Genomic DNA, 288358 nt, shown 5'->3' with positions numbered 1-288358 from the left:
TCTCTTTCTTGGTCGGCATCTGGATCTCTTCCGTTGGGGTAGCCACTTCTTCATGATCCTTGGCGCTCTAACTTTAGGCATTCTCTCCACATGTCCTGCCCATCGTAGTCTTTGGGACTTACAGTATCTTATGATTTTTTGCTGTTCAATCAGCTCTTCCAACTCGTGGTTCATTTTTATTCTGTAGTTCCCATTTTCCAACGTGGGTCCAAAGATAATATATATCAACTGTGAGTTTAGATCCATACAATGCTATATATTTTTATTTTTTTTGTAAATCATCCTGTTGACAATAAATTATTTCTGGCTATAACCCATCTTTAAAACAATATATCATTAATAATAAAACAACGATGTTAACTATAGATTATTTTGAAGATATTTTTAAACCCCAAAAACATTGTTGTGATGATGTGAGTGTGGACATGATAATTGCTGATGATGTGTGGTGGTCGATGAGCGAGCCATGAAGAGAGGATTGTGAAGACACGTAGTTGCTAGAGGAGATGGCGAGTTTAATTTTGGATTGACAAATGCAGCAATAACATTTGACCCGAAGCTTGGCGATACTGAGTGACTGTTACAGGTTCAAGATAATAGTGGAGTGATATATTCATTCAATCGTGATAATTTTTGAACTCCTCACGATTGAATAATGCTGACAGTGAGTATCCCATGCCTTCTATGAGAAATCCATTTTATTATTATTAAACTGGCGCTAGGGGCCGTTCAGGTCCATGGCCGACTGCACAACGTTTTTCCAGGCATCTCTGTCCAGCGCTCTCTCTTCCCAGTTGACTATCCCCAGCCTTTCCGCATCCCTTTGAATGTTGTCCGCCCATCTCCGTCGAGGGCGGCCAAGAGGTCGAGTGCCAGCTGGTGTGCCTTTGTAAATCCTATAGAGAGTTCTAGATCGTTCAGATCGTACAACGTGGCCCGCCCATCTGAGCCTTCTTGACCTCAGAATATTAGTGATTCTAGGTTGGTATCGGTCGAAGAGCTCAGCGTTTGTGCGGATGCGCCACCGGTGGTTCTCATTGACGGGTCCAAGTATTCTCCGGAGGATTCTGTTTTCAAACACTTGGAGCGCCTTTTCTTGTTTTTCTGTTAAACCCCACGTTTCACATCCATACATGACGATTGGCTTGATGACCACGTTATACACCCGGAATTTCGTTTTGATGGACAGCATTTTGGACCTGAACAGACGACTCAGCGTGAAGTACGCTGCATTTCCACTTCTCAGTCGGTCAGAGAGCTCTAGGGACATTTCATTTTTAGAGGTAATGTTGGAGCCCAAGTACTTGAAGAGAGAGGTTCTCTCGAACGAGGAGTTTCTTATTCCAAGAAATCCATTTTAACATAATAAATATTACTGAGGTAAAAGTTCTTATTTGCAATAATTGTTAATTAGATTCATGTAATTTTTTTATGCTAAAAATGTATGTACTAAACAGTCTTATTTTTACCGTCAAAGTTTCTCACTGAGTAAGCACTAACCAATACGCTGACGGCCTGTGAAAAAATGTATATAAAAAGAATTAAATAATATTTTCGCGATAGATTCGAATGTCACGGTTTTTGCTGACAATGCTTGTTCTCACGGGACTTGTCGATCGCCACAAAACTATCAGTATAAATGAAATTTTAAAATAAATAGTGGAATTAACTAACAATTATTTTGTTCACAAAATCTTTTAATCTATTTTTTACCATTAGGTATGTTCTATTAATTTATATAATTTACTTTAAAATGTTATAACTTCATCGTTTCTGTTGTATATTAATAAGATGCATATACATTTAAGTATATTATATTATTATGATTGTCTGGTTATATTATTTATTTGTCACGGAAATTTATGATATGGTAGCTCTTAATTATATCGGCTTATGATCAGGTTGACCATTCTCTGCTATTTACCATTGAATTGTATGCACAGCGTTCCTAAATACAGATTACCTACAACTACCCTTGCTACTACGCAATATGGTCGTTTCAAATAAAGATATTTCAGGTTATATTTAGAATAATTTGTTAACCGTCAAACCAGTCTATGTAATTTTAAGTACATTTGACGTAATATTTGAGTGAGTTTTCGTTTTTTTGTGGGGTGCTGTTTTATATAGAAATATATCCGTTTAGCAGTTATATTTATTGAAAGAAAAATAAATAAAAGTACTTATTTATATTATATAACATAATAATACTAGTAATAGCTCATGACTTTCAGATACATTCATAAAAAGTAAAAGAATTAAATAATTAATTAATATTAAATGGGGAGTTTTATATGCATTCAAACTTGCTACTTATTATTTTAAATTAGTTATTACATACGCAGTTCTAATTTCAAAATACTCATTATTGTATTATGTAAAATCGTAGTTAATTTAAATAAACTTTACAAAAGTAATTAAAAGTTTGTTTTTTCTTCTTTTTAACACAACAACAAGCGATTAAGCCTAATGGAAATAGTGTAATGAAGCAGTAGTAAAATCAGTAACATAACTGAAAAACAACAAAAAAAACACCCAGGCTTTCAGAAAATCACATAAATCTATTGTGACCTTACCGTGAATCGAACCCGGAGCCTCTGGATGAAAGACCAGTGTCTTACGCACTAGAGACTAGACTACGACGTTACTACATTATTACATTCGTTCATCCGATCGGTTTTATTCTCTGTATCTACACATTTAAAAAAAAAAGTATGAATTTGATGAAATCGCGGGATTCGAACAGCGACCCAGTGATTTGGGGGGGGGGGGGGGCAGTCTTCAACTACTTCATAGCAGATACAAAGTAGGCATATGCTTACATAGACTTTTTTATATTATTTTGTATAGATAAATCGACCATATTTAAATGCTGTAACTAGAATTTAGCCCTTATAATCGCGTACACTGATTGCGGACCGAATTATTCTAATTTATGCATCATCATTAAGTATCTACTATTGGGGCTTAAATGCAATCTAACCAGGATTAGATTGGCTTATGCCGTATAAAATAACTAATATTTTATAAAACATTTAAAAAAAATATCCATATAACTTTTATATATAAAAATTAAACAGGTTTTCGTTATAAAACAGATTTTAATGTAAATACGTCAGTCTAACTAAGTCCCATATAAATGGCAGAATGTGTGAAGTAAATTGAGTGCCTTTGGGGAGAAATACTTAATTACGAGTATTATATAGTTACTATAATAATAAATAATGTATCCTGGATACATAAATCATACTATATTATAATATAATGGATACATTCTGGATGACAATTGGGACTACACCATAAACGTGAAATCTTGAGTTGAGAAGTCCACGGCAGCTATTAATTAATAGACTGAGAAAAAAACATGACCTACACCTGGGAATTACAACGAAAATTATGACATGGTATGTGTTTTCGATCCTCCTCCATGAAGTCTCCAATATAACATCTTTGGATACATACATATACATAAATTATACGTTTTACATATACAGTTCACCGTGAGATAAAGAAAGATATGGCCGTAATGCGTTGTTCGTGGAGAATTCCACACGGTAATTTTATTAGATTCAATACGAACGTAGATTTGTTTTGACTGTAGAAAGGAAAAAGAGCGTAACCCTCAGTTTTTTTTTATTAATAATAAGTTATATTGGATATTAACGTTGTACACCACTAAATCCACGTTATGTCCAAAAGATATAAACTGCAAATGCCGATTTATTATCTAAATTTAGCTTGCATTTTTTATTTTAAAAAGATGGAAGTGAAGTGGAAAAAACGACTTAACCATCATATTTGTTGATTTTTCTTTAATTAAATCAATAATTAATATCGAATTAGGAATATAAAAACCAATTATCATGCACTTCAAGGTAATGTCTAATTTTTACTTTAACTTTCACTGAAAACCATAACAAAAACGTTTTTGTGCCTCCTGCAAAATTCGATTTGTGTGGATTACGCCATTTTTCCTTTCTTTAGTCGAATTTAAAATTTTTTTTTTATTGGTAACAACTATCATATAATAAGGCTGCCATTATTATCAGATATTGTATAGGTAAAACTTGATACTTACGAGTACCCACCTACTTGATAACCTACTTTTGAATCAATTAGAATTTTATATAAATATTATATACGATATGATTATATTCCTAATTTTAAAACGTACCTATTTTCTTGTATTCTAGTGGTTTTTATTATGTGTTTAAGTGTTTTATTTAGCTCAACGTGGCATGAAAAGGTACATGTTGTGCATAACGTGTAAAGATCACAAAGAAACCAATGGATAAAAAAAACAGACAAGAGTACATGTGACAGAAATCGTTAATCAGAAGAAGAATTCCATGGGTCTTAACTGCCTTAAATTTATCACCCCATGCTTGTTCATAGCAGCAGTATATTATAAGGAAAAAGCGATAATTTCTTTCCCAATATCTGGTTACGAATATGGCAGAGAAAGAAGAATAAAAAAAAGATTTATATATTTAGTAAAAACATAAATAATTCATTTGTATTTATCATGGATGATTATTTATATTTTTTGAATCAGATAAAAAATAAAGAAAATAATTTAAGTGTAATATATTATAATATCATACGCCTAAGTGTAAACCTATAAATTTGATTATTTTAATATTTTTACATAAACAATTTGGGGATACCTATAAATGTTGAAAAAAATATTGAACAAATACAGGTGTAGGATTCGAACCCGCATCCATAGAATTTCGACAAAAAATAATGTGCTTTATCAACTTAACCACATACATACACCATACTTAATTTCGACAGAAAATATCGTTTATATTGGCGACTAAATTTTGTGGTTTGAATAAAGGTCGGTATGTACCAATAATAAGTAACTACTTAGGGTACTTTTCTAATATGTGTTTTTCCAAATTATGTTCAATTAAGAATGTTACATTCTTAAATCTTGAGAATTATTCGTTGAATAAAAAAATAGCTTAATAATATCTTGTGTATTGCAATTCGAAAGTAGGCACTACCACTGTGTGACAATTATGATACGCTGGTAGTACCTACATAGATAGTATATATTGTGGTAATTTTAAAATATGGTCCATTATTTCACCTGGTGACAATTCGTCCCTGGGCACCGCTTGTACATCAGGCTGCCGGATTAACTGCCCTGTTGTTAATTTGATCGGGGGCCCTAGATTGGGCACCTAAATCAACCTATATCAACCAGATGAGTAGATACAACTAACCGGATGTGACGTCCAATACGACCAAAGTGGCAGATTATGCTTTTTATGGCATGGATGCCTAATCATTTAGTATTTAATGACATGCTACCGTTAAATATGTACACGGGCTTCAATGCGGTGATTGCATCTTGAACGAATAATAATTAATAGCACCTTATGTCTGGCATATCTACATGGATGCTTCATGATAATAAAAATAGTTTAGTAATTATTTTAGACATTAGATTCGGGCATGTTTTTTTCAACCATAGCATGCAACTATTATAATTAATTTATCTATATTATTATATAATATGTAAAATGCTACGTTCATTGCTGGAATACGCAAATACCTAAGAGGATATTTATTGCAAACAGATAATCAGATAATTACATAAAACAGATGCTTATGGCGGATACTGAGTATGAGTTTTTCAGAACCTAACTAGAAATTAAATAATTACAAAATAAAAATAACTTTTTATATACTTACAACGTTTTTAAATTTTATGTTGAATTAATATGCTCAAACTTGTTCTTGATATGAAGTAAATAAAAAAACAAACAAACAAATTAATATGGAATACTGAAATGTCATTTTGATTTCCATAGTAGCGCGCGTATATATTAATAATTTAGTTGCTAGGACCACCGCCTTAGCAACCAATAATAGTCTTTTAGTTAGTACGGATTTTTCTGAAATAACTTTCCATACAAAACAGAATTAACTGAAAATTAATTGAATTCTGCTTAAAGACGGCTAAAAGCATTTAAAGAATGCATTGGCATCGTGTTCTGATATATTCTAAAAGTTTCAAATGTCTAGCTAGTCGGGAAGTTAGTTAAAAATCGATTGAAAGATTTGTACTAGACAAACAAGAAACGAGCTAATAAAAACGTTGTAAAATGTGAACCATTCAGCCTCTCGTCACATTTAAGATGAATGTGTGATATTGGAACTAGTTCAAAAAAGTCTCCATCTAGTCAAGAGCTTGTGATTTCTCGACTTGTTTCATTTACCAAAAAAATGGTTTTATCGAGAATTCGAGATTGGTTTTATTTCTCGAGAATTTTCGATTACTTTTAAATTCCGGTTGCGGTAGGCAGCTCTTTAGCCTAATGACAATTCCTTGATTTCTTGAGATTCTCACTTCGACTTTTTATTTTTCGAGGTTCGAGATTACCTTTTCTGAATATTTTTTAGAGTATTCTCGTTTTGAGAATTCCCACAACCTATCCTGCATCCACCGTCCTGCAAGGCCACTAAATATTAATCTGCAGCATGTACGCGGTAGACCTACTGGAAGCTGGGATGACTAAGGAAGATGCAAGAAACTTGGCAACTGACAAAAATTTTTATAAGCTCTGCATGGTATCCATATCATTACAACAAGGATTGATATGATGTCAATCATGGATGGAGATGGAACTACTAATAACGGTGTTGATCTTAATTTTGTTTTAGATGGTAGTAAAGGTGACTTTGTGGCGTTTGAGGCATCCACAATATGTATTTCTGTCGGTTATAATTATTATATTTCCGCTATTCCACCGCTGGCCAAACGATTGACAATGTTGAAAACGATCGCGATCAACGATTGATGACTCAAACTGTTGCAAACCGACAACGGCAACCCCAGCATGTACAATTATGAATGAATGGCTAATGTGTCATGGTGGATCATGGCTCCTACAAGGGGGGGGGGGCTGACAGGGCCCTAGCCTGGGGGCACGGGCTCAGGAGGGGTGAGGCGAGTCGACCAGATAAGTGAGATAAATACACATCACAAATTTGCTTCACCAGTGAAAAAAGTCGCCTGTGGCACTACTTTCTTTTAATAATATCAAGTATTATTTTAAATTATGTGGTTGTACGATACGATTTTTAATTGTGTATAATATTCGACAGCTCCATAATTCAAATGGATGTATTAAAATATACAAAAAAAACACTAAACATACACATTAATTTTACCGCATACACCATTTGGAAAACGCTACTGTAGAGCGTCACACAGCCCTTATCCTCAGCGATAGGTAGGGGGGCCCGCCAAAGATACTAGCCTGGGGGTCCGCTTTAGGATGTGGGGGCCATGTGGTGGATAGAGAAGAAAAGAAGATGGTAGCGTTGAGTAATCGTCTTGTAGAGTAGAAAAATTAATACATAAAATGAAAAACCAAAGTTAAAAGTTTTGTACAATTTAATAATAATGATAAATATTATTTTACTTTAACGTTAGTGATGACTATCATAATTCAAACGTAGGGTTGAACAGCCTTACTCATAAAAATAAGCCACTTACTAAAAAAGGTAGCATTTTAATCCTATAAAACATATTTATAATGGTGGCTACTTCAATAAGTATTTTTTATTGAATTATTAAATGCAAACTATTCAAAATTAATAATAATAATAATAATAATATTACAAGTCATAAATGATTTAATAAAAAAGTGTTCGGCTACCTGTAATTATATTAATGATCGGATTTGATCAGAACCGGTTTTCTTTGTACGGATCATAATTTGACCCTAATGATGTTTACCACACATCATGAGTGAGAGAAATCATTCGTTTTCACTAATATACGACATACATTTTACCAATTAAAGTAACACCCACATAGTATCGATTTCACTTTGCATATTAAATTTAGTCATTAAAAAAAATATTTAAAATATCATCCTTTTACATTTCTAAAACAAACATGCATTAGATTGAGTGAATAAAATGACATACCCAATATTAAAAGGAGTAACTAACTACTTATTTATTATCTTTACTCTATCATGGTTCAGCACAATAAAATAGGGTAACCACAAGGTTGCGCTTTCTTTATAGATACATCGCGACGTTTTGCACCTCTGCCATGTGATCTGGCAGTGCATATATACTCGTAGCTTTTGTAGAATCACAGTGGGTAAGGGAGTACGTATCACCCACGTCAATGGAACCCATGTGGTTAATCTAAAAACATACTCCAGCATTTAGAGCATTAACAACTCCTATCAATATAGTAGCTGTTGCCGTATTGCTCAATGAGGTTTATCGCGGACGGTAAAGACGGACTTCAAACAAATCAGCGCCACCACTGGCAATAAGTATAATTTGTAAGCTTTATTAATATTTTATTTGCAGTGGTTTAATCAGATATGAAATGGAATTTAATTGTTCAAATCCAATCCCGTGCAGCATCGCTTTGGGACAAGGAAGTGTGGCACTAAAATCTTTTCATTCTGACACGTTTATAGCGTCATGGAAGGCAGCCGTGCACAAACCGCAGCTGCATATACATGGCGAGTGGAGATGGGGAATCTCAAACCATTGTTCAAATCGTTTTTTGAAAATAAAAATGATATTCAATATTTACTATCGAGTTTTCGATTTTATCACCCACTCTAAGCCGTGAGCGCCAAGAAAAGTTTCCTTACGTAGAGGCCCAAGGCTGTTATAATTTTGAACTCCCTTAGAAGCACTGACAAGGATTGGAGGCCTTAAAAATGCCTATACTATAAGTATAAACCACAATAATGGAATGTTAATATCCAACATAATAATATGTTTTATGCTTTGATTGTTTATTACAATATATTTTCAATATTTTGGTACTTTCTGACAAAGCGACCATTTCATCTGTGTTGTTTTTAAAGCCATTAAATAGGTAGATAATTATTTTTATTAAAATATATACTATAAGGTGCCAATTTATATTCTTGATAGTATTGACTTGTGTGTCTTAAAATCTTAAAAATCGGGAGCAACAGTTGTTTTTTCTCCCAAAGTGCAGAGCTAACCTGCCATCAGTGATGCCAATTGGGAGGGAAATAGCTACTTATATTTAATCAGATATTGGTTCGGATATTGATATATTGTTTTATGAGTTTTTAAGATAGGGTGCATCAACCTTGTTCACTCTGTGTGCTTCCATGTACTTTTATTTTTATTATTGTATTATTTACTCATATTTCCTTGTATTTTAATTTATGTTTATGTCATATCGTGAACGCTTTGAATTTATAATTATTTGATTATGTAAAATAAATAAATTTGAATTACCTAGCACGTTTTTGGAAAATATTCTTATTTTTTCTGACCCTCCGTCAAATGCATCCTTGTAAAATATTTGTCACAATAAAAATTGACCACTCCATTGTTAGTAAAGAGACATTATGAAAAACAAATATAAAAAGACTTTCATGGGTGAGTCAAATAAAATATGTAGAATTTATAATATGTAGGAGTAACTAAATTACAGTATTTATTTTAAGTCTCTATTTGCATTATCAAAGAAAAGTAACGATAAATTAAACTGATACGTATTGTTTCGTACTTATCATATGAAAAGTAATATTTATTCCTTCTGATGCGGACCGTAAATAATGACCAAAATCATATTTCATGGTTTTTATATAGCATTTTATCGCTTCAAATTCCAGGTATTTTCAATGCGATTTTTTTATCAAAACAAATATTATTGCTGTATCATCTTTAAAGATATTAATTATAGATCACTGAGTTCAGTTATAAATAATATATTATACGTACTAACTACTATTAGAAAAAAAATATTGCCAGTGGCAAAATTCAATTAAATGCAAAATAGTATATAATATTATTTCAATATTTTATAATAATACACAAAATTTAAGAATGTAACATTCTGATTATCAGACGTCGTGCACACAGAAAGATTATATTATGGAGGGGTCCATTTTGAAAATTTCCATATATTTTTAATTGATTCCTAATGCAGCGGCAGAGAGCGGTGTTACAAAATATGGCAGATGCCACTTACTCCCACATTTACCCACCTACTAATATTATAGCTTCTCGGCGCTTTAGCTTCGGAATATAGCATTTTACAGTGACATTCCCCATACCCAGAGTATCCAAACTTTGTTAGTCTATAGATAAGCAGCCTAAAGATGCATTCAAGGCAAAACCCGGATCTCAAAAATGACTCAAAACTTAAATCAATCGGAACATATATACGAATTCCATCAAGTACCCTCAGTCAATAGTATTAATTATATGAATTAATGTTTATTTATTAATATTACGTCAAATAATTAATACGGGTTCCTTTGGTTGCTTGGTTCTTTTTCACGAATTTGTAAAGTACAAAACCTTAGTAGGTACCTATGAGTTCTTCTTCTTCTTATTGGTCATGCACTAATGGTTGAGGATCGTGACCACATTTGAATTTCGCCATCCTTTGAGCGACCGACTTTCCATCCTTCTTGATCATTCAAACATTATTTTTTTCTTTTCAAACAATTTGTTATAGTTTTCCTTATTTTTTCGAATAAGTACTGACGTTTGTCAATGATTATTAGTAAACATATTGTTTGTATAAATACTTAAACGTTTACGTATACAGATGAAACAATATAAAATAGTTTGGGTTTAAATAACTATTATATTATGCCACAAATTTTTAGTTTCTAATAAGTAATAGAGAGCATAGTACCTAATATTAATTTATTATCAACACCACTTAGGTACTATTAGGTAGTATTTTCTATATAATGTATATCTGTTTTAACTTTTCTAGATAGTTAAAATTTGATTTAGGTAAAAAAAAATCAGACAGGTTTTCTCACCTCTGGTATAAGCTGAAAAAATAAAATACAAAACTTCTACCGAGGCAGTTATTAAGAAGTATTATTAAACAAGGTGCTACCGCACGATTTTTCTGCCAGTTAGCGGGAGTTAAGTCGGTAACACTTTAAATTACTATCAAATGATATTATTTTTCGAGTAATAAAAGCACACCTACGTCCCACCTTCAAAACACGACTCCCCACAAAAAAAGACGCGCTGCACAACACACAATAATAAAATGAATAAAAAATAAAATCGAATGAATTAAGTCCGGAGTTTTATTAATATCGCATAAAGGATGATGCTCAGTGTGAAATATCGGGAGATGAAAAAGTCAGTAATGATGAGTAATGTATTTATTATGATCACATATGGTAGCAGATTCAGTGTTGGGCTTATGAATTCGTTGTTTCGTTTGACATTGGCGTCGTGATATTGTTTAAGCGGAATTTAAAATGTTATATTATTTTCATAGCCCCCGCATCCCGAAGCGGGCCCCCAGGCTAGGATATTTGGCGCCCCCCTACCTATCGCTAAGGATAAAGGTTGTGTGTCTACAGTAGCGTTTTACACGGTAAATTAATGTGTATATTTAGTGTTTTCTTTTTGTATATTTTAATACATCCATTAGAATTATGGAGTTGTCGAGTATCGATACACAATCAAAAATTGTATCGTACAACCACATAATTTTAAATAATAACATTATTGAAAGACAATAGCATATCAGAGCGAATTTGTAATGTGTGTTTAGCTCGCTTATCTGGTCGACTCACCACACCAGGCCCCTCCTGAGCCGGGCACCCTGGCTAGAACCCTGACAGCTTGTGGGGGCCATAATTATTTTACTTAGTTTTTGTTGAATGATGTATTCACTAATCACGAAAAGACGCTTCACATGACTCAGAGAGTGCAACACTCCACACAATTGTAACATAGCTATTTGGATTCTGTCACCATAGTCAACCTACCTAAAAAGCTGGGTTGGAAGCCTAAACTGGTGATTAAGCTAAGTCGTTGGAGAAAAGTTGTCACAGAGTGGAACAAGATCAATATTGGGGTGTAATGCCAATGCTGATGATAACCTTCACATCATCGATGTATGCATTTATATTTATAAGCTATATTTTTTAATTGCTCAGTTCTTTCACAATATTATTATTTAAATTTAAGTGAAGATTAACACGTTATATAAATAAATTGCTGTGACAACATAAATAGCTATCAACTAATCTGTAATATTAAAATTTAATGTAGTTAATAAACTAGATTCTGATAAATATAATTTACAAAATAAATATATTTATCAGAATCTGAGTATATAATTTTAATCAACTAGTTTTTGAACCATTCAAATGATGTATAATTTTTAAATTACCAGCTTCTTTATCTTTGTTATTGATTTTATATCATGTTTAATTAATACTAAGAAGATCATTATGGGTCTTCATAGAGTGGAGAGTGTACGAGAATTAAAATATTGTTGTTTTAACGATGAATTTAGTCACTTATTAGTTAGATTAGTAAAAACAACACCACGACATTATAAGCCTGGCGAATGACCTCTCGGCCACCGTGGGCGTATTTGATACGAGTATGTCAAAGGTAAAAAACTAATCAAATTGTAACATATTAGTTTAGTTAGATATTAATGAACATACGTTTTAACTGTATGCTATGTTTTCAAAATTTGTACGCACTTCACTGCATCCAATACAATATGCAGTGCTTCGTTCATCGGCCGTCAGAGGGTAACACAGTAGCGATAGCAGGTTTGCTACCCAGGTAGCCAAGATCACAACCGCTCGCTGTCTATTTGAACGCGCATCTCAGATTACTTACTACACAGAGTCTATCGAAAGTTTGGAAATGATTACATATCAATATATTTTTTAATTAAAATCCTACTGGCTACAAGGACATGGTAGATATGCCTTACTACTTTCAAGGAAACAGACACACAGTGATAAATATTAGCAATTTTGATACGTAAACCGTGGTTATCTCCGTCTATCAGAAAAATGTTTTTTGATTTCTAACATATTTGATTTATACTAATCATATTATAAAAAGTAAAAAGAAAGAGTGAAAAGAAATATAAAGCGCAGGTTAAGAGCCGTTTCACATGAGATAGTGGTGTCTAGACACCGGTGTCTCTGGACACTGCATATGCATATAAATTAATGCGACACACGTGACTCATGTGAAATGGCTCTAATAGATATTTTACGCACAATAGTTGTTAGCCTTTCGCCCAACCCATTGGGACCTTGCACTGGGTCAAATAATACAAATTAAAAAACAGCATGCATTTTATGTCCAGCCGCGGGTTATTATTTAATTATTTAATTTTATACAAAGATAACCGCTTTGACTATGCAAATATATGCATTAATTGAATTGGCATTTATGTGATAGACATTGACGTTTTTTTCTTTCATTCTTATTGCTATATATATATATATATATTATATAGTAAGTAAAGATCAACTTCCACGTTCACAGTGGCCCAGTAGTTACGCGTCTTGCTTATAATGTCGTTCAGATCATGTTTTTAAATATGTGTTAAGACCATTGATATACTACTAGATGAGGAGTTCTCATACAAGTGTCATTTTAAAAATGTACCACAAAAGATATTACGAATATCGTCTTATAATATTTCCTTGTAGGTATAATTTGTTAAGACCGTTAACATGGATTTTCACCCGTATTGCCCTGGCTGTAAAACTAAATTTGCGTTCTTGGAATAGTGAACCTAAGGGTGCTACAACCCAAAGCAGACAGAGCAAGTCGTCATGCGCTGACTATTAGTTAGAGTAAGATGCAAGCTAGATCGGGCTTACTCATAATAAACAGTAAGTTTTAACATTGGCCGAGTCGCTGAAAATCTGGCGTCATTTTAAGAAGCATATGATTCATCCAGTAGTATATCAATGGTTAAGACCCAGAGTATGGACGTAGTAGATTGTGCTTGTGGCTAACATCTAATCACGATGAGAGGCTTCACGTGGCTGGGACACGTAATCAGTATTATTTGTATTTGTTGCCGTAGCCGCAAGAGTTGGCGAAAGACCGAGAAAAGTGGCGCAAATTTGTGCTTGCCCTATGCAATGCTGGGGCGTAACAGGGTGAAAGAAGAAAAAAAATCGTAAAAACATATAATTCTCGTAAATACAAAATAAAACTGTTAACACAACCACCACTCTGTGAATGTATAAATAATATTATGATCTTCTTAGAATCGAACATGATAAAAAGATCAATTACATAGTAATATGTTACATATTTCAAAGGTTATACATTAAAAATTTAATAATATTGTATAAATATAAAAAGAAATGCTAAAGTAGTGTCTTTACATTACACGTTTTAGATGGAGTCTGCAGTGAATACTTGCCGTTTTATTATTATGTTTCCCCATTAACTTTTTTAATTTTTATGGCCAGTATGCTGTGCAGTGGATCCAGCAGTGCATCGTTCCCAGCTTATTATGATATAAAACATCGCTTGGTTTCATCAAAACTCCACTTGGTCTTATTAATAATTCAAAGCAATAAACGTAGGTAGTAGTTACTAGCCAACAATGACTTCTTGACAACATGTATGCTATCGATTACCAAATTTATATGTCGTATGTAATTAAAATTACTTTTAGAAATTCAATACAACTTTCTTTCAATAATTCTAAATAGTAGTTACATGCTTATGTGTGATCATCATCAACCCAAAATAAATAGATCCTTAAGTTAATTATATTCTCCTCGATCATGTGTATAGTATAGCTACGTACTTTTGAAGAAAATAATTTGACTATATCATTGACCCAGCAGCTACGTTTCAGACGTTTTCTACTTATCAAGTACCATCTGGATGATTAGATTATTGTCCAGCGATTGTCTCTTCTTTGAGTCGTGTTCTACAAAAGATATCGACTACTAAAGAAAAAGGGCGTAACCCTCAGTTTATTCAAAATAGGTTTTATTGCTTAATAACGTTGTACACGACTAAAAATACATGTTGTGTCCAAAAGATGTAAGCTGCTAATGCCAATTTATACAATGCCAACTAGCTAAAAATTTATAGCAACTGACGTGAAAAAACGACCTAACCATCATTTTTGTTGTTTTTTTTTTTAATTAACTCAATCACAAAAGGGATATAAAACTCAAATTATTAATTATCATGCACTTCAAGGTTATGACTATTTTGTATTTTAACTTTGACCAAAAACGTTTTTGTGCCTCCCGTAAAATTTGATTTGTGTGGATTAAGCCCTTTTTCCTTTCCAAGGTCGATATCAAATAATAATTCTAAAAATTTAAAACCTTAATCATATCATAATGAATGACTTGTAACAATAGATATTGTTTGCTCGACATGTAGAGACACCCGGCTTATGCCGAAATACATTGGTCGGTCTATAGCTATAGGAGCTATGACATTGTTAAAAATATATAAACACTTAATTATGTATGTTAATTATTATATTTTAATTTTATTACTATTCCCATAATTTTATTTACAAGCTTCATTAATCTTTACAACATTTCAATTAGAACGAAACAAGTCTTGGAATAATTAATATTGTTAAAATAGTATAATAATACAATAACTAACATAATTGTAAGTAAAACCATTTAACGATGAATTTGCGTAGATACGATTTCTTCCAGTGCGCAGGGCGTAAACAGGGTTAATCTTGTATATGTATATTAAGCCCGGTCGCACATTTAAAATAGTCTCGACTGGGATACACTCATAAATCAAAATCTCACGAAATGTTGCAACAGCTGTCTTCTGTGTGCATAAACTAGAATATGCAGGGACAATACCGTCACACGGATAGCCAAAACGAATGAAAAAGCCGCATCTACATATGTGCCGATGCAATATTTTTATATTATACCTGCGCCCCATGTTGAGTAAAATTTGTTGCTTGCAACACAGGCTATTTTTTTTTCAAACTAAAATTCGAGATATTTGCAGATATTGCATGTGTTTTGTAAATACCAATAAAATCGCATCGACATATTTGACGTATTGCAGTCGAGACATATTGTCACTGTAATGTGATACTAGGTTTATAAAGTGTTCACTATGTCTTAAAGTTATAATACTATTAAAATTATACATAACTATATTTAACAATTTAATATTGAATAATTGTACTAAGAAAATTTTGTGTGTTGTACAGTATACTTAATAATTTTGCAATATCTGAGCCACCCCAGTAGGACTTATTAACATTAATTATTTATTTATACTGGCCCGTACTATACGAGGCACAATGAAACAGGATGTCTCAGCGTTTTATCAGGTTGTTCACAATGGAGTCTGGTTGGCTGAGCTGATCGGCGTCAGGCGAACCTCGTGCTGGACGACTCCTAAGAAGATGCACCAAAAAAGCTGTAGTTATTTCTATATAACAGTATGAACATACTATTATGTTATATTGCTACCTGTGAGCACCTGTATCGTGTTTATTAATTGTGCAAAGCATCTCAAATATTTATGGCTGACGACGTAAAAATATATTTTAGCAGTGGCGAAGACTTAATACAAAATTTTTATTTTCCGTTTAGAAACTCCGTTACTTGGAAAACATAATTCAAATTTGAAAAATCTGCTATATACGATAATATAATAGGTATTTGAAAATTGATGTTTTATTCCATCTGTTAGTAATGAAAAAACAACGTAAACAACTGGCGACATCTATAAATAGGTACCTACTCTTAAATTACTGAGATTGTAATCGTAACAAATATTTGCATGAACATATTATTATGTAGTAAAATTGTTTTTTATTAATATTTTATGAAGTTTACAACATGACATTTAGAATAAAGAACAATAGCACAAACATAATCCCCTCCAAACCAACCCGTTTCGTATCACACTCGGTCTTAATCAAGTGTATCATGAAACCCTACGTTTGGTATGAAGCATCAGCAGTTTATCACCCAAGACTGAGATCATCACACACTCAAGTGTGCTTTGACTGAGTTTACAGAGACTTTCTTATGAAAAGTGCCCATATGAGAAATAAGTACCTAGCTACATTGAGCTTACAAAACAATAAATTTAATATTTAATATTTAGTTAAAAAAAATATAGCCAAAACAATACAACAAAACTATGTGAAGAGATCTTCACATCCCTAATAAGAAGCATGTGGTGTAAACGAGCGACATCTATAAATATTATGAAATTATTGGTCAGCAATTCCTAAATAAAAATAAAATGTCAACAACTAACGTTATATTTTGGTGAAATAAGAATTAATGGAAGATTTCAATAACAACATTTTTTTTAATTTCCTGAACATAATAATATATTCAGTTTATCGACAATAATTTTCCAGCGTTACCTTTTCTGTAAATAACTGTATTTTTTTTTATTGATCACTTTCTATGTGTGTATTGTTAATTTAGTGATTTATTGTAGTCGTTTACCACCTTGTAATAAGTAATCTTTACCACTATATAAAAGTAAATTAGCATGTTTACTCCAACTTGTATATTAAAAAATTATCACGCTTGGTAGGCTATAATGTTTTTTTACTCAAATGGTATCAAGCCGAAAATTGCAAACCTCTCGTAGAGCACATCAAAAATACGGCAGTCAATTCAACTGTCAGTGATATATGACTTAGCATATTTTTTTCAAAACTGTACCGTTAGTTCAAAGACATTAGATTTATTAATTTCGTTATCAAATTTACTGTGGGAGATTATATTATTAGCTATGAAACAGTTTGAGAAATTTGATTAAGTGGTCGAAGGCTTCGCTGCTCGGAATATAGCCTTAGTTGGTACTCTGCGGGAAATACATTAACACATTAACTGGGATTAGCCCCCTTCGCCCGGCCAGCCTCCTCACATCTTCCCAGTCCAGCCAATAACGACGGCTTCACAAGAAACTACTGCCACAACTATTAAATGTATTGTTTTAGTAAATTTTAGATATTTATATATGAGAAACAATAAATAGTGTTTAATCGCGACATTTTCATTTAATACTCGTGTACGATAGCGTTAGTCCTTGCTGAGGATGCAATAATGAAGAGGCGGGCGTGATACGAGTACAAGATCCTGTGGCAGTAAACACGGATTCTGGTATTTATGGTATGGACGAACATCCTTATTACTGCAGAATTACTATATAAGCTATTTACGTGCAATAGGTTTGACACTACTAAAAAAACAGGTGAGATCTTGTGTCTAACCCCTGCTTGGAAACTGGAATGTGACAAGGTGAAGTAAATAAAATGTAAGCTTACTGTAATTTTTTAATGATTGCATGTTTATTTAGTCATAAATTCTTTTGTTATGTTAATTATTAATTCATGGTGGAAATGCATTGTATTATTAATTTAATTCATTAAAACGCAATTTTTTTAGTACATTTTCATCTCAAAACTGTCCCTTTAAGGCGGACGAAACCGGTCCAGATTTATTTATTAAAAAATGGAATAAGTACTAAAAAAATTGCATTTAATTAAATTAAATTAATAATTAGTCGTAATTCTTCAAATAATATAATACATATAAGTATTTTAAATTCTGTCTATAAAAAATATTTTTTGGTGTTCAAAAAAATATTTCATGTAAGTGACTTTTAATAATTTTCAGAAATAAAGATTCATGAAATTAATTTTCATTCACCAAAAACATGATTTTATAATCGCACTAAAAAGCACGTCATATCGAATTGACTACATATTGGTTAAAAAATTCATGGATTAATCAAAATAATACCAAAAAGGAAAAGGTACCATAGGTACTAAAGCTCGCAGTGTTGATTGAACCAAAAAAATCATTTGTTTCATTTCATCTCATTTAACCACAAGTAGATAAATCACATAATTAAAATTATATTTTATTTCAAATGAAAATACATAAGATTATTTATCATGACAACAAATATTGTTAATTCTGAGTTGTGTCAGTTGTACAGAGCAGTCGCGATTTCATTACATCAAATAGTGATTAATGAATATGAAAAGCTACAAACGCGTTTTGATTTTATTTTCTGGTAGCATGAGAACTGAAAACATATAATATATAATATGCCTATAACTTTAAATGTAACAAATCATTATGGATTTAATGAGATGGGAATTTATAAAAATTCTTTTGTGGATTATTGAAGTTAACTACACAACTTTAAATTTCGATAAAACACATTTATTTTATATAAGAAGTAAACGTCCCATTAAACATGAAATCATTGCAGTTTTTTCTTCATTAAATTGAATGTTGTTACTACAGCGTGTAAATAAATTTTCATGCATTTTTTTAGATGATTTTTATTAGAGGTAGCAGGAATGTATCAAATTATAGACACTTGCATACAAATGTTTCACAGTATAATTACATCATTTGAGTATGGATTTGATTGTCTTTTTAAAATTATGGGTATAATATTATATTAAATAAAAATATTTCTATAATCCAATAAACATTTTTAACGTAATATGTTATCTGCAATTTATAATAAGAACTACTTACTTTATTATTATTTTTTCTTATTATTATTACGTATATCCTAAAAACCCATGAATAGAGTTGAATTTTTGCAGGTGTTTTGATACTCGAACAAGCGTGCTCACATACTATTTGATGTTTATTAAAATTTTCATCAATAATGAAAACCATCTTTACAATTTAAGATATTAAGTTAGGTACGTTATTACATACTTCAATAATAGATGGTGTAAGGACCACTCCAAATTTAGTTGCGCATTTGCCCCGGTTTGACGACGGGTACCAAATTCCCTGCAGGCCGAAAAACACTATAAAGATTATTTATAAATGTAACCAAAAGAGACAATATGATATGATCATAATATCACATGAATAGTTTGCATATTTGTTATTGTTATGACAATTAAAACTACAGCGCAAAAATGAGGTTGTTGAACATTTTTGCTTTTTCCATTGACATGTTATTTCAAATTCAATTGTTTTACATAAGTACGATGAACATTACAAATTATTAATTTAAGACGCTCACAATATTACCTACATTTAAAAACTTAGAAATAGTATTAAAACAGTGTAAAGAATAAAGAAATATTTTATGCAGTACCTATCACAAAAAACGGTATGAAAGGTAAATAGGTACCTACAAAAATTATAAAAAATATAATGCGTGGAAGCACCGAATGAGCTAAGAGTACCTTATTTTAAGAATTTATAAAACAATGCCTACCTATACTAATCCTCACGCAGATGGGAAATATCAACATTCGAAGCGATTAGATTGAACAGAGTTATCTTGTTTTGAGATATATAATTTTTAATGATAAGACAATAATTAATGCATACAAATAAATTGCATATTTACTGATGCTAAACAACAAATATAATTGTGTGATATTTACCATTTCTAAGTGTTTAAAATTAAAAATTTATGTTTTTTATCATTACAATTGTCATTTTTTTTTCAAGTTTTTATTATATTATTTTCCTAGATATTATACTATAAGTTATCGTTATAGCATAGGTACGTCGTATATATAATTTTGATAGTTATTATCTACGCTTTTGTAAATTGGAAATATTGAAATGAAAGCCAAAGATTATCATAATAATATAAAACGTCATGAATGAGCAAAGTGGGGAATGTGTCACACGTCTCTTTGGCCGCTATTTGTTGTCTTTTCAAAATGCAGCACTTTCAAAATAAACTCCTTGACATGGGATCTGTTAATCTCTGCTAGTGAGATATTTTGAAACAGGTGTTTCGTATATTGGACTCGCAAACACTTTCAATTTAATAAATAAAATAAAATATAATAAATAAATAATCAAAATACATTAAATGAATTATAAACGTATACTAAATTAACACTCAGTGACCGAAAGAATATAATATTTATTTACTTAATAATCATGTGGCTAAGTACAGGAAGCAATTATTGCAATTTTTAAGAATATACTTGCACAATTACTATCACAGAGAAAATATAAATATTCAAGCATAAACATTAATAAAATAGATCATGGTCATGAACCATAACTTTAAATAATAACCCTCATAGTATAAATAAATAGTTATATTATGTAAATATAATATATATATATATATTATGCGTACATTTGCATACACGTTAGTAAAACAATACTGATGTAAAAAAATGAACGCTGCAATGCACTCATGACATGCATCTGTCTTTATATACAGTAGCGGATTTAGAGACTTAGAGGCCTGAAGCACTAACTAATTTTGAGAACCCCTCACTACCAATGTATACGCAAAATTTTTATCTCTATCCTAGAACCAGAAAAATATATATTATTGAAAACGACAGTGATGACACATAATTATAGTAGTGGTTTATTTTTGATATTTGAGTAGTTATGTTATATGCCCCTCTGATATTAGTTTCAAATTTCACGTTTTTTACAAAGGCTTCTTTATTATTCAGTTGTTGCATCCATCAATAAGACAATAATTTGCTATGAACTGTCCGTTAGGCAAATCAAGATTTGACTATTGATATTGAAGATTTCAAGTACCTAATGTGGTATTCGAACGAAAAAAAATACGATTTTCACTCCCAGATGAAGCATAAATGAACCTTTACAGTGTGCATGTGCCTACTTACGAAGAGCTGTTTCTTACAATGGTTGATTATTAGCAACTTTCCTAACCAATTATTGGTATCATGCAGTGATAGCATGTGATTTGATTCGAGAGTCGAGCCATCTACCCTCTAATCTCCTTATTAAATTAATTACCTAATTACCACTGTTGACAAATTGTTTTATTTTTATATAAGTACATAAGTTCGTGGTGAAGAATATATTGAAATATACAACAGGAGATTTGGCTATAATAATACTTCATTTAGTTAAAAATAAGACATAACTTTAATTTTTAACTGAAGTATGATCTAGACTTATGGCGCCAGAAAAACCGTAAAGATTTTTTTTATATAAAGTAGTTTATTTTTTTTTAGAAAAAAATAAAGATAAGCAACAGTAAATTGTTTTTATTTGCGTATTTCAGAAGCATCAATGCATACTCCTAATGAGATCATTAAACCGGAGGCAAGAAAATATTTCTAACAGTCAGTCATTATTAATTTTATTCAGAACCAAAGAGGTGATTTACTTGAAACTTTGTAATGATTGATGGCAGTAATGAATTATGTTTTTATATTATATATTAAAATAGTGACACATATGGCTTTGGAATTCAGTATAATGAAGCTAATTAATAATATAGTAGATACCTAGTTATTTATTGTAAGTATAATATATAATATTAATAAGATAAAGCTCACTGTATAAAATAAAAGATTGTCTCTAAATGATTCAATTTTAATTATGAGTATTGTATAATTGGTGTTTTTCTAACCAAATGAAGCTAAACAATAAATTAATAAAAGCTTTCGAAAATTTAGTGAGCTTTCAGGAATTGCCCCTTCCTTTATTTGACTACAAACTGCAACATGAATCCATTGAAATCTTGAATCCAGGAAAAGTGTTAAGGCTACGGTTGTATCGTACCTCATCCAAAAAGGACCAACTATATATATGAGAAATGAGTCTAGTCTCTTAGGGTCTTGACAAATCGGTAAAGTCAGCAGAGCATTTTCCAGCCTCTAATATCGAATATGGAAAGCCCTCAATATAATTAGAATCATAACATGGCTTTTCTTATTACAAAGCCTGGACATGCAGTGAAGTGCTTAGAATATTACACATCTTTTCATGCAAAACATGCCAAATGAAGTGCAGTTTCAACGAGACACTACAAGCTGAGAGAAATTGTATTGACTCTGCTGATTTCTGAAGCGATATATACCTACTGTAGTAATTGAATGAAATGGCGAAGAAAAAGTTACAAGAATGCATACTATGTAAAAATATGACTTTGTAAATTATGTAGGTGTGTATTATAATATGTTTGATTACCAAACTTACTCACAAATATTCGAGGGTTTTGAACAAATTTGAATCTACAAAATTTAAAAAAAAATATGCCAAGTAAACAAAAGTAAAAAAATAAGTAAAACAAACAGTTACATAATATTGATTACAAAAATAGTAAAATATAATATTGACCGCCCCAGTGTATACCTTTTGACTTGTCTGCTCTTAGTAGGTACCTACTTCATGCTGATAAGACCAAAAATAAGTACCTATCCGTATTATTTGGTAGGTATTAATTTATTTATTTTTATATCATACAGTTTTTATATCAGTGATAAATATGTCAGTTACCTACCTACATGATTATTAACCTAACCAAACCTAACCTAATCTAACCTAACCTAAGCTAACCGAAACTAATAAATAATCCAGTTTATCGGCTATTTTTTAAATGCGTTTTCCGCTGTATTCCGTATAACCGAACAGTACCTTTATTTTATATTGCTGTGAGTTAAATGCCATTTACTATAAATATACTGACGGTCAACAATGTTCAAAATTACAAACATTACCAAGCAAATTAACATCAATAATATTAACTTACTAATTATCAAGTAACAAATAAATGCGCTCTCGTAAAAGATCTTGCTCTCGATAATGAACAAATGGATTCAAACGAATATGGCGAAAAATAACTATATTTATATTATAATACAGTGTATTATTGCACACACCTATCGAACCTACCGAACATGTTATGGCACATAATAATATGCAAAGAATAAAAGCTAATTGAAAATCTTACGCTATCTACATTGTAATTATAGTAAGAATTGCTTCATGTCTTACATATTTTGATAACGTGATAGCCTAACTATTGAGATTTAGTATGCATATATTGTAGGAGTATCTTGTTATACATAATGCAATAAATTAATTTATAAGCAGCCATATAAGGTAATTTTATATAAAGCTTAAATAAAACTACCTGATCGGCAAATATTAATTCGGTAAACATCTTGTCAATAGTACCTACTTAATATGTAGCTAAAATATTTTTTTAATTTGAATATCCGCCTACAACATTCAATAAAACCTCAAGGTTTTCAAGAACCCTGCTTCGGATCACTAACTAAAGATCCTTTGGTTTTGACTTCACGCTAAATACAAAGAAACGGATGTATACCTTCATTCCTTGAAGCTTTCCTTGCATATCACCTTTTGGAATTATTATTATCCTTGTGCAGGTACAAAAATTATAACCTATTCATTTTTAAAAGCGGCCTAACACTCTCAATATTTAGTTCTTTGACTCAAATTAGTTAGTTTCACCCGCAATTCGTCACCAAAACAATTATTATTTTTGTTATAAATATTCTTCTTCTTTTTGTGCCATCCCCTAGCGGAGATCGGCCACCATCGAGGCAATCTTAGATCTGTCGTCTGCTATCCAGAACAGTTTAGTGGAGCTGCACTCATACCAATCACGGAGGTTCTTAAGCCACAAAATGCGGCGCCGTCCTCTGCTACGCTTGCCATCGATCTTTCCTTGATAGACAAGTTGGGGAATGCTGTACTTCTAAAGATATAGTTACTACTTATCATTATAAATGAAGACCTGTTGTTTATTTCAATTTCAATTCAAGTTTTCAGTATAGAGGACTAAAGAAATGAAAGCTTTACTGTTGGATGTCTGTTCCTTTTAAAATAATAACAATTGGAATTTGAAAATATGCCTGGATACCTACCAAAATTAGATCCAGATCAAATGACGAAACACTTGATGCTTTGATATTACTTCGGGCATATTCAAAATAATGGGTTAATGACTTAAATCTTTAATTATTTATATTGTATTTATTGTCAACACAATAGGCTATTTTTTATTTTAATTGAACTTGTATTAATTGTTATATTTTCATAAATAAATGAAACTGTTTTACTTTCACATTGTTATTTACTCCATTAAACCTATGTATTTCCAAGATTGAACGTACATGATATTAACATAAATGTATTAAATAGTTAAAATAATTATACTAGATTTATTTTTGACCGATTTCATTAACGTTATTTATTTGTATATGTAAAAATTAAATATCAACTATTAAAAAAAATGCCAATCCCCGGACCACGTTAAATTGTAATCCCGAAATCCCGAGATCCAGATTTTGGCTCGGGATTGGATTCCCTAGTTATAATATATTTTCTCAGAAGTGTTTTCGAAATTATTTACGTTCAATAATTAGAATTTTACATTCTTAAATACTTGTGAATTATTCGTTCAAAAAAATAGTTTATAAACATTTTAAAATAGTTGTTTTAATATATTTTCTAATAACATGCCATTTCAGCAATAATTAACATAAAAAATAATTAATATTGACGTAATATTTCAGGTAAAATAATTTCTTTTATTTTAAAAAAAAAGATACAGTAATATTTTTTTGCAATATAATATTGGTGACGAGTTGTCTCCATCGTGTTTATCTCCCATTGTAAGCTAGTTTTGAGTCAGATAAAAGCAGGTAGATATAATAGGTAAGTGTATGCAGGTACCTACACACGTATTACAGTTAGTGGCATGCTTTAATTGCCCTGAGAGTCAAATTGAATAATGAGCCGACAAGGTGTTTAAAAAACAAGTGTAATAAAATTAATTAGTCACCTGTCAAACTAAAAAAAAATGTAGGAAAAATAAATGATACTTTGAATATTTTGAAGGTCAGTGTAGTAGTGCATAATGACTAATTTATTATCCGTAGCATTAAAATACTATGTACTTGTATACCTACACTAGATGTTGAAGAAAACTTTCTTTTATATAGATACAGTCTAAATAAAATAAGGACCAATATCTTTTAATTACCATACCAACCGCTAAGACCTAAAGAAAAAGAAAACTAAAATTACATTACTATGTTTACTTATAAGCAAAGCAAATGGGTATATCTACAGTAGAGTGGCGGTTGCATTAGCAGACTTTTTACGAGAGATAGTAATTATTGTTAGTCATTCGCCCGAATCATTGTGTCCTTTAAATTGGTTCAAATACACACTGAAAAAACAACAAGTAATTTTTGCAACCTTGCTACCCACGGTTACATATCTGTACGAAGACGGCCGCTCCACGAACTACACCAACGTGGGTATATTATATAGCACTTATGGAAGAACAATTATTCAACCCCATATATCTGCAAACCTGATTATTGTAACTTTGCTATTGTCGACTAGGTACTATCAACAATTAATATAGCATCACTTTCTTCACTCAACGCCCCTCCAACTAGGTATGTCTTGTTTTGTGATAAAACTATTGAACCGCTAACCATTATGGTATATTTATTATCATATTACTAACTGTATATACCTATACACTTGGGCTCGATATGCACATACCTATAATATCTTTATTATAAACTTCCAGCATAAAGGCTTTTCACTTGCATCTGGTATGTTCACAGATTTGAAATTCAGTACAAAGATTTAGATTTTAGTTTAAAGTATAATAAAATATATCTAATAAAACTGACTTGATTTTTCGTAATCATTTTCGATAAAGTTCTCATGAAAGCAGAAAATAGTATAAATTCCGATTCAATATAAATGTTACATAATGTTTTAGTATTGAGCTTTTGCAAGAAATTATTATTTATTTGGGTATTATTTATTTAAATAATTTAATAATAAAAGTATTTCTAGTAGCCTTGTATTAAAGAAGCACAAACGGCTAATGTTCTTCTTCCTTTTTCACGCCATTGAAGTGTTTCTTGAAAATATTTTTATGATTTCCTCTACCTGTTGGAGTCTATAGAAAAACTCTATGATGATAAAAATGTGAGTTCATCTCATGTCGATTGAGTGAGTAAAGATTTAAATATTGTTCATATTACTTTCCTCAAACACAATATCATCTTGGAATTAATATCGTGAAGCATTTCATCGATTTCTAACATAAGATATTGTCAAAAAAAAATTTGGTTAATTTCAATTAGTGGATTGAATGTAACATAAAATTTTGATGTTTGTCCATTTTGTCCTTTGGTCACAATTTTTAAATACTTTACAAAAAAATCAAACTTTTTATAGTAATTGAAAAACTGAAGTTAGCCTTGTAAATCTAAAAAAAATAATTTCAATGAGTGGTCACAAGATTTAGAAAGGTTGTGTCATAATTGTTTTTAATAATGTACATTACATTAATATTATTAATATTTTAAAGTAGGTAAGTACTTTAACTTACAATGAAAATCTTATTTGCCAAGACAAGACTGTTGGTTACGTGTAAAGTGTACGTATTACATTTTTCCATACCACAGTTTACCGTGAGCTGTCGTACAGAAAAGAAATAGCGCTATAGAAATGAAAACAAAAAAAATCCGCGTTTTTCATTGTATATTGCAAACAATAATGTTCCAATTTTATTAGATTAATTTGATATTGATCGGTATGAAATAGGAATTTGATATGAACACCGTAATTATTATAAGATTTCTTATACTTACGAGTAACTACATGCTTACCTATTTTTGAATCATTTAAAATGTTGTATACATATATATGATATGATTATATTTATAATTTTCTTACACACCTTTCGTATTTACGTATTTTCTATGAATTAGACATGAATTTGATATATGGCCATCAGTTTCCAATAAAATATTTCACGGTGAACTGTGATCCGGCCAACTGCATTCGTACAATTATTTTCCGGACACGAAGATTGTTATCTGACTAAATAATATTATGTAAATAAATATCACAATATTTTGGAAGAAACAATGTGTTAGATGCGAATTAAAATAATCTCTCATGGGCACTCTGTAAAGTCCCTGTAAACTCAGTCAAAGCACACAAGACTTGGGCATCTGCTCCTGAGACATACCCAGGCGTAAACAACTGGTGATGCTTCTACGCAGTAGCGATGTGTATTGAAAGGTATTTTGTGAGTAACATTTTAAATTCAGGTGTTAAACAGGATCACCTGTTCTAAATTGCACTATACCTAGACACAAAAAGAGAAGAGCAGTGTCACATTTCTATATGAATGAAAAGGATAGAAGGCATTGATGGCAGACAGCCTGGCACCAAATAATTGTTGTTCATATGCACAGGAATGTTGAATGTCTGTGTGCATTTTTTCTTCATATTTTAGTCGACAATTCTTCCCAAAGTTTACCTACCAAATTATTATTTGATATTTTTTTTTACTTTAAGTTTTTTTGAAATGGATTAAAAATGAAACACTGATAATTATTAGTAAAAGTAGCAGTATTACGAAAGCCGAACTTAATTATTATTTATGAAAATTAACGAATTTCTAAAATAACCTGTATTTAAAATCGAATTTCGAAGAGTACATGCTTATTCTAATAATTATTAGTCATTGGTGACGTTAAATGAGATAAAGTAAAACACATACCCCCCAATGAAAGCTGACTATATTTTTACTATATTCAGCCCATGGAACAACTGAATTGCGAATTACAATCAATGGTAGTGTTAGTTGTTAATTATCTTCAAAATGTAATGCAGTAACCTGTTTTCAATGAATGCATATACGTTAAAATTATTACCATTTATGTTAATATGCAACAATAATCATTTTCTATAGACAGTTTACTATAATTATTGCATTCAAAGTATGAGCAATAACTAGCACTGCCATCGAAGTTTACAGTTTCGTGTCACGGCCTGACTCATGCTCCCCGCATCCTGAAGCGGGCCCCTAGGCCTGAATCTTTGGTGGGCCCTCATACCTATTGCTAAGGTTAAAGGCAGTGTGATGCTCAACAGTAGCATTTTTCAAATGATGTTCGAACAATACTATAAATTTAACTAGCTTATGCTTGGTTTGGTTTATGTTTTTATCTATATTTCGGAAACCTGGACATTAATTCTACAAAATTTATGAGCTCTAAGTATTACCCCCGTTTCAGACGGGGTACCGGTGTCGCGCTCGTATATAATAAGGAGGCCTTTGCATTGAAATAAAGGGGCCTTTGTATTATGTTTATGAACGCCCAGAGCTAATGAGTCAACGCATAATTTCGTAATATAAATTAAAACATAAAACTGACTGCGGTCATAAAAACATGTGTATCGGTGGCTTGAGAATGTAGCGGCCGACGGAAAAGTGTACCGGACACGCTTTGACTCATTAACTCGGGGCGTTCATAAACATAATACAATGGCCCTTTTATTCGAATGCAAAGGCCTCCTTATTATATACGAGCGCGACACCGGTGTCCCGTCTGAAACGGGCCTTATTGAAAGAATAATTCTCCGTCGTATCTATGAGACAATATAGGACGAAAATAGTTGGTCGAAAAATTACTATGTCATGCTCTCTGGTCTGTACGAGCATAGTTCACTCAATTAAGATTTTTAGGCTGCATTGACTAAATCACATCATACACAGAAGAAGACATACTTAGGTCACAAATTTGATAGTTAAACGGAACGACCAATAACTGCCAAAATACTTGGGGCATACAATTAAAATAATATGGCCACTTTGGTAAGAGCTAGGTGAAAAGAATTGATGGAGAAAACCAGGACCCACCTAATGTTGACACCCTAATGATAATAGTATTTACGTGGTACAACACCATTACAATTCACATATATTACAAGACATATCTGCATCACATCAATAACTCAAATCAGAAAATTTTTACTATTTTCATTTCAAAATTAAGCTTATGAACCTCCACAGCTGAAAAATATAATTTCTTCATTTTCTTGTGATTAAATAGTTATTTTAACTATTAGGTCAAAAGTAAGGAACTCAAAAATAATGGATATCCTGGCCATGGTTGTAAGAAAGTACAATACTTATCGAGTGTAAGATAAATGTGGGATAAACTTAAACATGTTATGTTAACAAATATATTATTTTCAACATTTACGTCGTGCATCTTACATAACATAATAATTATGTAAGTATTCAATTGTGTCACGAAACGAATCGCGGATACAATATTGTTCGTATTTAACGACATAGCTTTGAATTTCAGGCGTATAATTCTAATGGTATGATTGTAATTTCGTCATAAACTAAAACTACCGCCAAAGCTTGGTCGCGATTCATATTGTCCTTTTGTTGTAGCTATATTTGTATCCACACTTTGAAAAACAACTTTCATTTATATAGGTATAATGCATTTTTTTTCTTTATAAAACGTGTTTGGGGGACGCGATAAAGATCTTATTAATTTTCGTTATAAGATCAAAGGACATAGGATTTGGTGCGTAAGATGACATGTCTAAGAAATAATACGAAGATTTCTCAATACATTCATATCTTAGCAAACCTTTTCCTGTGATTTTGATCGTAGTATAAAAATACCAATGCTAGATTACTTAAAATTCTTATTTAAGTATATCAAATCGATAAATCTATGTTAACTTAGTGCCTTATTTATTATTTGTTACTAGTGTCAAAAATAGCGACACCAAACACCAACATAGCTATTAACAACGAATCAATTAAACGTGTTGTTTTTACGGACTCCCATGTTCAGAGTATGTTATACCTACCTACCAAACTTTGCAAGTTAATAAGGGTTAATAAACAATAGCCATGTAATGTGATTCAATACCTACAGAATATTCTAACATGGTAAACACAATCAGTGTGGGGCATCAAACGATCATAACACTATGGATCCACACCGGATATCACACATAAGACGTCAATAAACTAATTAAAATGATAACCAAAAATTTATAAAAAGAGACACGCACCTCGCGCCCTTCGTCTATTATTTTTAATTCTTTATAACGCGTATATCTTGTCCACTGTATTTGTACTTTCATTTGCGTTGAATAAACTTTAATGTTTTAAGTTTCGCAAAAGCTTATTGTTTACCGATCACCTTCACGCCATCTACTCTAAATAAAGCTTTGAAAGTAAATTACCTGATAATTACCTTCAAAACGACGGTCTTTAAACGTAACAGCTGTGAGTACTATTCAGGAGTTGCACAGAAATCCAGTCTTTGGTAAGGAGACGAAGGAAGGATAACATCATCTCACCACATCAGGTTCCTGTCAACCCAAGCCACCTGTTTCGTTTGCCTTCTTTGCTGAGGGGAATAACAGTGTGACCCATTTTAAATATTTAGATCCATGGGTCAGCGAGAAATGGGACCAGTTGCAGGAAATAAAAACCAGAATTGAGATCGCAAGGAGTGCCTTTCTCAAAATGAGATGCCTCCTTAGCAATCGAGACCTCAACCAAGGTCTGAGACTGCGTATGGTACGTTGTTATGTTTTATCAATTATTCTCTATGATATAAAGGTATGGAGGCCAAAACAGGAGACGTCACGGAGAGTTAAAGCTTTCGAGATATGGCTGTATAGACGCAAAATTCCTTGGACTAACCGGATGACAAATGTTGAAGCTCTGAATCGAATGGGAAAGGAAAATCAATTTTCTATTATAGAAGGTAGCTTTTCCGACCTTTCAATCTGTCTGTACATGAATACAGCCCTTTCAAACTCTTATTAAATACATTTATCATTTAAAACCATCGTTATCAATCAGATGTTAAAATATACATATAAAGCAAATCTACGTTATGAGGATCTGAACGGTTTAAGACACCAGAACGTCTTCCCAAACAGGGTAAACGTAAAGTCCTAAATATACTGACAACAATGGTAGGATGCACTCAAGACAGTATGGTGAATTTGAGGTTATCTGATGACTAAGCATGCCATATTTTCATGCACAACAGGTTTACTAAAATGCAATTTCAACAAAAGCTTTAAAGCTGGGGAATATGTATAGTATAGTATCAATAGATAACCGGAGACAACAAGGAAATAAATTTGAATTTTTAATGGAATTTAATATATTATTTAGTGATATTGGAATATTAATGGACACTGCTTTAGGTGTGAAAGCTCAATATTACATGTTAGACGAATAAGTCAAGCAAATGAACGCAAATTTGCAATATGAAACTATATTCGTATTGTGCCCAATTTGTATGGAATTCACCATACACAATAATATCAAATATAGCCATATTGTTTGAATGAATGAAGACATGAGCGCGACTTCAAGTAGGTTAGTAGGTATGTATCTTTATCGCAATATATAGGTATATGAAGTTTAAACCACATTAGTTTATATTCATATGTTTAAGTTTATGAAATAACAAAATGTGGTTCTTGTCGGTTTACAGGAAGCCAGCGGTAAACAAATTTTGAAAATAGCTGATATACTGGATTATTTTTTAGGTTAGGTTAGGTTTCCAATCTTGAATTTTGCCAAAATCGGCTATGAAAATTAGCGCGGTTCCCGCCTGGCTTCCTGTTAACTGACTTGTATGTATACCTACATCTAGATGTCTATGAGTTGTTTTTTGAGGCCCCTTTATACATCAGATACTGCATCCATCGAATACGACAAGGTTTTTGGAAGACCAAATTTATTCATTTCTTATAGATACACTAAACACCAATATGGTTAATAATTAAAGACACTAAGAACTTTTTTGGCAATAAGAGATATCGCATAAGTATCAAAAAAAAAATACCAATAAAAATAACAAATTATAACTTCCGTTGACAATGAGAATGCTTAGATAATATTTTGTTAATAAATATTACGTAAATAACAGACTGTAATGATATATTCCACATTTTGCGGTTTGAAACGTGAAATGCATTTTGTTTATTTATTTTCATGTATCAATGACTGACATGATTTCATTTATTTCCGTTACGACAAAATAGATACAGACCACACGTGTGTCTGAAAAGTATCACTACTAAGAATAGACAGTGGCTTGCAATATATTAGAATTGGTGGAAAATGTAATATGGGAATTTGTGAAATAATTACATATAATTCAGGAGCAAGGCATGCCTTTATCTTACATTGGATTGACGATGATTGTTGGCGATTATTTTTTAATTATTACAAAATATGATATATTATTAAAAATGAAATTTTAAAATGAATATGAAGAAATAAATACAAATATTAATATATTTTTACACTGACGAACTCGGTACCATAGAGACAAAAACTGTTTATGCTACCGTATTATCTAATATATAAAAATTAATATTTGTGTGTTTGTTTGTTCGTATTTAATGCGCATCAGTTGTTGTGGTAACACCCGCAATGGTTTTTGAATTAGTACAACCATCTTCTTCTTTTTCTTCTTCTTCTTCTTCTTCTTCTTCTTCTTTTATTCTATATTCTTCTATTCGTATGCGTTCCTATTCCATTCATCCGATTGCAATAAAATTTTCGTCAGTAATTGTGCCAACACCCGCAAAGGTTTCTGAATTAGTACAACTATCTTCTTCTTCTTCTTCTTCTTCTTCTTCATTCTATCTTCTTTTATTTGTATGGTCCCTATACCATTCATCCGATTGCAATGAAACCTTCATCAGTTGTTGTGGTAACACCCGCAATGGTTTTTTAATTAGTACAACCATCTTCTTCTTCTTCTTCTTCTTCTATTCTATATTCTTCTATTCGTATGCGTTCCTATTCCATTCATCCGATTGCAATAAAATTTTCGTTAGTAATTGTGCCTACACCCGCGAAGGTTTCTGAATTAGTACAACCATCTTCTTCTTCTTCTTCTTCATTCTATCTTCTTTTATTCGTATGGTCCCTATACCATTTATCCGATTGCGATGAAACCTTCGTCAGTTGTTGTGTTAACACCCGCAATGGTTTTTGAATTAGTACAACTATCTTCTTCTTCTTCTTCTTCTATTCTATATTCTTCTATTCGTATGCGTTTCTATTCCATTCATCCGATTGCAACAAATTTTTCGTCAGTAATTGTGCCAACACCCGCGAAGGTTTCTGAATTGGTACAACCATCTTCTTCTTCTATTCTATCTTCTATTCGTATGCGTTCCTATACCATTCATCCGATTACAATGAAATTTTGATCAACTGTTGTGCTCACGCCGCAAAGGTCTCTGAATTGTTACAACTATTTTCTTTTTTCTTCTATTCTATCTTCTTCTATTTGTATGCGTTCTTATACCATTCATCCGATTGCGATGAAATTTTGACCAGTTGTTGTGAGCACGCCCGCAAAGAGTTCTGAATTAGTACAACCATCTTCTTCTTCTTCTATTCGTATGCGTTCCTATACCATTCATCCGATTGCAATAAAACTTTGGTGAGTTGTTGTGCCCTTGCCCGCAAAGGTTTCTGAATTACTACAATCATCTTTTTCTTCTTCTATTTGTATGCGTTCTTATACCATTCATCCGATTGTGATGAAATTTTGACCAGTTGTTGTGCGCAAGCCCGCAAAGGTTTTTGAATTAGTACAACCATCTTCTTCTTCTTCTATTCGTATGCGTTCCTATACCATTAATCCGATTGCAATGAAACTTTGGTGAGTTGTCATGCGCATGCCCACGAAGGTTTCTGAATTAGAAAATCATCTTCTTCTACTATTCGTATGCGTTCCTATACCATTCATCCGATTGCGATGAAATTTTGATCAACTGTTGTGCTCACGCCGCAAAGGTCTCTGAATTGTTACAACTATTTTCTTTTTTCTTCTATTCTATCTTCTTCTATTTGTATGCGTTCTTATACCATTCATCCGATTGCGATGAAATTTTGACCAGTTGTTGTGAGCACGCCCGCAAAGAGTTCTGAATTAGTACAACCATCTTCTTCTTCTTCTATTCGTATGCGTTCCTATACCATTCATCCGATTGCAATAAAACTTTGGTGAGTTGTTGTGCCCTTGCCCGCAAAGGTTTCTGAATTACTACAATCATCTTTTTCTTCTTCTATTTGTATGCGTTCTTATACCATTCATCCGATTGTGATGAAATTTTGACCAGTTGTTGTGCGCAAGCCCGCAAAGGTTTTTGAATTAGTACAACCATCTTCTTCTTCTTCTATTCGTATGCGTTCCTATACCATTAATCCGATTGCAATGAAACTTTGGTGAGTTGTCATGCGCATGCCCACGAAGGTTTCTGAATTAGAAAATCATCTTCTTCTACTATTCGTATGCGTTCCTATACCATTCATCCGATTGCGATGAAATTTTGATCAACTGTTGTGCTCACGCCGCAAAGGTCTCTGAATTGTTACAACTATTTTCTTTTTTCTTCTATTCTATCTTCTTCTATTTGTATGCGTTCTTATACCATTCATCCGATTGCGATGAAATTTTGACCAGTTGTTGTGAGCACGCCCGCAAAGAGTTCTGAATTAGTACAACCATCTTCTTCTTCTTCTATTCGTATGCGTTCCTATACCATTCATCCGATTGCAATAAAACTTTGGTGAGTTGTTGTGCCCTTGCCCGCAAAGGTTTCTGAATTACTACAATCATCTTTTTCTTCTTCTATTTGTATGCGTTCTTATACCATTCATCCGATTGTGATGAAATTTTGACCAGTTGTTGTGCGCAAGCCCGCAAAGGTTTTTGAATTAGTACAACCATCTTCTTCTTCTTCTATTCGTATGCGTTCCTATACCATTAATCCGATTGCAATGAAACTTTGGTGAGTTGTCATGCGCATGCCCACGAAGGTTTCTGAATTAGAAAATCATCTTCTTCTACTATTCGTATGCGTTCCTATACCATTCATCCGATTGCGATGAAGCTTTTGTCAGTTGTGTGCGTTTTCTAAATTATTATTATATAACATACAAAGTTTGTTGTTTGTTTGTTCCATCCAATTTTGATTTTTTTTTTTACTACATATTTATAACATTAATAACGTTTTCATATTTTGGATTCGATTTTAATTTAGTGTTCTTATGTTTGACCTTTACTCCTATTATAATTATTTTCATATTGCCATATTGTATTACACAGATATTTTAATATTAAAGAAATAATTACCTCTTATTATTTTTCAAATATCTAAGATAAATATAACCACGAAGCGACCCCGTGCGAAGCCGGGTACTTCAGCTAGTTAGTTTATAAAAATATTGATTTTATTTCAGTTCTCGATATTTTTATTGTGGCTTTTAGAAATAATTATCATGATATGAAAAAAGATTATTATACACGAAAAATTATTTTTGTACATTGCTATCTATAGTTTATCTTGTATTTTATAGTATATAGTGTAATATAATTATATATCATGAATATCTAAACATGCGAGGTTAAGGCTAGTGTCCAAAACAAGCCACTATAGTTAATATATAATTCTAGTGTCAGTGGATGAATGTAGACTTGAAGAAAATGTTTGCATATCAATATTAGGTTGGAATGCTTTTGTTATCTGAATAATGTCACCTGTACATAAAAGACAAAGTATTCAACCAGGGTGTCGGTACTTAAACCCCATAAAGACATGTGTATGGACAACAAAACGTTATGGTATCAATTAATACGTGTTGTGGAAAGGTATGTACTGACTGTTAAGTATAAAGCATTTGAAAAAAAACGAAATACCTAATTGAATAAGATTTTAAACAAAAAATTTTAAATAAAAATTGGGACAATACTTGGTCTACAACTAAATAAATCGTTTCTAAGTAAAAACGCCACTGGCGTGATGCATTACTTGAGTGGTTTGGTGTGTGATTGTTTTCTTTCCCGCCAAAGTTTGTTGATTCATAGATTCACATCCGGAGATGATGCACCGGATCTTCAAGACGACATATAAATGCACTAGAACTTAAACACACGGACATGACAATGGATTATTAATAAAAATGAAAAGCTATAATAATTCATTCACTTGAATTATTTTGCACTACTGTTTTAAGAGATACAATTAAATAAATTTGTATTTTATAATAAAAATATAAAAAAATAACTATCATTTTTGATATTTTGATCCTACTCCGATAATCGCATATCCTATTATGAGACTTAATTATTTCACTGTTATCTAAAACCAACTTGCATTTATAATGTATTTTAAAAGCTTTTACCATTTTTTTTTATGTTAATCCCAAAATGAATTGAATATTGTAGGAACGGCTTAAAGTAAACGAAATACTATATTTGGTACTGAACATATATGATATACGTAGGTAAATACTAATTAGTATGGTCCAGGTTCAAAAATATTTTTCATAGGGACCTAAATATCTCGGAAACATTTTTTTGAAACAATCTATTTTGTCAGAATGATACACGGATAACTCAATATATTGTAGCCTTGCAGGATCTAAGCTTGCAGGTAAGAGAACATCTTGATAGATCATAATAATTATATCTTATTAACTAAACGATGCATTTATTAATATAATACAGTTAAATAAATGCACGAGAAACTTTCTTTAAATATATCTAGGAACAGATTTAAAATGATTAGATATTTTTTCTCTTGAAGATCGGATCCTTTCAAATATTTTAAATGTATGTGGAAAGGTGTTATTGGTCCCATGGGATGGTGCATTCATTGCATCACAGCCCATATCAAGTGTTCAAATAAGGAGAGCCAGACAGCTTGACGCCTGTCGGAATCCTAGATTTTTTTGTAAACCAAAATATTATCGTTAAATAAAAATCTTCATTTGAACAAGCCTGTCATATTTTAATGTTGCAGTAAGCATGAATATCATAAAAAATTAAAAATTAAAAAAACAGTATATTACATTTACATATTAATTAAATTGTAAACCGATTCTAAACACGTTATCGTAATAAATGGCTGCTATTTTTTGTGTATTGAGCCAGTGTCAACTTGATATTGCAACATTTTTATCTCAATAGGTACCTATAGTTCCATGTTCATATTATAATATTAGAAAAAACAACGAAGTAGGTATTTAATATGAAAAGCAATCAAATCTCTACTGTTCATTTTATAACTTTGTCAATTTTTTAAAATTGTATTTAAATAAAAAAAATATTTAAATTATATACTTAGATACTTACCCTTTACAGGTTTAATAGTAAATTAAATTATTTTTTAATACAACAATAAAGATTACCTTCATTTGCGTGATGATATCTGGGAAAGTAATTTTCCTAACGAAAGAAACGTACCAAAATATATAGTGTTCATTTGCTACTTATATATGGAAATTTGATATATTTATATCAAAATAATAAAGTGATAATGTATTGTGATAAAATAACTACCTATAGGTATCAAGTTAATGTATTTACTTAATTCATATAATATTATTCTGATATGAATCAGAATTATAAATATTACTTAAAAGATACTTAGATAAAGCACTAAGATGAAGTAGCTAATTAGAATATTTTTTATATCTAATTTACTTAATTACAAATGTTAAAATGTTATTATAAATATTAATTTTGATTGAAATCTTTTCGGAGTTAAATTTAGTGTTTTAATTTAATTAGTGAGTGCCTACCTTAGAAATTAACAAAAACCATTCGGTAAAAAAGAGCTCCAGTATTTGATACAGCGTAGTGTAGAAGGTGCATGATGGGTAGAATGCGTATAAAAAATACGAAATAATTGGATGTGGAAACAAACGGGTTTATGTAATAATATCATAGAATTTGTTAAAATTTAAATGAACAGGAAACATAGCTCGTTTATTGTGTAATTATAAAAATTACACTGTTAATCATAAAAATAAATGACTTTCAATAAAATACCACATAATCAAGCGTCGGCTTACAATGTCGTGGGTATCAAGCTCGAATCCTGGGTATGGCAAATACACATGATGGCATGGCCCCCACAAAGAGGGGGCTGGCAGGGCTCTTGCCTGGGGGCCCGGGCTCTGAAAGGGCCCGGCGTGGCGAGTCGACTAGATAAGTGATATAAACACATTTCACAAATTCTCTTTAATGGTAAAAAAAGTCGGGCGCTATTGTTCTTCAGTATTGTAATTATTTAAAATTATGTGGTTGTACGATTTAATTTTTAATTGTGTATCGACACTCGACAACTCCATGATTCAAATGGATGTTTTAAAATAAACAAAAAAAACACTAAACATAGACAATATTAATTTTACCGCGTACACCGTTTGGTACACCTACTGTAAAGCGCAGTGGCGAAGGGTGACTTTTGGAAAGAGGTAAGCTATGGAGATCAGAGAAAAAGAGCACACTTGTCAGGTAACTTACGGGAAATAAGAAGATAATACTTACGATATTACTACTGATGAATAGGTGCACACTAATGACAACGACACACTGGTCATAGGTTTCACCGCTGAATTTGTCAAATTATTTAAATCACTTATGGCAGTAGAATTCCACGCATACTTTTTTTACCAAACAATACGCATCGCCAACAAAAAAGTTTGTTTAATGTATAACTGCCAGTTAAAAACAAATATTTATCATATAAATTGTTGTGAAACTGTCTAATATAAGTTTTTTTGCTGTATTCAAATCTAAATGAACCCCTGGAAGGTCAAGCTTTGATAATTTTTAAATGCAATCGTTCGCACATTTTCTACCGGGACACTACACAATTTAATAAATACTTATATATTTAAAGCACTGGCGAATGATTTCGGTACAATATCAGATAATTTATCCACATTCAAAACACAGTAACACAATGAATTTTGTATTATAAAATAAACCTTTATCACCGCTTTGAAATGTCAAAATGACATAAACTGTGAATAGCATGTTATGTTTGTCTATGACTGAAGTAACCTAAATAATAATCGCGAATTAATACAATATTTATTTTTAATAACAATTTATAAATTATATGTGATCGAACACAATAGTTATTATTTGCTTTTAAAGATAAGCATAGACAATAAACAAATCAACATTTCGAATAAGCTTGTCTGTTTACGCTTCCGAGTCTCGAACAAAAACGCAGACATGCATGAAGTTGGCAACTGAATTTCGGTAGAAAATTCGGCTTGGATTATCGTTGAAATAATTCTAAAAATAGCACTCACGTTGTGACATTCCGTCATTTATTTTTGATTCGAAACTTGACTAAATTAAAAGCTCTACTTATAAATAACGACGATAGATGGCAATCAATATTTTTATTAGAACCTACAATGTCCTACAATATAGATATTTATTTATATAAATTAAATACTTGAAAATAGAAGGTAAGCTTTAAATAATCGCTTAGTATGGAGCCTTCGCCACTGGTAAAGCGTCACACTGCCTTTATCTTTAGCGATATGTAGGGAGGCCCACCAAAGATCCTAGCCTGGGGGCCCGCTTCAAGGTGCACGATGGTATTCAATGTGTGTTTAAAGTCAAAGTATGAATGGACCTAATAGGTTAAGCAAGTGGCTAACATCCATCTCTCGTAAAAACAAAAATCTGTTAGTATTTACAAGGTGGGAGTTTATAAAAACCTTCATCATGTGTATCTTCTTAGGATCGGACATGGTAAAAAAATATGCCTCTTTAGTATTTTGGAAGAAAAGTGTGTGTGTATATCATTATTGACGATTGGTTTATCCGTTATTTATTATGACATATTGGTTGAAAACTGCATGAAAAACGACAGGATTTGGTGTAAGTTTACTGAACAGATTACATGGAAATGGGAAGGATGCATAGCACGAAGAAAAAAATAAATCTAGTAATTCAGTAGTAGGTACCAGTAATAAAGTTCGGTGGATGAAATAAAGTAGCAATGTAGCATTAATATGCGAATGGCTAATAACCGATCCTGCAACTAAACACACTATTCTATAATATAGTATTAGCTTAACTACCAAATAGTAAAATTGTATAGCCAATTCACTCAATAATGATTGGAGTACCTACCTACGTAATCATTAAAAAAACCAATAGTGATGTATACAATAGCACAAGTTTATGGTCATCTTATTTCATTGACTGTGCTATAGCTCATTCATAAAATTTACTACAAGAGATCTCTCCGATTTATCAATGAACGTTTAAATAGTTTAAATGAACCATTGAGAAAGCTCACCTATTTCCGCTAATCCGCTTGTCTCGTCGGGCATTTGTATAAGAATACTTTTCATGCTTTCAAGTTAAGGTAACGTACACCTCTCCATAGGTGGCATGTTGCCATATTTTTCATCGTAAAAGCGATTCTTCACAATGAATGCAGTCTATTCATACTGCATACAAATCGGATTTTAGAAATCGATACTTCCGTACCAAACACATCGTTTTTTTTTTTGTTGTATTATTGGCAACATATAATATTCTATCATCTGCTTAACTTAAATATAGTTATATTTGCAATAGAAAGATAATTTTACTATAAATTGTATGGTTAGGTACTTTGTAATAAACTTATAAGTATGTCCTGATTGGGAGAATATAGGCAGTTTCCAGGGAACTCAGAATTTATTTTCTTTTCTGTGGCAGTTTCACATCGTGACTGGAAACTTATACGTATGTAGTTCACCATAACAAACTTCACCGTGAAATGTAGTAAGTATCGGAAATATTATATAGCTGTATACTATAGTCCGTCCAACCTCTTAGGGTCGATATACTGGATTATTTGTTAGGTTAGGTCAGGTTAGGTTTTCATTCTTGAATAATTCATGAATTTTGCCGAAATCATCTATCTACGGAATGTTTACGGAAAAAGTAAGTATTATGTAGAAACGTGTAGGTATCTTCTTACTTCTTCGTCCATGTCTGCTCTATAATTGAGACAGAATACCATGTAGTGCCTCTAAGAGTCCTGTCACTCTATTATAGTAATCTATACAATAATATTTTCTATTGTCTTCTTCATACAACACAAGTCAATACTACATAGCCTACCTAGAGCTTTTACGCCCACTTAAATGTATACATAAAGGGGGCTGTTCCGATCCAGACCCCCTCGAAATATAGCTTGTTTAGGTAAAGGAAAAATTAATTCTTCTTATTCTTCGTGAGGACCTCATGACTGAGGATGATTTGGCTGTTGAATAGTCTTCTTAAATAGTTGCGATGTTACGATACGCAAGGCCTGTTTCATTGGAACTCATGAATTGGTGCACCCATCTGAAGCATCCAATATTCTGTCTAAAAGACAATACAATGCGAATGATACGAACGGACACTAACGATACTAATAATAATTATGACCGTTAGATAACCACCCGTAAATGCTACAGATTGCAATAATTCGTAAGTGAGCACCCGTAGTAATAGCTTCAGGCCAGGTGTTAATCGCTCAACTCAAAGTGGGCAGTGTCTGGGTATAGGGAATGCACCTGTAAAGTGAGGGGAGGGACGAAACGCAACGACAAGTTATGAGTAAAGTAGTAACCGAGGTAAATTTGGAATCTACTAATTTTTTTTGACTCCACAACCACCCGCTAGCAAATTAGTATGCATATTTTTTAGAAATGGCCACCCCTTTTACTCTAAGTAAACCATTTTTCTGTATCCTGTATAACTTGGAAAACATTGATTAATCTGCTTTTACAAAAAGATATGAATAAGGACATTTAGGTACTTTACCATACTAAAGCTTTTATTAAAACCGGTTCGACCTTACGGTGTTGCTATGTTATGTTTTCTTACAAAATAAGTTGCAACTCCTTATAAAACGAATTGTGTTCTAAATTCAAACGTTTTTTATAGACGATTTTATTTTTGTTAAAATGATTATAATCCACATACCTACTTAGGTGATTCATTTAAAAAAATATATTTTTTGCAAAAACTTAATATAAATATTTCAGTGGGTACGTATAAGGAGATCATGATTCAAAAATAAATCAATACAATAAGCTGACAACCGTATAGTCGAACCGGAAGACGTTTTAAGTTGTAAAATGATTTTAAACCGACTAATATTGGTAAATCGATTGGGAATGCGTCTATCAATGACCCATCTCAATGCATTTTTTGCTTTCAAATGAAATCTCAGGTAAAAATATCCTTAAGACGCCAAGCAGTCTAGAAGCTTCAATAGTAAACGTCTGCCAATTCATTCAATACTCTGACAAGTCAAAAAAATATCCTGCATTCATCTAATTCAGTAATATTATTCAGATTTGAAATACTCTTAACATTCTATTCATTTTTACATTCATTCGGACATCACTAAACGTATAATTAATTCAGCGGTCGAAATGAAAAATTTTACGAACCGGAGCGCTCGATAATTTTACGAAAATATCAATTATATTATACTATACAACATTAATTGTAAATGTGATTTATAAAAATAAGTGTGTTATTTTTTTATTTATATTAAATATCTAGATCAGACAGTCAAATTAATATTTCCACGAGACGGAGCGATAATTTTGTGGATTTTATGAACCGGAACGGCGCTCCGGTGCGTTCCTGTCCATTTCGAGCCCAGAATTAATTATCTTGTAAGTATTTAATAAATATCGAAGATGGGTAGATACTGTAATTTTATTATGCATTTATAAGAGAACGCACCAAGCAGCCTCTCATCACGCTGAAAGTGAAGAGGCGACGTTGGACCTGGCTCGGCCACGTGCTGCGGATGCCAGAAGAGAACTTTAACCTGGCTTGCCTGTTCTTCAAGCTGACCGGATTCCGGCGACCTGGAAGGCCGCTAAATACAATCTACAGAGTGTATACGGCGGAGCTATGGGATGCTGGTTTGACCTGGAACGAAGTAAGCAGACTGGCGAGCGATAGGGATTCTTGGAGGCGCCACGTGGTGTCCATATGCTCCAGTTAAGGGGCGGATATGGCCAAAGAAAGTTTTTTATTAAATTATAAATTTGTATAGGTAGGTACTAATTTATTAGGGTAGATAAATAGTACGGATAATATGATTGCACATAATATATTAAACAAATATATTAGTAGGTATGTAGGTACCATAAATATATAATAATATTGTATAAATACACAATTATATTAATGAAACAGCAAAATAAAATAACAATGAGTAAATGTATTAAATTAATATAAATATAGAAGACAATATGTTAATATAGAAATAGTTGAGTTGGTTTTTAAACATTTTAATCTACATAATAAAATGTGATATAGTAATTATTCACTATTAAATTTAATTATTATGTTTACTCCGAAGTTAAGCACAAGCAAGTAAATAGGTACATGGAGTATTCAGATCAAATTAGCATTTTTTTACAGGGATCGAATGTCAGTCATTCGCTCACCCTGTCGGGCATTGCTCTGTGTAAGCACATGTTGAATGAAATATTACGTATTTTTTTCCAGATACGGAATCAAACTCGCACCCACGGTTTCAGAGACAGGTGCTCTATCAACTTCCTCACAGTAAGGAAATTGGACGCGTAGAAAGCCCATTATTTTCATATACAATTTACAAATTCTATTATATATTGAAATTACATCCACTTCAATTCATGCCTGTAACTAGAATTACTTACTAGAACTACCTAAAACTACAATTTATACAATGTGTAATACTTGCCAGGTACTGTTAGTTAATATATGTAGTTTATTATTATTTCTTTTTAAAACCAATTAAAAACTACCCCTTTTAGTAAATGTATTACGTCTTATTGTTATATAATGTCTAAAAATTGAATGATGCAACACACAATAATATTTAAAACTTCTAAAAAATGCATTATTATTCGCTACAAAAATTTGCCTATCGATATCATCACGATTTAAGAATACACGCAATAGTTATGTAGACGTCTACTGGATATATCATATTATAATATACTTACTTATTCTTTTTATCTCTAAAGCAGACCAGTAGTAGAACTGTAACAATCACATATTAAACACCCGGTTTTTGAGAAAACCGCATCACCAGAAATCATCGGAAGATGCCGAAAGTCAGAACGAATATTGATGTGCATAACTTATATACAAATAAACATTTAATACCTACTATAATACCTATTATTGAATGTTTTGTATTTTATAAAACACGATGGCACTGAATACTGTACTTAGTAAAAACATCACTAATTCCTAGGATTAAGAAAATCGAACTCGGAACCACTGGTAGGTATATATTATGAAGTCAGTGCCAAGCATTGGACTAGGTATGTATCTTAGTATGTATTGTATTGTCAAGCTTGTTATAACAGGATACGTGAAGTGCGCGACCTTTTGTTTGCAAATGATGATGGCACCAGTCTCGATATAGTTTAAGATAATATATAACAGATCAGTCATATTGTTAAGAAATGTAGATATTCTTTTAAAAAAATGTTAAGTTCCTACTTAAGTATAAGTAGGTTTACTTTAAAATAATAGGAAAAAATCACAATCAGCATACTTACTACTTATTTACGTATTTATATTATAGTTGTATCTCTTGCATTCTCAAATTATCTGTATAAAGAAGGCGTCTGATTTTTTAAAATGTAATGTGAAACTGAAAAATCGTTTATTACATTAATTACCATAATTACTTTATTTTAAGAAAGTTTATTGACTCGAGAATAATTATGTGAATTTACAATATACATAAGTGTGAAAATGAAACGTCAAACCTACTTATCGCGAAGAAAATAATATTAATAAGAAGATTATTATAATATTCTAGGTTTACTTTTATAAACGATTATTGCACAGGCATGTTAAATTTTGCTAATCTTTCTATGATTTATGGCACAAAATTTACAATGTCAATAAAACGTATGCCAAATTAATAGGGGTTTATCCAAACTTCTGTACAAGCGAAAGCTCATCTGAATTTTTAATCATTAAAATCAATTTATGGATTTACAAGGCATTTAAATAAGCCGACCTGAGTTCGCACATGTCTCAGGCAATTATTTATTAAGTATCCAGATGGAATTCTGGCAATATAAAGTTATCGGTTATGAGCCGAATAAAATAAATTAAGTTGTAAAAATTTCTTTAATTGAATGTTTCATATGCACTGCCATAAATTTAACCATCAAATCAATACAAATTAAAAATGTATTTTATTGATATTTTACTGCCAGAGACGTCAGACCAATAACGTGAATAATTGTCGTTGCCATAACATAACAACGACAGGGCGTAGTTAGTAGCTTTTAAAGTCATTTCCGATAAAGTGGAAGTCTAACATAAGGATACCATTATTTTTCAGCGAGTAGAGCCAAGATACTGGACCAGCTTGAAAAAATACTAAAATTCAGAAATATATTAAATTAATTACATTTATTTCCATTAAAAAAATTTATTAATTTTAAATGAGCCCCAAGGCCAACTGTATTCATGCCGTGGCATGGAATTGCGAATTAAGATGATAGTGCTGGTTATTGATTACCTACTAGTAAATATAAATTTTCGGTTGCATATTTCTTTAAAATTCTTTAAATTTCTTACTATTTATTTCAATAAATGCAACAATCATCATTTTCTACAAACAATTTGGTTACATATAAATTGTACGTAAAACATTTCACTGTGGTACAGTTCGGAAAGAGATGACCGTACACTATACGGTCTCCAATTTTATTAGATTTAATAATAATATGAACATTAATTCAATTTTCATAGCTAATTTTGACAAAATTCATGAATTTAAGAATGAAAACCTAACCTAACCTAACCTAACAAACAATCCAGTAGGTATATCGGCTATTTTCAAAATTTGTTTGCTGCTGGGCTCCTGTAAAGTGTAAACTGACAAGAACCGTGATTTATTTAGACATGAATTTTATGTCAGTACTATACGACCCAAAGAAGTTTAACGGTCTTTAATATACGGCCATATATTTCCGATACAACATTTCACGATGGAGTGTGATACGGCATAGGTACGTACAAGTAGAGTTGGATTTTGGGAATTTCTCGAAGTGAATTCTCGAGAAATTTTCGATATTTTTCATCCCGAAACTCGAGAATTGAAATTTTTAACATTTCGGGAAATCCCGGATCTCGAGAATCTTTTCTCGGGATTTGGGATTTTTTCATTATCAAATATTAATTGAAAAAACGATTTTCTATATGGAAAAAGTGCACAGAAAACACAAAACATATAAAGACTGATTGGGGCATTTAACACAATGAAGTCAACGTCGACTCAAAATGAGCGCAATTTTTGCAACATCAGGGAATTTTGTGTCTCAAAAGCGTACGCGATTGTCAGACGCAGCGATTGATAGTCTGTGTTTTTTGAAAGTCTGTTTTAATAAATAATGTTTTGAATTATTTTTATTTCCCTACATCTATTTTGTTTGTGCTCTTACATAAATAATAAAAAAATCATATGTTTTTCGAATTTGTCCGTTTATAAGTACATTGATTTTAGGATTTTCACATGTTTTTTTTTTCAATTTCCCGATATCTCGAGAATTCTCGAGAATTCTTTTCTGGAAATCCCGAATCTCGAGAATTCAAAATTTCATTATTTCGGGAAATCCCGAATTTCGAGATTGAGATTTTACTCTACGTACAAGTTTCCGGACTCGAATCAGCAAACGTTATTCCATGGCGAAGATACATTATTTTTTCATAATAATTACCTAATGAATGATTTCTGAAACAATGTTTTTGGCCAGCTATGGTTTATCTTTAGTTACGTGCTATTTCATCAAAAATATTAATTAACAAAATTCATCACTCAGTTTTCATTAATTTATTTATATACTCTATTAAATACATCAAAATTTTAAATGCTTAAAAATCGTGTGTAGTTATTTTTGATACTAAAGATTTTAATGTATTTTTTTTAATATTACCCATTATATCAGCTACCAATCCGTGTCTATGACTCAGTGGTACAGGATTAGCTTTTGGGAACCTAAGCAATCTAGTGGCAAATCCGGGAGACGTAAATCATGTAAAGTAATAATTAAATTTAAATATTTTTTATGATATATAATAATACTTTCTTCAATAATTGAAATAACCGTTTTCGAACTTAACGAATATATTACCAAACATAATTATTTCCAGGATTTCAAGATATACCTACAGTTTTATTTTCAGAAAAATCTGTTTTTAAATTTTATAAAAATTAAGTTAATTTTTCCATTAAATTAATATACTTATACAACTTAAAATCCTTTAAAGCATGAATTATTTAATTTGGAAAACACATTCAAGAGAAGGAGTCATAAATAAGAGGATTTTTTCTACGAAAGCACATTACCTTACACGATAAGGCCTGTGTATAGGTATATTTGTATTGATTTATCTGAAATGCTTCGGCCACATAGCAGGTGCTTCGCTAGTCCTGAGCTAGATGCTAGGCTTGTCTACTAAAAACACTACTGCTACATTGCACGCTACGTGCTTAGGTAAAAATTCATTTGACATTTGGGAGCGCTCAAGTCAACAACGATATGTCACTCTCAAAACTAGCCAGAAAGCTACATCTCACAGAGAATTTAAGTTTAATATTTCGAAAGTCTCAGATTCGAACTTGTTGGATGCATTCATCCCATGCGTCATTATTCATAACCTCAAAATATACGGTGTTTGACGTTTGTCATACTGAAGAAATATCCGCCATCTATCGACAATGGCAAAATCACTAGATGACACAATCAACACGTTTGTTCGCCGGGAGACTCACGAGGTGACTCATAATCACGTAACGAGGCGCGAAGCGTGCAGGGTGGCCATTGCGATAGAATAGTGCGCGTTCGTTCACTAGGGTATGTCGCCTACCACGTAGCCACCAAACAAGTCACCTGCCTATGTGGCCGAAGCTTAACGAATGATAGAAAACACAAATATTAATTTTTAGACGAGAGAGAGACACTAGAGAGAAGACGTATTAAATAGAGTAAGTAAAGTGAAAGAAAAACGTAAACGTAAAATTGAAATTTGAAAAATAAACTGATACGACAATAAAAATGAGTCATTTATTTTAATCAGGTCGTGAAAGAAAACGAATGATAGGGAACTGTTTGATAGTTCGACAGATACTTACAAGGCAGTACTAACATAAGTACTTTTATAGAAAGGAGTGAGAAAACACAATATTACATTGCAATTAAATTATAATAGATTAACGAAAAGTTAAGGCAGTGATGTCTAAATGTGATTTTTGTTGCAGAGACTCGTAATTATTTATTTAAAATACTTAACATATTATGCACTTCTATGGATGTATCAGATACCGAGAGAGTCATAACTGCATTCAACTTTTTCTCGTTTATATCTGAATAAAAATTCATATTTAAAAAAAATGCTATTGTATCCACATTAGAATGTCAGCTGCTTCTAAACAATAAAGCTTCGGATAATATAAAAATGACAAATTTACGTCGCGTTGTAAATAATGGCATTAAAGAGGCAGCTATTCAAATGATGTTTTATTTGTGGCTTGTAAAATGTTGCGTTATGTTTTTTCAAAAGGTATACCATATTTATATACTTACTAACTATATAAAAATTTTTTTTTAAAAAAGGCGTCGCATGGTAGGACACAATAAAAATATTCTTAAATAAAGAAATGACATAATAATATTAATAATCTGATACGTGTATATACAATATTATAATACCCTGTTTTATAACAACTGAGAATAAAAAATATCATTTAATAACCACACAAAACCTGACCCAATATTGTTTAATTTAATTGTATAGTCATTTTTATTAATTAAATAACTTTTTCATCTCCCCCTACCCTGGACCAAAGTCGTCCAAGTATCATTGTTGACACCATCCAACCACCGGAATCTGGGCCAGCCAGACAACCTACAACCGTTCGGTCTGGTATGAAGGGATCCCCTCAGCTGTTATCCATTCTTACTACATGATCCGCCAATCGGAGTCTACCAAGTTTTGAATACGGAAATAGGTAGATACACACTTCTTGAAGAAGGTTGTAGTTATCCAGCTTATATCGAATACCTACGGCATTCGTCTCCTTCCAGGCGAGCACACAAGGGGGGGGGGGGTTGTATTCGGGTCAGGACCACGGCCACGACAATATCACTTTGGAATGGTGTACATTTGAAAGTAACGATACCGACAACTAAATGAGTCGCCTACACTTCCAGAAAAATCTGACACTATGCTACTAGAGGCAGGTTTAGGAATGTAGACGCCCGATGCATTCATTGACTGATTTTGGGCCCCCACAATAAACAATAAAATAAAAACTATATGATGCAACTACCAACGTGCCTAGTAAAACTAGCAAAGTATCTCTTCCTCATCGAATTATTATTAAACATGTCAGTGATGACATATAGCAATATTCATATTTTTTTGTGTATAAATATTTGAGTGGTTATGTTTTAGGTGTTTTTATATTAGTTGCAGGGATTTAATTATCCTTTTAATAAACCACTCATATAAATAAATAATGATATGACAGGTTTGAGCTGTGTCGAGGCCCCTTTTAAAACTTCTGACGAATCGAATACATCCTCTGCGTTAAAGAAAATTACCGCTGGCAAGTACACTTCATTGGGCGTAATTTCATCGTCGGATGATACTCTCGTAACATTTTTTAATTACACTTATACCTACCTATTATTGAACCAGTAGATATCTTATTGTTCGTTGCAATTTGACAATATTAAAATACCCACGTACGATAAATATTCCGTTTATGCTATTATTCAATCGATCAATTTACTTGAGCAAGTAATAACTTGCGAATAGATCACGTTTAATTGATTCGTATGTTTTGTTTTCTTCGGTTAGTACGCCTGAGCAAAGTAAGTACTAATATTTTTTGCCACACAACAATGTATTTTGTTACGGGTTTTCCAGAAAGTTTGATTTTAATGCATAGTAATATTTACTTACATTCGGATCTATGGCAAATTATACCATTCTCAGTATCTCTTGACGTTTTCCACCCCTTTGATGGCGGCCCAGATGCCTTATTATGGATAGTAATAATATTAATGCCCCCACACCCTGAAGCGGGCCCCAAGGCTAGAATCTTTCTCGGGACCCCCTACCTATCGCTGAGGATACCGGCAATGTGACGCTCAACAGTAGCATTTTCCATAGTAAAGTTTTTTTTCAGAACAACAAAATTTTCAGTAGTTAAATTAAGGATACCTTTTAGTGGATTTTTAATACTTACATCCACTTGAATTATGAAGTTATCACGTAACGACGCAATTAAAAATTATATCGCACAACCACATATTTTAAAATATAACCCTCAATAAAGGAAAATAGCACCGCAGGCGACTTTTTAACTGTATTAGAGCAAATTTGTGATGTGTGTTTATCTCACTTATTTGATCGACTCGCCACGCCGGGCCCCCCATGAGCACGGGCCCCAGGCTAGAGCCCTGTCAGCCCCCCCTTTGTGGGGGCCATGAATATAATATTATATTATGTAATAAAGGTTTTGTATACATTGATCACTACTAATTTTTCATAATTTTTGCCAAAATTTTCATTAAATTTAACAAGATTTAATTAATTAAGGGCTTTATGTAGATACTTACAACCATGTTTAATAAAAAAATTATATATACGATATTGGTACACATAATATAATCCTGGCCCCAGATGGCTCTGTATGGATTTGACTCACGCGTATAAATTCACACGCTTGCGAAGTATAGGTGACCTATTGAGCCGTCCACATGCACTCGTGGCGTATCACTTCTTGTGCGCCATCTGGGCAAGCTCTAAAACCGAGTGTGAAACGGGGCAGATTTTTTTGGTGGGTCTATGTTTATATCGTATATGCGACTATGACTAAAGCCTAAGTATGTGAACAATAAATAAGCACCTTTCTATAATCTGCACTTTTTGAACTTCTTTCAAAAAAAAAGGTTCGCCTTCAAAAATATTTCTGATCGTTGATTAGATACTCAAATGTATTTTGTAACAATTCTGATTAACCTCTAGATCTTTTTTTTTTAAATAACATAAATAGATATTAGTTTTTATCTAATAAAACATATTCTGATATATTTATATAATTTTTGAGGCAGTTTCGATAGTGTATGGTTTGAAAATGTGTGGCAAAGATTTTAAACGGGATTCCAGGGCTCGCACCTAAGTAAATAAATAAGGTTTGACTGATGGTCGCATTAACAATCTCCGCTCTCCTATTGACAGTTATGACTTCTGATGTGACCTGTGCCAAACAGGGCCGCACCAAGTATTATTTACAATAATATTGTTTTTGAAAACAGTTTCAAATTTTCATTTAACAGAAACGTAATCACAGCATTACACATTAATGAATTTGTCATATTGAATTATTTACCATCTTTAAAATGTCCTATACTTAATTAATATTATAACGTATTATTATTAATGCAAATAAAATCATTATTTTAAAATTAGGTTAAAGCAATTAATAGTCTTCATAATACTTAAAAACTAAAATCTTATACTTACAGCTATAAGCAATTGATATTATAATTATATTAAGATAGCCGTCATTATAAAGCATTTAGTGAAATAAAATAAAATACAATACGTAATAATATATTATAGTATAAACATATACGTACCTAACTAATTGGAATAAGGACTAACTAATAAATATTTGTTTGGTGATGAAATGTGTTATTGTAAGTGCTTGTTGCTTCATATTATGTTGTTTTATGTTAATAATTTAGAATATTTGGTTTAATGTTCTTAATGATGTATTATGACATATTAATATCAAATTTCTTTATTTTTAATTTAATTGTTATTGAAAAAATATTATTGGATGGATAATTCAATGTATTGGTAGTTAATTTATGTCACCTTTTCAGTTTGTTTTGATAAATGCCTGTTTTATAAAGATTATTTAGTTGAAAATATTCCTATACTATAATTATAATTAATACAATGTCTTTCCATTAAGAATTGCCAGTTAATTCCATTAAAATGCTATATTATAGTTGGTATTGGTTTCAAAGTCTGTTACCACAGTAAAGGGCGATTTTGAAATACTCACAAGTGCGTTGCTGCAAATTGAATATTTTATTTTTGGAATATTAATAAATACTTAGAAAAGCGAACGGTGCAATAAAATTATTTAATTAACATTAAAATTCTTAGAAAACTATGTTTGTTAAGTACAAGATAAAAAGAACTTTTAATATACCTACCACGTTTTTAAGTTTTCTGTTGAACCATATAAACTTGACAATTCTATGTATTAATAATTTAGGACAATTAAGGCAATTATTGTCAACAAAACATTTGTTTGCTATTTTGCAACAAAACACAAATATATAATATTGAAATGTCATTTTGATTTCCATAGTAACGTACGAATAAATATTAATCATTTAGTTGCTAGGACCACCCTCTTAGCAACCAATAATAGTGGATTGGATTACGGATTTCTTCCGAAATAACTTTTCATACAAAACAGAATTAACTGAAAATGAATTCAATTCTACTTAAAGAGGGCTGAAAGTATTAAAAGAATGCATTGGCATCGTGTTCTGATATATTCTAAAAGTTTCAAATGTCAAGCTAGTCGGGAAGTTAGTTAAAATCGATTGCAAGATTTGTACTGGATAAACAACCACCGGACAAACAAGAATATGAGCTAAGAAAAACGTGGTAAAAATGGCTTCAGTTGAATATAACAGACTTTGGAACAAACCTTTATTTTAGTACTACTCAACTATACTGTTAATACAACTACTATACTATAGGGCCTATATGCTCCAAGCAGGAGCAAAATTCCTAATTTAACTACCTAGTGCCAATATGACGTGTATTATGTATCTAATTTTCATATAAACAATGCAACGTTATACATAATTTAATAAACGCATGATTATTGGTTGTCAGCCATGGGTGATTTTATTCCTTAATCCATCTCTCACCATCGCCGTTTTAAATGCTGATAAGATTTGTGTCGGCTGTCATAATGGTTATTGTCGTGGATGCATTTATACAGCTATCACAAAACTTCCACATAAACCGATCGGCAATAAAGCGTGCCATTAAACTGATTTTAACTTTTAACTCTATGCTCGGGATTCGAACCAGCGACCCTACGGTCCTGCCGAGAAATCGTGCGGGGGTTGGCCACAAAAATTGATCACCGCAGAAGACTATTAATAATACATTTTTATTAACAGTTTAATAATCTTCAGTTTGATATGTAATTAATTAATTTAAAAAAATAAAGCACACTTATTTAAAACAAAAAATTAATTTAATTGAAAATTTTTACCTTCCTACATTATTGAATCAATATTAGCTGGTGCTGATCAACTATTTTATGAAGGCCTCCAGTAGCTTTTTTCACTATTATCGCTCCCTAGCTCTTTGTTGCTACATACATTTTTGTCGAACTTCGATCCAGCGGGTTTGAGAGCGCTCTTACGGTCCTTTAGTACCCCTTGGGTACCACTGTATTTTTCTAACGGTTGTCCACTTGCCGAGTGACATGCCAGTTTATTTCATCATATTTGTGACCTCTATCACGTCTGCCTATTCTACTCATGTCTGCCTCAATATATATTTATGGTACTGTTCGGTTATCAGGAATACAGCGGAAAACACATTTTGAAAATACCCGATATACTGGATTATTTGTTATTTTGGGTTAGTTTAGGTTAGGTTAGGTTGGGTTAGGTTAGGTTAGGTTTGGTTTGGTTTGGTTAGGTTAACCTAACAAATAATCCAGTTTATCGGCTATTTTCAAAATGTGTTTTCCGCTGTATTCCTGACTGTATTCCAGTAGGTATATCGGGTATTTTCAAAATGTGTTTTCCGCTGTATTCCTGATAACCGAACAGTACCCTATTTATTTATTTAATGGTATTTCGGTGGTACGCCCAACATGCACCGTTTCATGATATGTTGTCGTATTCGTAGTTTATTTATGTTGTTTGGAGAGTCCATGATTCACATGAATACGCGAGCACTGGTAGCTCTCATGGATTGAACCATGGAAGGTTGTGATTGAGAATGTATCAAAAAAATTATGAGTAATTTAGATTCTCGTTTCTCGAGAATAGTTTTTTCAGAAATTTAGAGAACCACATTTCTTTAGAAATATCTAAAATTCTAAGTTTCAGAGAAATAGAAGCTCTAGTTGAACGCTTTACCGTTTAGGCACAATAAGAGGTCATTTTACTATTCAGGAGCCTAAGTGCTCTCAATGACAGTTTGGTCCTAATACCAATCTCACCATGAGAAGTTTGTTGTCGGATATAATATATATTATACGTAATATATATATGTGACATAAAAAGAATAATACAAAACATATTATAAATATCTATATTGCAGTGGACATACTAACAGATTTATCTGTGAGCATAGGCGCCGTCATTGTGGTGGAAGCATTCAAAATTTAAATTTCGAAGTAAATAGAACGACAGCGTTCCAAATATAAATCACTTTTCAGCGCGTGACCGTATCAAAAAATTGAGAAAAAATACAAAACCCCCATTGGGTGGATAACGATCGAACTCGAAGGGTGGGTGGAGGGCAATACCTATTGCGCATATTTGGAAAATGTCATTTCGCTGAATGAGTGACTTTTTTCGCTTTTGTTGTATCCGAAAGCAATTATTATTATGACCGGAATTTGCATTTCAAATTTCAAACGAAATGGTGTTTTTTTTAATCATGATGAAGGGTTGTTAGCTTATTATCTGTATGGCCGGGCAAACGTTCAATTTGCATTCATTAAATTCATGCTTGATCGTTTGCAATTAAATTGATAGAATTGCTAGATAACGGCATTTTTTGTTATTTTGTTAACAATACACCGTTTATATCGTCAGTTGTTTCGTGGTTATATGTGGCTTCTCATAATGGGTAGGATAACTGGTTCAATTCCTGATGTTTCAATACTCACATAATATTTGTTATTTTCACAAACCCATGCGACCTCGACATGGACGGGAGTGCACCGGAGCGCAGTTCTGGTTCATGAAATCGAATTGACCATTTAGTTATGTAGGCTTTATAATAATAAAAAACAAACTAATTTTTATAAAATATACAAAAAATGTTTGTAATAAAATAAATTTTTTTTTTTAATATTTTCTGAAAATTATCAAGCGATTCGTTTCGTAAAATATTCCATTTCGAGCGCTGGACTTTTTATGATGCGTTTCACTTCTGTAATCGGTGTTTCTTAGCCTGTTGACAGTAATTGTATAATACATATTATTAGAAATAATATGAAATTTTGCGTAATAGTTGTATCTTATACATTATATTGTCATCACTTCAGTTCTAACTAGTTGTAAATACGATTTTTAAAGTTTTGAGTAAATTGTGGCTGAAGGTTTAATACAAATTTGTAAATGTGATATTGTGTACTAGTTATATAACAAAACAAAAAACTACGCTTACCGACTCCTCTTCGTATTCTTATTTGTCACTAAAAACTATTAGGATCAGAGTTGGTCGGTTTAACAAGAGTGCAAGTGCAACTGGAGTTATGGTGAGGGTAGGTTCTAATTATTGGTTAATAGGATAGGTGTATATTTACTCGCGATCGAATTTTTACTAATACATATTAGCATTCAGTCTGTTAACACGTATCAGTATTGGTTCGATTGGCGAGTACTAATTACTTGTAACACTAAGCCCCTGTAAACACGCCTTTAAGAAGTGATGGTTTCACAAACAAATCGATGGCTCAGTTTTATAGTAGATACAACTAAGAATAATTAGTAGTTTTGAGTAATGGCTGATCAAAGTATTGACTCACCTATTAATACTGACTTGTAGAAAAGTGATAAAAACATCGGCTAATAATTTTTCGGAGTTGTAATTTTTTAGAACTGAGGATGAGCGATATACCTATGAATATAATGGCTAACATAACTCGAAAGTTGAAATCTTTGACTTATGGTATTAAAGAGCTGGGCTATCGAAATATTGTGTGTAATTATTAATTATCATAAAACTGTATCAGTATTAGTTCGACTGGAGATTTGTACTAAACCCATGTAAACAAGCCGTTACAATAAGGGTGATGGTTTAATCGTAAAATATGTATATTGTGTAATTATAAATTATTATAAATAAAACGGTGTTCTGTCTTGATGAATAACCGAAACTACACAGATTGTAATTTTCTCCATATAATAAATTAGAAATGAAATGACGATTTGTCATGCAATTAATATTATGTCATATCTAAATAGTTCATTAATATGTATAAGTTTAAAGTAATAGTGATATATCTATTTGTACGGTAGGTACAAAACTTTAAGGTTGCTAATTGTGTTTCAAAGACTATAAAAACAATGATGTAAAATAATTATTACGTCCGTATAATAACATATTATTCAGGTTGCCACAAAAGCCAACATATTAGTACCTACTGGTAGAAAAAATTCGAAGAACTAAATAATTAAATGCAGATCATTAAACAAGCTATTTGAGGAACGGTAAGAATTTCCAATCACAATACGATTGGTCATTAAATATTGTCGTGCAATAAAAATTGGAAACATTTTATTTACAAGGCGATGGAATGTTTGTTAAATTTTTAGCTGCTTAGCAATTAGGTGTTTCTTTGAGATTTATTGCCTTGTAAAAGGATGAGTCCGGTCAAATCCGTGCATGCAGGGTGTAAAACAGAAGTCGAAAACATTCTCATTATTGCATTATAATTATATTATCAAACAAAATAATTTCACTGTCATCATCATCATAAATAACTTTACCTACTGTAATATTTTGACAATCAATTGAGCGTAGTTATACACAAAGCAGCCAGGCCACAATTTTGAAAAAATGAGTTATTGTTATTTCCATAATCTCACACGTTTGTTTTACGTTCTGCACAAATCAGCCAAGCTGATATCATACAAAAATCTCATATAAATGCATTTTAAAGATTTTGCAAAACGCAGAATATGAGATTTTCGATCTGCGTAAAGCGACCAAGCTGCTGTCATACAAACATGTCATATAAATGCGTTTTAACAAATATGTCATTTTCGATCTGCATAAAGCAACCACATGTTAATATTATGTACTTAATTATTAAAATCCTGACTGTAAGGTGTATTTTTCTACATTCAATTAAAAAACATTATTTTCTCAATTGCATTATATGTTTTTAATTATTTATATATAATATATATTTTCATGTAAAAAATTAGTGCCAGGAAGCTAAATATTAATTTATAATTATTTATAAGTTTTTAGAATTATTTTCATAACTTTGAAATTCCCATAATACTTGAGTAATTTAGAAGGTTTTTTTTAAGGAAACAAATAATAAATAGAAAATAATAAAGATTTTCTTACAAAAATAAGAGTTAGGCGTATTCCAGAATGAATATTCTAAGAAACGGTTTTGCACAATACAGCCTGGACCGCTAAAATAGCAAAATTTTATAGATTTTGTGATTGTATCTCTTTAAAAGTTACACAAAATTATATATATAATATCTATCATTCAAAAAGTATAAACATTATACAGAGGCTTTGTGGATTTAAAGAAACACAATTTACATAAAAGTGCTTCTGTCTCTGTTTGAGGTATGTGTGGACTGGCTGCTTTGCGTATAACTACACTCAATTAACGTCTACATTTCAGACGAGTATCACGAGTTCACTGATTGTCTCTTCTTTGAACAGTGTGCTCTGCGGATTATATTTACAGTTTTTAGCACATGCGTATTTGGTTCCATATATATTGTACCAAGTATATATTCCATTATTGTTTTTACGCGTTATGCCCAGCATGTACCTACATATTCTTATCACTTACAAAGGTACCTATCTATATCGCTGTTGTTTTGAAGTGTTTTGAAAGTTGTCAGGTGTATTTTTAAATGTATCTGAAACCGTGGACTCGCAATATTGTTTATTGAAGTAGAGATGGCATTTAAATTGGATTTATTGGTATATATATTTTGTTAGTAATGTATCCATACAACACATTTCTTAAATATTGTGGTCATGTAGGATGATAAAAAATACTGTATAAAAATGGGGCGGCATTTTGTCTAGGGACTTCACTGGACGAATGCGTTGTTTATAAAGTCATATTATAATTTAAATAAATTAAATACATACAATAATATAAAAAAAATATACACACCTCAATCCAAATATAATAATATAAGTATTAAATATAATAATATGCTTCTTATAAAAGTTTGCCGTCCCATGATGCGTTCAAACGGTTCTCCCGGATTGCTCTGACATAAAACTAACCACGATACGTCAATCTGTCTGTGTATATATTATAACACAGGTATATTCAAATCACCTTAGTGTGCGGTACACAAAAATAAATTTCGGTTCACGAAGCAGGCTTTAAAATTTAAGTGTAACTTAATTTATGTTCCCCACCTTGTTACCAGTGCTTAATATTTTGAGTTTTTTTAGGTGAGCGGCAATAAACGTGTTTTCATTACATTTTTATGAGAATCTTGTTTTTAGTTTTGCATTAACACGGAGAAGGCATGTTATTTTCAACACTTGGTTTTTATTGAAATGTCTATCGAATTGTATTTAATTAAATTAGTAATAGCTCTATAGTTCAGAGGTACTACTTGTAGTCATGTTTTTTATTTTTTTATTTTGAATAAAAAAACTTCGACAGACGTGTATATACACGGTGACGACTCATGGACCACATTAGACTAATATCGTCACCTCAATACTTCTTCGACCATGTCCGATCCTAATACGATCATATGGGCCTCCACAGAGTGGAGGTTTGTATTAACAGATTTTGTTTTTTACGAGAAATGGATGTCGCCACTTGCTCAACCTATTAGGTCCATACTCTGACTCATACACAAATTGAAAAACAATATGTGTACTTGTCAGACCCAGGATTCGAACCTGGGACTCATGACGTTATAGGCCGATGCTTAAGCCGCGCGGCCATCGTGGGTGAAGTAAACTTTTGGTCTTCTCCATCACTTTTATTAGACAGGCAAAATCAGTAAAATTTTCATTTTTTTAGTCATCTATACTGAAAACTTGTAGGGTATGTTTACTATACCAATCTTTTGATTCCCAAGTTTTTTATGGCTTAAGCCGCGCGGCTATAACTAGATAACTAGATTTGGTCATTGTTGGGAAAATAAAATTTAAAATTAACATGATCAACGTAAATCTAGTCTATAATTATTATTTTAAATAAAAATGGAAAATTAGTTGTGATTTGTCTAATTGGGAACAATTAAATGAAAAAAAATTGTAGATAATATTTTATTGTATTTATTTAATGCATTTATGGTTTTAAGTTATCCAATATTTTCTAACAAAAAAATAATACAGTTCCCATTAACTTTTGACTAACCTAGTTTCATCATTTTGTAGAGAATGAAATTTAATGTAGAACCATATTCAATAGCGATCTCAAAAACAGTGAGAATCAAGTTATCTAGTTGTATTATTGAGATGACGGTATAATACTATAATATAATCAATTTTATGTTTATTTTTATAATAGGAAAAACTTGTAAATGTGGTGTTTACTGTTTTTTTTTTAGACGCCAATGTTGAATATGGAAGGAGGTAGCATCGAGGATGTCCAAGGCTGCAAATAATGAGGGACCGAGAAGAGTGGACGAAATTAGGATGGGGATCGACTCCATAACACGGTAAAAAAAGTAAAAATCAGTGCACCGAATCAGTTAAGTAGACCCTACAAATGTTTAAAATTGAAAAAAACGATGTCCACCTGATCCTAAACGACCTAAACTCATCCCCCCCGCATTACATGGACATAATATTATTATCTTTACGAATGAAACCAGTCATCGTTGATCATGCAAAAAAATAAATACTTATTGGAAATTATTATCATTACATACATATTATTATGTAATGATAATTATTGTATTCTTATGTACCTACTCAACTTTTCACTATGAATTTTATTGTCAACTAACAGTATAGGTATAGAGAACATTAATAAATAATGCCAAATAATAAGCTCCAATTCTAAATTAGATTTGTCGATTTTTCATTTGAGTATATCTGACCACAGAGTATAATAATATGTTGCCTTACCATACCGATTAGAGCATTAATTATAATTCGGGTGTCCCAATAAAGTCACTGCCGCTATGCATGATGACAATTTGATGCCGGGGTCGAAATAATTACCAGAGGCTAATTTAAATTTGAATTTGTTAATGCATTATCATTGCATTTGATTTCATGCGTTGTTAATGTTATGATGAGTCTGCATTTGTATTCTAATTCAATCATCATAAAAAAGACGAACTAACGTTTAATACTAATAAAGTTTTAAATATAAATACTATGTTGTTTTACTTAGATGGTTAAGTACAATGAATTATTATTATTAATTAAGTTATTATTTTTTTATTCAACACTTAATATTATACAAGATTTACGAATGTTCGATTCATATTAATGAAAATTTATCAATTTTAAAATCATAGAAATAAACGGAAGATAGACTGGTTTAAACTTACACCTTTCACTGTCAAGGTGAGTGGTCTTGTTCGTTGATACGAGTAGTAATCCATAATATTATAACCATAACCCCCTTAAGGGGCGGGGGGCTGACAGGGCTCTAGTCAGGGAGCCTGGGCTCAGGTTAGTCCCGGCACGGTGGGTCGACGAGATAAGTGAGATAAACAAACATCATAAATTTGCACTAATAGAAATCGATTTTACTTCAAGGAAAATATATTATGTGTTTGGATAATTAATTGTCTGTCTATACCGGACAACTCCATAATTTAAGAGGATATATTGATTGAGGTCCCGTACAATTTTTTTCTTGTTTGTCCAAGAATTTCAACTAACTTTCCGACTAGCTAGATATTTGAAACTTTTAGAATATATCAGAACACGATGGGAATGCATTTTTTAATACTTTTGGCCATCTTTAAGTAGAATTGAATTAACCCTACACTGCATAGTGATGCCATTTGGCATCATGATATTTTAATGCAAATATTACTAACCCCATCTACGAATTCGTTTTTGAAATGTTTTACTATGTTTCATTAGTAAATATACTAAGTAATTAGTAGTACAGTTAATTAGCAGATGTCTCCAAATTTTTACAAAACTTCAAATAAGCTCTGACGGAAGTGAAAATGGTTAAACCTGAAATTAACCTGTTTCAAATATGCTTTTTAGCCAAAAAAAGTCCATTTAAGAACATAAAAAAAAATATTTCGTGATACTTTTCTACTACATTTCGTGGTACTTTATGATTCTATTATCATTTTAATGCTGAATATCAAATATATAGAAATAATTCGAAAAATGTTTGTGATGCCATTTGGCATCATCATGCATTAACGTACTGCTTTTTGCGTGTACTGCAGTAATGATTTGGTTCTCAATTTCTAATTTCTTAACCAGAATGAATTTCAGAAAACGAGCATTGAATGACAAGGAGAAGACAAAACAAAAACTGTTTGAAAAATTGTCATATCTTTAAAAAATCAAAAAAATGTACTTCACCTTATTGCATGCAGATGCCATTTGGCATCATATTGTTTATTTGAATAAAAAAATACAAAAAGTTAATATTTTTTTTTTAATATTTTTCCTATGGTTTTTATCATAATTCACAACACATATATTTTTTTCGTTAAAAAAGAAAATGTCATGCAGTGTAGTTACTTAATTCTGTTTTGTATGTTTCGGAAAAAAATCATTAAAGGTAATATTTACTACTCACTATTATTGGTTGCTAAGTGGGTCCTAGCAACTAAATTATTAATATATACGTGCGTTACTATGTAAATCAATATGAAATGTCAAAATGATATTTCAGTATTCTATATTTATTAATACATAGAATTGTCAAGTTTATATGAAAAACAGACAAGAAAATTTAAAAACGTGGTATATAAAAAGTTATTTTTATCTTGTAATTATGTATGTACAATTAACAGTTCTGAAGAATTATGTTTGAAAAAAATATGTAATTATTAATATATAGTACATAGCATTAAAAAAAGAAAATTACCTATTACACCAACTCCTGAGCAGACCTTGAGAACTCTAGAGAGTGAAGATTATAATAAAAAACTTTTTTTAGAAGAATCATTATTAATTATTAGTTGCCTAATACATTGAGCACTTGCTCAGGATCAAATACTCATTGATAAATTTTACGTTAATTTTCCTACAACCCTGGTTTCAAAGACGTGCACTCTTAAACTACTACTGAACATATATTTTCCTTCATTACTTTAAAAGATTTTTTACTGTAATGTATATCACAATATAACTGCAATAATCAGAATTAATAAAATAGGAAGATAATAATATTATTATCATCTATTGATCAATAGTAAAAATAATTCAATACATAGTAAGTGATTGAGTTATATAGCCAGAATTATTTCCCAATAATTGAAAAATACATAGTTTTTTGTCTTCAAGGATCCTCTCTCAAAAAAATATTTATTACAAAACATATTTATTCTCGTATCTATCATTTGTTGAATTAGAATAATATGTACATATTTTAATATTAACATGGAAATATTTAATACATCCTTCTAGATGTATTAAATATTTTATTAATTAGCTATTAATTAGGCACTTACATTGCTGTATCATTAAAAGCTCAAAATACCTTCTTTACTATACAAATAATATAATACTTAATAATTATTAAATTTATAACTTTCAGTAACAACATTAGATCCTTGTGTTTAATTTTGATTTAAGCTATTTAAAGCTCATCATAATGTTAATGCTGGAATTACAATTAGCTCCAATTGAAGTCTCATAAATCAATTTTGTATGTTTGGTTAAGTGAAGGCGCCATCATATTTTTTATTACCTAATAGAGATTTAATGGCATGCTGATTATATCAACATTTTGGTGCTTACTGTATTTTCTTTGTTAATAATAATTTCATATCGTCAGCGGTCATTCCCATACCATCCATTACAACCTCATAATTACATTAACACCATCATCATATTTCATGGCGTAACAGCAACTGGTGGGGTCTGAACTCTTCTAATTATCATCCTCATTCTGTTCTTTCCTCCGCTATCCCTCTGCATTACGAGATGTTGATTGTTCATGTCTCCTGGATTATACTAACCAACCACCGCAACGCCAACCTCTCAACAATCATCCAACCAGACGGTATTGCATCAATAACTTTTCAGGCTGGTCGAACCAATTTCATTCATTCCACAAGAGTACCACATCTTAGTCGGAAGTCTGTTATTTTGGCAGCAGGCGCGCACACATAAAATGGTTTGGGGGGAGTCCATTTCGAAAAAATATTCATAATCTATTATGTATTGGCGACTCTCGTGGTGCAGTTCGTAAGGCGTTGGCCATTCCACCCGAGAGTTCTGGATTCGATTCCCGGAGAGGATATAATATTTATGTAATTTTCTTAAACCCTAGGTGTTTGTGATTGTTCAAAAATTACTAACAACCACCTTATACAAAAAATCAAGGACAAGGTTATTAATAGTTATTCTAAAAGAAAATCTATTATGTATTGATTTTAGTGCGGCAAAATGAAGCGGGATTAATAAAATCTAGCAGGTGCCACTGATTTCCACATTTACTCCAGCTAAAATTTCTTACTAGCTTCTCATCGCTTTAACCGCGGACCGTCACATTTTCCCGGGTACATTTCTAATACCCAGATACTTATTTTTAGTCTAAAAATAAACACCAGAATTGCAGCTTTAACTAAGAGTGCTCACCATGGCGGGCATTTTTAAATAGAATTATGTAAACTCTACGTAGGTAACTATACTATATCCTATTCTTATAGCTTCCCATCGCTTCACCCACGGGCCTTTTTTCCACCCTCATTTTTTTCATCTCCATTCCCCATACCCAGAGACTCTGTACTTTGAGTCTAAAAATAAATACCTGGACTGCAGCTATATCTAAGAGTGCTCACCAACAAGTTATTGCATACTATTTATCGAATGCGCATGGCCTTAACGATCGTAATTACTAAAATCATTAGTGTCCGTTTGTATCATATGTGATGTTTTCACTTTTAGATATGCCGCTTCATAATATTTAAGCAACAATTAGACTCCCCGGATTGTTGTAATAATTCATGTGTATCACGGGTCTTCCAGTGGCCATAGTTGTAGAATGACAAGAGGATTAGGGCCAACTCGGCCAACCCGTTGAAAAGGCTGTTCGAGAGCCAAATCATTTTGGTCCTGACGAAGAAAAAGTACCTAATATTCTATTTTTTACCTTAATATAACAATCACGCGATGCTCTTAAAATCCCAAGTTAGGATACAAGGATTCACGATCATTTTTGAGGATGACAAATTACGAAAGAAACACACTACATCTATCATTTTATTCAAATAAAACTGCGGTGAGTGCACTTGGTTCCCATCAACTACCAAGTTACGGATGTGACGAGTAGGTTTCAGGAAAACTTCCGGACTAGAACTATAACTATGACTTTTCGTGTATACTATCGTCGCAGGTAGACCAATCACAAAATAATCTGCGTTTTTAATATCAAATATACGGTAAGTACTTGAATATCTATAAATTTACTCCACTGATAAAAATAGTTATGTACCGCTGATTAAAAGCATGTCCGGAAACTTGTACGTATGCAGTTTACCGTATCACACTTCACCGTGAAATATTGTATCGGAAATAATATATGGCCGTATATTAAAGACCTCTTTGGGTCGTATAGTACCTACTGACATAAAATTTATGTCTAAATAAAACACGGTTCTTGTCGGTTTACACTTTACAGAAAGCCAACAGTAAACAATTTTTGAAAATAACTGATATACTGGATTATTTGTTAGGTTAGGTTAGATTTTTATTCTTGAATTTTGCCAAAATTACCTATGAAAATTGAATTACTATTCATATTGAATCTAATAAAATTGGAGACCGTAAGTGTAGTATACAGTCATCTGTTTCCGATACGAAAGCATACGGCGAACTGTTCCACGGTGAAATGTTTTACATACAATTTACATATAACCGATTAAAAGCACACATTAAATTTAAAAAAATGAATTTGACCTAGCATGAAAAAAATGTGACCCCACAACAGTACGTAATGTTAAATCTTTTATTACTCTATTAAAAAAAGTTTATTCGAATTCTCGCGGAGCCAGGATTCCGCAAAATTCCAACTGGGAATCACTGATTTAAATAAATTATTTAAAAAAATATTTTTTATTTTCACATACTAAATGATTTCTGTCTACTGAAGGTAGTAGGTATATATGGAAAATTACATCTCATTCAATCCAGTTTGTAAGCCCTGAGCAATTGTAACCTTTATCAATTATAATATATGTATACTTACATATAGGTAATCTAAATAATATGCCAAGACTCTAAACATGCATCAAGTAGAATTTTATTTAAAACTTTAAATCCATATGTATAAAAAATTAACTCCACTTCGAGATTCTATGATAAAAAAATATAGATCATGTAGGAGTATAAACATGTTTACATATATGTGTCGGTATATGTTTAATATATGTATGAAGCGGCAGACGACGGAAGCGGTGCAAATCTTACGCGCGTTTTCCGCCACTCAGATTTCCGACATTTCACCCACTAGACTTTTCCACCCTTATCTCGATCCCTTCCACTCCCCTCACCCTGTCTCCCTCCCTGCGACGCTGTTCCCACACCGACGATCCGTGTTTAACATTTATAACTACATCCTAGAAAGTGGAACCTACATCCTTTCACTTCATCAACCGGAAATGGGCCTTGGGTGCCTCATTATTAAGGGTTAATATCCCGCGGCGAGGGCTGAGAGCGCCACAGGGGGTGCGGATTGAAAGGTCCCCACCGGAAGCGGTTGCCATGGTTACCGGGAAAACTCAGGGGTAGACCTCCTTCCCTCTGCTTCTGTGGGATCACGTGATAACGACTGTCATGGCTTCTTTCGACGGAAAGTATCGCTACATTTATAAATGGGAATGTATCCATAATACACAGACACTGATTTTAAAATATATTATATTTTGATACATTTAGCATAAGTATATTATGCAAACTGTCCAAAAATATGATTTGGTAGATTGACTAGAACTGTTTATCTTTTAATTAAAAGCGTTATTTTTATAGATTTTATTTAATTATTACATTTTTTCAATTCATATTTGGGTAAAATATTTTCAAGGAAAATAAAATAAAAATCTTCTTTCGGAACATGGTTTTCATAGTTTTATTAATTTACAAATATTCTTAAATATATAGTTTATACACACAGCTACTTATATATTATGTATATATATAATATTATAGCGATATTAATATAATAGTTGTATAAGAAGTGTTTTGTGGAGTAGAGCAAAATAGTACATGCAGCGTTTTATTATGCTTAAATGGGCGAAATTGTAAGATTTATTTTATTAATGAAGATTTGCAATAAAACCAAAAGAAAGTTTTGATTATTATTAAGATTAAACTGGGAAGTCATATTATTTTGATCAATGACAACATCTTTATTGAAAGGATAGTTGTTTTAATGGCATTTCAATTTAAGAGTTTAAAATTAAAAAAATATAAGGTCTTTAAAGACAATACTTATATTTTTTTCGGATTTTAAATTATAATCAAATGTGTTAAAATAAATTTTGTTTTTTGAATAGTGTGTAAGTAATTTATTAGTATTTGTATTTTTTCATAATGGTTTTTAATTAATGTATTTTTTTACCATATTAATTATCAATGAAAGAAGACCAATACTAAAAGCGTAATTACTAATGGGACCAGGTGTTTTAATTCGTCTAGAAAAAATATTATTCAATGAAAAAATTTATTAATTTTTCTGATCCAAGTTTGTTTTACTAATAATCCAAGTCATCTTTTGTGGGTGAAATGAATTTTAATTAAAAATTATTAGAAGGCGTTTTAGGATTTTTTTAAAATAATTCTCAAGTATCTACATAAAAAAAATCTCTTATAAATGCTAGATTATTAAAGATCATAAATACATAATTATTTCTATGATTGCACTGGACAAACTTAAATAAGTAGATAGGTAGGTATACACAATATATTGTATCAATGTTAACGAAATCAGAAACATTTTCGTTTAATAATTATACTTTGAAATCACTTAAATTACTGAGAAAGAATATTTAAAAAATAAAATATTATAAATTGTATTGTTAATTTGTAATATCGTGGCATTACCGCCAAAAGTTGGTAAGTCTCGAAATAATATTATGGAGTATGCCCTCTTAAATTTGGCATAAAGCTAATTTCTCTGTGCTTAATGTGCATGTTCTATATATCAGATGAACTTGATTTTTTTCTATCATAAGTAATATTTATATAATATAGATACATAATCCATTATACAATACCATCATAAATCGTCAGTTCAAATTTAGAACTAAACTGTCAGTATAAAAAGTATTGAATGACATGTCAAATATTAGCATGTGGCGCCGTCACTCAGCTGACAATTTTTATATACTGGTAGATTTATAGCTTTAAATACCTAAACTATCGACTTATCAACATTTGGCAGCAACCTCACGATGTACTTTATGGAAGGTAAATGATATTTTAGTTTTGTATTCGTAAGAGGTGGAGTATTAAATTTGTATGAAAATAATTAAATAATCAAAAGTAACAAAAATCTTTAAATAATCGTGGCTGTACAACATCGAAATTGAAGCTTTTATAATAGTTAAGTTTATAATATACTTTATTGTAAATTTAATATAAGAGACAGTTAAAAGATTTTTTTATCTTACAAAATGCCTAATGAAGAAATTCTCTAAGCACAAATAACATTATATTGTGTCTTATTTCTTAATTATTTCTAATACACAAATTAATTATGCTTAATTTTTACATAAATTACTTATCGTTATATGGTTTGATTATTTTATTATATATAAATACATAACCTGAATAATTATTTGACAAAACCATATTATAATAAGGTATTCAGTAAAATGTCGATATTAATAAAGACGAGCAAATTACAATATTTAATTATTATTTATAGTAGATCACAATATTTTATAACTAATTAAATAATCTCAGCATCACTTTTATTATTCCTATACATAAATAATTTAAACTCACAATATAAACTAAAAGTGTCTTTATCACTAAATTCATTAAATATTGTTTTTTTTAAATCACTGAGGTTTTTTAACCAATGTTTTTCTTATCAGCCATTATAAATACATAAATTTCATTATTATATAAATCTGTATGCGGAAGTCAAAAGGTGATAAGTCTAAAATCACTACATTTCTTGAGACCCAAAATAAATTTGATTTCAGCAGCGTTGACTCATTTACTCGAATATGAATTATGGTTAATATACGTGTTTATAAGCACAGTAACTATTTATAACAAAATCAGATATATCTACCTTTTACTTTCACACACAGATATATGACTATAATTTTTTTAATGCACAGAATTTCATTTGACTTTAAATTATCTTTTTCAAATATACATGAATGCAGGCATATATAAATTATTTGCTCGATGAGATATTACTTAAATCCGCTGTTTTATTATAAATATAACGTTTTATTTTAACTAAGCGAATTATACAGCATGTGGCAGCCTTTTGTATCATATTTCAAAGAGTGTATTAAACTACGATGTCAATGGTATTTATTACATTAAAAACCATTTTGTATGTAGATAGTATTGATTTTACCAGTAAAAATATTTGAAATATTTTTTAAGATTTAAAAAAACTTTTAATTAAAATATTTTTAAATTGCGCTGTATTTACAATAAATTCAAAGTGCATTTTTATTAAATGTATTATGTGGCTATTTATTAATAACTCGCAATACTGTTAATTCGTACACCAATAATGTATTGGCGTGATTGTTTCACATTCACTTCAAACACCATTTTGTCGTATAAAGCGTCCCAAACGGTGTCTGTAGGACAAGTTTTAGTCTTTATTTGACACTTTTTAATGCCAATACAATTCGCGTTCCATTTTCAAATCGACTTCAGATTGCGCGACTCAAGAGCGCTACGGCCTGTGATGGTGCAGTTCCCTCCTCAGTCGCTTAGCGGCGCTGTCGTCGTCGGGCTCGCTGCTGTCTCTGCCGCAGTCATCGTCGTCGATTGGTTGCTCATCACACTCTTCGCCAAGTTCCTCTTGCTTGCGTTTCGCGGTCGCCATTTCAGCTGCATGTTTCTTACGCCATTTTGTCCGTCTGTTTTGGAACCATACCTGTAAGAAAGAAAAAAGAACATGATTAATATTCTATATTTTAGCCATTTTTCTTGACCTCCCAACAACAAACTGAAATACGTATATTGATGATTTACCGCGGTATAGACATTATAATTATGATGAAAATCCTAAGTGGGAAAATCGTGAGAGCCTTGTCGGATACAGGATTTAAAAAAAAAAGTTCTCTAATGCGCTAGTTAGATAGCAGAGTAGCTTGCGCGGTATAGTTTGTGCAAACTACTTTTACAGTGCTTTTCGGATTGCGCGAGCTACAGTTTTCCCGTTCGTACAAACGGGCTTCCCGATACAAACTGGTTTGCGCAGGTAAGCTTGTGGTAAAGCATGATCTTGTGGTAAAACAAGCCGGTGCTTTAGACCACGGAACGCCTGAAATTATGGCAATCTTTAATTGCGTAATGCCTATTCCAATTAGTACAAGCTGTATCTTTAAAAAAAATAACAATGAATGTTCCGAGTCTATAAGGTAAAGACGAAAATATGGGAATGGGATGACTGGCCTCCGGACAATTGGACGCCGCAGTGTCGTAGACACGTATACAGAACGTTGACGAGGTATTTTAATCAGTTTCTATCTACTACGTAGTAGTTTGAATTCATTTTACTCTAAAACTAATGTATTCTTTATCACGGATTGAGAATTACCATGCCTAAGGCTTTATATAAAATTAAAAGCTCTTTTTTCGTTAGAACTTAAACATATGCACGATTAAATCATTGTTTACGTCTGCATATTTACATTCTCAACAACTCTATTAAATCATAATATAATCATTTAAATATAAATAATAATATTGAATATTTTCTTAAGTACCTATAAGTACCTAACGTATATTTATTTTCGAATTCCGTGGCGTCCAGTTATCCGGTGCCAAATCGTCCTAGACCCGAAAATATCTATTCCGGGACAGAAAAGTTTTTCTTTATCACAGGGGTTGATGAGTCATAAATATCGACGATGATATTTTTTCATATTTTCATGGATTAGAATCATACCTAATATGAAAGGATGTTTAGATTTGAGTGAACAGGTTATCTACCCCACTGCTTCTCTTAGGGAAATGTGGGGACTGCGCCAATTCGGCTGCTTTTGATGAATTCGGTTTTGTGATAATCTTTTTTTTGCTGACTTTATCAGTGGACCGTCACCTAGTTCAAGAACATCAGCCAACTCTCCTTATAGTGGCTTTCAGATGTCTGCTCTAATATCCTTGTTGATACCGTCCAACCAGCCAAGTGCAAGACTGCCATTCGACATGAAACTGAGTCTACCAAATCCAACAGAATATAGAAAAAGATACATTTTTCTTATAAAAGATTATACAGCTCTAGCTTTTATCGTATGCTGTAGGGGTACCAAAATATATTCACTTTGCAGCAAGCTTTATATATTAGGATTTTGCCACTGCATCAAAAGCCTGAATATATATGACAGTTACAACATAAAAACACACAAAAAAAACACCCTTATTTACTATTCCACGTTGATTTTTGCAGGTCTCTTGCTTTTAATCACAATATATTTACGGGAAAACGTCTGATTTTGTTTTGGGTAAGTAACTGGATGATGATAATTCGGTGGCATTTGGGCATAATCTGTTAACTGCAAAATGTTGAATTTACAGGAGAGCCATTTTAAGCTTTGAATTGCCCACATAAATTTCAGTTCATTTTTTTGTTTAAAATTGAAAAAAACATTTTAAAATAAATAACTGAAGAAGAATATGACAATACTTAGATTGTCAATTATTTCACTAATTAGGAAAATAAGGTCACTTATCAGTGATCAAACTATGATAAGGTCTTTGGTCATGTTTTGACCATACTAACCACTGTGTTTGTTTACATATCATCATATTATTACAATAGCGTTTTGAACATTTTAAGTGAAATATAGATATCGGGTTATGACCAAATGGAAGATAATACTATAGTGACCCAATTTTTACTCTTAACATAAAATGGCCAAAAAAGCAGTTATCAGGTTATGCCCAAACGCCACCGAATATATTATAATGTGTACAAAACTATGGATATTTAAACGGTTAATTGAAAATATTGGAATACTACACGGCGCCCCTGAAGTCAGTCGCGACTCGCGAGGCACACTGAGGATTCATTAGTATACGCCACTTACCATCTTCTAGCAGTGACGAAGGGTGGAAGCAGGCTATTAGGATCCGATATAACTAGTGCATGCTATTTAAGTCGGATTTTAATAGCCTACCTCGACTCCTCGCCACTGTGGTCTAGTAAACACATATTTTTTGTAAGTAGCATACTATTATAAAAAATGATTATGAATGCATTATTTTAATGTTTCGTGGTATGTACAGTGGTTTTATATTATTTTTGTCTTATACTTTAAACAGTAATATTTTTTCAATATTATTTCAAACCTTTTGTCAAAATGAATTACTTTTCAATTTAAAATAAGGTACAATGACTTGGCGACTTTGATTAATTGAAGCTATTTTATTGGTTAGTAAATTTCAATGCGGCAAATAAAACCATGATGATTATTTCAAAACGAAATAATTTAAAATAAAACTCAATTAAACAAATTCATCTGCGTGCGGATTACAGCCCGCCCATCGTGGTGGTGCCGCTCTCGTCTTTCGGACTGTTTGCCGCTGACTAAAATGATATTCCCCTTGAGTTGTTGGAAATTAATTTTGCGAGGATTTAGTTTGTTGAACCGACACGGGGTGCAAAAGGATTCCTGTGAATTAATTGCGTATTAAATATTAAATGCTACTAGATAATTAATTTTGAAATACGAATCGTTCAATTTGGCGTCGCGCCCGGTTTTAACGGATTTTTGTTTTGGTGGTGGTGTACTAAAATTAGTTATACAAGGCAATTAAATAAAATAAATCTTTTGAAACGATAGGGAAACATTTTTAATAAATATATAACTGAATCTTCGTGCTTAGTATAACTAATGCTGAGTTTCACGTCACACAATCAAAATCGTAAATAAATGTAAATCAACAAAATATATTGATAAGATTATTTAATTTACTACATAAAACTTAGAATAATAATGTATTTGTTTATAAAAATACTACTTATTCTATAACGTAGTGATTTGTAACTTCATTCAATTGGAGGATGTATTGATATATTTAATTGATTGAGAAGGAGAAGTCACACTTTAACATACAAAACGTAAGCAATATAATGAGATTTATTTAAGAAGATTTCGGGTGATACAACCGAGCGTCGGTGGAAGATTATATACACACTGTGCAGATGAAACATGCATTCTGTTGTATTATTTTGTATTGTGCTGTGTCATTATGTATGTACACTGTGTACTACGACTATGTTATAACTAACACAAAAAAAAAAACAAAAAAAACAGCCAAAGCTTACCAAGAGGACCAGCCCCGGAGCTCCATTTATACGTAAAAAACTATACACTAAGAAAAAGAAGATTTGCTGATAGAGCAGGATATCTATGAATATAGTCGCTAATGAGGGCCCGTTTATTTTTCACATGTATGTCTATAGTATAAAATTTTTCAATAAACCCCTGCCCGGCTAGCCCATATTAGGGTAGATTGAGGTAAAATTTAATAATGATAAATATTTTCATTTTATGTTTGCTTTAATAAATATTCTGATATTATATTTAATCGTTATGACTAAGTATTAAATAATATTTTTTAGAAAAGTTGTTCAATGTACGGTTTCAAAGTACTTCATTGTTTTATAAAATATTTATCTTATGACAAATGTATTAAACGTATTATATTACGTACTCAATTCAAAGCCCCCGTAAGTGGAGGCTGACAGGGGTCTAGCCTAGGGGCCCGGGCTTAAGGGGGTCTGGCATGACGAGTCGATCAGTTAAATGAGATAAACACACAATAATTTGTCTTTAATAGTAAAAAAAAGTTGCCTGCGGCACTATTTTACTTGAAGACTGTTAACATTTAAAAAAAAATGTGGCTGTGTGACACAATTTAATGATTGCTATAATTCAACGATAATTCGTTTGTATAAATTGGTTTTATAATAATTTTAATGCGCTTCCTGATTAATAAAATGGTTATTTATCGAATATGGCGAAGACTTATATGTTACTTAACTACCACAAAAAGAGGGTCGCGATCAGTACTTCATAATATAGTGCCGACAACTCAATAATACAGAATGGCCTTAATTTTACTATTTGAGGAACACTACTGTAAAACATCACACTGTCTGTAGATAATCTTAGCGATAGGAAGGGGGCCGCCAAACATCCTGACCAGAGGGCCCGCTTCATGGTGTGTGTGCCATGACTCAATTAAGTACAACACTAGTGGCAAGTTTTAATTTTTTTTGCAAAGCTATTCTATGGTAATAACTATAATTTGGTAATACCTACCCATTAGTTTAGTAGATATCTATTATTATGGTACAATAATTTATTAAAATGCCATATATTTTAATAATGATTCACACAATTTTCTTTTACGACAATAGCAAGCGAAGCTACAATGGTGTCTGTTTATATTTTGAATCCATGCTTTTGTGTCGTGTTTATTTTCCCCTTCATATTATGAGATGATGAAGTAAAAGTAATATCTCATGAAATCTTCCCATTTACGTTTTGATGGAGCATTATGGTTTATTGGGGATTTATCATGTTATTATAAAGACGTGTATTTGTAAGTGATTCTATAATTTAATGTTAAGATTAAGTATAATAATATAATGTAGTTCATTATTTTTTTAACGATATAATTTAGTAGGCTATACAAATTATTGATTAATAAAAAGCTAAAATATTTTAATAGAAGAGTGATATAATAGTATGATATTATAATAATTATTCGTTCAATGATTCAAAAACACATTAAAGATTAAAAATATTTCAATGTTCTCCTAGTACCTATGTATCAATTACTGTATTATACATAGTATTTAATAAAAATAGTGCGCTTATTGCACCAATAATTGCAAAATAAGTAATTTATTATGACATGTACATTAGTAAGTGTTATAAATTCAACTAATTTATACTTATGATAGTCTTTGACAAGGTAAATAATATTACCTTAAATTATTATGAATTATTAACTCACAATATCAAATTTTTTACTTGTCTTTGTCTAAAAAAACTGGAGGTGCGATTTTCATAAGCAAATATTTAAATTTTGTAAATCATTAGCTACCTATACAAAACAAATAATCAAATCATAGACAATAATTGAGAATAAACCGGAAAATTGTCATTCAAATGTTAAAAATATATCCCTATTTATAATATTAATACTTTCGACCGAAGGTACTTGATTATATATATATATATATATATTATATTAGGTGAGTTATATATTATATTATATTAAGCGAGTTTATATGTATAATTTTGTTTTTGTTAAAAAATAATGTTATAAAAGTAGGTACCTTGTAAGTAGTATTATTATAGACATCTCATTAGTTAACTCGATTAATTATTTTTCTTAGAATTGACGATTTACACCTCTTGAGTGTAGTATTTTTTATTGTTATAAAGAATTTTGACCTCTTATTAGGTTTGACGATTTATTATAATAATATGCTGTCCAGTGTATTGTTATTAATAAGATAGGGTTTTTACTAATTGGGTTTTTTTTACTGACACTTCAGCTATTTATAATTTGTTTATTGTATTTTTTGTTGTAATTTCTGACTAAATAGGTAGGTAATGGAGTTTTTACCTACTTTATTGTATTGTTTTACTATATAAGGTAGAGTTAAGGGTGTTCGTTGTCAGTGTGTGTTTGCCTTTGGTGAGTGTACACGACGCCTGAAGATGCCGAAAGGCGAAACCCGGGTCGCAAAAAACGACTTAAATGGAATAGTACAGAGCTTGAATCCATTAGAATTTATATCCCTATTTATTTGTCCTTAGTTTACAGGAATTATAATATGAATTTTTGGCTCTCGGGTTTGAATCTTAGGTCTGAAAAATTATCATGATGTTTTTAGACCCAGAGCATACACCTAATATTGAGAAGGGGACCTACATCATTATTTTCTTTTAAAAAAATGTTAATAAACCTTTACGTTAGGCCAACAAGATCCATAACGGATTTTAGACCCAATGAAAAGAAACTTTATCATAATTAAATAGTGCTAACGTGCTAATATGCCATATAATAATATGTCTGGGAGAGTTTTAGAGGAATGGGGCATAGCCTTTTACCTGTTATAGATTCATGGAGTAAGAAAAAAGAGATACATATACAACTAGAAAAACATTATGTCATTCACTCGTACAGGTGCGTTAACACTTTTAACGGCATCTGCCGCGGACACCTGCACTTTTCCGTATACATTCTCCAAACTCAGACAATCCGCTCTTTGACGTAAGCGATAAAGACATAGCCTGTAGATGTAACTACGGATGCACCAATTCATGAGTGCTACTGGTCTTCCGCTGATACAGGCCTCGTAGAATGACTCGTTTAAAAGAGTATTCTATAGCCAGCTAATCTGGGTTACGATCCTCAGTAATGAGCACCTGACAAAAATAAAAAAGTTAAGTGTATTCCATTCAATCGCATAATTTTCACTTAGTTTAGTTCCAGGGAGGGATCCGGACCCAAAAACCCCACCTTGATACATCGGATATTTGTTGAAAATATTCAATGAATCCGCTGGCCTACAACGCATTATTTCAAGGAGTATCTACCCAAACCTTTGATATTCGGTGGGTAAAAATCTGTATCAAGTAATTTAAAAGTCAGTATAAAATTATTTAATAAAGTTGTGATTAGATATTATAATATCAGCATTAAATATATTATTGGGTATTATAAGCGTCCATTATTAATAATTAATCGAGTAAATGTAATGTAGTATTATAAATTGAATAATCTTCATGTACCTAAGCAAAATGTGTTCAATAAAGCCAAGCGTATTTATTTACTGTAAACAAACTACCTTTGAATATAAAGTATGAACAGAGCAGAGCCTTAAAATACCGCTTCCGTTATAGTGGGTGGTGTATAAAGTCTACGGATATAGGAACGAGTCGTAACAGGGGGGCTAATGATTAATGAACATTATATGGCCGGCTAAGTACCGTGTAATTTGCAAATACAATGCATAATTACCCTTGATTACTTTCTCTCTCCTCTTACCAAGGAGGTACACTAACAAAAGCGAGATGCCTACACACACCCATACTCTCTTAAAATATAAAATTTTCGCTTTACAAGCTCGCCTTGGGCTAATACAACCGTCTCGTTCTATTATAATGTTTATGCGGTTGGTTGGTGTTTGTGCATCTCTTTTGTTCCTCAGTTATTTGATCATATTAAAACAATGAGGTTCGTTTAACGTGGAAGCAGTCCGTTGAATCTTTCAGTTAACAAAGTTGAGTCGGGGCTTAGAGAAAATTTATGAAAGTGATGTGAAGATGGAAATAATGTTAATTAATGGTGGATTAAAAAAGAGACTTTAATGCATGATTAATAATGTCGTTTTAATATAAACATGACATTGCAATAATTTAATTATTATTGCCTTTATGAAATAACTTCCAACATTTATGAAATATCTGTGGAAAGTTGTCGCTTTATTTCAGTTATTAGACAGTATTAAAATATTTTTGTTTCATTTAATAAAAAAGCTCTTTTTGGTAGAAGTCTGTTTACTGGAAGCCAAGCGGTAATTTTCATAGCCGATTTCGGCAAAATTCATGAATTCAAGAATGATAACCTAACTTATCCTAACAAATAATCCAGTAGGTATATCGGCTATTTTCAAAAAAAATTTGCCACCGGCTTCTACTAAATAGACAAAAACCCTTTTTTTATCACAAAACAGCTATGAAAGATAGTTTAATTTGATATTATGCATATAGTCAGCGGCGGTTTTCTTTGCCGCAAATGACGAAATCGATTATTTGGAAGATTTAAAGGGGGGCCTCGAAACAGTTCAAATAAGTCATACAACTATCAAAATAATGTTACAAGATGCGTATTTCTCACAAACTGAGTATAAAAAATATTACTCAAAACATACAAATATGAATGCAAAGGGTCGCATAGGTATTGTATACCAAAGAAAATCCACTAATATTTTGTTACGTGTAATTTTTTGTTTGTATTTTATTTTTTATCATGAGCGACCTCAAAAGCAGTCACTGTTACGGGCCTTCACGTACCTAATCCCGTTACTGCGTTAAGTAGGTATATACAATTATACAAATCATGGTAAGATATTTTTTATCTTTATTGTAAACAAAACATGTGTGTATTAAATGGAAAATTGGTAGATAGCTGTCAGTATTTTTTTCTATTATAATAATAAATATCTCCTGCCTACTAATATAATAATATGAATTCAACCAAGCCGTTAGGAAGAAATACTAACTAAATTAGGTACTACTGTCCCACACCACTCCCCAGTGAATTATAAAATAATATGCAATGAACTGCACAGAAAATTAAATTTCGAGACCCTTTTATTATTAAAGTAGGTATCTAATTAATTTTTAGTAAAATGTATAAATGTATTATATTATATAGATTTAGTAGTTTATTATTTAATTTGCCTAAATAGATCGGCGTGCCTACTTACATACGATATTATTTTATTAGTGTTTTATTTTTCCCCCTATGAAATTTATTCGGTAGGCACAATAAATCACCGTTTTAAAATACAGCGATAGAGTTGTACTGAAAATATTTTTATACAATCAAGTATTTCTACATACCCTTTTTAAAACATTCTTTAAAAATCGAGTGCCTTTTGCGCTTGAATGATAACTAGAAACTAATTAAAAGTATTTATATTTATCAAATAATAAATTAATTTAGGTAACCTTTCATTCTAACAAAAACCTCACACAACTCATAACTAAAATTAAATGTTATTTTATATAACTAACTTACTGTTTATACAAACTTGTATCTACTAATTTAAACTTACAATTCGTGAATTTTGATATAAAGAATACACCCATCAAAATATCCTCGATAAACCTAAAATATGACAGCTATCAAACATTATCTTTATTTTATGTACCAGGGCTTTGAACTGGAACTGAACCGAAAACCGGAAAACCGTTATTTTTTTCGGAACGGAAACCGGAACCGAACCGATATATATTTTTTTACTTGAACCGGAACGAAAATCGAAAGGAAAAAAAATAACGGTTCGAAGCCCTGGAAGGTACTTACTTGAATAGTTAAGTTGTTACGAATTTTAATTCAGGTAAACCTAACACACCTGTCATTGATGTGTACAAATATTAGATATTTCAAACATAACAGTAATAAGCTGTGTAGGTATACAAATGAAATTTAATTATTTAGGAAAATTGCTAATTAATATAGGTGCCCAATATTTTAAGTTGAAATTTCAAACACTTATTAATGATCGTGGCGCTCTGCGTCCGTGCTTGTAAACTGTGGAATAATGGAGATATATGTACGGAGAGCGCCATCTTATGTCTATTAGTAGTATTAGTGCGGGGTGTGAGTCGTGGGGGAAGACCTTAAGGGGTGGCGCGGTGCAAAACAGGCGAGGGACGGTCATTAAATGTTCTTAGGACGAATTATTATCGCCATCAAAACATGCTTACGATCTCGAGGGTATTCAAATGTTCGATTTCGCAATTAAATGACATTCAAACCGTTATTGTTTGTATTAAAATGATTGTTGGGGATCATTATATTGTTATATTAATAGTTTATGAATGTATGAACTTTACGCATTATTGAGTATTTAATTGATTTCAAACATTAACAAGTTTTTAGTACTAAAACTTAAGGCGTCAATCAATTTGTATACAGGAAATGTGGTTTTGAATTATCCACCCTACCTACAATCATAATTATTGTCATCAATCCACTACCGAAGAAGAAAGATCTTTTCTAACCTTTTCACTCTTCTTAGTCCATATTTGTTGTTCAATAAGTTGATTCAGCGGATTTTAGGTCAACCGTGAGGTCTATTAGTGTCCGTTTGGTTCCAATGTATGACTATGTACCTATATCCGGTAATTTTCTTATTTCCAATCGATATACCCGGTCCAATTACATGACATTAGCTCTATTGTATTTTCTTCTTTTTTTTGACCATGTCCGATCCGAATAATATTATATGGACCTCCACAGAGTGGACGTTTGTACTAACAGATTTTATTTTTACGAAAAATGGATGTCAGCCACTTGCTCAACCTATTAGGTCCATACTCTGACTTAAATCCCAAATTTAAAAAATTATATCTGTAGTAGTGGCCACATCTAGGATTCGAACCTAGGACCCACTACATTATAAGTCAATGCGTAAGCTGCTTGGCCATCATGAGCTACTAGCGTACACTAATAATATAAATACAACGTATTAAGAAATTGTAAATTTGACATGTGAATCTCCATTTATGTTTTGTTAGTGCTGTGGTTAGTCGATGGGAAATATAAAACAAAGTAAACCTTGCAATCTCAGAAACTATAAATCTATTATTATCTATGCCATTGACCCTCAATTTCATCATTTACCCTATATAAAGTGCTATGAAGTCATAGCCATGACATATCGGTTGTTGAATAATTCTTGAGTTGGAGGTGATATCGAATCAAATTTTTAAATTTACGGAAAATATTCTATGAACTAAGTGCTTAGTTGGAAATTTTGAACTACTAAATGCTTATCAATCTAAACCATTTAAATAATTACTAAAGATCACGTATATAAGTTTTTATAAACGTTATAAAATAAAACTAAAATAAAGTGTAATTAATACCAATGTTAAAATAGTCGATTTATAAACAAAACCAACTTGGATAGTATCTGCACAATGCCTGAGGTACCCAATTCTAAAGTCATAACTTTGGATTGAGACAGGCGGAGAGCATATTTGGAAAATGCCAGATTATACTCCTTGTTATTGTGCTTTTGATAATAATGATGGTGTCATTCACCAAGATAATAATTCAATAATATGCATGTACCGTTTCATCGTTTAGATACAATTATATTTCTAAACCATCTTGAGATACATATTGCTTAAAACTTTCACGTTTTGCTTGTATTTTTAAGTTTTGTGCTCCCATTATATGCTATCCACATTTCAGGCTAATTTTAAAGGTAATTCAGAGGTGGATAATGCTTTTTATCAATGCCGGGATTACCACTATAGGGGTGCCCTCTACACTTTTAGAGATGAAAGTCTGATTAGAATTTCTCGAATGAATCAATTTTTATTGTAGCGTAAACAGGAAACAAGTGGTACAAGAATAAATTATGCATGATAAATGTTACCTGTCCGATGGTCGGAGGCACGGTAAGAGAATGGTTTCGGGCGAAATGTGGCGAGAAAGTGCGCTGGTCCGAGGCTGGGTGCAGGTGAATAATATGCGATGGTACTGGTCATGATACTAACACTGAGGGATTGCCATCAACTATGATTCGCTATTTATATAAATGACTATTCGGTAAATTGCGACAGTCGTTGTTGATGTAGTTCACAATTGGCAAATCTGCTGACCGCTGCATCGTTACAACTTCGAAGCATTTCGATGAAAAAGCCCAAGGTAGTCGACCTTCATCGAAGTACCTATGCCACGCCTGTAAAATGTACTGATCGTAGATGTGGTGATTGTGCGATAGTTGAATGAATCGCTGATTCTTGCGTTGTCGTAATTACGTTGACATGACCTCATGTTGTTGCCCATTTCACTTATGTGAGTAGACAACACTATTATTGAAGTATATCGATTGATTACGTACCTACTAGCTATTTATTTATTTTATATTCTAACATGATAAAAAAACTTACATTTAAAATCACCAGTAACTAAGTATGCATGATAAATTTAAATTTGTTGGTTTGATAAAAAAATATTTCTTGTGGGCTGTACCTACATATTTTTGATTCTTATAAAAATATTAACCTAACAGTTTCCCAAAATACGCGTCCAACTAAATGAGAAAATTAAACTTAAATTTAGAGAACATCACTTTATCTCTGGAAAATCTTATTTTAAAACAAATTTGCATCGAGGATTAATTTTAATTATTTTAAGGGCGGTTTTGGTTGGCGCCAATCACCCCATATAATTTGCAAAGTAATTAAGGGAACAGCACTTAAGGGTGGCGATAGTGCAGGGGTGTGCCAAACAGAAAATTTTCTGTTTGTATTAAAATGAAATCTTTTTACATATATCATATACATTTTATATTTAAAAAATATGTTTTAAACAATGCATAAGTATAAGCATTATTCTGAGAGATTATTTTCGTTCAATTTAATGATTCCATAATATATAATATTTTTTTTTAATTCTTACTTATTATTTTATACTTAATACAATTTGAATTTATAGCCAAACATCCTAATCTTCTGTGAAGTTTTTCATTTACAAGTGCAAACTGAGATACTGTATAATATTATCCCAAACATTAAATGAGTAGGCATAGCACAGTCCACAGTGTATTGACGAACTGCTTCTTTTAAACTACCACCTACCCAAATTCTTGTAAATAATAAAAATACCAACAACCCCAAACTAGAAGAAAAAACATATTTATAAAATAATGATGTTCTTGATACTAATTTATAGCACCATCAGCCAAAATAATTTGAAAAATTCTTGATCAACTACGTTATTCACACGTTTGAATCTCTTTAGATAGTATTAAATTGTTTTTTGAAGTTTTAAAAAATAATAAGGATTTACTAATTTTTATGGCTATATTAATGACAAGCAAATCTACAAATAGATAAGTACTATCAAGAATTATTATTGTATGGTGTTTAATATATCCTTGCATATGTATTGTTAATAATGTATTATATCTGCGTATCTGCGCTGTATAATAAATATGTATCTTAACAGAATATTAACGAGACTAAGAGCCGAATGCATAGTCGTACTTACGTGTTTATTTAGCTTTATACAACGCTTAACATTTCGCAGCTTGTGTAACAGTGAACATTTTAAGCGTCGTGTTTAGAAAAAAGCGTTGTAGTTAGGTTAACTTTACAATGAGATCTCTGCATTGGGCCACTAGTAGATATTCGTCGATCAACCCGTAATAATTAAACAGTTCAAACAAGTAAAAATAGAAAATCTGAATAAAAAAAACTATATTGTATGTTCAGATAAGTAAGTAGGTATATCTATAATATTATTGTACCTACCGTTAAATATATCAATATTTAAATTAGTCGAACTGGACAACAAATAAGTACATAGTAGGTAAATATATTTTCTACGAAAATACTACCAAATATCTTCATTTTGTGGAAATAAAATAAATGGAAAATGGCATTGTTGCAGAATAATGTCTGGCGCGGGAAATAAAAAAAATCCCATCACAGCCATACATAATGAAAGTCTAGAACCGCTTGCTTTTATGGTAAACAGATTCTGTACAAAGGCTTAAAGTGTAGGCACACCGTATGAGGACATTGTATAAAAAGAGGAGGGGGTCGCGACCCCCTCCGCCCTCACACCCCCAGGGGTTCTAATGACTGGGTTTTATGTTGCAAGGGTTGTGGTGGTCATTTATCTGCGGCGCTGGAATGAAGTGGCAGAAAGTTTTAGATAGCGAAAAAAGGGGCACGGAAATATCTGAAAACATACTCGACGGAAAAAGAATAAGAAATGGGGCATATATTATTACTCTGAAAATTTTAATATACCACTATGTTGCCGGAAAAGTGTCACAAATCAAAATATGTTTTTTACATTAATTTATATTAATACAGTTTTGATATGATTATTTTCATCATAATGTCTTTAATAATGAAGCTTTCAAAAATTAGGTACATAAATTTTTCACAAACGAAACAATATAGCCTGCATATTTTATAATCTCAGGTTTCACTAATTATTATATAGCTGCCTACCTATCTAAATAGCACATGTTTCAATGGGAAATCAATGTTGATATATTATACCGATGAATCAGACGATTGCTTAATAAATTGTAGTGATCCTGTGATACCCAATAGGTAGAAAACATCCAGAAAAGATACCAATAACTGGATATAGGTACCTACATAATGCCTCAACGCCTTGGATTGAGAGGAATTAAATTAGTGAGTTGATTCAGGCTGACGACGATATCATTAGAACCGTAGAGCTTGATAATCTACCAAAAATATGAAAATATTTATATAATTTTACTTATTAATTTTAAATAAAAATAAGTGTGTTAATTTTTTTGTTCTATACCTACCTACCGACAGTCTTTAAACTCGTGGCGTACAAGATTATGTTATGTAAACATTATCGACCACCATGCTTATGACACGACATAAATATTCATATTTAACTTAAAAAATATATATAAAGTAAGTGAATTTAATTTCTTACTTTTTTAATAATTCAGCAGGCGGAAAGCAATAGCGATAATCACAAAGATTTCACGAATCGAAGCTGCGCTTCGGTCCATTTTGATCACTGATATCAACTGATAAAAACTACATACCTTACAAAAATTGTCTAATCAAATTATATAATGTAAATTAAACCTATTTTATATCTAACTACTTTTGTTATCCATCTATCTATATGAACCTAAAAACCATATAAACCTTTGTATTTTAATATTTTAGCTTATCTAGGTATTCAAGAAAGTATCTAGGTAATTATAAAATCTGTAGATATCGATTTAATGGTGTTTATTAAACATACATATTTTTGAAAAACACTTTCTGAGAAAATATAATTATAACCAATAGAAAAAATCTTTTTGAAAAAAGTAAGCCACCCCGGCAGGGAATCGAACCATGCATCTCCTGAGTTTACGCCCCGTCCGTTGCATTTACCTCGATGCTACAAGGCGACGTACTAATTGCGACAAATTTTAGCTGTTGGCATTTTTAATACCCACTCATCAGCGTTCTTCTAAATCACGCTGTTTCAATCATCAAGTATCAAGCAAGGTGTTTATTACCTTTTATTTCATAATAAATAAGAGATACATATACATCATCAAAAACTTATTAATAAAGCGGTATTTTATTAAAAGTCATATTCTTCTTATAATAATCAGAATTTAATTTATAATTTCACTCAGAAGAACCATCGACACGTTTTCTATACTTATTATATTTTCGTAATTGATGTCAAAATATTGTTCAGAAAAAATCCCATGATTACTTTTTAAACTAATATTGAATTAAAATTCAGAGAAATCGTGATGTTATTAGATTATTTTTCATTTGGCTCCACGTCACACGGGGGCGGTCATTAAGAACGCCCCTTATCAAATGAAGCGCTGTAAACTCTCGTTTAATAGTATTAACATTCACTGGACGGCGAGGCAGCTCATGCTTGTAGCGTTTTACACCAACATCGAGCGATACACTAATATTTCGTAATTGTTTGACTATAATTGATTTATATCTAAATTAAATTTTCTGCGGTTGTGTGAGGTGAATTTGTGATTTTGTACAACCACCGATACAGCTTATTCAGTAAAGAAATGCATATTATTCTTTATAGACTTATTTTGTCTTGTATCTTATCCTAAAACAATGGTGGTTAAAAGTACAAAAAAGCTCAAGAAGGCCCTCTATTATATAAATTAGGATAAAGTTACTTTCACTGTACTCATAACGTATATACACAAAATGTACATGCTTCGTGTATGATTCACAGATTTACAATCACTGAATATTATATAAAAATCAGATTGTATTTAAAAGCTTATAATTTACATGTAACAATACTAATTTGCAAAATGATAATATAAATTATATTAAATTCTACAAGTATTGGATGGCAATGGTGTGACAACCGAAACAGAAACATAAACCAACTTGTAGAATTTAATATTATACCTATATAATATCATTTTTTTATTATTAAATATATTGCTACAATGTATTTACTTTTCGTTTGATTGTTTCTATAATATTCATAAGACTTTCCGATAAGTTCGCTTCTTCAAGCAATATCTAATAGTATTACTACTGTAGACAGATGACGGTAAAACTTGATGAAAATTAATTTACAAACCATTTAAAAATTGTACATTTTCATATATAAATAACGATATACACCTTAGACTATAGATACATCTAGACGCCACCCATTGCATTGCTAAATAAAGCTGCGTGCCGTACGTTTGGTTTGTGGGCGAGCAAACGTATTCATCTACAAATGTTTGAGACCATAGACCATTTCGCTAGTGCTCGCCCAAAGTGCTCGCACTAGACGCTCAGAGTTAAAATATGATTTTCTATTTTTTTACGTTATATAGTATTTTTAAGCGGTCAAAATGCAACCATTATGTAAGAATATCCATAATTTAAGTTATTTTAAAGAAGCACTAAGTCACTTGATATCAAAATATATAATAATATACAAATAAATTATCACGAACATGTATCAACTTACCTATGAAACGTAATACTATCTTCTTGCTTATCAGTAGATACGGCTACCACATTTTAATACAACACACATAACCATATTTTCTACTTAATTAGCTAAAAATATTCACCACTGACTTTTTGTTTAACACAAAAAATATCAATTTTAGCAACACGCGCTCGCAGGTTATCGACGCTTAGTTAAGCAACAAACTAAGATTTGGCGGCGACACGATAGCAAACCATCTCACACATATGTAAACCTTTTATCTTACTCTAACACGTATCGCAGAGATTATAAGGGTGCCGAATACTTTCTCACTCGTACTTATGCATCCTTTTTGTTCAGGCCTTGAATCTTGATATACACGGACTAGGTTGCATAATCGTTATGATGCAGTTTACAGTAACAAGATGGCTGTACTTATACAATTAATGATTGTCATAGTTATACAGTGATGTATCTAGATATTTAAAATACAACTCCCTTCCATGTTTATCATAAACAATATATTATGATTAGGTATATAAATTCATTCCATCGCGAATTAAAACGGTTATGTGTAAATAAAAATGTTTATAGTCCTCCTATACATGTTTACCTATTTACGTTTGTCGTTTATAGTTAGTGAGCATAACTACGCTGTCCACTAAACTTACTCTTAAGTATAATTTTGATACTTGTCCTCCCCTTATTAGTCGTTTTATAGAAACTATATGCTGCTCCTAAGCAGTGCGTTACCATATGCTGATATATACTTCCCGAACTGAAAACCACGACATACATAACATAGTATGCAAGTGTTTTAATGAAAGTGTAACTAAAAAACTCGATATGCGATAATAATTACAAAAGAAGAACTACAATAAAAAAATCTAAGTACAATATTATATAAAAATAGTTCATTTAAATTAAATTTATCGCAAAAAAATAATAATGAGTTTTAAAAGATCAGGTTTCGTGATTCGGGTTATATCCCTATCCTCCGAGTAAGAGCTACATATGCGACTAATGGCAATGGGGCGCAAGCCTAATTACCGCCCCACTTGGGGGATCCTTAACACATTTAGATCCACTATTTCATCCCGTACAGAATACACTAAGTATGTAGTAGATTGCAGCTAAATTTAATGATTCCATATTTGAATTCATTTATGGCGGTCAAACTTAAACCGTTCGATATTTAAATACTGAGAGATATTTTAGTCAAACATATTTTTATTATTATTCTATTTAGTCTTCTGGTTAGATTTACCTTCATTATTCCATAATTGCAATCAAATACTTATATCAGGACTAAGAAATCAAAAAATAAAACGTCAGTCGATAAAAATAATTACAATTTCAAAATAGGTAACAATTCGCTGCGGACCTTTTATTTAATATTTAATTACCACATTTAAATGACATGCTAACTATGGCCACCTGATGGGCAATGCATCAGTTGCGTTGGACGCAATGAATGGGTGATATAGAAGGTCCTTATAAAATGTCTTTAATTAATCACCTGTTTTCTCTTGTTTTAACACTACAACATGCAATGAGGTCCTTTGGCAGTAGGTATTATAATAGTGTAATATTAATGAATTAGTAGAAGTAAAACAATCAGATACAAATACATTAAGAAAATCCCACAATATCTTGTGACGTCACCGTAATCAAACCCCGAGCTTCTGAATGCCAATCGCGTAAGAGGCGAGATGAGGGCTTTTTATAATACCTATCATAAATGTCGAATTAAAAGAAAGTTGTGAGTATATGAATAATATAGTATTGTGAAAGTATTACCAGCATTTAAATACATTATTCCTCACTTGCATGATAAAAACATAAATATCAAGTAGGTACAATGACATACTTAGATACTGTATTTTTTCATAATAAGTAGGGATACTTTTAGATATATTGCAACATTAAAATTTCAAAATAATGATGTATATCCGTCATCGTCGCTATTCTTTCGTCAGACTTGTTTATGGGCAGATTGAGCTGATATTATCTTTTTTCTTCGCAGTAGGATACCTATGACTTATAATCCTTTTTAAAACGTCCTGGATAATTAACATACCTAAATACCAGCTCGCACCAAACGTAAAATTAATGCTTTAGATGTGAGTGGATTGAATAGAGAAACGCGAGGGTGGATTTTAGTTCAGCAAGCTCGTATCCGGAAAAATCACAGTTCACCGCGAGTTGTTCTACCGCAAATAATAATATAGCAATGAGGTCACGTAGTTTATGGAGCATTTCACGGTGAAGTAAGCGTACGTATCTTATAAAACCCTAAACAATCAATTAAAACTATTATGTGGTGCACTTTAATTGTATTTACTGTCATATATTGCTGGAAAAACACTAATAATGATTAAAATAAACAACAATAATACGTAGTATTCATTCCACACCATAAACTGGTATAATTTAGTGTTTTTTGTCTTTTAAATTTTAATTTGTGCTTAAAATAAATAATTATCTTAGTATAAAAACCAACGCGATCTCAATACTATACGGTTTCCTGTTTCCTGTACAAAAACTTACGACAAACTGCATACGAATAATTTTCATATATTCCGCTAAGCTGCATATAGTATGGGTAGGTATATACGTATTTTTTTTAAACATCATGTTTCTATGATATGATAATTTAATAATTACAAGATAAAAAGAACTTTTTATATACAACAATTTTAAATTTTCTGTTGAATTATTATGCTCAATATGCTCAATCTTGTACTTGACATGAAGTAAATAAAAAACAAACAAATATAGAATACTGAAATGTCATTTTGACATTTTATTTTGATTTCCATAGTAAGGCACGTATAATATATTAATAATTTGGTTGCTAGGACCCACTTAGCAACCAATAATAGTCTTTTACTTTTTACGATTTTTTTCCGAAATAACTTTCCATACAAAACAGAATTAACTGAAAATAAATTCAATTCTGCTTAAAGATGGCTAAAAGTATTAAAAGAATGCATTGTCGTCGTGTTATGATATATTCTAGAAGTTTCAAATGTCTAGATAGTCAGAAAAATAGTTAAAAATCGATTGCAAGATTTGTACTGAACAAACAACCACCGGACAAACAAGAATACGAACTAATAAAAACGTTGTAAAAATAATTTGTCAACCTTAATAACAGACAATAGTGACTTTATTACCTATCGGAAAACATGATTGTATTTTAATTGCATTTAATATATTATATTTTATTATAATTTTTGAAAATATATTAAAACCAATAGAAAAAATCTTCAAACGGAATCAAACCTGCATCTCTCGGGTTTCGCGCCCATGCACATAATATACCACTATGCTAAACGTACCATACTTAATTACGATAAATTTTGACTAGTGTCTCTGAGCTACTACTGGCTATCGGCTTTTGTATTTTAAATAAAAATAGGCATTACTTTAATTACTAACCGACGTCGCGGATCACTCCAAGATATTTAAGTGTTGTATCTTCGTTGAACTTGATAATAATATTTAATTAATAACTTTTTTTATTTAATGAATAATTCACAAGATTTAATAATGTAACATTCTAATTATACATAATTTTTGTCATACATCTATTAGTTTTACTATTATATTTTCACAGAAGAGCTTTCAAAAATTATGTTCAATAATTATGTTACATTCTTAAATCTTGTGAATTAATCGTTGAATAAAAAAAGTAATTAAGTAAATATTATATTATGTTAGACAAATACTAGATAAAAATGTGCCTACACAAGTATGTAATTATAATTATAGGTACCTATGAATAGTAAAATTAATTTGATCAATATAGAAAATTCTAATATAATAAACGAAGCAAACAAAACCGAAATATTAGTAAAAGAAATAATCCGATTAATAACCAGCTATATCAACACGAATCAGAGAAAAACAACAATGACAAGAACAGCGTGTAACATGTAACCGAGTTAATGCTTTCAACTGAAACGCCACAAGAGACGTTTCGGATTGCGCCACCATTTTAGCAGACAAAGATGCCATAACATTCACATCTCATGTGAATCCGAAACGCAATCTGACAACCAACACCGTATGATGAGATATGAAACGATATCATTTTTGTACTCGCTCTAGCAAAACGCCGGAAAATCGGGAAACGTCAGTTGCGGATTGGGAAAATCACATGTATTAAGACTATACTTCAGCTGGAGCACGGTCTAAAACGATCATGACTACGCGACGCGAAGATTGTGCAATCGACGCGTGCAGAAGAAAGCATAATTTGTCATAAAAATTCAACATGCGTCCATTTAATGTTATGTTTATTGTTATATTAGTAATAATAATAATATTATTCATTGACATTCAAGTTGTATTATTTTTATTCATCATTTAGATTAATTGACGTACTTTAAACAAATCATGGTGAGTAGGTAAAGTGATCATATAGCAGCGGTGGAGTAATGAGATGAGGTACTCATAGAAGGCGTACGCTTAGTTATAATGATTGTCCCGGTGGAAAAAATCATATCAAAATAGACTATATCTTTATTCTGTATATTTGTTTTTCACGCGGACAAAAATATAAAAATAAATATATCCGCCGTAACGAACTATAGAACAATGAATCATTTATAGATGGAAATAATATTTATTGCCGAAGTTTTTCAAGTATTTATTTCAAATTCGCCTCTGCTAGCCGCGAAAGAACCCAAAAGTCGTCGGTTGTCATGTATATTTATGAGATCCTGCACAGCATACCCCTCCTACGGCACGCCAAAGCCTTTTCTTCAACCCCTATGGCGGAAGTATACGACCAATGAAATCAAATAGCGGGCAAATAAAAGAATAGCGGAACAATGCCTTTGATGTGCAGACTGCGCCCAAGCGCTCACTTATATCGTATCATGAATAGAATACCGGATATGGTCGGCAATCAAATGAATACATAGTAAATGGCCGCTAAGCTTTTGATTGGTTTTATTGTTAAAAGCACATAATGGCACTTTGATGTCATTTATTTTTTTATTATTTTAATATTACTGTAGCAGTTTTAATGTGATAAAATTTGTTTTTAATATTATGTATAATTCTAATACGGCCATTCTTAGCAGAATTGTAGAAACAGAAAATCGTAGTATTTCCGTTATTTTCTACAGCACAATATATATTTATGTGTAGACGATACCTTATTATTCTGTTATCCATATCCTGTTAGGAATATACAATGCATGTTTTACAGGACACAGCGGAAACGTAAATTCTAATTGACTTAAGTTCTATAGTACCCTGTTTGAATCATTTTTTTGAGACACGCGTTTCATCTTTCAGCATCTTCAGGCACTATGGTAAATGCACACCGACAACAAATTATATAATTAAGTAAGCTGATGCTTTTTGATCTTTTCAACATCGGTCTTGCTTATATAACATATTAATTTACACCAATAATTAGCATTAGCAGGTATGCTAGGTAGTAGGTTGTATACTTAAATTTCAATTCATTATAGTCAAAACCTAGTACCTAGTACCAGTATAGAAATGCTAATGAGAAATGGGCCCTAAGTGACCACAGGGTCACCTTAAAGTCCACTGAATCGACGAAATCATCAAGTTTATTGACAGCAAAGAACTCTGAACCGAGAAGGGTGAAGTGATCTATGAAAGGCATTCATCCAGCAATGAATTGACCTCGGCTGATAATGACATAATATATTATCAAAACTCAAGACAAGGCGATTTAACACAAATGTATACAAATATACATTTTTATGTATGCTTTTAATATGAAATTTTCGTAGTTTTTCTTAAAGATGTAGCTACAATATGGTTTGGTAGAAAAGTGTTTATTTAACTTAACCCTTTCCCAGTTAGATGTCAGTGCTACTTTGCAACTACCCCACCCTCCCACCCATACATTTTGTCCTACTACGGTTATGTTCGGTACATCATGCTTTATGGCGAAAGCTACAACTCGGTCGCGATGTTTCATTTCCGATGATTCAATTAGTTAAGTGCAGCAATAACTTCGTATAAACTTGTCAACGTTCTGTTTGCCGGGGAATCCCCCGTACTAAAATCCGGGGAAGTTTTCATTTCTTTGTTGTGCGTACGTGTAATATAAAAGGCAACGATGATGGATATTTTATCAAATTGATATCGTAAACCGTCGATAAAAGCAAATAGGCGCGCAGTAAAAAATAATATGTGTCCAATCAAAAGTATGGCAAATGTATCAAATGCGATTGACGTCGGAATAGATTTCTTCCGACGGTTATCTGAGCCGAAATTATGAGCCATAAAAGACAAATTAAAAAACAAACCAGTAGAATATTGCTGGCCATAAATAAAAACATAACAGAAATATAATTTAACGGCGGCAATGTATTTACGTCCTTTTTTGTTATATATTATTATAGAAATATGCTGGTTTCTCGATAAAAATAGTTTTACATTATGTTATATTAAATGAAATCATATTTTTATAACGCACCATATATTTAACAAAAAATACGTTAAATTATTTTCTGTATGAAGATATAATGAGAAATACAAAATAATATTAAAACTAGTTTCATAATACAGTAGAACCTCGATATAACGGACTAATGCCAGTGAAGGGGTGTCCGTTAAAACCGAACGTCCGTTGTATAAAAACACAATCAAAATCTTTTTAATTCGTCTTTGGATGATAATATATCCAGACACACCTGAGTGACGTTAATTCTCAATGTCGATGGACTTGATTTCGGTTCTTGAGTTTCGTTTGAATTTTTGAAGTCTGCTGTTTTTTATAATCAACTCCCTAAAATTACGAAAATGCATGTAATATAGTTGAATTTCACCGAGATGCAATTTTATAACTGGAAACTTAGTTTTCGTGCGTGTTGTTTCTTTTTTATCACTATATTCATGTATATCATCATGTAACTATCAATGATAGTAACTGCATCTACTATTTCACTTTTCGTCATATATATGTCATACATTTCAGATACCCGGTCACCCTCATTTACTTCTAACCACTTATTACATAGATTATAACTTATATAATATGGTGTAATACATGTGTATATTTACTTTGAGTAAAAAAATGAAACTGCTGTGCAGCTGTGTGAATTAGCGTCCAGCGTTGCAAACGTTAATGCTATGCTTAGTCAACGAGCACGAGAGGTATGCCGTGATTATCATGCATAGAAAATTGCCTGCAGTGGTGACATTTAGATTTAAACATGTATACCTAACATTAACAAAATGTTTTTAAGAATTTCGACATTTGACTGGATATTTTTTTCGTTATATTGAGGTTCTACTGTAGCAAGAAACTGTAGACGATTTTATTTATTATATTTTATCGAAAGGAATGCTCTCAGGACAATTTTTGTGTCTAGTAAAAAGTGAAAGACAGAGACAATTAATTAATTCTCACCAAAGACAATATACCGAGACATAATATATTATAGTGTTATTAGAGGCGTGCGATGATTTTTAGTTATACGGATAGTATTGAAAAAATACATATGAAATACCTACTATTATACTCCAATAAAACCATTGTTAGAATTAAAGATAGGTTAATTTATGCCATATAATATATAGTAGGTACTTTATCATTTTTGGGCATGCTCCGCATTTACAGTGTCTATGGACCACACGCCACTGGATTTGATGCATAATGTCGAGTTCCTACGTGACAATTTGTATTGTTCAACTGTCTGTTGAAACTATATTGATGATCGTTTCAGTTAGGCAAGACCAGTACCCACTATCGTATGTCAAATTTAATATAATATGATTTCCAAAAATAACTTCTAACTATCAAACATGCAGGTAGAAACACTACACCTCTGTTGGATCGATGAAGTTTGATGGAAGACGCATGGCATGCAATACTAGCCGGAGACTACTAGATACTGAGAAGAATAATTATTGAAGTGTTCAACGCCCAGTTTGAGTTGTGGATTAGTAGGTGAAGAATATGTTTATCCTTATTTTATTTTAAATGTTAGATTTCATAATAAATAACTATATCGTTGTTTATATCTAAAAATGAATATGGAATAAAATGTATTATTTAACGACAAAAGTAAATGTTTTTATTTTTAATGCACCTAAGGTATTGGTAATTTTATGTTATATAAATGACTGATACTTTTTAAGTAAAAAATGTTATCAACCGTTTTGTTAATATAGCGAAATAAATAAATTTAGTTATATTATTGTATCTGTTTGTCAGAGAAACGGATAATGTGACTTTGTTATTAAAAACCCCGTGTTTATGTGATATTTATGAGTGTATTTAGATAATATGATTATATATATTTACATTTGTTATAAACACTTGTTTGTTTGAAAATTCGGTAGATTATTTCTAAAAGAATTCCAGATTGTTCAGAGATTATTTAGTTGATTATATATAAATGTATAAATATAATATAAAAAAATGTTCTGAAGAATTTACAAAGGTAATAAATTTCTTTTTTTACTCATCATTGGACACAAAAAAACAAAATAAAAACAAAACCAACTAGCGTAAAAAAGCATTGAAAAAATACACTACGTCCGATTGGTTCGTATTGTCTGTAACGGTTTCTATATGAAATGGAAAAAAAATATATGTAGATATATATATGTTACATGTATGTTGGGAATTTATTTTGAAATGGATTACTGGTCTCGGTTCATACGCGGAGCACCCCGACCGATAAATATGTCAAAAATTCCAGGGCAGGGATCAACGATAAAGAGATATAAATCCATCCATTTTTTTCCAGTTGGATATATGTATTTTTGTGCTATTTTATAGCGGAACTGTCAGAGTGACGTAATTGTGATGGGATTCTTTTGAACGTTTGGTAAAATGCATGGTTATTAATTTTGATGTTGTATATTATAGCCATAAAATAACTGTCAAGTTTAAAGGAAGGTAACAGAATAAACAATGCATATTTTTAAGCACCCAAATTAAAAATAATATTAAATTACCGAGTTTTAAAAGTGGAACTGTATAAATTCGTTACTTTGAACAATGTTTCAACAAATATTTTTTTCATTGTAATCTACTTTTATTTAAAAATTATTTTATGCAATAATCCATACTTTTTTCATACTACGAAATTAATTTATAATTTAGCGTGTTAATTTTACATTATTGATTAAACTATCACCATGTTCGGTACAAAGAAGATACTATCAACATTTTAAACGTGAGAAAGATACTCAACATAATACAAGGTCCAAACTTTGACTCTAAATTCACGTTGAAAAATAATGTGAATTAGCTAGACGCAGCCTTCGTAGGCGCAAATATTATTTATAAATAATAATTTAATTATTTTAATGATATAATTATTGAGTTGTTTTTTAATGGATTTTTAATCTCGTGTAAATTTTAAATAACCTTTATGGGGACTCCTTTATGTGCATCTTTTATTTTTTATCTTTGTAGATAATATACTTTGATTTTTTTGGTCTCAACGTTAATTATTAATAAAGTCTCAGTGTAAAATCATGTTATCATGTAAAATATATATACGATACTTTTAATGTAACAAAGCGATATTGTCATTACATAAAAAATTCTATGACAATAACCCTCGATGACTCTTAATTACAAAATTATGTTCTGAGCATTTTTCAATTTTAGTAATATGCACTTTCATTATTTACTGCAAATTGATATTAAATTTAATATAAAACCAATTATTGTCTGAAAGTATATAGAAATTTAATTTATATTTCAATATCAGTGCTTGAAAGATGGTTCATTTTCTATCATTTATTTATCAAAAAAGATAGAAATGATTAAATACTTAAATAATCATGGCATCGGGAAGTCTACATCACAAAAAAATTATCATATCTGGATAAATGTCATCATTCAGTGGTCCCATGAAGTATTATATATTATATTAAGAGTGGAATATATGGAAATCTTATTAGTCCAGTACTTAAGACATTGACTTCCGGTTACTATACAATATAAATGTATGTAGTTTTCTCAAAGTCTTGGTGTTTATGATTATTTCACTTATAATATTAAACTACTGTCATTGGATCTCATGGCTTACTGCAGTGTTAAAAAGAAGAAAAAAACGCAAATCAGTATTGCCATATTTTTAAAATAACATAATATTAGTGTGATAGTGATATAATCAAGAAGTACGTAGCAATAAAAGACTAACGTCTAAAAGAAGTGGGAATTTCAAAGAGAGACGTTCATCCGGAAGTAGATCGAGTGTGGTTGAGATAATGGTGATACTATTAATCACTCAGTGTTACAAAATAATATATGAAACACTTCTCTTTCTAGATAGTTAGCTTTTCTATATCAAGCGACTTTATTTAATTAAGTGAAGATGTGGTGAATACTAAATGATATTTATAGGATCAATTTATTTTGAGTAACTACAAAATCTCTTAATATGTATGTGCTAATATTTTGTTTAAAAAGCTGACTAATATAAAAGATACATAATATTAAAGCTCCAACGATAATCATGAACATATGAAAAATTATAAAAATTAACGAGACATAGTAAGTGTTAATGAATAGCATTATGGCTGAAAACTGGTGGTTAAACATGTATGAATTTCCACCCTACCACGCAGTAATATTTCCAATAAATTGATGCCCGAGCGATGGACGCGTCCGTCAAATGAAAAATGGCTCGCCGCCGTGTCAATGGCTTTTTTGTTTGTTTTTTTTTTATCGGCAACACAAATATAAAGCTCCCAGGTACAACTCGCAGTTCTGCCACTTTCGCATAAACTGAATCTATTTAATTCGCGGTCGACAAAAAAGTTGATTAAATTGAATGGCGTCACGGGACCGGCCGCAGTTTGAGTCGGCCTGATGCGAAATACATCATTGGCCCTTTAGAAAAAAACGCGTGGCAGATTTTTGAGTTGTAGAACAAGCAGAAAATAATAAAAAAATCTAGAATTTATTACTTACTATTAAATTTACTGAATCAAATGCTATAGACATGAAGACTTGATCTATGAAAAATCGTAATAAAGTTCGTAATTAGTACTTGTCAATAAGGCATTTCACATTCTATCTACATTGGAGGGTTACATTTAAATTGTATGTATTAAATTTCACCGTAGCACAGTTTGCCGTGATCTTTCTTATCGGAAAGAGATGACCGTATACTATATGGTCATCTCGATAGCACCGAGATGAAAAATTACGTGTTGTTCGTGGAACATTCCAGACAATAATGTTCCAATTTTATTAGATCCTAACCTAACCTAACAAATAATCCAGTATATCGGCTATTTTCAAAATCTGTTTGCCACTGGCTTCCTGTAAACCGACAAGAACCGTGTTTTATTTAGACATGAATCTTATCTCAGTACTGGACGGTCTTTAGTATACGACCATATATTTCCGATACAACATTCCACGGTCCACATCAAACTGTATACGTATAAATTTCCGGAAACGACATTGGAGATGTAATAAAATAATGACGTTATGCAATAATACTATTCTGCTTATTTTTATACTTAGTGAGAATTATTATTGAAATGAAAATCTAGTAAAATTAATTACCTACGTAAGTTAATTACCCAAGAAGGAACAACTTTTCATATTCATTTTATAAACTGACAATATATTTAGCGCTACAAGTGCAGCAATATTCATATAATTCTACAGGTTGTTTTTGAGTTGATAGCTATTTTGGATGTACCACAAAACAAAAATGTACCTACAAAATGTAGAATTGAATATAATTTATATTATCTTTTTTTTGACAGCTATTTTGAAATATATCTTAAAATGCAAAGTATTTAACTTATTGCTCACGTGTGCACGTGGCTTTTAATTATGGATAAGGCGAATTGATAGAGGTTTCCAAGCAGATTTAATGTAATGAGCTAGATGTGTTGCCCGGACCCAAAGGGGCACTAAATGACCACAGGGATACCTGAAATTTGGCTATATTGATGAACTTCGACAATTAAACGAATATATATGACAACAAAAAACCTCCAGCCTCCAAACTTTCATCCAGTAGTGGATCAACTCCGGCAGTTGATGATAATATCTTACTACAAATGATAAAAAGTATAGAAATCTGATTACTCGCGTACAAATAAAGCTTCACACAATAGAAGCTGTAGCATTTTCCTTCCACATTAAATAATGCGAAAAGTATTCTCCTCTACGGCTCTACGTTGCTACGCCTCTACGGTAGCGTAGCAGTGGTTCTACGCCTGCCGGAGAGAAAGAGAGCAACTCGCGGAATTTAATTATTCCCAAGGTGTGCATTTTATAAAAATGTTAAAAGAGAAAAATATAACAAGGAGCGAAGAGGGATTTGCGAGCAAGGTGAGCTAGAAATGATTAAAGCTTGCATTTTTGTTGTTGTTTATTTTTTATCGTCTCCATTGTAAAACGGCGCTTCAAATGAACGGAATAAAAAGAACTTTATTAAATCAAACGAAATAAAAATATATAGGGTTTATTATTTAATTTATTTTAATTTAAAATATTATGATAAACACTAACGTATACCATGACGTCCCCTCACATTATTAAGGTTCAGTACTACGAAAGTAGCAATATTACTAGGTATCTAATAACACATTACGAAGCATGCAACTTAATATTATATTTATCTGATAGTTTACATTTTAAATAATTAATACACTCCTACCTAATATATTAAAAATCTTTTTCTTAAATTCAAAGATAAACTTACAATTTTCAAAAATCGTTATAAATGTACGTTCATCAAATATCTCATTTTATTGGTACAAAATTTATCATTAATATTTATTAATAATTAAATATTTTTTTTTGAATAACTTAAATGTATCTATATAATTTATAATTAATTTCAATAAATCGATTTTAATAATCAATCGAAATCTTTTAGTAATGTCAAATTAATCTATTATCAGTATTGTATCAGATTCAAGATTGTTTTATTTCAATGTATGTAGAGTTATTTTTTTAACAGTTGCAAAAGCATTGACAGAACTGTAAAAAAATGATCGCAGATTAGCAATTTTATTTGGAAGAGTTAATTTTTTAACTACAGTTTCAGCTGTGTGTATATCTGTTTACCAATAAATAAAATTTTACTGAATGACAAGGGTAATTTATTTTGGTTTTTTTCATTGTGCGTTCATTATAAGTAAATTATCATAACTTGTCATATATATACACATTTAACACATTTTTAACATTTTCACACAATATATTTTTTGTATTATTTGGCAATTTTCTTCAAAGTGGAAAAACTAGTTGTAGTCTTTATTTAATTATATAGAGTAACTATCATAATCAATTCGATATTATTTTACCATTTTCTTTCAAACAATGTAATATTAACTAAGATGCAATAATCAGAATACTCATTAGTATATTTTTACATTTAAATATAGTACATAATAATTAATAAACAACGTCATCATGTGTGAAATAGAAAAAATGTACTTAAACTTAAATTTATGCTAACTAAAGTGGCTTCAAATATTTTTTTTAGTTATGGAGATAAAATAGTATATATAATTTAGTTATATTAAATTTAATGTAGGTTATGGTTTTCATATTTATTATTAAAATCACTACAATAGGGTTTCCTTCTAAGCTTTATTTAATTGTATAGATCATGGTTCAACTAAAATATTTGCACCTAATATTTTTAGGTAGATACGTGTTTATTATATCTGTTTCAAAATCATATAAGTATAATGGAAATAAATAATAAATATATTATTTTATTATAAAGCTCTGAGTTGGATAGCAGAATTTATAGACTATTGTTGTAATGTGAAGTTTATACAATAAGGATAATGTCATTATATTACCAATATCGAATATATATTTTTATATTATCATATATTACAAAAATATCACGCATTTTTCTTCCCAAACTGAGTGTATTAATAAAAGCTCGATAAAAAGCTTGGAAAACGCTATGATGAACTGAAATAAAAAAATGATGCGCGCACTAGCAGCAAAGTGCTTTAAAAATGGCGGTTACCAACGAGAGGGCATTAGTCAGAGGAAAAAGGATAAAAATCCAAGATGGACCGAGACAAAATACCCTACCAGCAGCCTCATATTCTCTTCCATTAAATCTGTGGATATCTTTCATTGTCCACTACTGAATGGAAAAGAAAATATGAAACTATATCCGAAAAATATTGCGCTCTCTTTTTAATTCAAGTTTATGGGGCCGAGAGAATGTTCGTCCAAAAATATGGAAAATAATCCTAGACGAAAAAACTTGTTTAAAATATAATGTATAGTGAAAATATATTATTTAAAAAAAATGTATAATATAATATAGGCACCCACAACATATAATAATTTCAAACTAGCCCGACTATTAATATTAAAAAAAAATTAAATACTATTTAAGAAATAAAAAGTCTCCTTCTTCTAAAAGAAACATACGAAATCGTAGAAAAACTCTCGGAGCAAATAAGATTCAGGACACTGGTTTATTAGGCAACGAGCAACGACATAATTCATTATATCTATTAATAAAATTATACTATGATAATGGTAGCATTGCTATATATGAAATAGAGTGAAAAGTAAACTTAAAAAACGTTGAATTTTCTTCCAAATGGAGCCTTCAGCAGTTTCATTATATTATAATCACTGAAGCAGGTTTCAGTTTGACGGAAGTGCCGTTTTTAATGGATGAAATATATAGTATGGTGGAGAGCATTGAGAGTTTGTATGAGAATGTCATAGTGGTCGCTTTGTAAGTCACTTTCATATTTTTAGACTCCATCTTTTTGTTTTTGGTAAACATCGTTTTTTATTTTTTAAGTATATCTTTTTTAAATATATCACCGATATCGTGTAACTATGAAAGCCTCTTCTTGAAGATACCACTCTTCTTGGTCCTTAGTCTCTCATTGATACATAATTTCACTAATCGATCACTTTCATTAATCAATACATCTCTATATTATATAATATATAATAAACAGAAACCAGGTAATGGTGTACCGGTGGATGACACTATATCTATTTTTTTCATATTTTAGATGTATGTACGTTATGCTAAGCATGCATGTTTACATGCCATATTGTGATATTCTTTAATAATAATTCTATAACTTAACAAACATACAAAAAATGTTGAATGAAGAATACTATTGAGTTTTCGATTGTTATTGAATTAATCAAACACGTTTTGAATTGAAAATTAATGTCTTCCTTTTACTCTTTCTGTACCTTCTATACCGATTTTCTTTTAAAAAATCATTTAATAATTAGTAGTATGATGTATTGAAGTCTTTACAAAATACATGACGTAGTTTATGGTCTTTCATAAAAGTTGAATGATTTATTTATGCACATGTCTATGGAAACTAAAAATACAGCACCATTTTTCGAAAAGAGTATCCGTCGCCATAAAATAACGGATGAGCCAAAACTCCCTTAAAACCATCCCCTGTCTTCCTTTCCGCCCCCAATTAACTAATATCTTAGATCATTTTTAAAGCGGCACATTTGCATTTTTATTAAGGGTAACTTTTTCTATCCCGCTCAAAAGAAAAACACAAAAAAATGCTTCAGCGTATACAATAGCGCGATTCAAGTGTCCTAAAGAGAGAGATGAATTCAATGAGAAGGTAAGGGATGAAAAATGAAGAATACTCTTCTGGTACTTTGAGATATCAAGGATAATTAAGTTTAAACTAATTACAGCGTAATTTCTTAATATTAAACATTTTTAGGGCTTTTTTTAATCCCCGCGGGTGGCGCGGAGGATTTTTTTAATATTAATATTATGCAAAGACAAAGGAGTAATTAAATTTTAATTTTTCGTGTTGCTGTTTCATTTATATTTTCTTCATTCTTTATAAGATGACACAAAAGCTCCGCGTGGATAAGTTTTAATTTTAATTAAGCTCAGGGAAAAGATGCAATTAGTACGGCGTCTTCAGTCTCCTAGTAGGGGAAATAGCTTGCAGATATAAAGACTGAAGTTATGGACTATGTCATAATTATTTGTACGTTATTAGTTTAGTTTACAATGACATAATTCGTAAACTTATATATAATTAAATATCTACTGTTGATTGTTTTCAAATACATAATATTATTTTTTTCCCTTGTGTCATATTATTGAAACTTTAGAGTCAATAAAAGCGCAATTTGATAAGCATTTCATGTATGACTTACTAGTTTAATGGTCGTAATTAGATAGGAGGCTCGTAGCATAATTGGTTAATGAACAGTTGGCGAGATACCAGTGGTTATACGGGTTCAAATCCCATAGAGCATCGTATTTTTTTCAAATATCATTATTTCTAGTGGGTATATTATATCTGATGTGTTTTCAAGTTATCTATGTGTACTCTATTACTTATAAATGTAAATATAGTCATTCAGATTTAAAATCATGCATTTATTTTGATATATATATTCATAATATTAATTTATTGATTAATTTTATTAAAAATATAATAATCTCTAAAACATACGTAATATAGAACCTATAGAAAATCCTATAAACAAATCTGTTTGAGTGATGTTTTAATACGCGCCTTTATGCCAACCTATGACTGGTTTAAACAATTATGCTATCGATTCAAGTATTGTCCTATTAGATAACCTCACATTTTGTCTATAAATGGCTATCAATTTATTGTTATTTAAAATCAATGTGACAACATTACTAACTTTGATTCATAGATATCGTCATTATAAAATCATTAATAACAAGTCAGTCTAGGTACATGATGAATTTATTTTACTGAATGTACAGTAGTTAATTAAAATAGTATTATCTTCTTACTGCTATGTTACTTACTATTAATATACACAAATGACATTTATTCTTAATATAATTATATATTTATAATTCAGATATTTTAGTAGATAGGTACCACCATTAATTATATTTGCATAAAAATTACTATATAATTTAGTATTTTTTTCTTAACAATACGGAAATTGCAGTGAGCCATCATAATAAATGAATAAATTGGGAAAAATAATGTTTCCATAATATGTTTCCTTATTATTTTTATGTTACAACAATTCAAAATATTTTAATAAATGCGATAATATATTATTAATAATTAATATTGTACAAGGTCGGCTGCTAAACTGGTTTATTGGGACACCGGGAAAAATCCCGGTAGGCAAAAGAGTCCCAAATGCAAAAAAATGAGCATCTATATACAAAATAGAACTTATTGTATTTTGCTTATGTAATTTTTATTGCTCTCCAAGCCGTTTACATTACATTACAATATTCAAAAATATAATTCATTCATTAATTGTATGTAAACACTTTGTTTTGAGAACAGTTATTTAATAATGTTTATAAACACCCATAATTTATGAAGCGTATACCAAGGTAAGATAAATCGCGAAAAACGTATCACATTTCAGAATTTTTATTTTGTAATTTAATCTGTGCAAAAAATAATCTCAGTGAATAAACATTAAATAATTCAAGTAAGTACCGTACAAATTTATGCAGAAAAATACAATATTTCTTATATGTATATAAATAGTCACCCAAATACATTAAATTTGAATATGAATAGATATCCATGTATTCGAGTAAGTAGATATATAGTTGAAAGTGGATGTAAATTCTCTGTCGCCTAGAACCTGTTCTCAAATAACGTAAAATGCTATATCTCAAGAAATACGATTGTGTTTTAAAGGATCTTTTTGAATACAGGGATATTTATTTAAATAAATTATATTAGGTATATTAATTTTATAAATATCGTTGCCCCAGTTTTTACTTGTTGTAGGTAAATTATAATAGTTTGAGTTAATCGAATTTAAAGATCTAACTACATACCTGGATACGATATTGGCATATGAAAAAGTAGAATTCGGGTTAAAAGTAGAACTTTAGAGCCGATCGATAAACTATTGCAATGTCTACCAAACAGAGACCAAAATTGCACAACATTTTAGTTGTTATGTAATAATTGGTAGTATTTTGAATTGGGTGTAGATATATGTATGTATATTAATTTTTCTTTAATTAAAACAAAATCACTTAAATAATAAAAAGTTATATAAAAAAAACAAATTTTTGAAATTACTCAGAAACAAACATATACAAACTGAGGTACATAGAGTGGGACTCGAATTTGTGTCTTTCACTTTACAAGTGAGTGCTTTCATTTCTAAGCTATCAATCCATCTATGATTCATGCTAATTATTTATTATATTTATGTTTAATCTTAGGTACCCATTTCAAATATTAGCAGGTACTGAAGCAAATTGCCTCGTGATTGGTGGAATTTAAGAGATGCCCAACGATTGTCTCTGCTTCGAGTTATGTGTCCTACACATTTCCATTTCAGATTTATATCAAATTTTATTACATCGGGTAGTCCTGTTTATTCCTTTATCTAATTATTCATTTTTGTCTACATGCATAATGGCCAGCATGTATTTTTTCAAACTACGTTATGCCACTCAAGTTTTTGGATATCTGTTTTACTGTACTTATAATACTTTATTATTACTGGGATATTATTTTTATACACATATATGTTTTCAAAGATATTCAAAATAGGTATAACTACCTGCCATATAATTGATGGGTTCTCTATAATATCTATCGAATATTTTTCAAAAAAAGATTTATAATACATCCTGTTGGTAATCAATATAGTAATACACATCGTATAACGTTATCCGTTTTATCATTAATTTTTGCTCGTGTTATGCCCAGCATGCACCTTTTTATACTTAGCTATATAATATTATAATTATTATTATTATTACATACCTACAATAATAAAAAATCAGTCAAATAATAACCAATAATTATTCTGACAAAAAATATAAAATTGATCGAATATGTAATAAATAATGATATATTAATAATATTAAGCGTTTGTTATGTTTTAATGTAGTCTCTCTATAGTCTCTGTACAAACTGGAAATAGCAAAAAACCAAATATTCAAAATCAGTATTGAACTTATGCAGCCCCACGTTGGGCGCCAATGCCGCAGATAGCAAAGGCTTTAGGGCGGCCAACCAATCAGGGTGGTGGCACCCTCCTACCCGCGTCGAGATTTAGAAACACCGCTTTAAAATGGGAAAAGCAATCCCACTCCATACAAATAAGTCTATACGTGGGAGATAGCTGAAGCTAAAGCTAAGAACGTAATTTGTACCACATGTAGGTACGCTGATAGCAGTCTATATCTTTGTATCTAAAAAGGATCGCTATTCCATTTTTCTACATCTAATAATCACCTATAATATTATTATTTTATTGACATATAATGATTTATTTTATATTCATAACGGTATTGTAATATATTATATAGTATACCTAATAATAAGTATCGAGTTGAAGGCCTGAACAAAAACGAACGATAAGTGTGAGTGAGAAAGCATTAGGTAAGCGTATATTCTCTACAATATGCGATAGAGTACAATGGAATTTCTACGCCAGAATTAAACATTTTTTGTACACGTCGCCGTTAAAAATACTGGTTTGAATGACTCCTTTCATTCAAAAACTGTGAGCACGTATTGCCAAAATTTATTGTTTTTGTGTTAAATATTCTAAAGTTAATGGTTATTATTAATTAAGTAGAAAATATGGTTAACCACCTATATTGTGTTTAAATTTGGTAGCCGTACTGAGAAGCAACATGATAGTACATATAACGTTTCATAGTTAAGTTAATAATAATAATAATTACAGGATAAAAAGAACTTTTTATCTACAACGTTTTTAAATTTTCTGTTGAATTACTATGCTCAATATGCTCAAACTTGTACTTGATATGAAGTAAATAAAAAACAAACAAACAAATATAGAATACTGAAATGTCATTTTGACATTTCATTTTGATTTCCATAGTAACGCCCGTATATATTAATAATTTAGTTGCTAGAACCACCCCCTTAGCAACCAATAATAGTCTTTCCATACAAAATAGAATTAATTGAAAATGAATTCAATTCTGTTTAAAGATTACTAAAAGTATTAAAAGAATGTATTGGAATCATGTTCTGATATATTCTAAAAATTTCAAATGCCTAGCTAGTCGGGAAGTTAGTTAAGAATCTATTGCAAGATTTCTACTGGACAAACAACCACCGGACAAACGGGAATACAAGCTAATAAAAACGTTGTAATAAAAAATGAAGCTCTACTGTTGGGTTATACGCAAGAAATATGGCTTCATATATTTCGCGAGTTCTTACTAGGTACTATTGGCACAGTTCATGTGTAGATATATCAATAATATCAGTTGCGGTTAAAATACGTAGATTCTCATGTTCTGGCATGTATGATGGCACCTTTGCGAAAATATTGCTTATGTGATAAGCTTACATTGCGCGTAACAAAAAAATGCAGCAATAGTTATGTTGGCCCCTTTTTACACTATGAATATTTTGATTACTTACACTATCTTTGTTAAAATACGTTTCAAGATTTACATACGTCTGTCAAATCGACCGTTCATAATGGAAAACCGCACCTGAAAAGTATTCGGAAGTAAGCAAATAATACTATCTAAACCTGAGAATCAGATCATCCTATTTCTAAATAATATAGTGCTTTCACGAAAAGGCAATTCAATATTTTTCATGTCCTTAAAGACATTAATGTTAGAATGACAATCTAGTTACAAAAGCTGTACCTCATCTACTCATTCTCATCTAAATTTGACTTAAGATAATCTGGGTCTGAGGCACAGAATGTCAAACAATTATATTATATTATATAAATTATATTGTCGAAAATGGCTTAAAATTACGCGTAACGCAAATGTTGTATTAATATGTGATAACGTATGCATGTGTTACAATTACTTCCATTTATTGTAAAAAAATATCAAAAAATTAAATGAAACCTAATGTGGAATAAATAGGTGCATGTTAGGCATATTGCGAGAAGATTATACAATAAACCAATCTACAATCAAGAGTCTACAATGTGATAGAGGTTGCTAAGCGGATGGAATGACAATTAATAGGTCGGATATATCACTCCGGGCAAATACAGTCATACAAAGATATGGTACCCAAGGAGTACTAAATTATCACAGGGCAGTCTTGAAAGCCAAAGCGTCCACCCCCAACTCGAGGGTCGTAAATTCAAATCTCACGTTTGGCTGTTTTCCATGTTATTTTTTCAATGTGTTGATTGTTGATGGGGAGCGAGTATCAAATGAGTTGATCGAATGGCTAATAACCATTTCTCGTAAAAATACATTTGATATTAAGCGGAGAACCATATTATGTTTTGGTTAGGAACAAAAGTGAAAAGACAGCAACAGTATATGAGACAAATTAAGTTGATTACAAATAATAATTACATGTACTTAAATTGTAAAATTATTGGATAAAAACATCATTAATAGTCAAACTCAATTCGAAAGAATGTCAATAATATCAACGTTTTAAAACGGCGGGCAATTTAAAAATGGAACGTTTTTATCGGTAGGCGGAAGGACTAAGGCGCGTGTTCCAAATTCGAAACGGGCGAATAAATCGGGCGCTGATAAAAATTCCGACCGGAAAATTGGTCTGTTGATACATTTCTAAGACGCTTGTTTACACGACGGAACTAGCGCTTACGGGGTAGGTACATATGATTCGTCCAGTGACAATTCGTCCAAATAATTTGTTAGTCGGCTATATTTTATTGTAATGTAAAACATTCTGACACTAGTTTTGACATGACATGGAAATACAATAAATCTACCGATTTCAGTAATTTCACTGAATTATAATGCATTAGATGATAATAGTATTTTTTGTTATTCTACAACGTTTTTATTAGCTCGTATTCTTGTTTTTCCGGTGGTTGTTTGTCCAGTAAAAATCTTGCAATCAATTTTTAACTAACTTCCCGACTAGCTAGACATTTTAAACTTTTAGGATATAACAGAACACGATACCAATGCATTCTTTTAATACTTTTATCCATCGTTAAGCAGAATTGAATTCATTTTCAGTTAATTCTGTTTTGTATGGAAAGTTATTTCAGAAAAATCCGTAAAAAGTAAAAGACTATTATTGGTTGCTAAGGCGGTGGTCCTAGCAACTATATTATTAATATATACGCGCATTACTATGGAAATCAAAATGAAATGTCAAAATGACATTTGAGTATTCTATATTTTGTTTGTTTTTTATTTACTTCGTATCAAATACAAGTTTGAGCATATTGAGCATAATAATTCAACAGAAAATTTAAAAACATTGTATATAAAAAGTTCTTTTTATCTTGTAACTATTTCACATATTTTTGTAGATATAAATTTTGAATTAAATTCTTACATAAGTAAATTACTTTATAAATAATTAATAGCATGCCATTATATTCCTCAATCCATTGAAATGGATGGTAGTATTTTTGTCTTATTATGTATATATATATATATATATATAAGTATGTCTAAGGGCAGTTAGTGAATCAAACCGTCCACAAATTACCGGAGTTACCTGATCATTTCGACTTATTGGCTCATTTGTCACTTACTTGATCATTGTCAGGTATAGATTTATATGCAGTTGTGACCAGCTCGACGAGCTGGTACCGTAGGTACCTATAACTCAATTTGATAAGGTAAGTGATAATTTCGAAGGCAGTAAATAGGCTCCTATATACTTTTTTATCCCTGAATATATAACGTGACTTCGTTGATTATTTCCGTTCATTATTAATCGCCTTTAGCTGATCGGAGAGTGCGACGTTGCCACTGCAAGGAAGAGGTGATAGGAAGGTGAGACGGATTGGAAACGGTGCGTGAAATTTTATAATTTCAATGATATGCGAAAATATCCTTTGCGTAAACTGCATAAGAAATATTTTTTACTGTAGGTACAGGTGCTGGAGACGGGTCCATTGTTTACACCTGAATAAAGTGACACCATTATCAAGACTATTCAGATAGGCCGTTTGCCTTTGCTTAAATACTATACGTATAGATGAAGATAGAATACATTTTCTTATTCGGTGAAACAATATTATGACTTTGTATACTTATTATTAATTGTAATATTAAAAATACTTTGAAAACCCTAAGTGGGTTTTTAATGGATATCAAAATACTTTTAGTATTTTGATACTTTTTTGTTTAGTATTTGGACTAGAAGTCATTTCAAGCAACGTTTCGATTCTGAATTGTTGTCTTTCACGATATTGAGAGTATCCACCGCTCCGGAACTTGCCGCAAGTATACTATACTATAATATTTTATAGTAATTGAACGTAAAATAACACATATGAATCAAATAAAATTGACTTAGCACGCCGCGTTCGAACACGCGATCTCCGGATTCGTAGACGAGAATCTTAACCGTTCGTCCACGGAGGTCGTCAAATGATTTGAATAGCAAAAAAAGTGCGTAATAATTGTATAGACTACATTTTAGTAGATATGTGCTTAACTATAAGCATACTATTAAAGTTGAAATAAATGGCACGACCTACCAGATGTTTTATTTTTTGCTTGCTTGTATTGATCCAATATGAATACATAAACACACTTAATAAATAAACATCTTTGAATTAACCATTTCTTTTATTCAATGAATAATTCACAAGATTTTGAGAATGTAACATTCCATATATTGAACATACATAACTTGAAAACACCTCAGATATATACCCACCAGAAAAAATCATATTTGAAAACAAATACGAAACTCGACGAGATTTGAACCCGTATAACCATTGGTTAATGGATTTAATGCAACTTGGCGCGACATGGAAATTTCGAAAATTATTTCCGACGAAAATAATTACATTTATGTAATCAAAATAATACCAATCACTTTACTTACACACACGCATCACCAAAAAGGTATTTTGTTTTTCACTTGAAAAAACAAAAATTTTACAGTTCGTCCACTATTGAAAAATTATGTGAAAAATGTTTTGTTTTGGTACCTGTAAATTTGACTGTATTTAGGGTTTTTAAGAAATTTTGGCTCTCATGTTTTTTCAAATATTGCATATTGGTTAAAATAAAAAAAAATATAACTATTGATAAATAATATTATAGTCTCTTGTTTTTTAATGATTTGGGTTCTGTAGGTAGATACATAAGCTAGATAACATTAAGATCTTCGTTGTTTTTTAGGTTTGCATTTATCAACAAAATAATAGTACAAAACAGGCATAATCTTCACTGTCTGGAAAGCCCACGAAAATACTCTTGGTATTCTTCTGGTATGTATTTAGCGTTGTCACTAAATCACGATATTTTAATTTAGAAATATGATTTCTTTGGATTCTTAATTATTATAGGTATATCTGGAACAATAACAGGAATTCTTTCTATATTTCGTCGTTAACCAACTACCATAAAATCATTTTCTTCAAATGATGTTTATATAAAAAGAGTCTCTCAAAATCATCTCTTCAAACGTGAAACCACGCCATATTGTATATGGGAACTATTTTACCACACAATGTTTTTTTGTAATATAAATTAAATGGTGCGTTGGGTTATCATATTTAGATGCGAATGATTTAAAAACCTGAAACGTCATTGATACAATGAATTTCCGCATTCTTTGACAAAATTACACCAGTCATTGAATGTGAAAATTCTCATCGTAGACAGTTTTTTTTTTTTGCTTTATTATGCTTTGGCCATGGTCCCCACATCCCGAACCGGGGCCCCATGCCAGGATGTTTGGCGTGCCCCTTTACCTATCACTGAGGTTAAGGGCAGTATGATGTTCTACAGTAGTATTCCCCATATTATCCCCAAATGATATTCTGTAGAATCCCTGGGTTTGGCGAGGTAAAATGAATGGTATTCTGTGTATTTTTTGTAATTTTCAAATAAATCCACTTGAATTATTGAGTTGTTGGCTTATTATGAACCATTGATCGCGACCCCCTTTCATGGTAACATAGTACTCGTAACATGCGACCCTTCTACGTATTGGATAAATAGCCATTTATATTAGTCAGCAAACACACTACAGATAACTATAAAATAAAATTCCAAATGTGAATTATCATCAAATTTAGATAATTTATTATATCACATTAAATTGCATCACATACATACAAATATTATAAAATCTTGGGTCAAGTTGACGCTAAGGTACAGATTTGGATTTCGCGTTATACACATTTTTATTTATCTAAAAAATCAAAAAAATGAATTATTCAAAATCATTTGAATTTGTGCTGCACAAGAGAAAAACCAATAATCATAGGGTGAAAAACATAACCATAAAATAAAAATTAATAATAAGATGGTATCATTTCACAAATTCAAATTGTATGGTTATTTTATTAATATGTACCTTTTAGGTGGAGAATTTATATTAATAAGTTATAAAATAGTTGGGGTGCATCGAAAAGATTAACAGTAGGCATAATAACAGAATGATTTAAAAAACGCCAAATATAAAATTTAATACAGTTCTAAAATCTAAAAAGTTTTTATGAATAAACACGGCATAAAATGAGAATCTCGTAAAATGAGTAATTTTTCAATTATTAGTAAACAAAAAAAGGTAGCCATTGTTTAGTGGAAAAAAAATAAGCCCAAGCAGTACAGTGGTCATAATGCTATGTATTGTTTTTACATGCACTTCACAAGATAATTTTATTCATACAAAATATTATTTAGTAGTATGGGTGCCACTGGCACTGGAGACATATTTATAATTGCCGAAAAACTAATTAGATTTATCACAGTTCACACCTTCATCTGTCTTCTCCAATAGTATGTACATATCCCTGGTGTGGACGAATTATTTGTTTGCATGTACCTACTTACCTTAATAATTAAGGTACACCACACCGTACACCACACATGTAAATCATTCATTTAGGTACAACACCTATCGTCTTAATCATTTCTAAATACTTTTATTCATGATTTTATCAAGATACCGACTAAACAGATATTTTTCTTATCGATAGTCAAATTTCATTTTTCAAAGCAACAAACTCATTCCAAAATAATATATCAACTTGATTTTTTTTGTAATTGTCAAAATACAATATAATGTTAGTACACAAAATTTAATTTTATTTATTTTTCTAATATTATTATCTTGTAATTTACATTCAAATATAAAATGGTCTTAAAAACTCTCATCATAACAATACAACAGCTGTAAACATTAGTTGAACTAAGCTAGCTCTCAGTTCTGTGTGTTCTGAATTCAAGATAATTTGGCAACGTTGCATGAACGAACAAGTGTGTTGATCAAAATGATCAATGTAGAGACATTAAAAATAGATGATATTTTTTTGGGTATAAACATAATATTTATAGTTAAGTGATAGCTGACCATGTTTTAAATATAACGAAAAAGACAGCAAGTTGCTACCTCATCCATGTCATTATATATGACATGTGAAATAGTGATCGACGAAGGTCGTCTATTCACACATGAGCCGCTAAATGTGGTCGGATATAAATATATATATATATATGTATATATGTGATCAATAATATACATAAAATGCAAGATACATGGTTTAAGCTAAGTTATGTTTGACACATTGTATTGATACACACAATATACATTCAAAACTACTGAACAATTAAACACCAATTTTCAAATGACGACTAGGTAATTAGGTTATATCAATATATTTAGCTTCGTGGCCTGACGAGAAAGTCCCGATATAATAAAATTAGATACCCGGGTACATTATAAGAGCTGCCATAGGCGGGAAACGCATGCCGTGGCAAAGTGCAACGACATTATCAGGCGGCTCTAGGAATACGTTTCTATAACATAAGACATAGGTGAGAACAGATATAGACTAATTATCTCCAAAATCCATTCACAAAACTTAGATACCGGAAGAAAAATCATAGAATATAATATATACTAATACGATCCGTTTATTTCTTACTCTGTTTCGTTTTGAGTTAGTAGGACAATGTAGCTCATTTTTGGTGTGTAGGTAAAAAATACATCATTATAAGTCAAAACATTATATTATCATGACTATTAGGTACGATTTGTGGAGCAACAAATCCCCTTGCATTCGTCTTTTATACTACGTCTAGCAGTGGCGTCCCAGAGGGGTAGGCAGATTGAGCGTCGCTTGGGGCGGCAGTTACTCGAAGGGCGACAAATCGAGGATAATCATTTGGTATAATGAGTACCTAGCTAAAATTATTTTGTTTACATATTGTACAATAAAAGCATAGTAAAATGGTGTGAAAATAAAAAAATCTGTGTATTGCAAAATGGTACAAACCAAATGTGTCAGAAATATCCACCAAATAGAACCACAGACTCAGACGATTTGGGTAATTGTCTAAAATAATTAGTACCTACTTATTATTATATTTATTCGCTTTTTATGTCTAAATTTAATTTTGTATGTTTTAGTGGTATATATTTTGTTAGTAATCTATCCAAACAATACATTTATTAGATATCGGAGTCATGAAAGGATGATTTAAAATACTGTATAAAAAATGGGGCGGTATTTTGGTGCTGCCTAGGGGCGACATTTTGTCTAAGGACGTCACTGACGTCTAGCACTATGAAATCGCTGCCATCACGTGTTAGTTATAGTATATAATATATATAATTATAATATATACCTACAGTGGAATACAGATTATACCTGCTCAGAAATTACGTTTTCCCGCCATTGTAGTGTAGTTTTTGTAGTTCCATTTCATTTAAATACATTTAATTCCCAGTTTTACGTTTATATTTCCGGTAAATTACATCTTAAATTCAACACAACCAATTCGATCCATGACATCATTGAAATGTATTTCGGACGCATGTTTGCATTTAATTTATAAACTTCATATGCGTAGATTCCAAGCTTGAGTTATACAACGCGTCGCGCAACTTTTTTTTGTTTACGCCCGGTCAAATATTGTCTCAGCAAAGAAAAATACTGTCAGTTGAATAGCAAGGGAACATTCTCGAAAAGATAAAGGCACATTTTAATATACTAAGCTTTTTTATATATATTTAATTAAAAATAAATGTATTTTCAATAACCCTAAATTACGTTTTTTGTCAGTCCCTTTAAAAACGTAAAATCAGGATTTTACTGCATACATAATTTAAGTATATATTTTTATTTAAAATATAGTATATAAAATAAATTTACATAAAATCGTTTGGTGACGATTTGTCATAAAATGATAAACTCCAATCCCACCCGCTTTTATCAGCAAACGCTACATTTACTTCGGTCTGCGTGTAAGTGGAGGGGGGAGGGACATTCTCTCTCTAACCGTTCGCATAATTTGAAATGATCTTATCGCCAGCCCTGACTTTTTCTCGCGTTTTTTTTATTCGACAACGGACGATCATCAACCCTTAAATATCTGAAGGGATATTTAAACATTTTTTGTTATCTTGTTATGTTTATAATATATAACATTTTAGTCACACTATTTCGACATAATAATTAAATATCATATTACTTTTCAAATTTCAAAAAAAACACTTCACGAATGTATTCTTTTATAGTTGACATATCCCTAAAATTAAATTGGATCTTCGAATTACCTACGATAAAATCAATCGAGAAAAAAATCTTTTCATAAGTTTGGTGATTAATAATATTATAAGTATAGGTAATTTTATATTTAAAAAAAATATTTAAAAAAATAAACTTAGATGCAAATCAAAAAAAAACTGTTATAAAATGTATCTACGTTCGTTTAATATGTTTATTATCTATTTTATTTGGTACCTACCTGCCTATAATATTTTATTGTTATTTTTATCATTAAAAATCCCAAAACCGATGTAGAATGACGTAAATTATCAGTAAAATTTATTAAATTGCATTTTTCACATTAACTTGCTAGGCAATACTGTGTCACTTTTAATAATACCTAATATCACTATTTTAGTATATTGAGAATAATATTACTTTTTTTGTGGTGCTGAATGTCAATTCATTGTATTAATAGTTAAACAAAACACAATATTTAGTACTAATTCTTATTCAATTATCAACATATTGGCTGGAATCCAATGTGTGCGGTTTCGAGGCCCGCTTTGTATAGTTGTATATATATTTGTTCAAAATACTTTTCTAATTGTTATGTTTTAGAGGTGTTCAAAATTCTTATAATTCTTTTGGTACTATCTTCTATTAAATGTTGGCCAGTCGTATCAAAATCTCAACGGCCTGGACATTGGGCTACATACGAAGATTCAAAATAACCTAACAATTTGATATGTATTTCTTATACTTAATATTCATTGACAAAATATTTCCAAAACAAATTGATGTAGCATTTACTGTCATTGCTTGCATGTCAGTAGATTGGGCAAGATACATTTTATAAATTAGTTTAAACATAATAATATTCCAATTGTATGTAATATTAAATTCACACTCAAATTGCAAGTGCAAGTGTCAAACTCCTGTCACCTTTTCTCCTATAGTGAGTAGTACCGCGTAGTTTGTTATTGATAATTTTAAATTCACTGATACGGCAAAGCTACGGGATGCTGGTTTGACCTGGAACAAAGCAAGAAGACTGGCGAGCGACAGGGATTCTTGGAGGCGCCGCGTGGTGTCCATATGCTCCAGTTAAGGGGCGGATATGGGCAAAGAAAGAAGAAGATTAAGTCTTAGTGCAATATTATGAATGAATCTGAAAAGTAAAAACAATCTCCCATAACTAGTACATATTTTCACAAGGTACTTAGTATTAAATTTAATATACTGTCTAAAATTTATTGTTAATCCGCAAAAAACTAAAATGATAGCATCAGTTACTGATACAGTATTTCATAAATCTGCGATGAGCCAAATATTACAAAAAAATATTTCAAAAATACCACATCATTCCCTTATCCTTCCCATTGCATTAATAATGTGTTTGAAATATAACCCTCGGTTACATGAGATCGCAATAATGTGATAAACAAATGCATTCTAAATTCAAACCATTAATTTCCCGCGGCTTAGGCTATCGGACGCAAGTGTCGAGCTCTGAGAATCGTCTTCTTTTGGACACTTTTAGGTACATCTCAAACGTGTTAAGTTACATCTACTAGAATACATAAAGTGCTGAATCATTGTTATATATTATATAACAAAGTAACTACATAATACCACATTATTATATTGTTTTGTGATATAATATAAGCAACATTTAATTTAGACATTATCATTATTAATACGGAATATAATCAGCTGTATTCTAAATCGTTGTAATAGCGAAATTTATATCTAATATAATATTATAGCTAATCAAACTTTGTTTCTAAAGAAAATTATCAGAGGATAATTAAGATTATCTTTTATAAGCAAATTAACTACTACATCTACCGTAAAATTACAAAGCAGTGCATGATTATAAATAAATATAACTTGACAATAATCATGCTCATAAATTATAGGAATACCATAAATTATTCACTTTTTTAACCAAATCGTATCATATTATTTTTCTTTCTTATGCAATAGCGTATTAACCCGTTGCAGACAATCGGCGCCAACTTGACACCACCATTGACCAAATGATTCTGGACACTCGGTATCAATCTCGCACCGCTTGTTCTTTTTAAAAAATATATTTTTATTTTTTAGATATTTTGTAAAACCTGATATTATATTATGTTCCTACGATATTTTTTTTAGTTTTTAAATTAAATATACCTAGGTATAATAAACAATTATTTATTTATTTTATTCAACGAATAATTCCCAGGAAAAATGTACCATTCTAATTATTGAACATACATAATTCTGAAAATACTCATGAGAAAATATAGCCAATAGAAAAAATCTTTTTTCAAAAAGTAAGACATCCGGCAGGTATCGAATCTGTGTCTCTTGTGTATCGCGCCCTGTGCTAACTGCATATTGGCATTTTTAATACCCAAGGGCGCGATACCCAAGAGACGCAGGTTCGATCCTGCCGGGTGTCTTAATTTTTTCAAAGAAGATTTTTTTCTATTGGTTATATTTTTTCATGAGTGTTTTCAGAATTATGTAAATATATAATAAACAAGTAGTAATAGTTTTAGTAAACTTTGTCAAATTTACTAGAAAATGAAATCTGGCAATTGGTTATTTTTTTTCTCTCCTTATCTGTTCTAATGGGTTAAGTAATAATTATGTTTCGTAAAACATGATGTATAAATAGGTACACCCCATCGAGTGGTGGTCAAAATTGACACCGGATTATAGATTCAACAATGAATATATTCCTATAATGTACCTACATCCTAATTTTGAACGACATTAAAAAACTATCGATCAATTTTTAATTAACATTTACATTTTCCTCCAAAAAAATATTCATATTAAACAATTAGATATGCAGTTATCGACAAAACACTATCCTAATGACAATGAGTGACAGCGGATTGCGGCGGCTAGGGCAATCAATTATTATTTCAACTGGCGTGATTGATTGTCTGACTAGTGCAACTGGCTAATGTAATCGAGCTGGTTTCATGTTTGTCTACGAGTTTGTGAAATTACTGAATTGAGAAGTAGGTATACATACCAACTATCACCTCGTTTGAATTTCGAATAGTCTATCTTTGTTACAGATAAACTATAGTGTATGTTCGGGTAAATTATATTTTTTTTACTAGTATTAAAAATATATAGGTGAACTATGGTTAGCAATGATGACGAAAATCAATGTAGACTCAATAAATTAAATTCAAAACACAAAAAAATACACATCGGTTGAAGAACAAATACTAAACTAAAACGTACTTTTCCTGAGAACGGTGGTGCAACTGAAATAATATAATTTTGCTACAGTTTTATAAAGCATACTTTTTGAGTTTGAGGTGTGAAGTTACCTTGGAATTATTATTTAAGTATTTAACTGTACTTATTAACGCCAAAATATATAAAAGGCCGAGAAGAACTATACCTCTTTGCCAAGAAAGTAAGCATATTATGCTTATATTATGTTAGAGATACTTGGGAGATGATGAGTTACTGTTGTGAAAACGTGTATTTGGCAGCGCTGTTTTGGTGTATTCAGAGATATTAAGTACATATTATAAGTTATAAAAACAAATATATGTCTAGACTGCAGAAGAAGTACATAATATGAATAGTGAAAAGGAGAACGTCCTTAAAAAAACTACGATAATATTTCTTTATAGCGTCTCTGAGAGATAATGATAGGTGATTATGATAAAGAGCGAAAACACGTCGAATTCTTTACCTCAAGTAGGCATCCCTCGTAAAAAAACACGTTATCACATTATACTTTAAGTAAACTATTTTAAAACTGAATAAAACACAAATTGATCAGCGACGGCATAATGATCTCTTTAATTGATGGCATTATTATAATCATACATATTATAATCAATATCATAAGAGGCCTAAGAGTTTAGAACCGTGTGCCATACAAAACTTATGATTTCTGTCTAAGAAAATATATTTTCACTAAGTGTGTAAGTGTATTGTATAAACATAAACGGATAGATCAGATGCTTACAATATTTTGTGAAAATATGTTTCCATGAACAGAAATTATAAGTTTATACGGTTCACGGCATACGGTTCTGAATCGCATACGGTTTCAGTCTATGGATGGCCTCTAAGTATTTATTAACAATGGAATTCAATAATAATTACTCTCAATTAATATCGCCTTCAAATGATACACTATTCTTAAAGCAAGAAAAATATTGACATTTCTTTGTTTATTAGTATTTGAAATATTTGAAATGGTACAAGTCTGAGTACAAGTCGGATACGGAAGTCCTTTCCGTATCCGGAAACTTGTACGTATGCAGTTCGCCGTATCACACTTCACCGTAAAATGTTGTATCGGAAATATATGGCCGTATATTAAAGACCAGCCAACCTCTTTGAGTCGTATAGTACCGACATAAACTTCATGTCTTAATAAAACACGGCTCTTGTCGGTTTACACTTTACAGAAAACCAGCAGCAAATATAATTTGAAAATAGCCGATACACTAGATTATTTGTTAGGTTAGGTTTTCATTTTTGAATTCATGAATTTTGCCAAAATCTAAATACGAAAATTGAATTATTGTTCATATTGAATCTAATAAAATTGGAGACCGTATAGTATACGGTCATCTCTTTCCGATAAGAAAGCTCACGGCGAACTGTGCCACGGTGAAATGTTTTACGTACAATTTACATGTAACCTATCCTTTCATAGAAAGCAGTGATATGAAAACTGCTCCCAAATTTGATTTACTTCTATGTTACTTAAATATTAGGAACTGAGGATTGAATTAAAATAAGTGCACAGATTGTCAATTTTACGTCACAGTTTACAACATTCGTATCATTCTTAAATAAAATAAAATATTGCTATTCCATCGGCCTATAGTATCGTAGGTCCCAGGTTCTAATCTTGGGTCTGACAAGTACACATATTGTTTTTCAATTTGTTTATCAGTCAAAGTATGGACCTGAGAGGTTGAGCAAGTGGCTAACATCCATTTTTCATAAAAAACAAAATCTGTTAATGCAAACCTCCACTCTGTGGAGGCCCATATGATCTTATTAGGATCGAACAATCATGATCGAAACAAACTAAAAATATAGAATTTTCTTAATGTTTATCAATGTTTTCAGTGTTTGTAGGTGGACAAGGCAATTATTCTAAACATTCAAATTATGTAGGGTTTCTTTCAAAATAATAACAAAATCCCTTACACCATGCAATTTGTGTGATTTACTCCAATGTAAAAATGAAAAAATATTATCTTTTTATACAAATCAGTCAGATACTTTTAATTTCGATTTTCATGTTTAATGAGTTGATGTGAAAACTGTCCCTGACTCATTTTTTTAATTATATGTTACTTATATCTCTTTCATTCATTCCGACCATGTCCGATACTAATAGGATCATATGGGCCTCCACAGAGAATAGGTTTGTATTAACAGATTTTGTTTTTTAAGAGAAATGGATGTCAGCCACTTGCTCAACCTATTAGGTCCATTCCCTGACTCACACAAAAATTAAGCTCACACTCACACACTTATATCTACTCTTTTAATATCCAGCACCTCGATTATTATTGATTAATGATTGCTTTATATAGTTACTTAAAAAGTTAAATGTAAAATTTGGATGAAAAAATAATGTTATGGCATTAGGTATATACAAAATTAATATCATGAAGATAGCAAACCAACGTTTCGTAATAAGAAACTATTGCTAAAAATATCTACATTTTTTATTTGCAAGGTCTTGTTTATATGTGCGTAAAGATATTATATGCCAGAGGAGTTATTGCTTAACATAACCCCTACATCCCACATAGAATGTATATCGATTTATAAAAGTAAATAATATTATGACTTCAATCTCCCAGGAATAAGCCATAAATACGTCGGGCGGCGGTTTTCAATGTCCATATTTCAAAGATATTGGTTCGCCGTGCCTTTCTTTACGTCCCATTTTTATATTTTATACGTATACAAACGTGACTGTCTCATGGTTTTGCGAGTTTCATCAGTTACAGAGCGCGTTGCTTTTGTTTGTTGCTCTCGGATAGCCGAGAAATCTTTTCCTAGAGACAATTTCGTATTTTTTTATCGTATTCAATTTGACGCAAAAAATGTGATGATTTGTTTACTCTGACCTTTTTGTTGTTTGCTATCGGTTTTTGAGTTTTATTCGCCGTCATATACTACTAGCAGTTTTTGGGAAATTACTTTTAATAAATTATATAAATACTTATTTGTGTTTTAGAAAAAACATAATTTTGATAACCCCAGAAACATACAAATTATAAAAAATCTAAAAAAAATGGTAGGACCGAGTGAGACTCGATATCAAGTCTTTCACTTTTCAGGTGTTTCAGGAGTTGAATAAATGGACAATAGGTAATTAAAATCTCGCTGCGGCAATAAAAATATGTTCCAGCGGCTTGACATTGTGGCGGGCAAAGGAAAAGTGTGCGATACTCGTAAACACTAGAGTCTTCCGTCTGAACGCTCCCATTTAGTTATGTGTAAATGTGGAATCGAGCCACGCCGGTGGCTGGACACTGGTATCCCGTCTAAAAGCCCGCTAAGGCTATACCTCAGCTGAGGCATGGTCTAAAAAGATCGTGACAAGCGATGCGCGGATTGTGCAAATGACGCGAGCCGAACGAAATATAATTTGTCATAAAAATTCAACATGCGTCCTTTTTATGTTATATTTATTATTGTATTCGTAATAATAATAGTATATTCATTGACATGTTTTCTTTTTGAAGTACATGCGGAACGTTTTTTAGTCATCTTTACACGATTTAAGAATATATTCCCCCGACGCCATCACAAAACAAATTGACGTGCACACAAGTCGACTATCGCTCTCCGAATGGCAACGCGGCTGAAATTTCGTTCCACATACAGTTGAAAATTATTTGCCATTTCGCTTATTTACGCTCTTAAGCTATTGATTCGTCTACGATTCGACGTTTTAACTCTGTTTCTGAAGTTTTTAAAATCATGTTTTTTTTCTACAATTAAAGATCAAACACTCTTAAACCTTGTGTAACTACATTTGGTATTGAATAAAAAATATTATTCATAAGTACATGAATGTTAACAATAAAATTTGGTTAGCTATAGACGTACTTGATCACAAAGAAAATATATATTATGAAATTTGAATTACTTACCTCGGTTAAAATATATTTTTCTTCTTTCTAATAAATATATTTCGCGGGGTTTTTCAAAATAATATTTTTTAATAATAATAATAAGGAATCTAGTATTAGAATTCGTAAATGTTAATAAGAAGAAGTAAAGGTTATTTAACTAATTTTATAAATAAAAATTCATGAGAGTACGTTTTTGTTGCACAGTCACTACCATTAATGCCGTATCCTGTAGTATTGCAATTAAAACGGCCTAAATACTACAAGTCTGATATAGCAAAAAGTTCTGGATGAGGCTTTAGTGGCTATACAGAAAATTTCGAGAACTTGCAGTTAACATATTATTATGTACTCTGGAACCTGCCGACTTAGCCTGGGTTGAGTCATAGATTTGAGCGAGAAAAAATATACAGTGCATGTTCATTCATCCTGTTTATCATTACATAAATATAGATACATACTGATTACTTCTATAAGTTGATAACAAATTAAATTTTATCTAGTTTGGCAGGTATGTATAGTTTTTCTTTGTGATTTTAGTACAATATTTTTATACTATTATTTTTTTGAGTATAGTTTTCAACGAATATTGTAAATCAATTACTGATCTTAATATTATAAAACTGATGATGGAAATATGTCCCATAAACAAAATATAAAATTAAACGATTGCATTTTAACATTAACTCTTTAATATAATGTCAATAATAATATGTAGATTTATAATGAAAAGAATACAAGTTTTTCAGTGTATACAAGAAAAAATTCGACCATTTGAAGGTTGGTAATTTTGCGTAAATATATGTTTATGTTATAATAGATACCTTTACATTAAAAATAATAGCATAAACATTAAAAATCACATAGCTTCTTACCAATATACCTTCATACTCAATACACTAAAATATATTAGATATGTTTATGGTAATTCTAATAATACATCCTAAATAATAATAATTAGTATCCCATTGTGTCTAAAGCTTAAAGTGATTAACCAATATTTATTATATATGAATTGAAAACATGAAGCAATTTCGGCAGATGATAAATTAATATACCTACTTGATAAATCTTAGCTTCAACGACAGTAGTTGTTGGTCCAAAAAATATTTTTGTCTATATCTTTTCAATCTGATTGGAAAACTATTAAATGTCCAAAAAATTTTAAATTTTTTTTAAAATTTAAAACTAGTTTTCTTATGGATATGCTATCAATGCAATCCTTGTCCACCCTAAGAGTGATTGTTCTTTTAAAGTATTTTTTTTTACTTTTTCCTGGGTTCATTTTTAATCCGTATATACTGGCATATATTAATTTTCATGCTCGCACCAATATCACTCGTAACTCTACGGTCTTCATGATACCTCCTCGCAGGACGGATGTGATGTTTCATGATGCTGTGTATCGTGCGATTAACTTATTTGATAGCACCATAAAGGTTGATTTATTTTTTATTAACTATATCATGTTTATGGACGTGTTGAAAGGTTAAATTTGTAATTATTGTATTTATCATTTTACTTTAATATCTACATAAGCACATACTTTCTTGTTATATTGGTTGTTATTTGTAATTAAGTCATTTTTATAATTTGTAGTTATTATGTATTATAGTGCATTGGCCAATCGCTGTAATGCCATAATACTCTTTTGTAAATAAATAAATAAATGAATAAATAAATACACTCGAATTTATTAACCAATATTTATGAATAGTGCTAAGATATGAATTGAAAACATGAAACAATTCTGTGTGATTATTATTATGAATTAAAAAAATATTATTAATTAATATATGTACCTACTCGATAAATCTTAGCTTCAACGACAACTGATGGTCCAAAAAATATTTTTATCTATATCCTTTCAATCTGATTGGATTTACACTAAAGACTATTAAAGATCCAATGAATACACTCGAATTTTCAGCCCGACTTGGCATTTGTGTTGATAAAATCTGCTGTGATTACCAAAGAAAGCAATAAAATTTGTTTTTTGGGCCTATTTCATCCGGCCGATGAGATTGGGTCTATTCAGATTTCGGGAGGCATTTGCGAAATACAAATTTTTCCTTAGTCATCAATAAGTATGTAGAAAAAAGCATCTGCGAAACTTAATAGACCGCCATGCGTCGATATGCGTTTTGCATGACGGCACACTTTCGGCAATATAAACCTATAAAACTATTCAAACAAAAAACTGAAATTCGGCAAAAAATCAATGATTCTATTTGCTAGCCACTTTCCGCTTATCCGTACAAAACCCGAAGCGATGTTTCGTATTCGCCGAATAAAATGGTTCCAATATCGAAATAATAAAATAATTTAAAACTTTTTTAAATAATAAAGAATTGTCAAAAATAGAAAAATTCAAAGCGATTGAATGACATACTTATACTAGAGGGCATTTTTTTTGTACAAAAAATATATTTTAATTATAATAAAAATTAGTTATTTTTTCTGGTGCACTAAAATGTATGTAGGTAAATTCTTTTCTTGATGAAATGCTGTGAACTATAAAAATATAGAGAATATTAAGATTTTTTTAATAATACAACACTTGAAGATATTTTCAAAACAATTTTAGTGTGAATAAATTGGTAATGATAGACTTTATTATTATTATTTAAAACTAAATGCAGGTAGGTACACATGATTTAAGAATAATAATTCGTATTTTTGAAAATTTCTATTTTTGAATGATAATTTTCAGCTATATAAAACTTAATTCATTTTCTAAGCGTTGGCAGAATAGATAAGGATTTCCTTACATACTATTATTAAATTTGAGGTATTTCTTGATCAAGAAATGAATTCTTGTAAAATGGATTTCTACCAAGTAAATGCTAACTTAATTAATATTTCTTGATCATTTAAAATATTGATTTACGCTTGAAACCCTGGTAATATTATCATTAAAAAATGTGAATCAGATAAAAATTAATCTGCAATAAAAAATAATTTAGTCTTATCTAGTTACTGAAGTAACTATTTTACATCTTCCATATATCTACCTATTTAAAATATTTATCTTATCCCTAGAAGAATGTTTTTTGAACATCTCAAATTCAATACTACGAGAATTTTAACAGGATATCATTACTTGGTATAAGCATATACTTTTTAAGACACTTCTCTAGTATATTTTTAATTGCATTAGTAGATGGTACTTAACTATCGCTAGATGCTGGAATATGGGGCAAATTTTGAAAGAATTCAAAACTTTTACACGGCGAATGTTAATATTATTTATTTAAGATAATGGAGATTGTAGACAGGTACATTAACATTATTAAAAAAATTACAAGATAAAAATAACTTTTTATATACAATGTTTGTACTTGATAGAAATAATACTGAAATGTCATTTTGATTTCCATAGTAACGCACGTATATATTAATAATTTAGTTGCTAGACCCCAGACCCCTAACAACCAATAATGGTGTCAAAATAACTTTTCATACAAAACAAAATTAACTGAAAATGAATTCAATTCTACTTAAAGATGGCTAAAAGTATTAAAAAATGCATTGGCATCGTGTTCTGATATATTCTTAAAGTTTTAAATGTCTAGCTAGTCGGGAAGTTAGTTAAAAATCGTTTGCAAGATTTTTACCGGACAAAGAACCACCGGACAAATAAGAATACGAGCTAAGAAAAACGTTTTAATAAAACGTGTTTAATGCTTATTCTTATGTCAGCTAAAATTTAAAATATCTTTGAATTTATGTTATTCGGTACAATATAAGAGACCGTTTTAGTGCCCGGGTATTTCATATAAGGATCGTAATGTTGACAATAGTCATATGTAAAGAAAAATCCTTGGCCCGGAAATCCTCAAGTGTTGTGGTATTTTGTATAGTAGGTAGCGATTAGTACTTCTGTTTCTATTCTTAGTAATTACGTTATGTACTATTTTATTACCAATGAAACAGTAAGTAGATACCTTAATTTTTGTTAATTGTATATTTTCCATAATATACTAATATACACAGAGCTTTAAGTCTTCGATGGTAAAATCTTTGCCGTTTAAATCAACTCCTAAAGTTCTATGTAATAATATGCAAATCTAAGATCATTAACACTACCTCAGTTGATAGCGATATATTTTTATTACAATTATTAATGTTTTGTATACATTTAAAAAATACTATTATTAATAGAACAATGACGTTTGGAGAAATTACTTTTAGCTGCTATAGTAACTGCAGTTGCCTCGACATAGAACGTTTCTTACGTAAGGCTTGCATCTTGCGACGCCGCACACACTTTAATTCGACGCTCATATCCCGCACACGACGCCTCTACGGGGTTCATTGATACCGTGGCTAAAATAATACGTCCATATATATTCAGAGAAACGCGTCCATCCAGTACACTTTTATTATTATTTTTGCACATACTACGCGATCATAACTTTTTCGTCGGCTGTATATATCATCTTGTGATACAGGGGGACAGTAAGTCCGGCTTACGGGGTCCTATTCTGCTGAGGGCGGGCGAGCCGTGATGTCTCTTAGGATTTCCGTTGAAATAAAGAAATCTTTTATGCCGTTTTGTTTTATAAACACGGATGAAATAAAATAATAAAAAACACTCTGCTGCTTAAGTAAGGAGGGGTCTTTATATCATATAAATTCTTTATGTGTTTTATAAATATAGTATTTTTTGCGTCAACCAGGTGCGCATTACACTATTAATATTTTTGATAATACAGATATCTACCAAAAAACTGATCTTTATTATGTACCTTTGGAAAGAGTAACATAATATACCATACGAATATTATGTATTTCTATTAAAACAATGATAAAAATACTATCTGATTAATACACAAAATATACTACGAATACTACGTACGGTTTTCTGTTATATTATCTTTATTTCTATGGTATATAATATGACATAATACTACTATATATACCTACATATTATGTAAGTACCTATAGATACACAAGAAAATATTGAAGTAAATTGAGATGTGGTTGTATTTACCAGGCATGTCCAACTTCAAGTACCATCCAGTATCAAAATTAGTACTACCTACCACCCCAATATCACCCTCCGGTTAAAACAAATGTTTTATATATAGCTAAAAAACTGAGGCGTTAAAAATTAAATAACAACGCTGGTTATTCACTAATATAAAGAAATGCTCAACTATCAATTCGTCGGGAAAATGATAAGTTTTCGTTTTCTTTCAGACATTATAATAATTACATTCTTCGACTATGCAAAATGCTTAGGTACTGTGTAACTGTAAATAATTAAATTATGCCTCCGTTTAAAGCACGGGAATTCACATCTTTTCTTTCTTTCAATGACTGAAACTTAATAAACCATAGACGAAACGTAAACTTAGATGCGAAAGTACGCATCCGGAAAGTGAAAGACGTGAGTTCGAGTTCCACTAGGTTCAATTTTCTTTACATTTTTTTCAAATATATTGAAATATTTTCTAACGCTTTTAAAATTGTGTTTTTTAATATACCTAAGTACTTATTTATGGGCAGTAATTTATCTAATTTGAATTAAATTAAAAAAACAATGCTCAAATTATACAAATGAAGGACCGATGCGCACGATAATTTTCATTTTTTTTCGATATTAACAGCTGACAAAAACAATAACAGTCTACATCTAAAAGGCAGAAATTAAATAGAAACAGAAATAACCTAAAAACTCTCTGCGACACAAAAAAACAAAATTCAAAATTGGTTGTAAGAAATAGATGTTTACATGTATTTTTTAACAATGCATCCGACAATTTTCAAATTAAACTCTAAAAAAATACATGTAAAGTAAGTAAATGAAAAATTTATATAAAGTAAGTGAATAAATATGATAATTTATGAACCGGAACGCTATTTAAAAAATTTCCACGAGACGGTTGCGGTAGCCTCTAAGATTTCACTAATAAGAACTGTGCTCCGGTTTGGTCCGGCCATTTCGAGCGCTGAATAAAAAAAATAATTCAATACTCAGGTATGTATGTATGTACGTACGTAATGAATTCAGATTTTAACATAAAAAAATATAAGTGGCTTTTGCAAAGTTTCAACTAACGGTTCTACAGTTTCTTTTTTCAATAACAATCAATAAAATAATTATTGAATTGACGTCAACTCTTATTATGGTATGATATGAATTAGGATGAAGGATTATGATAAAAGTAATGATTCAAAATTATGTTTATTGGCGTATAAAGTCGAAACGGTATAAGTTAGTGGTACACGGTTTTAATGGGTGTCGTAGTTTGTAAAGTGTACCGCCAGATGTCGCAGCGATCGCTGTCAATCAAGTGACAAAAGCACTGCGTGGATTGTGACCAAATAAATAGATATTTCATGCGGCAATTCGGGAGCCGAATACAACCAGTGTCAGTACGTGATCTGTATATTTATTTTATTAAATAAAAAAAAACGAATACTTTCTCATATTTTACATACCTACATATTAAATCATATTAATCGATTAGAAAAACTAGTGTTGTTTATAATAAAATCGTAACTAATTGTGTAATATATCAAAGTTAATATCAATCAATCACACAGACTAACAGTATTGCCAAAGTATTGGTCAGGAAAAGGAGAAAATATATTAGTATTTATGTAATATATAAATATATTCTTTTTAATACAACAACAGGCCATGGGCCAGTAGTGTAGTCGAACAGTGTTGCAGTAGTAATTGAATATTCACATAAACATCCAGGTCTTCATTGGGAATCAAACCTTGAGTCCCAAATGACAAGCCAGTGCCGTGTGCATTAGACTACGAAGGTCGCTGATCTAGCAATGGGATCAAATAATATAATGAGTTATTAATAAATTATCTAGACGATTTTAGGAATATTCGTATTTTAAATGCTTCAATGCGTAATCATGCGTATTTAACACCAAAGATAAATATCTTCTTCTAGATGGAGCCATTTTTGTGGTTATACTAAAAAGTTACTGAAGCAAGTTGCAGTTTGATGTACGTGCTAATTTTGTATGGAATAAAGAAACACAACTGGAGAACTTTATATTATTATGAAGATTTATGGTCTTAAGAGTCCTTTTTTTGCTTCACTTTCATACTTTTAAACTCAATCTCTAAACATGAAGGATTTTTCAACATCATTATTTGGAAACACTCCAGAAATACAGATAATGAATTTAATACATTTTTTCAACCTATGTAAACAATAGTTTTACTGTGACAATATTTATATAATAAATAAGTGAAAATCAATAATAAAAAAAGGAGAAATGTTGCACATTTTATAACACATCTATTTCTTATTCTGCTGGACTAAAATTAATTAAGCTATTTAATACTTTGGACGCTGAAGACGCACATGCGCGTAATGACCAGGCGGCCGATCGATGTAATTAACGTGCATTTTAAAGGTGCTAATTAAAATCTCATTATATGGTCAACAGCGAATGAGTTAAAATGAAGGAAAAAATCGTTTGGTACCTACTTATAGTTACCCGATTTATAACGATAATTAGTTATATTAACAATTATATAACAAACTTCAGTACAATTTTACTGAGTATATTTTAGGACGTCACTGGACATACCGATAGGAATTAATCACAGTCACATTTTTTCTTATTAATAAAAATACACACACACAAAATAATAATATGGATGTAATAAATAGTAGCGTGGGTGATATTTTAGTACACACAGTCACCGGATAATCGCGTTTGATTGACAACTGGACAATTTTGATAATTACCAAAGATTAAAAGTAGACCAGTTTATTGTATTTCTACGATTGACTGTAACTCCCGCTAGGCAAGATTTTTTTAAATTCCTATTAATAATATCGAAAGCCGTAGTGGACTGGTGAATAAATTTATTGGAGATTTAAATATATGATTTTTATCTCCATCTTTGACTATTGTCCGATTTGATCGATTCGAATAAATATTCTATTATAATATTAATAAGAATTTTGGGTGAATGAGTTAAAGTTATTTTTAAATATATACAAGCGCGTTTAAATAACATTTGATTGATTTTAATTTTTAATATGAATGGTAGGTAACTACACAAGTATTATAAAACTTAATATAAATAGAATGTCACACAAGCCCATCTGAATATATTTGGCTGACCCTGTACAAAATTTAAAAAATCAGCCCCATTTTATCCACTTATTATATATTAAATATAAAAATTTATATATTAAAAACCATGTATAAATTTTCAAGAATGAGTAATCTAATTTTTAAATTGATTTCCGTAATAATAATAGTAATATAACCAAAACTCCGCTGAATTGATAATCAAGTTTAACGAAAATATTGTCATGGTAACGCGAGAAATGATATCAATAAGAGTGGAGAAACGTTGTGGATATTTTCATCTAGCAATAAATTGAAACAGATGATGATTATTTCAAAAAAAATCTGTTTATGTAGATAAAAAGTAGAGGAAAAAGAAGATTATTGATAATACAATAAAAAAAATTGCAAACAGAACTTTTTTAATATACATTCTCTCAAAAAGTATGTAGATTGTTCGTAAAAATGAATCAATCACAATATATTATTATATATTATATAGACAGTAATCCAAAATACATTCTATCCTGTGATAATTCCAATGAGAAGTTTAATATACTTGTAGACCTCCACAGAGGTCCTCCTCATTTTTGACTATTCTATCAAACTGTTAGATTTGTTTCCCGGATTTAGAAACATATTTTTAAACAAGCTAAGTTTTTTAATATACTTACATAAATATACATTTAATATACGTCAATTATATGCGTGGTCGTAGCCATGACCTATTTTGGGCGATAGCTGTTTCCTCATGTCAGGCTCACCAGGCACCAATAGCGGGGGCTGTGCGGCTGGTCAATGCACTCCCTAGAGATGTAGATATTTTTGTCGATCCATTATATATTCTTTTTTTTTAAATTCTATTTTATTTTTTGATTTGTATTTTTTTTTATTTTTTTTCTTTTGTATAAAACTATTTTTTGCTTTGTTTTTTTCTCTATCTTGTTTTTTCTCTAACTGATTACTTGTAATTTTTATTCTAAATGTCATGTTGTGAACGTCCTGAATTAATAATTTGTTATGTACTCAACTTGTCTTTTTTAAATAAATAAATAACCATTACACAAAAATAGTTATTAATAATTAATTCTTTGTCGATAATGAAGAATAAAGACAGTGATTCATATTTCTACTGAAGTCATACTAAAACTTTTATTTTAGAACATATAATTAGGATATATTATACTAAACTAAAACTTTTCAAATCTAAGAAAATAATACATAGTAATAGGGGAAAGACTTGAGATTCTGACATACAATCAGAATAAATGTTCGGCTTAAATTTTCATCGGATTTATCGTAGATGACTTTAAAATACCGTTCCCTTTATGTCGTCGCTATCTACACCCGCGCCCCACCCCCGAGAGCTTGCGGCTAAGCCTCTACCAACATCCCTTATCGCGATATTCAATAAAAATGTAAATGGCGCCGCCGACAAGGGGTCTTATTACTTTATCCATCATATTTTGTGATGCGCGCAATAGACTAAGCCGATAGGCGATACTACACGCTGTTACTCTTATTCCGCGTATTATGTTTATGTTTAAATCAGTACGCTACGTTATCCAGTGACGTACTCATAATATCTTCACCGTATTTCTATCTTGTCGTAAGAGAAATTAGTATTGTTATTAGTCATCACAATAGTGTGTAATTTCGGTTTGTCTTCAGTACGCTTCACGTACGTTCAGTGTTATATTTTTTAAATGAAAATAAAATAGACAATATTTAAAAGCTGGATTAATAATAAATTACATGCTGAGATCTTGTTTTGTTATTTATAATTCGTTAAAATAAAAAAAGTATTTTTCTTTGATTTGGAGTCAAGAATGAGTTTTTTCATCAAAATGCTCAGTTAATATCTACATTAAAAAACTTGGTTAATAATTTAACTCTAACTACTGTTATATGTCAAGATATAAATTTGAATATTTAATATTTGAATAAAAATAATTCTCACCTTACAATATGACAAAACTAGGTACATATACAATAAATGTATAAAAAGTGTCTGACATTCTGAAACTGACTAAAAAAACTTACTCAAGACCATTTTATTGTTTTAATATCCTCAAGTCATTTCCAATTGCAGATTTATTTATGGTATTTTTGACAATGATACCTAGTTATTTTTGAAGACTCTTTCAACTAATGTTACAAGTGTAAAAAAAGTTTTTACATAATCAAACAAATCAAATCAAGGCAAGACGTAAACAAATCCCATTTTATTTTTTATTTACGAACAATGCTGCCAATGCAGATAACGTTATTTTTCTATAGTTGTTAGTTCTGCTATACTACTAAAAATATAAAAGCTAGGCAGCTAGGTTCCTACATATAATTTGTATGCACAAAAAATTGTCAAATTCATGACGATCTATTTTCATATCATTGTTGAGCTGTTAAAACTGCCGATGTGACAATCTTGTCTTTTTTTTTTAAATATTTTCTCATAAAAATTTGAATATAATCAGGTAATTTCCGAAACCTTCTATTAAATTTGTCATATTGTCTCATTTTAATAAAACCACTTTCAAAATACGTAATTACTTATCACATTTGATCTTCTATAAACACTCAACAATTCGATTTGTTAGATCAATTACATATTCAGAGATTTAGAAAAAAATTCAAGTCTAAGTTGATTTTTGTACTTATATTACAGTTTTGGTCTCACCTGCAAAATTTAAATATTGTAACATTTGAGGACTTAACAGCTCAACACATTTCGTATATTGTATACTCATATTTTAACCTATATACCTATTATGACATGCATGTATTATTTTCCTCTTTTCTTTCCTCTAACTCTATAGTCTACTATATACACACTATATGAATTGATAAAGTTACTAATAACCAATTTTCTTTAAACTGTGTCTATAATTAAAATGCCGCCTATTCGACGCTTGCATTCTGACGGTGCTGCTTTATGGTAGCGAATCATGGCACCTTACGAAGGCTCAGAGCAACCGTATACTGAGCTTCGAAAACAAATGTTTGCGACGGATACTGGGTGTGCGGTGGTAAGACTTTAGGAGCAACGAGGAGATAAGAGAACGCTCCAAGCAGCCTCTCATCACGCTGAAAGTGAAGAGGCGACGTTGGACCTGGCTCGGCCACGTTCTGGGGATGCCAGAAGAGAACTTCAACCTGGCTTGCCTGTTCTTCAAGCCGACCGGTTTCCGACGTCCTGGAAGGCCGATAAATACAATCTACAGAATATATACGGCAGAGCTACGAGATGCTGGTTTGACTTGATACGAGCAAGAAGACTGGCGAGCGACAGGGATTCTTGGAGGCGCCGCGTGGTGTCCCATATGCTCCAGTTAAGGGGCGGATATGGCAAAAGAAGATGACTTTTAAGATTATTCTACGAGTTTATAATATAATAATATACTTAATAAGTATTTTTTATGATTTTGTCGTACCTATATATGGTAGAAATAACAAAACAATCACCATCTGAAGAAATACGAATAATATCGTAAAAAACACGTCAACAAAAATAAAGGATGCAAATAGATTTTATTTCCAGATACATACGTAGAACGATGATAGAAACGTTTATAAAGTACGTTTAACTTGATACAACTCGGTACATCTCCCCTCGCATTTGAAATTGACACACATCGCCCGTCCCGTTCTCGCATACAGCGAAACAAATAGCGCCTTTTCGCTCATCCCCGCGGCGACGAATGCTGGATCCATTCAATTACCTTAGTAATCCTTCAATTATAACGACAGATGTCTCTGTAGAGAGCGACGGTGGCGCGGTGTCGGAGGTAGGTACTACAGATTGCGCTACGCCATTTCCTTACAGCGGTTGACGCGCTGGCTTTAAGCCGATAATACAGATGTGATCAGGGGTGGATTCGAACTCGTTTTTCAGCTACCAAACATATTTTATCATATTATTTTAATTTACACGAAAAAAAAATATTATATTAATTTTTAAATAAATTTATTGAAATGATGACTGCTCTAATTATAACAATAATATGCTTCCTATTGCTTCACGGATATATTACCGAAAATTTCGATTTTATAAAATTGCGAATGTATTTCGTTTTAATCTATAAATAAATTGCACGACGTATTAATTTTTAACTGCAGCTAATGTTATAAAATATAAAGAAGCACCGCAGGCGAATTTTTTTCAATATTACAGTAATTTGCTATTATAGTTTACTTATATTGACTGATATAAATTACAAAGATTCCCTCTGTTTTTGGGCATAAACATGCGATTCATCGACCAAATGCCATTAAAACATGTACCTACTATTTTTAGAAACAATTTGAACTATTACTGTATTTTTATTTTAAAATATTAAAGATTGAACAACTTTAGTAATAAATAGTTATTTATCTTTGAATGTTAAATTAATTTTATTATCAATTGTTATATACATACCCACTGTAAACTATAGTGATTTTGTTTTTCGCTAACATCGTAAATAATTCATTCATGATGTAATTCAATTATTTAATACAATAGTGACTACGTTGGTTCTACATCGTAGAGCATCTACGTCATCTTCATAAAATCCATAATATAATGTTTATAATGAATTTTATGAAGATGATGTAGATGCTCTACGCCGTAGCACCAACGTAGTCATTATCATATTAATAAAGTATGTTAATATACTCGTAACTTTATGTATATCTATAATTAGCTAGTATCTGCAACTACAAAACTACAAAAGTTTAAGAGCTCGATACAGAACCATATAGGTTAACATGGCAATAAACACCATCCAGAGTTACTAATTTAGCTCAACTTAGATATTATGTCTAAACCGTATTTTAAATGGTTACGTTCTGTACCTAATAATTCATAACCATGGCCTGTAGTCGTAACTTGATTTTATATGTTTTAATCGCTTGAATTTAGATCGAAATAATCAACAGATCTCATTATAATTACATATTAATTGTCATAACGGCTTATTTAAATAATTATATACTTAAAATCTTAAGAGCGTACTTCAGTGAAACGGCAAATAATTTTCAACAGTAGGTGCGACGAAATTTCTCACTAGTCGCCAATCGGAGACCGACCGTCGAGGTGTCCGCACGTCGATTTGTTTTGTCATGGCGTCGGATGAAAATATTCTTTAATCGTGTAAAGATGACTAAAAAACTTTACGTATGTACTTAAAAAAGAAAACATAAACATATCATTAAATGGACGCATGTTGGATTTTTATGACAAAATGTATTTCGTTCGGCACGCGTCATTTTCACAATCCGCGCATCGCCTACCCACGATCTTTTTAGACCATGCCTCAACTGAAGTATAGCCTTAAATCAATTTTAAATTAACTATACTAATTGCATATTGTTTGATTTGTAGATGTTTATTAATAGTTTATCGTAATTAAATGACGTCTACATGCCAAGGTGACCACTAGATAATCGATTAATATGCAGTATTTGTTATTGGAAAATTGATTACAGGTAATTTCTTATAATAAAAATAACTACATTATAATATTGCATGTAGGTACTCATTATCTCAAGATAAACCATGTTACGAAATCACGAAAGTCATTGTCCCATAGTTGCGCTGGGAGTAAGTTAATCGCAGTGGGATGGGCGTTCGCGATTGGTGAAAAACGACATTTTGATTCGCATCGAACAAGTTTGACCGCACTATCGAGAGATGTCGCCATTGTGCGGCCAAAAAAAAGGCGGGACCGGCGGTTAGCCCCTAATTCGACCCGGAAACCGGGAAATGTCAAACTGTGAATTTTAAAATTTTACTTTGCTTGACCTTTTTTGCTATTAAACTGTTATGTTGACATAAAAATTGGTTATAAATTAAATATTATTTTCATAGTTAATCAATGTATTTTATAATTTTCGTACTAGCAATCGGTAGGTACCTAGTAGGTACTTATTCAGATGTATTTTATCTGAATATTTTCTTAGCAAAATAAATCAAAACTTTGTAAATCGATATCAATTAATATAATAAGTTATTGTTCTTTTATGAGTACATACTTACTACATACCTAATATGTGTATATTTTTGATAACTTTCAATTTAATCTTCACAATCAGCTACTGATAATATTGGGATTTTCGTTAATTTAAAACTTTATGAGTAAGTACTTCAAGAATACATTCATAAATATTATCATTCATTGAAATAATTTGCCACTATTAAAAGCTCCAGCACATCGCTACTATCGATTATTTTCGATTAATAAGTAAATGTTCTCTCTTAAAACCTATATGATAGATATATATATATATATAATTTATTCTGACTATTTGCTAATGATCTAATGGATTTTGATCAATAATTGGACATATTTAAAATGCAAAACAAAAAAATGTCACACTCGGATATTATTCTACGATAGATAGGTAAAGGGCAACAGAGGAGTGGTCAGAAGAAGACTATTTTGCCTAAAAATCCTTGGTAAATAAAACAAAGACCAAGATAATTATCTGATACGACTGGCCCAAGATAGGAGGATACATTCAAATTTGATCACTAATATCGTCTATAGAAGACGAAAAAATAGGATAAGTATGTTATTTATAACTAACTGATATAACAAATAATACGTATTTATTCATCTCAGTCTAGAGTTGGGTTTCGGGAATTTCCCGACGGGAATTCTCGATAAATTTTCGAGATTTTCCATCTCGAATATCGAGAATTGAAATTTCTAACATTTCGGGAAATCCCGGATCTCGAGAATCTTCTCTCGGGATTCGGGATTTCTTTATTACCAAATAATAATTCATAATAGTCGACTCAAAATGAGTGCAATTTTTGCATCATCAGGGAATTTTGTGTCTCAAAAGCGTACGCGATCGTCAGTCTGTGTTTTTTGAAATTCTATTTTAATAAGTATTGTTTTGAATTATTTACGTTTTCCTACTTCTATTTTGTTTAGTTTCTTACACAAATAAAGAAAATTATATTTTTTCTGTTTTTACACTGATTTTAGGATTTTTACATGTTTTTTTAAATTACCCGATATCTCAAAAATTCTCGAGAATTCTTTTCTGGAAATCCCGAATCTCGAGATTGAGATTTTTTCGGGAAATACCCAACTCTATCTGAGTCTAAGTCAACGAAAATTTGACCAAAAATAATTAAATTAGCCATAGCATTTGCCTTACTTGACTCTTATACAACGGTTACAACTGGGTACGTAAGTATTAATACTCATTGAAACATAAATAGTTCAAAAATCTTGCAATAATTCTCCATTAACGCAATACACACCCAGTGTCCATACATTTATAAATTATTGTAAGTAAAATAAAAGCGAAAATTGTTTTTTTTTTCTAAGAAAGAAAATCGAATTATAATATTATTAAATAACTAGCTGTGAATGTCTTTGATATAATATACATAAATAATACTTTTAAAAAGTGTTTCAATTTATTATCATTTATTGGTTTAATAATATTGATATAATTTTGACAATCACTGTGTAAAAAATTACCCTCGAAAAAAGTGCGCAGGGGGGTAGCATATGTGAAACTGAACTGCTCTGACGTTAGTCGAAGTTATTTGTTAAACTATGATTAATTCGTTTTATTATTATTTTTTCATTTTCAAAGCGGAACATTTCATATAAAGTCTACTTCATCATGTTATTAATATCCGAGGTGGCTTTATGAAAACGAAATTAATTCAAGCATTGTTATGTTGATGACGGTATGGTACCTAGTATTGGATTGCGCATATGTGGGGGCTAAAAGTTTTGTATATTATGTAGCTAGTTTTTTTATATTATTTTTGTCTCATATTTAATCACTTAACCGCATTGTGGGTTGTAAGTTATTATGACATTTACATATAATTATAATAGTATACTGAAACAAATGCACACCAATCCAATATTTTAAATATTTCTAACACCAAAAGATGATAATTATTATGCATACATAATAATGTAACAATCTTGAAAGCATACCTATTTTTTAGACCAACTGAGGATCCATAACAATACTGGGACTCTAAAAAGTCAATTTTGAAAACCCCTATAAAACCCGTGCTCACATACACCTTATAAACCTAGACATTAAATCAGTTATATATGTGGGTAGCATAGTGTTGTGGATGAAGAGCGCGAGATTTATTTGCAGTCGGTACAAGAGTATGTTACAGTAGTTATATTCCAATACTAAACTTATGATACTGTTCCGAGGTCGAGTCTCAGTAGAATGTGATGTTGTACGGAGCGACACAGAGACTAAGATACCAACAGACCAGAAACTTATATTCGAGTGACATGTCTAATGAATGATGATCCGCTATTTATTGAAGTACTCACAATCAAAATAATATCTTGAAAAGAATATTTAGGAAATAATTATTATAATTGAGTCAGCTACTCTATATGGAGTTTACATCATTGGATCTGACTATGTGAAAAAGGGGATATAACGGAAATTATAATTGCAGTAAGCTATTTATTAAGTTTGTCATAATTGGACACTACGTGAAATGGATCAATATGCTGGCATGGATTGAGTTGTTTATCCCCATATATATGGGTATTTCAGGGACGATAAAAATAATTAACGGAGATAAAGATTCAGCGTAGTTTAATCGAATAAACTGGCAAATAAAACAATGGCGAGCAGTGAAATGAGGCGCAAAACAAGAATCAGGTAAAAAAAATGTAGACTGGATGGATTCACTTATGACTACTAAATGGTTAGGTTAGATTAGGTACCATATTGGAAAGCGGCCACAAGGTAGAAGTTATTGTATGAATCTTTAACCCTTCAAGATTATTGCGTTTTACAAGATAATAATCGTAATATATCAAATTAACTGCTATAGATAGTTTATTATACTATATAATTGATGAATGTTTATTTTAAAGAAGTCGATATTATATTATTATAAATAGTTCCACAAAAATGAGGTGACATACAAAAACTCATCATTTATATATTGCTATCAACAGAATGATAATGCAATAAACGGAACATGAAACACTACATCAGTCCGGTGATGAAATATTTTAAAACCACAGTGACGTAAGTGATGTTAGTGTAAGCATATTATAAAATAAACCATTTCTTTTATTCATCGAATAATTCACAAGATTTGAGAATGTAACACTCCATATATTGTACATCGGAATCTCGTCGTGCATCGTATTTTTTCCAAATGTGATTTTTTCTAGTTGGTATATATCTGAGGTATTTTCAAGTTATGTATTTAAATATTATAACATATTAATACTTGAGTATATATGAATAAATTGTAAATTAATCCAGAAGAAGTAGAAAGAAATTAGAATTAGAATTTTAAGGGGTGATTTTCAATTTTAATTGCCTTTAAGGGAACAATCCGTACGTAACTCTTACTTTAAAATATATAAAGTTAAGAAAATTATTCCGAAACCGATCTGGCTTCTTTACATAGACGTACCTAGACGGGATTACAAAGACTCATTTAATATTAATAAAATGTCGTAAGACAACTTAGGTAAATTACATTTATTTAAATAATATATTGTATTAAATAACAATATACTATTGTTATTGAATACTGTCCATAATATACAATATATTATTATAATATTAATTATGTACTTAGAGCTATTTAAAAATATATGTTATAGTTATGTAGTTAATCAGATTAATAACAAATAAAGTGCTCACACATATCCGTGACCGATGCATTAAATCGTCTCATTTCCCCAAAGCCCCCCTATTGTGTATAACGCGAACAGACACACTTTTCCAGACAGCCCTTAAACGCTACAAATGAACCGTCAATCCGTAGCGGTGAGGGGAGGGTGGGGTTGATTTTATCCTAAAAGGTAGCTACACCGTTACACACATACTAAAAGCTGTTGTATCAACTCGAAGCTCGTAACGGGAAACGTTTGCACACTTTAATTACTGCGACAGCTTCAATTAAATATTACACAGTAGCAGTGACGTGCAATTTGATATTGAATAAATATCAAAGTCAAATCATTATTTTCAAAATAATATTTACGTTGCTAAGCTAATGACTATTTATAATTTAATCTTTACGCCTCAAAATGCAATATCAAAGATATTCTGTGACTAAATTACCACTACTTTTTAAAATTATTTTAGTTAGGTACGTACTGAAAAATATATAAGAAATGCAATAAAAATCTTATTACAATTTTCTCTCCTGTCAAATTTTAAATTGTTATTAAGTATTTTTTCAATTGCGACTCATAATCTCAAAAGAAGAATGTAGGAACAAATGGTGTACTTTTCAAATAACAATACTACTTGATACAATTTATATACCTACCTACCCATTTATTGTAATTTTAAATTATAGTGATTTTAGTTTAATATAGGTAATTTATTAATTTAATGAATTGAATATACGTTTATATGGAGTAATTAGGTTTCTTATTTTTTTTGTAAAAAAATATTCTCTCAAATATATAATATAACCCTGAATATAAATTAAATTAATTTGGAAGTTATTTTAAGAGGCATAAAAAACGGGCAGAATACTCTTCGTGTGTCTACTTTTTGTGAAACTTGTACAACTCAACTCACCAAGGCGGCAATGAATTTAAACAATTAAATCTCTTATTGATAAAATGCTTCTTAGGATAAATATTGTGATAGTGATAGATAGACCAGCTTTGATTAAAATAATATGTACTACGTCACTGGGTAATAAAAATTACACATACGCACATCCTTGTTTCAATGCAATGAAATTAATACGAGTTTTATACTGGCGGAGCTTTTTGTTGGTGCGCTTTTTGCTTGAAAGCTCCAAGCTTTTGTGAGAGGTGCTATTCGAGTGCGAAAGCTTTTGTATAAGGGTGCCGCAGGAACGCCCCTCTCAAGCTTGGAGTGGGAAAGGAAGATGTGCATGCCAGGAATAGGGGATGAAATGTATTCACCCCTATTATTTAATTCAGACAGATTGTCCTTAACTTGGTGTTACAGTTAGCTTTATACAAGTATCTTTTGTACATGTCGTTAAATTATCGCAATAGTCATTTGAAATGTATTTAAAGATAAACTCTTTCCTTCTAAGTTTTGTTATATATATTTTGGCTTAATCATTGAATTTATATGATGTTAACGTGATTTCAACTTAGATTTTATTCCAATACATACGTAGGACTCGATTCAAGAAACACTTCATTAACAAAAAAGAAACAAGCTATTTGATATAGTACGATACCGAAAAGTTATGTACCTAACACCAGATATTAAATAGGGGATAAAATATTATTATTATATTACAGAAGTCACTATCACGGTTCTATATTATTTATATTAAATAAATACCTTCTTAAAAACCCTGTAAACTTTCACACCTACAATGTAAGTACCTAAACCTTGCCGTATATAGTATGATGGCCAACGAATGAGTTTGACCAATTCGATGCTCATTTTTATCCCATCACAACACTATATGTTGATTGCGTTACGTGGTTGAATTTATAGCAGTGTGGGTATGCATCTTTGAATAAAGAAAATAATAGTCTATTTTGGCACTGTATTTAAATTACTTAGTTACATACATACATTGATTTTGACTTTTCATATTTTATTCACATAATTCTTCCAAATAACTATAAAAAATAATTTATTGTATAAAAACGTATTTAATGCTTGTAAAGGTAAACGTGAGGTTGAAGCATAGAAGCGTTTTCTATAAATGAATCTGAAATAATCATTAATCATAATACCTAATCTTTTTCAACTTCACTCTCATATTTTAGGGTCCATACCTTTTAATGTTTATTCGACCTCTTTGAGAAATAACTATTGCATCTATTTTCAATATAAATTTCTTCGTCCTACATATTGAATAGAGAAGCTAGACGAATTTATATGACGTGTGTGCATTATAAATTACCCGATGTTAGACACGCCTAAGTAATTATGTAATGTTTAATTACCCATTCATATTGTAATGACTAGACCATCTACAGTCTGCCTATATAGCACATAGTGGCCTATAAATGGACAGTAGGTAGTGTACAGCAAGAAACGAAAGAGGAAATCTTTTAGCGCGAGTTCTCAAAAATCTCTAACCCATTCCGGGAAAATAAATCCCAGAAGGACAATCAGCGAACGGCGGAATGAAGAGTCCGCAGTATATTAAGCCGGGCCCGAAGATGTATTTCATTTGTTGCGAGAACCGCCTGCCTCCCTTGAGAGTGATTCAATTCAATTTATCCCAGTTAACCCCTAAGCACCCCTCCACGAGCCTCCGACAGGGGTTGTTGCTTGTAGCTCTTGTTAGACGCGGATGAATTCTGATATTTTGCAAATACCGTGTCCTAACTTTACTATCAGCTTCACTTTAGGGCTTTAGACTGTTTTATAGTTGGAATGTTAGCAAAATATTTATATGTTTGCGAGAGTCTATATTAACTTAAGTTCTATATTATTATGTACATAAAATATAGTATCTTCTTAATCTTAGTATATCTACGCTTCTTAGTTACACATTTTCTTATACCGGCGCTCCATTGGCGAGCCAAACGTCCGAGGACAATAAATCGTCCGATTTGTCTCTGCTCTGCTACTGATCAACGAACGAATAAAAAAGTCGAACTGTTAAAAGTGAAAAGTTGCGATTCTCGTAATGTCTTCCGATAATCCTATAATTTTGTGTTATTTATATTTAGACTTGCGTTAAATAATATAGCAGTGAAAACAACACAAATTTTACGTTTTCTTTTATGTATTTCATAAACACAAAAAAAAAAAATAATTGGTAAATTTCTCATTTTCTAATGTGTAAATTAACAAATTAATCAATGAAAATGTTTAAAACATAAAATGATTGCGTATTACTGTCAAATCGAATCTGCATAGTGATCGACGGACGAAGTCTGGCAACTCGGAGAGTAAAGTATCAAACATGTTTGAAATCCAACGAGCCTGGTCTGCGGATTAAAAGTCCGCAGATCTGGGGTGCTCCACGCGAAAAAAAAAGTCCGAAGACTGTAAATCGTCTGACTTGCGTGCCAATGGAGCGCCGGCATTACGTCTTTCCATTATGTTAAAATCCAGTAGATTTGGATGAACAGGCAGTCTATGTTGAAAATTTCTTGAGGCATCCTTAGTACACAACTAAACCAGATCCAACATTATGTACATGTCTGTGTTTAAATAGTCAACGGGTTTTTGTCTGTTTTCATTACTTCTAGAGACTTGAAAGTCGGTACACAGATTTTAAACCAGTAAATGTTACATCATAATGTAGTTGACACTGGTGCAATGAACAAAGAAAAGCACGGCGATAACGTATTAATGATATTATTTTGAGCATAGTTTTATATTACTTATGTTACATGTAAATTGTTCGTATGTAGTTCAACGTATCACAGTTCATCGTAAGCTGTAGTAGTGTAGCTCATAAACATATGGCCGTTTAGCATTGACATCAAAAATTACCCGTATTCGTGGAGCATTTCACGAGCACCTACTTTCTAACTCACTTTGGGAGCATTCAAGATTATTTAAAAATATAAACGATAAGATTAAATTTTTAATTTTTATTTTATTATTTATTTATTTGATTTCAATGCTATATGGCCATATGTTTCTAATACAACAGCTTACAGTAAACTGTGATACCGCGAATTGCATACGCACATTTTTTTGGATACGGTAAATAATATATTATATAATATAATAAATAATAAGTATATATATATATATATATGTTCCTATTGTAATATTTATATGATTTATAAAACTATTAATGAATGATTGTGCATTAAATGATATAAAATTCTCTTTTTTATTCAATATTTCATTGGCAAACAAAAAAATATTTATTGTTTGACAAAATCGAAAAACAAAAAACTGTCATTCAATAATATGCAAATGGCGCTACACTCTGGCCGCGAATAAATAAAAATGACACATATCTGCGTTCTTTAGCCCCTCGTTTGATAAATGGCTCTCTGATAACACCATATCAATTTATTTTAATAAAACAACATTTTATACAAACGCTTTCTCTACGCCAGTGGTGCTCAACTTAAGTATAATAATTATATTGCGAAATATCATTTTTAATCGTTGTGGTATCGTCGTGCATTTTCACAAATTTGTATAGTTTTTTTGATATTTCATATTATTATCTATTTCTAAAATCATTGACAAAACAAGTAACAAAGTAAAAAATAGTGACAATGAAGTATTAATAAACCAATATTTGTTACCAAAATTGATATTTCCGTTTAAAAATACTATTCATATTCGTATGGTAACCCAATATGACGGCACGATATATAACAATTTAGAAAGAAAGCTAAAATTATTATTTCGTTTTATTGGGTTTTTATCGCATATTCTTTATGCGATGTGAGATAAGTCCTCTTGAGAATGGTCTCTGCAACGAGCCCAAAACGTCGAGAGAAAAAGAGAAAACATGCTGTGTAAACCCAAAAAAACTATTACGATAATAAACAACCGTGAAAGTATCAAACATATCATTATTTGGTTGTTAAAAATTTCAGTAATCCTAATTATTATATTTGTAATTTATATTATATACTTCTTATATAATAAGGTACCTATCGGGAATGTTGTTATCTGGTTTACTAAGCCTATAATTTTTAATGAATATGTTTATTTAATCCTAGTATTTTATTGGGATGACGATAATATATGAAAACAAATAATTAAAAAAAAAAACTAATGTCACAGGGAAAAATAAATTTGTTAAAAATATTTTTTTTGTAAATTCATGAATACATGTTGAGAATCGCCACCTCACACATTTCCCAGTTCAATAAATGCGTATCATTTTTGATAGGGGAACTCTATCTATAAGATATTCCGTCCCTCTCTTAAAAACACAACCCCCGTTATATACGTCCCTGTCCCCCCGAACGACCGTATAACTACAGTAATGGAATTTAGCTATTATACTAACTCAGTTTCATTTGATACGAAATCAAATGGAGCTTTATTTGATTTAAAAGTCATAAACACAGTTTTGTTAGGGCCATAATTGAGTTATGGAATGGTGTTATTTCGAACTAATGTCGTTTTCATAATGAAAAGTTTAATCCCGATTTATAATTCAAATATAATAGTCCTCGCTAAGTGATTGCATGTCAGCCAAATGAGTTAAAAGCTTATCTCATTAAATTAACTCATTGCTGATTATTTTCAAAAGGCCATATATTTCAACTAAAATTTAATTTTGTTCACAGATATGGATGAAATTATCTGTTATTTATTATAGTTACTAAAGAGTTTAGTATTAACTCAATGTTGATTAATCTTGATTAAGGAAAGTGAGAGTTGAAACTGTTGACGATACGTGCATAATTATGTTAAAACTAACCTATTTTGAACATAACATAACAATCAATCCTTAAATAGATTTAACATTTACTTATTTATAATAGTTTTTGAAACATTGGTCAGTTTATTTACTTTTTATTCGATTTACTAATGCAACATCCATCATTAAAATTCAATATCCAATTTCCAAAATTCCCTGCTTGAATTAATTTTTTACCAACTGGAACGCAAGATGTAAAAACTAAATTTATTATAATTTTGAAGCTAACTATAAATCAAATTAGTATTGTTATATCTTTTAATAAGCTAGAGCGAGGTCTGATGTTAATTTTGGCTACATCACGACGAGGTTTTGTATCAGGTGTTAACAACTTATTTAATCTATAAGGTCCATGCTCTGGGTCTAAACACACATTGAAAAAATATTATGTGATTTAGCCAAATATTTGATCCGAACTCGAGACCAACGTCAAAAACTTGAGTTAAGTCACAAAAATAGTTGCCATTAGGTACCTATTAGCAGTATTCGTAAAAGCATTAGTTGTCTGAAAAGTGAAAGACGTATGTTTAAAAGCCACTTAACCCGAGATTTTTCCTAAGATTTTCGAATAATTATGTTTCTGAATCTTTTCCAATTTTTTTGTATTCTAACATTCATCTAATTTAATAAAAGACAATAATATGTTTCATTTACATAACTTTATTAAGTATTTTGCACTCTTTTAATCGGTATTATACTAACATTTTTAAATTAAAAATCCATAACAACTAATTAAGTTACGCTCAGGAATATCAAAATTTATTCATAAGCTATTAGTTTAGTTTTAAATTTTCAATAATGTGTTTACGTTTTAATTTGACTAAAGATCTGTTTTCGTGGCCGTCAGATTTAACTGAAAAAATTAATTTGGCAAAAATATGCAATGGCATATATTAACAGACGAGAACCATCAAATGATTAAAGGTAGATATGAATTTATTAATTCTCCAAATAGGCTGTTCTGATATAAAAATATATTATATTTATATTTATTGTGTTTATGACTGTGAAAATCTTTATGCTACGAGTATCATCTCTAAACTCTGTCGACATATGAATGAGTTAACGAAACCATGCAGATAATATAAAAGGCAATTTGTTAGACTAAAACGGTTTAAGAGGGATATATTTTATACATAACTAATTCATCAATGGACTCAATACCTAATAAAGATGTAAGTAGTAGAATTAATGTGACTTGAGAATTATTAAATCGAATTAATTATATCGTCATGGCAACCTCTACTTTGGCTGCCATGACGACTAAAATATAAATAAACACTTTCATTAATTTTAGTTATTTTAAAATTTAATCAAGAGTAGAGAGTAAAATAATAAACTATTGAAAAATTAATTCGTTTTTAATTAATGATTTTTTTATTCAACGTTTAATTCACAAGATTTAAGAATGTCACATTCTAATTATTGAACACACATAATTTTTGAAAACACTTCTGAGGAAATATATTAAAACCAATAGAAAAAATCGTTTTGAAAAAAGTAAGACACCCCGCAGGAATCGAACCTGCATCTCTCGGGTTTTGCGCCCACGCACATATACCACTATGCCATTTAATTACGGAAGTTTTTAACTAATGGCCCTTATAATACTCTCTGAAGTGTTTTCTAAATTGAGCTACTACTGGCTATCTAATTTTGTATTTGAAATCAAAGTAAGTACCTATTACTTAATTACTAACCGACGTCACATATCACTCCAAGATATTTTAGTGTTGTAGCTTCCTTGAACTTGCTTATAATTTTTAATTAATTATTTTTTTTATTCAACAAATAATTCACAAGATTTGAGAATGTAACATTCTAATTATTGAGCATATAATTTTTGAAAACACTTCTTAGAAAATATATAAAAAACAATAGAAAAAATCTTTTTGAAAAAAGTAAGAAGATTTTTTCTATTGGTTTTAATATATTTTGTCAGGTTTTCAGAAATTATGTGTGTTCAATTATTTCGTTGATTTTCACTATATCATTTAAAATAATTATTTAATTAATTAGGTTTGTATTGTATATATCAGCAAACCCCATCGAGTGTCATATGGAATCATTACCACGTCATCAGTTTCTGTTGCATCATCTCAATTCGTCGTCCGCCGTCATTAGTCAGAGTCAGAAATGATTCTCGCGCCACATTGCGCGCGTGTTTTTTTCATTATCGCAATGTGGGGCCCGTTGGATGTTTGCGTAGAGCGGCGCGCTGGAATCTGATCCAGTATGGGGTGCGACGTCACCCCTGTGAATATTGGGCCTAATTGGGTTAGGGGCTCATTACATTGAAAGCTTTATTGTTGTAAATAACGTCGGCTGAATACGTTATATGGATTTCACTAGTAATGATGGGTCATACGATATTCGATATCTTATTGAAGGGTTATGCCATACTTCAGTTGACTTTATAATTATTATAATATTAAATTATAATTTTATTGACAAAATAAACTTGATTATTTAATTGATTGAGTAAGGATTTACTTGGTAGAATTCCATTTTAAAAGAACATGTAGTCTATGCTACATTGGTCAATCTGGCAGGCCCATAAAAACTCGTTTTGAAGAACTCCTCCGGTCTTTCAGGAATGGTAAAACAGATTCTCAGTTCGCTAAACATTTGATATCGAATTTGCATTCCATCAGTGACAAAATAACGCCAGAATGTTTGCATATATGTAACAAAGGTCTAAAATTAAATTTACTCGAACAGTTGGAAATTAATCGCGAATTATCCAAAAGTAATCACATAATTAATGAAAATTTGATAATGCATTCGTCGCCACTATTAAATATAATTTAAGCACATGATTAACAAAATTTATACTAATAATATTTTAATTGATTAATAATGTCAAGAAATAACCAAAACACTCGAACACTGCTTTCGATAAATTTTGTAAATTTTGATATCCATTAAAAAACCCACTTAGGGTTTTCAAAGTATTAATAATATCACAATTATTAATAAGTATACAAAGTCATAATATTGTTCGAACGAATTAGTATTTAAGCAAAGGCAAACGGCCTATCTGAATAGTCTTGATAATGGTGTTACAACCGAAATAGCTATCGACAAACCTTCTAAAAAACCTGTAGAATTTAATAATAATTATATTTTCATTTTTTTTGATTATTTAACATAGTAAAAAACACCAATATATACGCATAACTCTGGTATCATTGAGAATATTGTAAATTTTAATGTTTCTTTTATAATAATGGTTAAATTATGTTATTAAAGCTTCCACTGATTCTGCCGCTGCCATAAGAACTAAATACAATGGCAGCTGGTGATAATAAAATTAGAGAGCGCAAATTATGCCGTGTATTTTCTTTTTCGTGGTTTTAAAAAAAATCGGCAAGAGCCTTCGTGATGTAGGGACGCTTATACTTTAACATAAAATACATCTTGTGAGTTGAGAAATGAAACGACGCTTACATTCACGGATATCATTTATTTGTTGCCATAGTTACAAAGTTCAAGCCTCTGGTAATATGATAATTATGATGTAAAAGGCATACAAGCCTTTTTCGATTGTCTAAATATCTTTAGTTCCATTATTGTCGGCATTATTTGAATAAAATTGGATCGGTGGCAGATTTCAGAACATGGCGGCTTGACGCACTGACTAAGTTTTAGACCCTACAAGATAAACAAATGAATAAACGCCATAAATCCCAACTACCAACGTACCTAGTAAATAATATATCGATGTATCTCTTTCCTATAATCACATCTTTTTAATCTCACATCACTATTATTATTATTATTATTATTATTATTGAAAGTGACAGTGATGTGACTCATAATAAATTAGTGTCTTTTGTATGTACAATTTTTACTGTAATTAAATCTGTTTGAGTGTTTATGTTATGGGTCCATTTGACGTTACTTCGATTTCGTTATGCTTTAAGGGCGGGTATGCTCAGCGTAGGTCAAAATGGAGCTTTTATTGTATTTTCAAAGCATGATTCTGGACATTCCTTAAACGTTGTAGATACTGTATTTATATAATTTTGAAGCCTTATTATCATTTATATTTATTTTAAACATTTGATGACTGCGTAAAGTATTTTTATTACATAAAATAGTATTCTTTTAAACCTCTCGCTCTAATGTTTTAGAATATTGTCATATTTCAGTACATAAATGTGAATCAAAGACATAGTTTATAATAAGTATCTTTAGAATTATCTTCAAATGTGTTAATTTTGCCCATTTTTTGAATAATAACATGCCTAATTCTTGTAAAATTTGGGATCACAGAGATTATCAATATAATTTTTTATCGTAAATATTTCACTATAATAATGTCGACATAAATTGTACTGATGGTTTTATAAATGCGTTTAAAAGTTAATAAATGTAAATTTTTTTAACACCACTGCACATTTACGTACTGAAATATGACTATATTCTAAAATTATAGTCAATTTATGAGAAATACGCATTTTTTGAAAATTTCGGTATAATTTATTAATTGTGTGACTGATTTGAACCGTTTCAAGGCCCCCTTTTAAATCTTCTGACAAATCGATTGCGTTATATGCGTCAAAGAAATTCGCCGCTAAATTGGATGCATATTCGACACACTAGTGATGTGAAAATACATCACATACTCTGATGGTGTCAATTGATTCATTTTAACGAGTTTGACATTTGAAATTTATAAAGATCCCACAATATTTGGATTTTTAAATACAAAACAAGTGCCAATGGTTGCTGTAACTATGTATGAATATATGAACCGCAAATATCATCAGATATAATACTATTATGCCAATCAGATATTATTCAAAAAGGTGCCAGTTACCGCAGCTAAACATAATATATTTAACTAAAACGAAAACACCGTAAACATTAATCTCATTTTATTTCATAACTTGACCTGATCTGACATACTCATCGCCATTTTTTTCTTTCGAAGTAATATCTCTTTGGGGCAACCCTAACAAAATGTCTTCACTCAGCTTTAGATATTAGTACTATTGATAGTTGAGCTTTCGCGATGAAATGTTCGACTTGTATTTATTCGATGTTTAACCAAACGTGACAATCGAAGTGCGGAGCTTTTAATCTCTATGAGATCGCCCACCCCATTCTATTAGTTTAATTGAGTTGTTCTCGGCAATCAAAATGAATCACGCTTATTAAGAAACTAACTCCCATCATTTATTTGACTCCTAATTTGATAATATCTTCTATTTCGAAGGTCGAATGAGCACTTATTACTTTTAATTTAATTTATTTTCAATTATAATAATACAATCAATTCGATTCATTACAATAATTAGGATCAAACTTTTGCTAAGTTTTATCACTGAAGGTTAAAACGGCATTTAACATTGTGAATTCATATTCTAATTTTATTCTATTATACTACTATAGATCAGAAATAAACTTTAGCCAACTCAAGTAAACTCTTCCACTCTGCTTGGTTCTTTACTGTTCTTTTCCATTCGACAAATTTTACTACTCGCAGTCGCAAGTACATTTAAAAGCCATCATGCAAGTCGTAGGCTATCTTCTGAACAAATAAACATAATACATTTTATCGATGCTTATTTATTGACTAGGCCGTGATACTAAACTATAAACTACGATGGTAGTGATAGTTATTGCATATATTTCGAATGCAATATGGTAATATGTTTTTTTGAAAATGATTGTTCTATATTGAAATAAATGTTAATTATTTGAATTAAATATGCAATCAAAAATCTTCATTTAGTGCGATAAAACTACCATCATAATATTCAATTCAGTATCACGGCCTGAATATAATCGACCTTGTTATTGACCAATTGCACACTTAGAGGCAATTTAACAAAACAGTTTTGACTAAATCTAGATAAACTCTACTGTTTACTTTGCGTTACAACGTTTCATAACATTACCGCAAAAGGTGGCCTGTTTCGATAATATGTCATACGAGTAATTTTCGACGTATGCAAATGCTGAATAGCGTTTTATCTCAGTATAGACCGGGGGAAAAAATCGTGATATATTGTATAAAATAACCAATTTAAAATCAACGTCTTAGCTTCAAGATATTTTTTTTTGAATTTATAAAACTAAAATTATCTATACTATACTGTTTTCACTTTTTCATTTAAATGCAAAATAATGACTCACGTATAAAGTATAAACCTTCTAATTTTTTTATGTTTGAGTAAATAGCTTGCAAAATATATTTTTTTATTATTAGTATTACACACTATCAATATATTCACAGTATGTTAACGTGGAAGAGTGTGTTAACAATTAAATAAACAAAAAAATATTTATCTGTTCAGTGATTTTTCAAAATTAAAATTTACATATTTAACAATAAAAATCTTCGTGTGTAGGTACTTATTTATTTTCCTACTTAATTCATAAATGGCATTGCTATAATATGTACAATACCTTTTCTATAGAATACCACTAGAAATATATTTACATTATCAACATCATTCTTATTAAAAACGCTGTTAAAATCATTTTCTACAATCAACAAACAACTTGTTAATCCCATGAATGTTGGTAATTTTTATCACATACTTTTATCGTAGGTTAAATGTAATTAATGGTAGGTATTATATTGGTGACAGGTTTATTGAATGAAAATAATTTATTCAAACAAATGTTTATTTAAATAAGTAGTAAACACAGTACCTAGGCGTAATAAAATAAAGTAGCACAACGAATATTTTAATAAAATTTAGTAATTTGTCACATTGCTTCAGTATTAGGCAACGCATTAGTAAGACATTATATAACATAATAATATTATATTTTATTTTTAATAAGATAAAATATACTGCTTTTATGTATGCCATAAATCGTGTGGTGATCTCACCTAAACTGCAGTGATCAAACAATAAAAATATCATTTTACTTAGTGTTTCCCTACCAGGGTCTCGCAAATATTTTTTGAATGTGTAGCGAAATCCCAATTAATTTTAAATTAATTAAGCACTGATTTACTGTTAAACAAATCGAACCAAAAAATTGTCAAGTATTTAACTAACTATAACCTTAATATTGTACTCTTTAATTTTATTAATTTTGTAGTTTGAATACCACAAATAGGTAAAAATCATCATGCTGTTTGTCGATTAGTGTATTTGAATCCAGTACATGGAGCTAATGGGTTTAAAAAATGACAAGTAACTAAGACAAATATGTTTATTAACGCCATACTATGAAAGGTTCATACTTTCTCTCTTAGGATGACAATTAGATATGGGAAAACTGGTCGATTTTGAAGACTAAGTATACTTACTACCAGTATAAAAAAATACTTAGTATATAAACTTGTTCCAAAATACTTACTAGTATTCGGAATACTATATTATAGATCGTTTGGCGTGCGTATGCGACAAAAGTTTCATACTCAACTGAAACTAAAACCAACTCCATATTATTAGTATTTTAAAATACGTATCGGCTCAGGGAACTCAGACTGTGTATCGGCTTCAATATAATCACTAAAATACGCTGAGCTCCGTTTGTCGGAATTCTCTGTTAGGTTACAATATTATTGTTAACAGAAATGAATAACAGTGATTTTTTTTTATTTAAAGCATGTTTTGAGCGGTATATATATAACAAGCCTAAGCCTGTGCGTCATCTCACCACTGTGCTGCGACACAAAATTTATGACCTATTATTATTCGTACATTCAAACGCAATAGACTAATAAATTAAAATATACCTATATTCAAGTGCTATTACGTTCGTGCGCATTTAATGCCAATAGTGTTGAAAGTCTACCAACTGACGAGTGCACAGAACAGCGACTCGCGATGATATCATCACAAGTTTCTTGGAATAAATTTATTGGGCTACAAATACTAAGTATGGGTAGTTTCATCCGAAACTTGAGTATACAAACTGGTGACAGTATTTCAAACTCACCTCTAATGAGAATGCTATTTACCTCCATAAATATTCATATATTAATGAAAAAATTCAGACATTATTAATTTGCTATTCGACTGCTTAATCTACAAACCGGCTAACTCCATTTGGGAAAATTGTTCTGGGAAGAGAAAAAACGTAATAATTTAACAATTCCAAAAATACACTTGGATTTATTTTTTTACAAATAAGCTGCACTATGAATCAAAATACTATTTTAGCTTCCCTTTTATATTATATAAAGGAAATTTATATAATGAGCGGAGTTGTTTCATTTACGATATTGGAAATTTTGAACCTTCAGTTGGCTGTTTTGTTTGAAGAATGAATGAATGACGTTTAGAAGTTTGAAATTTTGTGTGAGCATAAAAAACGTACTTTATTACAAAAATGGCATTAAAATCTTATTTTTGGTCAAAAGTGCAGTTGGCTAATTTGCAGAGTATCGGATTGGTGTATTATAGATAAATTTTGAAATATAAAATCGATTATAAGTAGTTGTAAAAAAAACAATATTCATACGAATTTAATATGAATTGAACACTGGAAACTCTCAGGAATTATAAAGATCTATACGGTGCTGTAAATTTGTGAAAATGGCAGTGCCACATTGTAGATCTTGCACGATTTTGACTTATTTGATTTCAATACATTTAATCGTACCACATTAATATTTTTTTGTTAAGGAAGTGTTCACAATATATTATTAGGTAATTCATAAACTTTAAAACTTTTAAACGTAATCAAGTTTTCCTTTTCATATTTTACCTGATGAATAAAACGAATGAACATACCTTCACTTGTGATTCTGTCATACCAAGGGCGTACGCAAGCTTCGCTCTTTCGGGTCCCGCAAGGTATTTGGTCTGCTCGAAGGTTTTCTCCAGGGCGAATATTTGCTGCCCACTAAACGTTGGTCTCGTGTGCTTCTTTTTGCCATCTTTATCTTGTTGTGGTGAGACACCGAGGGCATTCGCTGACACTGCAAATAATGAAACAATCATAATTATTTACAACTATGTTACTTAAGTCATATATCTAGACAACTTTGTAAAAATATCATCGATGGACTTATAAAGTTGTAAGTCAATTTCTTTAATATAATTTGGTAAACTGTGAAATGGTCGTTTATATTGGCCAGTGTATAGTTTTTAATAATTATCCGCTTGTCTACTGTCTGTGGCTTAAAATTTAGAATTATCTACTGGTAATCTCATATACATGTTTGTTAAAACCATGTTTATAATATTTTAGTAATAAATAAAGTTCAAATTTGTTTTAAAATTTAAATACCTCATAAATATTAACATCATGATATTTTGAATTTTATGGTAGTGCATATTATATCTACCTACTTAGGTATGTAACTACCATCAAAATATTAAAAAAAAACTGTAAACTTTTCACAAATAATATAAATGAAAGAAAATTTCTCACTAATCTATGACCTATTTATTTTTTTGTTACTGTGGAAAACGTGTGGATTTCTTTAAAATTCTATCAGAATACTGAAATATCGTTGCGCATAGAAAAAAATTCACATTTTCTGTCAATTAAACGTTAAATTTAGACTCAGGGCTCGAAATGAACCGGAGCGCATCGGAGCGCTGTTACGGTTCATGAAATCTCCAAAAATATCGCTATGTCTCAAAATTAATTCAACCATCTGAGTTAGATTAGTCATACAACAGAAAAATCTAACACAATAATTTTTATAAAATAATTATACATAAAATTGATAATTATGTATTGTCAAAAAAATATTGAGAACCGGTTCATGACATTTTCAATTTCGAGTGCTGAATTTAGTCTATCTTTATATTTATTCTAAACATTTATAGTTTAATTTATAATTTAGCACAATATAGCAAATACATGGAATCAAAATGGTTCACCTATTATTTATGAGATTGACAATGTTTATTGTTATTACGTCACTTATGTTTTTTAGAGCAATGGACAAACGATAAAAGGCGTCTCGTAAAAAGAGGGGCCACAAAATTGCGAACATATAAATAATGTAAACGGTTGAATAAAAAAGATTATAACAATCCGCAATCTATCAAGCGGTCGGAAAACGACGCTGTCACTCATTCGCAGATCTACCGCAGGATAAATGCCGGAGCGGGTGTAACCAAATTTCGACACGTCATTATTTCGAATGTCGCAAATGGTGTCCAAGTAGGGTTGGATCTCTAGGACAATGCCCTGGTGCAGAACTCAATATAATATTATATAATATATAACAAAATATAGAATGTAAGGAAAATATCATTTCGTTTATTGATTCATTGCAATATAGAGCTTTGCTATTTACTTATATTTTTTTACAGATCTACTATTATTGATTGTGCTTTTTTTTAAATAATATCTTAGAGCAATCGTAGAGTAAGTTGTCTACTGAGTTTATAAAGAGAAAACCATAAATTTGATGCTCATTAGCTGGACAAATGAACTCGTCATTATTAAATATATGAATATGTAGGTATGTATTTATATTATAATATAACGTCACTGTTCTGGCAGAAGACACTAATTCGAAAAAATGACATATTGAGTTAGTTATACCAAAATGTTCCTTATTTCAAACATTACCTTCTGGAAACCTTCTTAATAAATAAACAGTTTTTATTTTAAAGTCATCCTTTTTACGATTACTTAATAAACTCACATGTTAGACCATTTCAAAAATTTTAACAACTTCAAAGTCAAATTACTCAAAACTAGTATTCTCCAGTTAGTCTGTTCTGCCAGAACAGAGACGATAAATGTTATTAAAAGACCTTCACACTATTTATTTTATGCTTTATCATGGAAAGCCGATAAATAGTCTATCTTTTTATTTCTTTGAATTTTGCTTTTGAAATGAAAGGGTGTTAAAGAAAACATAGAAATTACTACTGATGTTTAGTCCAGATAAAAAGTCATTGGTTCGATGATCATTGAACATTGTATAGATCCTACAAACTGATGGAAACTTGTATGAAAATTATTTCCGAATATTTCTAACAGAGCATTTACGTGCTAGGTATAAGTTACGATACAAAAAAATAACTTATTTTCCCGTACAGATAGAAAAGCAGTAGCAAAGACTCCATCTAGATTCTAGGCGAATAACTAAATTATACCTTCTTAAGAACAATAAATTTTAATCACCTATATTTAAAAACTAAAACATACCCACATAACCGTCTGTCTCTAAGTATTATAACTTAATTGAATTTACAATTCATTTAAACATAGATAAACTGTACCTGAGTCTATTGAATCTACAATACATGCAAACAAAGGCTTGGGATAATACCAAGTTTTTTTGTTTGTAGTTTCACAGATTTTTCTGTTTGACGAATTATATGAAACGAGTTATGATTCTGGAGTCTGCGCATTTGTATATTTTATATGAGTAATACGCGGTGGTTAGTCTCCTAAAGTTCTATTGGATAAGAGGCTTTTCTAGTAAGGCCGTAAATTTTTAGCGCAAGTTTAATTCGCGGTTGGGCAACCCTTTTTCTAGTAAAATGTCTATTATTAAAACGTAAAATACGATATATTATTATGTTCAGTAAATTGCATTTGTTGCCCACAATGGCAGAGCGGTATCGTGTCAGCTTATAATTTCGTGAATCTCAAGACCAAAATTCAAATGTTATTTTTCAATGCGTATTTGAAGTCAGGTTGAGCAAATTGCAAAATCTTTTGATAGAGTAAGAAGTATAAGTTATAATATGTTTTTTTTACTTACAGTATGCATGATGATGGTTTCAAATATTATGTAACTTCTTTGTATAAAAAATATAAGGATTGTAATATCACCCACAGTGGGCGCGCGGCTTAAGCGTTGGACTATAATGCCGTGAGTTCGAATCTTGGGTCTGGCAAGTACACATATTGTTTTTCAATTTATGTGTGAGTCAGGGTATGGACCTGATAGGTTGAGCAAGTGGCTGACATCCATTTCTCGTAAAAAAAAACAAAATCTGTCAATACAAACCTCTACTCTGTGGAGGCCCATATGATCTTATTAGGATCGAACATGGTCAAAGAAAAAAAATATGTAACATTTGATAATGTTAAAATATATTACTCTCCTGTGTAGGTAGAAACTGTTATATATATTTCTATAGTTGTAGGGTAAAAGTTATTAAGTCGCGTTTTTACGAAATTAAGATTTTAATGCTAATGTGTGTAGGTACTTAATAAAATTGTGCTGTTTTTTTTGGATCATAGATTTTGTCACTTTAAGCAAAATGAATAGTTTAATTAATAATTGTAGAAATAGCTAATAATTCAAAATAAAGAATATAACACAATATCAAAATATTTATTATAAATAATTAATGTAAAAAGAAAAATAAAAATAAAAAATATACATCAATTTTCTAAACAAGAGTATTTTGAAAACTGATTTATTTGAAAAACGATTATTTGACATTGATTGTTACAGCTAAATTGACTTAAAGAATTATTATTGTCATAATAGTGTATCTAATTTAAATTTTATTGACCTGATGTGTATCCTTTCAAATACTAATATAGATTAAGAAATACTAGTGTTTACCTAAATGTGCAACCAAATCACCGGCGCACTCAAACACCCAAACAAAGGATCCCTCTCTATCATCCGTCCCTCTCTTACGGAGGCTCCGTCTCCCTCGCGCCCCCACCGCACCCCCACATGATGAAGGCAATATATCAGCGAGTTTTTATCCGACGTTCTGGCCGGATTACCGCTAACGCCGCCGATGAAGTATACATCGTGTATACTGTACATAGGTACACATAGGGATCAAGCGGATAAATATTCAGCGATCGGTTTTGATGGGTTTTTATCTCTGCGGGTGTTTGTGTTCGTGTTGTTTCCCGCCCGAAAATAATGGCTTTTCATACAGATAAGCGGCGGCCAGTTTTTTATTTTAAAGGGTGTATTTTTCATCAATACTTACCCTCCCTGTAGGTATTGACAATATTAATGATCGCGCCTGTTTGTTTTGATGGATTTTTTAAACATCTTACGCGGACTGAAAACGATGCTTGTATATACATGCGTAGCAGTCAATGACTTCGGGCCTTGTCAGCATTATTTAGACAGTGTAAGAATTAGCAAGTCATTTAAACTATCGCAAAATCGACGCATCTACTTGCTTTTCCCTCCACCACCCGCCGCGTCTCCACACCCGTTATGCCAGCGTATACCGTGGCGTAACGAACATTAGGCGCTCTTGAAAGTATCCCAGGAGCAACTTCCAAGACCTTGGTTGGCGTGCACTAGAGTGTGCGTGATCCCTACTTCGATATAAATGTATTACGGTCAATTCTCGATGAGAAAAAACCTTCTCGCTCGCCGAAAAATGCAGCAAACTTTTTAAAAGCAGAGAAATTTTCCCTCGTAGATACCAAGTTGCATTGGCCGACCGGTCCAACTGAGGGTCGGATTGACTTGAGAAGCTACAGTCAGTATATTCTACATGCGTAGTATCGAAGTGCAATAATGTAGAGGCCAGCAGATTTCTCAAATGCAAACTTCATCAGCAAAGGCTCGCAATTTAACGAATATTCATGCATATTGTTAGTCAGTCTAAATATTTATTAGTATCAATCGTAATCTCGGTCCGATTAGTAAGCTTCGTTTAAGTCGCTCCACATAGCATTCTATTCCACCAAGCTTGGACCTCGGAACAGTATTATAATTATTGTAGCATAACGCTCTTGTAACATACTCTTGTACCTACCGACTGTTTACGCTGCAAATAAAACTCGCTCCTCCATCCATTGGAGCAACCACAAAAGCTCGACTTCTCATCTCTCCTACTGACGGCTCTCCTTCTACACTTCCTGGTCATCCCCAATCTCAGCGGTTCCGTCACTCAATCACGAGACCCGCAAAATATGTCCAAAATATAGGAGCGCTTGTAAACGTGTATGTATTTACTTGCGTATTTGTATGTATTTTAAACTATCGCAATATTAGCTGTTTACACGTAAAAGTACTAAGTGTCTCTCCAATATCATTCTTGAAGAGGAAGCGAGACGCGATTTTGTAATTTTATGGTACTAATTGAGATGTCGTGAAAATCGGTTAATCTCAAAATGAGTCTCTGCGCGTTGTAGTTCATTTTTTTACCAGCAAGTTTGCTACAGTCGTTCTACTGCGCAGGTGCAGATATTGCGTGGTCCAATTGTTGTGTGAAAATTCTGAAGCTTCTGAACTTTTTTGATGCATGCATTCAATCTTGCAATTTGTACGATAATACCTGTTTACACGTGTATTTTACAACGTTTTTATTAGCTCGTATTCTTATTTGTCCGTTGGTTGTTTATCCAGTACAAATCTTGCAATCGATTTTTAACTAACTTCCCAACTAACTAGACATTTGAAACTTTTATAATATATAAGAACACAATACCAATGCATTCTTTTAATACGTTTAGCTATCTTTAAGTAGAATTGAATTCATTTTCAGTTAATTCTGTTCTGTATGAAAAGTTATTTCGGAAGAAATTCGTAATCCAATCCACTATTATTGGTTGCTAAATGGGTGGTCCTAGCAACTAAATTATTAATATATACGTGCGTTACTATGGAAATCAAAATGACATTTCAGTATTTTATATTTGTTTGTTTTTTATTTACTTCATATCAAGTATAATTTTGAGCATATTGAGCATAATAATTGAACAGAAAATTTAAAAACGTTGTATATAAGTTCTTTTTATCTTGTACCTAATTATTTTTGTTATGACCGTGATAATACGTATTGCCATCAGCAGTAAATTCATGCATGTGTAAACGGGGTATTAGGTATATATTTTATATTTTTGTGTCCATCAGGCAGTGGTGGTTTTATGAACTTGAAGGCCTAAGAAAGCGACTGACTTTGAAACTTCCCATGTTAAAAAATAAAATTAAAACCATTAATTCCAACTACCAACGTATCTAGTTAAAAAAAGCAATGTAAGTATCTCTTTTTTATCTTCTCTATATTATTGTATTTATTCTGGCCACTATAAAAAATAAAATCATCTATAGATGTTATTGAGTACGCGCTTGAATTTGTAGAATATTAAATTAAATTTAAGTAGTTATTTTATGAAGCAGTTTCCCACACTTTATAGAGGCTGAGTAGTACATAATATATCGAGGTAATATTATATTCAAAGCCATTGTGAGGGTGATGCACCTAATCCATCGCAGTTTGACCTTATCACGTATGGACCATTGTCCGATCTGTAATCCTTGCTAGACTACCTAAGTCACACCTTTGCCTTTCAACGTGAATTAATATACTGTCGAAAAGTGTATAGACTTTTGACAAATGCATATTTTAATGAGGCGTTTTAACACATATAGCTATTAAACATACAATAACGTTCAGAAATTGCCATTAAAATATTCGAAAGATATAAATAAACTCTTGTTATATAACACAGGTACTAATATTATTATATTATTTTTTTTGTTTGTAGTTTACTGAATGTTCGTATACTTACTTATTAAATCATTAAATAATATATATTATGTGTATATATATATGTGTGTGTGTGTTTGCAAGGTTGAGCAACTGACTTACATCCGTTTCTCGTAAAACAAAAATTTGTTAAGAAACCTCTTCATGGGGCGGCCCAGATCCACATAGGATTGTAGAGTCAATTAAATATATTTATAATAATATGTACTTAATCAAATGTTCACTATACATATCTATATTTTTCTACGTTTATTAAAGATTCAGATAAATCCACATCTTCAGTTTCACTATTTTCACTATTCAATATTTTAGGGAGACTCATTACAATTTTTATTTATTTATATATTATATAGTTATTATTAGATTAGTTATTATTTGATTTGGAAATAAGTATAGGTATCATTATATTTAAATGAACTTCAAAAAAGTTTTAAATGATACGTAATAAATAAATAATTAATAAATATTATCCCCTATAGTCCAATGCATAAAGTACTGGCTTCTTAGAGTAGAGGTTTAGATCTCAATTCCCTGTGAAGTCACAATACATTATAGTTATACAAATTTTAATGAAACAATATAGTGATTTTGAAACTAAGTTATTTTTTAGTAGAAAAATATAAGTAAAATAGTTTTACTCCGTAAACTGCAGTTAAATAATTATTACTAATTAATATAACAATGCATGCAGCATAAAATTAAGCTGTTAGGACAATGTTAACTAAACTGATAATGATTTAATTAGATTATGTATGTTAGATTGAAAACTATTTTGTTTAAAAGTGCACGAATTAACATTGAAAACTATTATTAATATGTTTTATGTAAACTTTTAGTTTTATTCAGTATTTAATTTAAATATAAGTCTTATTAAATATATATAGTATTTAATATTAGTAAGCTCTTTTGTTAACAATATAAACGAAGCACTTAGGTGCTACAGCTACTTTGAACGACGAGCATCAATGTCTACAGATTGCAAAGTTTCGCAGCAGTTTTGCGAAGCTGGACATCCAATTTCATAAACTGATAAGGGTGTAGAAGCTCCTTGATAGCGTACGTGGTCTGAAACTATTTAGAGGGACACCTTCCCCCTCAGAAGATCTCTTCTGCTTCATCATCAACATTTTAGCTTCACATAAGCGAGCGCTTTACAGAGAACGTGTAATAACACTCGAGCTGAAAATTGCGCTAAAGCTCCCATCATTGAAAGCTTTTGCGAGCTTCATATTACACTATTATGATCTAGGAAAAAAACTCGTTTAAAGTTTTAAATACTGAAGCTAGTATTATTGATTTAACATACACCGATAATGCCAATTACCGATGAATTCATTCATTAATATTTTGCTATAAATTCAAATAATAATAAATAAGTCTTGACCTATTTAGAGTATTTTCCAGTAAGTTTAACACCTAGGTATAAGTTTTTGTGCTAGTTTTATTAATTACGATTAAAAATAAAATCCAGATAATTCATTGATTAATTTCAGTTTATAATGCCGACAATTTGATTTTGTGTTACTGTCACCGTGCTTTTGTTAATGTATGTGTCGATACTGTTACCGACACCCTGCCGCCATACAAATTAATAACGTTTATAATATAAAACATTAATAATTATTATTATGTAAAATAAATATTATTTACCAGTTAAAAAGTTCCGCATGGATGAATCCGATATTAGGTAAAATTAAAAATACGAAAAATATAATGGAATATAGTTACATAATATCTTAGGGGTGCATTGGTACGACCGCGTTACAAACACCCGAGTTCGTGAGCAGACACAACAGCCTTCAGTGATTGAAGTTATCACGAAGAGACGATTTACGTGGCTGGGACACGTATTCCGGATGCCGCCAAAGAGTGCGGCACTTCGTACCCTTGTGGCACAGCCTCAAGAGTTCCGCCCTCCCTCACCCTGCAGCGGTGCTACAAAAGCGACCTACGTGCTGCAGGTCTGACATGGCGGGAGGCGCAAGAGTTGGCGATGGACCGAGGGAAGTGGCACCAACTTGTGCTTGCCCTATGCCCCAATGTTGGGACGTGACAGGGTGGAAGAAGAAGAAGAAGAAGTTATATAATAAATATTTTTTTTATTATAATACCATGTCTTCCCATAAACATAATTATTTTATTATATACCATTACAATAGTACGTTAAGCCTTATTTAATACCTACTAAGTTATTCGTAGTGGTGAAGGATTTGACGTTGGAATGTCAAAATTTGTGCGATTTGTGCGTATTATATAGTTCAAATCTAGAGTTGATTAGACATTATGACTTATGAGTCATATCATAATTGTCTTAAACGATGAATAAAAACGACAAGTAATCCAATTATTCAATTTAATAATGATACTTGATAGTAATATATTAATGTATAGCCATCTTTCACGCAAGAAACTTTTTAGTGATAGAATCGATAAAGTCCACAATATCGACGAAGTTTCTTATAAGCTGACCAATCATGGTTCATTTTCGCTTTGTTTCAATCTACTTCCTTCTTTATTCCTTCGCCATTCCACGTCCTATATCCTCTGTTATAGCCCCGAGACAAAACTTATATGACGTGTAGAGAAACCTGAGGATACTTTGTCTATAAAATGGAATTTATGGATGTTTCCGGGATACGGCACACGTGTCTACTATGATTTTATATCATGTAATCAATGAATCTTGAAAGTTTTACGTCCGAATTGATGAAAAGGTTGCAAAAAATATTTGCGGGCATCATAAAAGATTGTCTATTGAACTTATTTATAGCGTTTTTTTATCGCATTTTATATTATTCGTGGAAAAAATAAAGATCTGTTTGTTTTACGACGAAAAGGATATTTGATTGTTTTCCATTAGGGCCACCATTCCAAGTTTATGATTAAAATAGCTTCTTTTTACGCCTGTGGCAGCGTTTTAATTTCGATCCGAAATTTTATGAATTTATCATTGTGTCCAGAGAAATAAAAATGCTAAAAAGTATCATTAATAAATGTTTATAAAAATATCTATGTATTATTACCACAGCACAGATAATGAATAGAATTCCGATAGGCTATATTCAATATACTACATTTTGATGCAGGGTTTTGAACATGGCCCCCACAAGAGGGGGGCTGACAAGGCTCTGGGGAGTCTGGAGTGGCGGGTCGACCTGATAAGTGAGATAAACACACATAACAAATTTACCCCAATGGGGAAAAAGTCGCCTGCGGCGCTATTTTACTTTTAGTCTTGACATTTTAAAATGTTTAGTTATTTGATGCAATTTTTGATAACTGTGTTTCTATATTCGTCAACTCTATAATTCAAGTGGATTTATTCAACAATACAAAAAATCACTAAACATATACCAAATATTTTTAATTTGACCTGAAACAACATTTAGAAAACGATTCTGTAAAAAGCCTCACTGCCTTTAACCCTAGCGATTGGTAGGAGGGCCGCCAAAGATCCTGGCCTGGGGGCCCGATTCAAGATGTGGGGGCCATGGTTTTGAATGTATGAGTGTCCTACGAAAATGAAACATTCATTAATCACGTGCAATAGTGTGTGTGTGTGTATGTGTAATACACCAATATTAAATGAGCGTCAATGTATAAACCGAGACCAGTTGTCAGTATTCGACGTATGACGTTTCCTTGACACAAGTTTATCCCGGATTATTCCTTAGTCGAGATCGGTCACCTGCTACTTCTTACCCGTTAGGTATTTCAGTTCCCATTATTTCTGATTTCCCTGATTATTACTACTGACTGATACTGAAACTTCAAGGACATTTTGCATTGATTGCTATTTGCGACATTCTAGCTTTATCTTTCTGTATCTACAGGATTTACAAATACAAGCAATATAATATATATTTATAACTATTAACAAAAATGCATACAAATAGCGTTTATATTTACAAAGCCTATGTTTCATTATCAAAAGAAGTACCTAAATTGAGCTACACATAACGATCTACGTGGACGTGTAAAATTTTTAAGATACTCATAGTTTACCTTAATGATGTTTAACTCGTATATTGATTGGTTTTTCTACATATAATTTATGTATATAGACATGCTGAAGAAATATATTGAACTGATCCATATAAATACCTATAGTATTAAATTTCAACAACCTGGAACTTGTGTTAAGCATGTACCTACTCGCAACGTAATATAAGTCAAAAAACTACGAGTAGCCCAATGTTGCATAGAGAGGTACACGTTGGGCATTAGTCGGAAATATGACTACATAAATAATTCGATAAGGAGAAGACATTGCCACGCCATACGCGAATTGATATTTTCTGGACTAATACAGTCATACATTAATACCCAAAATAAAACGAGCTTAGCTCAAAACTCTGAAGATACCAAAGCCCTACCAAAACCTGCTGGATCGACAGCCTTATTGTGTTCAGAAAAGTATGTTGCTGCAAAGATCTCGGGACTGAAATGAGTGGAAAAAACTGAGGTAGGCCTCTATCTACTAGTCTAGTGGGTCGATATCGGCTAATATTGGTGATATTTTTAAAATAAAAAAATACGTTTATACGATAATACCATTAATAAAAATAATAATTACTCAGTTTGAATTTTAAAAAAAAATGATATTTTAATATCCTAGTATCTGTTATAAATATGTGTGTAGTGTTGTTATAATGTTTATATACATTATGTAACTAAACAATAAGTAGGTACCTATCAACTGAACTCAATAATAGTAAAAAACGTTGACTAGGTATATGAAAAAAATTGCACGGCATATATAATATGACATGATATATTATAATATAATGTATAAGGCAATTCATTACATTAGATCCAAGCGGTTATTTTGGACGGAGACAATAATCTGGTTATATGGGGTCGCATAACACGTGAAACTCGCGTATAAATATACGTTATTGTAATATTATTTCCAGAATAAGGCAGACGGAAGAATAAAAGTATTCATAAGTCAGGTAAGTGACCCAGTGGCAGTTCAATGAAAGGTTACGGTGCCTTACTTTTTGAATTATATATATTATTATTATATATTTTTAATTTATTTGGACCTTTTTTGTAAATTATCTCAATTGAAATATTTTTTTTAAATATATTCGTTTTCAGTGTAATATGGAGAAGACGTAACCCTTATTTCACACTACACGGTTTTCACCGTACGAAAATTTCACGCTCTTTTCACACTATATGGTTTATGTTTTTTTTCCCGTCACAAGTTCAGTTCGTGGTTGAGTGTTATGCTGTTTGGTTATAATGAATGACGATTTAAAATTGTCTAATGTGAAAGCGTACAATAGGTCACGTACACCACTGAGTCATCGGTGGCCATCCGGGCGCCGTGCTTACAGTGCTAATGGACGGGTGCTATACGGCGCTGTTTCGGTTTTTAGCCGTCGCCGTGTAATGTGAAAAGGGCCACGCCGCTAAAAGAATGTCGCCGTTAGTTTTTTTGCCATACGGTCAAAACCGTATAAAGTGAAAGGAGCGTAACAGGATAGTACTTTTTGAGTTATTTTAATAATTATATTAGATACCTATTAACTAATTAATATTAATAATTGTGTGCTGAACATAAAATCATTTTTAAAAATATTTAAATTGGAGTTAAATTTAATATTGTACACATTGTAGTTACATTGTAAAGAATCTCAAGTCTTAGTCAAAATGAATATTGTGCGTGAAAGAAAAAAAAAATCATGGGTTACTTTGCAGATGTTAGCTTTTTATTTTATTATAGGGTAGATTTTCCGGCCGCCTCTGATAAAAGTAACCGAGAAATATCGGAGGAAACGGAAATAAGTCGAGGTATAGAGAGAAGACAGCTCCGGTTGCAGACATGAGGCGGACCGGTCTAACATTATTGGCTGATATCTTTCGGAACAGTATAATCATACTGCACATAAAATGTTCCGAACACTTTTTATTATATCATATTACAGTCGATGTTTTCGCTTCTCTCCGCTGTTACTGAGAGGCAAACAGGGGTGCAGTCTGTAATCTGGAGATTTATAAATTTTCATCGGTTGAGCGTGCACACCTGGATATTTTTATTAAACATTCTCGAAAGATATCGATATCAATCTATTATTTAAAATATTTTATTATTAGTTAAATTATTCTTCTTCACAACAAAGGTATCTAAATAAGTAATAAGATTTGAGAAGGTCTTCGTAAATTAATTGAAATAAATTAAGACAATTATATTATGCGTCAGGCTTATATTGTTGTGGTTCCGGGATAAATCTCGGGTCTGGAAAATTCACATGCTATTTTTCAATGTCTGTTTGGACCCAGTGGTAAACATCCATTTCTCGTAAAAATAATAAATCTAAAATATTTATTTTACTTGAATAATAAACGTAGTACTTTAAAAAATGTGCGTTGGTTGAAAAAAATCACCAGATTATTACGTATTTATGGGTATTTTTATCAATACAATGTTTTAGAAAGAATTAAAAATAATGTATAGTTTGAATGTACCTATCTATTTATTAAGCAATAAAAATGCGTATCGCTTGAATTTCTTTTTATTTATATCAAGCTGTCACAATATAAAGATCTACACAATTATTTTCTACAAAATTTTGATGGTTTATAAATAAAAATAAAAAAATATTAATACTATAAATTACTAAAAATTTATACATTATTTAAAAGAATTTATTAAACTACATTTTTATAATTACGTTTTTCAATGAAACGATATATTATAAAATAAATACAGGTTTAAATAACTTAATTTTAAATGAATAATACGACATATTATTAAAACATATGTTTTTGAGTATAAGGCTTATTTTTTTTTTTTAGAATTATTAATAACCATGTCCTTGCTTTTTTGTACAAGGTGGTTGTTAGTAATTTTGAACAATCACAAACACCCAGGCTTTGAGAAAAACACATAAATGTTTTTTGTCATGACCGGGAATCGAACCCAGAACTCTCGAGTGGAAGGCCAGCGCCTTACCCACTGCACCACGAGAGCCGCCTAATATAAGGCTTATTGCTTATAAGACTTATTGAGGTTGTTATATTATAATTATATATAACAATTACAAATACAGATCCGAGTACATATCAACTGGTTTAGTGCATATACACCTCATAGAAACCTAAAAACTAATTCACAATGTAATATTCATTACAGTTTGAAGTAAAATATCAAAGAGCTGTTTAAATAACTTTTAAACATTGTATACGTTAATGAAAAAGCTGGATTCGGTAACGATACTCTGTATAAAACAATGAATTTGGAAGCTTCATAAAGTTTCCGAACACATTTTTCATATCTCTATAAAAGTTGAAGAAAATTCTCCACCGTTCACACGTTTTCCTACAAGCGTAGTCTGTCTTTATAGAGAGGCCATTGACGTAGATACAGATTAATGCAACTGTAATAAAAAAAAATATGTTGTTTAGCTTTTTCTTATAAATTAAACATAAATCGCGAACAGTAGTGATAAATAATATAATAATGAGGCGGCTCTCGTGGTGCAGTGCGTTAGGCACTGCACCACGAGAGTTCCCGGGAGTTCTGGGTTCAATTCCCGGTCAGGACACAATATTTATGTGTATTTCTCAAAGCCTGGGTGTTTGTGATTGTTCAAAATTAATAACAACTACCATATACGAAAAAGCAAGGACATGGTTATTAATAATTCTAAAAAAATATATATATAAAAATATAATAATGTTACTTTAGTACTGGAAGACCGCTAAATAGATACCATCTATATGATGTATACGGCGAAACTATGGGGCAGAGATAGACAGGATAAAAGAAGACTAATGAGTGACAGAGATTTTCCACTCTACCTAACGTATGGATATGAATAAAGAAGAAAAGAAAATATATGTATAGATTTATATTTAAATTTCATTCCTAAAATAACATTATGCAACTTTTATATTACATTGTATTATTAAATGTTAATTTTATGAATGGGAAAATATTATAATGCTACATTAAATTTATCCAAAAGTCCTTATTTTTGCATGATTGTGCAAGATTTTTGAGTTATTCATTTCCTTTAAATAACGTTAATACCTAAATATCCCATCGGTGAAATAATACTCCCTATCTAAAGACACACCTAAAGAAATACGCATTTTGAGCTATAGGTATTTGAATGTTGCATTATTTAATATAAATAAGAGTTAAGTAGTTACACTACGTGTTGTCATTAATATGTTTTTGTATATTTTGCATTTGATATAAATATTATATCAAACGATGGAAATATGTGCTAAGAAGTGATAAAAATAATAATGTAATATCATTAAATTGTATGCTTTTTAATCAATAGACCACCATTCATATGACATAATAAGTACATTATTTATGCATTTACGTTAAAGTGCCCACCACCACCCGTCATATATGCACAGCCGTGGATAAGCACGGCCGGTTTCTATGACGCTTTGCATTATGTACACTTTCAATTCACAATATTTTATTACTATAATATAGAATTTAAAAAAAGGATTATTTACAACTATTGTCATAACGAGCCGCCTATGAATGAAACTATCTTCCATCCCCCTCCCCTTGGGGAAGATATTCACTATCCCGCCACAGTTAGCTATCAAAACATTGGAAACTGGCCCGCGCCAGAAGGTCCGAAGCACCGAACGGGACGAGATTCAAAACGTCTTATCTCCGTTGCAACAGTGGTCACTTACAACATTTTGGGTCATCGTGGCGGCTTTGCCTAAGTCCTGCCGTCTTCTGATAGACTAAATCAATATCCAGTGGGGATGCACGCTCACAGAGAATTCAATAACGCTAAAGTTTGGGAGGAGGGGGGAGAGTGTTAGAGAGAGGCGGCATTTCGTACAGAAAATCGACTCTGACATTGTTTTTCAATCTTTATAATATTCTAATAATATGTATGTGACCGTCACCTATATTACCTCATGATATGCTCGATAAGGACCGGGTGTGGCACGGGGTAAGTTAAATAGTGGCTCACATTATATTATTTTACTTTTTCCATGAGGGAGAAACCTTGTAAATAATTTCATCTAATAATAAATGAACGGTAGGGGCTAATTATAAAGGTACGTGTTAAATTGGTGTTGAAAATATTATTTTATAAAAGATTGGTGGACACCGATTAAAACCAATTTAAGCCATTAAAAACTTTTACACATCTACATATTTTTCTCGCGTATAATAGAAGTACAAATTTATTGTTATCGATCGTTATAATATGCGAAATAGTAAAACATTGGTTACGAAAAATGACCTATATGGAAGTGTTTATGTCATAAATATATTGTGTTATAATTTTGTTTTGTATCACGCAATCTAGCACAGTAGGCATTAAAATGTATCGAGGAAATCGTTTTTCCTTAGGCAATATATAATTAAAACCATTTCCATATCCATGCTAAGATCGTGTTCAATAAATATACTTAAATTGATTAAAAAGACGAAACTCTCTGATTAAATGAGTCATTGGAGGCTAAAGTTGCAATACTTGGATGCTGTAATCCAGGATGCGTAACAATAAAAAAAATTGGAATTGGACAAGAATGGGAATTATATCTAGAGGATGGCATGGATCACACTGGTTTGTTGCACCATTAATAGTAATGATGATAAAAATGAAAGTATTTCTAATGAAATAATTATTAGGTATTAAAATTGCCTGTCTAAAACTGCCTAAAAACACCCACGGTGGCCGCGCGGCTTAAGCGTTAGACTATAACGCCGTGGGTCACAGGTTCGATTTCTGGGTCTGGGAAGTACACATATTGTTTTTCAATTTGTGTGTGAGTCAGGATATGGACTTAATAGGTTGAGCAAGTGGCTGACATCCATTTCTCGTAAAAAAAAATCTGTTAATACAAACCTCTACTCTGTGGAGGCCCATATGATTCTATTAGGATCGAACATGGTGGGATAAAATTGCCTGTTATCTATAGCTGGGGTCTAAAATACTGGGACGAAGAAAATGGTATAACACCAAGGTAGAAAAATTGATCATCAAATCATCGAAACTGTCAATATTAAATGAATTATCAATCTAAAAAATACATTAGCAAAATAGTATGGTACCCTTATGGTACCTAATCAGTATATTAGCATATTTTGCGTAAAATTATAGTATTTTATATTTTTCATGGAATCAAATCATTGTATTGTACTATAATCAATTGTAGTACCTACGGTTTGCAACACTGTATCTAATTTAAGTTAATTTAAGTAAATCATAAAAAAGACAATGTAGGTATGTAATACAATAGATAAATTGTTATTATTGTTTTTCTAAACACATTTTTATAGCGAAAATGTAATTAAACTACTTTTTATAATAATTATTACCTACATCTTTTACATTACTACATTTGTATATACATATTATATAATATTTTTTGTCCGTTATGTAATTATTATAAAGATGAAGAAACGCAAGCTTTGAAGACAGTATAGGGATGTTTTAGAGGCTGGCCACGTTGTAGGTTGCGTGTGAAAACTGCCTGTCTAGGACTTTTCCGGAAGCTCTTGTATTTTTTTTAACAAATATGATAGTGTGTAATACAATAATAGAGTGAAAAAGTTTCATTTTGTTTTATATAACAAAATATATTAAATGTATACTTACATAGAATTTTATATATTTTATTGATAATATGATTATTTATTTAATTAATTATTTGATTATGTAATTAATACAGTTTTTTACATTGTATTAAAAATTCATTTTTTTATTTAATTATATTTATTGAATACATTCTACATTTTCAAAATCTCGAATAATTAGTTTAATAATAAATCAAAATCAGGTATCGAACAAACATTGCCTTTTTACAATGCCTACTGAACTTGTTTTTAATTGGCTCTATAAATAGTCTGTCAAATAGCCCATTATTGTTTGCCAATTATTGTTTCATATATAAGGTTCATGCATAAGATTATAACAAAACTTGAATAAACAAAGTCTTTTTGAAAAAAAAAATGGGTTCGAACCTACAATCTATGGCTTAAGAAAAGTGTTCTACCACTCGACCACAGCAAGTGCCAAACTACACAAATATAAAAAAAAAAAAGCAAATTAGCAAAAGTATTTTTATATTCCTGTTCATTTAATCATACATAATAATAATATGATCGTCTAGTACCTAACATAGAGCAGGGATGACGGATTTGAATCCTGCTCCCTCTATCCATTGTAATCTATGAAGATATCAATTTAATTACGATGCTGTATAATATACATTTTAAAACTTTGTTTCCAGGAAAAATTAATTTAATAAAAAAACATAATAAGTAGGTATAAGCGACAATAATTTATTATTACTAACTTATATTTTTTTAATTTAAAAAAAATTATGTAGGTAAGTAAGTATAACATTCTTTTAAGGGGATTTGAACGATTCGGAATTATTACAAATTAAGCCAAATTTTGAACTAGTTATCATAAACAAATTTCTATAATAAATGTTGAAAACATGCGTAACGTTTAAAAAATGTATGTTCTATAATAAAAATTATTGTTTAAGGTATACTTTAGATTACTTATTACTATTCATTAGAATTTAAATTCAAAATCCATCAAGTACCTTCGGTCGATAGTATTATTATTATAAAGAAAATACCTGAAATCTTTGATCATCGTTCAATCTTTATTTTAAATATAAGCAAGCCATCAAAAATGAATATTATAAAAACTGAGTTCACAAAAAACACATAAAAATAATGATGAATAGAATAACCACAACATCGAACACGTTATAAGTATGCACTAACAGTTTAGGATTATAACATATACATAACTAACATAAAGGTTTTTTAAATATTGATACTGAAAAGAGTCAAAACCAACAAATACTAGAGACTTCAAAGACTAAGAAGTCTTCATGAGAAGAAAAAGAATTGTTTATAGTGAATGATTCAAACTAACTAATGATAAACTTGTTCAAACGATTCTGTAGCTAATCAAATTACATTAAGTATCGCGAGTAAGCTGCAAGTAGGTACACGTACAGACAATGCAGTCAGATAAAAGCGGTTTATTACGCCAAGTAACATTTACTTAACAATGTTTGGAACATAATTCCAGCTATAGCTAGAACAAGACCGCACCAATATAAACTGCGCATCTGAACCGATCCAGTCCTGTCTATATGCTTTCGTATTAGATTATTAGAGCATTGGTTCCATCTATTGCAGTGGTTCTAAAAATATTCAAAATATTTAGATAGGTATAATATAATGTTCTTTTGCATCTGATTTTTTTCTTTAAATATATTTATTACTTGCATATAAAAATACTGTATTACTTTAATGATTATTTGAATACTAGCGAGTACCCACCATGCGTTGCAATGCCACTCAAAGAAAGAAAGTATTTGTGTTTTAATTCTGTTTATTGCAGTGCTTTTGGATACACAATATTTTTTATTTTTCCGTCTGGTGCGTAGGTACACGAATAAATCAGAAGGTTTTCCAATGCATAAGCAGGCCACATACAGCTATCCATGTGAGAAGCATGGATTTTACCAATTTGGTATAGGAACGCATACGAATAGAGGAAGAGAGAATAGAAGAAGATAGTAGTACTAATTTAAAAACCTCCGCGGGTGTGCACACAACAATTCATCAAAGTTTCATTTCAATCGGATAAACGGCATGGCAGTGCATAAAGTATGAACAAACATACAAACATTGATTTTTATATTTAAGAAGATAGATACGAGTTCAGTTTGTCGTCAAAATCTATCATACAAAAAAAAACCTCGTCTAGGTAGTTTTTCGACAAAAATCACAAAATGAGTTATTGTATTGATAATGCTCTACGTGAAATTCTGAGCCATTTGACCAGTATAAAATTTATTTCAGTATAAAAATCGATATATTGTTTTTCATTTTTTTCGTGAAAACTGTAGTTACTCTAAACAAGAAGACAGTTTAAAGAGAATCATAAGCAACAACTCAGCATCGATTGAAAATATACTGGTTTTCGCTTATACCATAAATCAAAAGATTCATTCACATAATTGAATTTTTTTAAAGAAAGTTAAAAAAATGTGAATGTGTTATTATCTCAAAATGTAACTTTGGCAAATAGCTGCCATTTTACTTATGGGGGCAGTATTGCAAATAATTAGGTTAAGTATTTTATAATTTGTTTTAGTACAATTTATTAGATTATCATTTTACTAGATTATAAATACGGTATAAGAGTAAATTATGATATTCTGATGTTACCGACGCAGTTTCAAATTCCGTACCAGACGATTTACGTACTTAAGTACTAGGTACCTACATGTTAATTTTTTGTGTGTTTTAGATCAGACAAACAAATAATGACCCATAGGATGAACGAATGGCTAAAAAACATTTTTCGTAAAAAGTCTTTTGATATGAACATTATATTATGGTGTGAATATGAGTAAATGGTAATTTTTTGCATTTGTAATATTTCAAGATGATTTTATATTTAGCTATAATCAAAGCAATAATTTTGCAATACGGGTATTTCCTTCTATAAACATGAATGAATGAATTAAATTTTTCATAAATTTTATAGAGAATAACTGAATTTGTAAAAAAAACAGTATTATCAGCGGTGTCCCATAGGGCATAGAGGCAGGCAGACGATTAGTTACTTAGGGACGACACATAATAAGAGGTGACAAATCATGGAAGAACTACAAATAGTAAAACTTTTTTGAGTAGTTTATATTTCTTTGGTTATGATAGAATAGACGAAAAAAATATATAGTGGTAGTTGTCAAATTAGCATATAAGTTGAAACTGAAAATTTTAGGGGGTGATATTATTTGGAGTTGTTTAAGGGTGACATTGAATATAATCATCGAAACTTAGAAGTGCGAGAGAATCTAATTGGTTTACCTCACCTAGGGTAACCTAATATTTTTATATCAACGGCCAATGGAATGAAAATATTGGACTCTCTTATTTAGAAGTATATAATTATTAATAATCAATTATATATTATGTCACAAAGTTGAAGAATCTGTGTAATCTTTATGCCCACCTTCATAAATACCTACCGTTGTTCCAATAAAAGCCAGTGCTCGGCGTTATATGAAAACTTGTTCGCTGAGTTTACTTTGTACATGCGTATTTTACGTTTATTTTATTGCGTGCAATTTATTTGCAATTTGATTTCGCCAACCAAAAATCAACACTTGAAATTTCATCTACCTACAAAATTGCATTTCAACTTTGATATTATTCACCATAAGTTTTCGTTTAATTTATTATTATTATAATGCAGTGTTCAATGTCATTTCTCACTTCATTTTATCGCTACGTAACCTCTGTAACTGGCTCAATGTCCAAGGTATTGGTAATCTGTCACGAATGTTACAACTCGTATAAGGTAGGAAGATGCTGCAATTTAGTCGCTAATCTTTGATAGAAGATGATATCAAAAGAAAAGAAAATTTGTTAGTAAATATCAATAATAAATTAAATCCTGTAATAAAGCAAAGACTATACAAAGCTAATAGATCCTTGCACAATCGCGTGTGTAATACGAGTATAAAAAAGGTCTTACAAGGCCAACGACGTTGTGTTACTCTGGATGATTCCACAGAAACCGGTGGTGTTTTTTCGTAAGGTACCTATAAAGATCTTTCAAAAGAACTGTGATAATATAGTATGGTGTGTCAGTTTAATCATGTACGGTATATATGTTGAACTGAACATTATAAAAAATTATAAAGATCCAAACGCTGGGTGGGACACATGGAAAGGAAAAACAATATAACTGTATAGTGTTTATCGTTAAAAGGGCCAGAAAAACGTATTAAGTGATTGGACATAATAGAAATGGACCTTCAGTCTAGTTTTCAATATTATTTATATGAAATGATTAGATAAATCTGATACTCAAGTAGGACCCTATTAATTTATGATAAATAAATTGTTTAAATGATTTTTAGTATATAAATATTATATTTATTCTACTTCAAAAGACTACATTTCGTTGGATATACATAATTAATTTTTCTGTAAAGTGCGTCTACAATAAATTATTGTTATTAGGTAGGTATCCAGTATTCAAATGTGTTAAAAGAATCATATAGTTATGCATTCTTACATAATCATTGTATATTTTTAATGTAATATTATGAAAATATGCCTCCATATAATTTGAAGACTACTTCATATAAATACATATGTCGCATATGTCTCATAATGTTCCCAAAGCTATTATTAATTCCATTGTATTATTTTGAGTGCTCTCATAAAAAGATATGTACAAAGTTTAACACTTGTAACAACGACCGAGTACTGAGCTGTGACATTATGTAGCTACTAACGCCCCCGGCAGAATACTGACTGCACAGAAATGAACGATCGAGAGAAGCTTTCAGGGCGTCAGATAAAGTTGGCTCTATTGTTCCTCGGTTCGACTAGATCGTTACCTTGTGGCGAAAAGCTCAAAAGAGACGTCGCGGCGACCGAGCTTTCGCATTTTCTTCGTAGCGACGCGCGTTTATTAGAATGTCAAATGATCCAGTTAGAATAATTGTCATATTTAGAATATGAATTTAACTCATTTAAACTCAAATAGGCAGTTATCTTTAATGTGTGAGATTTAAATATGTTGCATAGAGTGTAGGCACCAAAACTTGTGTGATATTTTTTTTAATATAGTGTAAACCATTCTTAGACGCGGTAATATATATTTATTACATACCTACTCTGTTTCATTTGAACAAATTAATTTGATATTTACATTAATTTTCTATATTTCAGAATTATTTAAAAATACAATAATGATTTTACCTAGGTAACTAACTACATGTAGGTATACTTAATAGTAATAATGCATCGATTTTCTATGCTCTGTACTTTTCTTAAGATATGGAGGTACCTATAATTAACATATTGTATACCATATACAACAAAATATAAATATTTACACAATATTGAAAATTATTTTAGAACTTAAAATAAAGCATTGCATATTAAGAATTGTACTATTAAAGAATACGACGTGTCGATAATATGAATTAATAATATATTGTGTTTTTTATTATGTACATGATCATTGTTATAGTTTCAAATGATGTCCACGCTCTGGTACATGCATACATCACCATGTTTATTCCTAATGGATTCGTTTAGACCTCCACCAAGGCTGACTATAGGCAGGTTGTGGCACTTAATTGCGAGTTACGATGGTAGTGCTAATTGATTATTTTCGAATGCAATGAGGTAACCTGTTTGCAGTAAATGAATATTTCGTTCAAATAAATTAACTTATCACCATGTATTTCAATATAAAATAATCATCATTCTCTACAAGAAATTATTGTACTCAAAGTATGAGAAATAATTATTAGCGCTATAATTATTGAAGTTTACAGTTTTGTGTCATGGCCTGATTATAGTGATTTTTGGCATCCACATAGTAGTAGTCGAATTAACAGATTATTTTTAATCCATTAGGTCTATACCCTGAGTCTAATTACACATTGAAAAACAATATGTGATTTGCTAGACACGGGATTCAAATACGGGAGCAACGACAATAAATCTGCCCTGCTAGTAAACACTCTAGTAAATCAAGCCATGACACAAATCTGTAAACTTAAATTATAGTGCTAATTATTTCTCATACTTCGAGTGCAATAACTGCCAGTAAAAACCGATACGTTGCCGCTCTGCTATCGTGAGAAAATATTTTGACTGATATCAGTCGCACTCGGTTATTACGATCTCGGATGTAACGAGGAAACATTTGTTGACATTTTAGTTTATGATTTTCTCCATACATTTATTCACTTTTATAACGAGCTACTTATCGGTTATACTGAACTAAAATATCATAAAACTGTTAATGTGTCGATCGTTTAAAAACATTTCGACCCTAAGCAATACAATCCGACCGGACAGGATGCCGCCGGAATCGAATTACGTTTATGACACTAGTTAAGTGTCTAAGTACCTACTAATTGGTGTTTTCGCTGACAATGTTGAAAAAGTATATACACATATGTTTGAAATTGTATGTAAAAAATCCTAGGTTTGTGAAGTCACTAGGTACCTACCAGCGTTCATTGCAATAAACAACTTCTTTTGTAGTTTATGAATGCCATGTTTGTTTCGGGGAAACATTTTTTTAATTGTGTATCTTTGTTTGAATTGCGACTTTTTGTGTTATGTGACCGCTCATTTAAAAATACCTATTCTCTTATATAACGAGTAATGCTTATAACGAGCAATCGGTCCCATCTTCCTCGTAATAGCCAAGTTCGACGTTCTTATAAGACCTTTCACGCAGTTCCTCGTTACAAATAGTGATATCAGCTAATCTTGACTATATAAAGATTTTAAAAGTTTTAGTAGGAACATTAAAACTAATTAAATCTACTTCTGCGTGTTTTGTTATTCAATATTAAACAGCAAAATAAACAAACATCGCTTGCTATCTTGTATTATTCCTCGCGTTGTTTTTAGCGCGGTGAAGGTATGTTGTAGGTATTTTTGGTTAGAGGCCGCAAGCGCCTCCCTGCCCCCTGTTTCATATACCAGAGCCCTCTCATTTTAGTCAAGCAGTGCGCTCCGGTAAAACGAAATTCTCTCTCAACAAAATTAAATCCTAACCAATGTAGGCTGTAATATAATAATGCTCTATACTTCATTCTGGGCTCTTTTCATTTGTTTAAATCCCATTCAGGGATACTTAACCATATTCACTCGCAATGTTACCTACATCACCAACCATTTTATTTTAAAACTATTTTTGTAAAAGTATCATTTATGACGTGTACAATTACATAACGTCAACTCAATACTACAACTAGATAGGTAACTTGATTTTCACTGTCTTTGAGATAGCTATTGAATATGATTCTACATTTCCCTCTCTACAAAATGATAAAACTAGGCATATCAGAACTTAATGGTAACTGTATTAATTATGTATTTAAAAATATTAGATAACTTTAAAACCATGAATGCTTTAAATAAATAAAATAATATATCTTCAATATTTTTTCATACAATTGAACATTATTTAATTGTTTCCATTTAACCAAGCACAATTTCCCATTTTTATTTCAAATAATAATTATAGCCTAAATTAATGTTAATCAAGTAAAGTTTAGATTTCATTTTCCCAACATGTGTATTATTGGTGTAGTATTGAGCTGACGATCTTATATTCTTTTCATTGGCACTACATGACAATATTGATCACCTCAGTATGAGGTTTCTTAATAATATTTAGATGAGAAATGGACGTTAACTACTTCCTTAACCAACTATTTCCATACTCCGGGTCCATGTACACGTTGAAGAACAACGTGTGAATTATCCATACCTTCGATTTGAACCGGAGACCCACTACTTTACAAGCGAATATATTATTACAACTTGGCTATCGGTTTTGCAATGTATATATTATATACCCATATATGTATAATAGGGACAATTGTTGGACAAATATAGTCATCCAGTAGTACTCAAGAGGTAAAAAAGGTCCGCCATGTAGACCTAGAGGCAGCTGGATTGATGAAATTATAAAGTTCTGCGGAAGTGCGTGGCAACGCAACGCATAGGACCGAGATAAGTGGAATCAGCTTGGAGAGGCCTTCATTCAGCAGTGGTTAGATTCAGGCTGATGGTGATGATGATGAAATTTATAATACTATACCTGTAGGTATTAGGTAGGTACTTACTAATATATAAAATTCTCTCGAATTATATAAAAATCATTATGTAAAAGCATGTTTTATTGCATGGACGACTTCGTAAACAATAAAATTGCTATAAAATTGTAGTCTGCCAGTCATGACGTAAAACTTATATGATTTCGTAAGAAATAGATAAAGACAGATGAAAGTGACAGAAAAATTAACCCAATCTGTAGGTATTGCAATAAAGGTTCATTTCCAAACCACGCTAATTTGTCTATATCTCTATGGTTTTTTTTTCTCCTCAACGAGTCTGTATCCGAATCCCATATGCGCATCTTATAAATACACATTTATTGCACTTAAAACTGAACTCTATCTACATTGCAATAACCTTACAGATTTTTGCCAAATTTCTATGAAATTTTTTTGGAAAACGTCCCTATTTTTTTGTTCAAATATTGTTTTAAATGGTATATCCTGTAGGTATATGAATATCAACGAGGCATTGATTAAACTAGTATTGACTTGCGAATTGGAGTGTATTTCAATACATTTAATGTGTTTATAAAAAATGTATTTTGTTTTACTTAATGCATTAAATTAATTTAAACCAAATTGAGTATAAGATACTGTGTCGACATTAAAATGTCTTGAATATATTTATCTTAAATTAATAAAACATTAAAAACATATCAAAATATAAACACGTATTCAACTTCGAAAACTTGTGGTAGAACATAACCAGAATCAATTATTTTAATGAAAAAGATATGAACAAAAGAGCAATTAAAATGATTCTGTTAGAACGGAAATTGTAAGCCAAGTGGCATGGTATATCCGATTGTATAGCGTGAAACGGAAATACGTTTCAATGTTTACAACCTCGCCGGGCTATTATTATTTGAGTGTGTGGGTCAGCGTGTATTTTGCGAAAACTTGTGTATATATGTGTGTGTAGAGCACAAATATTTTGCAAAGTAAGTGAAACACCTTGTATTTTAATATGGTAACTGAGTATAAAAGCTTTGTAAAATGGAATCATAATATCATATGTAAATTATTTGAAGGCATGTGGAGAGTTAAAATTTAAATATTAGGTACACGTGTATTTATCGTGGTTTTAATTAATTTACTTCAAAGTAATTATATTATTGATTTTAAATTTTTATTATTATGATTCAATTCGATTTTCTACTATATATTATTTGTGATAACATCATAAGAATTGTGTTCAGCCACTCATCAAATATAATAAAATTGTGTCAATGAATAATAAGTAGAAAGAAATATTTTATATGTTTTAATTTTAATAAAACTTAAAATAAATATCGATTGAATTTAATACGTACGACTATTATTTTAATAAAACTTCATTCAAGAGTAAATGCATTTTGAGTGTAAACATACTGCAAAATCATTGTAACATCATCATAATATTAAGTGGTTTTACTCATCGCAAGAGAAGAATATTATAATGCATTTTTATCCTATTAAAATATACTTCTTACTGTATACTTTTAAAAATTCTCAAGTAAAATCTTTGAATGCATGTAAACTTAGTCATAATTCTTTTCACAGTTTGAAGTGAAAATAAATATAATATAAATAAACAGGCATACAATACGTAGAGTAGAAGTTACAGAGTGGGCTGTAAAGTACGCTGGGAGTAATGCTTAAAGACAGGCAAAGGAACCAATAGGCAGGGCAAACAAATTAAATATCAATGGGCTGGAAATCTCACTCAAAGATGAGATAATCGCTGGAAAAAATATTCATTCAATGATACTTAAAAGGTTACTATGGGCTAAAAATAATTGAAATAGTTTGATCATCTTGCCGTGGATCGACCATGATAACTGAAAATAATATCTATTTTTGTTTTTTCCTTCATGGTTGGACATCGCCACGCAGCTATTTTTTGAGTGACCATTTCTCTCATTGCTGGAATTTTTTTTGTCGATGCACTTCCTCTAAACCGCTTTCCATCAATGCTACCAAAAACTACTAATCTCTCAATATTATTCAGACTATGATGAGCAACTTGCCCGGAAACGTTGAATGAATCCTAAGTGTCAAGTTGTGGATAGTCGTTTATTTATTTGGTGTCTATTTATGCTTCATTCTCGGCTCTTTAAAGGAATTCGCAGTATTTACTACCAACACTACTATTTTTAAAAACATTAATATACTTGCAAAATTAATTCATGCTTAATGCAATGTTAGAAACATATTTGAAAAAAATATTGGTACAGAGCAAGGATTCGAATCCGTTTTCATTGGACTACAGGCCGATATGTATTAAAAAGTATGGCATCTGCGACATACACAATCACGACAAAATTAACTAACACCTATGCAATAGACATATTTTTAACAAATTTCATTTATATTGGCGACAATTCTTAGTGAACAAAAAATAGTATAATTCACATTTCGAGTGCTTAAAATCAGACAACGTTATCTACAAAAAAGTGTTTTTTTTTTGTTGAGATAACGTTATTTTACATTTACGACTACATGATAGTCAAACAACGTTATGTCAATCTTTTCTAATTTCTTATTAAATCTTCAGTAAAGTTCAACGCTAACTACATAATTAACCCTTGTTTTCATATTTTTTTTAAACTATCCCTATAAATTTTAACATCATCATAAGCAAGATAAATGTACAATACACAATAAATTATAAAATATTAACATTAGGTTTTAAATAAACATTTCCCTTGTTGAGTTACAAGAATCTAAAATTACTATTTTTGGCTCTTCTGTAAAGTTGCACTTTTGTAGATAGTGTTGTTTGACACTAAGCCCTCGATTTATTACAATATAAAAAAAATAACGCTGCAATTCAAGTCAAATGATTCAAGGAATTTCTTAAAAATAATGAGTATATTCGGTCAAAAGTTGAACAGCTACGAGAATATATATCTACCGTTAGAACCTACATAATATATACCTTTATACAAAAGCGCCTAACTCCGTAATACTATTATGTGCAACAGCATATAAAAGCTACGTTAAACTACCCTGGCGTTCGCTGCGAGTATGTAGAGATGGTTAAAATATCTAGGTACCCTATCACACTGGGGATATAATTACGGGTACAGCGGGTACTGAAAATTTCATCGGATTTTGTTATGAACTTAATCCGGTTTTGTGAAAGGAATTTATAAAGATGGACTGTGTCAATGGATATTTTCAGTTATTTCGATATTGAGCTCAATATGTATAGTAACAGTAACCACTTGGAAACTACAACATTAATTATTGAGCTAACATTTACTTAGTAAAATTCCGTTATAGTATAATGATTCACCGATATTTTGATCCATATATTCTATTATATTACCATATTTGATTCTAAGAAAACAATATGGGCGTCCATAGGATTGGGACTGTTTTAACAAATTTTTGTTTTAACGATAAATTTATGTTGGCCACTTTCTCAACTAATTTGATCCATACTCTGGGTCTAAACACACATTGAAAAACAACGTATTTTGATTTTTGATAGACTTGGGATTCAAGCCCGGAATCAACGTCATTATAGGCTGATACGTTACCGTTCGGCCATCGTCGTGGCTATGTGGCGTCAGCACTGTTTCCTCGATAATTGTGTAATCTAAAATAGCTATCGACTAAACATGATACTTTTAGACACCAATATCTAAATTGTTAACAAAATGTAAGTATATAATATATTCGCTGACAATATTACCTAAACATCCACGATGGATTCCTTAGAGTTTAGAAGTAGGCTTAGATCCAGCGTCTACCCAATTTACATGTTATTTTCCAATGTGTCTCCAGATCTAGAGAATGTACTTAATATGTTGAGCAATCGTATAATATCAAATAACAACTCTCAGCATTACAATACTTGGTGAAGATTTCGTAAGTGTGGTTAAATTGGTAACCATATATAATTTCTATTATCTACGTTTATAGCTACCAACTTTGGCAACAGTTTTTTTATGATATTTCAATATTATATAGATACGTATGACACACGCGATTTATGTGATTGTTCATCACACAATATGTATTTTTTTCCCAACATATCCACAGTTTCAAAGATGGTTATTCTATCAACTCGGCCATCGTTTATCGTTTTAAAACAGTACATTCATTAAAAATACAAAAGTGTATTATTTTTTTAATTAAAGTAATCAAATGAAAACTGATTTACCCCGACTGAACGCAATTAAAATGGTAAACAGGGTTTAATGTATATTACAATAATGACGATATTTTGTATTCATACATAATAATAATATTCTGAACCCGGTTCACGTGGCGGACAATTAAAACGATACCGTACATCGTAATCTGAAATAATAATGATTATAACAGTAAACATTTTATGATCCGTGCGCCGGCATTGTGAGGGCGAGATTTTTCCCTTGGACGCTAAGGGGTAATTTACCCGGTGTACCCTTTTCCCACCCCCACCTACTAACAAACCTCCCGTACTCCCACTCCCGCGAACCAGCGCGCCCCTATCGCTAATTACAGCTACCACTTATTTTGTTCATTTTAAACGTTAAACGGACGAAGGTCGCTCGGAGAGACAATTAAACATGCAAAGAATGTTTTTGTTTTATAATTGAGAATGTTAATCCCATGGGATTGCGTAATGAACGCTTGGATTTTAGCAGGCAAAAGAGACTACATTTTACAGGCGTCGTAATTCTGTTATTTATTACAGCAAATTGTAGGCAGTGTTATGATAATCGTGATTTATAATATAATAATAATGTATTAATGGGTATATTGTTGGCAATATAAATCATATCAGAGATTTTATTACTATAAACGAAGGTTTATAACGATTATAATTATAACGTCTTGGGAAACAATTAGGTTTAAACCTACCTAGTTTTTCCTATATATATTGTATTTTATTCAATTACATTACAATTTATTCTCATAAAAATATTCAGTTAGCAATGAAAATGCTACATTATATTTTTAATGTAAAATAAGTATATTGGCAGGTAATGCCGACTTTGAGCTTTAAGAATCGAATTTTAGGGGTACACTGGCACGACCGCGTTACGAACACTCGACTTCATCATTGAAGTAATCACGAAGAGACGTTTCACGTGGCTGGGACTTGTGTTCCGGATGCCGCCAGAAAGTGCGACACTTCGTACCCTTGTAGCACAGCTTCAAGGATTCCATCGTCGTGGCCAACCCTCCCTTACTCTGCAGCTATACTACAAAAGCGACCTATGCGCTGCATGTCTGATATGGCGGAAGGTGCGAGAATTGGCGATAGACCGAGGGAAGTGGCGCGAACTTGTGCTTGTCCTATGCCCCAACACTGGGTAGTATCACGGCCTAACTATAATGGGCTATGTTAACAGAACCTACCTACTAGCATAAATGATAATAGGCTCACTTGAAAAAAATCATTAATAACAGTAATTACAAGATAAAAAGAAATTTTTATATACCACGTTTTAAAATTTTCTGTTGAATCATATTATAAGCTTGACAATTTAATTTATTAATAATTTAGGACAAATAAGGCAATTGTCAAAAAATCATTTTTTTGCTATTTTGCAACAAACAAACAAATATAGAATACTGAAATGTCATTTTGATTTCCATAGTAACGCACGTATATATTAATAATTTCATTGCTAGGACCACCCCCTTAGCAACCAATAATAGTAGATTGGATTACGGATTTCTTCCGAAATGACTTTTCATACAAAACAGAATTAACTGAAAATGAATTCAATTCTACTTAAAGATGGCTAAAAGTATTAAAATAATGCATTGGCACCGTGTTCTGATATATTCTAAAAGTTTCAAATGTGTAGCTAGTCGGGAAGTTAGTTAAAAATCTATTGCAAGATTTGTACTGGTTAAACAACTATCGGACAAACGAAAATACGTGTTAAGAAAAACGTGGTAAAAATAAAATTGATAAGTACAGATTTTCAGTTAATTTATCTAAAAAATAATATTGAATTGTTATAGTATAATGGATGCATGTTTATGATTTTTATTTTCTCTTATTTATTTTATCGTTTCCCTATCTTTCACTGAAATAAATTAATACGTATTTGGTATTATTTTTTTCAATATTTAAAAAATTATATACCTTTTTACAAACAATGGAATTTGTAAAGTATGACTATTTTCATACTAAATGGACAAATCCTATCCAGATCAAAATTTTAAAATGTAAACTTACTTCTAAAAAATATGTAATCCTAATAATATATTAAAATTAATAATTCGCTCTAGTGTTATTTTAAATTAAATTTAATGACATCATTTAATCATGGAGGGTGTATCCAATAGGAGTAGAGATTGCGTCCCCCACTTTGTCGAAATGCTACCCAGATAGAGACACAATAACGTGCAGTCCCTAATTGATTTAACGACCGCTACTTTCGTTAGTCGTAACATACTGAAAGTCGTAAACGGCCCGTTAAAACGAAGTCCGGGGTAAACGACTCGACTTGCCTATTCGTACTACTTGCAACTGAACAACAATACTCGATAGGGTTTTCAGATTGATGTACTTATCTTAATACAATCACTTTAAATTAAACAATATATTTACTGCAATATATAATATGATAAGTATATGTGTATTTTAAAATAAAATTATGCTATTGTTACGTACTTGTCCTATATTTAATTCAATTAGACACAATGATTACATGTAAGTTGTACGTATGCAGTTCATCGTGGGACACTTATTCGTGCGCCGCATTACGTAAAACATGAGTTCGTATGACATTTTATCAAACGACGAGTTCTTCGTTGAACATTTCACCGTGGAATACATTTGTACGTATCTTACAAAATGCGGCGATAGTTTGCAAATAGTACTGTTCCAATTAGATAAACCCTAAGCTAACCTAACCTAGTAAAGACATATCATAAAATTCGCCACATGTTGTAGCATATGTACAAAATATACAAATAGGTATACTCCACGGTGAAATGTTCAACGAAGAACTCGTCATTTGATTAAATGTTACACGAACTCATATTTCACGTACTGCGACGCACGAATAAGTGTCCTGCGGTGAACTGTTTATGTAAAAATTTCCGGATACGAGACTCAATATAGGTACACGAGAACACGTAGTTATATTGTTATCTTTCCATCAAAGTTACAATAAATTTACTACACACTGCATATTTGTATATTTATTATTCAAATTCAAATTTTAATTATTTTGACATATAGTGAACATTACAAATTATTAATTTAAGACGTTAAAAACATGACACTTAGAAACAAAGAAATATTATGAAAACAGTATAAGGTATATACCTACAAATAAATAGATCAGTTTTAAGTTATTAAATAATAGTAGAAAAGTGTAAACACAAAAAAATTTAATTAGATACAAGCAAGGATTATATCGACTAGGATTTGTTTATACTAGTCGAAATAAACAATGTATTGATGAATATTTTTATAATTATTCTATATAATTTCATTTAATGCAATGTTTTTCCATGAAAATTTGACAATTTTATTATAGCTTTTGCATTAAGACTTGAGGGTGTCCAGTATGATAAATTTGGGTCCGTATAAAATTATTCCAACTTTTTATGTTTACTATTTTTATTAATAAATACATAAGATGTCTAATTATTGATAATATAGAACAATTTGTAGTTAATATATATGTTTATACATAATGTGTATTCATATATATATATATATATATTGAGGCGAAATGACAGTACTGAAGTAAGACAGTAGTGTACTTAGTAATATAATAGAAACAGTCGCCAAAACACAGGCTATGAGAAAATCACTTAAATAGATTTTGACCTCACCGAGATCAAACCCAAAGCCCTCGGATGAAACGTCAGTATCTCGCGCATTAGACTACGAAGGCGACCATATATAATATTAATTTTGAGTGATTTTTATAAAAAAAAAATATTTTAATTTTAAGAAGAAAACAAATAAATTAAGTTTATTAAATATATATTTTTCAATACTCATATTAAGTTTGAAATACGTAAACTGCAGGCATAAATAATGGTCAACGAGCCTTGTCCTACTTTACTTTATATTTAACTTATGTTTTAAGTCATAACGTGTACGTGCTTTCTTATTAATTTTTACGATGGCAGTTGTCCAGTTTTCTTAGCATTTCTAGGTATCATCACCAAGTTGGTGGGATCAAGTCACCACATTTGTAATTTTACATATTCTATAATACTAGTACTCGATGAAATTATTATATGAATGTATTTTCTAATATCTGAATAATTCCAGTTTGTTATTTTTTGATTTATTAGTCCTCGCATAACGTTTTTTTATTTTAATCTGATTTTATTCATTTTTTACTTACTACTTACTAAAATTTTAATTAATGTTCTTATAATTCCGAAATTACTTTATACGGCAACCCTGGAGTTAGGATTCCGAAGGCTTTTCTCCAAAGGGTCAATGTTTATTGGCGGGCTCTCTCCTTTCCACCACAATAATTATCGAAGCGTGCGTGTACCTTCGACAAGCAAATGATAATATTGAAAACAACCAATTGATTATTACAAGGATCAGAGAAGACCCTATGTTATTAGAAACCATTCAAATAATATAGCTGCAATAATTGAATACGATAATGTTTTTAATTTCAATGTTGATAATACATTTTTCTATACAATACTGAATATACACAAGATTTAAATAATATGTAATATTAACAATTATTAAACCAATTAACAAACCTCAAATAATATACTTTCCATAGCATGGGAACACTTATTTCTACCTAACATATATATTTAGATAACTCTTGTGAAGTTCCATATAAAAGGGCATTTTAACAATACTTATATTATACAAAATTACGAACATATAAAAGGGATAAAAAACTGATATTATTATATTATGCCAAACATTTATTTTGTTAAACATAAATAATTTCGAAAACACTTCTGAGAAAATATATTGTAACTAATAGAAAAAATCTTTTTTGAAAAAAGTAAGACACCCCGCAAGAATTGAGCCTGCATCTCTCGGATATCGCGCCCACGCATATTGACCACAATGCTAAAGAAGTCATACTTAATTACCACAAATTTTGGATTGGAAATGGAAACTAATGGATTTTAATACTCACTGAAGCGCTTTCAAAATTTAGCTACATTGGCGATCGGCTTTTGTATTTTAAATCGAAATTTGTCGTTATTCAGTGTTTTAATTAGAATGTTATATTCTGAATTTGTGAATTATTCATTGAATAAAAAAGTAGTTAATTTAAAATTTATTTTGTTAATTGCCAATGCAATAAGTAAATGTGTAATTTATCATTGTAATACATTATCTAATCCATTTTTGTAATTCATACTGTCCATTTATATTTCACTGCTCAGTAAAATCATAATTGGTCTACATAATATTATATACCGTCTCTGTTCTGGCAGAACACACTAACTGGAGAATACTAGTTTTGAGTAATTCGACTTTGAAGCTTTTAAAATATTTGAAATGGTCTATCTAGCATGTGAGTTTATTAAGTAATCGTTAAAAGGATGACTTTAAAATAAAGACTGTTTATTTATTAAGAAGGTTTCCTGAAGGTAAAATTTGAAATAAGGAACATTTTGATATAACTAACTCTATATGTCATTTTTTCGAATTAGTGTCTTCTGCCAGAACAATGACGATACCATCAAAATGTTGTAATAAGACTGTAATTTTTCCAATTTTTGTAAGTATATATTAAATCTCTACTATTACTATACATATATTATCTAAGCATTATGTAGATATCTCAAGTAATTCAGACACTGGGGAAAATTGGCTTCGTGTCTTTGCTTATAGAGCAGTTTTTTTATCTAGTATGCCATATTAAATTTCAATTTTGTCAGATATGGGATTTGCACAGCTCTATGACGAATTTATGTAGTTTACTTAATTCATTTATTGAATTATTACTACTACAATGTGATTGTCTTATGATTTGTCTGATAATTATAAGTATTGGAAAACACAAAAAAAAATCTTGTTAAGATAATATGTTGTATATATATACTGGGTGTACGATATATAATAAAGATATAAGCATATCTTGTAGTACCTATTATTAGGCCATAACATTTCTTTGTTATGTGCGCACGTAACACGCTACAGATGTAAAACAAGGCATTTAAAATGGCGTAATATTCAAATAAGTAGGCAATTTAATGGCATACGAGATTATCGCGCGTTAAGAATAGACAGGTAACATTATCACGTAGAGAAAGCGTAGCTACAGACATAAGGGTTACGCGGCTTGCGAGCTCTACGCCGTAGACTCTCAAACTGTAGAAGTATTTAATTCCGTGTCTCTCATTTTTAACAATCAAAACATTATCAATCACTATTTTATTAAATATATAAAGATATATAAATTGAGATACCGGTAATGCATTTTACAACGCTAATATATTTTCAATTCAATTTATTTTCAATTTATTTTCAATTTATTTATTTTTTAAATAGGTATTGTGGACATTACAAATTATAAGTTTAAGACGTTCACAACATGACATTAAACATTATTATAAAGAAGAAAGAAAATGAAAAGTAATAAAATGGGTAAAAATGAAAATATAAACAGAGAACATAATATAAACATACAAACGCAGTGAAAATACAATTGTACATCTATAGTAGTTCAAAAAAGTACACCGAGTTTGCTAAGGAGACCATATTTTAAGAATTTATAAAATAGCGTCCACCTAAACTCACCCTCACGCAAGTGGAATATATCAACACCCGAAGCAATTTGGTTGAACATAGTTATCGCCCTCCCAATTGGCATCCCATGGCTCCCAGTGGCAGGTTGGTTCTGCACCTTGGGAGAATACATAACCGATGCTCCCTATTTCTAAGATAGTTATAAGGGACACACAGGTCAATACTACCCAGAATGGCAGAGTTTTCGTTTATTAGTCGAAAAAAAGTCGAAAATAATACGTATGTATTAAATTCTACAGAGAGAGAAAAAAGATAATTAAGTATTACATCAATAAGTTTAGTCATAAATTGGTATCTAGGAGGCACTAAATACTAAATACTGGCCACAGTGCCACCTTACAACCAGCTGGCTTGTCAAAGTCATAACTATAACTCAGTTATTAAGTGACAATAGATAATTAGGAACTATTAATTATTATGTATGGCAGTAGCGAAGGGTGGAGGTAAGCTGTTAAGATTCGATATAAATAGTGCACACCTAATTTTGTCAGCCATACGTATATGTTTTTATTGAACATAGACTACAATTTACAGATGGTGGTGGTTAGTTTTTAAAAATCAATTAAACTCTGCCTATACCAAACCATAATAGTTTTCGTATACTTTGGGCAATACGACAAAATTGTGCACACTTTTTCATTCATACTTATTTGTTTTCATTGGATTAAAAATACATACACATAATATATTTCGGGTCATTTTTTAAATTCATTAAACTCTGCCTAACCAAACAATAATAGATAAAAAATATTATTAAATCTATTATAATATCCAACATTATGTATAAATTAATTGCATTGTTTTAGATATTTTATTGATAGACGAGTATTTTATGACTATTATCTAATAATGGCTTGGTCTACGCAGGTTTTAATTAATTTTAAAAACAAATCAATGCTATCTATATATTATAGTTTTAGTTCAATGAAAACAAATATGTATGACAGACAAAGTTTAATGTGAAATAATTATGTCCGTTCTTAACAGCCTACCACCTCCCTTCGCCAGTGATGTATGGGTAGATATACATATTTCAATTCTACTTTATATTGAAAAACTCTGTTGAAGATTAATTTCAACATTGTACTTTCTGAATAATAATATAATCATCAAAATCCTATGTCTGTTCAATAGTAACAATAAAATATATTAGGTAGTTATTTTATAATATATTTTAAAGTATTTAAAATATAAGTCTTTGTATTTTATTTTACCGTATGAACTCGTGTATTATGACACAATAGTAATATATCTCTAATATATCATAATATTACCTCCACTGTAACCGATAGGTAGAAAAAATCAAGATTTCAGCCAGGGTTACGTAAAATATTTTATTTAATTTATGAGTCACATCAAGACCGTGTATTATAATCAGACTGCGGATAATTTCCGATGGTATTGCTAGTTATTGCTTAACTTGAAATGCAATACAGTGTCATGTCCAAAGTAATTTAAGATATTTGATGTATTTTTCGTGTATATAATATGAAACAGTTTACAATATTGCCTTCTAATTTTAAGCAAGATCTAGCACTACGACCGTAATCAGAGTTTCGTACCGTAGCCTGAATATAGTGGAGCTTTATTGATACATACTGTCTAGAGTGGAATTGATGAAATAATTCATATTTATAAAATATAATATCTTTGAAATAAGACGGTCTAACGAAAACTGAACTCTAATCAAATATATTTACATAATAAAATAGTATATTAAGCGAATAGCTGCTAATAACCATTTACAATAAACATCTGGTAAAGAACCTCTTCGGAAGGCAAACAAGATCAAGCGAATAAAATGAACACTTAACAATAATTGAGCCAATGATAATCTTCTTCTGTCGTTTCGATACGCTTAACAGCAGCCGTCTCAGCCACGCTTTGGCTACTGTGATTGTCTTCAAACATATCATTGATGATGCAGCTGGGTGCAATGAGCAGATAGACTATGGTTTTAGTGAGTAATTTTCATTTTCTTTTATATAGTTTCAGAAATAATTTGATTTATTAAATTCAAAGTATCTTATAGGCACGCGTATTATAATTCTAACAACAAAGCCATAATATGTAGGTACGTTAGTTTATACAAAGAACAAAACATATAACTTTTGTTACTTGCCTTACAACAAGAATGCTATATTATACCTGTAGCAAAAAAGTATCAACGTTTTCTTTTTTTGAGACAGACTGTTTGAAAACACTGTTCTACGGCGTAGAACCATAACGTAGTACCATAGCGTAGCGCCTACATATGTAAACATGGCGCGTAAATAGTGTTAGCCATACGAAACGGAGACACGTGTAGATGGCAATGGCTCCACGGCATCAGCGAGGGGAAAGAAGAAGAGGTTAAAGGCGTGCCGTAAGGGCGTGAGCCGAATCGCAAGTGTTTTCATCTGCGTTCAAAATCACGACGAACTTATATGAGGATTCTACGCACATTCATTTTTATCATTTAGAAAGATTCAAATAATCTTCTTAACAATGATGTGTCATTATTAATACTTTGTTTATTTACTATTGGCGTATATTTTATATTGATTTAATTAGGTATTATAGATGTAATTTTGGATTACATAAAACAATATGATTAATATAAAATCATTAAATTCTAATGGATTCAAGCTCTGTATTATTACATTTAAGTCGTTTTTTGCGACCCGGGTTTCGCCTTTCGGCATTTTCTTGCACCATGTACACTCACCAAAGGTAAACACACATTGGTATTGTAATTAATAAGATAGGGTTTTTACTAATTAGGTTTTTTACTGACAAATTATGAATAGTGACTAGGCGATGTGCGGATTGCGGGTCGAGGGTGCAAATGACGCATGCCGACCGAAATATAATTTGTCATATAAATCCAACATGCGTCCTTTTTATGTTATGTTTATTATTATATTCGTTATAATAATAGTATATTAATTAACATGTTTTCTTTTTTAAGTACATTTGTAAAGTTTTTTAGTCATCTTTACACGATTTAAGAATATTTTCATCCGACGCCATGACAAAACGAATCGACGTGCAGACGCGACCTCGACTATCGCTCTCCGAATGACAACGCGGCCGTAATTTCGTTCTACATACAGTTGAAAATTATTTGCCGTTTCACTTATGTACGCTCTTAAGCCGCTCGGCCATCGTGGGTGTCAACGTTTAGTGTGCGTTATTTATGTCGAATCTTAACAGTCTACTTCTACTCCTTGCTATTAGTAGATACATACTTACAGTAATTGTAAATCCTTACTTACATATTAAAGAAATATGGTTGCAATCAATACAAGCAGGCGGCTCTGTTGGTGCAGTGCGTAAGGCGCTTGCCTTCCACCCGAGAGTTCCTGGGTTCGATTCCCGGTCAGGACACACAATATTTATGTGTTTTTCTCAAAGCTTGGGTGTTTGTGATTGTTCAAAATTACTAACAACCACCTTGTACGAAAAACAAGGATATGGTTATTAATAATTATATAAAAAAAATCAATACAAGCATATATGTGCATATATTTATATTGATAATACATAATAATATTATGCAGTTCATAAAATAAACAACACTATATGAGTATAAATAATAAGAAAATGGTGACATTAATAAATACAAGCATAATGCCACTGTTGTTTTACCACGAGTGTTTTAATAAAAGTCACACTATCAGTGGATAATAATAATTAATAAATTCACAGATGTCCGTAATGTTAAATCATTCAGGTGGGGTGACAGGTAGACATACAATATACTCGACAAAGCGTCATATTCCTTATCATTGCTGTGGCATATTGAAGTTATTATTGGTAAACGAGCAGACAAATATACCGACATATGGTGTAATTGGTTTATATCCGTTATATTACGTGCGTTAATCAACTTGTTGCAAACGATTTTCCAAGATGTATTATTATGATTATCAGTGGCATGACTGTTTTTAATATTATCATAATATTACAGCGATAAAGCTGCAAATAGGGTTTGCAGAATCGTTATATCGAATCCCGAAATCCCGGAAACTGAAATGCTAGAATCTCAGAATTTAATATTAATTTTTTCCAAATTCAAATTTATTTATTTATGTAGATAAGTATCACAAATTATAAACACGTTCTCAATCTAACAAAAACAAAGAAGACAAGTAACATAGAAACCGACTTAAGAGTGGGTCGATTGTTTGGGCCCCGCATCAGTTGAAATACGACCTTATGGTGGAGTGTGTTCAAAAGAAATTTTTGAGACTTTATTTGTAGTTATATGGATACTATCCGTAGCTTTATTTCACTAAGGTATGCTTACATACTATATTTTGAACACTAGACGTTATTTATATTTTTGGCCACGTATTTTTTCCAACTAATACGCGGTATAAATGAGAATTCTGCCACTCTTGGTTTTTATCTTAGAAATCAAATCGGGAGCATCAGTCGTTTGTTCTTTCAAAGTGCAGACTTAACCTGCCATTGGTAATGACAATTAGGACGGCAATAACTCTGTACAACCAAATCGATTCAGATGTTGACATATTCCACTTACGTGTGAATGAGTATAGGTGGGCATTGTTTTGTACATTCTTAAAATAGGGTATACTTCGTATTACTTCGTATAGGGCACATTCGGTGTAGGTACTTCCTAGTATCTAATTTATAATTTTTGTATTTACTCTTTCTACTGTTTAATAACCCAATACTGCATCTATTTCTTTTTTTATATATTATGTACCTACTGTTTTCATAATATGTATTTGTTTTAAATGTCATGCTGTGAACGTCTTAAATTAATAATTTGTAAAGTTCGCTATATGTAAACATAAATAAAATTTGATTGATTGATACTTTCATAATATATAGGAAGTACCAACACCCAGTAACCCATCTTAAGGTTTTATAAGACAGCCAAACTCACCATCACGTAAATGGAAAATATCAATATTATACTGAACGTAGAAGTACCTATAACTTTTTAAATAATGCTAATTTCTCAAGTTTTCTTCTTCATTCCAGCCCGAAGTGGATATAAGACCACTCCAGCAATCTCCCCATCTCTGCCAGAGCATACAACCTCTTTCTACTGTGTATCACTCCTAGCGCTTGTAAGTCTTGCTGTAAGCTATCAAGCTACGAAAGTTAGAGTGTTTTGCACTCCGTTTCACTTCTACTCTACTAAGCGTGACGTAGTTTTTTCATTGATTGATTATCCATATTATATATCACGTGACCAGCCTAATACGGGTGTTGTCTTTTGGTATATCTGACGACGTCGAATTAACCAAAAAGCCTACAGACTTCACTACTGACTGTCAGATGTCAAATTATGCTCACTTAACACAATCAGTAGTCCAATTATTTGAAACACAGTTCTTCTATTTTAATAAGGTAGTTATTATTTCATAATGAAATGTATTGACTTAAACTTTTGATCCAAAGGGAAATCCCGCCATGGCATAATTATTTTGACAGTTTTACCAGTACTGTGGTCATGGCCGCCACAAGGAGGGGGCTGACAGGGCTCTAGCCTGGGCGCCCGGGCTCAGGAGAAGCCCGGCGCGGCGAGTCGACCAGATAAGTGAGATAAAAACACATCACAAATGTACATTAGTAGTATTTTTTTTTTATTATTTAGCTATTTTCCTTCAACAATATAATTATTTTAAATTATGTGGTTCTACGATACTATTTTTAATTGTATATCAATACTCGACATCTCCATAATTCAAATGGATGTATTGAAATATACAATAAAACACTAAATACACCTACACATTAATCTTACCGCTACTGTAGAGCTTTTATACTTAGCGATAGGTAGGTGGGCCCGTCAAAGATCCTAGCCTGGGGGCCCGCTTCAAGATGTGGGGCCCATGACTGTGGTTGCAGTTACTTTGTTAAATTATTTGTTAACAATCTTGACGTTGATAACCGGTTCGTCCAACATATTTTGTATCGAATGAATATACATACCTTCCTACAGTTCCTACACTATTATTATGATAACAATGCAGCGCTCGGAATGGACAGGAACGCACCGGAGCGCCGTTGTGGTTCGTGGAATTCCAAAATATACCGTTCCGGCTCGTGGATTCATTTAAAATTGCGTTGCGGTTCGTTAGATTGAGATAATTATATATGAATGTATCTTTTAAAGTTTTTCTCAAAATTAAAAATTAACGAAGTTATGTTATGCCGGGCGTGCAAGGGTTAAAAATAAAAATTATGACATCCCTAAATTTCTTTCAACCTTCTTATTTTGTGTCGATATGTCCATGCCTAAATGCATTGTCTAAATAACAAGAAACAACCAGCTGCAAGCGTAAATTACTTTATTACCCAAAAAAATGTGCCTTGCTGACACTATTTGAAAACTCTTAAAAAATAAAGTATACATTGTTTAATAATTTCTAAAGGATGAAACATTTCAAATCTCAATACAATCTTGCCTTTGACTTACGCATTGTTAATTTACTTACCTACTAATTTATTATATTATTTTATTCGGAGTGACAAAAATTATTACTTCGCCATTTATTTTCGGGTGAATGAATTGTGTTTTCGATGGTTAAATTAGTACAAAAAAGTTTGATAATTTGACTCGTGCAATCCGCTATAATATTCCTATTAGTTGCCTTTTAAAATATTTTGTATTATTTAAGATATAAATACGTTTCTAAACAAAATTGTTTATATTATTAGTTTGGTGTTTTTTTGCTACATTCTAGTAAGTTTTGTGTTTTAATTTTAACTGTGTGTTTAACTTGATTTTTTAATAAAAAATTGTTTTAAAAGTTGGTCAAAAATGTCATCAGGCGAAACGTGTTAACCGAAACTATTGAAAAATATTTTGTCGCAGGTAACGTAACGCTGGCCACATACCTACACAATTTGATCATTTAAAAAATGATATTGAGTGGTTATTTATAAAAATAATGAAGGTATAATAAAGTAGTAGGTAATTCGTGTAAATCTGCTAAAACCACATTACATTACATTAGGAATTCACTCCAATAACCATTGAAGTGGCAACAGATGGTATTCATCTCAACAATTAACTTTTGTTAAAAAAAGCTTATGACGTGTCGTAAACCCCTCTTTTTACGATGTTTACATTTGTTTTGTAATTTACATTATTGTTGAATTGCGACTATAGTACAATAAATCTTGTGATATAACTACTACATTCATTCATTTATTTGCCATAGGTCATGATGAGTATACTTTTTTGTAAGTGAATTTTGTTGCTTCTGGTAAGTTTTGTGTTTTAATTTTAACTTTGTGTTGAACATATTTTTTAATAACAATTTGTTCTCTTAAAAGTTAGTTAAAATTCTCAGCAGGCAATACGAATACCTTTATATCGTCGGTGTATTGTAAAAATGGCGAATTAACCAAAATACTATTACAGGAGGAGAATTTTTAACCTTTGACATTTATTTATTAATTACCTGTGGATGAATACTTTCCTTATAATAGGCTTTATAATATAATATTTTAAAAAGTCTATTATGTTAAATTCGCTTTTTCTTCGTAACACTAAGTGGATAATCACCATTACAATTATCGTTTTTAATAAGTACTTTCCTGTGGGATACAAATTCGCCATTTTTACATAATTATATTATTACATATAAACCTATATACTATTGTCGCTGGTATCCAAACTGATTTAAGATAATTCTGGCCACACGCACAATTTGATAATTTTGTGGATATTTATAAAAATAATGAAGGCTTAATTACGTAGTAGGTACTTCGTGTAAATCTGCTAAAACATTAGGAATTCTTTCCGGTGGACAATACAGTGGCAACATCTGTTCTGTGATTCAATAATTATTATCATCTCAACAACTTGACTGTGTCAAAAAATTTTTTATGATAAGTCGTAAACCCCAATTTTCAAAATGAATAATGAATGATTTTTTCTACAAAAATGTGTTTGGGCCATTGATGGTTTGGGCAGAAAATATTGAATAGCCTTCTGCAGAGTTTATTTATTTGGGACGTTCCTATTGTATTACAATTATTATTACATGCATTGTAGCTTGTGACTTTAAAAATAATAGAAATAATACATAGGTAGTGTGGAGAGAACTTTTACTTAATTTTTGTTTGTAAATTTGTTTAAAAAAATATAGGAATATCCTTTAATAAAAATGTACGACTATCATAATATCTGTATTGTATGTAGGTACCTATTATCATTTCCATGGCAATAATAATGTGAGTAGGGAAGGACAAACAACATAGATTGAATCGTTTAGAATAAGTAGGTACTAACAAATTAGGTACCTATGTGTCCAGTGCGGACATCTAATTATCTTAGGTGGTGTTAGTCATAGATTATTAAATAAATACGGTGGTAGATGTATATTACAATAATGGTAACCAAAGCATCACCATTGTAACATAACATGCATACAATACAATATAAGTCCTTATAATGTTGAATATAGTAGGTACTAATTAATGACAATTTTATATTATTCTATAAGAATCGCGCTTAGCAACCTGAGTTTCACCTTCCGTCATGTTTTATCTTATATAAATGAAAATGACACACCATTGGTAATTTAATTACAAATAATGCTATGTTTACGTTGTTTGGATGACTTGAAACTTTTATTAGATGTAGGTACGGCCTTATGCCCCTTATAGTGGAGAAGGTTCAAAATAAATCTTTGAGAATCCTTTAAAGCTGTGTGGATAGTGGATACTATCCATGGTTTTATCCGATTGATTTCTCAAGACGTATGCTTACATACTGTATTCTGAAAGTTAAAAAGAGAGCTAGGTATTTAGGCTACGTACTTTTTCCAACTTATATCTACCCAGTACAAATGAGAACTCTGCCATTATTGGTACTTAGTATTGATTTTATTATATATTATTTTATAACTTTCTTGATAATCTAAGTTGTTTGTTCTGCCAAGGTGCAATAATTGCTAATGATAATTGGGCAGGAAATAACTATGTTCAACCAAATCGCTTCGGATAATCGTATATTCCACCTGCGTGAGAACGAGTTTATGTGAACGCTATTTTATAAATTCTTGGTATAGGTAGGCACTTACTGTTTTTTCTAATACTATTTCTTTATTTTTTAAACACTATTTTAATACTATTTCTTGATGTTTGATATTCTGTGCTCGTATTTAAATGGAATTTGTAAAATTTTCTATAAGTACGTAAATATTTTTTTAATTTGAATCTATAAGGTACTTATGTGGATATGTTGTTTGTTATGACTAATTAATTACAAACTTATCTATCCCAAATGAGACAGTAAGTTATAATCAGTGACGAGTGGTGGTAGAGGTATCATGCACTGGTTATAGTGGTAGATAAAGTAAAAATAAAGAATAATACAATTTTTGACGGTCGGTATACTTTGTTAAAACAAGATTATTTCGCCTGCGGCGCTGACAATCCTTACCAACCTGCCCAATATAGATCCACGTAAGAAGTTTAAAGTTTATTGTTGCATTTTTATATCAAAAGTACGTACGTACGTAAAGAAAGGATTAGCATAAGTACTTAGTTTCGGAAAATTATACAGCGTTCCTGTTCGTGAAATTTTCCATTTCGAGCACTGTAACAATGTCACGTCAAAACATCATTGATAGTAGTAATTAAGATGGCTTTAATTAAATAATATTTTTTTTATATTATATTAAATTTCTAAACATGACTTCCTGAATAGATAAACATTTAAGTGTCTACATAATATGTACCAAGCGATTGGTTTTAGATTGATGAAATGGATAAAATTCACTATTTCTACCTTGTTTTACAGTTTACAGAATATAATATTATTAAACAATTAAATAAATAATTGTATCATATTATACTCCCCATTCCCAATTCTTGTTTCATTTTTTTAAATATATATTTTTAATTGTTGTTTAATCTATCCAAAATAACAACACACACTCTAATTCAAATGAATATATTTATTATTATATCTTATATCTATTTTTTGGTGAAAGTTTTTGATTGTTTCTTATTTTACAACGTTTTTCTTAGCTCGTATTCTTATTTGTCCGGTGTTGTGTTTGTCCGGTACAAATCTTCAATTCGATTTTTAACTAACTTCCCGACTAGCTATATCTATATATATCTATATATATATATTAGAATATATCAGAACACGATGCCAATGCATTTTTTTAATACTTTTAGCCATCTTTAAGTAGAATTGATTTCATTTTTAGTTAACTCTGTTTTGTATGAAAAGTTATTTCGGAAGAAATCCGTAAAAAGTAAAACTATTATTGGTTGCTAAGTGGGTCCAAGCAACTAAATTATTAATATTAATATTAATATATACGTGCGTTACTATGGAAATCAATATGACATTTCAGTATTACTTCTATGAAGTACAATTAAGTTTATATGATTCAACAGAAAACTTAAAAACGTTATATATAAAAAGTTCATTTTATCTTGTAATTATTATATTATATTTAATGTAGATATATATATATATATATATATATATATTATGTACATATATTATAATAGTCTTTTGTAATGTCAATAATGTAACGCCCACTATGGCTGAGCAGCTTACGCGTCGACTTATAATGTCGTGGGTCCCAGGTTCGAACCCTGGATCTGGAAAATACACATATATATTTTTTAAATATGTGTTTGGAGCCAGAGTATGGAAGTAATAGGTTTAGCAAGTGGCTGACAATGCTGACATCCATTTCTCGTAAAAATAAAAATCTGTTGATACAAACCTCTACTCTGTGGAGGCCCATATAATAAGATCTTCTTAGGATCTGAGATGAAAAATGTCAATAAAATAATAATTCTGTTGCCTTCCTCGTTTTATACGCATATTTTGTTTATATATAGAATATACCTAAGATGTTGTGAAAATCACAATATTTTAATGTCAGACCCTTAGAAAACTGCCCCAACTCAAATCCACTAAACAAAAATCATAGACTTACCTAATAATCCTCAAAATTTTCCTAATAATTGCACATCAAATTACAAATTACGATATAGGTACCTACTTATTTCTTTAGATTTCTAAAATTAGAGCAGTATTTTTATTTGTATTTTGGGGTTTTTCGTTATTGTTTTTTTTTCAGGTAAGAAGGAAACTGCACAATTTTTAACTATTATTCAGGCGTTAATCAAAGGTGCAATTTTAATTATTCAGATATATAAATACAATATTTATACCGGTGTAAAATTTATTCTTTGTAAATGCAATCATATTATTTAATAGAATATATGATATTTAGCTACATAGCATAAACATAAATATATCAATTTATTTCCTGACTAGAGCACGTAATGTAATTAAACATTTTCAATTATTTTATAGCCTTCTTAAGCCTGATAGTAATAACCCTATGCGGAAGTATAAAAATATATCTACATACCTACACAAAGGCATATTAGCGTTATAATTCCTAATATTACATTACATGTATTTATTATTGATTTATAATCCTTTTGTTTGAACGTCATATTTTCATTCACGCATCCGTTAATCATAGAAAAGGCACACTTCCATTAAATCAGTGATAATAAATCTTTGGCAATATAACGCACGACAAAATATTTTAACTATAGTCTGATAGACCTACCCTCGTATGAATACCAATACTTTTTGGGATAGTTAAACAAATATCGTGGGTACCTACATTCCTAAACAATACAATATTATTATGTCTTATATTCTATAAGAAAATCAACCATTTAACCCACCCCATACCATAAAGGGGATATAGCAGTAGCGAAGGGTGGAGGAAGGCTGTTAAGATCCGAGCCAAAAAAATGGACGCACATGTCAAAAAGAGAAGGGTTATCCAAATAAAAAAGAATCCTCTAAAAAGAGCAAGGTGGAATGATTTTTCTAAATATTCCTTATTTATTTAGGTAATTATAATTGAATGAACCTTGGACTGGTAAAATCTATTAAATAAAAACATATTAATACATTTAAGCACTTTGCAAACCTCGTTAAATAAAATATCTTACAGTTATGGACTCTTGAGGCTTCATTATTCAATAGAAAAATTCGTAACTCTTAATATGTTTTGATATATTTACCTGCGAGACGTGGACCCTCAACACGAAAGATGTCCAAAGGCTAAGAGTCGGATAGCGAGGCATTGAGAGGTGTATGTTGGCATCACGCGAAAGGACCGTAAGAGACACGAATGCGTTAGGAAGCAGACAGGAGTACGCGATGTAATAGACTTGCCAAACAGCTGAAATGGAGATGGGCGGGCACATTGCTCGCCGAAAGGACGGCCGCTGGACAAACGCCGTCATTCAGTAGTACCCAAGGGGCACGAAACGGCCACAGGGTCGCCCTAAAAGCCGCTGGATTGACGAACTGGTAAAGTTCAGCGAAAATACGTGGCAGCAAACGACACGGGACCGAGAGAGTTGGAAGAAGCTTGGGGAGGCCTTCATCCAGCAGTGAATTGACCCCGGCTGATACTTATACTGACTACACACTGCAGCTTGATACAAAAATAGGTAAAGTCACCAACATCGCAATTTGAAAGTTATTATGTAGGTATTAGAATTAGTGTAAAATTTTAATGTAAGTAGGTATTTTATAGTCACGCTCAGTTAGAGCATTTGATACATATTATGTATATTTTCATATTAAATCCTTAAATTATGGTTGTAAGGAAAAAAAATATTTATTATAAATAGTCAGAATATAAATATTATTAATATTCCACTTGCGTGAGAGTGAGTTTAGGAGAAAGCTATTTTGCAAACTCGGTGTACTTCTTTGAATTTTTTTTTTATATAATTTTGATATAATTGTTACTTTTTTTCTTCTTTATAATAATGTTTCATATCATGTTGTGAACGTCTTAAACTTAGAATTTGTAATGACCACAATAATATGTTAAAAAATAAATCGAATTGAATTGAATCAAAACTAATACACCATAATTACAATCAAGTATATACCACACCTCAATGGTAAGTACATTTCATTTGAAACATTCCAATTTTTTAAATTTGAAATCCGGAAAAAATGTCGCCTACAATAAAATAACATAAGAGCAAAGACTTTTAATTAGTCGAAAATCATCCAAATGAAAATAACATGACAATTTTTTTTTAACTTATAATTTAGTATGTAGCATGTTATGCTTTATGTAATATATTTTTTAAAAATATGCTATTCTGATGTCTACAATAATATTATGTATGTCTGCAGTCTCTGGTCAGTTTGTAAATGCAATGCTGATATTTTTTATTAGAAGAATTTAAAACCACCAGAAAGGAACTACCGTGGTACGTTATATAAAATTAACGATTGAATAGTATCATTTCAATATATGTATACGTGTATTAATTAAGGCGCTAAGTACCAAAAACATAAAAACTGACATTTTTATAGAAAAAAGTTCTACATACCAACGCCAATAACTTCAACTATAGTCTAAGTGCCTCAAGCAAGTCAAAAAAATACAGCAAAATAATTAAACCTGTCGACGTTGTAAGTCCGTTGGCGTGTTTTATTTATAATGGTGTAAGTAGCACTGCAGTGGTCAACGGCATTCAATATAAAATAGCTGACGATGGTGTGTTGACACTTGCGAGTTCTTAATACCTAAAATTATAGAAGCTGCCATGATTGCTTCACACTGTAAAACTACATTTTTCAAAAGGTCTGTTTCATGAAATTTTACTGCAATGACTCGATATTTTGTAACTACAGGCAATACTACTTTTTGGTACTTAGAGCCTTATTTAATACACGTATTCATATTATTTGGATTAACCGAATAGAAGGCAAATTGAAGAAATTATCAACTTTGCGGTTATCATAATTTGACAGAAGGCTACATAATCTATATTTTGCATTTTGACTTACTATCATAATTGGGCCAAAAAATTACTACTCTTAAAACTGTTTTACTGGTACCTACCTACTAATGATATTTTGAGTTCGTATCTTTCTAGATAAATGAAAAATTATAATAAATACATATTATACACCACGCCGCTGTACAAAGAGCGAATCAGGTAGCAATACGTGATATTCTTTTTTTCTGTAATGCCTTTCGGATCATGTGTGTTTTCTGTCTGAATTTTTAGGATAAATTAACTTCGGTCAATATGAGAATGAGTTTACTGTAACATAAATAACTAAAATACTGTAGAATTAATTAATGTAAATGCATGTTCAATTAATAACCAAAGCAGTTCATGCGCCAGTAGTTGGCAACCATCTACTTCAACATCACCATGATAAGAAATTATTATAATCACACACTAAGCCCATAATTATATTTGCTGTGTTTGAACATGAATATTATTAGCAAGATAAGCCTGTTGGCTACGCTCGAGATAATATTTCGATAACCCATAATAAATGATTAAACACATAACATAAGGTAGAGTGTTTAATTAGCTCCGTTATGGTATTCAAAGCAAATGTTTACAAATATAGTTTTTTATTATATATATATGTGCCAAATACCTATGCTATTTGGAAAATGATGTGAAAAAAATCCAGATGAGGGTCGTTTAGAACGCAAATTATTTTCAAAACAAAATTGAGTTTTATTCGACTTGAATTATCGGATCTTTGCAATAGTCCGTTCATTGGGGGCATGGGCCTCAATGATCGGAGTGTACCTAATAGTAGTAGTCAAACAAATACATAAAATCGCATAGATTCAGTGTGACCTCACGCATGGCCCCTGGAGCTGACAGGGCTCTAGCCTAGGGGCCTGGCGTGGCGGGTCGACCAGTTAAGCGAGATTTTTAGTGTGTTTCCTGTCTAATAAAAATGACAATTTATCCAATATGGTAAAAGGTCTATGTTACTTGGCTATCACATAAGAGGGCCACGATCAATGGCTTCATAATGATATGTTGCCGAGTGCCGACAATTCAAATGGATTCATTTAAAAATACCAAAATTCGCTAAAAAAAATAAACACGGATACCCTTTATTTTACACGTAACCCTGGAGTTCCATGGAATACAATTTGGGTAACACTACTGTATAAGATTACACTTCCCTGAACCTTAGCGATAGGATGGGCGACTCGCCAATCATCCTGCCCCGGGGGCCCGCTTCAGGATGTGGGAGCTATGACCTCACGTGTTGGAGTGTGACTATGGAATAGTAGTGTATATTTTTGAAACACGAGCAACATTTACTCGCATTTTAAAACTTACTGCGTGGAATAAAATATTTTAGCGCGAAATTTTTAAACCTTTTTTTCGCGCGCTGCAAGAATTAACCACAAATTCAAAGTTATAGTGATTTATTACTTTAAAAAAAACAACAAAAAACTAAATGTCATAGTGATCCTATCTAGTGACACCATATCTCAAAAATAAATTAAAATGTAATTTGTTTCAGCTCACGTCTTTTGCTTGCCGGTCGAATGCTTTGGCCAATTAAGACTCTATCACCATCCTGAGACAGACCTTTTTTTATTCCGTTCTTTGCTATAACGCTTAGGTATACTTACTCTTAAGGCTATACCTCAGCTGAGGCATGGTCTTAAAAGATCGTGACTAGGCGATGCGCGGATTGCGGGTCGCGGGTGCAAATGACGCAAGCAAACGAAATATTATTTGTCATAAAAGTTCAACATGCGTCCTTTTTATGTTATGTTTATTATTATATTCGTAATAATAATAGTATATTCATTACATACATTAAGTACATACGTAAAGTTTTTTAGTCATCTTTACACGATTTAAGAATATTTTCATCCGACACCATGACAAAACGAATCGACGTGCAGACACCTCGACTATCGCTCTCCGAATGGCAACGCGGCCGTAATTTTGTTCCACATACAGTTGAAAATTATTTGCCGTTCCACTTATGTACGTACGCTCTTAATGCTCGCTATGGCCGAGCGGTAACGTATAGGTAAACGTATCGGATTGAAATCCGGAAAATCTTAGGATCGAACATGGTAAAAAAGGTCGTAAATAATATAATACTGATGTGTCATATTACATTGTCTCACAATACATAATATTATACCGATTTAAATATAACCTATTGATAAAAGAAAAGCATGTAGCTAAAACCAGTTTATGACCATTGTCTGCTAAAATTAAAACATTAATGCATTAATTAGTCATCAAAATACGTACTTAAATAATATGATAATCAAATCGATGTTGTTATTTTCAATATTTTATTGAATGATATTAAATCGAATGTGATATTTGCCGCCATAAAACTGTCTCGTTTGCGCGTTTTTATGATTTTAAGCACTGTTTAGGCTTTTAACATAATAAATTAGCTATAATTTTATCTTCGATTTTAAATAGCAGCTGTTTTATTCGGCTTCGTGGTGTTACCTAGTTTTTTTTGCGATATTAGTGTGGGAGAGTTTTGTACATTTTCAATGAATACGAATTTGACTTTTTATATCTAGCAGGGGGAATTGGACAACTGGGCGCCAGGACAATTGGGCGCCGCATTGTTGAATGAAATAAATAGTCGTTCGTTAGGATTTTATACAGAAAGTAGATGAGGAATTTAAACAGTTTCTGCCTATTACTTAATAGTTTTAATTCATTTTGCTCTTAACATAATGATTTTTATTGAGGATTGAGAATTACCATGCCTTAGGTTTTATATGAAAATAAAATAACTCTCTTCTCGTTGGAACTTAAACATATGCACGATTAAATCATTATTTACGTGTGTCCCTATATTTAAATTCTCACTAAGTATTAAATAATAATATAATAATTTCAATATAAATATATATTTTAAAAGCACCTATAATTGATTATACGAACGTCTATTTATTTTTGAATTTCATTCGACTGCGTGGCGCCCAGTTGTCCCGGCGTCGAATCTTTCTAGACCCCTAGCAGGTGCTAAGTAGTTGGTAACCTATTACTTGAAAAAAACATTTTTAATAAAATTATATCTCATCAGAAATGTATGATGAATACATTTTGTTTACGTAATATTATGCACATTGTATTTAAATATTAGGTATGCATGTTGGGCAAACGCGCAGAGACCGAAAAAAATAAAGGCTATTAATTTTGTTGCGTAAATTAAATAGGTTTTCTTGTCAGTTTTTTTCTTCCAGATTCAAATTTGCGACGTTTTTTATTGCCAATTTTTTGTTTAAATTAGGTAAGTATGTAGCAGTGGCGAAGGGTGCAGGTAGACTGTTAAGATCCGTCATAAATAGTCCACAATAAACTTTGTCAGTCATTCGTATTTGCTTTTCTTGAACTTGTACATTGAAATTGTAGTCTTAGTTCATTAAAAACAAATACAAATGACTGTCAATGTTTAGGTATATAAAACACTAATAATAACCAACAAGTTCCGTATCATAAGAAACGAAACGGGCTTAGAAGGTAGGTACAAAAACTGGACATAGGTAAAATCGGACTAAAAGGGCTATACTTATAACTACTACCTGGCTCCCTAATTGACAAATAGTTTCCAGATTAACCACAAATTAAAAATCATTTATTAATAGGCACCATACGTTATCATCAACTGTGCTTATGTCTACGTAAGTTTTAATATTTTTTGTTCTCCGCTATGTATTAACCCCAGGTCACTTGAAGGGTAAATCCGGCCCTGGTAGGTACCAATTTTTTTCAATGAGTAGCTACCCTATTTATTACATAATATACCTATGTACGTATTTATTTTTGTTTAATCTATCGAATATAATTGGATGGTTAGGTATATTAGAACCGATGTTACCATATGGCGTTATTATACTCTCTGGCCGTATCACCTTCGCTATATTAACTGCGGTATATTTCATTACATGATTAAGAAGGTTTATATAAGGCTTGTAGTAAATATTATTAATAAATATATGTACTGCTATAATCCAGCCGGCAATATGTTTGTTTGATTCGGTGAAAAAAACGCTTTACGTTTTGTTTGTTCGATTTTGTAATTGGAATGTTTTTTGTTACAGCTTTTAGATTATTAAGTATTGATCAGATATTGCAAACATAAACATTAATATAGCATTTTCCAATAAACACATAATATACATTCTTACAATTACTACCTATGTATATATGTATATTATATATTATGATGATCAAGTAGTAGCTCAGGGATTCTGGTGGTCCTCGAATCCATTATTTGAAGGCGGTTTTTAACATCATATAAACAAACTATGATAACATATTTTTTGAAGTAAGGTAAAGGATATATCTATTATCGTTTATAAAATTGTTTTTTACATACCTATATATTATTTTATAAAATAGATTAAACTAAAATGACATTCATATTTTTGTATCTACTGTCCGACAGATCTAGGCGATAACCGGAAGTCGCTGTAGTCGAAGTGCGATTAACTAAACAGGATGGGCTTTTTAGTTCAGTTTTAACACGTGGACAACTCGTCATTAACCGGAAGTTGTTGCAGTCGAAGTACGATTAAAATCATGAGGGGCTTAGGTATTAGTTCACAGTTTTTACACATCAGATCTTGTTCGACAGTACCACTTATACGAAATTATGGTCAACAGGTATTTTTTCCACTATAATGCGTCAATACGTCTGCCCTGCGATATACCTATATTTTACGTGAATTGATCCTACATAACTAATTAATTTTTATTGTTCGACGTTATAATAAGAATGTGGTGAAAACATATTCTAACAATTTAAATAATGTTGTGTTGTAAATAATCTGTTCCAATTCACAACTTAAAAAACGTCGTACTTGGGTAGGTACTTATTATTATCAATTTTCCTATTTTTATTTATCGTCCCTACCTAGCTACCCATGCGTCTTAAAAATTTACAAAATAAAGAAAAAATATAAATAATCAGAAATAATTTAATACATATTTTGAAGCGGAACTTCCGCCCAACACAGAAATAAGTGCACCTCTTACGTAATAAGTGCAAGACTGCTATGTTTGTAACACGTCTGAAATTTCACTTTTGATAATAACGTTTCCCTCTCTTTAATATTTTAACACACATTTGATTTACCATAATTCTTCAAAAAAATGTTCGTAAACCAGTGGTTCTGAACAATAAATTATCACAGTTATCACATGAGAAAATTATCAAATTTGATTGTAGTTCTGCGCCTCATTCTTAATTTCTAAAATAAAATAATTCCTACAAAGTTTGCTTTTTTTTAATATGCTCATTTGCTTTGCTACTTTGCATTTCATTGAATCAGCTTCAATTAAAAAAAAAACCATGAATTTATTTGAATTTTTCATCTTCAGTATTTTACTGAATATAAAATAAGTATTATATTTTACTTTTTTATAATAGATATTTCGATGTAGGTATTCGAACTTATTACCTACAGGACAGAATCCATCGCACATTAAATAACATAATCATAGATAATATACGCAAAAGTGTAGTTATGTCGAGATAGTATAACAATTTCAAGAACAAACCGTGTCAAACTACATCCAAAAAAAAAATATTCCAAGCGTTTTTTGTGTGTGTTAGTAGAATATTTGATAAGTTGGATAGTATATTTATGTATAGTAAAATCCTAAATTCAATTAAGTTATAATACGTAAAATAACATAGTCAAAGATAATATACGCAAAGGCGTAGTTACTTATATCTCATTTTAATATAGTGATCCAGATAGTACAAAAATTCCAAGGACAAACCGTGTCAAACTACATACAAAAAAAGATTTAGATTTAGATTATTTCAAGCGTTTTTTGTGTTTGCTTATAGAAGATTTGATAGCTTGGATAGTCTATTTATGTATAGGTTAATCCTAAATTCAATTAAGTTATAGGTAATACTTAAATATAGATGGCTCTATTGGCATATATTTTTTTGTACCTGCCTAATTATAATATGTATTTTCTCAATTTCATCATAGCTAATATACGTTTATAGAGGCGAGTTGTCGTGCAATAATTAGGTAGGTAGGTACCCACCTATCGAATAGTAGGTAAATATGTGTGCCGTGCGTGTATGTTGAAATTGTGCGAGTATTTTGTTTGATTTGGCAAGTTAATAACGCCATCGCCAGATGTCGACACAATTACTGATCCCGGCACACCCCCCACTGACCATTTTCCGACCGCCACCCCCTTTTTATCCTGGTCCGCACTTGACCAATGCGCACTCCGTGAAATCGTGGAAACCATAGAAGTTCATAATGGCAGCTGTATGGAAAAGATAGGCTAGTTTAATAGCATCTGTTTGAATGAAATTTAAAACTCCAGCATTCTGTTTTACCTATATGAAAATAAATAATGCAAATGATTACGTGTTCATGGTTGCCATGTAAGGAAAAATAATATATAAATCTGTCTATAAAAATATAAATTTCTCCTCATTCAATAACATCAGATAATATTTTACACTATTTCTAATACCTTGACAATAAGGCTCAAAAGTTTCCGGCCATTTCAGCAGTTTTACACCATTTTAAAAACAAAATATTCAAATTATTTTTAGAATTTTAAGAATTAGCTATTCTAAAAATGTATCGAAATAAACGCTGATTATATTATCGAAAAATAAAAATGATTGTTTGACTCTATTACCTCGTCAATACCCTTAGGTTGGAAAATATAAGTATTATTAATGTACATTACAGACATGGTAGTTAGGTACAACGGCAATTTTCTTTGACGCAGATGACGCTATTGATTTGTCAGAAGATTTAAAAGATGTACAATTATTAAATTATACCGAAATCTTTACGCAAATTTCTCACAAATTGATTATACAATATTTAAAGAATCTTTAACGTAACCACTCTAATTTATGTATCTACATACGTAGCTACCTGAAAAAAGAAACCACTAATACAATAATATAAATTAATATACTTACATTTACTTTTTCATAATGTAACTAATTTTTATATTTATCGGTTTACACTTCGAATTACTTCTTTAACGGTTTATTAACTCGATAATAGACTCGATTTATATGGCCATGGTCGTTTATGAAGGGCCTCTTATTTTTGATAGACCACATTCATTTAGTATCTACGTTAATCGTAGCTACATACACACATAGTTTTTTTTCAATATACTTAATATATCTATCTAGGTAGGTAGGTACCTACATAAATAGTCTTGTTCCTTCCCAATAAATAAAACCTACACGAATTTTAATTAAACTTATAATTCGTTAATATTTACATTTTTTTAAAATATTGTAACATCCTGAGGGTAACGTGAGTACCTACGAGTACCTACGTTTGAAGGTAGATATAAACGGAAATCGGAATACCTATTCCGCACTTCCGCACACGAAAAATTCCACAAACGGAAAATTTCACAAATAAAAAATTTTCCGCAAAGAAAAATATTCAGATAAGTTAATATAGGTACCTACCTAACTTATATTTTTTCAATATTTAAATTTTGATTGTCCGAATAGGCTAATTATTGTTTTTACCTTTACTACTACTACCTTTTACTACTAGAGACTAAAGAAGATATAGGTAATTTATTGCATATTATAATATATACCTACTTACTTTAACTTTCCAAATAAAAATCTCTATACGTAGGGTACCTACCTGCATATCTAGGTAAATACTTACATTATGTAAATTTTGTGGTATTTTATTTTCAAATTTAACCACAAAAAAATGAAAAAAAATATTTTAAACAAATATGGGAAATACAATATTTTAAATTTTACATGTAAATTAAGTCTACAATAATACTAAGACTACTAAAAATAAAGTTGGTACACGTACCTATTGATTGATGATATAGTCAAACAATTGATAATATAAGTACCTACCTATAGGTATTGAAAAAAAATATAGTCGGAATTTTCTGTGTGCCCAATTTTCCGTCTGTAAAATTTTCTGTGTACATAATTTGTATGTGCTGAATAACCATTTAAATTTAACCGATACCTACATCTGTAAGTATTATATTTAGTACTAAAACTGGTTTTTATCAGTAATTTTAATAATAATTTCAATTTTAAAATCTATTAATAGGTATAGGTAGCTACACCTACCTACATGCCTAATACTCATTAAGGTTAGTTGGTCGTTGTGACAGACAATAATTATTATTGGGCGCATACCAAAATCTACGTTACTTTCATATTAAAATTCTAGGATTAGTTTACAAGTTCTTTGTTAACTGTATGGTTGCTGGATTATTCGAGAATAGGTATATAACAAGAATAATCGGCCGGTATATCTTATTCAATCGGCTAAAAACTCTGGGTAGGTATTGAAAATTCTAAAGGAAACTCTCCAATCGATCAAACTATTTTATTAATCGTTAAAAGTGTTCAATACACAAATATTGTCTTGTAAAATCACAATTTTTTTTTTCAGTAGGTAAGTAGGTACCTAGTACCTACCTATCTATCACAGTGAGAAAGAATTTAATTAGTTTGACAATCCGTGGGTGTACGTAATTGTTTTATCAAATAATGTAGGTATATTATTGGTTGGTGCCTACCGATTTTTCAGAAAATTTTATACCGTGTTCAGACGTTTGTATGAATGTTGTATCGGAAATACATGACAGTATAGTATTAAGATCAAATTCAAGTATATATAGCTAGGTGCTTAAAACACTTCATTATACCTAAACGTGATAAAAACTACCGGAATACAAGAGGAAAACAGAAGAAAATGGGTCGGTATGTAAATTAAATATAAGTAGGTAGGTACAATCATAATATATTATCGTAGGTATACCTATATTATAAATGTAAGTAGGTATATAAAATTGTGGTGGGTGCTCTTAATTATCAAATCGTATTTATCTGTTAATAATGTCGACGTTATTATCAGATATTTGACACTAAATCAATATCTATCAAATTAATATTTTTATTGAATTCATCTAATAAAATTGGAACATTAGGTACCTACTGTCTGTAACGAATGATTCACTCTTCGTCTCAATTTTATACCGTCATCTCTTTCCGGTAAGGAAATTCACAGTAAATTGTGCTGCAGCGAAATGTACCTAATAGGTAGGTACGTATAATTTACATGTACCTAGTTAAGGTAGGTACCTAACCATTTTATACACTTAAAATAAACTAAAAAAAAACAATAATTTTAATAACGTATTAAGAACCCATTCGGTTCTCTAGAAAAGGGGTCTGATAAAGTTAAATGTTTTTTTACATAAGTAGGTATTTAAATATCTATCTACCAGCTGATTTCACAGTTTACAGACAGTATGTGATTAACCGTCGGTCACAGTTTGATAAAATTTACTTTGGTTTAAAAAAAAAATAAACGATAATAATTATTTTAATAACCCGTTTAACCAGATCTACACCTCATAAGGTAGGTATCAACACCTGGGTACCTACTTGTAGGTATAGATATTATGTAAGTACCTACACTATTTTCTTTCCTTTCTTCTGTCAATATTTAGGTAAGTAAATAGCTGATTCGGCAAGCAAATATATTATATACACAACAATGCAAATATTACAAAATAATTGTAGTAATAATAACTAGGTACAGAAAGAAATTATTCATAAAATAGATGTTTGCTCATTAAAATATGTGTAGACCGTATAGCGTGACATTTTATTAGATGTGCTCTGATACTGGAGCTCGATCTAGTGCTAGTGAAATGGTTGGTAGATAGATACCCTTATTATTGATTAGCTTGGAAAAATCAACTAATCTTCTTACTATAACTCTATGAAGGTACCTCACTAAATACCTAGATACCTACCTCATTTGTTATTATTTTCCACTTTAACTCTTTACCTACTTAAGTAACTACCTACCTAAGTATGTACCTATAAGTACCTACCTGCATACTTAAATATTTTTTTAAATATTTAGCTTAAATATATTGACCACTCCTATGCGTAGTAATGGCTATAACACAATAGGTATGAATAATCATCATGCCTGTTTAATTCTAAATATTTACCTACCTAATAAATCATTCGGTACATGTAAAAGAATGTAGGTAGGTACCTAGTTATAATATTATGAACAGTTGAAATCATAAATCCATGCAAATATAACGTAAAAAATCTCACTCGTACTAAGTCGGTCCCTCCACGCCAGCGGATTAGTGAGCAGACCCTGGAAGCCAGGCCAGTAGAGTCCTCGCTGCGCCAGAGCATCCATCTGCCCCTGCTTGGCCTGGTGCTGGAAATACTGCGCCACGTTCGCTGCAGCAGCCGCCAAACTCAGTCCTCTAGGTCCCAAAGCCGGCCGTGACAGTATCGTATCAATGCCGTGAGGATTATTAGGACTAGGATTCGGATTCCCATGATGATGAGAAGAAGAAGGCGGACTTGAATTTCTCATTTCTGTCATTGAGTGTAACGCCGCTAGCGGTGGTCCAGGAGGTAGGAAGTTTAAGCCTAGGTGAGGGTGCCCGGATAGTGTTGGAGGGGGTGATGGAGACCCTTCGGAGCCGTCGGGGAGGCGCCAGGCCCTCGGCCCGCCGCCACCCCCGCGCCAAGGGCTGAGAAGCGCCTCGCTGCACATCCAGCCGGCGCTCTGGCCCGCGTCGAGGTCCCGTTCCTCCGATATCTTGCCTGCGTCGCTGATATCCTCGGGTACTTTTATCTGATGCCTTGACGCGATCTCATAATAGGCAGACAATTATTCAACTTTTCACCCTCGCCTGAAAAAGCTCTTCTCTGGGCAGAGCTCACTATTTGACAGAACGTTGTAGTTATTTCAAATGTGGATCGATATATTTTCACAATAATTAATTCACAATGTCCAGCATCTTTCGTTGAACTATTATTTCATATTTAAATTTCTATTAGGGAAATGTTGATGTTTTAATAATTTCACTTTCAGTTATTTATTTTTAATCCATAACTTGATAATTTAATTGTTCACTAAAAGACTTAAGTGCTTGAAATTGAAAATTGTAAACTTAGAACAGTTTTATAATTTTATAAGATTTAAAAATGTCACAAATCTAAATTCAGACTTTTGTTAAAAATGACCAGCACTGAATAATATTATTCATTCACACTATTTACGAAATCATTTTAATTGTCGTTATGTAGATATATTTTTCCAGTGTTCGTAATAAGAAAAAAATGTCACAAATCACGTCACTTTTTAACTGTCATAATATTCAATTCGTTGATTTTTTTTATTTAATAAAGTTCTCGATAAACTCGAAATCACTGTCGTTAAATATTGATAAAATGTTATTTAACGCCACTGTGTGTTATTTATTTTATTTTAATTAATTGTCGTGAATATTTTGAAAATCGCCAGAGGGCAAAAATCTCGCTGCCGAAATCCGAAAAGACCTACTCGTACACAGGTCAACGACGGAATGATCTCACGTTAAAGGTCCGACGGCCCAAGGGTCCACCTTAGTCGAGCGGCAGTAAAAAAAAGCGGGCGAAATGTTATTGTAAAATGCCGTCCGCCCAGTCAATTCCAACCAAATGAAGGTGTAAACTGAAACCTGAAAACATCACTTAAGACCACGCCCCTTAGAATCATTACCAAGCGAAGGCGTGGCTTACAAATCCAAAGCGAATACGGAAAATCTTCTAACCGTCTCGCTCTTGTCGTGCGAGCTTTTTGTGTGCGAAATTGAGACGGAGCTTAATTTACGCGGTGAGCTTTTGATATCTGCGACCACTTCACCGATCATGAATGTGTTGGGTTATATATAATTAAGTTAACTTCTTTTTTTAAGTACATTGTTAGAGAATAATAAATAACCACAATGTGTTGGCGGGGCAGTGTATTCATGTGGTGTGGTGTGACGCGCCGCGGGGCTATGTGAAACTTTCAGACTCTTTATTTTTGGAACTTAATTTTATTGTGACTCATTTTTGTGCGTTTTAGATTCTCTTTGCTTTCGTTTTATCACGTTTTTATTCATAAAAGTAGTTATAATGAATAGATACCTATCTTGTTCTTAAGTATAGGTACATAGGTATTTAGTTATCTTACTGTAAATATAAAATGAAAAATTTATTTAGGTTACCTAGGTATAATTTTACCTAACATGCATTTTCATTAGGTAGATAATTGATCCAAAAAATATGACAGAAGAGATCACATAGATAGGTTAGTACCTACCAACGGCTATTTTATTGTGGCTTTGAAGCAGCATCGTCCTCTGTTTACATTTTTTCGCCTGCGGCACGGACCTTTAATCATTCATTATTAAAGATAAGGTTAGTATGCAGAGTAACATAGGTATCTGGTAATTTATACAAAATCACTTGGTTGAATTAAAAGGTCAAAACTATCAGGCCAGTTCATAAATTACAGCAATAAATTCAAGCCGAGGTATTTTCAAAGAAATTAATATTTATCAAATTACATGGTACCTACAATCTAGGTAAGTATTTATTTGAAGGTATTATGGTGCGACTAATAATCTATTCATAACTGGCTTGTGTACCTACATACTAAACACCTATAAGTATCTGTGGAGCAAGTTCAATTCTAATAGGTACCTACCTTATTTTTAATTAAGAAAATTGTACTCCACTAATATATTTTCCTACTCTGTTGATTCCTGCTTGTACCAAATATCTGTAACATTTGTATTTAACGTTTTGATTTCACTAGTCCACATTGAGTCAAGAGAAAATCTCTCGAGTTTCACATAGAAAAAATTGTCTTTTTCGTTCTTCCTGTCAAAAAATGAATTAGCAGTAGGTTGAGGAAGGACAGGTCCTTTATCATTGCCGCTACGACAAAATTACTTTGTAACGGTGTTTGAAAGTAACGCGATACCAACACCTAAATGAGTTGCCTATACTGCCAGAAAATCTGACACCATTCTACTTAGGGCTGCGGATTGGACACTCCTAAGGTCAAACTTTGAGTTACTTACTTAGGTATATTTTTAATTGGGAGTAGGTAATTAAGGAACCGAGGAATATTAAAATTCTCTATTACCTATAACTGACTCGGTGTACCTAATTATAATAGTCTGTTTTATTAAAAGATTTTCCACTGGTTTCTATTCGATTGACTGTATTATGATCGAGGCAGTAGAATAGGAAGGCTAGTAGGTACTTCGTGCATTAAGAGCTACTGTGTGTGAGTACAGTACAGTCAACACATTTCATGGATATTAATCACAACGGGATTAATAAATTCACATTGTGAACACATACTTATTGTGTTTCCACCTATCATGTTTGACTAATGCTTTTGAAGTTAATTATTATTAAAACCATAATAATTGTTATAGAAAAATTGAATAGTAGATCAGATCAAAAATTACGTTACGTTAAGATATTAGGTAGGTACGTGGGTTAGTAGGTAGTTGAGTACTTCTCAAGTACCTACCTAACTACTTAGGTACATCTCTATATATATAAAAATCTCGTGTCACGATGTTTGTGGTCGAACTCCTCCGAAATGGCTCAACCGATTTTTATGAATTTTTCTATGTATATTTGTTAGGTATGAGAATAGGTCAACAAGTATATTTCATACCGCTAGGTGATTAGGGTATCTCTATCCAGAAAAATTTTCTTTTATTTTTTTTTCAATTTTTTTTTTGTATTTTTTTTATTATTTGGCATAAAAAATACCTATAACCTCAAATTTTCACTTTCCTACCCCCATCCTCTCATTTTTTAATCGCGATTTTATTATTTTTGTATGAACAAATTTAACCGTCGTTCGTATTTCAAACAGAACGAAATTATTTATGTGGTTGAATGACAGATGGCACTACGTCCGAGAAGAATTCAAGAGAAGCGTCGCGTCATTTTGACATTTCATTCGGCAAATCACAACGCAGTGCGTGCAAAATTGTGTACGATTTATTTTAATTTATCTATTTTTATGTGCGTGTATTACAGTGCACAATGCCAGCAAGACGCACGGGGGGCTATTTAGGCCGTCGAACGAATAAAGCAACAAACATGCGAAATAGTAGAGTAAAAAGAACAGACGAACGAATCCAACAAGATAACATAAACGTGCGTGTAAGCATGTCGCAATTGCGTGCATCTCAATCACAAGAGGCACGCGCTGAACGAAATCAACAACGACAATTGGAACGGAGCCAAGTGCGCCGGTTCGTAGTTAACACACGCAGAGCAAATGACCGACAACGCCAATAAGTACATCGAACATTTACATCCGCTTCGTTCCTTCGTCTCGCATTCGAGTACGAGCCAGATATTGAATATTCCGCTCATCCGAAAGTGCTGATTGGTGCTATGGACAAAGAATGTCCTCATTGTCATGCGCTCAAATTCAAACATGAGTCAGCCGGGATGTGTTGCGCATCAGGAAAAGTGCAACTACCAGAAATTGAGATACCACCAGAACCATTGAACAGCTTGCTCATTGGCACGTTTTCAGATTCAAACCTGTTCCTGAAGTCCATTCGCACATTCAATTCATGCTTCCAAATGACTTCGTCCGGAGCAACAGAAAGAGTTCACAATACTGCGGCAAATGGTCAACAATTCCATTCTACGTTCAAAATCAAAGGTCAAGTATACCACAAAGTAGGCTCATTGCTGCTAATGCCAAACGAACCACATACATTTTTATAAATCTACTTCATGGGCGCGGCGCGGCGGTGAGGACATCAATCATGTGGATGCACGTTGCGGCTACAATAGCCTCAATTCGCCTAATGTCAGGCGCATCGTCGGCGAACTGGACGCCCTGTTGAATGAGCACAATGAATTATTGAAATTCTTCAAAGCACACATGCACGAATTGCAAAGTGACAATCACGCTATTGTCATCAATCCTGATAAAACACCAGCTGGAGAGCACGTACGTCGATTCAATGCGACTGTTGTTGACGACATTGCTGGAATCATGGTTGGCGACCGCACATCGACGCGAGAAATCGTGATTCGAAGAAGAAACAATAATCTGGAGTTCATCGCTGACACACACCGTTCATACGACGCTCTCCAATATCCGCTAATTTTCTGGAAGGGACAAGACGGATATTGCATAAACATTAAACAACGAGATCCTGTCACAGGTAATTCATTCATTATGAACATCATTACTCATTTTGAATTGAGAAAATGAATGGTTGATGTTTTTTTGTTTTTATCGGCGGTCATCGTCTACAGTGCTCTATTCCTCTTTCTGTCATAGATCCCATCCCCACACACTTACGATACATTCGTTACTTTTTATTTAACAACCAAAATATTCACTAGAAATAATTTATATGGCAGAACAACGTTTGCCTGGTCAGCTAGTAATATATAATACGTATTTTAAATGAGTTTATAACGCGTTGTCGTAGATAAGTAAATAGATTAGGTACAGAGGGATACAGGAATAGATATAGATATTATGATTTAAAATGTCATCAATAATCCAGTCAAGATATTGAAAATTTTACATACCCAATTTCTTGATATCTAAGGTACCTATATAATTATCCTGCGAACAAATACGTGTTAGGTAGGTAGGTACCTAAGTACTGTCGAAAAACATCTTCTTGGCTACGTGTTAAACTGTGAACTAACAAACTCCTCCCATTTAGTCGACGACAGCGCCTTTCGGCTTTTGCCTAAATATTCTTGTTGGAGAGTAGGCACCTATATTGGGGAGAGTAGGATTATTCAGAGCGCAGGGGTAAACGACCTAATATCTCCAACATACAGTGACGTCCCTAGACAAGATGCCGCCACTAGGCAGCGCCAAAATGCCGCCCCATATCGATAATCGATATTATGACGGTGCGACCCTTCGATACAGATTACAGACTAAAGCAGTAGCGGTAGGTGGGATGCTCTGTAAGAGGGGGGGGGGGGTGCATCTTTAGTTTTTACAGCCATCTGTACAATCTGCACATGTCTTTTCTGGTCACCAAGGTCGAAGGTCTCAAGGACTCGAAGAGCAACGGAAGTAAACTAGACATCGCGAGCCCGACAAAACTGTTAGACAGTCCTGTTAAACCTTTTATGTTAAATAATACATTTTATGTCCAACCAGTCAGCTGAAATGGAAAGATATTTTGGTTATTACTAAGTTTAGGTAGCTATTTCTATATATGAGTAGCTTAGTATCAAAATGGGGCATAAGCCATTTATAAAATTTTACATATCAGGAGATATACAGGAGACTCACAAACATGTGTGAAAAGTGTCCGTTTTTCATATAACATACCAACTTTAAACTCAAAAATCTCTATGAAAACTACCGTTTTTGATACTTTTGGTATTTTTTGAAAAGAGCATCACTTGTACTACCATAATCAATTAAAACATGAATTTAGTGGGAGGTGGCGTTTGTCCCACTTTGATACCAAGGTACTCATATATCTACCAAATTATTCTCCTCGATTTGCCGCCTTTCGAGTTACTGCCGCCCCCAAGCGACGCTCAATCTGCCTACCCCCACGGGACGTCACTGCCAACATACCTACCTAGGGACGGCTCTTGTATAAGAACAAAGGTTCACTGATCTCTCAAATTATTACGTATCTCCTATATTATATCTACTTTATAGCTAATAAAACAATTAAATCATTTTTAGCAAGACAATTTACCTAGGTATACTAATGTAGTATGTACTTACATATACGAAAATGCTAAATAATAACTAATGCTATCCAGGGTATGTTATACGCATTTTTAAGGTAAGTAAGTACCTAGCCGATAAATAATCGCTTTGTATTGAGTATTCGCCACTTACCTAGTAGGTACTTACTCCGGGAAAAGAATCCTTATAGATAATAAATGCAACGTGACATAATAATGCACCTACTTGAGCAAATAATAATTGGGCGATCCTCACCCAAGCTATAAAGTGGCGCAATTAAATTCAACAAACACACACATGCGCAAAGATAAACATACACACTTGTAAGTAATTGTAGTTAACGTCGGTAGAGTTGAACGACATAGATATAGTTTCTATTATCACAATAGATTTCAGTTTTATAAAAAATACTATGTAGGTACCTAGCACATAATATAAATTAGGCATGTCAGGTATGGGCCTAATCATTGCCCACTGAAGAAGGAAGCCGATACATTACACGACTGGTCCTACTTCTCGCCCCTCCCGTTATCTATGGATGACCTGTCATTGCCTGTCATTGTCTATAGAGTGCTCATTCTGACGCGTCTTTCGTGTTCACTTGTCGGAGTATTCTTAGTTTCAGATTTCTTTGAGATTATTTTAACGTATCTTGGAGACCTTGGAGTTCATCTAATTTAGTGGTTATGTGCTATTAATAATTGGAAGTGACGATCAAAGTAAGTAAACTTCTTCTGTGTATAATAATATCATAATACACTAGGACGTTTGTCAATGTGACAGTCGATTCTAAACGACAATAACTAATAACTTATTTATACTCTTCAGTCATTATAGAATACCAAACTCTGCTTGCAAGTACGTTATCAATAAATAGTATGGCAGTGGACCACTCCTTGCTTGCGCAGAAAGTTATACTCAGGCTTTGTTAATCTAAAGATGGCCGTGGCCTAATTAATTAGCTACATTATTATATACCAGAGCAGAAGTCGATGACTTTTATTACACGCATGTAGTAGGTACATACACACAATATTTTTTTTTATTTGAAGGGCGCACAAACCTATTAAGTACCTAGTACCTAATAAGTATTAATTTACGTATTCTAATAACGAGATTTTGGTTGAATACCAACCTATAATTATATGCACCTACCTTACTATCTAAACCCTACTTTTAAAACCACAGGCTTAAGAAACTACTAATTTTTCAATAAGTAATTTAGTTCTAAAAAAATAATCATATCCAATATCTTACCAGCTTAAATATAGGTACAATATTAGATACGCGTTGGTATCTATGTATTTTTTTATAAAAATTATCTACTTACATAATATCTAATATTAAATTTTGTCGTTTTATCCCTTTTCATAAATACATGCCGGATAGCTCAACGTTTGCACTTTGCGTAGATATACATTTCAAAGGCGTAGAATGAAAATGGATAACAAGAAGCCGAAAACGTTGTGAGCCACTGGTCCTCTTGTCTCTAGGGTCGCTTTTATTAGGTACCTACCTACTATAGAACAGTTTTATGGACGGTGATTACGAATGCAGTTTACCATTAAAATTAAATGATCTTTGCATAGATATTAGATAGTATTACCTACCTAGGTAAATAAATACCCAGTAGATACATATATTATAACAACATATAGGTACATATAACAACTTCCTTATCTACTTCAATTAAAATGTCAACTAACAAAATAATATATATTATTAGGGATTTTTTATAATCATGCAGTGACGTGGGTGGACATTTTTTAAACGACTTGAAAAAATATATATTAGGCAAGTAGGTAACTACCTACCTACCTGTATTATATGTATCTAACTACAGTAGCGTTTTAGTTTAACGCAGATGACGCAATCGATTCGCCATAAAACTAAAAAGGGGGGCCTCGACACGGCTTAAACCAGTCATAGAATAATTAAATTATACAACAATCTTATAAAGCTGCGTAGTTACCTAGGTAGGTACTTCTCACAAATTGTCAAAATCCCTGCAATTATTAATCTTTAAATGAGTCTATAATATAATCACCCGAACAGATAGGTACCTACCTACATATTTGTACACAAAAATAAACCACTTTATTATGAGGTAGGTAGGTATATGTTGTCACTGTCATCTTTAATAATAATTGGAATGGGAAGAGATAAGTAGGTATTATTATTTTTACTGGATACCCATGTTAGTAGTTGGAGCTTATGGTTTTTATTTTATTATTTATCAAATCAGTCTGTCAAACCAAATCAAACTGGACCTCTAAGTCCCTAAAACTTGAATAATAAGTTTGAATTTGAAATCTTTATTTTTAAAACAAATACCTGCCTATGTAAACACCTTGGTAGGTACTCTACGAGTTTCCTAGATACCTAAATCAATGCAAGTTGTTATTATTAACTAAATTAATTAAAATATTTTGCAACTGGCAGAAAGACGTTTTAATACGAAGACCAGAAGATTTTAGATTGATTGTAGGTAGTTAGATATACATATATTGTAATTATACTACAGGGAACTCGCATAAGTAGGTACCTACATAGTAATCCATTCTACTTTATCTCACCAAATTATAAGAAATGACGATTTACTACCTAGGTAGGTACGTATTCAAATATGTGGACATAAGTGGACTTTTCATACCTACATATTAAATGTATTTTTTTTAATATAATGGCTCCACCAAGAAATATCAATAACAATTCATATAATAATAAATTATAAGGCACAAACACCAAATATCTATTTTTTTTTATTTATTTAAATTTAGTATCTACCTAACAGAGTTTCCGCAAAAAGAAATTATTCATCGAAAATCACTATAGCTACCTACTAACTTGCTTATCTTCACCTCCACAGATTATCATTATAATGCTACCAGATTCAGAAAATTACACATTTTCTTCGTCACTAAAATAAAACTTTTCATATAACGAAAAAGGTTTTTTCTCTCCTTTATTTTCAGCAGCATACGATCGCTACCAATGCTGCTTACCGTTTCGAAAAGATTGATGCGAATATGATTGGATGGATTTAAAAATGGAACCGTGTTGATTGGCCCCTAGTGGATGGGGTGGGGCCGATCGGATTGGCTCCGCCTATCTCCCCACCATTTTTCATTGACAGCCACGTGGAAAACTTCACATTTGCAACGGAAGCCTCAGTAATGTTCCGAGCGCTAGCGACGGAGGGTGATCGTCAAGAATACAGTTAGACATTTTCACATTTTGTTTTCCATTTTATTACACTATTAATTTTATACGGTGATCAAATGAACAATGAATTATTGAACTAACACGAAGCATAGGTAGGTAGGTACCATATTATGATATGATACGAAAGTATTTAATGAAACCAGTGGGTACCTACATATTATTTACATTTCTACCTACCTGCATAAATACCTATCTTAAAAATAGATAATAGTCGAAAAATATTCGTCAATCTATAACATATCTACCTACCTAAAATTATTCCATTATATCATAGGTAGGTAGGTACTTACATAATTTTAAATATTTTATGGATAAAAGAGTATTTTTATCTATTATGGTTTGGTTTAGGCAGGGTTTAATTGATTTTAAAAAAACTTAACAATATCTGCTATTTGTATTTTTAGTTCATTGAAAACTAGGTTAAAATTAGGTAAGTAGATACCTACCTAGGTAACGTATGACTGACAAAGTGTGCACTATTTTTTATCGAATCTCCACAGCCCACTTCCACTATTATGGTTTGGCTATGCAGAGTTTAATCGAATTTTAAAAACTAACCAATCGGCAGGTAGGTACTCTCTGCAATTTGTATTCTTAGTTGGTAGGTGGGTACAATCGAAACAAATAAGTACGACTGAGTTTAGTGTGCACCATTTATGTCGAATCTTAACAGCCCACCTCCACCTCTCACCACTGATATAGATTCTATATGTGACTGTTTACATGTCATTATAACTGTTAGGCTGCCTTTTACCTAAGTATAATTTTTTTTGTCCAATCTTAGGTAATATTTACAGTAAATTCTGCATAATATACAAAAAGCAGGTTTATCTGATAGACTACCTACTATATTTATTAATTATATAATTATATAATTATGTATTCGTATTCTAATAATATTATGTACTTCTTATACCTACCTAATTCTCCTTCAACTTTTTATCTTGAAAATATGATGTGGGTATGATTAACATTATTAATTATTGAATCGGGGATATATTTCACCTTTAGATACTTTACATACTGAATAAATCTTTCTTAAATGAATGTTTTGGCCTTGTTTTCCAACAAGTCGTTTCATGGACAAGCAGGCTTGCTTTTACCTAAGTACCTACCTAGATTTTTCGTAAATAGGTAGCTGAATGAGTGGTGGACTTATTTAAGGGTAGGTACATGTCAATTATTTGACTTCGTACTTCATGATTCCTCCGCGCAGAGTCGAAATTGCGGACAATGCCACAGATATTTTCCATCGCACCGAATTGAAGACGCGAATCTCTCCCCTAAATTGGATGCTCCACGATATCCCTTCTAAGCTTGATGTGTAATGCAAAAAACCCTAAACTGGTTAAACATAATCCGAGCCAAAGTCACAGCTTACGGAGACTAAAACTTTTAACTAAAATGCCCTTGCGCTGGGACTCAAATCGAATTATTTCCCCCTATTTAACTTTGTATATTTACAATATTAAATTTGTATGAAGGGAAGCTGGCTATTGTGATAGTTGGATGACAAAAGAGGGTGAAATTATTGCACTGTGACGCACTTAGATGATCAGTTAAAATTATAATGTTCTCAATGGATTTTTAAACTGTGCTCATTTTGCTGTAGTACCTACCTAATAATGTACTCATTTAATAATGTAAATAGGCTAACACTAACATAACCTAAGGAACAGGAGGAATTTTATTCTAAAATAAATGTTTAGTTAATTTAAATCTGATGACATTGTACAATAGAGGTAGCTTTCAAATGACTTAGGTACCTATATTTAAATTGCTTGTTGTACACTCATTTCTAGCACGTACCTACCTAGGTACCTATCAATATGGTAAGTATTGATTACAAGAAAACCACAAGCCCCGTTTTTAAATCGACAAATTTTATAAAATGTATAAAAATATAATTTTATAAAAGTTATACAATCGGAATATACATACGTACCTAACAGTGCAAAAACTTTAATTTTATGTTAAGTAGATAGGTAGGTACATTACATACCTATTAATAGGTTCACAAAACCACACAAGTTCACAAACCTCAAAGTCGACATTTTTACATAGTATGGACCATGGGCCCCCACAAGGGGAGGGCTGAGAAGGGGTCTGGCGTTCGAGTCGACCAGATAAGTAAGATAAACACACGTCAGAAAAATATGCTTTACTAGTGAAAAAGTCGCCTGCGGCGCTATTTTGCTTCAATAATGTTGCTATTTTAAGCTATATGATGATTATGCAATGCAATTTTAATTTTAACAACTCCATAATTCGAACGGATGTATTAAAAATACATAAAAATACACAAAAATGCTAAAAATATACCTTAATTTTACTGTGTATAGTCTGGAAAACGCTACTATAGAGCTTCACACTAACTTTACACTTAGCGATAGATAGGTGGCTCACCAAGGATCCTAGCCTGGGGGCCCGATTCAGGATGTGGGGGCCATGGTTTGGACAACTACTGTTATAAAACTCCATGTAGGTAGTTACAGTACCTACCTACCGTAGGTATTGTTACTTGGGCACTACGTACCTACCTAATAATACGTAATTTAAAAACATCATCTTCAGTCGGGGTTGATCTACTGACTGAAGACCTCCCCTAGCTCCGTCCACTCTATTCTGTCTTTACCTAGTTCTTTGCTACCACGTAAATCATCAAACTTTATGAGTTCGTCTATCCAGCGAGCTTTAGAGTGTCCCTGTTGGCCGTATAGTGCTCCTCATTATACCATTGTATGACGGCATTTTGACTGCCTAAGCTGCAAACCAGCCAACTCCACTTGGGAAAATTGTTCAGGAAGGAGAAAAAACTTAATAATTTAGCTATCGAGCGGAATTTGAAAATTTTATTTCAAAAATACACTTGGATGTTTTTTACAAACAAGCAGCAATATGCATTATTAATACACTATATTAGCTTCCCTTTTACATAATATAAAGAAAATGTATATAAAAGCGGAGTTGTCCCATTCATGATATTGGAAATTTGGCACCCGCAGATGGCTGTTCTGTGTGAAGAACGATAACGCTTTTATTTATAGGTTTAGGAATTTTTTGTGAGCTATAGAAAACATGCTTCATAACAAAATGCCATCAAAATCTCTTTTTTTTTTTAAAAGTGCAGTTAGCTGGTTTGCAGATTAAGCAGTCATATTTCCAGTGGTTGTCCACTGGCCGAGCGACATACCCATCCCATCAGCAACCTCTATCATATATATTACTCTTGTCTGTCTCCTTGTAAATTGGCTTATTTTGAGGTCTTTCTGCGTTTTGCCCAACATGAACCTTACATACCACCATGCCACATTGCACTAATCGTGATTCTCTGATTTATCTTACATTAAGAGTCCTTGTAGTTCACACGCATACGTGAATATGTACTGGTTGCACACGCTGGGGTTTGGGTCGAAATCCCGAAGGCCGGAATCCCGAAGGTGGAAATCCCGAATGGCCGAAATCCCGAATGGCCGAAATCCCGAAAGCCTAAATCCTGAAAGCCGAAATCCCGAACACCGAAATCCCGAACGCTGAAATCCCGAATGGCCGAAATCCCAAATGGCCGGAATCCCGAAGGCCGAAATCCCGAAAAATAAAAAAAAATGCAAACATCAACAATTGCGCAATCTTAAATTGCGCAATTTTCACAAGAGAGACAAAACCCCATTTTTTGTGGAAATATTATTTATATCATAATTCAAAATAAGTGTTAAGATTGCGCAATTTTTGCAGGAGAGACAGAATCCATTTGTTCTATAAAAAATGGTTTTTTGTCTCTCTTGTAAAAATTGCGCAATCCACGATTGCGCAATTATTGATGTTTGTGTTCTTTTATTTTTCGTTTTTTATATATATTTCCACAAAAAATGGGTTTTTGTCTCTCTTTTTAAAATTGCGCAATTATTCATGTTTGTATTTTTTATTTTTCGGGATTTCGGCCATTCGGGATTTCAGCATTCGGGATCTCATCCGGCACTCCACACGCTGGTTTCAACACTTTTCGCTTAGGGATAGATAAATCAGTTTACAGTAGCACTATAGGCATGGTAAAAGCGGATTGCAATTGTAGTGGTATTGTTTTGCAAGTGTTGAATCAGGCGTTTGCTTACACACGCGAATTGCCTATGGTGTCACTATAATAATTGTATACTGTGTTACCAATATAAGTAAGTATATACCAGTGGCGATGGGTGGAGGTAGGCTGATAAGACACTACATAAATAGTGTAGACTAAACTTTATCAGTCATGCGTTTTTGTTTTCATTGAAATAAGACTACCATTTACAGATGGTGTTGGTTGGTTTTTAAAAATCAAGTAACCCTGTGAAAACCCAAGCCGTTATAGATAATAGTCAAAACATACTCGTCTATCTATAAAATATTTAAAATTATGCAATTAAATCATACATAACTATTTTGTATCTATTATAGTTTGGCTTTGAAAGGGCTTAATGAATTTCAAAAAAATGAGCCAACAATATCTGTAATAATTCTTAATCCAACGAAAACAAATACATACCTAAGTATGAATAAAAAGTGTGCGCAATTATTGTGTCGTATTGCCTAATTTATACCAAAACTATTATTGTTTGGTTGAGGCAGGGCTTAATTGATTTTAAGAACTAACCAACAGTATCTGTAAATTGTAGTCTTAGTTCAATAAAAACAAATAGGTACGTATGCCTAACAAAGTTTAATGTGCACCATTTATTTGCGAATCTTCACAGCCTATCTCCACCCTTCGCTACCGATACCTTCCTACTATACTTGTAATAATACTTTTGTGTTCATCTACCTATATTAAAATGGATATGAGTAAAATGCGCATCGGCGATATAATAAAATTCAATTTGAATAAGGATAGTATAAATGTATGGATTCAAATCGATGAAAATATACAGGCGAAGAACGAAATCAAATTTTACGACACCAACTTTTGAGAGATTAATATCGCCCCATCTCTCGGCAAACTTTTCAAATGCCATCTTTATTTCAATATCTCAAATCGCATTGTAACTAAGCTTGTATGCGACTGTCCCTATATATTTACACCATGTACACAAATCTACGTGCTTTCTATCATATTGGAGCATAAAAATATGAAAAAATGAAATGTATTGATTTGATTGTATCATTTCACCGCCATCTTTAGATTAATAAAGCGTGAGCATAACTTTTTGCACAACCAACGAGTGGTCCACTTTTCAGCTATCAAAATCAGATCCCAGATTGCTTATAATAATGTGCTAATATACATTCTTTATCAGCTGTCAAAGTCAGACTAGTCCTTCACACAAAAACCGGTGGTAATATCGATTGCCAAAAAATATGTTGCATTGATCTATGCATAACATTTGTAGAAGGTGTGTTAATGCTAGTGTATTATTTATCATGTAACTTATCTATTCAAATCAAACCATTCCCTGTGTGAACACGACAGACGCGTTAGTATGAGCACTCTATAGAAAAATGACAAGCAATGACAGTTCATACATGGACAATAACGGGAGAGGCGGAAAAAGTAGGACCAGTCGTTGTGAATGTATCGGCTTTCTACTTGAGTCGGCAATGATCACCTCCATTATCAGAGTCGATCCACAGCTAGATTATCCTTTAGTTTTAGTTCACTGTGCCCTGTTTAACTTAAAGCTTTTTTACTGCTACATACCTATATAATTCTAACTAATAAAATACCAACTAGGTAGGGGAAGATGCGGTTAGTTGCAACAGGGGTAAGTTGCAACAATCGATTTAAAATGGCCGCCAATTACGATTTTAACGAAATTTATTAGTTTTACGTCACTCGGTAGTGTAATACACACTGTGGTCTAAAAATCAGTTAAATATATTACGTCACACCGGAGATATTATTAAAAGTTTATTTTACTAGTCTACTCAGAGTATTTTTTTTTAAAGGTAAATATTTTCTGTTACTTTTATACTTTATTAATTTTGATATCTGTGTTATATATTATTTTCTTGCCAAATTATTGTAAAATATATAAAAGTGTTCCAACTAACCCAATCTTCCCCTATACAGTAAGTAGGTATACTGACAAAGTTTAGTGTGTACCTATTGTTTATGTCAGATCTCCACTGCCTAACTCAACTCTTCGCCACTGTTAATTACACACACTGCTATTATTACATGCGAGTTTTTAAAGTGTATCATATCATATTCATACTACCTACCCATTTATGCACGTGGCGTTATTTTCGGTTACGAAATACGAAACACCTGGTATGTCTCATTAACGATCATTTTTTCACTGTAGGATAACTGCTAGTATAACCACTCCTTGAAAAAAGATAAAAGAAAAACAGATGAAAAACCCTCCTTCAAATAACAAGTTATATATTAAGAAAAAGATTCGACGTAGTAGATTGATAACTTTCTAGACACCATGTAGCATGTAGGCGCAACTGAGATATGTAAAGATAAAAGCTTTTATGATGTTTTTAGCGTCTGAGCTTTTACACATGTTAACAATAATTCATTTTTTATGACGCTTTACGTCGCGGGACTCGAGATATATTGAATCCAAATTCACAAAAAGTACGTGATTCCTCCCAACACTTCCAAGGAAAAAGTTAATAAACATATTCTATTGGTTTATTGTGAGAATGCTGGTGCGATTGACCTCTATTGAACACTCACTTCGATCGTTAAAGTCATCAAAGTGCTTCCAAATTACTGAACATTCTATATTATGTCACTGTATAATATAACATCTTGGTACCTACCTACCTATTTAATAATGCTCTAATCTACTTTATCTATATCATACATAGTCATAGAAAATCTTTATAATGAATTACCATATCATAAAATGTGATTACCTTAATAAATTGTATTATATTAATAGGTACGTTGGAAAATTAGTGCAAGTAGCCCTGGGGCCAGTGTTGCCAACCATACTATAATTATAGTACAATACTATAATTTTGATTCGGCGAAAAATGTAAAATACTATAATTTTACGCCAAATATGCCAAAATACTATAATTTTAAGGGATTCAAGATGAAAAATGTTCCTGTACTATATTTTTTTCAGAAATACTATAATTTTTACGCCTTTGTACTATAATCAGCATAGAAAAAGATGGCAACACTGCCTGGGGCACACTGAACAATTTCCAAGAGTGTTGCAGGCTACCTGAAATAAAATAGCGTCAGACAATATTAATTTAATACAAACATGCATGATCATAATAATATATTTGTATGCCTTGGTGGCTGTTTTTTTCTAGCGATAAAAATATATAGGTACCTACTCTTTACTTAAGTATAACCATGTGACCATGTATTCTTAATTTCAGTGGAAACTTCTTATGTTAGTGTGTTCTTTCTTTCAAAACTATTTTATGATTAATTTCAAAATCATTATCCACTTATCAACTTTCCGTGAATTTAAAAAAAACGAAAAACTAGAACCCCCCCCCCCCAAAATAAACGAATAATTTGCATAGATTATCACTGAGTTTTTCAATACCTACTAATTATATCGACTGGGATGTTTTCGACTGGAAGCTTGGAAAAGTTTAAAAATAAATGTTTCAAACCTTACTCTGAAATAATGACTGAATTGGCTGCTCATAATATTTTGATGGCGTCATGGCATAAAAAAGATTGAGAATCACTTTCTCAAGAGATTTTTATTAAACGACTTTGTTAACAGTTAGATGGGTAGGAGGGTAGGTACCTACTATCATTATGTGTATATGTAGGTACCTAGAATAATATATTTAGGTGTACCTACTTACTTACGTCGTAGCAGTGTCGAAGACTTCCTGTTAGAGATATATAAGTAATTCCTAACCGAAGAGAACAGCCGGTTAAAAGTACAGAAATTACATTAAAGGTGTACTTTTAAAACTTGTTAAGTACTACAAAAAAAATATTACTTAAGACGAATTATTGTTTTGTGAGTCCATATTAAGTACGCTTTTTAGCTGGTGTATATATACATTAGGTATACAGTGCCTTCAAGAATCCCTGTCACTCGACAGTTTCATTCCATCTTTCCAGATCATGTTAACATCTGTCATGTACACAATGTAAATATTATTATTACAAAGGCAAATCAGATCAAGGAACTCCGTCAAAGCATCCTGGTCCAAAGTCGCATCGTATCTTCTCGTTACTTTTAAACTAATCCACCATGCACACAGTATCCTCGGAACCATCTAATTTAGAAGCTCTGCTAATGGTTCATCTGTATCTTCATAAGGCACCGTGACTCGCTACCGTACATCAGTAATATCATAATGCAACCATTATACTCGTACCTACACGCGGCAATTCAATAGATAAATACCTACACGATACGTAACTAGCAATAAAATCAATGACATTTTAAAACTCACAAACAGGAAATATTGAAGAATATTACAATAAATAACGCAAGCCAATTACTAGATACCTACCTGTAATAACATAATTCTAATGATTTTTGTAAACTTCTTATTGCTTCTAATTTATAGGAAGCTACACAGCTTCTACGCCGTAGATCTCTACGGCAAACGCCAAATTTAAAAGATTTTCTTTAAAATAATATGTATACTACTCTGGCTGATAAAAGATTCAGAAACATGATATATACAATGACAGTATTAAATTTACATATTATAATAAGCTATTTATCAATTGAATACGTGTATTAAATAAGGCTCTAAGTACCAAAAAGTAGCATTGCCTGTAGTTACAAAATACCGAGTCATTGCAGTAAAATTTCATGAAGCAGACCTTTTGAAAAATGTAGTTTTACAGTGTGAAGCAATCACGGCAGCTTCTATAATTTTAGGTATTAAGAACTCGCAAGTATCAACACACCATCATCAGCTATTTTATATTGAATGCCGTTGACCACTGCAGTGCTACTTACACCATTATAAATAAAACACGCCAACGGACTTACAACGTCGACAGGTTTAATTATTTTGCTGTATTTTTTTGACTTGCTTCAGGTACTTAGACTATAGTTGAAGTTATTGGCGTTGGTATGTAGAAAATTTTTCTATAAAAATGACAGTTTTTATGTTTTTGGTACTTAGCGCCTTAATTAATACACGTATTCAATTGTCAGCAAGACGGACTATGTGTCTTGAGGGTAAAAATGTATAGAGTGACCGAGATTACTGGAATGTGACAGAGCAGATTTGAAGATGCTCGGCCAAAATCATTATAAATCTGGCAAATTGATCGCCCAGGGAGGAGAGGTTTGTGGTGGAAGCTATGTAATCCGCCAAGGACTGAAGAACCATGAATGATAATCATCATCACGTCATCACGCATTAAAAATCTCCTTACTATTACTTACAAATTAACAACTAATCATTTAAGTTTTCAGGAAAACAAAAGACAATATTATTACAACCGTATTAAATGACTGATTATATATTATGAGTGTCTTGCAATACCTAATACCTAGGAAAGTACCAATTTTATTCAATACCTGTAGGCATTGATCCTGTAGGGAAACTAGAGGACAATATTTGATTTAATTGATCTAATGAAAATAGAGCTATAGACAATTATTAATAGTATCTATGTACCTAAAAGATTTCGAAGAATATGTACATTTATATAATATATACGGGCACCTACTAACTTTAACCAGATATCAGAATTAAATATAAATGTTACTACATACCTTGTATCATATTATTAAGTTGACACTCATGCAATCAACAATGAAAAATCTTCAAATAAGATATTATTATGACTAAAATTACCATTTTTGCACCAAGGCGAAATATTTGAACATCGAGAAAGTGAGAGTTATTTTAACGTGAGAAATCCTTGCACTGGATAAATAACAACGTGTTTTTTTCAAAATGCGAGAACAAATCCACGATATGTATTAAATTTATCATACGCTCTATCAATTTTATCAATATTTGTGCTAAAATTATATTAATATAGTAAACAATGTAAATAATATTTAAATAAGAATTATTTAAATTTGCTGGGAACTGACTTAACAGATAACAGTGTTATTCACCGCTAAATAGTTGTTTTTCATGACATGTTTCAAACATCTTGAATTTTGAATTCGTATATTTTACTACTAAGTATATAATTAATAAATAATTAAAATTAAATATCAATGTGTACCTATTTCGAGGAAATTATAAATATATCGTTATATTTAAAATGTATTTAATGTTGATTTCAATTACCTATTCTAAAATCGTATCGATTCAATAAACAAAGATTTCTATCAGCTATGAATCTTTTTAATTCAATTATAATGTTAGGTTTTTCTTTTACTTCTATTTTACATAATACGTTATATAATTATTGAACAGATGAGTGATATACGGATGTAGTGACAGATATATAAGTAGAGCCAATGAGAAAACAAACAAGGATTGAAAATAGCCTTGGAATTATAGGAAACTCGAGGTACATTAGGTACGTATATCTAACATAATGCTATGAGACATTTGAATACATACATTTCAAAGACATGAGCATTAAAACAAATGAAAGGAATAAAAGTTTACGGGCGGCCCACCTGTGTCAGGTGGTTGCGGAACATTTTATAGCCGAGGCCAAAAATATTATGCCATGTATTGGAGACCGGGATCAGATAAAAAACCAAATGTCTTCAAATCAAGCCTTGCTTTACCCCTCGATTCTAATAGGGGTGAATGTTGGTAGCTCTGTACAAATCGGGGCATATTATGACCACGCATTTCTTATTATAGTACCTATGTACCTACTTACCTATTTGACTTAGGGATGTAGACCTGCTGCAGGTACCTACTTCACTGACAAGGTAAACTATTATTTAAGACGTGTAAAGAATATTTTATTTGCGAAAATGATCTAAACATAATTTTTTCAATGAAATTTTCATTAATAATACGAATCGATTTATTATTCTATCTTTAAGTACCTGGAATGGAAGTACAATGTGAATAACTGCGATATTTTTGAATAATACGAAATTATTGGCCTATAACTAATGAAAATTTTAATAAACAAATAAGACATATTCAATAGGTAATACAAAAAAAATGTTTTGAACTCTGAATAATGCCAGGCCAAATCCGCGCGCTGTGCTACTCTCTGGTGTAGATGTAGATATTTTATCACAATCATTATCTACGTATGTATTGTTATTATTTTCGCTAGTTATAATCATTCGCTATTTAGGCAGTATTTCTTATTGACATTTATCTATAATTACAGAAGGTAGGTATCTACCTAATCTTTATATCAGGGGTAATCAACTTGTTTGATGTTGAGATTTTTTATACAAAAATTGTCGCGAGATAGTTGCTTGCGTACTTTTATGTAATATAAAAAAAACTGCTTCACAAATGTATGTGGGCTACATTATTTTTGCTAAACACATTTCATTATAGGTAATTCTACATATAAACTCTTCAACTTTACTAAGGTATTCTAAAAATACATAAATTTCTCTCTGATTTTCAATATACAAAGTATACAATGTGTCCTTCGAAATAATCTTTCTTATTTATAGCCACATATTAAGCAATATGATTTTTATTTAAACATTGTAAAAAGTAAGATATTACCAATATTCGGGAAAATGCGTTAGATACTTAAATTATTTTTAGTTTCTCATTTGAATATACCGCCAACTTATATAGTTAGCGATAGATTGATTTGGAAATTAGTTTGTATCCGTATTGATCGGAAACTCGAAATAGTTTTGAAGATTCATACTATACTTAAAGGACCTAGTTACTTAGTGATATTTAGTTAGTCTTAACTATTTCGTGCAAACCCTTTCTTAATAATATTAAAATAAGTACCTGAATATTAAAAATTACAATTATATAATTGAAAATATTACTACTGCTTTAACGTCATGATGTTTTTTAATTTATGAATGAGAGATTTTTTTATTACATTTCGACTCACTTAGTGGCAATAATCGTTGTAAAATTTAAATAAATCTTTCATTGATATTAGAGATGTAAGTAGGTAGGTATAGACAATATTTTTGTCTATAAAATAAGTGATCAGGCTTCTGTCTTGGTTTAAATCTTCTAAATCCGGTTCCACGACACGGAATGCTAATATGTTATTGATAGGAACGACCGAACATTCGTATATTTATGGCTCTGAATGTAAGAAGCCAAAGACAAGATTGGGGGCCTTGTAAAATGTTTTATTTACCTGTGCATACGTCACAGGGCAACAAAATTATAAGGCCGTGGATAAATATGTATTGGACAGTACGTTCATCTACAAGTCACTCACAAAAACGCAGCTTTTATAAATATTAAATATAAGTAAATCTAATTTCAAGAAGAGCCTTTATTAAAATGAGACGCCTTTTTGGCAATCGACACTTCAAACTAGACATAAAACTGCGATTCGTTTGCTAAGTTTTCTAAATCATGTTTTATGACATGGTGCATGTCACACTATATTCAGGCCGCAGCACGAAACGCAAAACTATGAATTTCGTTCGCAGTTCTAGTGATTTCTTATACCTACTTCACTTTTAAAATAAGGTATTTTTTTGTACAAAATGATGATTATGTTATGACATCATACAATTGCAATACGCCAATTAATGTGAACGAAATATGCAATGAAAAATCCTCATTTAATACGATCATCTTCCCACATTGCGTTATAAATTAAGTAATAACTAGAACCACCATCGGAACTTACAATTTAATACCGAGGCCTAATTATAGACGGTCTTGGGCAAGGAGGTATAGATTCTAAATTAGACCCTATCACGGAGAGTTAAAGCTTTTTTCTGTATCCTCAAAACTCATTGGACTATCGAAATGATAAAATATGTTGACATCTTCAACTAGATTAGAAAAGACAGAGAAGTTCCGTGTAGCATTAAAAACCAGAATATTTCAGTGCCTTATGGGACTTATGGCCTTATTAACCAAATATATATTATGGTTGTATCTATTGGTAGAATATCACACTCTTACTCTTATATTCTTGAAGTATATGCTAAATAATTTCATTAATTAGTTTTTTGAATTTTATTTGCAAGAATTATATCTAATTGAACGTACTTATGCAGAATGTAGCCAGTCCACAATAATGTCAAGCTGCGATAATGGCACTTTAGCAACAACATGATTTGTTGATAGTGTAAATTGTGTTTTATTTCAGATAGTAGAGAAAACATGCTCGCATCTGATCTATATATCTCATTTTTTTATTTTTTGTGGACTGGTTACTTTCTGCATAAGTATGTCCAATTTTAATTATACGTCAGGATTTGACCAAATTGGCAGATGATTATGTATACCAATCAAACTATCTATTAAAAATCCAAACTAGCGATTTAAGTCTATCCATATCATGTAATTAGATTAATTTGATAGTAGGTAAGTTCATAACAGTATATTAGAATCAAACCATGGCACTTTGAAAATAAATCCAATAGAAATGCTTTGGATACTATCGGTGACGAATTGTCTTAGAAGTCGCTTATAACTTATAACCCGATGGATATATGTCTCTTTGGTCATAAAAGTGACGAACAATAAGTCGGAGGTACACCGTTCTAAATCGTAAAAATATTGTATGCGCACAAACATAGGCACAGGTTGAACATTTTTACGACGCCTTATGAAACAGCATATCTATCAAAAAAAATATCCTAAGAGCAAACATAAATGAGTTAATTTTCAATTTTTTCATAACATGCCAACCGAAATATCTAATTTTACAAAAAAATAATTGATTAATATACGCTTTTATGTTTTATATTTAAACTTTAAAAAGCATACATCATATTATTTTACTGTCACTAGACGAATACTCGAGTATGCAAGTGTAATATTGCATAAGTATGCTCGTATAATCAATTTAATCAATTGTATCCAATCTAGGTTAGATAAAAGGATATAAGGATAAACCTTTAAATCTTCACAGTAAGCGAGTGGATCTATTTTGTTATCTTGCCTCTTTCAAATTAAAATTAACTAGGACTAATTGTATCTGAAAGACTGCTGATTTTTATTGTATTTTTCTTTTTTTTTGTATTGCTTAAAGTCTAGTAAAGCTTAAAATTTACTGGCAAGGACTTACTTACTTTACTGGCACTTTAAAATAGGCAAGGATCGAAGAAAAAATACGTCACATGGAAATACATTACAATCATTGACATAAAAATCGTTAGTAAGTACCCTGAAAAGGTTAAAAACAATATTACTAGTAGATACAGTTACGTTAAGTCTATATCCGGGAAGATAATAGGAACAGTAGTAAATGTAAACAATAAAAATAATCGAAACCAATCAATGTTTTCCGCGGCGATTTTTTTTTGATTCGGATGACGCAATCGATTCATCAGATGATTTAAAAAGATGCGTCGAAATAGTTGAAACTGCTCATATAATTAATAAATTATAAAATATACCAAATCTTAAAATGATCTATACCTATTTCAAATTGAATATACAATATTACCCAAAGCATAACAAAAGGTGCCATAACATAATAATATAACCGCTCAAACAGTAGGTATTTGGACAAAAAACACTTAGGTATATTTTTATGTATGATCACTATAATCTTCAATAATAATTTATTACCTACAAATATGCAACTTATGTTTTTTTATTTTTTTATCGTGGGGGACGGGGCTCAAGTCATAAAAAAGGTGCGTCGGGCTTCCACGTCCTTCTAAACCGACCTCTAAATAATCTAGCAATTATTTTTTTCATATTAATCTAAACATTTTATTTGAAAATATTATTTTTTGTATGGATACTTCTGTATATATAATACTATTTTCCCAAAGTACGGCGCCAGTTATGATGATACAAATATTAGTTACAATTACAGATCCAATAATTTCTTAAATATTTAAAGAAGTCCCTAGTTTTTCACATTGAAAATTCATAACTTATGGATTTAATTATAAATCATCAGTGGCAATTTCTTTATATGTATCATGTTTAATAAATTCAAAAGTCAGCTACATACTTATTTTTTTCCATACAGTACTAATGTACCTACATAGTAATTAATTAAATATATATTACGTCCTACATTTAAATCCACTGTGACCTGATTGATAGAGCGGCCGTCTCTGACACCATGTACCATGGGATTCGATCCTGCGGCTAGATACAACAAATTAATTTTGTTTTTTAGTCCAGTGCAAGGTCTTACTGCATTGTGCGAATGGCCAACCTTCATTCCTCATATAAAGTGTTCAATTTCAATTTTCAATTTATTTATTTTTAGATATTGTGGACATTACAAATTATAAGTTTAAAACGTACACAACATGACATGAAACATTATAAAGAATAAAGAAAAACAAAAATAGAAAAAGGGATAAAAATGAAAATATAAAAGGAGAACATAGGTAATATAAACATACATCAGCAGTGAAAATACTAGAAGTTCAAAGAAGTACACCGAGTGTGCTAAGGAGACCCTATCTTAAGAATTTGTAAAATAGCGTCCACCTAAACTCACCCTCACGCAAGTGGAATATATCAACACCCGAAGCAATTTGGTTGAACATAGTTATCGCCCACCCAATAATTGGCATTACCAGTGGCAGGTTGGTTCTGCACCTTGGGAGGATAAACAACTGATGCTTCCTATTTCTAAGATTGTTATCAGGTACAGACAGGTCAACACTGCCCAGAATGGCAGAGTTCCCATTTATACCTCGTAAAGTCTAAAAAAAAGTCTCTTCTAAATTGCAGACTGCATTATGTAAGCATATGCGTTACCTGTAGCAAGTTACCGTTGGAATTTTGTTATATATATTTGTGTCACACTACTTCACAATTTAACAATATTAGCTGGTTCCTGATTGGTGTCTTCAATCACTGTTAATTGCAAAAGGCAATCTTGCTTAATTGCAAAAACTTTTTAGCTGAAAACTTTTTCAATAACTGTAACAGAAACAACAATTAAAGGGTGAAAAACACAGTGATTAGAAAAACTGAGATTTATTAAGCCAGTTTTACAGAATGCAGAAATATTTCCCAACAACTGCGAACATTAAAACTGTAATGTTGATTCGTTTTCTCATTTTCCGAGTTGATATAAATCGTGCTAATGTCCCCTTATTTGCAAATTGCTAAGCACCGTATTGATATCAACGTAAGAATGGCTTATTTCGTATTTTTATGTTGGTACATACCTACGAATAGCGCTGCAGACATAGCCCGTTATAAGCGAACTACATTATAATAAAAAAATGTGGGGAAACTAGGAGGAATTGATCACCGTGGGCGTTTTGATATCTTTTTTATTGAATTATATTAAAATGCAAATATGCGACAACCGTAAAAGGGATCACGAGCCATAAACTCGATATTAAATAAGGTGAAACGATGTTATTTGATTTTTTTTGCTTTCGTAATAATCGATGTAATTATGATACTGTAAAAATAAGCCATAAACAAAATTAGAATTGGAACGTATTTCTACATCTAACAAAAGGTAAATATTTACCAGAGTTAATGAAAATACGTCATGCTTTCATGAAAATGAATTTTAGTATCAAGGAATCTGTCATTTTTTCCAATGTAGGTCGACTATCAGACAAAGAATCTATATATAAATTTAATGTTTACACAAGTAGGTATATTCAACTGGAATTATATTATTTTATTTAGAAACACAAACAAGAGTAGGTTTGTTAGTAGCTAAAACTTAATATTAGGCGATAATGATTTTGAACATACATAATTTTAATAATAGAAAAAAATCTATTTTGACACCCAGCAGCAATCGAACTTGCATCTCTCGGGTTTCGCGCCCGTGTACATAGACCACTATGATATAGGCATCATACTTAATTGCGACAAATTTTAACTAATAGCTCCTAATACGTACTCTCTGAAGCGCTTTCCAAACTAAGTTACTATTGGCAATCGGCTTTTGTATTTTAAATCAAAGTAAGTATTACTTTAATTATTAACCGACGTCACGGATCACTTCAAGATTTTTTTGTTGTAACTGACTTGAACTTACTAATAATTTTAATTACCCATTTTTTTATTCAACGAATACTTCACAAGATTTAGTTAGATAATGATTTTAACTCAAAAGTAAAAATACCAACCACATGTATCTATCTAGGTATTATAACTTAATTGAATAAAGAATTCATCTGCATATAAATAATCTATATCTCAGTCTATAGAATCTTCTACTAATACATGTAGGAAACTAGAGACTTGAGATAATATAAAGTCGTTTTTTATGTAGTTTGACACGATTTTTCGTTGAGATTTTTATTTTGTATTGCTCACTACATGAAACGAGTTATAGGTAGGTACCTACTTTAACAACTACGCTTTTGCGTATAATATTATCTATGAATATGTTATCTTACCAGCAGTGGACGCTGTCATAGTGGATAATAAGATCCACTGTTGAGGCTGTAGAATTTTCGATTCGTGGTTGAACATCCCTATCTCATTGTGGGAAATACCTATGGTGAAAGTATGCAATTTTTCAAATGCCGCCCTGCACCATAACCGGTGTAAGTAGCTATAAGTGCTTTTGTTTTATTGGTTTGTCTTAAAACCCGCTCATTGGTATTCTAATCAGCTTAAGATATCTTCATACTGTGCCGATGGTAGTCAAAATTGTCAATATATTAGTGTAAAAAGTGTTTGTATTCACGTAGTATTAATTTATAATTTTTATAACCAAGTATAAAAGCTAATAATATTAATTGATGATGAGAAATAAACAATCGTCTGTACTGAACAATTGATATATTTAACATTGGCACGTCTAGCATTAGGCTCCAGATATAGGTATATATATATTTATTATGTAAATATATTTTTTTATTTATGCGTTCGATTATTATTGATTATTTTTAAGTCTCTTTTTTTGAGAAAGTAAATTTGTTTCGATTTAAATACGACATTAAAAATATTAGCGTTATGAATTTGTTAAAGTGCATTAACTCTCCCCTTACGAGACGGAGTGTTTGCAGCTCGAAGAAAAGAAAATCAAATTATCCGAAATGAAAATGCTGTTTTAAAATTTATCGCCTGAAACACATTTCACGATATTGAATCACACTTGTGTAATACTAACAACTTGCAATACAGTAAGCGCATTTCTTAATTTTAAGACAGTAATGAAAGGTGCATGAAATATGAGCGGAAATACTAACTGCTTTTAAGATAAAAAATTCATTTCCTTTATATTTATAGTACCTACGACTTTTCTAATAACAATGTCTACTAAAACACAGACAGGTAACTCATTTCATGCTATTGCTATAAAAGAAAAATATCCGGTACTGTTCAGTTATCAGGAATACAGCGGAAAACACATTTTGAAAATAGCCGATAAACTGGATTATGTGTTAGGTTAACCTAACCAAACCTAACCTAAACTAACCTAAACTAACAAATAATCCAGTTTATCGGCTATTTTCAAAATGTGTTTTCCGCTGTATTCCTGATAACCGAACAGTACCAAATATCCGTATAGGTACTTTACAAATAAAATATTCCACATAAATTTTCCTCGTGTCCGGAAACTTATATGTATGCAGTTCGCCTTATCACACTTCACCGTAAAATGTTGTATCAGAAATATATGGCCGTATATTATATTGAGTTTCGATTGACACCGCATATAAGTCGAAAAAAATATGTAGCTAAATCTAGATCACTTCTATATTTTAAACTACAGTATATAAGCATACATAAGAGAGAGTCCGTCCGATAGAGCGACGGATAATATCCATATAGTACAAATTAAAGGAGTCTTAAAAATGTCTTCTGAGCCCTCACCACTATCAAGCCGTACTTTAACTGATGCGGAGCCCAGATAATAGACCCACTCTCAAGCATAATGAAGAAGTAAATAAGACGTATACACGAGAAGACGTATATTTGAGCCAACTAATAACTTTTATATTTTTATTAGAAGCAACTGAAATTAATATTTATCATTAAAATCAATCATATCGATACGTCATTTTCATTGCTCAAGAATTTTCCCCGTTATAGTCGTTATTTCTCAAAAATATCGCAATAATTCCTAATCACATAGACAGTGTCGAAACTTAATTAAAAAAACTTGTCGCTAATGCGCACATAACGATCGGAGTCGATAAATCAAAAGCTCCGCAGTCCAAAGCAGCCAAGCGGAAGTGGGAACAAAAAAACAATATGCAAGTCATTCTGCGCGAGCTTTCGCCACCCTCAAACTTAATAAAATTACAAAGTGCTCGCTCATAAAATCACAGTTTTTATTAATCGAGCATCGAATCGAACACTAAGAGCATTCGGCTTTGGGAGGGGTGAAGGCGGGAAATTTGAAAAACGTAAGTATAGATATCGGATGCAAACGGCATAAAATTTTACAATAATAATTATTTACTAATAATATGTCATATCCGGTAATTTTTACGAAAACTCTTGTGTGAAGGAAAATTAACCGGAACCTCAAACTGATTCACAAGTGATAGACCAACAGATGTGTACCTATTAAAAAGTCAATAACCTTCTTAAATACTAAGCGGACCATGTTATAAGCCTCCACAGAATGGAGATTTTATTATCAGATGTTTGTTTTTTCAACAAAAAAAAAATCCTCACGATGGCTGAGTGGTGACGTATCGGCTTATAAAGTCGCGTGTCCCGGGTTGTTCCCATGTTGTTTTTTCAATGTGCGTTTAGACCTGATAGGGTGAGCAAGTGGCTAACATTTATCTCTGTTAAATTAAAACCTGTCCCAAAATACGAACAAATAAGACATACATTACCTTGATAATAAAATCAACTTTTCTTTTCTTTTGTTAACTGTCAATTCATGGTGGAACTGCATTGTATTGTTATTTTAATTTAAGAAAACGTATTTTTTTTGTACTACTTATTCCACTTTTAATCAATAAATTAGGACCGGTTTCGTCCGTCTCAGAGGGACATTTTCAACTGAAATCAGTTGAAGTCAGATTTTCTGATTAAAAGTGGAATAAGTACTACAAAAAAAATTTCCGTTTTATTAAATTAAAACAACAATAAAATCAACTTAGTTAATTTTATACAAAATAATTTATATTATTTGTATTACTAAAATGTATTATCAGAAATATTTCTTATTGGAACAAATATATTTAAAACATTTATTTATACTAACTATGACCTGCATCCATTGAATTCCAACGAATGTGCTTTGACAAATTCGGAGAAATCCTGTCGCCATCAATATTAAAAAATAATCATGGCCGCCAATATTAACAGAATTGATTCAATATCCGGACTGGAATAAATATTTTTCAAATAAAATCAAATAAAGTTTGTTTGTAAGGTGTCCCAATTAATTAGAATGTATGTATTTTCCACGAGATTTGCGCCAATGTGCTTTCCTAATAAAGCCACGGGCGTCCTAACTAATTACGACGAAATCAAATATTATTTTTTTTTAAATATTAAATTATAACATTAGTACCTATTCAATAATAATTACTTTCATTTGAAAAGTCAAAAACTGAGAGTTGCACAATGCAATATGAAGAGATGCTTGTTGGGTGTAACGCCCATGTATCTAAAATGAATAAGGGAGAAAACAAACGTGGTAGGTATAATAGGTACAATGTAACAGTCAAGCACTAGGTATCATGACTCGCACCGTGAGTGTAAAACCAAGGCATCTGCAAATTTTTCAATTTCGAGATTAAATGCAAAACAACTGCAAAAGTCGTGAACTTGATAATGTAAAAGTGAAGTAACTGAAAAAACATGGTGTATAATGTAGATATAAACCAAATATTATGTTTTTTTTTAGAAACTCTACTTCTCCCAACAAAACGAAGACTTCAAACCCTAATATATCCAAAATATGTCTTTTGCAGATGCCTTGGTTTTACACTTACGGTACGAGTGGTAGCAAAGAGTATTATATCACTAAAAGGTCTGTTAAGAACTCACTGGATCGAGGAGATAATCAAATTTAGCGGAATTATGTAGCAAAAAAGACTTCATACTAAAAATAGTCGTTACAGCAAGAAGAAACCTTCGTCCATATGTATATTAGAAGTGGTTAATATAATGAAGGTGGTGATTCAATGAGACATACAATAATAATGTTATCTCTGAGACTTTTCCACATTTATTCAGAAGATTTCATTTCCATTGAGTTCACTTTTATTGTCTGTACGCCGGGTTATATAAGTGGATCATACCTTCGTAATAATATTTCCCTAAAATAAAACGCGAAGTTTTTCTTCGTTTCATTTCGTTATTGGATATAAATTAGGCTACCCAATCGTAAGACATTTTGCCGCTATAGTCGGCGGGATGGTGGGGTGGGTAACATGTGTCGCCATCTTCCCTGCGGAAGGTCCCGGACTCGAGGACCGGTAGGGGATGGAATCGACGCATTGAAACAATGGAAGGCATTTGTGCAAATTGCAGGTAGATTAGCATGACACTGAGTTGCATATTGGAACACTGTCATCTTCGAATGAATAATGATATTTATTTGGAATGAAAATATTTTTAGTTGGATTTATTGCAATTCATAATTTCAATACTTAGTTAACTATTTAATAGATTCTTAATTAAAAACACAACTGTGAGCCATTGCGTGTGAAAGGAAAAAGAATATACCTAAGTCTTTTAATTTAAAAAACTAGTTCAATAAATTCTAATGGATTTAAGTTTTGCACTATTCCATTTGAGTCGTTTTTTGCGACCCGGGTTTTGCCTTTCGGCAGCTTCAGGCACTGTACTCACCAAAAGGCAAACACACACTCAAAACGAATGCTATTAACTTATATAACAAATCAATACAATTAAGTAGATACAAATTTTATCACCTACCTAATAAGTCAAGGATACAATTTAAAAAATATAACAAACAAAAATTATGAATAGTTGAAGTGTTTGTAAAAAAACCCCTACCTTATCAATAATAATACACTCAATAAGCGTATAATAAATCGTCAAAACCTAATAATAGATCATTTGTAATTATAAGCAATAATAATACTACACTCAAGAGGTGTAAAATCGTCCATTCTGGGAACAATGGTAACGTATTGGGAATTCAATAATATTCTTACATAATACCTATTTTTTATAACATTATTTTTTAAATGTAACAAATCCACAAATAAAACCACCTACTGCAATATATTATAAACTACATCCTGAATTAATATGTATACCAAATTACACATAAAGTAAATATGCGTAAAGAATTAAATGAACATGTCACATCAACCACGTTGAATTCATAAATTTTACACGAAAATTGACGTACAAAAATATCCAAAACTCAATCAAACCTTTTTCTTTTTTAGACAGAGTATATTAAGTACTGTATTTATTTACAGTAGTGGCAGGTAGCATGACTCGATAGCTGGGAGCATTTTAGCTGAGTATAAATTTTCAAAACATATCGCTGTAGACGTCATGTTTTTAATAAAACATCGAGGCATTTAATCTTTCACAGGTAAAACATTCTGTGATTTCATTATATAAATTGCTGCAGCTAGTTCTAATTTAACGTAAGAGCAGTATTAGTATGCAACATATTTAAATTTAGGCTTCACCAAGTATAGACAAAAGTCTGTCTTCAATAACTTTGGGTAACATTTGTTATATAATATGTTATGTGAAAGTTACCTACTGGTTATGATCATTGAACAATCACAAGGTAGTGTACAATCGGGCTGCGAAGTTAAATCATAGTAACTGCTGGTTAATGCTTATTATGTTTCGAATGCATTGCAAAACACTGTTTATGATGAACAATTTGATGGAGCTATTAGATCAAGTAAATTAAACAATAGCATGTTTCCATTGATAATAATATTTATCACATTTTTTGTCTTGATGTTTCATTTAATTAATATGTCTAATCATTCTGACAAACTTCACCAGAACCATATATTATACACGATCAAATACTGAATTTAACTAAAAGATCAATAACCTCCTTTACTTATCGTGTGAAAAATAGTTCTAATTCCAGCCTAATATCTTGGTGTCAAAGTCAAATTTGAGGCCTGTGTTCATCGAGTGCTCGTATATTCTTTACAGTATAGGTAGTTCAACATAATATCTCTTGACAAATGGACTCTGCAACGAGTCTGAAACAACGAGGAAGGAATGAATACGTAATGACAACTCAAAAATCTAATACGACAAAAAACTACATTAAATTAATATAAATACCATAATGGCTGAGTGGCTTACGCACTATATAATATAATATATAAGTAAAATTTTACAAAACCTTGTAATAACCTATGAGATTTTATTTATTACTGTAGCATGTTTTACAATTGAATATTGTTATTATATTTTATTATTTCAAAATGTTGAGTTTCTATGAAACTTCGAAAAAATTCAATCAGAAAATGAAATTTTCTGCAAGTCCATCGAGATTATACGATCTTTATTCAAAACGAGTGAGTTTCACCGTTTACTTCGTGATTCATTTTCCAAGTCGTTAATTGTGAAAAGTTCAAAAATCAACAGGACCCAATTGGGGTACATTTAATGATACAAATTATATTTAAACATACTTATCTGAATTTACAGTATATACAATATAATACATACAAGGAGGCTCCCGTTTGTTAAATAGGTTAGTATTATGTATATAATTGAATAAATAATATGAAAAATGGGTAGCAGGTACCAAAATCAGATACTGTTCATGACTGGATTCGTAAACAATTGTAAAGTGAAACCACTGATAAGATGAATCGATTGAATCAACAATATGACAGAATTTACATTGCTTAGTCCAGAAATAACTAGAGGAAAATCACGATAAAACCATAATCATCAGCATGACACCCACATCCTGAAGCGGGCTCTCAGGTCAGGATCTTTTGTGGGCAAATTACCTATCGCTAAGGTTAAAGGCAATATGACGTTATACAGTAGCATTATTGATTAATTTAATAAAACGCATTTTTTTTAGTAGGTACTTACCACAGAACAGATAATAAATAGAATACCGATAGGCTATATTCAATACCCCGCATATTGATGCAGGGTTTTGAATGTGTGATTATCCTACGAAAATAAAGCTTGCATTATGCACGTGCAATAGTGTGTGTAATAAACCAACATTAAATGAGCGTAAATGCATAAACCGAGAGCAGTTTTCAGTATTCTACGTAAAACGTATTCTTGACACGTGTGTAACTTTAACCCGGATTCTTGCTTACTCGAGTCGGTTACCTGCTGTTGCCTTACCCGTTTCGTATTTCAGTTCCCATTATTTCTGAGTTCCCTGGTACTTACTTATTCCACTGTTATTATTTAATAAATGTGGACCGATTTTGTCCGCCTTATAGGAATATTTTCAACTCAAGTTGGAAAAAGTACTAAAAAAATTGCGTTTTATTAAATTAATCAATAATACAATGCAGTTTCACCATGAAATAACAGTTAACACAATAAAACAAACTATACAGTAGCGCTTTCCAAATGGTGTTCGAGGTAAAATCAAGGATATTCGGTGCGTTGTTAGTATTTTTTTTAATACTTACATCCATTTGAATTATTGAGATTTCAAAAATCAACTCACGATAATCAAAAATGGCATCGCACAACCAGATATTTTAAAATGTTAAAATACATGAAGCATTTTTTTACCATAAGAAAAAAATTGTGATGTGTGTTTATTTCACTCATCTGGTCGACCCGCTACACCGGGATCCCAGACTAGAGCTCTGTCAGCTCTCTCTTTGTGAATTTCATGATTCTCAGTATTGAGGTGACTTCTAAAAATACCTAAATCGTAAAAAATCTAAAAATATTTGTTGACAATCAGTTATATTATCAAATGCCTACATGCATTAAACAATTTATATTTAAAAAAAAATGATTATCTGCCACAAAACAAATAATACATAGAATTCCGATGGGCTATATTTAATACACCACATTTTGATACAGGGTTTTGAATGTGTGAGTATCCTACGCATTATCGACGTGCAATAGTGTGTGTAATACACCAATATTAAATGAGTGTCAATGCATAAACCGAGAGCAGTTGTCAGTATTCGACGTATGACGTATTCTTCACACGTGTTTAAGTTTATCCTGGGTTCATCCTTACTCGAAATCAGTTACCTGCTAGGTATGTATTCCTTACCCGTTAGGTATTTCAGTTTCCATTATTTGTGAGTTCAATGGTAACTGCACAAATGTATCATGTAATTTATATTTATTTCTAAGAAGATCAATTACAAATCCCGTGTAATTGCAAGAACTCTTAGTTTTTCTTTTGTCCCATGTCCGTTTCTTAGAGGAAGTTGGGTAGAGCATGTTGACAGCACAGTATACTCAATAAATGGTAAAATCTAAATTTTAAATGCAGTTTGTACCTACTATATAATAAGGTTTTATAACGAAATAATATAATTTATATTTTCCAATTCAGTACTGCATTAAAAGCATTCTAATCAGCAGGAAAAATTTCACATAGGCGCACATCGAGAAAAATAAAGAATGATTTTTAAAAATCCTTTCATAATAATTCAATTAGGTTTCCTCTTCGCAGTGTTCGACTGCCAGTCAGCCAGAAGTAAACTTTTCTCGCGCTCGGATAAAATGATTAATGAAATCATTTATTATAATGGAGCTGTCCGCCATTGGATCTCATTTCGTAATTTGATTTTATTTTGACGATTTCCAATACTCATCTGAATAAAAAAATGAATGATTTTTTCTTTCAAATTCATCATTTACTTGTTCAGAAATTGATCGTCATTATCCTATATAAAGAATAGGTGTCGCAAAGGAAGCAATGAGAGAGGCTGGAAGAAAATATTAAAAAATAGTGACATATTAAAATAAACCAAAGTACGTCAGGTCGGGATTATGGTGTAATTAATATTTATTTACGGTTTTAAGACTTTTATAACAATCTTTTATTTATTTTACTTTTATTATAATAATTTAATAATCTTCTCTCTAAGCCGGCTCGCACATCAAAAGCCGTTCCGTCTGCAAAGTGTCGAATACGTCAATATGACGTCATCGTTATTCACAAAATCCATGTTGTCAAATGGAGCTCCGCGGATTGGTCGAATTAGACTTTTTAGTTTAAAAAAAACATCTAGTGCTGTTAACAACAAATCGCATGCGTCTCGGGCTACGAGTCGAAGACGCCTGAACGCATACGCACACCTGCAAATTGTTCGCCGATCACCGCATCCAAATATATATAGGTAGGTACCTTTCGAGAGGTTACGAGCGACTGTCGCTAGGTAGATGTGCGCGGTCTTCATATGCAACATTAGAACGACGTTTCTGGAAGGTTTGTTTTATAGCTGTGTGGTAAATGAGGCGAGTTTAGATGTGATAGCCGGCTAAAGAATTTTGCAGTTTTTTGGCCACACCAGAGGGTTGACGTGAAAGAGATATGTCGCGTACATGATGGAGCGATTGACTGAACGGTGCTACCGGTCTTTCACACCGATAAGTACTTAATCATCAGATATGAAGGGACACCATGGATGGCATTTGTTGGATCTGGGCGCATTTATACGTATATTAAAATAATAAACCAGCATTTTATTTGTTTCAAATGTGTTGATGCGTTACTTCCTTATTTATTATTATATTAATTATTACAATAAAACAAAATAAGTAGGTACTACCTATAAATACACCTAGTTCTTAATTCAAAATAATTTAATAATTGTCAAAACAGAGTACCTACCGTCTACTTCAATGGTACATTCTCACTTTTCGTAGGGTTCATTAAAAAAACAACAGATTTATAAAGCCATCTGTTAAGAATTATTTTATTGGTTTGGTTCTAGAATACTAGGTTTCTTCAATTTTATATAGTTTTGATATATTGCTCACTCGATACTCGGTATGGCGCAATGTCCAGCGTGCGCACTTGCTAATCGAAAGGTCTATAAATCGATCCCGCCCGTTGCCTTTAATTTTTACTTCTTTTGTCGTGTAAATCGTGACGTTTATTCGACACATTGAAGTTATTCACCACACCAAACCAGACCCGATCTTAATCGGGCGTGTCACGGGACCCTACATTTGATGGGAAACATCATTTTTTTATGTCTGGGAATGTCTCAGGAGCAGTTACCCAAGACTAAGGTCGCCATGTACTCAAATGTGCTTTGACTGAATTTACATGACTTTAAGTTAAGGTACCCATGGGAGAGATGAGCACGTAGAGGCAATATTAAAAATTGTAGCAAGTAACAAATTACAGCTAATACAAAACTGCCGAATATTCTAAGTGAAGAGTTCTTCACGTTAGCAGTATGAAGCCGCAAATTTTCTAAATGCAATAAAATTGGCCTTTGTGGCGACCAGGTCGGACGGTCCGATGGACCCAACAGCTGGTTGAACCGACTTGAGCAGCTTTTCCTTTTTCGTACACATTTTAGGACTTTCCCATAGGATGTGGTTTACACCCTGTATTTCTCCGGCACATGGACATGTTGAAACGGTAAAAAGACCAAGCTCAAAGAGCCTGCTAGCAAAGCCACCATTTCCAGTCAAGAATTGACTGGAGTAATGATCTGGAGTCAAAGCGGTTATCTCCATTCGCCATTTGATATTTAGAAAAAAAACATATATGTGTCACAGATAAGCGTGACTCAAATTCATAGAAATGTTCGTATACCGCGCGTAAAACAGTATTCTCCACAGTATTTCTCCAGTATTCCACTACTATCAAATTTGTTGATGGCCATTTGCTAAAACTCATCTGTTCTTTTATAAATAAATGTACAAAATAAATTATGTTACTAATAATTCGATTTTCCAGTGAGTATGCTAATATTATTTAGATTCGATCATATTCTTGTATATTGTGCATCATTAAAATCCAATCTTGCAGACTGATCTATCAGTCACAACATTAAAAGTGCGTCTCCGGTTATTTAGAACGCATTGCGTGGTGTGCATTGCACGTGCGTGACACGCGCCCGGCTAACGTGACACGTGGCGCGGATCGAGATGCGGCCGCGCGTGAAATTTGCCATGTAATACGATAACACTCGTGTAAAACAACAGTGCAAATACGTATTAGGTATTAGTTAGTAAGTTTATATGAAATTAGGGTGGTCAGATATCTACCGCCGAAGCTAACTACGTATGACGTTCATTCGTTTATCTACCTCAGAATGAAAATAAATAATCTACACATCCAATTAATTAGATCCATGTTGGAAGTTGTTTTAAAATGGTATATGCCCAGTTTCAGCTCTGTGCAACTCTGACATTCAAATTAACAACATATCAAGCAGGTCCTCAAGAAATTGCTGAAAATGTATCATTCAGTAAAAAATGTCTTACCACGGAAATCAATGAGGAATTTCGAAGGGAAAAAAAGATTTTTTGGAAAGGATTAACATTATTTACAGGATAAGTGAACAGTATATTATATTAATTAACTGTCAGGGAACTAAATTGTATTGATCTGTCATAGTTTTATTGCTGATATACAGAAAATAATAAAGGACCACTTGTGGTACCTACATAGTTATTTTGCGTTTTAAAACGTTCAACTCACATTGAATCAATGGCGAAAGGTGGAGGCAGACTGTTAAAATTCGACATAGATAGTGCATCCTAAGCTGTGTAAGTCAAACATATTTGTTTTCATTAAACTAGGACTACAATGTGTAGATAGTGTTTGCTAGTTTTTAAATTTCAATAATTAAACCCTGCCTAATCCAAGCCATAGAAGATAATAGTAACAAAATATTGGTTTATCTATAAAATATCTAAAATTATGCCAATAAACCACACCTAAATTTATATATTTTAAAGATAGAAGAATATTTTTTATTGATTGTGGCTTGATAGGAGCAGGGCTAATGAATTTTAAAAATCTAACCAGCACCATCTGCAAATTGGATTCTTAGTTCAATGAAAACAAATAAGTTTGACTGACAAAGTTTAGTATGCACTAATTATGTCGAATCTTAATCGCCTACCCCGACCCTTCGCCACTGCATAGAGTATTTATAATATTATTAGAAATAAGTCAGTCATCCAACAGCTTGTAAGCGGATGCATTATGATTGACTCATAGCCTTTTTCTTGAACAATCATGATATCTATTCAGCCAGCATTATGATCGATCTGAATACTATACCTACGCGAAGGTGGAGAGACAGAAGAATATTGTACCTAAATATTTAAAATAATTCTAAATAATGAAATAATCAAATCAATCTGAACGAGTTATGAAATGGAGCTGATGCATACATTTAAATGCATTTGTAACACCTACTTAATCCACATAATTAAAGAATGTTGAGAGCAACGGTGTTGTCTTTGTTAATTTTGAAACCACACCATGTAACCAGTAAAGAACCGGCACGAAAAAGAAGAAGATCGAACAGATACATACAACATTGTTTCAATTATTAAAAACGGTACACATCAGTAAATTACTTAGGTACTCGTAGTTAAAAGTTAGTGCATAACTTCTATCAATTACAAAACAAGTAAATCCGATCAAGATTATAAAGGTTTGCAGTCATATATTAAATGTTTGCATACATTAATATTTTAATAGTGCAAACGTTTTGTAAAATGTCCCCACAATAAAATGAAAACCATTAAACCTTATCTTAATACCGACATACATAATAAACGAAATCGACTGACATTTTATTGCGATCCTTTTGTTATCTGTGGATATTTATTGATAAAAATGCGTATCATAATTTGCATATTAAAATATCATGACATAACTAGTACCTATTAATCTATATTTCAATTTTTATTAAGTTATTTTTTCTATTTTTTTTTGGAATTATCAAACGCAGTTATGCACAGATTTTTTACCTAAAGTATCATCTTTTATATATACCTAGAACTAATTCAGTTTAAGTACATGTAAATTGTACGTAAAACATTTCACCGTGGAAAAGTTCGCCGTGAGTTTTCTTATCGGAAAGAGATGACCATATACTATAACTATACGGTCTCCAATTTTATTAGATTCAATATAACATTAATTCAATTTTCATGAATTCAAAAATGAAAACCTAACCTAACACATAATCCAGTATGTTGGCTATTTTTTGCTGCTGGCTTTCTTTAAAGTGTAAATCGACAAGAACCGTGTTTTATTTAGACATGAATTTTATGTCAGTACTATTATACGACCCAAAGAGGTTGGACGGTCTTTAATATACGATCATATATTTCCGATACAACATTTCACGGTGAAGTGTGATACGGTGAACTGCATACGTACAAGTTTCCGGATACGACCAATTCCGTAAAGTTGAAAGTTCATAGAAATCAACAGGCTGGAAAATCTTAAATTGTATTTTTCTAAAAATGTTCCCTTTTGGCATACAATTCACTGACTTTCATGTATAGGTAAAGAGATTGCAATACCGGTATTTCAAAACCGAAATACCGGTTTTAAAAATCTAAAACACCGGAATTTTTGGTATTAACAAAGCACGTTTTTTTTAAAATGAATTATAAGTTATGTGCTGCTTAAATGCAAACATATTGAGTGAATCCAACAGAGGTGAAAAAATAATAAAACAAATTTCATCAAATATTTTATATAAGTAATTGTCGCTATGAATTATCATAATATTATTTCGAAATAGAAAACATCCGTGTCAAAAATGTTCAATTATTCTATAATTATTGATGACTGTACAAGCGTTGAATTTAAGAAGCTTCACCTGCAGCCGAACTTATTTTCACTTGATGAACACTTTTGAGGGCTTTAGTTAAAATTATTAATATATTCAAATTATTTATAAAAAGTCACTAGTTCTACAATTATGATAAATAAATATTTTTAAATGTCAACATAATAAATGTAGGTACTCGTATGTAGGTTTTTGCTACTAAATAATATTTTAAATGATTTGAATAGCTATATTTACTGATAAGCACCTACTTCTATTTTTTCAAATGTCTAAGAAATACCGGTATTAATACCGATTTTTTTTTTCCGACCATGTCCGATCCTGATAGGATCATATGGGCCTCCTCAGAGTAGAGGTTTGTATTGACAGATTTTGTTTTTTACGAGAAATGGATGTCAGCCACTTGCTCAACCTATTAGGTCCATACCCTGACACACACCAATTGAAAAACAATATGTGTACTTGCCAGACCCAGGATTCGAACCTGGGACCCACGGCTTTATAGTCCAACGCTTATGCCGCGCGGCCACCGTGGGCGTTCCATACCCTGACAGACACCAATTGAAAAACAATATGTGTACTTGACAGACCCAGTTAATACCGATACTCAATAAGAAATACCGAAAAACCGGTATTGCAATCCCTATATAGATTATTTATCTATTAAATATTTCTAAAATGATCTACCATTGTATCGAAAGCGTTAACTACTGAATTAATGTGTGCTATTGGTGCTAAAAAGAAGTGAAACAATAAAGAATAATACGACGCGGGATGGAATGATGCAAGTTGGGCATAACGCGGAAAAATCACAAAATTAACGAATGAATAACGAGGCAGACAATAGAGCGCGCTGTGAAATTCAAAGTTGGTGAAATGATGATGCGTTGGACATATCGATGTCGATGTATCGATGAGTGAAATATAGAAGTAAATTGCGCCGAAGATGATTTTTTTCGTTATAAAATTTATTTATATAATTATTGAATAACAAATATATTTGTTTAAGGCGATGTCTTTGGCCTAAATTACACATATAATGTGACTTTTACGCCATCTATTTATATTTAAAGGCATCTACCATGAATTTCTAAAAATCTGTTACTAAAAACTTTGGTCGATTCCAACCAGATGGCAGATATCAATTAAATTGCCAGATGAAAAAAATCGCTAGACAAAAATTCATTTACATATTATAAGAATATAATAATATATTCTACTATAATATTATTATATATATACCTATTCAAATATATATATTTTTTTTAAATAAGTACAATATTTTATTATATCGTATTGACATTTTTATGATTTAAAAGAAAAGTTTTGAATCAATTTATACTTGCCAACTTCTTTTTTCATTTTGAATAGAAATTTAGAATACATAAGGCCAATATAGGGCCAAAGGAATGAAAATATGGAAGAGAAGTATTAGTCTATTGACAAATTTTTTATTTTTATTTTATAAAGTAAAATATACTATATGCACATACCAGGTCACACTGCAGATGAATATTACCTACTCTATAAACTTAGGGAAGGTAAAGAAAACAACTTGTTCATAGGAGTGGTCAATTTTAATAGAACATTACACAATAAAAATAATACAAAAACCTTATAAATAGGATAATTAAATATATTTACACTTAAAATTAGTTAAAATTATGAAATCAAACCCTAAATATGTACTTTAAAATTGCTTTGAGCTGCATCCTATACTGTGTGATACAGCTCAAAGCAAAATTTTGTGCACACGTATATATTGCATTTTATGCAAATATACCTGGTGCGGGACTTGCATCCAGGGTATTTGCACACGGATGCTGAATGGTGGCCAACGCTGTCCAAACATACCTTAGCGATCGGTTGGGGGACAACCGTTCTCCTGCGAGCTGGTGGCTCTGTGTCTACCTGCGATGTCGACATGTTTCTTGGCCGACCTCGTGCTGGCAGTGTTAAAATGTTGGCTACCCGATCTTCATACCGAATAATAGCTTTCGCTAATCTGATTCAGTACGACAACAGTCCCATAATATCCTTTCGGGGTACATTTTCTAGTTTACAATTCCGCATATACATTAGCCAACAGTTTACCACCGCCAAGTCCACAAAGTGGTTAAAAACCCTCACAGGCCATTTGCATGTCTTCATCGCAGTCCTGTAATAAGTAATTATCCGATCGCAAAGATCAATGCCACCCATCGACATATTGTAGTGCTTTACAATGGCCGGCTGAGTGGCACTGATCTTCCTCTTTACTTCCTTCGACCATCGCATGCAGGTACCAACAGGAGTACTGCCGACCGCAGTGGAAAATAATAACACGGATTTATTTTCTTTCCACTTGACTACACAGACTTTGTCATCCTACCGAAGCTTCTCATCCCAATCTCCCCTCTGCATTGCCTTATCGTTTTTTTAATTTCTTAATCACATCGCCGAGTCTATTACTTCTGACAGTTCCAGTTAAGAACATTTTGTCGTGAAGTAACGAATCGGCGAGCTTCAAACTAGTGAAAAAACGATCAGTATAGACAATGCAGGAGGATTGGGGAGAGTCCGGCAGAGTAACTTGACCACACTTGCGCCCAGACCGAACTGCTTCATATCTCCATCTGATACCGTTCCCTTCCCTACATATATGTGAAAATCTATCACTAATCCATCTCTGGCCGCGAGAACAAAATTTTTAAGGCCTACAGGATTTGGCTTGTTAAGCACAAATTGCCTGTGTCTACAGCGGCCAGTGAACGGCATCATTTGCTCATCGATGGAGTTATGAGCAGGTCTGGGCAAAGTATGGCATTTTTTTAGAACCTCACTTAAAAAGGGACTAATCTTCCAAAGTTTATCTGTGCAGCCCGTGCGGTCAGCAGTGTTATCTGCAAAATGAAAGTGATTCCGCAGTTCGAAGTACCCGTCTCTGGGCATTGCTTGATTAATGATTGGAATGCTTAGATCATAACACCAGTACATTTGAGTCTGCGGAAACCTTAATGTACCCATCATAATTTTGATGCCGGTGAATACGAATTTCGAATTCGTATTCACCGACCACAAGTCCCTTTTTTGTGCTGAATATAAATTTGTCTGCTCAGCTATTTTTTCGAAGAGAGTGAGGTTGAAGTATTCGAAAAAGGAGCTGAGGACATTGTCAGCAACATGCTCTCTCACCAACAAATCTTCCTCCAATTCCGGACCAGCATTCGGCATACTGAAACAATAGGAAAAAAATATTATTACATTATCCATATTTCCTCATTAATTCAAGTATTTAGCAGTAAAAATACAAATAATGATGGGCAATAATATGTCAACTCCTCATTCGAGACAATCGCTACATCATGTGTACAAGATGTAATGAATTCTTGTTTTTATGCCAAAGCATGTAATGAAAATGAATCTAGTGTATGACCGGATGGTCTATAAAACCAATAAATATATTATTAAGAAAATTGTAAACCTACCATTTTGTGAGCCAGGGAAGAACCCTGGATTGTGATGTCGAAGGTTGTAAATGTCGTCGCTGTTGTCGGACTCGTAACCGTCGCCGACTTCGCAGTCTGTCGTCCAATATTTCGTCGAGTTCATCAGTATTAAAAGATTTATCTATATGTAAACAAAAAAACATAACCTAATTACATTCATATACTCGTGTCAAACTTATCAGTTTATCACTGTAGATAACGTTTTCAATTTACAATTATGTTGTATTAAAAACACGGACACGTGTTTGAAAGCACATAAAATATTTGATTACAATCAATACTTTATTTGATTACAGTGAATAATTATAATGATGATTATGAGATACATTTTCGAGACAAGTTTCAGTAATTTTGAATGAAATTAAAATTTTATTTTATTAAATTCGGTTCTACAATCATATTATGCGAATGAAAGAAATTCACTATCTATTAGATAATTTACAAAACGTACAAGATGGGCTCGATGACATTTGTCATAAACATAACCTCAAACTAACGTAAAGTATTTATAATTCTACGAAAACGATGAGTCTACGCCTAAAATAATATATATTGATGATAAATGCATGATGGTGATTGAAAATACAGTATATGTAACTCTTTTCAATAATTTTTGAATGTTTGTTTGACAATCAAAACTGCGTGACATAGTTTGTCATTTTGATGTACGATAATAATATTATTTATTATACACTGAAAAGTTTACTTACTTGACAAAAATGTTACTGATGAGTCGATTCCTTCCTGTTTTCAAACAATATACCTAATAATGGCCAAATAAAGAAGAATTGTCATAAACCCGATATTCGATCTTCGATCGAGAGCACGAATGCTACGAGGGTGGGTCAATAAGTCCTTAGAAAAGCCGACAGGTGGCGCGACTAGTACTGCAAGCGGTTTGTTTTCATGCAGCGGCACTACCGATTCAGTATGCTGCGAAGTTTCAATCAGATTGGTCGGGTTGTTGTGTGTTTCTCGTACATTTAAAAAAAAAATTTGCTTGTGGAAAATGGAAAAATGGAAAATGGAGAAAATTGAGCTTAGAGTTGTTATTAAACATTTTAATATAAAAGGGTTAACAGCAAAGGAAATAAAAAATGAGTTGGATTTAGTTCACGGCATATCTGCTCCTTCACTTGCAACTATTTATAACTGGTTAAATGAATTTAAACGTGGTCGTACATCAACAAAGGATGAACCACGCTCAGGACGTCCTGTAGAGGTGACTACACCAGAAATGATCAATAAAATCCACGATATGGTGTTAAGTGACCGAAGATTAAAGTTGAGTGAGATAATTGAGGTTACAGGGATCTCAAAAGGTAGCGTCATTTCTATTTTACATGACAAATTGGGCATGAAAAATATTTCTGCAAGATGGGTGCCGCGTTTGCTCACAGTCGACAATAAACGCAGTAGGGTGGTGGCCTCTAAAGCCCTGTTGTCGCTCATGCAACGCAATCCGGATGAATTTTTTCGTCACTTTGTGACTGTAGATGAAACATGGATACACCATTATACTCCCGAGACGAAAGAACAGTCAAAGCAGTGGATTGCGAAGGCAAACCATGTCCAAAGAAGGCGAAAACCGTAAAATCAGCTGGTAAGGTTATGGCTACTGTATTTTGGGATGCACGTGGAATTAATTTCGTTGACTATTTGGAAAAAGGAAAAACAATAACAGGGGATTATTATGCATCTTTATTGGACCAGCTAAAAAACAAAATTGAAGAAAAACGGCCTCATTTAAACAGGAAAAAAATCCTCTTTCATCAGGACAATGCCCGTGTTCACACATGTTTACGATCAATGGCTAAAATTGAAGAATTGAAGTTCGAATTGGTCGACCACCCACCGTATTCGCCAGATTTAGCCCCCAGTGACTTTTTCTTTTTCCCAAACTTAAAAAAATGGCTAAGTGGACAACGTTTTTTTTCAAATGAAGAAGTCATTGATCGGACAAATGCTTATTTTGAGGACCTTCCGAAAACTTATTTTTCTGACGGTTTAAAAAAAATTGAGAAACGTCTAACCAAGTGTATTGAGCTCCAAGGTAATTATGTTGAGAAATAAAAAAAAAATACAAAAATAAAACCTGTTTTAATGCTTTTTTCTAAGGAATTATTGACCCACCCTCGTACCATATGTTAAAATGCGAGATTTGTTTATTTTGTTGATTATTTTTATCATAAATAATGATAAAAAACAGTTGTAATTTAAGCAAATACTAATTGCAAATAATTCGCAGTTTCAAATTTTGAATATAGGCAGGTTTCTACGTAAATTAAGTTAATATTGTAATTTCAATTATTAAGTTATTTTTATTCATATGGCAATTTCGCCTCAAACTGATAAACTGATTTTTGTCAAAATGCAGAGAAATGTTATTTTGTCTTGTCTATGTGTGAGTTTCATTTTCAACGTCATGTTATGGTTGTGTGTGTATTTTGTATGAAGATATTTTGTTTCCAAATAATTCCACGACGGCAGCACTATACGGCCAAGCGTCGGCTAAGTGTTGTCAGCATGTTGCCAATTCGAGCAATTATTATGGTTTCGATTTCTATCGATTCGTTAATATACAAAAATACAAGATTAAATTTAAATAACTGGCGTAAAAATTAATAAATAATATTTTTAATAGAAACGCTAACCGTTTTTTGCGATAAATTGTGTCTAAACCGAGATATTTCGATTTTAATTGCATGCTTTCTAACCTCTAAATCGATGTTTTTTAAATTTAAAAAAAAAGATATAAGGATATAATAAATTCCAATTTACGTTTAGCGTTTCGCTAGGTAATAGATTTAGGTATATTTTTATTGTAATTTTGATAATAAATCTTATGTCATTCATTCTTACCACCCGATAGAAATGTACCGAATTTGACACGTATTTTTGGTATATAGAACTCCACGATACATCTTAATTTTTTATTTTATTTTTCTCATTACTTTTGAATATATATCTACCGATTAATAAACTTTTCTAGCTATTTTTCGATAACAACTTTACCTAGAGACATCACCTTAATCATTAGGAATATTTTTTTCGGACTTTTGCCGCCGCTTGAATCATGCCGCCCGGATGTTTCGCACCCCTAACACCACCACTTGGCGTGCCCCTGGTGCTACCCAAGGAGTACTAAGAGACACGTCATGAAATAAAATAATATGCATGCTTGACTATTTAATCAAGTTTGGCGTAAGTACGTGGCAGCAATGAATTAGAAAACCAGAAGAGTAAAAACAGATTGGGAATGCTTTTATCCAGCAGTGGGGTATAATGAAAATACATTAATTGATATTTGCTTTCCAATAATGTTATGTGTTTCGATTTATGATTTACTTGTTACACTGTATTTACTACATATGATATTTAATAAATACATCGGTATTTATTGTTCAAAATTTATAAAACCTAATAGGTTCGTAATTCAAGATGGATGTGAAAAGGGAATATAATATATATGTAGAAAGATATTGAATTGGCATGGCATGGCATGTTTGATGGCGCGATTTATCGTTTAGTGAATTCAAAAATGTCTGACCACTTTATACAAAAGGTAAAAATATTGTTTTCCAGTGTGCTCACCGTAGCCGTAGACCAAGAATAAAATTTATGACATGTCACTTTCCGGGAGCACGTTTTTCAATCTTCCAGCAAATATTACTATGGATGGAACAATTCTGAGGAAAATATAAAAATAATAATAACATAACGTATCGAATATTATTTAACTTTCAAAGTAACTTTAATAAATCATATATTATGTACCTGCTGTCAGAAATGCAGATATAGTATATTTATTAAATCATCATTAGGTATACGTCATAATAGTTTTAATAAATATACATACATAATTTTTCAATAAAATGTTCAATAATTTAAAGTTTTTGTTATTTTAGTAAAAGTAATTAATTATACTACATGTCTACGCATTATTAATTGAGAAATATATGGTAGTTTTCCGAAATTGAAGATCGTCTGAAATAAAAATGGCATACCTAATATGGTAGAATCCGATGGTAAGTAAAATCCACAGAACAGAATGATAATACATATAATTCCGATAGGCCATAAACCAATGCAGTAAATTATGACGCAGGGTTTTGAATGTGTGAGTGTCCTACAAAAATGAACCACGCATTATAGACGTGCAATAGTGTGTGTAATACACCAATATTAAATGAGACCGAGAGCAGTTGTCAGTATTCTACGTATGACGTATTCTTGATACGTGTTTAAATTTATCCCATATTCTTCCTTACTCGAGATCGGTTACCTGCTTCTTCTTACCAATTATTTCTGAGTTTCCTGATAAAATCCTTGTAGCAAGAATGGACACTGTCCAACCGAGGAGATGAATCCTTGATAGTAGACTAGGTTGACTAGTTGGCCCAAACTTTGTTAGATACTTGGACGGTGTCCATAAGGATGCTAGACGCGACAGAGCGGATGCAGATACCTGGCGGACACTGGCTCAGGATAGGAGAGTAAAGGAAGCTGATGATAGGTACTTAGTATCTAATATCTACCTAATTTTAAAATCCCCCGAACCCCCGTTTGCGTGCCTGAACACGTAGTATTTTGCAGAATTAATATTCATTTACTAGCATGAAGTACGACATCTCACAATCAATATTAAATAAAAAACAAGTGAATATCACGTAGCAATCTAGCAATATAATATAATCATAATGACATTCCACTCTCAGGCACTTCTTGAAGAGAGGAACACTGATAGTATGACACTTTGAAGGGAGGGTTTGAAAAAAGAATCTCTGTCCCAACACAGTCTAAGGTCCCAACACAGTCAGTGGTAGCTTACTGGCCCGAAGTGATTCACGTATAGATTCAAAATATAAGTTTAGATTCTTCAAAATAAGTCAACGACATAGAATATGCTTTTAATTATTTGATACCCATTTCCATAATGTTTTTTTACTTGAACCTAGTGGTGTGTTTAGAGACTGAGAGGCCAGAGACACTGATTTATTTTGATACTCCACACGATAAAAAATAAAATAAAAACCATAAATTACTTAACTACCAAGGTATCCAGTAAAAATATCACTGAAGGTATTTATTCTCTATTAAAAATGACAGTGATGACACATAATAAGATGGTTTTTTTATCTGTTTGAGTGGTTATATTAAAGGCCCTTTTGATATTAGCTGCATGGATTTTGTTGTGATCTGTGTAATATACTGTAGTTACTTTATGAGAAATACATTAAATATATTTTTAAGATTGTTCTATAATTTGTAGGAAAGAGTGCAACACTTCGTACCCTTGTGGCACAGCCTCGAGGATTCCATCGCCGTGGCCGGCGTTCCCTCACCCTGCAGCATTGCAACAAAACCGACCTACGTGCTGCAGGTCTGACACGGCGGGAGGCGCAAGAGTTGGCGATGGACCAAGAGAAGTGGCGCGAGCTTAAGCTTGCACTATGCCCCAATGCTGGGTCGTGACAGGGTGAAAGAAGAAGATGAAGTGTAATTTAATAAGTAAGTATATGTCTAGTTTTCACTATTTTAAAGCCCATTTGCTTCAAAGAAAATCACCGCTACTTAAAAACCTTTTTAAATGAGAGAGAATTAATTTTTCATATATTTTACTGAAACTTACTCAAATCACCTAAAATAAACATCTTAAATATTTTGTACGTGCATTTAATAAAAAAATAAGTAGCTTTTAGTAAGTAATTTATTTTGTAATATTAATTTCATTCGATGTTATTTTCTGGTGGAAGAGTGATAGATATTTGAATAACAATGTTTAACTATTTATTATTTTTGTCATAAAATAATATTTGCTATTTTCAAAATACATTTTCTTGAAATCCTCACTGTACCTAATTACAACACAATTTATTAAATCTCACTCACAACTCATAATAAATATAATTGAATAATGTATCTTCAATTCACAGTCGAGACTAAGTCACGGGAGTTAAAGCAGTGGACAAAAACATTGAGAACATAATCTCATTTATAATTAATATACACATGGATATATGTCGCAATTAATCAACGGAGCAAACTTGCGCTATAAACTGTTTCACATCTTCATTTCACTAAAATATCCTTATTACAATAATGAAGCTAGTTGGACGAGTGTAAACGTTAGTGACGGCGTCTCTGGACAATAATAATAAATAATATTTTTATTGAGTAATAAAATAATATATTCCCTACAATAGTATGTAGGTATCTTTGTATTAAATTAGATAAAATAATACTACGCGTATAATATTTAGATCATTATTTTCATGTAGTATAAGATCCACCAGTATAAGCTGTCAGCTTAGCGAAGGCGCCACATACTAACATTTGACATAAATATCATTCAATACTTTTTATACTATGGTGACCTTAGTTCTAAATTCGAACAACTGACGATTTATTATGGTATATCTAAACTATATTATAAATTTGTATTCGACTAATTAGGATTGGTTCTTTTTTACGTTTTTACTTTTTTTAGTTAATCTAATATATACAACTTAATATTTGTTTGTTTCTTCGTATTGAATGCACTGCCATACCGTTCATCTGATTGCGATAAAACTTTGTTAACTTATTGCTTGCACTTCCGTAAAGAGTATAGACTATATCTTAGATATAAAAATGAATGTCTGTCTGTCTGTATGCCTGTTTGTCTGTCTATCCCGTATGCGTTCCTATACCATCCATCCGATTGCGATGAAATTTTGGTAAGTGGTTGTATGCACACCCGCAAAGGTTTCTGAATTAGAAAAATCATCATCTTCTTCTTCTTCATCATTCTATTTTCTTTTATTCGTATGGTTCCTATACCATTCAGCCGATTGCGACGAAACTTTCGTCACTTATTGTACACACACCTGCAAAGGTTTCTAAATTAGAAAAACCATCTTCTTTTACTTCTTCTTCATTATATCTTTTTTTATTCGTATGGTTCCTGTACCATTCATCCGATTGCGATGAAACCTTCGTCAGTTGTTGTGGTAACACCCGCTAAGGTTTCTGAATAGGTACAACCATCTTCTGTTTCTTCTTATTCTTCATCATTCTATCTTCTTTTATTTATATGGTCCCTATACCATTCATCCGATTGCGATGAAACTTTCGTTAGTGGTTGTGCCAACACCTGCGAAGGTTTCGGAATTAGTATAACCATCTTCTTAATCTTCTTCATTATATCTTCTTTTATTCGTATGGTTCCTATACCATTCATCCGATTGCGATGAAACCTTCGTCAGTTGTTGTGCCAACACCTGCAAAGGTTTCTGAATTAGTACAACCATCTTCTTATTCTTCTTCATTATATCTTCTTTTATTCGTATGGTTCCTATACCATTCATCCGATTGCGATGAAACCTTCGTCAGTTGTTGTGGTAACACCCGCAAAGGTTTCTAAATAAGTACAACGATCTTCTTCTTCTTCTTCTTCTTCATCATTCTATCTTCTTTTATTTATATGGTCCCTGTACCATTCATCCGATTGCGATGAAACTTTCATTAGTGGTTGTGCCAACACTTGCGAAGGTTTCTGAATTAGTACAACCATCTTCTTTTTCTTCTTCTTCATTAAATCTTCTTTTATTCGTATGGTTCCTATACCATTCATCCGATTGCGATGAAACCTTCGTCAGTTGTTGTGGTAACACCCGCAAAGGTTTCTGAATAAGTACAACGATCTTCTTTTTCTTCTTCATCATCATTCTATGTTCTTTTATTTGTATGGTCCCTATTCCATTCATCCGATTGCAATAAAACTTTCGTCAATAATTGTGCCAAAACCCGCAAAGGTTTCTGAATTAGAATAACGATCTCCTTCTTCTTCTATTTTATCTTCTTCTATTCGTAATGAAACTTTGATGAGTTGTTTTGCACATGCCCACGAAGATTTCTGAATTAGAAAATCATCTTCTTCTTCTATTCGTATGCGTTCCTATAACATTCATCCGATTGCGATGAAACTTTTGTCAGTTGTTGTGCGCACACCTGCGAAGGTTTCTAAATTAGTATTATATAAAATAGAACGTTTATTGTTTGTTTGTTCCATGCAATTTTGATTTTTTTTACTACATATTAATAACATTAATAACGTTTGCATATTTTGGATTCGATTTTAATTTAGTGGTCTTTTGTTTGACCTTTACTCCTATTAAAATTATTTTAATATTGCCATATTGTATAACACAGATATTTTAATATTAAAAAAAATAATTACCTCTTATTATTTTTTAAATATCTAAGATAAATATAACCACGAAGCGACCCTGTGCAAAGCCGGGTACTTCAGCTAGTGTATTATAAAAGTGACAAACGTACAAATAATTACACTTGTTTAATTAAACAAAACGTTTTCACAAACACTAACTACCTACTAAATATTTATAAATTGTATATCTTATACATATTTAAAGTTTATATATATTTAAATATCTGGAATGCACGTCACGTGAGATGATACTGAGCAAAAAAACTTGCTATCCAAATTGGAATGGCTGGAACAACATTCAACTCGATGTGAAATGTCTGAGACTCATGATTATAGTCGTTAATAAACAAACGCCGCATATTCGATGCATGCATTCTGACAGTGATGCTATACGGTAGCAAGTCATTAAAACTTTACGAAGGCTCAGAACAACCGTATACTGAGGTTTGTAAACAGATGTTTGTGGATAGTAGGTGTAAAGAGGAGATAAGAAACCGGACCATGCAGCCTCTCATCATGATGGGAGTGAAGAGGCCACTTTGGACCTCTCGGCTCGGCTACATGCTGTAGATACCTCAAAAGAATTTTAATTTGGCTTATCTGTTCTTTAAGACAACTGGGTATCGGCGTACCACAGAATGTATACGGCGGAGCTACGGGATGTCGCCATCACCTGGGAAGGTGCAAGAATGCTGGCGAGCGACAGTTTTTTTATAGACTGCGGACAGTGCCCACAATATTTTTAATTTTCTCGTTTGAAAATATCATACATTTGATAATAGTGATAACATTCAAAGTTCCAAATTCCTCCAATGGAAAGTTAATTAAGGTTATAATCAATCCAAGTTATTATATTACTAACAAGATTGTATATGGCATCTGGTATTTTTCAATTAATTATGACGTCTGTTTGTTTCTATGGTATGGAAGTATGGACGCTAAACCAATAGATGTCACGGAGACTTGAAGCTTTCGAGATGCGGCTGTATAGGCGCATCCTCAAAATTCCTTGGACTCACCGGGTGACAAATGTTGAAGTTCTCAATCGAATGGGGAAGGACCGAGAAGTTCTACGTAGTATCAAAACCAGGAAACTACAGTACCTCGGCCACATAATGAGAGGACAAAAATACAGCATTCCCCAACTTATCATTCAAGGAATGCGTAGCAGAGGACGGCGCCGCATTTCGTGGCTTAAAAACCTCCGTGATTGGTACGAGTGCAGCTCCACTGAACTGTTCGGGTAGTAGACGACAAAGATAAGATCGCCTTGATGGTGGACGACCTCCGCTAGGGGATGACACAAAAAGAAGAAGATGAAGTCTGTAAACTTTCAATTAATATTTTTTTTTATTAAATACCTACTGCCTTTTATATTACAATATTGTTCAATAATTCTTATCATTGAAAATTCATATATTATGTTTCTGAGGTTGTTTAACTTTCACTAGTTTCGTATAGGATTTCGGTAATGAACAAAGTAGTACACGTCAGGCTAATCAGAATAATGAAAATAGAGGCCACACATATAACAGTAAAGTGGAAATTCGATGTCGCTACCCTTTTCAAAGTGTCTGGAAATAAAGCAAGTTTGCCTGTAAAGTTTTCGTAATGATTTAAACGTCATTAGAAGAAAGGCTTGTAACAAGGGTGCGAAATTCCCTTGTTTTTGTTTATCCGCCAAGAGCCGTGCGGGTGGTTTATTTGGAGGTGGTTGGGGTGAGAATCGGGGGAAACTGTGGTTAGTTCCCTGAGTGGCCGTTTGTCTCACTTAGTGAGGGATGGAGGCGCTAGTTGGCCGGATATGGACAGTACAGATAGAGTCAAAGGAATGCGTTACACACGTCATTAAGCAAAGAAAAAATATATGAAAAATAATTAATAAAGAATATTTACTAGACACATTTTTAGTTCAATATATAGGTACCGTATATATACTATACATATACGAACTAAGTAAACAACTCTATGACATTATTTAATTCAATAACATATTTTTTATAATAAACTATTTTTTTATTCAACGAATAATACACAAGGCTTAAGAATATAAAATTATTAGTGAATATGCCTACATACTTATTTCGAAAATAATACGTACCTCATAAATATACATATTAGAAAAAATCTTGAAAAAAATAAGGTCCTAGATTCCAATCAATGTGATTTACAAATTTAGGCACATGTACCAACCCTACTTAATCACGATGAAATTAACTAAGTCATATACGACTGAAGCGTTTCTGAAATTTCGTTAATATTAGTGACTGGCTTTTGTGGTTTGAATTAATCAACCAATAATTATAGATAGGCACTAACCTTTCTTGATTTCTAGGCAGCGTCAATATCTCTAAAAAAATCTTAACATAAATACGAGTACTTGCTGTTGAGAATATTTTTATTTTAACAATTTTTTTTATTTAACGATTGATTCACAAAATTTTAGAATATAACATTCTTAATTGAACATAATTGCTTGGGCCAATTATGGTCACTTTCATCCTTATATCTCCCTCCTACCTCAAATCCCCAGTTATTGTCGCAAGTCCAGGCGACCAGCAGTTACGGGTCATTAGTCGACCGTGATTGAATAACTTGCAGTTACCTCAAGTTATTCCAAGACAACGGTCGGGTGTATGCTTATTACAGCTAGATCGTCATTTAACGAGTGATTCCATGGTGTATACAGACTGATTCAACAAATTAAGTGCATACCACGACCGTGTACAGTGCAACCGTCTGCACAGGGTGTCTCCTCATTTATCATAGCATTCATCAAAAATGTACCGTGCGAGTGCCTACTAGGACATGAGGGCAAGCATCAGGGACCAGCTTCAGCCAGACCGCTGAACATCATAAAAGATCAGTGGCATCTACGCATCTACATCAGCACCCACATTCACCATCACAATCATTCCACCAATCAATTACAGTCCACTAAGAAAAGCGCAATCACATACTTAATTCGGCAAACACATTGGTCATAATCCGATGGATGCGAGTACGAGTCCCACCCAGAACATTTTTTCATCACTTACACGTATATTAGAAAAGAGACCTAACTCAAAATTTGTCGATTTTCAGTTATCATCATCACTGGAACTTTGCTAGCGCCATCTACATGTGCGTATATGCGAAAGTAATCTATTTTATTTTTTTATTCCTAGATTTCACAAGACAAGACGTGTCACTTTTCCACTGGCCCATATTTGACGAAGTGTGAATTTGAACAGTGACTTTTATTTAGTTGCGTCGCTCTTCCAGTACGTATATGTGTGAAATATCTTTAAAACGTGAACCTTTTTTATTATATTTTTGTCTCATTATTTTGAAAATACGGAGAATCAAAGATCGAATAAAAATTTAAATGTCTCTCCTGAATAATTGAAAATTTTGAGTTAAGTCACTTTTCTAATACATGTGCGAATCATTCAATCATTATAATGGTTGTTCAGGTGTCAAAAATATAACACCATACATATTGGTACCTACATGTGATATCTAGGTGCTTGTTTAAGGCCAAAAGAAACTGTAATTTTCATATTTCATAAAAGAGGAGAATCCAATGTACGCTATGGTATACCAAAATACAAGTTCCTCTTCCTCTATCTCGACTGTACATGTAGTTCATTCAGTATGGAGTGGCCCAAACCTCTCCTCCTTGGCTCGATAACAAAGTGTTTTAAGTGACACATTTGGTGGGCGTCTAAGAAGGGAATTGAGGAGGGTGGGGAATACTACCATTTTAGGGAGGGGTGCATCGAAAAGTATATCAGTTACCATACTATTAAAATTAAGTAGATACACCTTATTAATTATTTTTATATTATACTGTAACTTACTAAAATATTTTAAATAATGATATATCACTAAATCTGATCATTTCACTGTTTTTCTTGTTGCAAGTAATTAATTTTTCGTTAGTTCGAAAGGCATTATTATAAAATATTATTTACACTCATTATACACTCTTCCTTAGTTGAGCCACATATTTTTCATCTTATTTTAAACCTTTTAAATCACTTCTTATAAAAATTACATGTATCTATATAAATAGTAGAAAATGTTAGTTTATTTTCGACGGTATTATATATGTCAGCAATATTGAGTTGTTTCCTTAGAAATAGGTTATCGATTTTGTCCATAAGTTATCCACTCGCCGAGTGACATTTTGGCCCATCGCAATTTCATTGACTTTTTTTAACTTTTTCCTATTTAAATATTGGTTGTCCTTTATAGACTTTCCGCGTTATGCTCAGCATGCATATTTCCATGTATCTTTCCACTAGTTTTAATATTTATAAAATTATTTATAGTTTTAATAACAAGAAAATTGTGATCTGAGAGGGAAGAAATGCTTTAGTCAGTCCAACCAGCTGTTGGGCTTATCGGGCCGTCCGATCTGGTCGCCACAAACACCGATTATATTGCATTTACAAAATTTGCGGCGTCTTATTGCGGGTGTGAAGATCTCTTCACATAGTTTTGTTTTAGCTTTGTTTTTGTATCTTATATATCATTAAATTCATTTATTTTTGTTTATAAGTCTCCGCGCCTATCTCTCCCATGACACTTTTTATTAAATTATGTCTTTCAGTAAGCTCAGTCAAAGCTCACTTGAAAGCGTGGTGATTTCAGCCTTAGGTATCTACTCCTGAGACATTTCCACGCGTAAACAACTGCTGATGCTTCACATCCAAACGTACGGCCTTGTAATACGCTCGATTAAGACCAAGTGTAGTGCGGGGCGGGTTGGTTTGGAGGCTCTTTGTTTGTGTTATATTAAGAAAAATTGCTGCTGGTCATTCGCTCCACGACCAACCAATCCAACCAAACATTTAAAAAAGAAGATGTGTATTTTCCAGACATCAGATTCAAATTCGCGACCCATTAACTTTGAGATGGATGCTATGAAACTACTTCAGCGCGGAAAATACATATAGTTTATTGTTTAATACAAAATTCGACTAAAAATACACCCCTGCATACTTAACAGCGGCAGTAACAGTTCGTTTTACATTCCAACCTAACAATATGCGACAAGAAAATGACCAAACTATAAATTTCAGTCAATTATCGCAGTAGCTGAAACCGGAGTAAAAACGCCTATACCCCATGGTACACAGTGTACATTAAAAGGATTCACCATCCAAGTATATATATCTTTATTCACTTGTTTTTTTGTCAAGTTTCTCAACCCAAACTGTCTTAATTCAGAATTATGTGAGCGAAATGCAATGCCAAACCTAGGGCACTTAAAAATAATGCCATTACGCTATTACTCAATGGGACAGTAAAAAAAGCTTTTAACCATAGAAAAATTGTTAGGAAGTGTACGATGTAATAAATAGTTTATACGCTAGCGAGATAAACTTTTTTATTTGCTTGTTTTTGGTTACTAAGAATTTTAAAAACTTTTGTTCCCCTGTTTAGTGAGAATTATCTACCTAGCTATTTGCATAATATCTGACATGAATGTTAGCTAAGTAGTATACATATAAATATTATTTAAGATAGTGATTTGCATCTAAATTTTTTTAAACTTAAATTATTATTTTTTTTAATTGATCACCGTGGTAAAATGTCCGATTTAGAAGACCAAAGTAGTGGATTCAAACCCCTCTTAATAATATGGATTTGTATCCAAAAGATTAACCCAATTGGTTGTGCAAATAGGTAAGCACCATTAAAAAAACTGTTATAAAACATCTTTAGGTCCATACCGGCCCGTACAGTAAATTAGAAAAACCATTTTTTTAGCCTGTGTTATTCCTTCATAGTAAATATAGTTAAAGTATATATGTACCTAAATACTTAAATGTTGTAGCATTTTCATAAGTCCATCGGTACGTTTCGCACCCCTTGCCATGACACAACTGCGAGGAGTAGATCGCTCTTGTAGCTTAGCTGTAAGATCAGCCACGACGATGGAATCGGTGTTATTTCGCCATAAGGTCACGTACCTATATGACTTTTTTTTTGTTTTGGTTCAATGACGTTACAATCCAAAATTGGACCGACCGATGTTCCATTCAAGTTGCTTACCAGTAACAGACCCTTGAAATCCCTCCTTACATTATTTTCTTTGCAAAAAACAACAAAATGATAAGGTTACTTAACCTCAACACGTCATAATTTAAATTTGAAAATATCCAATTACAAATAATACCCATTTACAGAAAATACCTATTTTCACAACATTTTTAACTTAAGGCTATACCTCATCTGAGGCATGGTCGAAAAAGTAGTGGATTCAAACCCCTCTTAATAATATGGATTTGTATCCAAAAGATTAACCCAATTGGTTGTGCAAATAGGTAAGCACCATTAAAAAAACTGTTATAAAACATCTTTAGGTCCATGCCGGCCCGTACAGTAAATTAGAAAAACCATTTTTTTAGCCTGTGTTATTCCTTCATAGTAAATATAGTTAAAGTATATATGTACCTAAATACTTAAATGTTGTAGCATTTTCATAAGTCCATCGGTACGTTTCGCACCCCTTGCCATGACACAACTGCGAGGAGTAGATCGCTCTTGTAGCTTAGCTGTAAGATCAGCCACGACGATGGAATCGGTGTTATTTCGCCATAAGGTCACGTACCTATATGACTTTTTTTTTTATTTTGGTTCAATGACGTTACAATCCAAAATTGGACCGACCGATGTTCCATTCAAGTTGCTTACCAGTAACAGACCCTTGAAATCCCTCCTTACATTATTTTCTTTGCAAAAAACAACAAAATGATAAGGTTACTTAACCTCAACACGTCATAATTTAAATTTGAAAATATCCAATTACAAATAATACCCATTTACAGAAAATACCTATTTTCACAACATTTTTAACTTAAGGCTATACCTCATCTGAGGCATGGTCGAAAAAGATCGTGACTAGGCGATGCGCGGAATGCGGGTCGCGGGTGAAAATGACGGAAGCCGAACGAAATATAATTTGTCATAAAAGTTCAACATGTGTCCTTTTTATGTTATGTTTATTATTTTATTCGTAACAATAATAGTATATTCATTGACATGTTTTCTTTTTTAAGTACCTACATTCGTAAAGTTTTTAGTTATCTTTACACGATTTATGATTATTTTCATCCGACGCCATGACAAAACGAATCGACGTGCAGACGCCTCGACTATCGCTCTCCGAATGACAACGCGGCCGTAATTTCGTTCTATATACAGTTAAAAATTATTTGCCGTTTCACTTATGTACGCTCTTAACGCCTCACGAATAAACACTTTTAGTCCTAAGAATTTGCCGTTGCAGTAATCCATATATACCTCGGTGGCAAACTATTTGATCTCACTAGCCTACATTGAGTGAAGACAAATATTCTTCCCGCCATTTTCCCGTCCAGAATCAAAGTCGAGATAATTATTACTTCAATCAAGATTATCAGTTTTTCTGCCCAAAATTGGAAATTCTCGTCAGACCCAGTTTTATATTTTCTTCAGATCAGCATTTTTACCAAAAATAAATAAATATGCATCCGGAGTACAAGAGAATTTTCCACATTTTCCCGATGCTACGTATCGTCAGTTTGCATTAAAATTCCTGGACATTATGACGTGTCGTCCAGGTTGAAAAGTAAATGCAGAGTAAAAAGAAAAATAATATTTTTTCTAGTGGATACTGTGAGTCTAACAGTACTTTTATAATATTCTAAATATACTTAATACATACTCTAAATCAGTGTTCTTCAACTATTTAACACCCACGGTCTGGTGAACATATGAGAAATATTTCGTGGACCGGTATCAGCCAGAAATAATAACCATTATAGATAGAATTTTATTTAATACATCTTATGTTAAAAAATTACAACTTTTGATTTAGTTGCGACATCTGCTTCTTTGTAAGAAAATTTGATAAACGTGGATGCCGCATTGTTTCTAAAAGACGAGGCGCTGCATTAATATCAATTCGATTTCTCTGTTTGGTTTTTATTTCTGAAATCGATGAAAAAGTCTTTTCACCTTTTCACACAATTAGGAAGTCGAAAAAATGACCAATAATCTGACAGCTTTATAACTCAGGTATGAATATTATTTATCGAGGGATATCCAAAATTGAGGCAATGATTGCATTTTATGTCTGGACAACAGAGTAACAAAAGAAGGTGGCTCGATCAGCTTTTCTTTCTCATGAGGATCAAGTGCGCATGATTTAATTCCAAAAAAGGAATATTAATCCAGAGGTTAGAGGTCCGCTTTTATGTAGATCTTTATTTTCAGAGAAATATTTATTAAAGTTTTCAGCTCACGCTTTTAAATGTTGGCTTATGATATCGAATATGACTTTCTGGTTAATATCAGCAGCATTCAAAAATTTTCCTAGCATTTCATCTAGTGCAAATTCCCCGAATCGTGTAGCGATATAGTCGGTCGATAGCATGGTGAAAGCTTTCGCGGACCGGTAATGAATTCTTGCGGACCGGCGCCGGTCCGCGGACCACCAGTCGAAGAACACTGCTCTATATTACCATCGTTAATGATAAGTTAATATACATAATTTCTAATACAGACGTGCTTTACATGTTTAAAATCTTGTTTATTTCATACGCGAATAATTCACAGCCGGTAAATCGAGAGTTTGCCGTATTATAAAGGCGATTGATAATACATTCACGCCTGAGAGGCGAGCGAATCTTCAATTTGCTTATAAGACTTTCCGCCTGGAAAACTTTACAAGGGCCCGCTGTCCAAGTGGGGGGTGCCGTGGTGGAGGCAGTTTTGGGGGAAGATAGGAATACATTTCGCGTTTTGGAATTGAAATTGCTTGACCGTTGTCATATATGGAATATATTTCCCTCGGTGCGGGGAGATAGTGCTTCTCATCCAACATAGAATTGTGATTGGATGTGGAAAAAACAATTTCACTATTGCAGTCAATAATATCAATGCCATCATATTTTTAATTACGGTGGCTGTAACCAAAAAACTCTTAACCCTCTTTTTGCGCCTTGTATGATTATTAACTTGATCTAAAATTCAATTAATTGAAAAAATGTTTCTTACAACACAATCAATTTTCTTATGTTAATATATATATTATTATTATTATTATATTGAATAAACCATTTATTTTATTCAATTTACAGTGTATTAATACACAAAAATCGATAGTCAATAATAGCGCAATTTGATAAGCATTTTCATGTATGACCTACTAGTTTAAATTGTCGAGGCTCGTAGCATAATTGGTTAATGCACAGCGCGATACCAGTAGTTATACGGGTTCAAAGCCCGTCCAGCATCGTATTTTTTCAAATACGATTTTTTCTAGTGGGTATATTATCTGAGGTGTTTTCAAGTTATCTATGTTCAATATAATAAATACATCATGTTTTAAATTATGGAAATAGTACCTACATTAAATTGGAGTTTGTTGCTTCATTCACAAAATATTTATTTAAAAATAATTTGGAAAGATATTGTATCTTCGTGCCAAACTAGGAAAATTTCTTTATTGATTTTTTAAATAGTGATACTTATTTTAATGTCTACCTAATATTATGATGTATTTTATTCACTCATTACTCATTAGATTATATTTCAAATGTTCAAATATCTAAGTATCTATGATTCACATATTATATCATAATTCTGGACATGACCTAAGCATGTCTATCAATGTATTTTTTATTCACATTTGATGTAATTTTGTATCCGTTGTCCGAGATAGGGTATCCAATCGCGAGCCAAAATTTTGATCCTAGGATTTCGGGGCTACAATTTGACGATCCCGGGATTGGCGTTTTTTTGATAGTTAATATTTTTTATATACAAATAGCAATGATAAAATCGGTCAAAAATATTTAGTATATTGTATTCTAGTGTATTTAATACATTTATTTTTACTATTCTGTACGTTCAATCTTGGAAAAACATGGGTTTAACAGAGTAAATAATATTGTAATACAGATATTAATGTGAAAGTAAAACAGTAGTTATATTTATTTTATTTAAGAAAAGATAACATTCATCAAATTCGGCGTTGAAACAAGTGCCTGTCTGCACGTCCGTGGCACTAGCGGTTAGACGCCCTTCGCGTGCCAGAACGTCAGTAGCGTCTAGCTGGTTAAATAAACAAATTTATTATTTTTCTGATGTTCTTACGATTGCGTGTGACAACAAAAAATGATTATTTATTATCCATAAGCATCGGACGATTCCCTCTGTGACATGTGCAGGTAGAGTACATACATTTCATTTACATAATTTTGTACACATACAATTGATTATGATTGATAAAAAATCAATTCCGACGGTTTCAGGATTATTTTTACTAATCCTGGGATTCATAGGTATCGAAAATTTTCCGGGATCCCGGGATTGGATTCCCTAATCCGAGGCATATCAATTGGTATATTCCAATCACTGATAATATACAAACATGAAAATAGCAGTAAAAACAATCATTAATATTAATTAGAATTTTAAATATTATAAGTCCGAAGAGCCTTTTAATCGTATCCGATAGTTCCTCTTGCCAAAGCTCAAGAAAGCTTCCTCACACCACTGTTGTATTCCAGGCGGTGCCAGGTGCGTCGCCTTCACCCCAACCTATGCCAGTACAGCCTTCTTTGCTCTTTACCCGGAATATTTTACCGATACGTTTTCAAATAAAACAGATAGATACCCAATACTACAGACGGGCAATCCTCGGAGAGAAGCAATAGTTTCACAAAACTTATAAACGCCTTTTGAAAAACAGGCGAATCCTGAGTGCCGCATTGTAGTGAACGGATCAAATTTAAATCAAAAAACTTTTATATATCGTAAAGATTATATTTATCAAAATCCAATGTACTATTACACTTGTTTTGTCATTCGTTTTGGCATAAAGGGTACACATTTAAATAACGAGACAATCAATGTCTCATTCTAAATAATATAATATTAAAACCTATACAATATAACTAATACATTCACTGTTTACTTGATGATAATTTAAGGTAATTTGTATAACGTATTTATTTTGGTTAATATACTACCCATCTAATCGAAATTTACTATTACTTTGTTAAAGATAATAATAATTTCAAAATTCTTAATCCCACGAATAAAGTACGAGTACGTTTAAAAATTAATAGCTCAGAATAATAATTCTAGGAACCACCACACCAATTACCTAACTATCTTCTTTTTCTTTCTTCTTTCACCCTGTTACGTCCCAGCGTAGGGGCATAGGGCAAGCAAAAGTTCGCGCCACTTTCCTCGATCCATCGCCAACTCTTGCGCCTCCCGCAATTCCAGACCTGCAGCGCATAGATCGTCATGAGTCTTGTGTACTGAAAACGAATAAGAAGAAACATTCTCTTCACCTAAATAATTTGGATTGTCCGGAATGCAACAACATAAAAAAAGAAGATTATTTCGTGTCGGGAAATTTTTACGTATGTATCCAGTTCGCCGTATCACACTTAACCGTGAAATGTTGTATCGGAAATATATAGTCATATATTAAAGACCGTCCAATCTCTTTATGTCTTATAGTACTGAGATAAAATTCATGTCTAAATAAAACACGGTTCTTGTTGGTTTACACTTTACAGGAAGCCAGCGGCAAACAAATTTTGAAAATACCCAATATACTGGATTATATGTTAGGTTAGATTAGATTTTCATTCTTGAATTCATGAATTTTTCCAAAATAGTCTATGAAAATGCTCCACAAACAACGCGTAATTTTTTCATCTTTTTCCGATAAGAAAACTCATGGAGAACTGTGCTACGGCGATATGTAATACGTACAATTTACATGTAACCGTCTTATTTATTATAATTTGGCTGACTAAAAATAATCATCAATTTATTTTCTTCAATAAAAGCTTCCTCATTTCTCGAACGACTGAATACAATAATAATAACATCCTACAAAAAATATATCCCTATAGAAAATATTTATACACAACATTGTCATTTGTGAGTAAACCATTATTGTTTTTATCTCAATATAAATAAATAAACAGGGATAAGCAAAGCGTGTTGGGTTATTATTTTTTCGCTCCAACTCATGCCGACCCTCCAGCGTCACGTAGGAAGGATGTTTTCATAGGTATCGCGATAACTTTACTCAACTGCGAAAGATTTACAAAGTGACCGCTAGATAGCGCCTTTACTGCCCCTTATTCTTCTGGACAGCCCGAAAGCTATACAAAAGCTAACGCTGAGCTAAAATCAAAAAGGGATACGTGCATTTAATGTAATCTAATGATGATTATATTTTATTGACGATGATAATATTGCCACTTTATGCATTTATGTAGTTAATTATCACAAGAAGTTAACTGTCAAAAGTGCAATCTTATAACACCCTCTCTCTTGGCTGTGTTAAATTTTAGAGTGAAATAGACTACCTACGTCAATTACATATTGAAAATTGAGATGCGAGATGCGACTATTTAAAAAAAATAATCTACGTCACGGGTCACGGCCACCGCATCAATTTATAGTTCCCTGCAAACTGTCAAACATGGAGTGGCATGTAGTAACATTTTTTTAAATACATACTGCAATGACATGACTAATAAAATTGAATATTCAATTCTTGTTTGAAATTTCGGAGTTCAGGTGGAAAAACCATAGACACGCCTGCGCGAGCATACCCAAATTTGATAGAGCTTCGCAAATAAGAGACTTATTTCACACGACAGGCCTACGAATTATCAATAATTATGGTACATAACGGCCTTATGTATGGAATTGTTGTGTTAACTTTATTAATAGAAATATCGGAAAAGTGCAACAGTTAAGAATAGCTCTGCTGATGAGGAGACGCTCTGGTAGCCTTGTCCATTCTACGATACTCTCGAAGACTAAATTTGCTTCCAATACTCCGTTGATTCGTTTCGGGTGAGAGGTGTGGTTGTTGCAATAAATCTTTTCCTGGATTTAAGAATTACTTTTTACATTTGGTAACCATACCGTATTAAGATTTTTTCTGGCGTAAAAAATCTTCCACGCTGGTGACCCCTGAAAACAGCGATGACAAATAAAACCAGCCAACTGAATGAAGCAATGCTTTCAAGTGAAACTAGTGAAGCATAACACCACGGATTTAAACGGTAGACATAATATGTTTGACAATCACTTCCCTTTGCTACAATTCCCGTCCAGCTTTTTTTTTGTTTTATTTTTTAATATGTATGTTTCTGAGGTGTTACAAAATGTCTATCTTCAATAAATAAAGTTACATTCTCAAATCTTGTGAATTGTTCGAAGAGTAAAAAATAGTTTATTAGAGGATTGTTTATTACTCATTATATAGGTATAATAATTACAAGATAAAAATAACTTTTTATATACAACGTTTATTTTCTGTTGAATTATATAAATTTAACTTCACTAGCTTAAACGATCAAAACAAATGTACTTGATAGAAATACTGAATAATGAAATGTCATTTCATATTGATTTCCATAGTAACGCACGTATATATTATTTAATAATTTAGTTACTAGTACCCCCTAGCAACCAATAATGGTATCAAAATAACCTTTCATACAAAACAGAATTAACTAAAAATGAATTCAATTCTACTTAAAGATTACTAAAAGTATTAAAAAAATGCATTGGCATCGTGTTCTGATATATTCTAAAAGTTTCAAATGTCTAACTAGTCGGGAAGTTAGTTAAAAATCGATTGCAAAATTTGTACCGGACAAATAAGAATACGACCTAAGAAAAACGTTGTAAAATAGGGTCTCCTTATCAAACTCGGTGTAGATGTATAATTGTATTTTCACTGCTTTTGTATGTTTAATGTAATTATTTTGCTCTCTTTTTATATGTTCATTTTAATCGCTTTTATTATGTACCCACTTTTTTTCTCTTCTTTAATAGTATTTCATGTCATGTTGTGAACGTCTTAAACTTATAATTTGTAATGTCCACAATATGTTAAAAAAAATTAAATTAAATTAATAATTGAAAACAGAATATAATGTCATGGAATTTTTATTCAACTATGGATTTATCAAATTGATATTTAGTTTGAATTAAAATGGCAATGAAGTATTTCGAAATATTCATGGTATCAACACAATTTTCTATTTGTTATAATTATCTACACATATTGTGATTATTTATAATATAATGACTTGAGTGGTTTTGAAATGCATGCCTCAATTCGAAATTGATATTCGATTCGAAATTCAATACACAAAGCCCCAGCGCTGGCCGCGGGGGATTTCCGGCGGATGATCGGAAAAATTGAATTTGAAAATAAGGCAACGAGGGGGGATAAAGAAGATAAAACAGAAATCTGTATTTTCATTCGCCAACATTTATTGGTATATTCCACATAATAACGGCATCGCGCCGGTATAATGTTGAAATAACAATTTTCAGTTTCCCTTGTATTTTGTCTCTCGTTCGAAATGATTCAGGAAAACAAACGTTCCCGATATGATTTTCGATTGCTTCATTTCTTATTGTACTTACTATATTCCTTTGGGAGTAGAATGTTTCACACACAAAAAAAACAGAATTACATTTATCTGCTTATTTCTTTCCATTGATTTTGTAATAAGTTTTTATTGTTTTCACAATATCTCAAGCATTGATCGAACCCGCCAAATAAGAAACATTTGGTTATTCAGTTTCTTTTATTCAAGACTTATTAACAAGATTTAAATGTAATATTCAAGTCTCAGATAATAATACAGTAAGTTATTAAAATATTTTCCGTCCTGGATTGTGTTCAATTTTTTAACAAGATTTCTAATGAGTAATTATGTTTCTGGGGTTGTTCTAAATTATGGTATTTTTTTTATTTTAACACCTAAGAAACTATAGTCATATGTAGAGACGTCTTTATTTATATCATTTTACGAATTGAATTACGTAGCGAATCGTTTAATACTTTTTTTAACGTTGTTCGATTCTAAGAATATGATATGAGTGAGTGGTTATATAAACATAATAATTGTATGTTTAGGTGCCAAATAACAAAAAAAATAATATTACAAGTCAGTTTACAGGAAGACAGGCAGGAACCGCGCCAATTTTCATTGCAGATTTTGGCAAAATTCATGAATTCAAGTATTAAAACCTAACCTAACAAATAATCCAGTATATCGGCTAGTTTCAAAATTTGTTTGAGAGTTTTTTTTTTTAAATTAGGATTAACAGAACGTTTTTTCCCCCAAAGAAATTTTTCATTCAGGATCCAAGTTGAGACATATAAAATAATATCTAATTAATAGCTAAAACTATCGCTTACGTCTTCAAATTCAAATTCAAGTTTATTTATTTTACATGTAATGAACGTAACAAATTATAAATTTAAAGCGTTCACGACATGACATAAAATAAGTGTTAACAATTTTTTAAATAAAAATACAGAGAAATGTGAGTTAATAATACAATAAGTAATAAAATAAGAAAAAAATTAAATAAAACAACAAAAATAAAAATAAAATTAGATGGAAGCACACAGAGTGAACTTTGATAAACTCTATCTTAAAAACATATAAAACAACGTCCACCTTAATTCACCCTCACGTAAGAAGTGGAATATATCAATATCCGAAACGATTTCAATAAACATGGTTATTGCCCTCCCAATTTGCATTACTAATGGCAGGTTAGTTCTCCACCTTGGAAGAACAAACTACGGATGCACTCGATTCCTAAGGTAATTATCAGAGACACATAAGCCAACATCACCAAGAATGGTAGAGTTCACATTTACGCCGCGTATAAGTCTGAAAAAATATGTAGCTAAATAAAGATGCCTTCTAAATTAGTCAAATAAAAAATAAAAAATAAAATAGTAAAGGATGTAACACAGAAAGAGGAAGAAAGGCGATTTTCTTTTAAAATAAAGTATTATCTACGTCCAGAACTGACAGTTTGTATTACATTTCCAAAATAATTTTCCTTTTCCATCAGTTTTTTTTTACCGAGAATAAATAGATAATATACGTTCATGCTTGTATTGTCGGTGCGATGTATCGTTGAGGTTTAAAAATATTCTTTTAAACGTAGCACGCGTGCTATAGGTTCGCCGCAGTTGGCTTAGAGAAATATGTTCAGCTGATACAAAAAAATATTTTACAACCTTTTTTATATCAGTTGAAAATTTTACTCTAAGCGGAGAAAGCCGGGCCAGATCGATATTAAACACGAAATACGATGTATCCTACTCTCTTCAAACCGCCAATGGACAAATATACCTACCGACAACTATAGAATAGGTAGGTATCTACTTTAATTTTTAATACTGATGTGCTATTTTCCCTGTTATGCAGTTTTCAGGATAAGGTTGGCAGCATTTATTTATAGGTACCAACCTGCCGGACTAATATCCGTTTAATTCGATACCGCCAACTTTATAAAGTTGGCATCATGTGCGGAGGATAATCGCGTGTTGTCTCACCCACTCGGGTTATGTTGTAGGTGTAAGTATGTTTATGAAATGGCAACATTTGGTTTTATACAGTTTGTGATCTGGTGCAAGTTTGCCGGCCTGCGGCGTCGGTTGTCCGGATCGCCGGCCGCAAAAACTTCGCGCCACACAAGTTCCCGCCAAAATGACCAAGATGGCGGCGGAAAGTTCGGGCGCCAAACCGACTGAGAACAGATTTTCCGCGCCAAGGGGATACAACGCCACGTGCGGGAATATTGGCGATAATGAGTTTTTTATTGCTCCATCTCTACCAGATAATACATACGATATCAGCGTTATTATTATTATTATAATAATAAAACTGGGAATATCAGCTATGTACATTATATTATGCGAAGAGTGAGTGCAGAAAGTTCGCGAGTGGTAACGCTATCAGCGATCGTCTACCATTCTTATAATTCGCCCTTTGTAGATATTAACGCTCATTTGTTAATACACTTGTTAACTTTAAGTTCATCCCTATTATGTAGACCTACTGCAATAGCTACTTACGCTGAAGAAAAATCTAAAGAAACGTTTTTCTTTCATTTTTTTTGAATTTAAATATTCCATTATCGGTCGTCGCATGTATGTTAAACTAAAACATAAATTTATATTTTTAAATAAAATAAAAAAATACTTATATAAAAACTAAATTATTCATATTTAATATACCTACTTATATATTAGATATCTCACAAATTGTTATGGTAGGTACTCGTGACGAAGGGTGGAGGTAGGCTGTTAAGATCCGACATAAATAGTGCACACTAAACACAGTCAAAAATATTTGTTTTCATTGAACTAAAACTACAATGTGTAGGTAGATAGTGTTTCTTAGTTTTTAAAATTTAATTAAACCCTTCCTAATCCAAGCTATAGTAGATACTAGTCAAAAAATATGTGTTTATCTATAAAATATTTAAACTATACATACTTTTAGATATTTTATCGATTTTTTTCGGTTATGGTTAAATTTAGACAGGGCTAAATGAATTTTAAAAAAACTCACCATAACCATCTGTAATATCTATTCTTTGAAAACAAATAAGTATGACTGAAAAAGTGTTCACTATTTTTATTGGATCACCCATAGCATACCTAAAGTACCTATTATGATTTTGTTTAGGAAAAGTTTGATTGAATTTTAAAAGCTAACCAGCACCGTCTGAAAATTATATTCTTGGTTCAATGAAAAAAAATACCTAAGTACCTATGACTGAAAAAGTTCAGTGTACACTATTTATGTCGAATCTTAACAGCCTACTTCCACCGCTCGCAACTGGTAGGTACATAATTAGGTAGGTATCTACTATATTTTTATGAAAATTACCAAAAAGTAATTTGTAATCATTCACTGATTTTTACTGTAACTTTATCTTTGAATTGAAAAAATCCTCTATGTTTTTAGATTAATCGATAATGTAGGTATTATCTAATTGAAACAGTTGAAAATATAGAATATCATTACTTATTGTACTAAGGTTAGTGCATCGGTTACCAGCTGATGCTAACATACTAATCTTGAAATTTCAGATAATTTATATTTTTAAGGTACTTATCTAAAAACATTAAATAGAAAAATATTTTTAATTTAAAGTCAAAGATAAACCAAACAATAAACCAACTTTACGAAAGGATTCCATCGTATTATTACAAATTCTTTTTTTCTTTAAAATGTTGACAGATGGCGCGCTGTGGTATATTTTTTAAAACCTTTGCAGATTGTTTTGTAATTATCTGTGTAATATATTCCTACACATGTGGCATCTCTCGTTGGCAAAACAAATTATTCTATAGAATTTAATCAAGTGATTATATAAATTAGTCAATATGCAATTAAAAAATGTTTTTCTTAAGAAGGTAGGCTTCAAATAATCGCCTAGAATTTCGCCACTGCCTTCTACAAAATATGTAATGCATAGATCAATGCTACATATTTTTTGGAAATCGATATAACCACCGGTTTTTGTGTGAAGGACTAGTCTGACATTGACAGCTGATGAATCAGGAATGTATATTATTTATTAATAACACTGATAGTTAATATATTTGATTTGAGATTTTTTTATAATTCAATTAGAAACGAGAAAGGGCGAATCAATATGTCAAGCAATCTGGGATCTGATTTTGACAGCTGAAAAGTGGACCACTCGTTGCTTGTGCAAAACGTTATGCTCAGGCTTTATTAATCTAAAGATTGCGGTGACTAGGCGCCTAAAATTAAGTTCACCCATGTTCGGTTATCATTAACAGGTTAACTTAACTAATCAAATTTGGATTAAATAACTAATATTATGAGTGTTGAAAAATGTACGGCCCCTCAAAACTGAACAAAAATTCATGGATTCCGAATTTGTTCATTTGATAAAAATAATAAAAATCTTCTTGATAGGTTTGTATAGAGGTGGTGGAGCAGTCTTGTAAGTCTGATAGGTAGGATGTAATACTCTCATTGTATCTCGATATTTCCTCTTCTTTCCTTAATGTAGAGTATTGGTTGTTGCTGAAATTTGACCTATTTTTCTTTTTGTGTTTTGTTAATATTATTGTCACTCTTACTGGTCTGTGGTCTGAAGGAAAGTTGGCATTTAATACTTCAATGTTTTCAACCATGCGAGATGGCAAGACGACATCATAAAGATAGCGGGCCCAAATTGACTACAAAAAGCCAAAAACAGTCCAGTGGGACTCTTCGGAGGAGGCCTTCACCCAAAGAGGGGTTCTTACAAACCAAACAAACTAATTACATACCATTGTTTAATTTATGAACATTATCTAATAGTATTATATACAAAATAAAAAAATCTTAATATATATATTATGTACTATACAAAAATAATAATAATTAATTTTAAATAAACTAGAAAAAAAGTAAATAATACAATCATAGATCGATATATGAGTACCTTGGTATCAAAGTGGGACATAAGCCATTTACAAAATTTTACAGGAGACTCACAAACATGTGTGAAAAGTGTCCGTTTTTCATATAACATACCAACTTTAAACTCAAAAATCTCTATGAAAACTACCGTTTTTAATACTTTTGGTAGATTTTTTGAAAAGAGCATCACTTGCACTACCATAATCAATTAAAACATGGATTTAGTGGGAGGTGGCGTTTGTCCCACTTTGATACCAAGGTACTCATATAGGTATACATAATAGATATATTCATAGGTTATATATATATATATATATATATATTCTTTAGATATAGTCAATTAACTGTCATTTATTTTTGTTTGTAAGAAATAAAAAGGCTTTTTATTATTTATTATTTTAATAAAACTCTTCTTATAAGTAGGTAAGTACCTAACAATCAAAATAAATATAAAGCAATGAATTTTCAACATAAATTATTAAGTATAATCACCACACAAAAATTCTATACGACCAATAAATACTTCCCAATTTTATTTTTTATAAATAAGCATCAAAAATATTACTCATAATTTAGTGATTTCAGGATGAAATTTTTCTTTCACTATTTCTGTTATCTATTCTTAAAAATTCCCACGCTCTGGAGACGCCATCTCTCGATCTCTTTCAATCGATTTTCCTAAAAAGATCTGACTTAAATTGCACAACTATACACGTGATGGAAGATACCAACTGTTGTGTAAATATGCAGGTTTTGAAAAAAATATTTACAATACTTAAAACATGCTAGTAGAAGTAGGTAGTATCGTGCATTTGTTTTCGTTGCCCAATGATGCTGAGTATTATTAAAATTATCTTATATTAGTTCTCAGAGTCAAAAATTGAGACCATGGCAACTTCGCCGCCAGACTCCACGAGTTTGGCTTGATAGTAGATGGGCCGGGTTGTAACTGCGGGCATGACCACCAAGATGTTGAAGACATGCTCTGGGATTGCCCGCTTATAGAACTCGAACGAGCGGAGCTGTTTGCCAGGGCCCGTCTTCACACGGGCCCAGTGACGTCCCTAGATAAAATACCGCCCCTAGGCAGCACCAAAAAGCCCGCCTCATTTTTATACAGTATTTTTTATCATCCTTTCACGAGTCCAATATCTAAGAAATGTGTTGGCATTACTAATAAAATAACAGACTAATTATTCGCAAAAAGTACGTCGAAGGGCAACGGAAGTTAACTAGATACCGCGAACCCGATAAAACGAGTGAGCTGATTTTTTTAATGGAAAGATATTATTATATTTACTAATAATAACTTATACTTACTATTATTATTACTAAGTTTTGGTAGCTATTTCTAATAAGCTACTTCGAATAACTGCCGCCCCCAAGCGACGCGCAATCTGCCTACCCCCACGGGACATCACTGCACGGGCCCAATTGGACATGGAGATCTGATAGCAACCGAGGTCAACTTTGCGGCATTCGAGAAATTTGCAGCGTCGTATGGGGAGCGGGATAGTCCCGACTCCTCTGTAGACTCATCTATTTCAATTCGTGACACTCATTACGCAGGTACACAGGGCGCTTAACGTCAGTGGACAGTAGAGCCAGTCCAAAAACAAAAAAAAAAATCTTTCTTCACTTTCTTCTTTAAGCACTACGGTGCATGGTTGCAGCATCAGTTCCGTGAGGCTCCGTCTCGGCACGGAATGATCACTCAAAATCACTTCTTTCAGACACGTTTAAAGCGTCATGGAAAGCGGCTGTGCATATATGACGGGTGGTGGTCAAGGTGGTGGGAACTTTAACGTAGTCAAAAATTGAGAATATTTATTTTGCACGTTCAACAAAATTCCACTTCTGCGCCCCCAGCTGCGCTGCGTCCAGGGCAGCTGCCTCGCTCGCCCACCCCTTGCTACGTCTCTGGTCACAATATTGGCATATCAATATCAACTTATCAATATTTTCATTCATATTATTAGAGTCATATTAAAGAAAATGTTTTATTTCTTCGGCACATTGGTTGTCGATGGCTCTGGAACAAGTGCCGACTAGTATAGAACAAAAGTATCATTAAACAGTAGTCAGCATAGGAACAAAGAGGTGGCTTTATAAAATAAAAGGGAATCATATCTTATGTATGTGCTATCCATGGACTGCTTTATATTCAGCTTATGCCCCACCCGCGTGGCGTACAATACATTCGCACCGTTGATTGGGTATCAAAATGCAATTAGGATGTGCCCTCTGGCTATGGCTAATCCGAGTTTTGGATGTAATTCGCTTAATCGAAAATCATTGAAGCAATATTGTATGAAATAAATAACATGCAAATGTGGTGCTGGCTAATTAGGTGATATCTCTATGAAAATTGTATATTATTGAGTAACTACCAACCTATATATTATTAATGCATTACTTAAAAGTATATGTTTTTATACCTATATGTGGAAATGAATCTTCCTCTTAGTATCTTCATATCAGCGCATCTATTCGTAGGGTAGTTTTTCATATGTTTGTATCGAAGTATTATAATTGTTACAATAAGTGAGCTGTCTAAAGAACAGTCAAAACTGTCTATCTCGCTTGAAAATTTATCACACCCAAGAAAGGTGTTGTTAAAACATAGCACTTATTGTAAGAATTACAACTAAGTTATTGTAATTCTTACAATGAGTGCTAATACTTCGATAGAAAACTACCCTCGATAGCTGCCGATAGTAGTATTGTGTATATTATAGATGCGCTGAAATAATAATTTGAGTCATCTCGCCTTAATGTCAAACTGCGCCCAAACCAAAGTCCCCTTACAACTATTTTAATGTATTCTTATTATTTTTATGATATTATCCATGTAAGAAGCAAAATTGCACCGCAGGCGCAGAGGAGAAGATAGAAATGTAATAGCCAGTCGCCAGTGGACCAAGGTTTTGAAGCTGTCGGCTTATTACAAGTGTTCTAAAATATTACCAATGCGCGTTTCGTTTACGTGACAAACTTTTATGCATATTATGATACAGACGTTAGGTTATACTATAGATCTACCATCATAAATTGGCGTTTCAGGGAGGGCGCTAGTATGACATTGAGAATATTACCATAACTAACAAAAAAATGGTAATTTATAATTTTTTATTGGTAGTAGATTTCTGTACAAATATTATGCAATCCAAACATGTTGTAAAATTAAATGGCATTTGTAACAAATTTATCCTCGATAGACAATTTTAGTTTCAAATTCGACCGGCCGCCAACTTACGATGGTAGATCTTTACCTACTCCTACTATTCTTACTATTGAAAATTACATATATTTAACACGTGTTTAAGTTTATCCCATATTTCTCCACACCTGAGTTTTAAAACTTGTTACTAATACTAGGTACGTCTATAAGGTGACGCACTTGCTACTATGTCTGTGTTACCTGATCGCAGGCGAATTGCATTCTCAGTCAGGACCGTCGTTGGGTTACTTAAATTTGATGTATTAAATTTCACCGTAGCACAGTTCGCCGTGAGGTTTCTTATCGGAAA

At 31.6% G+C, this 288358-nt stretch overlaps 1 protein-coding gene across 1 annotated transcript; it reads right to left on the bottom strand.

Moving 5' to 3' along the window:
* Nucleotides 1–69196: 69196 nt before the first annotated feature.
* HGTX (HGTX homeodomain transcription factor) lies at nt 69197–214152 on the bottom strand. The gene is made up of 3 exons (XM_085956557.1): nt 213544–214152; nt 153530–153717; nt 69197–69554 (listed from the first exon to the last, which is right to left on the bottom strand). Exons 1-3 carry the CDS (start codon nt 213992–213994, stop codon nt 69351–69353), a joined length of 843 nt encoding a protein of 280 aa, XP_085812683.1. The 5' UTR covers nt 213995–214152; the 3' UTR covers nt 69197–69350.
* Nucleotides 214153–288358: the final 74206 nt, after the last annotated feature.

Source organism: Rhyacophila brunnea, unplaced genomic scaffold (assembly GCF_057557595.1).
Source record: "Rhyacophila brunnea isolate RB1 unplaced genomic scaffold, BYU_Rbru_1.0 scaffold_6, whole genome shotgun sequence".
NCBI lineage: Eukaryota > Metazoa > Arthropoda > Insecta > Trichoptera > Rhyacophilidae > Rhyacophila > Rhyacophila brunnea.
The sequence above is the reverse complement of the archived record's forward strand: the minus strand, read 5'-3'. Positions and strand labels throughout refer to the sequence as shown.

Excerpts from the sequence above, each read along its gene's own strand:
- HGTX (XM_085956557.1), bottom strand. The coding sequence starts at position 213,994 with ATGTGCAGCGAGGCGCTTCTCAGCCCTTGGCGCGGGGGTGGCGGCGGG. Across the intron at positions 153,718-213,543 it reads GGCGTGGAGGGACCGACTTA|TGTCAGCGAATGCCCTCGGT; the intron begins GTACGAGTGAGA and ends CATTATTTGCAG. Across the intron at positions 69,555-153,529 it reads TGACAGAATCACAAGTGAAG|GTATGGTTCCAAAACAGACG; the intron begins GTATGTTCATTC and ends TCTTTCTTACAG.